This window comes from Streptopelia decaocto (assembly GCF_964273445.1).
Source record: "Streptopelia decaocto genome assembly, chromosome: 1".
Taxonomy (NCBI): Eukaryota; Metazoa; Chordata; class Aves; order Columbiformes; family Columbidae; genus Streptopelia; species Streptopelia decaocto.
Genome location: NC_138663.1, coordinates 27510876 through 27799233, shown reverse-complemented (window position 1 = coordinate 27799233; position 288358 = coordinate 27510876). Strand labels below are relative to the sequence as shown.

Genomic DNA, 288358 nt, shown 5'->3' with positions numbered 1-288358 from the left:
GCAAATAAATTGTACTATAGTAGCTCTAAGAAGTAGCAGTAAAGCAGTAAAGTAGGAAAACAGTATCTTTGCTTATTTCCCCTATTAAAATCTGTTTTCTGAGGGGAGTGTAAATCTGCCAGTGTAGTGCCAGATACACTTCACGGTGTGCTCCAACTCCTGCACAAAGATACTTTGAGTTTCTTTATGCTATTGAGATGCCACAAAGCAGTTGCAATAGAGGCTGTGCTCTGCCTCTTTTTGAAGCATCTGTGGTGTTTTTTATGCAATAGATAAATTTGGTACCTCATTACTGATGTAAGCAGAAGCATCACCCATCAGTTGCAAAGAGAGTTTCCTTGGCACACCTCTTAGTCTGAACTTGATCCAGTACTTCTGAGACATTAGACATAAAGTGTTCTTCGATTTGCAAAAAAACCCACTGTAAGATGTGTAGTGTGCAAATAGGCTTTGCACTCCACTGTAACCATCAGTAATGGTATGCAGGCTACAATTTAAGGAGAACTATTAGCTTTCTGAGATGTTAAATTACTGCAGAGTATGCAATAATAATAATATGGGAAAAGACAGCACCCTAGTGGGTTGAAACAAAGAACACTGTGCAGCCTGATCATACACAGCCTCTGTAGCAACACTTCTTTTTCACACAAAAAATGTTCCTTCCTGGGGAGCATGGTTGCTATACACTGACACTGTATTCTTCTTGCACAATGGCCTTGATTTGGTGAAGTACTTTATTCACATACGAGTCTCCAAGCCATTGAGCAGTGTCACCTGAGTTAAAACAGTTGTTCATGAGCTCAAAGTTAGGTCAATCCTTAAGACTTTACCTGAATGTAGCCTCTACAATTTAGTCACCTTTCACATTTTCTGACACAAGGAATTGGATGTATCTCAATTTCATTTATCAGTTAGCTTCATTTTTAAAATTACTTTTGTATTTTTTAACTGTTCTTGCTTATGTTTTAGATCTTCAAAATTAAGTATCTAATGCAGGGTTTTTGTTTAGTCTAACAATGTCAGTGCCAGCACTTCTTTATTTTTTTAGCACAGTTGCCAACCCAACTGACCCTATTGAACATCGTATTGTTTGACAAGGAGCTGAAAACTGAGTAGAAAGAAGCCTGCATTTTGTGAAATTCTCCTATACTTATTTACACTAGGAAAAGAAACTGAGCCCAGATTAAAACTAAGTTCAAAATTAAATGTTTAAAAAACAGAAGAAGAGAGAGAGATATGGTATAATCTGGAAATATACTTCCAGGGTAATCTTATCCATTGGTACGCAAAGACTCAAAGCCTTGGCCAAGTTTCTTCCTTCCATTTAAATACTGTTGGGGTGATGCCCTATTTTCTTGAAATACCTGTCCCATAATAAGCTAAAAAGAAGTGAATGTCAAAACAAACAAACAACAGCAACAACAACAAAACCCCAAACATTAGAAACTAGTAATCAATCCAGCAACCTGGGTTTCTCTTTGTGCCTTAGGAATACTTTATGCATTAAAACAAAAAATAAAAATACATAAAGAGCACATATTTTGCAGATGAGAAGTGAGATCCTCGAGTATTGTGCTCCGAGGTAAAGGTCTTTGGGCACATGGTTAGAAAGTCAGATATTTTCTTCTGGTTCCTTAATGAAAAGAAAATTGAAGGCCTATTCCTTTGAAGAAGAAGGTTCCATGTGTGTTTTTATGCCTTTGTATGCATGTGGGGGCAACAGAGCTTATACTATAGCATCAACAATAGCAATATGCAACAAGTTGTGTCTTTAAAATAAATACTGTGTTTAACAAAACAATATCTTAACAACTGTCATCTTGTTTGCACAGAAATAAATAAGGTCTAATTTTATATTGCAATGCATAGCCAACAAGAGTTTTGATTTCAGGGGAGTGTATAATAGCAGTGGTTTTGCCCATTTCTGTTCCATTCCCTGAATATCCCAGCAAACCAGTTTGTTAATTGTAGCCCTTGAATATTGATGTTGAGAGGTGGTCAGTGCTCTTGGATTCATTAAAAATGCCCTGCTTCTAGTCTGCATCAATTAGTTGGAAGAAAATTCTGGATTTGTATTCACTGGTCTTTCTTCTAGTAGACTCATATTTTATCATTCAGGAAAGAGAATGGCAACCTTCAGAGACATTTGCAACTAACCTCTCACCCCAAAAGTTTGAGTAAAATCTACAGATATCAATACATTTGTAGGTTGATATCTTATGTAGATTAATTTTGCATTAGTATTAATTGCTAAAAACTCTCTTCAGTGATGTGAAACTTTTGGATATTTTTGTTTAGTCATTTGCCTTTGTTGATCTTATTTTTTCAAGAATCTGAATATTCTCTTTGGCTCCCCATTTTGCTTCAGAACTGATATAAATGTTGCCAAGGGACCTTGACCTTTACAATAGGAGATTTATGTTGCATAGATGTGATTATTTGGAAAATATGGGACTCGTAGAATTGTGTGATTATCTGCATAATATGAGCATCACAATTGTCAGTGCACTGTACAGAGAAATAGCAGACTTCCATGATTTAACAAGAATTGTGCAAATATGCAGCCCTCAACACCATTTATGAATTAATCAAGTGCACAAGCACCTCTTATGAGGACTTCATATCAAGTAAGGAACTCGCCTAGGGACATAATACTAGAAGACCCCTACAAAACTCATTAACAGAAACTACATCTTTCAATTTTTAATTTCAATATATAATAGAAAAAGAAACAAGCTGTATCAACCTACCACTGGACTTGAGTTAGAAATAATATAATGTGGAAATTACAAAAGTTAAAAAAAATGCTGAATAAATACATATTTTATATTTAGACAGCACCATTCCACCAAGATGTTTCAAAAAGCGATTTTGAATTGATGCAAATATTGTTTTGCCAGGCACTTATTTTGGGTACAAAAGGCTTCATTTTGTTGTCATTACTGACACATACTTTTCTCAGGAACATAATATGCTCCAATAAAAATGAGGAATGGTTAAGCAGGACAGGTCTGTTGTGACTCAGCTACCTGCACATCCAGTTCTTACATAAGACAGGAACAATGAGTTTAGCTTAACCTTTGAAATGGGAGCAAAATTAGGTAAAGTTGTGTGAAGTCACTATACTTTTACCTGGCTATTATGGAAGTACTTTTGAATGCTACCAGGCAGTTCAGATGATATAAAAATTCTGATACTGCCTTCGAGTCGAGTCAAGGGTACACTTAAAGAGTTATTAGCACCCAGCAAAGTGTGTTAAGTCTGACATTCATGATGTCTCAGTTATTAAATAGATACTAGTACACGTACTGATTTTCTTATAAAACTTAATAATGATAATGACCTTTCCATTTAGAATGAGGCTTTCAATGCTGAAAACACCAGCAGATTTATAGAATTTAATGCTAGACGCAAATTACAGATCATTGTCAGTTTTTCACATACACAGAACTTGAAATGTATTTTTCACTTTTCATCTTGAACATTCAAGTGTCATAATGACCATCAAATGTATATATTTCTATGCATAGCTAACATAATCGATGTTACACTCAATTTATCATTTGATTTAGTGCTCCTCTGCACCAGTGCATTATTCCACTGAGATGATCTGCACACTATAGTGTCTCTTAATGTTAAAAAAGATTTTAAAAATTGTGCCAAGGACTCTGTTGCTGTTACTAAACAACAGAGGAGTTGTTTTACATAGCAAAACATTGTCCTCAAACAGACTAGCACATAAATCATTTTGGGCAAAGACTGAAAGTAAACACTGAAACTGTTGTTTTGCCACTGACTGTTATAACACTACTGCAGGGATTTTTCTGTTTTAGGGACACTGAATAGTGATGATAGACTCATAAAGACAATGCAAATCCTTGCTAAATACTGAGAACAATCTGGCCTGGAGCACTCAGCTCAGGCAAAATTACTGCATTTCAAGGACCAGGTTTTCATCTACTAAAAAATCAACACATTTCCACTGACTTCAATAAGGCTATGCCAGCTTAAGTGAGCTGAGGATCTAGCCCATTTCAATTATGAATGAGAATGACTCCAGTGGGGATTACAGCAGCTGAGAATTTGACCCCTGACTTTCTGCTACACAGAGAAGAAAAGGAATAATTTTTAGAATACTTAATGTATTTTCTTATGCATGAACCAGGGGTTATTTCTAAAACAAACAAGCAAGACTCTGTGCTTCAGCAGAGATGATTATAAGCAACAATGAATATGAAGAAAGACCATATTTCTTTTTTTTCTTTTTTCATTTTCTTTTTCCCAACAAATCCTTCTCCCCAAACCTCTTTGCTATGCTTCCTATCCTTAAAACCCCCTGTGCTTCTGATTAGGCACTGCATCCATATCTGATTTTGTCTCAGTTATCTGAGGTTACATGTGGAACCATTTTTGAATAATGGTACTGTTAAATGCTAGTAATTTATTTGACTTCGAGGTTATTTACATGCAAAATAATATTTCTTGCAAACTTTGCATCTCTGGTAACTTCAGAAGTCCCTATTTACACTGGCAATTCTGGGGCAGACTGCATAATTTCAAGGGTGGAAATCATCCACCTAATTTCAGGTGGGATCTGAATCTGAATTTGTCCCAGGTGGCTATGGAAGAGGAGAATTCATTGCACTTACTTTAGACCTCTACCCAAGGATGACATTAATTGCACCCCAGAAGTGTCTGTTTCTCTCCACTGACTATATAAAGGAAGCCAAAGAGGAGTTGCACATCTGTGAGTGTCACTATTTGACAAATTCCAACCTAACTTCTTCTTTCCCTGAGAAAAGGAAAATTCCCTCATCTCCCTCAGGATGACCCTATCTTAAAGCACCAAATCCTACAGGATACTCTGCGATATTCTTTTTAACAGCATTTATTCTCAACTGCTTTAGGATCAAGAGTCAAAGATGAAAGATGCTTGCTACAGATTGGGCAAGATTTCTGAGGAAGGGGTAAAGAGATAAAAGCGAAGGGTGAAAAATGTTGTCTCAGGAACTGGATAATACCATGCCAGCTATTTCCTCTTGTGGAGAAGACAGAGCTTGCCATTTGGTTCCCACAGGGAGCTCACAAAGCAAATTTTACTTGTTCTGACAGCAAATTTTCTGAACAATGAGCACCTACTCCAGGAATTAAAGCTTATACCTTATTCACATAATGTAATGCTAACACGAGAAGAAAGGAGGGTTCCAAGAAAGTGATTCTGAAAGATCTGAGCTTTTTCTTCCCAGACACAGGACCTTGAATGACTGTTAAATCGCCTAAGACCAGGCAATGATATGAATGGCATCCTTCCCCTTTTTGAAAAACAACATGCTGGTGTGCTATGCTTAGCTATCATTATCTGATCCAGAAAATTTAACTCTATATGTGATCATAGTCTCAAAACAATTGGTTCAGCTAAAAGCTTGCAAAATTGCATTTCTTGAGCATGTTTGTATAATTACATAAAAAATAACAGAGTTAAAGGCGTTTTTTGGGGAAAAAAAAAAAAAAGAAAAACAAACCCTTAACACACTAACACAGTGAATGTAAGAAGAGAAGCGCAGTTAATACTTTTATTTAAAGTAGTTGGAGAGTATAAAAATATTGAATTTGTTATCTTTGAGGAGCCAATTTTTTCTTTGACTTTACAAAAAAACATGTAAGCTCTCTTTTTACAGACACTGGAAACTGCCAAGCTTTAACAGGCACGAGTGGTTTACACAGTGATTGTTATTAGCCAATTTTACAAAAATATGAAGGTATTACTTGTGCTGTTCTCTGTCTAATTATTTTTATTATTTTGCCATGGCTGTGGTGAAAGCCCCAGAATTCCAGATCTGGATTAACTGTCCCATAAAATTTATAAGGGAAAGAGTTTATAGTGGAGGTTTAGTTAGTTAAAATCAGAAATGCATTTAGAACAAATCCCAGTTTTGAACGCTGCTGGACAGGTGGGAAATTTGCGGATGCCAGTTCATGGCCAAAATTTTTAATACGTCAGAATAACTGTGTAAAAGCACACTTTAGTGACTTTATTGCTGCATTTTTGCCAAACAAGCTCATTTTGAAAATATTGCACTTAAATACTAACTAACTCTGAGGAACTAATATATTTATTATCAAAGGTTTTGTATAATTAATACACAGTCAGTCTTTAATATTAAAGAAAGAAGCTAGCCTAAACTTAGAAATTCAAAGTTAAAGACGACATTCTACATTCAATTCATCCTCTGGCACCTTGTTATTGAAGAACATATAATGCCAACATCACACACAGATCTAAGGCTCCACCATTACCTAAGCACAACAGGGTAAGCTAACGACGGTGTGTCAGCCTTTTGTTGGTCCGTGTCACAACCTTAACGTTACTTTGTGAGAAGAACTGCTGTCAGGGCATTTCAAGTTGCTTTTGAAATAGTACCAAGAATGAGGAGGCCCCACTGTCCAATTGCCTTTCCAGTATTAACAAACTATATAAGGGGAAAAAAAATGAAGAAATTGCTCAGTTTGCATCTCAGTGCATGAAAAATCCTAAAGTGTTGCAGGGACAATTGATTATCCAGAGGGCATCACACCATTTCTGACTGAAAAAGGCCCTTTCTGGCATCCTACTGGTTATCTATATGAACATTTCTTTTGTATATTTCTTTCAACAACCGAGGAATGAAGGAGGGGTAGAAAATGAGGTTATGGAGAAAAAAAAAATCAGCAGAAAACACTGTTTCATAAGATTGTTAAGGTTTTCAGCCCCTTCACAGTATCACAGTATGTTTGGGATTGGAAGGGACCTCAAAGATCATCTAGTCCAATCCCCCTGCTGGGGCAATCCCTTGCGTAGGGATAACCATTTTGTCTCATTGGCAGTACTCATCATATTACCTACAGCAAACATTTAAATATTTCTTAATTTGTTCTTTGAGGACCTTGTTGCATTAAACCACACTCTCTAAGCTTAATGTATATTGTCTGAATGAGAACAAAATCGTCTTAAATGTAGCTGAGATGGTTTTTAGGGAGGCATCAATTACCCAGTAAAAGTTCCACAATCTCTATCATGATTCATGAGTTTCTGTTACAATGAACCAGTAGGACTTAAAGAGACAATAAAATTGGAATAGTTTATTCCCATGATGGAACTATTCACATGGTTGAAGAGCAGTTCATACATAAGTGATATGTTGTTCTAAATCTTTCAATATACCACTGTTTATGCAGATTAAATAGACCTTAGCGCTTGATGATTCACAGTTATGAGTGATTTCTAAATTGTAAAAATGTTGAAGTAGCCTTTTTTACTGCACACAACAAACAATTTAAAGATAGGTATAGATTTCTTTCTTTCGTGAGTCATTGCGTATATTTAAATAAAGAAGAAAACAGAAGTCTAATAGACAGTCAAACAACATGCAGATTATTCTCTGGAGCATGCTATATATACAGTAACTAATTCCATAATATATATAGTATATGATATCCTCAGTCCTCAGTCTATTTTCAGATGTCTTATAGCCATGACTTCACCAGATCAAGCAGTCTCCTGTCTCTTAACACAAGCTGGAGTTGTGGAAGAAGAATCTGGGCTACTGGGGAATTAAAATGGTCTTTAGAAACACAGGGAACAATTCCCACCATTATTTCAGCATTTTTAAATTACTGTTTTATAGAGTATGCCCTAAAAGTTAAAGATTCAGTCCTGAAGTGTATAAAGGACTTGGTGTCCATGTAGAACCCTGTTAATTTAATGTGGGAACTGTCATACATGTTTCTAAAGCAAGATCAATTGAAAATACAAGCATCACCTATCTTATGTTTTTGCAATTGGCAGTCCGTTTATAAGACCACTGAAATGAACTGAAGTGCCTTATTCTGGATATTAGCACTTATTTCTAAATTATTATGTACTACAACATCAAACCAATATCAAATCTATTGTATACTTCCTATTCCCTAGATGAGTAAACAGGCAAGGATATATTCCTTCATGTAGATATGTGTATGTAAACATAAATATATTCATAGATGTACATGTGCAAGAGGAAGCCAAAAGTAGATGTCACTGGAGGAGATAGCACTACATCTTATTTTTAGTAATTTCCCAAGACAAGATGATGTGTAATTCAAAACAAATGTCACAAATCATAGAATTCAATTGCTAAATAACCCCTTTACCCTCAAAAATGCATGAAACAGATTGCCCCTATTGGGCAGAATAAAAGATTGATTGTCATTTGTGATTAATGTGGACATTTGAAAAAGTTTCATATGTTAATCCTGCAGTTTAGTTTGACAAGAGTAAAGATTAGACCATTCTAAAATCATCACAAAGTGTATTCAGTTTTCAGGGCCCAAGTCTGGCAGTGAGCTGGAAGTCAGTTTAATTCTGTGCTTCAGAACAAAGGGCAATTTCTGCTGAACACTTCTCGATGGATATGTAGATGAGAGATGAGATGCAACATTGCTGAAATATTCAGAAGCTGATACCCATACCAAGAGAAATTCTGTAATGTAAAACATATCACTGTCTATCTTTTTTTTTTCTTTTTTTTTTTTTTAATTTCTTGCTCTGGGGTTTCTCCCTCAATAAATTGCCTCCTTGACTGCTGGCTTGTGGAAAATCCTTGGGTCTGCCTGGCTTCCCAGCCACATAGGCTATTCTCAGTCTCTTAGCCATAAATAAAAAGAGTTGCCTGTAGCTCAACCTAGCCTGATTGGCACATATGGCAATTGATTAACCACAAGAGACATCAGGGGACTGCCATCAAATGCAGCTTTTTTTCTAAGTTCCTAATGAAACTATGGACTCTCCCCTTCAGGGCAGAATCATCCATTAGGCGCATGTGGTATGAGCTGAAGGCTCCATTGGTTCCCAGGTAGCTATCTAATAACTTTAAGGTTCCTACACAGCAATGGCAGATACTTCTCTGTGAAAGGAATGATTTAAAGATACGACCTGCTTTGTCTTACTTAAAAGAGCAATCTGGAAGTGGTTGTGTTGGCAGCGGTCTACCTTCCTCCTGACATTTCTGCTCCTCCCTTTAAATTTCCCAGGGCACATTTGTTCTGCCCATCAAAGGTGATACTGCAATGAGGACACTTCCATTTCAGTGGTATCTTCTCTCAGAATAACTCCACAAGATGCTTTACAAAATGCAGTGAGTTGCAGTATGCTTGCATGCTCCATTAGGAAAGCAGTAGCAGTAAAGAGAAGTTCAATGACTGGCTGAGCAGGCAGAAAAGCTGAATATGGTCTGTTAATTGCAAGTGACCAAGGTAAAATAGTTTAAAAGTGGCTGCCCGAAATTTCCACAAATCTGCTGAGATGTAATTTTATTTCCACAGGCATTCCTAGTCTCTTGCAAAGTGGATAAAGTAGATCATGTTAAATTTGAGGGTCAATGCTAAACAGCTGATACATGACAGAAACTTAAAAGTACAGAGGAAAGTCAGGTTCAGGAGCCTTCACATGCCAGTACATCAACTGAGAATTTCCATTGACCTGCATCATGTGAGAGTAACAACCATCTTCTAAACAACTGAATGAGCCTTTCAAAAACTTGCAAGGAAGCCACATATTGGCACATGTGGTAAAGCAGTTTAGTAAAAACTAATGTTGGTTTTATTTTGAAGGACCTTTTTTCTGAAGACCCAGAAAACACTTTGTATACTTGAAACCTCTCAGGTTTTTCCAGCTACAAGTGTGACAAAATCTCTGTTTGCCAAGTTTGGTTCTTCAAAAACAAGCATGTGGTTGTAAGCTGTTGAAATGAAGTCTGTTCTGTTTTTTTCCCCATGTGTGTTACCTGGGTGACCTCTGTATTGAGACCATGTTTCATGTCTATACAGGGACTTCTCAAGTCTGAGAAATCTGATGGATAAAATAAGTCAGATGTTGCTGAAATGGCAGGGTTTTTACTCAGCATCACTACAAGTACTGATGGCAAGATGGACTTGCCTCCCACTTCTCTGTTTATGTTTCTGTCAAGAGAAAAAGGAGTAAGATAAAGGATTGTCACTATCACCATCCATGTAGAGCTCTGATTATATGCTTACTGTGGTACGGTAGAGACAGATTTTCAAAACTGGGCCTGAGAATAGATGAAAACTTCGTTCTTGAAAGTATAGGTCAATATTCTCTGAGTTGTCAAGGACCTCTAATGTTCTGCCAAATACACGTAACCAAGAACAGGGGAATTAAATCCTCCTGGACCTCCCTGACCCTGCTTTCATTAAACTACATTTTCTTCAAAAAATGAAAGCTGACTTGGGTACCAGAAGGACATTTGCATTAGATAAGCCTAAATGTAGTCAAGGCAGTTGAGAGAGTCTAGAGAAGGGCCACAAAGATGATCAAAAGACTGGGAAGCTGCATTATGACGAAAGGCTGAGAGAACGGGACTTGTTCAGCCATGAGAAAAGAAGGTTTAGGGGAGACCTTATCACCATGTTCCGGTATATAAAGGATGGCTAAAAGGAAGATGGAGACTCTCTTTTTAAAAGGAGTCACATGAAAAAGACGAGGTAATGGGTACAAGTTACTCCTGAGGAGATTCTGATTGGACACAGGATGGAATTTTTTCATGATGAGAACAATCATCTATTGGAATAATCTCCCCATGGAAGTGGTAGATTCCCCAACACTGGGCACTTTTAAGATTCAGCTGAACAGGGTGCTAGGCCATTTTTCTAGACTGTGCTTTTACCAAGAAAGGTTGGACCAGATGATCATTGTGGTCCCTTACAACTTGGTACTCTATGATTCTCTGATTTTATATTGGGGTAGTCCTGTTCCTGTCAACATAACAGCTTCTTTAATCCACTCATCATCCTTTTTTCTCTTGCTTGAAGACGAACATAAATGAAATTCATCTTAACTAACCCTGACTGTGTAAAAGTTAGGCATGTGGTCAAAGCCATTCAACAGTTATGCAAATGTCTTGTGTGCTTAGATTTTTAGTCAGACATTTAACTTCCAGCCTGATTTTAGTCACCTATGCATAATCGAGGGCTTCTATCACCATTAAATCCTTAAAAATGTATATTTTCCTTGACACTCCTTTTCTTGAATGCCAGAGGTCAAGACCCATGAAGCTAGTCCTGTCCCTCTGCACATATCCATGTGCACAAATTGGATCAAGTCTTTACCCTCTAATAGCCAAAGCTCATCTTCAAATTCAAGCTGAGTGTGAAAAAAAAAAAGCTAAGGCTTTGCTTCAAAATCCTGACGCTGGATATTGTCCTGCTCACAGGTCGGGTGGAGGATGATGCGGGAATGAGTGTGACTGCAGCAAGAATGGTCCTATTCAGCGCCTAGTTGAATAGCAGCTGGTGAGCACATCCTGCACTTTCCTGTTTGGTGTGAAAATCAGACAAAATCTCCTCAGTGACTGAGCAAATAGAGAATGTATTGGAGGACATTTCACAGGAGAGAGTCACTTTGCTGGAAATCAGAAAGCTCGGGCACAAGTCCATATGAGCTTTTTTTAAAATTCTTTCTTATCAAAACAGTTGTATAAATGTTGAGGAAAATAAAAATAGCAGTGCGAGAGTTTCTGTAGGCTTCAGTGGAGTCAAGATTTTCAAGTAAACACATATTGCAAAAACCAGACACAGGGAGATTATCACTAGTCTGCTTGCATTCAATTTCCTCCTAACAAGGACAAGAATCTCTTTCAAGAATCCTAATTGTTCCTACTCAGACACCATTAAAAATTATTTATTGTATTATATTGAGAGTTCATCTAATTTAAATGTGAAAATTTTGTAAACATCAGTATTATATTATGTTCTGTTCATTCATTTGATTCTCTAGTACATTAGAGGAAGGAAATATACATGCATTGCATTTTGGAGATTTTATTTTAAGGGCTGCCTTAATGAATTCTTAATTACATTATTCAAAAGATCCATTATTCAGCATTCATCTCACTTCTAAATGAAAGTCTTTACCTGACATGTGAATGAAATGAGTCTAAATGCTTTCCATGCCACCTAGGGATTCGTAATAGACTTCTTGCTGAATGGCAGCAGCGGGTTTTCTTCTGTTCTAAATTTTTGTGGATTGGTTGTAGAGATGGACAGTTATGAAATACTCAGCTATCCAAAGCATCTGTGAAATCTCCAGGTGCATTTGGTCTCACCTGATGTAAGGCAGCCACAGTGCTTGAGCCACATGAAAGAGAGAAAAGCTAGAGAGAAAAACATTCCTAACATTTCAAATGTTTCCATTGATATTGATTCTATAGTACTCACCAATTTTATTTTGGGTGGAAAAAACTCATAGTCCCTTGTTAAATATTTTCCTTTTTTTATGGTTCACCATTAAAAAAAGAGGAAAAAAAAATTGTAAAATAAATTGATATCTGTTTTTCAGAAAGGGTAGTTTGACACATTTTCTCATTTCCCATTCATTTCAGCAGGACTTGTATCTGATATTAAATTTGGAAAAGAGCTTAAGAGCTCAAAATACTATACTGCATTTCAACAGTGAAGTCTACAACTTTTAATGAGTTACATGGATGTCTGCTCAGGATTGTACTGTCATTACATACATTGGGCCAAATTCCTCCATGACTCAGTCCACTCCTGATCCTGGTCAGCAGCTGGATTCTATGCAAGGACTACTTGCTCCAAACTGAGTATTTGACAAAGCACTGTCCCTCTCCTAGCGGGGTGCTGAGGTGGTTTAAGAGAACAAAGATATAGTTGTATTTAAAACTCTGGGAACATCTTTCTTTAAAAACACATTTATTTGTTTCAGTGACAGTTTTGCCCACACAAGGACTACAGAATTTTCATCACAGAAATTACCTGAAAAAAATCCTGTAACTGTTTTTTTCAGAAAATTTTAATCATTAATACCAGGTGAGTATGGATACTATATTCCTGTAATTGATTATTTGCCTACCTGTACATTCTAAACACAAAAATATTTCTTTTGGAAAGAACATTATTTAGAGGGTTGAATTTGTCACTGACAAGATACTGCAGTATAATGTCAGTTCCTCGTGAAACGATTGAAATATTCATCTCCCATAGATTAAGACTGTCAGTTTCATTTGCATTAAAAAGATAACAAAGTTTCTTGTTTCAGATTAACATATTGTAGATAAATTATTATATACATTCTGTTCTTAACTATCTATGATTTATAGAACCGCTTTTGCAAAAAAAATGTATATTAAAAGACTTTTGAGTGTTTTTACAGTCCTTAGATCAATTTTTTAAAGTACATTTCTTAAACTACATTTTGTTGCTTTTCATACATATAGATGGAGCTTTGCTGGTGTCGAGGCATTGGTGGATATATCATGACCTTTCCCCTTAACTGATTATGAAAATGACTGTGAAATTTAATATGCTGCTTTAATTCCAGACCATTATTTAGGGCTCAGTACTGGAAGGTGCTGAGCATGTCTCATGAAGTACCCAGCACCACCAATTCCCACTGGCTGTCTTGCTTAGCACCGTGCAGGACTGCGTTAATAATACAAAACCTGCAGCACTTGTGTGATGCAGTCAGGCACTGGTTAACGAAGCAGCCACAATATCAAGCAGGTTGAACCACCTACTGATAAAAAAAGCAACCTTTCAGAATGCCTAAGAAATCTCAGATGAAAAACCACATTATCTACTCTTCTGATGGGCAACATTTATGAGTGCTGCTCACAGGGACTCCCATTCACCCAGCCTAAAACTCCTCTCTCTAGGAGTGATTGAAGTGCACCCTTGAGAAGTCACATCACATTGTGTATCCTGTGCAGAAGAGATCCTTCAGCATGGACCAACAACTGACCCAGCTTTCGTAGCTGATTTCTCACATAAAGTGCTGGTTTTGTCTGGTTTGGTTAAACTGAAAACTGAAAAACACATAAATAACCATGTGGAAAACAGTAATGAAATGAAAGAAATACATCCAGTGATGCACTTACTATGCACTAAGGTATGTATATTAAGTCACCACTTTCCGATTTGTTTACCTAGCCAATTTCATTTGTCTTTTTTTTTGTTTCCCACCCCTGTGCCCCATTTATCTAGCTAGCAACTTGGTTTATTTTTGTGCATGTCATTAAGGAAAACTGAAATTCTCTTTAAAAGTTCTGGAATGAGACACTTCTAACTATGAAGATATTTAAAATATAAGCAAAATCTCCAGGGTGAAGCATATCCCCCAAAAAGGCAGGCCCCAGGGAACAAAAACTAAGCTTCAATGAACAACAGGTACACCAGAAAATGAAAAAGGTGTCAGTCCTACAAAGCATCAAACCAGGTGAAAATTTCCCTAATCTCACTGAATTGCACCCTCTACTAGTTCAATGGAAATCATCCAGGGCTCTTTTCTGCCCATAGGACTTTGGCTGCAGCCCATTGTGTCTCACAATCTTTAATGTATTTATTTCAGCAATGCTTCAGGAAACTACGAGAAACTTGGGAGTCATGAAAGGTTAAGGAGTAAAATCCACAAAAGACACCTTATGTAGGGAGACAAAGAAGTCAAAAATGCAAGATTCAAAGAGCCAGTGAGGGAACAAACAAAACAGAGCATGATTTCACTAAGCCTAATTACAAGAATATATTTGATATAAATACTTGGAAACCTATTTTATGCAATTACTATCAAAGCTGTTTCAAATACGTAGCTCCGATCAGGTTTTTGAAGCCATGACACAATGTAAAACTACTGTTTCTAAGCCGGAAGATTATAACTTTTTTTCACCTTCCCAGTATATAATTTGTACAGTAGCTAAAGGATAGCTTTGAGTGCGTAAAAAATGCAATGGTAAGTTTCTTATGACATTATGTTCTTCTTAAGTTTTATTTGAATTACCGTGTGATCATATTTCTCAGTCAAATATCTATTCATTTTACACTAAAACACATCAGAAAGGAAAGCTAGTGATATATTGCGTCAGATATTTTTAACATTCTGATTTTTGAAAGCATAGTTCCCATTTTTAAGAAGTGTTTTCTATATTTAATGTATGTCAGATTATTAAGAAAGCTGCTGATGTTGAGGAAGCAGGATGCAGTTGTGTCTAAGATATTCTAAGAAAAAAATGTTTTCTGTTTTCAGTAATTTCTAAAAGTCACTATAGCAGACTTGACTCATTTCCCAACCTTTCAACTTTCCACTTGAGAAATTAAGTCCATTTCTGTTATATCTTGCTGGGTAGATAGAAGGTACGGGTGGTCTTTCTATCAATCAAGATTGTAATTACCTTTCTCAATTGTCTCTGATATTTTATTCAACAAGTATTATGACTCCTAGGCATTACATTAATACAATGATGGTTATTTTTATTGTTAATAATAACATTAATGGGATTTTTGATACAGAATATGCAATCCTATATTTTTTTTCTTCATTTCTTCATTCTTTCTCTGTCTTTCTAGAGCTTTTTAAAAATTATTTTAGGGGTAGTTCTGTGGGCTAATGCTAGTGCTAATATAGGCTATGCAAAACTCACAATAAGTTGTCACCATTCTTTAAGAATTCATAGCACATGTGTTACCCTGGCTTCTTTGCAGAAGATTTGAGGTACAATCACACAATGCAGAAGTAATTCTTTATTAACTGGGCTCTCTGACTGCACTAATAATGGTAAACGTGAGCAAAAAGAACTTAAGAAGAACCACTTGATATGATAAAGGATAGTTCTTTTACTATTATGATGTATAATTTCCTGTCTTCCCCTGTAAAAAGAAGAAATTTATAGTCATTTCCTGCATGTACCTTTTTCATTTTAGTTTGACAATCCTCAGCTTTTTTACTTCAGCAGCACCTTTGTCACTGGAACTGAGCATTTGAAACTTCTTTCTAATTTGATAAAATATACATATGGCATTAGCATGCTAGAGGTAAAAGGTACTAACATCAAAGTCTGCACAGCTCACATTAGAATGATCTTAAATGTACATTATATATTTATTTAGCAGGGAAAGAAAAAAGTCTGAGAAGCAGTATAAAGGACCTTAATTTTACTAAATGTTTCAGTAAAGAATTTTAATTAATCTTCTTACCAATAACTTCCCGTCAGTAAAGGAATTTTAAAAGCAGCTGTCATTTATTCAGCAGTTTGGATGCAGTCGCAAAACAGGTGCACTGTTGTGCTGCAACCCTTAAAGAGTTAAAGGATGTACATGCAAACGATATCTTTCAACTTTCAACTTAGAATTATTGATGGATGTAAAGCTCTCACTCAAAATCATCTAACCTTCTTAACTGGTTAAAAGAGTATAATCCTCTCAGTTATTAGGAGACCTTTGAAGTGAAACAGTGAAACTCACTCTTTCTGCCTGTTTTGAAAATTCCCATTGACTGTAGACTAAATCACATGGAAGTTTCAGCTGCAGCACTTTGTCTGCAGAGTGAGCTGTGGATTACTTAGTTGAACTTTGCTCCAGTCAGGACTTTGTAGTGCTTATAAATCTTGAATCCATCTAAGTTCACCTTAAATTAGCCTTGCAAAAACAATCTCTAAACTTCAGCTGTCTGTTTGGTGACTTCTGGCTAGGTGCCATGCAGAAGCTGAGACACTGATTAATTGTCTTCATTTCTCAAAAATACTTCACATTTTATTAAAAATAAAATATCATGGAGTACACACATTTGCTTTTCACTTCATAAAACAACAGTGTCGGCTGGGTCTATGCAGACCATTGGCATGTACATTGCATTTTAGAAATTAAATAGAAGAGAAACTTGAGGGTTTTACAAGTCCTGAAAGCCTCATTGCACAATAATGCCACTGCTGCATGAACAGCCTGGGACAGGGCCAAACAAACATGCCAAGATACAACAGATTTTTCAATTTTCCAGCAAATAGAAACAAATTCTGTTTTCAGAAGGTGTACTCCACAAACACTTCTCAATGTGTTTCTGATTTGCAGTAAGAATGTTTTTACTGCTGGTGCCCTGTACTTTAGAGACATTTATTTCCTAAAAGAAAGATTCCTTTCTACAAACCTCAACTGTCTGTTTTTCAAAGCAATTTAAAATCAAACACACAAATAAAATTTTTAACATATGGAAACCTTCATATAGAGACTTACGTATTCCAAGCTAAAATTGTTTTATAAACTGTAATGCTTTGCAGATGAGAACACCGAGAAGATGACTGTTTTTAGCAGTAATGCTTTTTGACAGCATTAAACCTTGTTTTAGTAATTGACATCAAAATATTTGGTGGTTTTAAAATGGACCATTAATAAAAATGGCATGGTTTAAGTTTTAAAAATTTTACTTAATACTGTGAAGTTGTATAGAATTACAAATACAATATAGTATTTTTTTAAGAAAATAATATTTTATGTCTCTATGTTAAAAACAGTGCAGATGCATCTTTAAAGTATTATGTTGGCTCTTTGTTGTAATAAGTACCCTAGGTTTTGGAGTTTGCATTTAGGGGTTTTTATTTCTGTATCACTTGTATTTTTTCTTTTATTTTTCAAGTCACTACTTATCTTCTCCACTGGCTGACTTTTCTCATCAGCTTTTACCTTCTTTGTTTAATACAGAGTCAAACTTGAAGATTGCTGTACAAGTAGAACAAGTTATTATTTAAACATTAGCAGACTATTAGCTTGCACATTGAATACTTTTAAGGCATATACATTGACATCCTTAAAGTATTTTTGGAATAGTAAATATTAATTTAGAGGAATGTTGCAATCTTAAAAAACTTTTTAAAGAGTCGATCTTTTAAACTTTTTCTGCTTTAAGAGGCTGCAGAACATTTAATTCCCCCACTTTAAAAACAGACAATATTTCTGCTTGTAATTTTCCTTCTTAGTCTACTGTAGTTCATTAAGTTTTAAGGCAAGTTTTGATATCATGTTTCGTATTAAAAAGTGTTAAAATCTCTATGCACTAGTGCTGAATGAACAGTAGGAATTCATGTTTTTTGCTAATGTCTTGCTTACAAATGAATTAAGTGGATGTTTACTTTAAAGCGCTTGTTTAAATCTCATTGATTCCTGCCCCAAGTCCTGTATATGTTTCAAGAGCTCTACTGCAATGAGTCACAAATTAATTTGCGTCTTCCTGCAGGCTGACTATGTCTATATGGACAATTTGTCTCTTTTAGAAGCCAAAGGAAATAATGAAAATGAACTGATGACAAGACGAGCCCATTTACATGGAAGACAGAAGCTGATTTCATCCCTGTGCTCAAACCTTACAATGGAGAGAGTGTGCACTCCCCATGCAACAGCTACCTTAAGCACCCCCTGTCTGAAAGAAAGAAAGAAAAGATGGTAAAGAACAACAACAGCAAACCCCTGACATATGCCAAGTAGTGAGTCTACTGGCTCTTTTTTGGAGGAATTCCAACATTAATTTTTTATTGCTGCCAGAGTAATGGTACTGCTAAGCCACTGACCATGAGAAAAAACAGAAGCAGAAATGCAGGAAGCAAACACAGGTGCCAAGTGAATGATCTGCCTCAGTAGGTAAACAGGCAAACGGAAAATTTCAAAAGGAAATTATTTAGAACAGAGGCATGATCTGAAAGCCACCGAGGCTGTAGTTACACATGTGGTGTTAGGGCTGCTTAAGCCTCCTTAGACTTGGTTCCCGCTGTCCACCACTCATTCCCTCCCTCCTCCCCTTCCGTGTGCTGGCACCGCTGTTTGTACAGCTGCACAGTGAACAGAGTCAGGGACCTGGACCCAGTGAAAAATGACCCACCAGAAATGGATCAGTTCCCTTTCTGATTTACTTCAGAGCCCCACAACTGGTTGTGCTGCCATAGCAGAGGTTATGACGTGGGAATGAGATTGTGCAGCTAAGAGGAGAGGATGGTGAAGGAGGCCCTGTCAGTGACAAAGGAGGGTCACATCCCAGGCTCAGAAGGGTGTGCATGGTCGTGCCTCCAGCATGCTGTCCTCTCTCCCTGATAGCGTGTCTTTGATACTGGGAGTCTTATTCTTTTTGAGATTAAGACACCCGAATCAGCATTCAGTGCCTACAGCTTGGAAATTAGGTTTCTAGGTTGCCACCATAATCAACAGAGATGTAAGACTTCTTTCAGTTGCATAAATATAGGCCTCTAGTGCTATATGAAAATGCCTAAGGTAACATGCCTGGCCTCTTCTGACTAGATCCAGAAGGGCATAGATCTATCATGTCACATATATCAGCCTTCTCCAGATGTCTCAGACACCCAAAGGATCCTCAAGTGGTACTAGACATCTCTATGCAACTGAATTAAGCTCCCAAGGTGGCACCAAGATACCTAAACAGAACTATTTAATACAGATATCTACAAGTGGCAAGTCCCATGAGTCAATAGCACTATTCCATTGCCTAACTATAGGGAGCAGCTGCTTTTTGAGGTGTCTTGAGAGGTTCTTATGTGGCTAGCAAATTCTTCACAGGACGTAAGGAGTATTGATGTCATTTTGGACAGTGGAGGTCGGACAGGAAGTCCCAGGACATTTCAGATGGTATGAGGCCCAAGTCAGCTGCACTCCACTGTCTCTGTTTCTCTTTAGTTTTTTGTTGGTAGTAGGTTAGCATCAGTTTGTATTTACTCCTCCCCAAATACTGTCAGCTCTTATCAGCATCTTCCTATTTATTTATGGTTACTGCAGATGAGCAATCATACAATAAGCGTGGGCTGGCTCATGGGATTTGACTAGATGGCTTCCTTCTGTTCCAACAGTGCATGAGCTTTAATAACCTTCCTCAGTGTTTTATATGTTTCATCCAAAGAGTGCCAAAAAATTCCCCTCAGACTTGCTGAACTTTAAAGCATGAGAAAGAAAATGGGTATAATCTGCTTCATCAGATTTCTCACCATTAAATTAAGATGATCATTGCTTTTTTATAATCTGAAAGAGCCCTTAGAGAAGAGAGCAGCATATCTAGAGCTGACTTGTCTGCTAGTAGAAAAAAAATAAAACAAAAAAGCACAGTAGTTTTGTCACTTCTGTGATTATGTTTAGTTACTTGCCCACTACCTTTGGCAAATAGTGTCATGAACCCATGGATTACGATCTCCTCATAATGAGACCTCTGCTACCAAAAATAACTTCAAAAAAAGGGTAATGGCAGCACGAACCACTGACGTACCTTTCTGAGGACCCACAGTATGGACTATAAGAAAAGCAGCTGCACTGATTCTTTTGAAAAGATGTAGGAACGCTTCCTATATGTATCTAATTTAGATGTCTCAAACATATTTAACTAGTGATTGTAAAGGAAGCCAGAATTTTTGATCCCTGGATAATATCTGTTCATTTTTGTTTTCTTGCATTATAAACCACAGTCATCTCAAAACCTAAATTAAATTTCCATAGAACATAAGCTAAGTGTTGGTCCCAGCATACTGAGCTTTCATCCCACCTAGCTTTCACTCCTCACCCCTTCCAATTAACCTGAATATGGGATTTATTGAAGGATCCAAATTTTACCCTTTTATCTCAAGAAATAATTCCACCACCACCACCAGTGCACACAGAGGGAACAATATGCAGCAGAAAAACAGGAAAATGGATATAATATAAGATTAAGAATACCAGCTATGGGGAATCAGGGCAAAAGAAGATGTTTTCTGCTACAATTCAGGCTGCTTTTAATGAGGGTCTTCTGAAATAGCTCATTCAAAGATCAGCATGGACAAGGCTACTGCAGTTTTCAGCTACTTGCAGGGTGTTCAGAGGCACATTGTCTCTTTTCAACCTTTAGTAACAAAATTCAAGTGATCTAAAACTGATTAGTTTAATTCTGCATTTAAGTGTAATTGTAATTTTATTTTATTTGTTTTTATCTTTTCTAAAGCACTCTAAGAGGTCCTAAAGAAAGGTGTTACACAATTGTAAGTGCTGGAGTGATTGACAGAGTATTTTACAACTGGCACTTATTATTCCTTTTATTAAGAATAAAGTGGCTTTTAGACTAAAAACAATAGGGTGAAAAGGGGTCTTTTATGCACTCATTATAAGTAGAAAATTGGAAGGGAAAAGTTGTAATAAAAACTAAATGATTTTGGCACAATGTATGTTTCTTGCATTATATGTTAAGTGGCATATACGTTGAAACCACTGGACATACAATAGCCCTCTAGATATGGAAGAAAAAATGGAAAGCATAGATTAAAATTGCCCAAGTAATATATGTAATAACCATCTTTTATTATTTTTGGTATGAGTAGAAAGAAGTCTTTATGCAGCAAAAAATAATAACATTGTTATATTTTCCCTTTGAATTTAAATTTGGGGGGAGTGACAGAGGGCTTGAAGCAGTTTGTCTATTATATGCCCCAATCTAAGATGACAGGTGATTGTTCCCCAAGTTACTGGAAGGTTTTCTCTTCTGTTTTATTCAGAGCAACTCTCTTTTTCCTAAAAATCAGTGTGTACTAAATGCCTGTGAGCCTTCAGTCACTTTTGTAAATGGGATGCAGATTCACAATTTCAATATTTCTGAGCACTACCTAAGACAGTAGGCCACATAATCTCCCAGATGAAACCTGTACTGGGTAGTGGTGCTTTAATTCTGGATCACACTATACATTAATAAAAGCAACTGGATTTTTATTAAGTTCCTGAGCACAATAATAAATCTCTAGCTTGCAATAGGCTTATTTACAGTCTTCTATTTTCTCCGTAAGAGAGAGTTTCACTGGGATTTTGTGGCTCTGTGTCAGGTGCAGAATCTGTGTTTAGCTCTTTCTAAAGTCACTGACCTTGCAACATGGGAGGGTACTTCACAACCCAAGTCACTGAGTCCTATGGTCCCTAATTCTGGAGGAATTTCACCAATTCAAGCACTGTAAGATTCTTTCAGATCAAAAGAGCCAAGCGTGGATGCACAACCTGGTGACAACTTTGGCCCTTTTCCTAAACCATATGCTGAGGTATGCAAGTCTCACTCAAATCAGTGGACATCTCAGTGTTCTATGCATGTGAAGTGAGCATATATAGGAAGCGAAGGTCAAAAAGAAGCTTTGGTGCACCGAGCATAAGTCAGCTGAAAATAATTTCCAGTTTCATCTTGGGAAAGTTATTTGTCATGCCAAAGAAACATATTAATCAGCCAGACCTCCAACATGTCTGACACTGAAGTTTTTCAGACCCAGAGGGCTAAATTTGCTAACAATTCATTGGTGTTGTGCTGTGTTTGTGGCACAGTGTGACACTGGGCCTTCTGATGCAGAGCTCCTCATGTTAGGTCTGAATGCTTGCTTGCTCAGCAGCTTGTTCGCTTTCACCCTCCAACATGATCCAGGGAGTAATAAGATAAAGGCTACTAACATATTAAACATACCAACAGTAGAGACCTGAGATCAGCACCTATCATGATTTACTCTACTTGACCTTGGCAAACTGTTGAATGTGTCCAAGGACCCTATTTTTAGTGAAATAGGGATGATGATTCTTCCACCTCTTACATTCTGTTCTGTTTTGTCTTTTTAGAGCATAACCTTATGAGAACATAAATCTTGTGGCACATACCCACAGTGACCAAGCAAAAGGACTCAGTAGTATTGTAATATAAATAGCATATAATGTAAATAAGAATAGATTTCTCAAAACATAATTCAGTTCCTGTCGCCCATTAAGTATGTTTCATATAATAATACAAATTTTCTGAAAATTCAAATGTGCAAATGTTGTTCTTAAGGAGGGCAGAGTTCTCTCACATAACCACATTGGAGCCAGACTGACAAGTTATCTTATTAAAAAAGAAAATAAAAGTGTATATTCTTGCATACTTAAATATCCGTATTATGCTACAGAGACAGACCTCATGGGAGAATAGGAACTCGCATAGTAGATAGCTATTGTGTAGTGCTAACCTGACCTAGAAGAAGGTTTAGGAGAAAGGAATAACCAAAGTGGTGTTCAAAAGCCTATGATGGTTCTGATACTTCAGTTAGAAGCATTGGGCAGTATTTTCAAAGGCATCTAAACAATAAGAAGTTTAAGCGCTGTTTTAATAATTTTGGAAGTTCTTGAGTGGTCTACTCAAATATTTAGATACTTAAATACCTTAAAAAACCTGGCCTCTCAAAAGTGTTACATCTTAATATAAATGACAGCTTACCACACAATTAGCTCTAGTTTTTCATGCCAGCAGGAAACTTCAGCAAATGAAAAAATGAGTGTTAAGTGAAGAAGCAAGGTATTTCTAATATTTTAGATGGATCTTGTGAAATATATTCTCCAAGAACAGTGGAATAGTCTGAAAGGGGAAAATTACAGAGGGGAAAAGGGAAGGAAAATTGGGAAGTAGTGGGGAGATTTCACTGTGAATTCTACATCTTAAAGCATAGTGAAAAAGACCTTTCCCCAAACTTTCTTTGAAATATGGGTATGAGTAACCATATGAGTATGGGGGTTTTAATATTTTGAATTGAGAATATAAGAAGAACTGCATTAAACCTCAAGTATCCTCTATGTGAAGGAGGAAAGGAAGGAGAGAAAGCAAAAGAGTGAAAGAGACAGAGAGAAGGAAAGAAAGGGAGAAAATTAGTAAGGAAAGTGAGGAAGAAACAGAGAAAGAATGAAAGAACAAATGTGTGAGAAGAAAGAGAGAAAAAGAAAGGGAAAATGAAAGAGAGAGAAAGAACCAATGGAGGTTAAAAAGTCAAGCCATTCCCTCTATTTATCTATTTATCTATCTATCTATCTATCTATCTATCTATCTATCTATCTATCTATCTATCTATCTACCTACCTACCTACCTACCTACCTACCTACCTACCTACCTACCTACCCAACTACCTATCTATCTATCTATCTGGAGTGTCAGCACGCCTAATTCATAGGAAAAAAGAATGGATTGCTACCGTACATATAAGCCCCCTCAGCTTGAAAGGGTAACATTTATATTTCTCTTTTCCAGGAACCTTGCATACCTGAACTTAAATATTCTAAATATTTTCTTGAGTCTATGAACCTGAGATGCTTTTCAGCCTCTGAGAACAGATCAACACAAAGCACAGCATATTAATTCAAAAGAATAACAATTAAAAAATCCCTCATGATAAAATTTTTCGTTTAAATACTCCAGAGTACTTTTGTTAGACAAGTTGTATAGGAAGGAAATTAAAAATAAATAGTACAGAAAGCAAATTTTTCACAAGAGTTTGTCCCTCTTACTTCCACGTCAACAGCTTCATTGCTCTAGAGTGACTTTAGTAATATAAATTTCCCTTCTTCGGATAAGATGTCGTATCTTAGCAGCATACACCAGATAGGCTGTATTTCAAAGGCTGCAGATAGCCCAGTAGTATCTGCCATATTAGTGTCTTCTATCAGTGTACTGTATTTATTTCCTAGTTGTTGGCAGACCAAGAGTTTGACACTGTCATTGATTGAGTTTTCATATCACTTCTCACCACCATTCCAGTTACTTTTGACAACGTTTCATGTTTTAGTCCCAGGCAAATATCAGAGAATGAGAAATATGTTAAGGGGATAAAGGGCATTGCCTTGATGTAATAAGCCACAATAAATATAAATAATTAATAGAATTTATATGATTTTTATTTAAAAAAAAAATCTTTCTATAAGGCAGTTCAGTTTGCCTGAAACATAATGAAACCATCTAAATTGTAATAAAAACATTACAAATTCTAAACACTCTCTTAAAATTTGAACAAGTAGAAAAAATTGACATTTGAGTCTCAAAAGCCTTTGGATAAAGTACCTCATAAGAGTCAGTTAAGAAACTTGATAACCACAGGGTTAGAAATACAGTACTGTCATGGATTAAAAACTGCTTTTAAAATGGGAAGGAAAGAGTAGGAATAAATTTTGAGTTCTTAGTGGAATGAGGCTATTCATTAGTGGTACTTCAGAGTTCAGAACTAGAACCAACATTGTTCAATACAGCTGTGAATAATCTAGAGGAGAAAGTGAATGCTTAGACAACTTCTTGCCCCTCCTGTTACCATCTTTTGTAAATGGCAAAACTTTTCTTTTTTTCTTTTTTTTTTTTTTTTAATTATTATTATTCTGGAAGCCCTGTTTCTTCTCTTTTCTCCTCTATTAACACCTTTGTGGGTGGACAGGGATTACCAGTTACTGTCAGTTGTACATCACAAATGGGTTTATCCTTACTGAGGCTTCTTGGTACAATTTCAATATGCAGCATTGATAAGCAATAATAACGCTGGATCATTAGCAAATGCAGCTCAGTACCAATCTGAAATAACAACTTGCAGTACTTGTTAAGAGTAAGTCTTCAAATTCTTGATAAAAATATAGTAGAACCAACTAATAAAAAGCAGAGAGTAGGAAAAAGTTAAGATACCATACAGAAATAAGTGGTAAAATACAGTGTGTTTCAAAAAGATGGACCCAATATGGAATATGATGCTTTAAAACTGGGTCCATCTTTTGGAAACACGCTGTATATACGATTTATAAAATTACTTTAATTACTGACAGGTCTAGTTTTTTGTGTCAAAAGAGAAAACATTTATAGCAGAAAAAGATTAGGCTAAGGGCAATGAAAAAAAGTCTTAGGTTTGGGGAGGCAAATTTCACAAAACAGATATTTCCTCCTAGACTGACCCTGTGAGCTACTGTGAAAGGTCAGTAAAGTTTTAGTAACTAGCCAGATGGAGATTTTCCTATGTCAGAGTAGACCCAACTACATTAAAGTTAGGACACCACCTTTGGAAACAGTAATAGAAGAGTCGATCCTGTAATCCAGGTGTGTGTGAATAGAATCCAGTAATACACCTTCATACACTGCTATGATACCATGACATCCTCCAGGAAAGTAAGGAGATAGGCTTGTCAATGTATCTCAGCATTGTCATATATAACAAAAGGTATTCCTAGAAAGGATGAATTATGTCAGCACAGGACTCCAGGAAAAAAAAGGAAATGCTTATCCAACTTGGGACATTCCAACATTCACAACATTCAGATACATCAAATAATAGAAGATATTCACAAACCTTGTAACGGAATTTTCTTCTGTTGAACATGCCCATGATTTCCAACAGTTTCCTCTCAACAGGATTTCATAGGGAGTGTAGCTGGTTTTTAATTGCTTATGTAGGTACATGGAAATGAAAACTTTCATTTTTTCATTCATTATGGAGCTTTAGGAAAAGGCTCTTTCTATTTCTTAACTCTAACCTGAGCATTCTTGAACTGAGCTCTGCACCCAACAAAGAGCTTGACATGCAAATGGACATATCGTGCTACTCACTCCAAATTTTTTATCACCACCAGACTCGTATAGCTTTCTTTTACTTGCATGATTTTCTATAAAATTGTTTTATTGTGCTAGGAGGAAGTGTCCATAATTTTACTTTTGTGTCCACTTTTGTTTGAAAAACAGGGCATTCTGAAGGGAGTATAGGATGGTCATCAGTCACTGGACATGTGGGTTGCATTCAGCTGTGAACAATGAGAGTTAGAGAGGACTGTATATGTGATGGATGTTTAACAATTAAGAATCTTAAGCTGAATGTGGAGGAGCTGGGAAGAAAAGTAGAGGTCCTTAAGAGGATAAATGAGTGTAAGAGATTTATCAATGAAACACAGTTTTAAATGCAGAAAATGAGAAGAATCAAGGAGGTCAATGGGAGAAAGCTGAGAACAGCCTATAGAGAGGAAGAAGAGGAAAAGGAAAAAGAGATAAGAGAGATATGCAAAGACACAGAGTTAAAATGAATGACAAGCAAAAGCAAATGTACAGCATGAACAAGACTGCAGAGTTTGTGGCAAACCTTGGGTGACAGAGCACATCAAACCACAGAGTGGTGAGTGGACAACAGCAGTGGCGGTGAGGAAGAACAGTCCAGCAAATGGAGACACATTGGAAAAAACGCATTTTTACATGCACTTTTTCTTACCCTGACTTTTCTGCCAGGAATACAGTTACAGTTAACTGTGACAGAAAAGATGCATTTTAATACAATATGCTGTAAGAGAGTATCGTCTCTGTTGGTAGGCATCAGTGGCATAAAAGAGGAAAGGTTCTCGGTTTGTGTGATAACTGAGATATTTACATTGTTAAGTGTAGGGTGACAAACTAACCAAGATTTTGGGGGGAATGAGAAATTTTGTGAGTGTAGTTAGGTTCGGTGTGTGCAACCTGTGGGTAACATAATTGTAGCTAATAAAGCAATTAGATTACTTTTTACAGGAAAACAGAAGATGGGAGTGCTTATAGCAAAGCAGTAACATTTGAGAATGTGATTGATGGAGAAGCAATAACAACATCAGTTTCCTGAAAACAGCTTTGTTTTTATTAATTTCTCCTATTTTTAAGTGAAAAAATTCATTTGGGAAATGTCAGGGACTACACAGGGAATTGTTCTGCAAAGCTTTCCACAGTTCTCTGGGGAATTCTTCCATTACACAGCCTTTTATCTTTCTAGGAGGATCAGCACAATGCTTTCTTCACAGGATTATATAAAAGAACCTACAGATCCTGGCCCAGATTCTACTAGAGGGCAGACCACCCATCCCTCTGACTTGAGTAGTTTCTGTACAGACTGACAAAATATGGTTTATTTAGTGGCAAACATACTCAATGGTTTCATATGACACATACCCTTCTGCGTTCTGGAGCTTAGCTGATTTACTGCAGCATAAAATCTGGTCAATTAGATGATAGAAATACAAGACAACTATGTGAAGCTAATAAAAAAGCATCACATATTTAGGAGTGGCACAACACTTCGATGACAATACAGGTGTTTACTATTTCTTGTTCAGGCCATTACCTAAAACAATACCTCAATGAGCCAGTGGAACTGTCAGGACAACAACAAGTTCTACACTGTTAGCTGATCAATGGCTTATTGTTTGTACTGCAAGATTTTCCAGGCATCTGAGGAGGACATTTAAAGATCAGTTTTCCTTCATATAAATATGAAAACAATAAAGAGCTTATGAATACATGAAAGTTTTGAGTGCAGTCCTCTAAGACCATCCAGTCTCTTCAGTGTCCTAAAGAAATGTGGGTCAATGAAGGGTATTTCATTTTATATTTTAGAAAGTAGTGATTAGCAGAGGTCTTTTAACAATTTTGAAGCAATTGTAACATAGGAAAAAAGTATGAATGAGCATTTTAAAATGTACCTTGTACTTTGGGACAGTATTGTAGCATGTGCAGTTAGTCAAAATAAAGTACTTATGTTTATTTTCAATAAATAAAAAACATATAAGTGTTCCACTCTGCTGTCTAAAATATTCACCCTTAGTGACAGGTCACATGCACTTGGAATGGCTGTGAGTCTAAGCCTTAAAGATAGAAAAAAAAAATGCTTAGTTGAAAAGGTATTGCCCCTGCATACTAAATGAAAGGAGTTTTAGTCAGTGCAGTAGCTAAAGCACAACTACTTGCCTCTATATTGAAGGTGAAATGCACTGGACAATCAGGATGGGGTACAGACAGTGCCAAGCTCTGGATGTGTACTCTTTCTGTGGATTTGTAATTTGGGCTTTTTTTTTTTCTTTTTCCTCTAGAACTGTATTTGGTAGGCAGTGACCCCAAAACAGTTGGGAAGGGCATTTGAGCCCTTAGTGTCATCTGCAATTGGGTCATAACTTTTTTGTTCTCTAATTTGACCCTTCCTATTCCTTGCTAAATCATCTTTATAGCAGCAAACTGTTTCTCCCCCTTCATTTTACCTGTTATACACAGGAAATAATTTTTAATCCTTTTTCATTCCATTATGTAGCTGAAATTAAAAATATAGCAAGTTGAATTGGAATTTGAATAGTGATGCTAGAGGAATTTCCATCTAAATCAAGAGGATCAGAATTGTTCTTATTTAAGAATAATTTTACTTTTTAGACTCTTACCTTGAGTAATTTATACAGTGCTGGCCACTATGTCTTTGTAAAGGTTTAATTGCTCTTCAGGGGAGCAGTGTAGAGCAATTATACAAATGATACCACATATCAACGATTTAAGATATGAGGAAAGACTGAGAAAGTTGAGCATATTCTCAGTGGAAGAGACTTCATGTAACCCGATTGAAGTTTAAAAAATTATGGAGAGGACTTATAAAACTGATCCAAGCAAGCTTACAAGACCACAGAAGCTAGAAGACATGATCTAAAAATTAGAAAGTTGGCAACAAGAAAAGAAATGCTAAGGAAAACTATTTTACACAGAAGAATTAGAAGTGTATGGAATAAATTACTGTAAAGGCCCCCTAAAGCAGGAAGCATCATTGAATTCAAGAGAGAATGAGAAGAATTTCTAAACAAAAGGAGCAGATAGAGGGGTGGCAGAGAAAATGGGTAAATTAAATAAGGGAGACAATAATGAACAAGAAGAAGAGCATAAGAGCCTTTTCCTCTTTTTCTTTGGTTCTTATCACTGGTACTGGTCTTCGGATATTGGTTTACTATTAGCTAAAACAATGCCGCAACCTCATAGTGCAGGTCAGTCAGTTTGTTTTGAGAGATTATTTACAACATTTTTAATAGCAAGTTTATTTAATTAAGGGGTTCCTGGATTTTGGTCCACGATCATTTTTGATCCAATCTTGAAAAGAATCAGTTACTGATCCTAACCTAGCTGTACATCAAGGAAACATGTGCCGAATAGATATGGTGGTACAAAATGATGAGAAGGTCTTTTCTCTCCCGCAACTTGTTGGAAACACAAGAGATGTTAGTCTCTTTAGGAGCTGGAGTTTTCAGAGCTCTCTTTCACTAATAGACACTGAGGATGCAGTTACATGAACATTTTCTCTAGTGTGAAAGCCAGCTTATGAAGCTACAGCTTTCAACCACAGCTACTCATTCCAGTCCCCAGACCATAAGTTACTGTATTCCCAAGAAGTAGCACCAGAAATCTGAGGTGATTTTGCAGATTCTGACTATATATGTTGATTTAATTTTCCTGTGACTGTACAAACCAACAAGGAACAGCAAAGTCTCTGAAGATCTACATACTCAGGAAGACAGAATTCCATGGAATTACCTTCAGACAGGTGCATACAGAATGACAGCTTTGATTACACAGGAATGAATGGCTGAAAAGCCTATGCGCACCTGAGAAAGCTTCTTACATTTCATTGTTGACTGCTACTTATGTCCATTTTTGAAAACATAATTATTTCTCAACAATATTAAGTATTTAAAGCCTAATAGTTGCTCAGTTGCTCCATTCCTTCTTAGTGTCCCCCACCTGTTGCAGTTTTTACATATCAGGCACGTGCTATCATGTTAAAAAATAACATATGGCCAATACTATATTGAAATCCTAGACCTTGCCTAATTAATTGTCTTATAGCTTTCAGAAATGCACAAAAAATAACAAAAAACTTGATATATATGTTAAATAGTAATAATACCCTCTGTTTTGTTAACTTGGGAAGTGGGGGACATTTGAAAGAATTATGCAGTTTCTTTCAACTTAAAGCTTGATATATTTTTTTCTTCAAGAAAATGTACTCTTTTTTCTGCTGCATTTTAAACATTAATTTCCAAGGTATCAATGGCTAATTATTCAGCAGTTACTTTAATTTTTTAGATAGGGAATAAGTAGCCTTGGGGAGAACAGATCATGCTTTTAAAGTAAGTCTAGCTACAGTAAAGGATTATTACTAGAAGACATCCACTGCATATAGTCACTGCTATTTCTTTCTCTGTTCAAAGACAGAAGCAGAGTGGTAAAATTTAATCTCATTAAAATAAAAACAAACAAACAAACAAAAAAGAAAACAAACAAAAAAACCCCACCTAGATGTTGCCTAATAGCCTTATATGTCTGTAGTTGGGGCTTGGAAAGGTGAGCTCCAGAGTACAGAAGTATTTACTGCCATCAGTTGTCAACCCCACCTCGTGCTAGACACAGTAGAAAGAGAAATTCATTTACTCTTTACTACTTATTTCACACTTCAGTGTCTTTCTGTGACCCCACCTTCTCTGATCATTGCTGAAACCCTGGTCTATGAGCTGGACAACTGGAAGCAGTGCATTTTAGCCACCCCAGAGCTCATCAGTCACATCCCCAGTGCCAGAGCTCCTCAGCCTTGTCTGCTGCAAGTTCTCCATAGCCTTGAGTGCCAGCATGGGTTGCAAGTAAAGAAGAAATTTAAAATGATATCTCAAAGGAAAATTAGTATTTTTCATGCAGTTATATCTTTGGTGACATCATTTGGGAACTCCCTTCCACAACAGTAAACCAGCCAGGTGGTCCTGAGCACAACATGTGCCTGTTACAAAACTGTTAAATGAGAGGTAACGTGCACTTAAACTCTGTCCAACAACAATCCTATCTGATTGTTTCCATGTGAAAAAAGGTATGACAAGTGACAGAGACAGCAATCCTCATGAAGAAGTGGAATAATTTTCCACAGCCCTTGGAAGAGACAGCTCATGTCTTGTCTTCTCCATGGCTCAGTCAGAAAGAGAAAACAGCATGGACCAGGGCCCAGTCACAGGTCCTTGAGACAAGTGGTGCCCTCAATTCCACTTCCACTGCAGAGTTTCCAGATCTCCTCTGGGATCACCAAATGTCATAGCCGTAAGTCATCAAGATTGTTTGGGGAATGTTCTCCTCAGTTCAAAGTTCATGAAATAATGTGAGTACTCCTCTGCAGCCCAGCTGACTTGTGCATTTTTAGCCCAAAACTGATTTGTTTTCAAACTTTAATGTGCGGGATTAGAACATATGGGAGATTAGAGAGTACAAATATTGTTGGGATTGAGTTGGAGGACTGTGCCATGGAGAAGAAGATAGACATGATGTAAACTTTTTCATGCTCTTTTGTGAGTGGTCTCTGACCTGTGCTCTTCTCCAGGTAGTGTCTGGAGATATCTGAGAAAGTGCTAGATGGCAAAGGTCAAAAGTGTACATGAGATTCTAACAGTCAAAGCCATGACTGATGGCAGGTCACAACTTTAGTCTGTGACCCGGACCTAATATGGCAGTTGCTAACATAAAACCAAGCTTATTTAACTCTGTTCCTGGAATCTTTCTATGGATTCCACTTTGATCTACGGTTTCCAACTTACCTCAACATGCAGTATTGCATCCCCATAAGCTTGCATGAGATATTTCAGTTAAATATCTGTAAAAGGAAGCAAGCATTAGAAGTTTTACTAATGAATTATATCAGTGTTTCAGACCGTTAAAAACATATCTATATCTGTTTTATTGCCAATATGTTCCTTACATTTAGCTTACTAATATAAGACATAGCCTCTGAGTTTGAGACAGGAGTTCCAATTGAGGCAAAATCTCTGTTCAGTGCTCTGGTTATTCTGATCACAAATCTGTCCAAATCTGGCCAGGAATTTTTAGGTCAGGGCTGGAGCCTGTTTTTCTCTTCTGCCAGACTTTATGACATGCTGATAACTAAACAGTTATAGCTTGTGGGGTTGGTGAACACTCTCTGCCTTGGAACAGGATTTGCAGAGGAATCTAGGAGGGTACCAGGACCTGTGTAACCCTCCTGTGATCCCCAAGTAGCAGGAGCAGCCTCCAAGGAATCGCCAAAGTGAGCACGGATAAGAGCACCAGCAAGGGTCTTACACCCGACATCAGGACACAGGCTAAAGACTTCTCCCTGGCTGTTCCTAAGCCCAGCGTGCCTGCAGTGGGGTAGATTCAGAGATCCTGCCCTAAAATTTGAATAATTTTGTTTTCTTTATATTTTTTTTTTACCCTTATAATCACTTATTGTATTGTAGGTCTGTCCAGGTCACCATAGTTTAACCAGAGGAGTGACATTCTAGTCTGAGTTGACATTGATACAAGTTAGTCTGTTTCTATTTAATTACCTGAGAAAGAGGAAAATAATGATACTCTAAATATAGAAGATGTTGAAATTTTAGGAGAAGTGGTTCTCCAACCTATTATTAAGCAGCACATACAAGTGTTTTGTGTATGCTGAGATTAATTTTCAATACACAGTTTCCCCGGGGATATTTATATTCTTCCAATCAGCATAGAACTGTCCATCAAAAGTAATGTTATAAATATATATACCTACACACCACACACACACACAACCACTGCGATAAACTTTTTGGTGTTGCTTCTTTAGACATCTGTAAATCCAAGTAAAAATTTCCCTGCACAGTGACCTGCTCAGGTACGTGGGTGTTCATCTCAACAGACAACTGGAACAGAAGTACTTGTTGGTTTATTTCTTTTTTTTTTTTTGCTAACACTTAAATTAAGAATTCTCTTGTCTGAGAGGTAGAAATTACTAATGCAAATGGGGAAAAATCTTTTCATAAGAGATGCTTTTGAGTCCAGCCTATTTTGGTTTTCTTACTCAAACCATTTATTTCTAATTAGATAAGAGAGAGGAAAAAAAAATAATAAAAAAAAATAAAAAAAATCCAAAGGGGAAAATACTTTTTTTTCTCACAAATTGCTTCCATCATTTCTGAACTCTGCTAAGCATTTTTAATAGATATGTGCCCTTAGCTCATCTTTTGCATGCTAACAATTTAATCTGAATACCAATATAGACACAAAATAAACGATTGTTTCCTGCCAGAGGTATCTGCAGAAGAAATCTTGGAGTAACACATTGTCTTTGCAGCTCATTGTGTCTCTAATTAGACTGGAAGGAGGCAGAAGCTTGCTGGTGTCAGTCTGTGTTTAGCATGCCCTGGAGCTTCAAGCTCCTGTGGGTATCAAAGTGCACTAATTAAATGAGGGGTCCACAATACCGCACTAAACATCAGAGTGAGAGAAAGAGTCCAGTGTCCTCAGTGCCTTTGAGAATCCATGGCCCACGCTAATTACCCATTGTTGAATTGGCTTCCCATTCTACAAGGAATGAATGGGGCCTTTCTCCCCCCCTTCCCCCGGCCTCCTCCCCCCCTCAGATTTTACCATCTTTGCTTTGGCCGCCTAATTAATCTTATGGAAATCTCCCGAAGCCAGATTCCAGCAAGGTTGCCCCGATGTTTATAATTTGATTTGTGATGATAAAAGTGAAGACACCCGGTGATGGAACAGTGTCATTTTCAACACTCTTGAGAATCGAAGAGGCTATCAATCTTTCCCACGTGCATGGCAAACTGATATCCTAGAAAATTAACTTCAATTAATAACAGAAATCCCCAGACTCTCAGGGAAGTAGAGATGCTTTGAAAGAGAACCTTCAAAGATGTCTCTGGATTGTCTTTTATATGCAGACTCTTCTTTTTATATAGAAGAGATTCTCAGTAAGGGAATGTGTGGCAACGGGGGGAGTTCCCCCTCTCCCTTTTTAATCTGAGCTAGATGAGGTAACACTTTATATTTAGTTTAGGAAGAAGTTAACCACAGGTCCGTGGATTAAACCTGGTTTTATTTCCTTTCCATAGACAGTACTACTGAAAAGGTTATGCTACACATTGCACTGAGGAAAAGAAATTTAAAATAAAAATACATTTATAACCATAACACTCCCCTCCCCAAAATACTGGAAAGTTAAGGGTTGGGCTGCATGTCATTGCCAACCTTCCTTGCCTGGACAAGATTTGTGATCTAAAGCTGAATGTTCTATCAGAAAAAAAAAAAAAAAGACTCGTTAAGATTTTATATGTTCTAATAACTACAGTGACACAGGTACTAAAGTCTCATTCCTGCAACACTTTGCAATGTGAATCGTACTCCAAGAAAACCCTGTCACGTCTATGTGAGTGGCATTTCTGTGTTGTTATTGTATAGAGTACCTGGTCAGACAACACAACTTCAGTTTAGTACTAACAAAATAGAAAGAGAAGTAATGAAGTAACATTTCAGCACTTGTGATATCAAAAATTGTCTTGCTGAACAAACAAAAAAAATTTAAAAGATCACCCAGTAACAATTTCTGGGTTGGGTTTTGGGTTTTTTGGTTGTTTTGGTTGTTGTTGGGTTTGGGTTTTTTTGTTTGTTTGTGGGGGGTTTTTTTGTGTGTATTTCCTTGGTTTGTTTTTTTTGTTCTGGTTTGTTTGTTTGTTGTTTGTGTGTGTGTGTGTGTGTTGTGTGTTGGGTTTTTTTTTTTTTGGAGGGGAGTGTTTTTGTTTTGGTTTTTTTCATTATGTACCATAGACAAGAAATTCAAAATTATGATTAACAATTAACTTGAGGTGATGTATAAGTAAAACTTACTACCTAGTATCTTACCTAATGTTTAGCTTCTGTGTAATTTTCAAAGTAGCTTGAAATGAACCTAATTTACTGTCTTAGCTTAGCAGCAAGAATGGGTTAAGTTTATTGCATTTCAGGTTCTTGTTATAATCGCTGTCACGTGAATGAATTCATGTTGTGCCATTTCTTGCTCTCATTACAACCTTTGTTACGAGAATGAGGTATTAGGATTTTAATGCCTCATATATTCTGTGAATTATGTTAGTGTGCTGTACTACTTTGACCTTTTAAGTATTCTGTAATTTGATTGGCTGGTAATTCTAGTCCTTTTCTTGTTGACAGCCTCAATAACCTTTCAGACAAAGGTGGAATGGCAATCCAATCAAAATACAGCATATTTAAGAGTTTAAAATACGTAGTAAAAGGGATGGCTATAGTTCATTGGGGGAAAACAAAACCTTAATTCGTTCAGTGGTTAAAAATTGGGACTTAAATAGAAAACAGAAGAAATAATGAATTACAAAGATAAAGCTTAGGATAACAAATGAAAGTGATATAGTTTTTATTTTTAAAAATTACTTTGTGATAACTTGTGATATTCTCTTGGCTAACTGTACTTGATACATATACAAGTATATTTTTAACCATCTTTTTTAATATTGCCATATCATATGACATTTTATTAAATGGAAGTTTTCTTTTATGTCTTGAGCATCTAGACCTATTTTTAAACAATTTTATAAAATTGTGAATACAATAAGTATACAATAAGAAGTAGCACTGAACAACTTTGTGAGGATTATTAATAGTAACAGTAATCCATATATCATATGGTCGGAGTACAAAGTATCATGAAAAAATAAATATTATTTGGTACTATCATATGCATGTTCAGATTGGAGAAGGATGTCTAATTGTCGGGATCTGACATTTAGATTTGTGTTTTTGTTTTTGAATATTGTTTAAAAATAACCCTCAGTGACAAACAATACTAATTAGAATGAATGCACACTGTATTTTCTGCTGTATGTAGAAAGCAAATTAATTTTACAGAACCTAGTAAACTTTAAACTAATTCAGTTATCTTCCTCCAAAAGAATTCTTCCTCTGAAATCTCTGCTTATTAAAAACAATATTTGTCTTTTTCTTAATTTTCTATAATAATTTTATTTTTCTTTCTTTTTTATCTTTCTTAGAATTCAGTATGAAGAACTCAGGCAAACAGTGGAAAACCTCCAGGAAGGTTTCTAATTTAATATAATTTGGAATCTCTGGAAATCCCCCTTAAGGATGCTATGCCAAACTCAACCTGATATAACTTGGGGTATGTATAATTGGCCCTTTTTTGTTTTGTTGTTTCAAGTACAGGTTCTCTTTGATTAGAGGTTGTAGCTGACCTTTGGTTTTGTCTATAGACTCCATATGAGGGTTAAAGTGGCATAAAATCTTAAGGCCACTTTAGGGAATTCTTTATTTTTCAGTGAAGGAAATGAAAGAATGGATTCTTCCTTTTTCATGAGACCACTTACTAGGTATATTTCAAGGAGGAAAAGGTCCTTTCAGGATTCCTACTTGAATGAGGTATGAATTTCCAGGCAGCTGAATTTTTAGACTTTTCTGCTTAGCAAAGAAGAACCTAGGACAGATTCTGAGACCATAGGTTAAAAATTTCAGGAATCTTGAAAAGGATACAATTGATTCCTACATCATACTTGTGTAAACAGAAAAACTCTGGATGTATACCAGTTTCTGCATGTCCTCTTAATACAATGTGGCAGATTTCACTCAGCATAATATAAAGCTAATCTGCATGCAGAATAAGACACATACACAAGCTGTTTGATAAAGTTTCAGCCCTGATTTTGTGGAGTAGTTGGGAAGCCTATGTATCATGAGCAGAAATGTCAGTAATAGAAAGCAGATTACAGTAATGTACCATATTCTCAGTCTGTAAATGTTCATAGCTTCTAACAGCCTTTGGTCACTATTTTCATGGCATGGTGGTGTGCCTGAGAGGTGGTAGAGAATTTTTGTTCTCTCTGTTACCACATGGTGTAAATGCCCAGCCCAAGGTATCAGTGGGTCTAGAGTGAGTCTGGAAAACAACTGTAAATGGCCAAGTGAAAAGTACTTCGTGTTTTTTAACTGAAGCTTCAATTACATAAGTTTAATGGTTTCTTGCATAAGTCTATACATCTCAGTATTCGGTGGGATTCATCTTCTAGATGAAGATGTCAAAATTGTGGTCTTCATAGAAAGGTGATCTTATACAACTTTGGTAGACATCTGCTATTGCAGTCAATGGATTCAAGGGAATGGTTCAGCTCCACAAAAGCAGGTTGCAGGACGGTTAGAGTGTTTACTGATTGTTTTGGCTAGGAACTCAATTTAGGTGCCAAAACATAGATATCGCCAACTGTTTCATATTATTAGTTTGCAACTGACATTGATAATAGTTTTATTTTTGCACTTAGGGTCAGGTTTGCAAGAATGAAAGGAGTAATTGAGAGGAGTTTCCATCAGTTTTTCTTATCAATGCTGCTGTCTCATAGTGACTACACTCTAACTTTTTTCATAGAAGAAATAGGTTGTTGTTTATCAGTATACAAATCTTCACACATAGACAGTTTAATCTGAATATGTTCACACTATTACATAATTTAATATAGACATTTTAAAGAGAATTCTAAGAAGATGGATGTCAAATATCTTCCATCACAAAAGTATCAGATGTGATTTTATGAAGATAACATCTTCAATGACTTTGTTTTTTTAGTATTGATGGAAGTAGTTCTTTCTTCTAATCTGAAACCTGAATTTTCTTGTCCAAAAGCAGTGGTTTCACCATTTTGCCAGAAGTAGGTCACCTCCACTGGAATTACTGCTGTTTAACACACTGAAAATTAAATAAAAAGGAAGAATGTATTGTAGTAAAAGGCTTTATATTCAGGAAGATAATCACTGTACTTGATGTGCTCCTTCGTAAAATGCTTGTTCCCATCCTTTGGAGGTGACCTGCAAGTAGCCTAGCAATAATATTTTAGACTTCATGCTTTGCTCACTTAATAACACATTCAATTTATCTGTTTTTCTCTTCTGGTATGTGATAATTCAAATAAATTCCATTAAAATTAAGGGAGCCTGGCAAGCAAGTCTGGATCAATCTTTCTTCTCAAAGCCACAACTGTTGAAAGAAGGACTTAGAGTGAAGCCAAGCAGTTTAGAAGTCAGTGAAGGCATAGAGAATTCTCTCAGAATATTGTCTTGGAATAGAGAAAGTGGTTAACAAGGCCAAGTGATTCAAATGTTTCCTCTAACAGAACTGTTGGCTTGGGTCCTTTCTTATTTAAGTTAGGAACCGCTCCACTACAGTCAATAAAGTTATACTAATAAAAAGAAAATAAATAAAAATCAGATTTGACATTTCAATTGGCTTCAAATTGGGCCCTAAATTAGGTAAATTATTGGTCCAGGGAAATGATCACCTGCCTTTGCACTGACCTATCCGAGAGATAAGTAATACCTCATTTCAGTCTCCATGAGGAAAAAAAAAAACAAAAAACATACAAAACCAAATAGATTCCACATATAATAGGCATCAGGACTATGAACAATTCTGCTCTTAGTTTTAGATGATAATATGGAGTTCAGAGGAGTGCCTTTAAATTCAAATAGTTCAAATGAAAGATGAAGCTCCTAGATACGTGAACAAGTTACGAAAGGGTGACAAATTCCTGCCTATCCACTAAACTATGGTAACTACAAAAATTCATGTCACTGGTTCATTCAAACATCATTACTGCAATCAACTCAGTTTCTGAAGGTCCGATTTGTTAACATATGTATCATTCACAACTGTGCAGAAGAACGCAAGCAGGATCCAAAATGTGAACATCCAGGAAGAGCTGGTTCAGGGAGCTTGCATGCTTTCTCAAGGCGTTTTCCTTAATGTACAGAAAGCACTTCTGTATTTTAAAAGGTGGCATATTCAGAGAAGATACACAGTGGCTCCATACACAATACATGCTTCTCTGCCTTTCAGCAGTGGGGCTATGGTATTGGGAATACTGTCACCAGCATCTTCGCTGCTCTCCTCTGAAGAAGACTATCCCTGCACACAGGAAGTGCTCCCACGGGAATGGCTGTGTTTCACCATGTTGTGGGACTAGGGACAACTCAAAAACACTTGATGATATTTCTTGATTGTCCCCAAATCAGGATGTAGGAGGCAAGTGGCTCATCAAAAGCTGACAGGTAAAGGTGGTTAAATTTCTCTTCCATCTACTCACTCATAGCAACACAAAAGCACCACAAGTCACACACCATTGTAAAAATAGTAGAGTACATGAGCCACAACAGCTCTGATAGACATTTTTACTTGCACTGATGAGGAATTTAAAGACAGAAAATGTGTTTTGGGGAGTGTTTAATTCATATCCTTTTTTTTTCTTTTTTTTTTCACAGGGCTTTTCAGACTATTTAATACTCTAGAAAAAACATTGCTCAGAGAGTGTTCAAACTGGAGTACACAGCACCAACAGATGCCTCACAAATAACTGAATGCTTGACAGGAGCCATAAAAAAATTCTCAGAAGTAATGCCTGTGGGAGGAGAAATAAACAGAATTTTGTCAAAGAAACAATCAATCATTTTGGTTAGAATTTCTGATGTCAGTCTTTGAAGTATCACTTTCAAGCAGAATATTCCAAAATCAAAGATCACAGCAGCTAGAAGTTCAAGTGCTTCTTATGGTCTCCAGGCATATTCATTCCTGCTCTCATCCCAGTATCTATGACCCTCAAGCTTCAGTGCACGCAGACAAACAAAATTGTTTTCAGAATCAGATAATTCAGTGACCTCATTTTGATCATTACTTTTATAGAGTCCTGTATTTGAAACAGTTTGACATTTTTTATTGCTGACCTGATTTCTGCCTCTCCATCGCAGGTCAAAATGAATCATATTGAAGGGTAGTATTCACTTTTTCTTCTGTCGCGAAAATATCTCATCTGAGTGCAGCTGTAAATCAGAACACATCTGGCCAAACTAAATGAGTTGGCAAGACCAGTTTCACTTTTAGGATTAAGAAAAAAAAAATCAAATTAACAAATCCATACTGTAAAGTTATCTCTAAGATTTGTTGGATACAGAGACTATAGAGGGATCATTCTGGGCTGGCTGGGTATTGCATCTCGCATCCATGATAATAAGGTTAAAACAATCTGCTTTATGCTGATTCAGGCTGGACTTTAGAAAGCGATAAACTAGTACTTTTATCTTCAATCAATCCTTGATAAGACCTTTATTGCATAAGCAAACAAAGCAGTTAAAACGTCTCAGAAGACCAGTAGCCATACATGCTGGCAGGAAGAACAATGATACATGTTTTATTCCTTTCCTTATGTAGAGTACTAAAAAGTTCCTCTTTTGTGGAAAATCTGAGGTTTTAATTGGGATAGAATAAAATGCTTAACAAGAGACAGTGACTTTGCCTCAAGATATTCTGCAAACCCAAAAGGGCAAATAAGGATTTTCTTCTATTAAAAACAGTTTCACTGTAACAACTATGCTTTGGATCTTTTTTCCATTGTGCCATGTTGTAAGTTCAACCAGTTTGCTGTACTATCTCACAGTAGGTCCTTGTGACCCAGGAACTTTTCAAATATTATCCTCTCAGTGGATATCTCTGTTTCACATTATCTTCATCCACAATATGCTATTTTGCATTTATCTGCTTTGATTCTTACCTATATGAACTTATTTTCACTGCATATTACCGACCTCCACAGCTCCCATATTATTTTTCTGTCATCACAGTTATTTGCAACACCTCTTAATTTTGTATAATTTCCACATGTGAAGTCTTGTTAATGTCTTTTAGAAGGCTAAAAGAATTAAATATAGTTAAATAGCCTGTATCTATAAAATAAAGCTCTGGGTTTGTCAAATCATATAATCATAGAATGTCTGAGTTGGAAGGGACCCAAAAGGATCATCAAGTCCATCTGCTGTCCCTGCATATGACAGACAACCCCAAGGTTTACACCATGTGTCTGAGGGTATTGTCAAATCACTTCTTGAACACTGTCAGGCTTGGGGCTGTGACTGCCTCCCTCGGGAGCCTGTTCCAGTGCTCCACCACCCTCTGGGCGAAGGACCTTTCCCTAATATCCAACCTAAACCTCTCCTGGCACATAGTCCCACCATTGCCTTGGGTTCTGTCATTGGTTGCCAGAGTGATCAGCACCTTCGCCCCTTGTGAGGAAGCTGTAGACCATGATGAGATCTCCTCTTAAGTTTCCTCTTCTCCAGGTTGAACAAACCAAGTGACTTTAGCTGCTCCTCATACGGTTTCCTCTCCAATCCCCTCACTAGCTTCATATCCCTCTTCTGGACACTCTCCAGTAGCTAAATATCTTTTTTATCCCATGGCAGCCAGAACTGCACACAGTGCTCCAGGTGAGGCTGCACCAGTGCAGAGCAGAGCGGGACAATCACCTCCCTGCCCAGCTGGCAGTGCTGTGCTGGATGCACTCCAGGGCACGGCTGCCCTCTTGGCTGCCAGGCAACACTGTTGGCTCATGTTCAACTTGCTGTTGGCCAGAACCCCCAGATCACTCTCTGAGGAGCTGCTTTCCAGCATCTCATCCCCCAGTCTATGTACAACCAGGGTTGCTTTGTTCCAGGTGCAAAATCCATCACTTGCCTTCGTTGAACTTCATGTGGCTGGTGATTGCCCAGTTCTCCAATTTCTTTAGAGCCCTCTGCAGGGCGTCTCTGTCCTCAAGAGTGTCAACAGCTCCTCTCAATTTTGTGTCATGAGCAAACTTACTTAGTATTCCCTCCAGTCCTGTGTCCAACTCATTGAAGGGTACTAGCCCTAAGAAGGGTCCCTGTGGAATCCCACTAGTGACTGGTCACCAGCCCCACATAACCCCATTTACTAGAAACCTCTGAGCCTGAAATTAATTACTCAATACTTATCATAATGAGATCTAAGGGCAGAATGTAACTTCCTGTGTCCCAAATCTGACATATAGGAGGTTACAGGTCCAGAACAAACAAAGCAAATTCAGAACAGAGCATTTTGACTTAAGCAATGAACCTTGAATATCCCCCATTACTACCACTTCAACACATCTTGGTGAAATTCATTCATTTCACTGTCCAAGCATCAACAAATAAAGCTTTTTTACCTCCAGCCCAGGTAAGCTGAAAGAGCTGTGAGGCTTCTGAACCTCAGAGGGCAACTTCAGAGAGCTGGCTCTGCATGGATGCAGCAGTTTGCTCCCATCCATGTCCTAAACAAAGCAGCCCACAACTGAAGAAAGAGCTAAACAAGTGACCGGTTTTGAGCTTAATTATGTTAATGGTACATTATCACACCAGTAATTGTCACTATATGCTTTCAGAAAAGAAGGTTACTACAAATGGCTTTACAAAGATTTGAAAAGAGAAAAAAAAGATGTTTCATTCGGAGATTCTAAACTGATTGCAAAATAGTCAGCCAATAATCAGTCTTTATATACTCTCGCCGTTGTACTTAACATACCGTGATAATAAATATCTTTAGCTCAACTTGATACAAATATGTCTTTCCCTTTGGAAATAAAAAATAACAAAGCAAATGAAAACTATCCTACAGAAGCACAGCAGTGTTTGAACATCAGTTTGACAGGTACTATAATTTCCCTATTAAGGGGCTCTGAATATCATGCAGGAATATACTGCTGGAATAGTAGAAAAATTCTTCACAGAAGCCATCTGAAAATGAAAAGTTTTAGTACAAGTCGGAGAAGATACTGAAAGACGGACTTAGTCTGATGAATTTCACTGATGCTCCAAAACCATGACCCTGACGTATTTCCATTTAACACGTATCTCTTGTCACTAAGCAAGTAAAACTGAAACCAGTATGAGACAAGAGAGTTATCTCTGCAACAGATTTACTCTAAGCAGAGCTATGTCATCCACATACATTTGTATGCAAGTGACAAGAATCGAAGCATGTTCAGTTCTAATCTATGCCTTCCTTACTATTTCATGTCTAGGGAAAAGATGACAGAGGTGTGCACTGCAGCCTTTCCAGGTCCTTCCATAATAGAAGCCATGAATGCAAAAGATGACACACATTTTATTAATCTTCTTTCAACACCTTCTTTTATAGTGTATTCAGAGCTTTGCTTTTCCATATTTAAATAGGAAAAAAAAAAAAGAGTTGGACAGTGAAGAAAGCATGCGGGGTGGGGGTGGGGGGAGAAAGCTTTTCATTCTTTACAGAGATTTTTGTTCTTGTTGTGCCTGATAGTGTTACCAAGAGAGAAACTCATAGAAAGACACAAGTATTTGCTTCTTCTGTAGCATATCTCACTACTGAAGGAATATGCTTTTGACTTAGCTAATCTTCATCCTCAGGATACTCACCACTGGTGGCTATTGAGATTTTTACAGTATTTTATACATATGCATGCACACCATTTAGTATTACCAGAAATGTGAACCTCATATTAAACCTTGTGTTTGAACCTGTCAAAGAATGGGCTACACAACAACTCTGTAGGCTTTGTTATTCTAACCCTTAAATACCAGTCAGAAAATGAGAGGGTCTCTTCATGAAGAGTCTCTTTCTGCAAAAGACATTAGCCCGTCTTGTAGACAAGGCAGTTCCCTCCAAACACAACTGGTGATCTGGCATTCTGGCACTCTTTCATGCTGGCACTATCTAACCTGAAACAAAATTCGAAGATAAACGTCCATCCCGATATTCACAAAGTCCTCCAGGAATCTGGCAATAGTTATCTGAGAGATTCTGCTTCCTCCTTCAGAAATAATGCTCCTCCTTCAAACAGAGGCTTGGAAGCCCTGGAAACTGAGATTTTAAGGAATCATGAAAGATCCTGTGAATTCATTCACAATAATCATTGAAATAAAGATTATTTTTTTTAGAACAAAGTGCATATACTTTTCAATCCTGCTGTCCTTAATGAAACCATTATTTTACGTAAGTATGCATCCATAGCTGAATAATGCACACAGAAAATACACAAACTTATCAACTGCATGAAGATTGAGAAAAATAAGATCACAGAAATTGGGGATTTTTGCCTCTTTTTAAATAGCTAAAAGGGATGCTCAGAGACATGAGAGCCCTAAATATCCAGAGAGACCAACAGAAGTTTTACAGAATCCAAGCAGGAGACTTGTTGCCTAGTTTGATAATATCCCTGGTGCTTTCTCTTCTTCTTGCAAGACTAGGACAAGAACATCATTTAAAACTACACTAAACTTTGTTGAAATGCATAATATGATAGAAGTTGCAGTTGATCATGCTTCTACCTGTTTTTAAATATATAAATATTGGAAAGAAAAAGGAAATTTTGGCTCAGGTGACAAGTAATAGTTTGAGATTTCCCTCTGTAAATTGTCTTTCTGAAACTGGCTAAATGTTGCTGAGGATTGAAAGCTTCAAAAAAATTTGTTCATTTTTTTTCTTCTTTTTTTGCATGGCTTGTGGGAATGAGTTACCCTTCCCAATATATAAAGTAGGCACATAGTAAAATTCATATGGTACAAATGAAACCTGGCAATGTTTAGATTACAATTTAAAGAAAACAAAAAATGAAGGAGCATGGAGATCAGCTTCTAGTGTCTCAATCCCTTGTAAATTAAGACTAAAACATGCTTTTGGAAGATTATTTGAGAAGTATGCTCTTCTGCATGGACTTCACCTAAGATTAAGAATCACTGTCAAACACCTTTGAAAGTCCCTAACCACAGATGTGAAGGGGAATATCCCTTTAAGCCATCAAAATGCTGTTCAGAGGGAAAAGTATACATCTCTGTACGAACAATTGTTTTTCACTTGTGTCACTCAAAATGATATGGATTTTTAGACAGCCAGTCCCAGAAAAGAATCTGCTGAATCTATTCAATCATCCCAGTAGTTCAGACAAAGAAGAAAAGTATTGTGAAATGTTTTATTCTTCTTTTCCTCCCTCCCTCTTTCTCTTCCACCCTCCCTCCCTCTTTTAATCCCTTTCTCCTTCCTTCCTTCCTTCCTTCCTTCCTTCCTTCCTTCCTTCCTTCCTTCCTTCCTTCCTTCCTTCCTTCCTTCCTTCCTTCCTTCCTTCCTTCCTTCCTTCCTTCCTTCCTTCCTTCCTTCCTTCCTTCCTTTTTCACTTTGAATGTACAAACATGTACATATCCTCTAAATATATGCAATATATATTTATACTTTTTTTTCCTACTGCACTTTTATTTTAGGACATAAAAGTCAGAGAAGAACTCCGCTAGGCCATTTGGGTGTTGGGGCAGCTTCTGAGTGCACCATCTCTCAGCCACAAACGAGATTCTTTGACTAGTTAGAAAGAAAAATCGGGCTTTACAGTCATATCAGGTCAGCATTAGGTTTTTAAGACTTTCCCTAAAGTAGTCGTTTCCCTGGGATAAGTATAAGCCACTACAGAGACATAACCCAATGGATTCTTGAAGATTTCAGGTGACAAATCATAAGACTTGTGTGATATCCCATGCATCTAATAACTCCCTGTTTAGAAGAAGAACAGAGCAAGACTAATTACCTTATAATACTTAACAGTTGATATAAATACTATTCCACTACAGCAAAGGTGAATTCATACAGCAGTTAAGTATATAAAAGACTTCTAATAAAGTGTTAATTTTTCTTTACTGTATAAATGCAATCACACTGAACTCGAATCAGTGAAATGCTAATTCACTTTTTAATGAGCTCCTTTCCAATTTCAGTTTTTTAACTTTCAACTGGGTTGGTTAAATATAGTTAATAAGATGAAAAGAGTGTTTTTTAATTAACACAGGCAAAATATTCCATTGTATATATGTGAGCTTTTAAGGCAATGTGATGTAAGATTAGAATTCAGATTTTACTCCGTTTCATGTCCTTGTGAGCTCTGAACTTTAACACAACATACTGAAGTGTAGAAGAGAGGTATCTCATCCTTCTCTCTGAAACTTGCATTTCTGAGGAAAGCTCTTAGTCTTCTCTTTGGACATGACTGAAATATTATTGACCAGGACATATTCTTCTTTCTGATCCATGAGAAAACAAAATTATTGCAACCCTTAAGACTAGTTATCCCACAAAACCTAAATGGGTCATTATGAGCTTCTCCGTTGACTCTGACATTGTACAATAGGACAGGAAATTATTTTTGAGGCTCCTTTAAGGTCTGTGTCCTAATTCAGAAATACTCTGAATAAAATTGATTTCCCCAATGCTTAGGAAAAATAACTTATACCCTACTCACCTCTGCCTGTTTGCTGTCGGCAAACCTGACTGAAAGCTAGCCAGAGTCAACAGAGATCTTTAAGGTAATTTCAGTGGAATATGTGATCAGGGTCCTTGAATGTGTGATCATATGACTATTATCAATATAGTAATGAAAAAAACATGTTCATTAATTCCCATTCTGTAAACACATAAATGCCTTTTCTCATATGCCATTCAGATCAGGCCTCAGAAAGATACTCTGGATTTGCTCTGGAGTAAATGAGCTCTGGACCTGGTCCACTATAGAAATCGCATTGCTCAAGGGAGCAGTAGCTTGCTTGTTGTTGTTGGCAGGTTACTGCTGTTGCCAACCATCAAATGGTTCAAAAGGGAGAATAACACCAGGGTATCAGAGAGACCTGGCAGTGTGAGTATCTTACTATCTTTTACGCAGCACAACTCAGCTGAAGAATTATTCAAAATAAAATGTAATACATTAGAACGCAAACTTATTTTTCCACATGCCTGATTTTCTCATGCCATTGGTGTATTAAGATTCAGAATCACTGATTCAATTAAGCTATAGCTTTTATTCATATTTTGCAGCTGTTGGACCTGAATTTGAAGTCCTCCCTGGTCACCAGTTAGAGAGTTTTAATGACTGGGAGTTTGAATGAAGGTCATTATATCATATCCCACGTTACATGCAGGTAATAAAATTCCTTTCCTGCTTTGATTTTAATTGAATACAATCTTTCAAGTGAAACACGATATCAGAAAGACTTGCTTTGTCTAGATAGTAAAGTAAATGTGGCCTATTATTTGTCAATTTTATTGTCATTAAATGTTTCTTTGTTACAGAAACTCAACATTGTTTCATTTTCATGCTCTCCAGAAACAGGTCAAAATGTTTTGGAAAATCTTCAAAACTTGGAACAGTTTGCCTGCAAGATGAGAGTCAGAATTTGTGGTTTCTTTACACAGCAACTTAACTTTGCAAGCCAGGAAACCTCAGTATTTTCACTGAGTCTCAGCTTCCCTCCCTCCTTCAATCCTCATAAAATATTTTGGTTTAAAAACTACCTTTCAGTCCAAAATGTTAGTATTCATTTGTTTTAGATTCTCACCTAATTCTGAACAGACGGGCACCAGTGACATAATGACACCACTATTTGCAGAAACCCTAAAAATCGTGATAAAAAGCTCTGTAGAAATTTCTCTCTCTGCTCCCACAACCAGGTCGCCCCCCAGCATCTGTCCCCCAGAAGCACCCTGGCTGAGTGTTTGGGTGGCACTCCTGAGCAGGCAAGCAGGTGGGATAATGTGTTCCCAGAGCATCTGCAAAGTATTTGTCAATCAGATCTTTTGTTATCTAATACTTTTAGCTAAACCTCCAGGATTGACAGCTCTGAACCTAGACCTACAGCTTCAGTAATTCTGTGTCCACTTGATGAATAATGATGCAGAGCTCCTTGTTTATTTGCTTATTCTGAAATCAGATCTTGTTTATTCTGTGCCCCTTTCTAGTCCTGATATATAACTAATTGTTGGCAGATGTGGGAAATATCTAGGGCCAAGATATATTTGTTTGCACAGTCTGGTTTTTGAGTCTTAACCAGTATCAGGCAATTGCAGCTGTTTTTTATCAAGACTCTGTACACTGTAGACAGTCCACCTGGCAAAACAAGATTTGCCCACGTGACCTTCATATAAAAGGCTTAAATACAGGAGTTTTACTCAAACAATATTTAAAACTTCTGAAAATACCTAATTAAATTAACAAATTGAAGTGAAATGCTAATCAGTGTTTATGCATGTAAAAATTGCCCTATGATTCATAAACAATATCGTGACAGTCTATTTGTTAATTTTGATACAAAATCTGAACCATATAATAAGGGTGCTAATTCTCTGAGACAGCCTTTCCTTTTTGCAAGCTAGCCAGCATCTACATTTGATCATCATGCTTGAAACAAAGCAGAAAGCTAGTATTTGTCTAATGTTTGGAAGCAAAGGAAAAACAATGGCAGCAGAAGCAGAAAACTGCATGAATCCAGTTTAACTAACTAATATCAACACTTCTTTCTTTTCTGATGAGGATCTCACTTTTTCAATATGCCCAGATGCCAAATTCTTCTTTGTGAGGTGTTATTATGACCTCTTCAATTTTTAAAAACAAATAAAGGTTTAACATTGGAGCTAACTTGTTTGTTTTAAGCTATAAATTCTCTGAGCCACAGTAGTACTTGTGTTTTCAACTTCTCATGCTTTTCTATCAGTGGATGAATGTACTTGACTTGCTTCGTCTGTCCAAAAAATATTTTAGGGGAGTAAAACTGTGGAAGACTGTTTATTTGAAGTGGCAGTGAATAATCTGCAAACTCTGTGGCTACATGGTACTCTTCCCTAATAAACTGGAAAAACTGTATTAATTTGTTTTCTGTATTTACTTTGTCACTATCAAAAGCAAATCTGAGAAGAGGTACAGGCTGTTTAGGATTATGTCAGGTCATAGAGTAGAAATCCTTCAAGCTAATATGAGTGATAATTCTGCAATTTCTCCTGGTTTTAATAACATCTATAATTTCATTGATTATTGTCAAATTCCCAAATGAATTAAAATAACACAAGCAGGGTCCCAAAATCACAGGAGTAAATAAAAATGTGGAATTAATAAAAGATTTTCTTTCCTGTACCTTTGGCTCAGACAACAGTCAATATTTCTAATTTCACTCCGCAAAGCTTTTCATTTTCCCTTCCCCTTTCCTGTTTGGAGGGGGAAAAAATTGAATACTCATGCAAAATCAGAAAACAGATCTTTTGCCACTATATATTCCATACATTTCACAACATTGCAATGTGAAACTATGGAAATTTCATAGAGTAAATATCAGGTAGAAAAGTAAAGCAAAGCAGTCTAACAATTTAGAATCTTTTTCAATTTGTCACTCCTCCTCACTGACTACAATATCTGCATTTTTTTTTCTTCAACATTGAAACAGTGGATTAAAATTGTGTTACTTCAGTCTTGAGTAACTTCCTACAGATGCAACTGGGTAGGTCTGGAGGGCACCAGGGAATCGTGATTTTGGGGGATGGACTAAGTCCCTGTAGACCAGTACTCATGTTAGTGTTACTTTGGGCCACATGGTCCTCAGCACTGCTTCAAGCAGTATCCTACTGCAGATGTTCACCTAGCTACTATACAGCTCCAGAGTTAACACAAATAAACCAACTGAGTGGAAAAGAGGAAAGAGTTACCTTCTACTGAGTCTAGTAGCATAGCCTAGGGCATAGGGGTCTGCCATCTGCATACCAAAAAGGACAACCAATTTACTCATAAATCATAGCATAGTTTGGGTTGGAAGGGATCTTTTTAAAGATTGCCTACTCCCAGCCCCCTGCAATGAGCAGGGACATCAGGTTGCTCAGAGCCCTGTCCAGCCTGGCCTGAAATGTTTCCAGGGACGGGGCATCTACCACCTCTCTGGGAAATGTGTGCCAGTGTTTACCACCCTTATTGTAAAGCATTTCTTCTCTAAACATTACAGAAATTACCTTTGTGGTATTTCCATCAGATTACTCCCCAAGTAAAAGGAGCTCTCTCATAATTCGCCTCCCCTTTGCTACAGAGCAAGCAGTGGGCTTTCCCATTGATCCCCCAGAGCCAGCTGACAGCACAGACCTGTCTGAGGAGATAGAGGCTCCATCGTGGCTCTGGGACATCTGCTTGGCAAACCCATTTCTTCTTCCTCTGGGTTGCTTTGCACTTCAGTAGAGCAGCTATGCACAACATGTACTTTGTCCTTCACATCTCTTTCCATTATAGAACATCCTGTCCTCCTTGAAACTGCAATAAGTGCTGCCGAGCAGTGGACTAAGTCTTTCTTCTATTGTACAGTCATAGCTAAAAAGTGGATCCACCATGATTTGCCAGTCCACTTTGGTGTCAAGCCTAGAGTAAGTGAAGAAATCCTCTGAAATGCATGCTTGCAAATAAGCTTGTTTGTGAAGAGAATTCCAATATGATGTATTTTTTTTTAATTTGGTGTACTTTTTGAATATTCTCACTTTACTTCTAATTTCAGGTATCTGAGGAAAAGGGGGGAAGTGAGCTTCTCCTGGAGGTCTGAACACACGTAGGATATTTATGTGCATAATCTGTTTACCCCTGAGTGGCTTAGCATGTCTGCCCAGGAGTACTTACTATAAGATGATACATTGGTCTCTGTTTATAAACCATTAAGTATGATAGTAATGCGACAGTACATACCTTCATTTTAATTGATATGCCCCTTATATTTCCACATGGTTTTGAGAACTTCCTCCTTCTCTGTAACTGAAAAATGAAAGTGATTCACTCTTTTGCTAGAAGAAAATAATACAGGACCTCAGTACTTAAGTGTCTGAACCAGTGAATTCCTTTTTCTTTCGTGTTTTGTCCACAGCCCATGAAAAATTGATGCTCTCTCAGGTAACATGCTTCTTTTTATCTACATGCAGCACATTGATCCCCTTCCAATTTTGAGTTAGCTTGTCCATTCCACTATCATTCCCGAGGTAACAAATGATATTTTCATAGGCATGGCTAGTAATCAATATACACAAGCTATTGTCATTGATCTGAGTAAGACCCTTGATCTAGAAAATCACCAATTATAGCTATTTAAAACAGATTCAGCTAGATTAGATGAAAACCAGAGAAAAACATTGTCCGGGTATTTTGCATAATGGCAAGGTGAAATCATTTAATTGGATGGTATTTACATAGTGAACTTTAGGCTTTTATCACCTTTAAAAGAGAGCTCTCTGAACAGTGTATGTCTTGAATTTTACTTATATATAAAAATATTGTAGCCAGATACAGAAACCTATATAGAATGTCATCTAAATTTATTTGTAATATTTTTGATTTCTATTTAAATGTTGATATAATTTGGTATATAACAACCTCCTATACTATAAAGTGTGAGCTTTTTTTTTTGAGCTTGAGCCCCCCACATCAGGCTGCATTCTGTGTATTCTAGTTGCAGCTATCCTGCAAACATGTGAGTTCCTTAGACCTGCACAGCTCAGGAAAATAAGAGTAGGTGACTTATATTTCCACAACCCTACACAGTAACACAAGTTATGATAAATCAGCTGCAAGTATTTAACCATATAATTCACACTCACTTTAAAGACCCTTTGCCCTGCCAAAGATGTTTAAAGGGACTTTAATAGAGCAGTGAATCAAGCCCGGTGACCAGCTGTAGCTTGGTATTTCCAAGCTTTTATCAGTTTTCACCACAGCTTTCATGTTATTTTTAGAAGCTGCCTAGAATCAGAACTCTAGCCTGAAGTTTTCTGCATTTGTAGGGCCTGATTTGACTCCATTATCACAGTGGTGAGAATATACTAAGTATACTAAATATATGCCTTTGATTCAGCTAAGGCATACATCCTGTCTTCTCATCTCTGGTGGCTGCACACATTCTGTACCCACAGACTTGGTTCCAGGAAGGTTAACTGTCGCCATTTCATTCACCATTTACAGAAGTCTCTTCTTCCTGTCTAGGCAATAAATGGCTACAGGTTTGGTTGACACCTCTGTGAACTATATAGATTTGCACAGCTGAAACATCCAAACACAATATCCTTTCCATAGGTTTCGGTACAAAAAAAAGGTACTTTTAGATTTCAGGGATATAAAGGGACCACACAAAACACACAGCACCTTGCAAGACAATGCAGGATCTTTCTGCAAAGAAGGAGAGGGAAGTTTCTGGGTAATAGTCAAATAGTTTTGTAGACTTAACATCAGGAAAGGAAATGTTTTCCTTTCTCAGCATTGCAACAAAAATTCCTACACAAAGCCCAGCAACAGGGGCTTTTTGCAAGTACGGGAATTTACATATTCTCTCCCTTGAGCACTGTAGTCACTCATTAATGGGGAGTGGCCACTGCTGACCATGAGAGTAGTGTTCTGACTGTGAAGCATGACCAAGGGAGCAAGGAGGGTCTAGAAGTCTGAGAAATACCATTCCCGTGAGACACTCAAAAGATGAAGCAGATTGATGTTTCCCAAAACAAACATTTGTTTCTGGCTGAAAAACTAGAAACAGTATTTCAGATAAAAAATGTCAAAATACTTCAGTCAAAACGTGGATAATTTAGGCAAATCTTTTTCTGCTGAAAGTTTCAGTTTTGTTTTGTTTATTTTATTTTAATCTATTTCCACAAGGGTTTTTTGAAAGAAAACAAGTAAAAAATTGTAACAAATATTCCAGACTCCCTGCATATTTCAACTATCTTAGATTGTTCAATAACAGATAGTACCTTTCCCATTTCTCTTATAGTCTTAAACTACTACAGGTACAACAGCACAACAGAGAAAGTTAAACTCAACTTCTTGACTTAGACAAAGGTGCAAATTCTAAATTAGGCTGAACAAACCCTCCAAGTTTCTATCCCAAAGCACATTCTGGGGGGATGAGAAAATAAGAAGTCTACTTGAAATGGATATGGAAATGACATACACATCATGGAGATGATGCTGAATGTTTATGCAGGGCAAAAGGTCTTCCTAGGAAAATCTGCTTAAACATTATCTCAAGTATTTTTACTAATTTAGTCTCACCTTATCTGAATGAATCAAATGTAACCACCTATTCAAAACTCATGAGTTAACCTATCTCTAGAAACTTTCTGCAGCATGTCACACTTAATGTTTTAGGGATGTTGCTACCCAAACAGATTAGTCTCCAAAAGTTTGCTTTGCACCTTCTTCATTGCAAAGCTGTTGATAGGTGCATTTGTTCCACTAAAAATCATCATCACATGTTTTACCTGCCTCTGCTACTAATGAGTGTTTTAACTTTTACTGATGTTTGATTGCCACCAATGCACTTCCATCAGCAGTGGGCAGCAGGTGTGAGTGGGCAGCTGGTGGATTGGTGTCTCTTTCTACCAGGGTTGGATCACACTGAGGTTACACCACTAAGCTGCAATAGGCTAATGCTCCCAATTGCTAGTTAGGTTGGTTGGGGTTTCACTGGTTTGAGTTGGTAATTAAGGGAAATTTTAGAAAACAATTTTAACAAAAATGCTGGTTCACAAAAGGCCTTGGCCTCTGGCCCTGAAGCAGGGTATTAGCATTACTGATCAAGATCTCCAAAGTTTTGCTACATTGCAGTCTGCTTAGGCAGAAGATCTAATCTCTGAGTTTCCTTGACCTTGTGATCTTTTACCTGAAGTAAAAGTCTGTGTTCCATTTTAGAAATGTAAACATTATTAGTGCATATATGAAAGACCACCTTTGCTCTACAATGGAAGATAAATAAATCCAGAAGAAAAGGCCAAGGTCTAGGCTGAACCAGCTGCATGTGATGTGAGCAACCAAGTAACCAGAAAGAAAAAAACATTGTCTTTATTGGGTTATATGAAAACAAAGGATGGAGAGAGTTAAACTAAAATACTGAATAGTTCAAAAATGTTTTCTAAAATTTAACTTATATACTACTTTCAAAAGCCTCAACTGCTGACTTCACATATAAATTTATATACAAATTCTACAGTTTTTATACACATAAACATAATCCTTTATACATATATATATATATATAAACCTGTGTTTGTTCTGTCCTATATTAATAAGATATTTCTTACTGCTTCATGGCCCACCAATACATTACCATTATTGTGCATGGAAAGTACATATGTGTGTATGTGCATCTGTTTAGCTATCTAGCTGTTTTCTGTAATATAAATCTAATTACTGATCTAACAGCTTTTAGTTGTTTACTCTTAAATGCATAACAACAGTGCATCAATTTTTTCAACACCCCCCCCAAAAAAAAAAAAAATCAACACTCTATTTTTTTCTTAATTAGAATATCTTATCTCCCAAATAACAGGAAAGCACAACCTCTCAGAGGAACTGCACCATTGGGGTACAGGCTCCTCACAGAAAGCAGCTCTTCCCAACATGCTGCATCTGGAAGGGCATGTTTGAGGAGAAAACCAAAGGTGTCTCACCTCTCTTCACTTACATGTAGGCAGCACAGTTACATCCGTGCAGTGAAGATGTCAGCATTGTGTTGTTGATGTCATCTCATCTGCATGCATTTCCCATCACCAGAGGTCTTCAAGAGTTGATGTGAGGTGGTGAAACAAGCCCTTGGCTGGAGAACTGGCTGTGCTTGCCATGCCCTTTCCCATCATGGTGAGGAGACCTCCCTGTCTGTAGCGTCACAGGTCTTATGCTGGCGGAGGCTATGTCATTGCTGAGCTCAGCTCTGGCACCTAAACACAGTAGTCTGCGTTTAAGTTTAGAAAAAAAGAAAAAGTGATGGAAGTATCCATGGTTTTTCACATGTAACAACTCTTCCTAAGGACTTTTTAATCCTAATTTTTCTGATACTCATGTCCACTTGCATTGCACTTACAACTGACTTTTGAGTAACACTGTAATCACTGTAATGCTGTAACGACTCCCATTAAGTTAAGTAATGCCTGCATTTTTATACCATGCTGATCAACATAACTGCATGGTGACAGTATCCCAAATCACCATCTAGTCCACCACTTTGGCCAAACATCTCAGCTTGAATTCACAACACAAGTTTGTAAGGGATTTACAGGATCCTTTTTTTTCAGTTATGCTGGGAAACACTGGGAAATGTAAAGAATACTGTAAATACTAAGGACACACTGAAGTACCTACGGTGACTGGCCCACTGCAAGTAGTACATATTGTGTACAGACTTTGCTTATAGCTGCTGAATAAGTTTCTGAATGTACCATTCTGATGTTACCTCAATTTCTGTAAGAATTGTTTAGGTTCAAGTAGCATTTGTATGTTTAATTATGTCACATATCCTTGGTGCTTTTAGATTCAAAACTAATTAGACAACATATTTCACCAGGGTATCCTTCCTTCACCATACAAAGCTCTGCAAATAAAAGGCATCAGCTTTGGAACCTGACAATGGAAAAAATGTTTTTGATCAAGTTTCTAACTTTTTTTCACTTGGGAAGTATTAGCAAATTGCCAGCTAAAGTATAGATCTGAAGAATAGGAAAACTGACATACTAGCCATCCTACCTTATTTTTTAGTTTCAGCTCTGTTGTGGAGGAGGAAAAAATAGTACTTCCACTGTGTAAATGCAAAAGACTGCCAGCCAGGTAAAGACAGAACATTTCTGTTTCAAATAAGGTTAATTTCACAAAATATTTTATACTTCCAAGTGTTCTCTGGTCACTGGTGAGAGCCACAAATGTTACATCTCTTGCATGTCGTGTTAATGAACCCAAAAGCTTTGGGCGTAGGGCCGTGTGTATTCTGAAATAGTTTGGAAGCTTCACCCTGATACCCTGTGGTGCCAATTGAAACTGGGAGGAGGAAAGGCAGGCTGGTCTCCAATTTTAAAACCTGGAAATGCTTTCCTGAAGTAATATATGGAATAAAATACAATACATTACTGTAATACTGAGGGACTTTTTACCGGTAGAAGAATGTGTGTAAGACACCCTCACATAAAAAATAAATCAGCTTTGGCTTCAATTATTAAGTGCTAAAAGTAACATTTTCAGATAGAAAAGGGTGGGCTTCCTGCTTTTTAATGATAAATATGTATGGAAAAAAGAAGTGTCACCATGGAAACCAAAGTCTTACCATAGTTTTTCATACAGGCAAATGTTATAATGGAAACTTATGTTCATTGCAAAAACAAACAGCTCGAGACTGAGTCGATGGTAGTATTACAGCATTGTCAGCTTCGTCAGCTTGAGCCCCTTTGCAGTTCATTTTCTTTTATCCAGGTCTTCCTGTGTTTCCCATCTGGATTACACTGTCATACTTCAACCTGCTGTCTAAGGTGAAAAGTTTAATATTTTTTCAGTTCTGTAAAAGAAAAACTTTAATAAAGATGAAAGGAAGATAAGTATCCAAAAATGCTTCTCTTCACCTGTATTTAATCATGATGAAAAAACCTACTTAAATAAATTTTAAGTATTAAACAAACAACGAAAGAAAAGGAAATGCAACTATGACACTAATCCTACAGGCACAGTTCTTCATGAGTTTAAACTCATTAAGAACTTTATTGTTGTGACTAGTGCCTCTGTAATTAAGGAGATGTTTGTGTGAGTGTTCATTAGCAACATCAGGATTAAATGTATGGCCATAGAAAATAGCACAGAAGTCACAGGTGTCATTAAATAACATAATATGCCAAGAAGGAGAAAATATGAGCAAATGGGATTGTTAACATATAAAAAAACACATCCGAAAGTGCTAGCAAGGATTACGACCTCCTGTTTGGTACATTTGTCTCACTGCAGAAAGAGACCCTCTTCAGTAAACAGAGATGATGAAGCATGTGCTGATTTGGAAGCAGTGTGCTGGAACAGATGCCTTTCAGCATGTCTCATTTGCCAAGACTATATGCCAATTTGCCAAAACCCTTTACTGCAGCTGGGCAGTGCAATGTTGCTACATCTCACTTTCTTGGAGTCAAATCAAGAGCCTATTGCCCACAGGCAAGAAATGCTATTCTCACAAGGAATCTCTTTGGTTTTAATAGGACTCATTGTGTGAATGAGTAACCACAGAGGAACATGAGCAAGAGGCTCAAAAATCTGGCCACTGCATCACCTCTCTGCAAGCCAAGTGGACAGCTTGGGTAAATGAGGGCCACTGCTGTCCTTGGCATCATTCTCTGCCCTAGGAACCTACATGCTACAGAGGTCTCCAAATATCTTTATCATAACTTGGCTGACTTCCCATTATCAACCATTCTATTTCTTCTATACAGCATGAGAGTTCTTTGAATTATTATGGGCTATTATTTAAATGCATATTTAAATTCCTGTAGACAGGAGATTTTTAACCTCAATAGACTACAACTGCTCCATTAAATCTGTTTCAGCATTTCATGTCTATTTGGCTGCTGCACATACAGAACAATCTGTGAGCAGTTATGAAATTTATTATTTTTAAAATTAGGTTGTGGGTGTATGTGTGTATGAATGACCAGTTAGAAAAAATATTAGTTATCTGGTATTTTTAAAATAGCCCTCAACACTCCTCTGCATTTTAAAGACTAATGACCTGCAAAATTTAATTTTAAAGTATTTTTTAGTTTCATAAGCTAAAAAAGGCATCTAATATCGCACCATTCCTATATCTTTCATTTATATTACATAGTAACAGCTGAAACAATTTGCTTCCATTTTTTTTCTTAAGATCAGCTGTATTTGAACTAAGACCCCATAGTTTCATCACATAGAAAACTTCGGCCTTGGACCTACACAATATGCCCAACCTTAATTTTGTGGACTGGTTTGTCCCATTGCAGTTAACATGGCTGCTGAAACAGAGGAAGCCACAGTAGTGCATTTACAGATATGCTTAACTTCGCTATCAGGACTATTCTCAGCAGCCAAGTTAAGCATATGTATATGTGAGTTTCCAGGACTTGGGTCTAAGTCTTTTTTACAGGACTGGACTTCTAATGGTTTCATCATAAAAATCTGAATCAAGGAGCTATAAATGAAAAATACAACATAAATGTACCCAGAGTGGCACAAATGGCACCATCTTAGTAATCACACTAGAGACTTTCAGGGAGCAAAACAATATAAAATAATTCAAATCTTTTTACTGAGGAAAGAAAAAAGAGTTAATTGAATAAAGTGCTTCGGAGGATTGTAGCCCACTTATGTTTTCATTTAAATACACATTAAGATTTTTCTAAAAAGGCCAAAGACAGTTTTTGTAACTCCACATATGGATGTTGGCAGTGTATGTAAAATGGAGAGAAAACAGTTCATTCTCGTTAGGTTTAGTGTCATATTTTTCTAGGTAAGATCAGCTGTAATAGTGGTATTTCATTGTGATTTTAAACCATTAATTTGCTCAATAAAAAGTGCTGCTTTTTTAATAAATGGAAAACACAGTATACATGCGTGTTCATGGTCAAGTACCAAGCATGTTTTAAAGAAGGCTATTGTAAGTCCACTATTATTGTTCTTCACAGACCACCAGGATCAAATAGTGTGTGGCCTACAATGCAATTAGGCATTTACAAAGGATTCTCTGCTGGAATAACATGCTTAGAAACAAAAAAAATCTGATTTGTAAACACCAAATACTCAAGGCAGGAATCTGTGCTCCAATTCTGTGCTCTTTATAGTCCATAAAAACAGATGAAGATGTATCATATGAAAATGAGAGTGGTTATTGAACTTTTCTTCAGGTCGCATAATAGTGGAAATTGTGTACTTGATCATATTATTTTGTATAGTGATGAATGCCTGGTCCTTATGCCAGATGATGACAGCAGGAAAGTTTCTTCATCCTTCCTCACATTTCTCGCTAAGCTCCAACACCAGGCAAACAAACCTGAAGCCCAAATGCTGCTTTTCTCCAGTTGACCTGGGTGGCTATGTGGGGGAATATGTGCTGGTCCCCCAAAGGATGAACTAGTGCATGTTATTCACCCCATCACTCCTGGATTTGATGGTCTTGGCTCTCCTTGTTCAGCAGTTGTTGCATGGCCAGAACAGACACTGTGGACATCCCTTGTCCATTTTCTCTGCACAGCTTTACCAGTGACAGGGCTGCTCTACAGCCTGACTGCATCCTTACTGTGCCTCTCGGAAGAACAGTCCCTGCCTGAACCAATGGCCATATTCTTCTGATGGTACAGGCAGCAAATAAGGCCTTTAACATAGACTCTCAAGGGCCATCAAAAACCACTGTAGACACACTTTGCCTCAGGCATTGCTGGTAGCAGCACCCTTATTCCTTGTCACTGTCCCCCAGCAGTGCTAAAGACACAATCTTGTCTCACAGAAGGAATTTCCCTGTAAAATGTTCTCATCAACAGCAATACAAGGGACACCCAGGCAAATCCATATACTCCCAACGCCTTGTCAGGGACAGTGTTTAAGGTGACATCTGAAGGCTGTGCAGAGAGGGACAAGCCTTCATGAGAACTTAGACAGCCCATGCTTCTTATTACTCTCAGTTAAATGAAGGAACTTTATTGTTTCTTGTAAACAGAGACTTGGAAATGCAAGCTAAAATAACTACTCAAATCAAACCTCCAATCTACTCATTTGAGAATCTGCTCCACTGCACATATTCTTTAAAGACTTTACCCACCCACAGGTTGGAAGGACGGTTAGGGTCAGAAAACATATTATTAAGGTACCATTGCCTGACAAATGGAAACAAGCTGATAAATACATGTGGTTTTAAATTATTTGTTTATATTCCTCTGAATTTAACAGAAAGTAAAAATTTAACAGGCAATATTATAGCTGGTATAAATCTGTACAGCTTCACTGACTGTTCTGATTTATATCAACTGGGGATCTGGCCCACACTATTGCATTGTCAAGGAAAACATTCTGCGTTTGCTTAGTTACTATACCTGATGTATTTTTTATTATTTAAAAACTTTCCTTTCCTTTCCTTTCCTTTCCTTTCCTTTCCTTTCCTTTCCTTTCCTTTCCTTTCCTTTCCTTTCCTTTCCTTTCCTTTCCTTTCCTTTCCTTTCCTTTCCTTTCCTTTCCTTTCCTTTCCTTTCCTTTCCTTTCCTTTCCTTTCCTTTCCTTTCCTTTCCTTTCCCTCCTCTCCTCTCCTCTCCTCTCCTCTCCTCTCCTCTCCTCTCCTCTCCTCTCCTCTCCTCTCCTCTCCTCTGAAAATTTCCAGAAACACAAAATGCAACTTGTAAATAATTTTGGCCTTGGCAAGCTCTCATGTGCAGTAACAGTTTACATATTGTTCTGATTAGACAAGCTAAACATGGTACTAAATATGCAGACGTGTTTCAACTCATGATGACAGCTTGTGTATGATTTACAGCACTGGCTGTTAAAGGCAATTGTTCTGGTTCAATATTCCTGTTTATTTACGCCAGCATTTTGCTGTAAACAAAGGCATTTATGTATCAGATGGCTACTGACAATGAGTTTTTTGAATGCTCAGTCCCAACAAATCTGCAGACATATATCCACACTTCAAATAAGTATACTGGAATTCTTTATATTTTTTTGTATTGAAATCAAACTGAAGATAAATGTTTCTGTGACAGTTCAGAGGTTGTTTATGTCTGGTTCTCTTTCCTCATCAACAGAAATTTAATGCCAACCCAACAGATTGGTAATATCCTAAACATGAAAACAATGCAAATGCGATGGGTAAGGAGTCTCCATAGGACAATTCATACAGGGGAAGAAGCTATCCTCAAATATTTCCTTTAAGTCAGAATTAATATTATAACTATAATTTGTTTCCTTAGTCTCACAGTGGATCTCAGCTATATTATCATTCCCTTACTATTTATGCAGACCTATAGGTAAACTGATTGATGTCCTGGTGAAGTAGGGTTACCGACAAAGTTTAAAAGGCTTATGATCTTCTGTAAAATCTGTAACTATGTGACCAGAAGGTGATCTTTTGGTTTGCATGGGCAGAATGGATAGCTTACATTAACAATGAATGGCAATGAAAAGATCTACCTCAGTGAGAATATTTGTGATATTTTCAGAAAATGGGATGAAAATAGTTTCTCTGTCTCTCAAGCTCTTCATAGGTATTTGATCCTGGATCTTTGGTGGTTAAACATGAACTATTACACCTAGTGTTTCCCAGGCAAAGAAGTTACTATACACACACCCCTTCTCTAGGCTGGAAATCTTAAAGCTTAACCCAGGGGTGTCAAACTCATTTTCACCAGGGGGCCACATCAGCCCTGCAGTTGTCTTCAAAGGGCTGAATGTAATTTTCAGACTATAAATGTAGTTTTACACCCCTGGATTAACCCATATTTCAATGAGAAAGGCATTTGATAGATACCCAACCAGATCCTGTTAAACCAGTGGCAAAAGCAGCAACTCTGCCAGTCTGTACAGCAGTGAGTAGGCTACCAGCTTGGATCAGAAATGACCAAGTGCTACCAAAGAGCAGTATGAGCAAAGTGAAGTCTCTGGAATTAATTTATCTTCATAAAAATATAAGCATGTTTTTCCCTACTCAATATTATTATCTTTTGAGCTTTTTAACTTGCAAACTTCTCTCTCCTCTTTTATGTTACAAGACAAAACCTGTCTTTAGAGTGCATATATTCTCCTTGGCATTTTGGGATGGGTCCTTCCTCCCACTCTGGGTAAAATGACCTTGCCACGGTGCATGGCGTCCTTCTCCTTAGAAGCCATGCTTGGCCACAGGATTTTCTGACAATTACGACCTTCCCCAGAAACGTTCACCAAAGACATTGTGGGTTCTAGCATGCAGCGAAACATCTTCCCAAAAAAGTAACATAGGATAACAACTTAGCTAGCACTGCTGCTAAAGAACATCACCTATAAGCCTCTCACACTGACCACATATTTTTTGTCCTATGCGAATGTAAAAAAAACAAAAAACAAAAAACAAAAAAAAAAAAAAAAAACAGGAAAAATACACAACAAAAAATATGCCTGCAAATCATAGGGGTAGGTTAATCGAAAGCTGTAGCTACTACTGACACCAGGTGAGGGGTCTACAGAACAAGGACACTTCCAGAGATAATACAATCCTTTCTCATTTTCCTAATTTATAGTAATAGCCAAGCCAGAGTCCAGGAGAAGATGAACTAAAAATATTGGGGTCATGGGTCTATTTAATGCAGCAGTTAACAGCAATGGATTTACAGGAGAAACTAAGGGGCACATACTCTGGGTCATGAGCTGAAGAAAATGCTGCTTTCTCTGTATCACCATTACAGCTGTATCCAGCTCTGGCTAAGGATGTGGCAGCCCTTCCCCATCACTTACTAGGTGGGATGTTTCCTCAAACAGGCAAGGCAATGGCTCTCAGCCTTAGCTGTCAATTTGCAATCCTTGCTCCAAAGTAGTACTGGGGCTGCTCTGTCCCAGAAGATGGGTGGGAGCTACAGAGCTTATTGGGCAGACACTTGTACTTAATGCATTTTTTACCCCTGGCGCATGCCAAAGGCAGCATAGCCCAGTGGATATACTGTGAATCGGGAAAACTGGGTTCTGCGTATGGCCACTCTGTCTCTCTGGATTCATTCCCTCTCCCTTCAGTACAAATGAATAATGAATCTGGTCTTTCTTTCCCCTTCTGTAAGCCCTAGCAGTAATGACAGCCCTCAGGCTACAACAATCCGTTTGGAACTACTGTAAAGGATGGAGAAATTAACTGCATTGAATGTCTACCAGGATTTCAAAACAAAAATCGTCTCCTCCTTGTGCAGACGGAAAGGATGAAGAAGGTTTCTTACCCCACCTTCCCCCTACACAATGGAAAGACTTTTGCATCACTGGGCTCAGAGGATGGTGCAGACTTCTCAGCCTCCCAGGATCTACACTAGGCAGGGAAGAAGGGACTCAAATCTCCACACTGAGTCAAGATGCTCACTGCTTGCAGAAAAACTCTGAGTTTAGTGAACTCACTCTCCTACAGGTTATTGGTTTTACCCTCAACATTTTCCTCTCCAGCTTCAAAAACCTTTCTTCAGTTGAACAACAGAACGTAACCATACAAGTTGGTGGTTGCACAACTGCCATTCCCCTCTGCAGAGGTAAACAGTGGTGTCTCTTCAGGTGCCAGCAGTTTCATTAAAGGAGGCCAACAATCTCACGATATGTATCAGCCTACCTTAGCGTAGTTAGGGTGTCTGGCCCTGCATAAGCCACGTAGTAGGAATATCATTGTCCAAAGTTTGGTCTATTAAACATTTAAACAACATAATTATACTAAGAATTATGACTGCATGATTTTCAACTACCTAGCACCTGCACAGCTTTATGTGCTTAGGCAAACTGAGTGCCAAGAAGCAAAATTCAGAAAGCAGTATTCTGCACCCACTCCTGAAAGGTGGGAACAGTGAGGCAGATGGAAATGGAAAATCAGGCCCTTTAAAACTTTTAGGAGAAATAATTTTTGTTACTGAACAGGTAATTTTGAATCATAAAAGGAATACCGAGAATGTCTTTGCTTTTTAAGATACTGAGTGTGATCTCACAGGACTGTAAATAAGCAGTAACTCCACTGAGATATCTAGCTGCACTACAGGGGAAGTAGTGTAAGTGAAATTGGAATCTGGACCTATACTATCATTTTAACAATCCCAGTAAGATATTGTGAGGAGTATGTATTCACCCTGTAACTCCACAGTTTGTTAGTAGGAAATAGGCTTTAGCCTGAATTCTTTCAGCACAGACTGAATGGTGCGATTATGGCCCTACAGAATTTCCTTACAGTGCTTTCTTGCTCAATTCACAGTAATTTGGGTACAGTATATTTTTCCATAACTTTCTAGCTTTTTTTCATATCCTGATTTTGGCCAGGTTGTATCACCCTACTGCTCCTAATTCAAACCCCTTTGTTTCCCCCAGTGTTGCACACTGCCTCTGTGTTTGACAGGGAAATCTCCTCCTTTATTCTGACTTCCTTCGGCATGATACTGGCATTTATTTGCCGCAGTGTGTTCTTCTTTACCTCCTATATGCAATTCCCTGTGCTAAGAACATGCTGTCCGCTCCTCTTCCTCCACCGTCCTTGGAAATTGGAAAATTATTTATATCCCACAGATACTGCCTTCTAGCTGCTATCAATGTGTTTTGCTTTACTTTCTTCAAATGTAGTTTGCCTTGTTTATGAGGATGGGATTTTGTTCACATTTCATTCACTTTTCTTCATGTACTTTGCTTTTACTAACCAGAAGAACGTAACTTTACATAAGCTGGATGATGTTGTGTTTCATCTGTGTCGCAAGTGTAAGTGAAGCAATATCCTACGAGAATTTGAAACAGGAAGAAGATGATAAACAAAGATGTTATTGAGTTTGTTTGTTGTTTTGTTGTTTACTTTTTATATAATAAGGATACTATATAGAAAATTATTACAACAGTTAATATCCCATTTATATTAAAAGAAAAATGCATGACAAAGTGGAAGTAGCTACACACTAGAACTTTACTGTCAACTCACACGGGAAAATATGCCTTTTTTTTTTTTTTCCAAAAGAAGCAGAAATTAATGTAAAAGGGTTCACATTTGCAATTATGGGATTTAAGTATACACCAGATCTTAGGTGTCCTCGGGAGAGTTTGAAGTATCATGCTGTCTGTCTGTCAATTGTAAAGCACTTTTTACGGTAGTATATTGTTTTATCTAGCCAAATTTTCAACCTTTTGGAAGCCAAGGTGAAAGCTCAAACTTCTTTGCTAAAGTATATCCATTGTGTATTAAAATATCCAGGATGATTCATTCAGTCAGCCCAACATCTACTCATCAGCAGGAGAACAAGCTAAGGAGGCATTATATCTTTCTCTAGCACACCACTTAAAGTCAGGCATTCCAATCTAAAAGGCAGAATTGTTCCTTTGAGTAAAATAATTAAGGAGCGCGGGAGCGGGAAAGCTGTAACGAGAGAGCCCTCTAGTGGCGGCAGCGCCGCGTCCCGCCCGGGAAGGGCCTTATTGTCCTCCCGCTGCCCGCACCGCCCGCCGCCGCTCCCCGCTCCCGCTCCCCGCCGTGCCCCGCGCCCGCCGCCCCGCTCCACGCTCCCTGCTCCCGCTCCCCGCCGCGCCCGGTGCTCGGCCCGGGGCGGAGGGCGGGCTGCGGGGCAGGCGCACGGGGGAAGGGGCCGCGAATCTCCGCGGGGATGCCCGCCGGCATCTTGCTCCTGCCAGGGGACGGTTGGGCTAAATGGGCGAAAATGCCTTGTGCTCAGTTTGAGGCTTTAATTTACCGTGCTATGCAGCAGTGCACTGGGAGACGTGATTCTAACACTCATAATGGTTGCTATAACTCCCAGGTGACTTTTCTTCTTTTTTTTTTTCTTTTTTTTTTTTTTAATATAAATTTTTTTAAGGTACAAAAAATTGGTTTTGTTTGAGTATGATTGTTTTTTGAACCCTCTTAGACTCACTTAGGTGTGTAATCCTGTTTGGAAAAACAGAGGATTTAGAGACGCAATTCACTAACAAGAGCCTCTCCCCTGCTGTCACACGTTAGTAATTCAGTATATTGTCTACTTATTTTATTTGTTTATTACAAGGATCTTGTTTATTTTTTTAATTTCTATTTCATCTTAGCAACCCTAATGGCAACTGTTTGTCTCAAGTCATTTGCAGGTGCAATCACTATTCAAAGCCTCAGCTCACAAAGTCTTTTTCTTCCTGAACGTAATGTGCTCCTGTTGGTATCATGGCTGTTAGGACAGAGTTATGTCCATGCTCAGCCATCATGCCCAATGCAAAGAGTTTGCACACTTAGGACTAAAGTGTGTGAAATCTAGGGGAAAAAAAAAAAATCAGGACTATTTTTTGTTTTAATAAGCAGATTCAAAATATGCAGGGGCAGAGAGAGGGGAGACATGCAGTGTGTATTAAGTGCAGGTTATCAAAAAGAAACTGTCTCTGGATTATGTACAGTTTCACTTGACTGAAGCTTCATGGAAGATTAAGCTTCTTTTGTTCTCTGTGCTGTTTCACATAGATCAGTTGATGATGTGCAGAATAATTTTAACCACATATTAAACAGCGGTTAATCTAAGATAAGGAGATGAGCAAATATGAATAGTGAAGAGTGTTTTTAGTGTTAATGCTAATTAGAGATGGAGCAAGCAGTTAATCAGAAATTTAAACTCTTTGTGCAAGGTTCTCAAAAATATATATATAAAGAGAAGGCCTGTTTACCACAGCAGTGTTTACCAGCCAGTCTTCTGCACGGTACACATAATTTAAAAAGGAATCAATCACTCCTCTCTGATTTATGGAGAATAATAGCACTGAGGTGACTGACTTCTGGAACTGCTGCAGACATGGAAAATAAAATAGGCAGAAAGTGTTAAAATCCAGGACACTGTGTCAAAGAGTTGTAAGTATTAAGCTCATTGGGTAGCATTTTTAACAGGAGAGTGAGGTGGAGTTGTGTGGTTCTGCAGCATATAAAAATAACAGATTGTATTCTCTTTAAATTATGGCATTTCCAAAATATTACACTTCAGACTTTTGCTGGCCCCACAGGAAACCTTTCCAGTGCCTTTTCTCTTGTAAAGATTTAATTGATCTCTTTTGAGGCTAGGAGAGGTCTAATATTTTGCAGATCTATTTTTATTTTCAGCTTTTGCCTTAGTCCCCCTTATACACCTTTAATTTCCTCGTTTGAATTAATTAAGCTCTCCTCAGATGTATGAAGATGATGAGAGTTCTCAACCCCATTCATCACCCAGGTTTTTCACAGTTCTTTCAGGAATTTTACCAACAGTTCTCAGCAATTCGCTGAGGAAACCTGTTTGTTACTCACACGTAAGTACTTCAGCAAACCCATAAATCAGACAATCGGCACATTGGAATTTGCAGTGAGAGCATTTATCTTTTTCTATAAATTCTGATAGCCTAAAATTTGTTCATATAGCTTTGTTTTCTAGGTGACAATAGGACATCACTGAGGAAAGGAATAAGTACCTAGTAGTTTAAGTAAGCAAGGACGTTACTGAACAGGGAGAAAAAGCTTGGTTCATTCTTTCTGAATTTACCTTTTTTTCCTTTTACTTTTTTTTTTTTTTTTTGCTTCATGTTTTTCTTTTTGGAAGGCAAAAGACAGGTTAATAGTACAGATTATATGCTGTATTATCTCCTACCAGCCTCCTGCTTTTGTGCTCCGATCACATTTAGTCTTACACGATGCATCTTCATTTTTCCTCCTTCATGCCTCAGACGTTTATTGCATGAAAACAAGCCTTATCAATCAGTTCCTTGAATATATTGCTGATGGCACAAGAACTATGGGGTCTACTTTAGTGAATAACTTCATCATCTTTGCCTCTTCATCTCTGATCAGATAGGTGTCTGGGCCACTTTTCCCCTGTAGGTGGACTCCTCTCTAAATATTATTTAGTCTTTTGCTGGAGGTGGTGTGCAGCAGAAATGTATTTGGCACTGCGATCTTTGTGCATAAAATATGTGCTGATCTTTTAAATATGAAAAGATTCATTGCTAGTCCTGCAAAAAGGTAAAAAAAATAAATAAAAATGGAAGTGTACCGTATTGGGAATGAGTAGGAAGAAAATGGTTAACCAAATGTAAGTTACCAATCTTTCCTATAAAGACAAACACGTGGTTTCAATTTTCTTATTGAAAGTGAATTATTGGTTTAGGACAGGTTAGCAGAATAAAACCATTTCATATGTAGCCATCCAATACTCCCTCGTTTTCTTTTTAGTGTCCTGAATATGTTTGGCAAGTTCAGAGACTGTTTTCTGGAGTCAAGGGATCCCAAACTACAGGATCCTCTTGCTGTCATTTTTTTTCTCACTTTTTATTTTTCATTTTCTGATAATACAAACAGGACTTTGTAAGTCTAAAATGTCAGAGAAGTCTTTTACCTACTTTTTGAGTATACTTTTCTTAAATGTCTGTACAGGCAAACTCTGTTCCTATATTCCTCACAGGAGGAGAATATGTTTAAGAGGATACTTTTTGTTGGGAATTAGGTTAGCCATGCACATCACCATCATTTTAATTATCAGGAAAAACTCCTAGGAAACATTTTTATCATTTTTATCACTGTTACAAACCACCAGACACAAATATTCCAGCATAAATGTGAAAGAACATCTCAGTAATCATGGAATTTACATCAGTCTTACTGGGCATCTAAACTTTTCTTTAAACATCTGGGCAACGTTTTGTGGCATTTACAAACCTCTGTTCATCCAGGTCTGTATGTGCCTCCTGTGCTTACACCATCTCACTTGCAATATTTCTGTAGCAGATCTGTTTCTGAGGCTATTGCTATTCACCTTCACTACAGCCTCTTCAGTGCTTGACTCAAGTGAATGTGTTTTTCCTTCCACTGAAGTCCACCATCAGAGGGCCCCTCTATGAAATCTGAAGGGTGACAACCAACAACTGAGTTGTGGTTGCACCCCATTTTGCAATCAAGGTTGTAACTACACATAGAGTTTCTTTTCATGAACAGACACAAAACTACCAATTTTCTGGAGACCCTGAGTTACTCAGATCATCAGATCCTGTCAAAACCCATCTAGTAACCTCCCTATAGTCTCCTTCCTCCACTTAACCCACTAGTGCCAATTTGACATTTATCTTTAGTGCACGTCTGAGCTGCGCCAGGTACACTCAGACAAGAAAACTGGACACAATAATTCAGAGCAGTGCTCTGAGGGTTCTTATAGGATACCTGAACCCTAATGTCACTTGATCTGAAAGAGAAGACTGATCTGAGGTTTTTCATTGTCAAAGAAGCTAGGCTGCTCCTACCACTAGACTCTTATCTATAGTTGGTATTTTTTTAATAATGTCTCTTGAAAGAAACAGTTCTGTGTCCTATTAAATAAAAATAAAATTTAAAATTAAATTTAAAATTAAATTTAAAATTAAAATTAATTAAATACCCAAAGTAAATTAGGAAGCGATAGATACCTTATTTAAAGTGCTTATCAGTGACATGGATGGGAAAAGTGCTAAGCATGGAATTAAACAAGGCAAAACAAGTATTTCAAAACCAGGTCTCTTTCCCTTGGGTAACTGTCTGTGCCACTTTTGCTGAGGAGCACTTGGTAGTTATATCTTTTTCTGAATTTTCATCTAAATGCCAATAATGCCTCATGCCAAGGAAAAATTAATGTCTGCGAGAAGAACAAAATAAAGTTCATCACTCAGGCACACACACAAAAGTGGAAGTTCTGTCCTTTTTCTTGCAGGTTCCTCTGGTGCTGGTCAGTTGGTTCCCACTTCCCTTCTCTGGGATGCTTAATTCCCCTTTGACTTTTTACAGTGGGTTAGAGTTGGAGGCCCCACATACCTCATTGCGAGGCCCGGTGCTGGGTACCAAGTCCAGAGGTGCCCCAGGCTGCTGGGGAGGGACAAAGTGACAGGTTGTAGAGAGAAAAGTTTTTCAGTTGCTAGCTGTGATTTGCAATAAATTATGTGGGGAGGCAAGATAAAAGGTCCCAGGGGAAGATGAGAAAGGACATTCAGTGAGAATGAATAAGTGACAGCTGATAAGGACTTCCCAGCTTGGGTCAACATAGTCTGAAAAAGGAAGAGATCTGACAAACTGATTACTGCACAGGGGTACAGTGAGCATCATGGCTTTATTCCTTTACTATTTTGACTTATCACAACCAATGACATCACAGAGCTGGTGTCTGAGCTCCAGAATACAAAAATAGACTTCTTTATGAAAAATAACTGAGATAGATCTAAGAGGAAAATAAGATCATGGCTCACAAACATTGGACCAAAGTGTGAAGAGCTATGTTTTTCAAACGGGTTTCTTTATGAACACATTTCTTTATTTCTTTATTAACACCATTCCTTAATATCTACATTGTTAATAAACCAGGGAGTGACTAATTAATAATTTTCACTAATGCAATCTGAGAGCAGAAACAACATTGTACCTTGGCAAAAAATTATTGCCATGAAAGAAACTCTAGACATGTGTGTTGGAATGTGTGTGAATAGACACATGGCTGAAATATATTTGATAATCCATACAAAACTTGGGAACTGCAAATACCTCTGCAGAAACCAGGACTGCGAAATAACTCCCAAATGAACAAAAGCTAGGAACACATTTATGACCTATTAAGCTATGTGACTGCTTCTAATATATATTATCATTTTCCCAGGTAGCTTTAAAAGTATGAAAAGATGAACAAAATGACCATTTCATAATAACATGCTTCCTTAGCATGATGGATAACTTTCATTATTTATTTCATCAAATACTTCATTAACTCAATGAATGCTTCCAAGTTCCAAAAATAACATTTCCCAGGGTTGAAGTCTTTTAGACAAAGGATCTGAGAACAAAAGTGAGAGCAAGTCTATTGAAAGTAGGAGAGAAAATCAAAGAGAGGGGTGGTGAACACAAGCCGTAATGCAGGACGTTCTCCCCCAGCAGGTCCTGTCAGTCGCACAAGCTGTTGCCATCACCCTAATGCTTCAGCTGCAGTCCCTGCAAGGATTTCTGAGTGCCAGAGTGCAGATATGCCTTGTGGTGGGCTCATCTCATTTTATTTAGTAATAGAAAGTATTTTTTGCTTTAGCTGGAACACTGCATTTCTAGGGAACACTGTCAACATCTCTTATTTCTTTTGTTTTTTATAGACTTCTGGAGATATTGAAGGATTCATAAGTAGCTTATGTGGGTATATTAAGAAATTCACATTTTTTTCTGAATTATAAAGCATAGTCCAGAGTAGCAGAAAACGAAATTAGTTGTAAATACAAATGATAGTGAATATTTTCAGTGAAACTTAGAAACTTGAAGAGGATATTTTCCCTAAATGTTGAAGAAGTATTTTTAAATTTTAATTAAATGTTTTTTCTGCAGCATTTTCTATACTTAAATACACTCTATAATCTATTTGAACTGTGATAAGTGTAAGTGTAAGTAGAATTTGATCTCATAAACAATTCTGTTTGGTTCATAAACAGCAGTGTTTATGAAGATGATAGTACAGACAAAGAAAATGTTGCATTTAAAGCATGAGCAATTCTAACCCTGCCTTCCAGATCGACCCACAGAAACAAAGTTCTGGTCTGAGGCCCTTAGAAGGAAAATGACCGCTTGTCATATTAGTCATGAGTACTTCTTATTTTCCAGCCATTAGTGAACATATTTAAGATACTCATGAGCTGTTTTGGCAGATACTTATTGATGCATTTAAAGTCTTTCGTCAGCTATAGTCTTTAGTCATTTTAGTACATTGAGAACTAATCTCCAAGTCTGTCAGTCCCATTTTGCATTACAAATCATTTGTAGTTTTATAACTGTCATTTCCAAGGACATCTGGAAAGATGGATTTATGAAAGGTTATTGTGCATTCTAAGGAGGCTGGGAATTAGCATGACTTTGTAAAGGTTCTTGTAAATTGAGCAGCAGCCATCACTGGCAATAAGCTGTTTTCTTCTCTAGCCAAGTATCTTTATTTAAATATTAAGGAAGAGTTATGACCTTTGGCCTCAAAGATCACTAAGATACAGCAATAGCACAATCTATTAGCTGTCAATGAAGTATTATGGCCCTGGCTCTCTCAAGACACCTATTTGTGGACAGTGTTATAATAACCCTTCCATTAGGCATCCCCAAGGCAAATAACCTTGGCTTTAACAGAGTCAGTTTAAAATTCCTTGGAGTAACATTAAGAGAATATCTGGTTTGTGTCATTTTAGGATCAACTACGAGCATTAGTCCCATTCTGTAAATTGTAAGTAGCTGTGGATTTATTAGAATTATTTTATACATGCCCACAGGTAAATATTAAATACAAAGGATGTGAAAACTCATATTGCTTTCTACTTCCTGCATGGAATATATATATAGATTAATGGATACCTGACAGGTCTGAGCTTTTTAAAACAGGATCCATTTTCTATTGTATACATTTCATTACTTTTGTTGATGGAAATTACACAGTGCAACTAGAGTGAAATTGCACCAAAAAAAAAAAAAAAAAAAGTAAATGTGATAAAACGTAGTCTAGATAACATTCCTATGAGTTGGTATGTTGTCCTATATAAATAGTTAGGTACATCTGCAATAAGACTAGGGGACTATCTAAAAAGCCAATAAATTTTCACATGCTGCATCTTGTTTGTCTCCATTGCATTTCCTTCCCTTTAGGTATCATTATATTTAACACTCAAACTTAACTCCAACACCAAGCATTTTTAAACTTCTGGAATGTTCAGAACAAGACTTTTCTTCAGGTCTTCTCTGTTGTTTTGACAAAATAAATCTGACTATTCTCCCCTAATATCAGCTGATCTGCTTTGAAAACTACAAGTCATTCCCTGCATTTAGAAAAGCAGCTAAGGTTGGTTTTTTCCACCTTCTGGAAGAAAACAGCTCTAAAGCCACTTTTCGTCAAAAGTAACAACCAAGGTCAAACTCTATTTAAATACTTTGAAAAATCAGAGGTACTTGCAAGTATTAAAAATAACCTACTAAAAATCCTATTAACATTTCAAATATTTTGGCTGGTATACTGGTTATAATGTTTCTTCTGAATACAGCTTTAATGTCAAATACAAATGACTTTTGTTGCTGAAACTCAGCAAACAGCTAAACACATTTGCTGTTGTGAAATCAGAAGTTTGGCTGGTTCTGGTTCTGCAAGTACATCTTCCATACAGCTTTATTTTCTGTTGATTTTTAGCAGTATAGATTGTTCCTTAGGCAGGAATAAAAGCATTTATGCAATGGCAAACTACACGAGCTGTCCCCCAGTGAGGTTCGGTGCCTCCACACACCTCCCTGTCCCCAGAAAGGCTTTGATGGAGCCAAGGCAGTGATGGATCCCCTCCAGCCACTGCCCCCAGGACTCTGCTCAGGGAAGGTTTACACATTGCAGGGGAAGAAAGGACTTGAATTAAAATAACTCAGTGCTAAATTGGCCAGTCCTCTCTGCTTAGTTTTGAAGAGTCCCCTTTCCACCCCCTCATCACCTGACCTCCTTAGAGAGCTTTATAGGAGGAAGATGAATAAAGGAAAAAAAAAAGCTATGGAGGCAATAGTCTACCACACTGTGATCCACCTTCTAATGGATGCATTGGGATTTAATGTCTTGCTTAATGAAGGCAGAAGAAGCAACTTCTACCTAGGTCAAGACTGGAAATATTCAAAACTGCTGGTGCAGATTCACACTACAGCCAAGAGTATTTAGGTCTTGTACAAATGCCATCACTACCCTGGGCAACGTGGGCTTCATGACCAATCTTTCCAACCAGGGAGCTCTGCTCTCCCTCAGAAGGTCCTGGCATGACAGCCAGCCCCCAGCAAGAGAAAGAAACTCCCAAGTCAGACTGGAAGATGCCAAAACTTTGCAGCTGCTATTTTGGCCCTGATGTTCTGAGTTAGAAGCTGTGAGTCTGTAAAGAACAGCACAGTGAAAGATGGCCTCATGTTTCTTGTGACCATGTCAAGCTTATTTCAAACTAGTTCTAGGAAACTCCACACAGTTTCAAAGCAAACAATTAAGTTGAGGATTACAGCAGTTGCTTTCAAGTGTTCAGTTCTCACATATTGCACACAGCAAAGGCAATATTCGCTGTCAATAAAGGGCACTTGACTTCTGGTTCATTCTCCCTTCAGCGCTCCTCTTACAGTGATATTGGATACAAAGCCATTTTCTTTCATAGGACAATACATGGCAGAATCTAGGATGTAATTTAAGGGGCTCTATTGATATCATAAATTACAAGAAGTCTGCTGGAGCAGTTTATGAATGGCAGTAAAAACCTGAAACTGAATTACATCATTAGAATAATGCACCACATACGTGTATTATTATTTATAATACAGACCTAGGTATCCCTGTATTTTATAGATGAGGAAGAGACTGTAGGACCCTGTGCTAAATAGGAAGAGGAACTCCACACCGTCTTGCTAGCAGATGTGCTCCAATAATGGAATAGAAAAGCAATATTTATGAAGATACTTCATAACAGAGGAAAGAAGCCCAGGTTTCTAAGCCTGGCAAAGTGTGATATCACTGCAAAGTTTCTACAAGCTCAGTTCATTGTGCCACTCTTTGAGTAATATCTTAGCTTCACATACCAGCATACTGATTTTGAGGAGGACACTGAGGATCTTAATTATTTCGGTACACAGAGTCTGTGTCCATATTTGAGAGTATATACATAAATTTGATTTGGGCAATAGCTATCGACCAGATCACTGTTTGTGCTTTTAAATTATCTGGCTGGTATCATAGCGGAACATAAGCACTTTAACAATACAGTTGCGCAAAGAAAGACTAATAAGAAAGCTATAGTCTTACAGAAACAGTCTGTGAACAGTCCTGAATCACTTGCTCTCAGTTCACTTAAGAATTTAGTCCCCCAAAACAAAGCAATGCAGAGCTTGTAGTCATACTCCAGACTTCCGCTTCAGAAATTGACTTTGAAGGGGAAAGACAAAATAGGCACATTTTTGTAAATATATTCATGTGAAATATGCTTCCTTCTCTGCCTTGCCACACTGTCAAAATAGGACATGAGAGCTACAGTAATAAGCATATTTTTATTCACCTATCAAAAAGTCAATTTTGTAAGCTTAAGCATAAAACCCCTTATTTTGAAGAAAGTCTCCAGTAAAGCCAATGGGCCCTTAATGTAAAGTCTGCTCCCACCAGCAAGGTTATCAAGAGCAAGGCATATGCACCCCCTGGTGACACTGAAAACACCTGGAGCCAAGAGCCATCCAGTCTGGAATTTCAGGGCCTAAGGCAGGGTGTCAGACTCAGTTTCACTGGGAGCCACATCAGCCTCACGGTTGCCTTCGAAGGACCAAGGGTAATTTTAGCACTATATGAATATAGGAGTAGAGGATCCAGACATCTATTTCTTACTGGATTTTAATACACTGAGCATCAAAAGTGAGTTCCTCTGCAATGGTAAGGCTTAAAGGGCAAGTGGTAATAGTGAGAATCAAGATATATTAAGAAACATTTCTGGCCTTTTAAATAATAATTTGATTACTTGCCATCAGTAGTGCATTGCCACCGTTTTACAACTACCAACCTATTAAACCACTGACAGACCTGCCAGGTTCAGCTCAGGCTGCAGCTGGTCTGTGACAAGCAGGAGGAGCTGAAGCTCCTCACACTTGCATCAGCCTCTGGAGGAGGAAACACAGGAAGGAAGGGAGGGAAGAATATTTGCATTTTATTCTCCAGAATTTGACACAGTTTGAAAGGATCAGAGAGAGAATGATGTGAGAGAGCTGTTTGAGGAGAAGTACTGATAATTTTCTCCACTAGAAGCTGCAAATACCCTGAGGAGAGTCAAAAATCAGCTCCTGTCTTTTCCTGCAGCAAGGGTCAGGCTCTGCCAGAGCCCAGCCCAGTACACCCCTGCCTGCTCCTCTGGCTGATGTTTGTCCTTCAGCAGAGATCTTCCCGCAGGTGCACCAGATCCCATTTGTGACATTTTGGGATCAAGAATGTAGCTTCTTTTGTTTTCCACAGTCCTTGACTTCAGTTGTCTCAGGCTTCCCTTACGCTTGCCCAAAGGCAGCTCTAGTAACTGCAAAAGAGCAAGTCAAATCTAGTGTAATTTAGAGTGTAAATTCCCAAGTGGAGGCACCGCCCTTTGAGTGTTTATTGCAGAAGTTGGTTCTCTGATCCATGCTTATGGTTGACTGTGCTTACTTTACTCTGCAGTAAGATTAAATTGCTTTCTATCCGTTTGTTATTATAGCAAGCTGGCTGTTTATTTTAGCTGTCCTGCAGTATAAACTGTTTTCCAGTGGAAATGATAGAAAGATATTTCTACAATGACTTTGGTTATTCACTTTACTTTCCAAATAGCTCTGTAGCAATACAGGATTTTTTTCTTAGTGAGGTTCCTCCCCTTAATGATGAGAAATGCACCCATGACACAGACCAACTAATTGATATTATATTGCATTAATTATGAAATTTTAATGTTATCATTGTATGTTTTAGAAATATACATTTCCTTTAACTCAGACTACTCCTGGGAGAGTATGTAAAATGCTTAGGTAATTTATTTTTTTTCCAAATGCTGTATATTAAACTTAAACAATTTGGAAACATTTGGTCACTGAAGGCAAGTCCATTACAATTAAATGCAATGTACAAATGTGCATTTATGCAAAATTCTTCAAACAAAAAATCACCAAACTCCTGTTAACCACTATTCACAAAACTGATGTTCCCACAGGGTTTGTAGTAGGAAGTGTCCCTGGCTTGTGCTGGGCTTTGGCTACCCTCTTGTTTAACCCCTGCTCATGCTCAGTGGGAGGAAGCCTGGGAGGTCTGCAGAGAGGCTTAAGCGCATTCCCAAATCCTTCCTGGCTATTGTGGGCAACTAGATTGTGTAACCCCTGTTTTGCACTTACAGATTTTGAACCGGTGAGGTATTAGCTGGCTTGCAAGGTGACTACGCTCTAGATTTGAGGCGGGATGATGAGGAGATCTGTGCCAGTGCCAAGGTGGAAAGTGGGGCTGGGGAGAGGTGTCTCTCCCCACAGAGGTGGGAGGATTGGCTCACCACCAGAGGCTTTCTTCATTTGACTCTGCCAGTGGTGGGACTGGTTGCAGAAGAGAGTGATTGCTGTCACTGCTACCTGTGTTGCACATGTACATGGTCCTGGGACATCCCTGGGATGTCATTGGGTGGTGATTTAGGGCATGTACATGTTATGTGCTTGAACTCCAGAGACCTAAAAGAGAATAAAAAAATCTAATCCAAGGAGGAAGTTGTCAAAATCCAAAAGCACTTTGGGCAGGGCATTACTTTTTGAATGGTTCCTCTTTTGCAAACACAGCACCTGTCTAGCAATGCTTGTGCTTTGATTCTAGAAAAATAATAGGTACAGTATCACGTGAATCAAGGCACTTAACAGAAAACACAGTTTATTGCCTCCTTTCACACAGAGTGAAGTTCCCAACATTAATGTATCTGCTAATCTCAGCAGTCTGTGATGTAGCTTTCTGGATAACCTAGCACCAAAAAAACTATTTTTTTAATTAATGAAAATTAACATATAAAGTCCTACTTAGAAATCAAAGGGAAAAAGATCTTAAGTCTAGGGTCTAGGTACTGAGGCAAGTGCTGTTAGTTTTTCCAACGAAGTAAGATTATCAGGATAACTGGCCGTCCAAATCTTTTGAGATCTACCCTCCTATACCCTGATGAACTGTTGTAAAATAGCAGAGTAAAAATAAAAGTAATGGAATTTTCTGAGGAAACTATAATACATGGTAAGTAGGGATGCCGACATACTAAAGTGCATGAATTAAATTAATTTATTAGCCACAATCTTAGCACTAACTACATATACTTAGCTATAGGGATCTTGTTTTGGGGAAAAACGCAGTTTGGAAAGTAACTGAGATGACATATCTCAGTGACATTTGAAAACAAATACTGGTTATTTCTTATGATTTGGGGCATTTCCCCTTCTTATACAAAGTATTGTCTATCAAACTCATAAGCATATGAATCTCTCTGACTATACTATTATTCAATCTGCCTGTTCATAACTCAGCCTCTTATTCCATTATAATGCTTCAATGATTCACATGCAATGTTTCCAATCCACTTTTCCTATCTTGTGAAACTTTTTAACAAAATGTTACCATTTGCAGGCACCAGATGTTTTGACATAAGGAGAAGCAATATGTAAATTTTAATCCATGCTAGGAACAATAGCCTGGAGGCACCTTTTTCTTATTACATGAATCATATACTTAACCACAATGCGGTGGATTGTATCAAAATCATCACCACTCTGGATACAGAACACTTGTCTTGTGGTTGCCAATTAATGAAACTGATAGATATATTTAACTTGATGGGTACCAGTGGTTTAACCAATAAGCCTTAGCATACTTCACTGCTGCAGCCTCCTTTATAATTAGACTTTTGGTCTGATGATTATCTCAACTTCGTACATTTCCCTCTAATCTTCCATTGGTTGTCAGTACAAACAATGCTGACATTAAATCTGTTTGTCTGTCAGTTGCAAATATCGCTACTTTTAATCAAGCAGTGTATAACATAGTGCTTTTCTACTCTCTGAAATAACTTTTGATTTTATTTTCTGATGCTGTTTATTTAATCGTTAAGTGTCTGAGTCTGCAACAGGCTGAGCATTGCCTTTCTTCAAAGTGAACTGCGGGCTTTCAGTCCCTCACAAAGGAGCTGAGTACGTTTTATGATCAAATCCCAAGCAAAGCTTCTTTCCATGGCTAATCACTGAACTTTAAATAATATTTATAATAATATTCTGGCTTAATATTGATAGGGGTATCTGAATGATTTGATGAAATAAGAGCCTGGAGAACATCTTTATTACAAATAGAATATTTATCTGATGCACACAAACAATGATCACTATTTTACATGAAACAATGAACTATTACAAATTTATAGCTGAAATATATATTACTACTCAACAACTTTTGCACCATTTCATGCACAGAAAGCACCAAATATCTTCCAAAGAAAGCAGCATTTTTCATATTAGGAATTCAAAATCAAATCCGAATCCTTACTTAATTCATTAAGTAAGAGTATCTTTTAGTGCCAAATGCTACCTAATTATCAGCTTTTAAAAATATTTACATCTTAAAATACAATATTCTGTTTATCCTAGAGTGTCTGGGGAACATCTAGTACATTAAAAGGTTTTTGTAGAGCTTCTTAGTGATTTAACTGATATCATCGTGCCTGCTAGCAATTCTGCAACATTCTGAAAACACTTTCCATAAATCAAAGCCTTAGCAGCAGGAATAAGCAGGTGGCAGGACACCATATTAAAGACTGTATCAATTATTTTTATTAATGGGAGGCTACTGGATCATGATTTATCACAATGGACTAAATGTTTAGCAATTGTGAAATGTTTTGTCTGTTAGGTATCTCAAATGTTCTTAGCTGATGTTATTATATTGTCTAGTGATGGCATTCTTTGAGGGACCAGATAGAGAAGTTTCACAATGGACATATAAGGAGATGTTTTAATTTCAATCCTTTAATTGTATTCGTATAACAAACATAAAACACCAGCATGTATAAAATGTAATTTTGAAAAGGTTGCATGTACAGTGTGTAATGAAGTACATTCTGTCTGCATACATTGACTTAGAAAACAGGATAGTATATGGTTAACAATGAAAAATAGTAATTATTATAAAAATATTCTACAGTCTCATAATAGTAATGTAAATGCCTTTACTTATCTAAGAAACTTAACATAATTTTAAATTACAATAATTTTACATCCTCCATTGATATATACAGCCCTATTAAAGTCAAAAGGTATTATAATAGCAATGTTCTTATTAAGATTAAATGACTGAATTATAATTAGTTATTTTACTATATAAAGCAACCATGTTCCTGTTTGTTAAAACTGTTTGCTCTTGCTGTAGCTTTTCACACTACCCACACTGTGTGCAATTAAAGGATTTAGGTTTCTGTTCTTAGTATAGTATCTATATCCATTTCATGAATTAAACAGGATGTTAATATTTCAACTCCCTTTCCTTTTGTGTAATTATCAGTCTGCTGTTTTGTGTATTCTGTAAGAACGCTTCCACCAGCTTTGAACAGCTGCTATTAAAAGCAAGCAAGAAATCATTTAATACATCTTGACAAAAGTAGCCGGTTCCCCTCACCCCCTGCCTTGCTTGAGGTCAAACTCTATAAGTCTTTAAATTCTTTTCTAGGCCCAGAGCCACCGACATATTATGTATCTCTTTCATAAGATTTCATTAAACGGATCTCTGCAGGAAACAGCTAAAAAGTGTATTTTGCTTGCATCATATATTGGTCCAGTAAAATTCACTTGGACGGCAAAGAAATTATGCCTGGGGAAGGACGTCAGGATTTATTCCTCTAGTCATGAAATCCCTTTCTTCTGTGCAAGCCAGTGGGATCATGATCTGCTCTCACAGTCCTCTCAGCTTCACAGCAGCCTCACCAGACCTGGGGTGGGAGAGGGAGTGCTCACTGCAGAAAGTCTAGGGGATGGTTACCAGCACACACATCTCCTAAACACCTTTGGTGCCACCTCTTTGTCCCTAGAATGTCCTAGATTACTGTTTCTTGCACCCTGTATCACCACTTAGTATCAAGGGTGATGCTGTAATACAGGTTATAGTTATTAGTTAAAATACTAATAATGAGGACTTCCTACTAGGAAAAAAAAAATGGTAGTAAAACATTGCCATAAAATACACTGAGAGATACACTTACAGGAATGGATACATTTAGTGTTTTGGGCAAGTGAGTTGGGGATTTTGTGTGAATGAAGACAGCTTGGATATGTTTAATGATAGATGCAATACTGTATATTGCAAAAGGAGCATTCACTATCTTCTGTTAGGTTTCTTATGAAGGAAGAGAAAAAAGAAAAAACCCAAAACTAATGCTTCAGATTGAAGCAACTGCCAGAAGAATGAAAAGCAACTTTTAAAAATTTAATGGATATACTGTAATTTTTTTTTAAGAACAGTGTTTATAAAAGTCATAAAATTCAAGATGTTATTTAAAGTCAATGTAGTTCAGAAGTATGGCCTAACTCCCATGTAAAAGTTCAATGGGAAAATCATGTAATACATTCATATTTAATTTATTTTGAGCAATGCACACTGGTGTATTTAAAACTAATGTAGTAGAAACTTCAGTACAAGGACAAATGGCATTTGATGTCAACCAAGTATCCTCTCCTTTCATCAGCTGAAATGGACAATACACATCCTAGACTAGACATGATGTGAGTATAAATGTTACTTTTAATTCATCACATTTTGTATTTAAATGTCGATATTAGGTAGTCTTTGGCAAAACTGTGACAAAGTGGTTCTTCTTGTAATACGTTCAATTTATAGAAGCACTCTGATTAAAAGGCCAATCACTTCTGTTTTCCATTACCTTTGGTTAATACTCATTTGTCTTTCCATTCCAGAAAGACCATTTTTTGTTGTTATTATTTTTAACTATGAAGTGGAAGCATTTCTTAGCCTCTTCTGATGGTCAGGTGTGTGCGGGGCTGTCTGGGACCCCACACATACACGACAAGAAGACCAGTTCTGCTTTGTACACCTTACATCTAAATATTTTGCATAGGTTCAGAGAAATCCTTGAGTTTCCTAAAAACATAACTATTCTTGTGAAATCAGATGCTTCATTATCTTTAATAGCCATCCGGATGTAATTTATTATCGCAATGCTAACTTTCCAATTAGTAAACTATTGTGGCACTGAGTTGGTCATGAATGGGCTGCAGCCCTGAAGGAACACAAACCTCAGAAGAACTGTGAGGAGGACCCAGGTACCAATAACAGAAGAGACAGCAGGAAAAAAACAATTGCTCTGTTCTTGGATAATATGTTCAAATACATTTAAAATGTGCACATAAACAGCAATCTATTTTAAACTCTTCTTACTATCTCAAATCCTGTGACACTTCTGGGGTATGAGGCAGGCTCAGTGACAGCAAAACACTTTTGAAACATATTTTGAATCATTAGAGCACTCTGTAATGTGATCTTTTTGCTCTGGTTGAGGAAGAGTTATGAAGAACCTGTGCTGGTTTATTTTCCTGTGTATTAATATTACAATTAGAATGATTGCATTTAGTGTCTTCCAGGAACATCCATCACTCTCCAGAAATTCACTATGTGTACAAATGGTATGCCTCCTGCCTACCCTCTAACTGCCAACCCTTTACTGAGTCATCAAATCACATTTTCTGAACACCCCCTCCTAGCAAGCTAGTTATGAGAAGCAGTGCATCACATCAGCACTTCTGAATATCCCCTTTGCTTTGAAAACTCTTCCTTTTCAGGTCTTCTGTAGTGAAGCCAAAGCCAAATTTGAAATTAAATTCTCTTTGTTTCAAGTGTATGCAATGAGAATCTTGTCATTTCCCTCTGTTTCCAAATGGATCAGTGTCATGTGTATGGATAAAGCAAAGTCCCTTTGGAAAAACCTTACTGAGCTGCCAAAGGACACTGAAAGCCTTGTCCAGAAGCACACTGTTGTGTCCCTGGATTCTGATCTCTTCCACACAAAAAAGGACACAGTTTGTATACTCTTGGAATAAGCAACTGACATAGCACTGTTACCAACAGTGCTTGTTTTAAATTGTACCAATTGTAACACAGAGCATCTTTGTTGACCCTTGCACATCCGTACCGTCTTTCTGCTGAAATGTCATATCTTTTTCTGTCCGAGTTCATTTTAGTCTCTGTCATTATGTTAGTTTCCATTTTTCTTCTGTATCATTAAAACATGTATTAAAAGTCTGATAATTTTCTACAAATTTATAAAAAAAGGAATTCCACAAAAAGCTTAATGGATTTTCTCCTTTTAGAGACAAGCCTACGCGGTTTAAATTTCATGCTCACTTCACCTGTGCAAAAGCATTACTGTTCGTTTTTGCAGATTTTAGAACCTGTAAAATATCTATAGTTCCCAGCTTAAATAGTTCCCTATTGCTTTATGTTTTGTAGAATTTTTATTTATATATTTATAAAAAAAGAAATTAAAAGATTACTGAAACAAGTTTATAGCAGAGAATAGTGAATGCACATTGAAGACATTTCTAATATACTTTTGTAACATGGTTATTCCTTTTGTGGTAACTATTTAGATAGTGCTGCAAAAAGTCATGGAACAATAGTAAAAACAATCCCAGTGAAGAAAGATTTGTGCAAACGTCAGCTGTGGACAGAGGATGTGAATTTGGAGCAAACTGATATGACCTCATGTCCACCTAGTTCTCCTGTGAAGCAAGAGTTGATTTAAACCCTCGTCATGTAGTAACTTATCTTCACAGTGGCTCTCCTTATTTGTATTTAAAATAAGCACAAACACTATGCTTACATTCAACTCAGTCTTTTAGCAAGTGGTTTAGAGAAGTATGAGCCCCTTTCTGCTTTTATAAATCATCTCCATCATCTGTGCTAAAGCTGCTTCTCCTGCTGCTCTCTTTCGATGCAGCTGGGGATGTGGAGGACAGGAGTGGGTCTGTTCCAAAGGGTGACACCGTGTCATCCAGTAAAATTTCCTCTAGCCGTTGCTCTTCTTTTAATGCTGCACTGAAGGACAAATCCGTGAAGTGTGAAAGTGGATCAGAAAAGGCTGTAGATCCATCGCAAACATCAGAATTCAGTCCATGGGCCAGAGGCATTTGCTGAGAGTAGTCTACAGAGTTCTCCTCTGGATAAGACTGTTGCTTGATGACCTGTGCAGCTAAATCAACAGCACCGAGTGAAGACATGATTGGAAGGCCATGTGCACGTGCCTGGATCTCTAACTCCTAATAGTTCAAACAAAAACAATTAGTTGATGACTTTAAAAGATGAAACAGTGTCTTCAGAACTATTGCAATAAGTATATGGATCATACATGCAAATTAATTTAACCTTTTGTCCGGTTGTGAGACTAGGTTTTAAAATACAAAATTGTTAAGCAGTGGAAATTTACCACTTGAGTGTTTTTATTTCCCCTCCTGTCATTAAACAAGTGTCCTACGGGAATATAGATGTAGGACAGCGTCTTTAAAACCATTGCATACTGAACCCAATAAAGGTGACACAAAAACTTTGCAACTTTCTGGTTCATTATGTACTGCTATCCAGAAAAACAGAAGAAACTTTCCTTGATGATGCTTATGATATACAGATATATGTGTAAATCGCCATATACAAGATGATGGACTTTAAATCTGTTTATCTATTTGTCTCATCTTCGTATGTGTCTGTATTTAAATTGTGCATTTCAGCCATGTAGGGCCATGTTCTGCTACATCAGGTCACAAGAAGATATGGCATGGTGCACTATACCCAAGGAAGTGAAATGTGTGAAATGGTTACAAAGGAAAGACAAAAATACTGAAGGGAATTTTGTGTCTAGTATTGATTTTGGCTGCAGAGATATAATTTTTCCTTCCTTTTTTTGTCTTTTTCTGGCTCTAATACATACATAAGGAAGCTATTTGTACAAATACTTTATTAAATTTCCATGTATTCCTTTATGCAAAGTCTAATTAGCAAAGGAATTTCCTAGAAATCTAAAAAGTACCCCCTCCCCAATACACACAGCAATAACTAGGGAAAGCCAATTCATCTTTAACAAATGCCATTTGGGGAAAAATTATATAGATTAATAAAATTTGATGAGGGATAAGTACTGAGAAAGCTTTGTAGTTCATAGCGATGCTCTTATACAAACCTGAATTCGAAGTAGAAGTCTTCTGTTAGCATGCTCTAATTTCTTCTGTCTGTGTTCTAATTCTCTAGCTCTCTGTTGTTCTTTTTGTAGCCACTTGATGTACTCCACTGATGCTTTTAAAATAGTTCCTTTGTTCCAGCGCATATCACTGCAGAATGTAGAGATAACCTTTTCACAATTGTGCATGTCAGCAGAATTCATAAGAACTTACAAAATCTTTTACATTAATATGAAATAATGATTTACATGACTATTATTCACTCTTAGATATTATTGCTTCTGAATGGAAATTTTAATAGAATAGTTAAGAAGCCCTTATATAGTAAAATTAATCCCAGAATGAAAATAAGTGTCAAAAGAAAGTAATAAAGTGACTTTTTGTGGGAGAGCTAAATGCAATATCATGATTCTACCATTACAGTTTTTATATTTTTAGTGAAAATTGCTTTTATTATTAACTCTAAGATTAAAATCTATGTGCAGTATTTCTGCATTAATGAACTAGGAAATATACATTACTGAGGACTTAAGCTTAAATTTTTAAAGATCATTTTGAATATACTACTCCTTTTACCTGACTTACTAATGAGGTTGCTTTTACACTTGTTGAGAAAAAAATAGTCTGTGCTGAATGCTGCTCCTCATTGATGACAGACCAGACAAATCACACTTTGGTAACCATAATGGTTATGGAATGACAAAAATCCCATTCAAAAGTCTTGAAACAATATAAACCAGGTTAAAATCCACAGCTACATGCAGAACACATCTCAAAATAAAAACCTTACAAAAAAATAAGGTTAAAACTGCCCATCATTAAGGAAATAATTGTTTAACTTCCAGCTTGCAAGCAGTCTTAGCAAGAGCAATACACTTGTTCAAATTTATCTGTTCGAGGACTTTGATGCACCCATTTCTCAGCTTTCCATGTATTCCTTTATATAAGGTCTTAGAGCCCCTGAAATAACAACGACATTTGTTGAAAATGTATAATTTCTAATAATGTTCAGTGGTTTATGATACAGGATGGGCCCTCTGCATTGAATATGCAGACAGAAAGGTTTATCTAAACTATTCACTTCACTGCAAGATGGCTTAGACAGAACAGAAGATTGATAGAGGTTCTGGTCCTATAAAGCAAGGAAAGAAAGAAGGAAAAAGCTATTTAAACTGCTAAGAATCTGAGGCTGTGAATGACAAGTAACCACCTTAGTGCTGTATTTGTTTAGTACCTGTTCCAAATACATATATGTTGGCATTTACAGAGTCAAAAAGAAATGCAAATTATACTCCAGTCAATCATCACTTTCCATTATTCCTTGGTTACTTTAGTCAATGAGATTTACTCCTACCCACATGCTCACCTATGGTGAGTAAGAGTGTGATCTGGAGTGGATTTATTGCAGAAGTGCCTATGGTTCACATTCAGCTTCTCAGGGCAAGTGCTTAAAGGAACCTTGTAGTCTTATGCCCAAGACTAAGCACCCTTAGAGACTTCCACAAAAGTGGTTATCTTTCTACAGAACGTTTAGGGCTAAAGCCAGGCAGGTACAGGATTTAGGGACCCCGAGCACCTGCCTTTCCTGTTGCACTGTACTAGGGATAAAACCTTATGAGCTGATAGCTTTAAAGATACTCAGAAGAACAGGCAAAATTATTTGTGAAAAAGCATCACGGTGTTTAACCATATCCTAGAATTTAGATCATTTGCTAGTGATTTGGGCCAACCAGCATTTTGGTCAGAGAGGGCTTGAAATCTCTGTCCTCTCTGGGCAGCACACAAACCATGGGGCTCCATCACACTGAGACCTCCCCTTGTTTCAGTGATGTGTGCCAGGAATGCACAGATTTCAGGATTAGAAGGTGAGGAGGTCAGAGGGAAAATAATTATTGTCTCAGACCATGCTGTCTGCAAAGCAAAAATATCAGAGGCTGCTTGCTGAAGTGGGCATGTATTCTCATTTAGACATTCCTTGGTAAAAAAAAACTAAAGGCGAGAGTGGGAGACAACAGTAGAATCTGTTTCCCTCATGACAGTTGAATCATCTCTTGGCAGTCTCTCTGCTTTTTCCTTCCTCTCCCTGTACTTCTTGCTCAGGTGGGAGGACAGAATATTTTCCTGCAGAATTCCATGGACTCCCTTCTAGCAGAAGACTTTCTCTTTGTCTGTGGGATACCTATGCTCAATCTGTAAGGGTTAAGGAATTTTTTAGTACACATGATGCTTATTTTCTGGACAAATCTTTGACTGCCATCACCACACCATAATCTTGTTTTATTCAGACCTCTTCAGAAAGTTAGGTAAAATACTGGGAGGTCTCTATTAATGCCTGATTTGTAGTGGAGTTTAAAAGGTAGTGAGGTGCCTGTTTTGGACTGATGGTCTGAACATAAAAATGTAACACTATGAAATTAGAAATTAATCCATAGCTAGCAAATCGGAAATAATTAAGACATGTAACAGCAGGAGAAAAATATGCATATATCACATATTTGGTAAATATTTCATGGTGATTTCACAAACAATTTCATATCAGTTATAAAATGTTATGAATTCAAAATCAAATTCAGACAAAATTATTTTTGGCTATTTTTTCTGATTGACACAATAATCTGTATATTCACGCCTGTATTTGTAATCTTTTTCTGATTAAATTCATTCATGTTACATGTGATTGACAACCTTTGTGATATTGCTTACTTTGAGTTCACGTTGCTTTGAAAGTTTGAAGTTTTATATATATTGTAATGATATTTTTTCTCATGGGTAGAAATAAATCTTCACTAGAGGGATAATGTCTGGATTCAAACTGACAGAGAAATGGATCTGGTCAGCTTCTGCGTGAGATATAAGTGATGTGTTTTATTAGTCTCTGAGCCCTAGCTCCTCTTCACTTTACCTAAAGTAGAGCTAAAGTAAAGCTAAATCTCTCCAAAAATCTCAAATGCCCAGACCAAAACATGTAACTCTCACCTAGGAGAGTTTCTCATTTAGGAGAAAATAGCCATGAGATTGATCTTCAGCTCATTTCCATTAAGGTAACTTTATTGAAGTCAAAGGAGATTCACTAGCTTCCACAAGTTGAACTCCTGTAGGAAGGATAAGAGCATCTGATCATCTAAAATTAAAACTGAGTAACAAAAACAGAGTTTGGGAGAGAATAATAGTCACACAGTTTGACATCCACAGAGCAGTTACTAATAACAAATGCGTTTGTGAAGTTGAAACTATGTTTGCAGACCAATTCTTTCCTTGTTTCTGAGAAATTATCTTTAAACTATGCTTGTTCAAAGAAATACTTTGAAGGACTTTGTACTTGTTTTGATGACCTGCCCAATTACAAAGTGTATTCTCCTGAGAGGGGCAGCAAGTTTCCATTTCATAATAGCATGAGTGTACACAAGCTTTTCCTTTATAAGAAATGTGGCTGTGCTGGCCATTAGTGGGTCCGTCCACAGGCAACAGACAGAAGGTCAGGCAGAGGCAGATGCAGAGAGGGAGTGAGAGAGATCAACCCACTGCTTCTGCCCAAATCCTCAGTGCTTCTCCTAACATCCATGTTAAATGACTAGATTTTTTGAAGGAACGTCTTCTTTTTTCTTAGTATTTCTGGCAATTCTCGTCCACCTACCATAAAACAGTTCTTGCCTTGGCATTTGCAGACTCTATCTCAACATCAAGTCCACCTAAACCTGGATATTGAAAGGCTGAACCCAAAGGAACCATGAATTGAAAGGTATGCATATTTTAAGAAGCAGGTTATGAGCTTTTCAGCAAAATATGATTGGGTATTTTGGGCCCTTTTTTAATTCTATTTTAGAATTATTCTGTATAGCTGTTTTGCATTTCTGAATCATCTACCACTTAGATATCTAAGCATTGAAAATTAAACAAAGGAGTCAAAGTTCTTTGCAACTTATCTCCATTTTCTAATGCTGATGAAGTGAACTTAAAACACCCATTCACTTAAGCAATGTAATCCACCCTTTTCATCATTAAATTAAAAAAAAAAAAAAAAAGTGAAAAGAATAGGGGTTTAAGTCAGTCAAAAGAAAGTCCCTGAGGAAGCTCTGCAGGAGCCAAACAAGTTCACTATGTAACTAACAAAACAAAAGTGAAATAAAAACCCCACATACCACTTCTAAGAAATATAAATCATAAAAGGATTCCAAATAGCATCAAAACCATCCTTTTCTGTTCCCAAGTCTGAATGTAATCTTCTTGAAGCGAGCCATGTGGGACAGGCATGCTAACCACAATGGCTTAGTTATAGTGGTATTTGCTCTTCAATGCAGAGGTTGATTTTCTTCACTGTCATTAGTTCAAGCATCAGTAATGTTTCTCTTTTTACAGCTAAGTTCCCACTATAAGAAGAATCTTCTAAAATCAATATATGAGGTGAAAATGCTATATGTCATAAAACGTTACAGATAAAGTATTGTAAGAGATGAGACATCTCTTTCTTTCAAAGAGAAAAGGGCAGATTGGGGGCACAGTAAGGTGTTATGAAGGAAAAAGCAAGAACTGAAACAGAGGCTAAGGACACTGAGTTATGATTTGGCAACACAGGACCATACCAAGAAGAAATAATAATTTTGATCTGCTCAAACAACAAAACAATATCATCAAATTGATGTATTTCCATCTACAAATATATATTAAAAAAACAAGGTTTATACTTCTTTGGATTAATTTAACCTGGCACCAAGCTACAGCAAAACTGTCTTATAACTTAATTTTTCAAAAGCATCCTGCACATTTGGATGCCTCTTTTTTAACATAAACTTGAAAGCTTTTAAAAAGGCCTATTTTCAATAGGAGTGCTGGTTACCAGCAATCCTCAGAACGTCAAACATTTAAATTCACCTCATGCTTTTGTAAACAAAAGCCACTTCTGGGCAGTCACACTGTTGAACTCAGTCATGGATTTGCAGACTAAAACGACAAAAGGTGATGTCTTCAGGATCTACACCTGAAACTTTCTCATCAGGCAACAATACCAAAATCTCTGGGTAAAATCCATCATCCACTTACTGGAGCAAAACTGCAGGTCCAAACCATGCATTTTAAGAAGGCCTCAAGTGATTACCCTGGATGTTAATGTTTTAAGTAAGTTCATAAACTACACCTGAAACCAGACCAAAACATGTAACTGAAACATCTCTGTAGGCCATCAAAAATTGCAACTGGAATTTGTACATCATGCCCATTTCTAGTTGCAGTATAACTTGCTTCCACTATTGCTTTATAGCTGCAAATCAACAGTGCCATCCACTGTTTTTCTCAGAAATCTTTCAATTATTTGCCCAAATGGTCTTGAATACTGAAAGATGCACCAGCAAAATTAAAACTCTTCTACCAGTCTGTGTCTGCAATGGTTCACATGTGGCCAAAACTTTATTTAGGTACTGAAAGCACTTCTTATTTTAACTCGGCTGTAATACCTAATTCTATATTAATAGCAAGAACATTCTCATTTATCTAACCTTACATGGATGCTGTAGACGGAGTCAAGTTCATGAATTCTCTGAAATGGGTGTGGTATGTTAACTTTCTCTCTGGTGATTTCACTCCAAGTGGCTTGTTATGCCAACCTTGTACTTATGTAAGTCTCACACAACTGTATATTGTTATAGAAATCCTTAATATAATTCAAAACTTTCATAGTCCAAAGGAAAAAAGAAGAGGCTGAAATACCAATTGATGTTTTCATTTGAAGTATCATGCAAATCTGTATTGACATGCAAATGATAAAGACAAAATCTGCTATAATCAATTTTATGCAAGTCACAATCATGCTAGTGCATGGTCTTAAGGCTTCCCTGAGTGACATGAGAAATCTAAGGCTAAAGTTCAGCATTAAGTATGACACTGTATTATTATTGCTAATCCTGCAATAGGCTTTCCTACCGAGGTGGCTTTTTTTGTATTGATGACAAATACAAGTTTTAAGGGAATGCAGATATAGTTTAAGCAATATGCATTTTGTGTTACTATAAGCATATGCATTAGTATAAATTGTTATTATTATAGCAATTATAGCAATTATTATTTTTATCCTGGAATTTTAGGACTGTTGTTTTCCCCGCACTGAGTGGAGAACTTTTGAAAAATGTTCAATCTACAGACTCTTAAGCTGATTTTTTTTTTTTCCTTAGTCAAAGGGCAGTGACAACATGAATTTTGTTTTATCCCACTAGAGGGCCCGTGGCGAGGGCTGAAAGCATCACTCCTCCAGAGACACCACACTATTGCTGCCAGGGACAGACAGATGGACTTTCTGTTGTTTGGCTTATCTTCTTCTTTTCTTTTTTTTCTTTATTGTTTGTTTTGTTTTGTTTTTCCCCTGATGTGGCAGTCTCTCATCCTGGAATTGCTTTCATTTTATTAACCTTTCACATAAGTTTTCCCAATAGACAGCAAAAATCTGGTGAAGGTTTTTTACTTTAACAGCCTGATCTGAGCCAGTGACCCGGCATAGAAGATTTTGTATCCCATCAATCCTATAACCATTACATGCATCTTTTTTTTTTTTTCCCCTGTATTTAAACGATAAACATTATTATAGGAAAGACTGTTGAACTCACGGATCATTAGACTTGGGGATGAGTGTGCCAAGCTCCTTGATTCGGTAATTAATATTATACCTTCTTCTTCTCTCAACTGTTAAAAAGACACAATCACTATTTTTATGGTGAAATATTCTTGAAGAAATTCAACATAAAACATTTTAAATCGTTAAAAACCAGTCCGTTAATATGCAGAAAATTTCTTCCTTAAATAAAAGTCCCAATGTGATACCTTACCTGTCTCTGACTTACTCTTAGGAGAAAGTCCATGATTTGTACCTTTGCTGTGTCTTACCCTACCTGTATGTTTCTTCCCCATTTACAACTAGACTCTTACAGAATGAAATAGTCACATATTGTCTAAACATGAGGTAACACTTCTTCTTTTCTTATGTTTGTGTATCTTTTCTCCATCTTGCTCCCACATAGTGGCATTTTCAGCTTAGTGGAGTTTTGCTTCAATAGGGATGCAAGACAACTCATCCAGCATTTCACAATTTGGCAGAATTCCCGCTACAGCGCACAGTTAACAACTTCACTATCCCTTATCTACAGATATCAACATTGCAAACCATAGAGAATAAATAACTGCAACCATATCCCTTCACTGAAGTGAAGAAAGATTGTAACTCAGAAACACTTAAACTCCTGCACATCTGTTTCCTTTGGTGACTGACAGTACAAGTGTGTTTACAATAACTTTTTGCTCACACAGAAAATGAAGAAAAATACAGTTTAAACTGTTTAAATTTATGCTCCTTCTAAGACAAACTATATATGGTATCTTGGATTACTTGTAGTTTAGTTAAAATGGAAAAAAGAGAAGGTAAGCCTCTAAAATTAGTTTGTCTTCTTTATTCTCTCAGTTTAGTTTATCGGCAATGTACTGGTATCCAGATTTGAGTGTGTGAACCTTCCCTCCACAAAGGGTCTGTTACCTTTCTGCCTCTCATTTCACTAATTTAAAGACAATTATCCTCTACTTCCTTACTAGTTTTTCTTCAGCTACTTTTACATGCAGAAACCTCACATTTTCTAGAGGTTAGGCCCAAAGGACATCTCATAGCTTTGGTGGAATTTTGTAGATAATTGTGACATAGAAAGTAGAATTGGTGCGAATGTAGTCCTGTTGTGGTACTGCTAGCTGTCAGGGACCAGCAGTGATATTCTACTGGCATGAAGTCACACTTTTGTCCACTCCTCTCCATGTTGTACTTTGACTCAGTCCAAACCTCACTGAATGGACAGGATGCAGCTTTGGTCCATCCCTAGTGTTGCATTGAGCTATTTCTCTTATCCCTTGCTTCTTGGAAGACCTTACCTTGGGCTCAATATGCTAATGCCACTGTACTCTGTTAGACCAAACCTGATGAGCCTAGAACATGGGGAGGATGGATACATGCTTCCCTCATCCATGTATGGAGATGTGCACTTGAAGTTTGATGTCTTAATACTGAATATAAGTACAAAATCCCGGTAGAGCTAAATTAGAAGTTTGCAGTCAAAGGAGGCCTAGTGAGTCTTCCTAGGCTGACTTCAACCTTCTCACAGACATATGAGCATATCACTTTCAGTCTCAGCCCCACCATATAGATCAATTCTAGTTCTTTACTTCTTCCAATACATAAAGCTCTTTTCCTGTCTGTGTGAAGCCCTTGGGTTTGTGCAGCAGTCAGGTATTTCCACCCTGGATAATTCCAGCTCAGGAAACTCCTTAGATGTTATTATTTACCCTAATGAAATGCTCTGCCTTGGTGGGATGTATTATCTTGTCTTACTTTCTCTAGAAACAGGAACTTCTCTCAACAGATTAAAGCATCTCAGATTTTGTAGTAATGATTCACATATTCAGGAGACATTTATAATTCCCCTGAATGTACCATTAAGTGACCCCTTACATCCCATCAGCATGAATGTGCTAGATCTCACAGGAGAACACAGTATACAAAAGCACATAGCAACTGAAAAATTTAAAAGCTAGATTTCAGTTATGTTGGCAAAATAATGGCAAAGTTAAAGAATGTGTATTAACTATGCAGCCCTGGCATAATACTGTAGTTTAACTAATATTTACAGTGTGAAAAAACTCTGCAAGATACTAATCAAAAAGTAGTCAACTGAACATTAACTATAAAACAAGGCAAAGAAAAAAATTGTTACAAGTCAACACATACAGAATTTTTTTCTTTCTATTTTTGCAGTTTTTCCTGAAAAGAAACTTCCAGTGGTCATACTAGTGAATTAAGTGGAGGGGCAACTTTGAAGCTTGGAAACATGTTTCATTAGGACCTTACTGACTTATGTCTGCTGCAGTTCCAGTACTATCCTGAGTTATCAATAATATTCAAGCAGCAAATTGTACCAAAGCCAAACCAGAAAATTTTTCAAACTACATGGACAGGATGACCACATAACAAACAAACATTGCACCCTTAGTTCTTTGTTTGGTAAACAAACAAACAAAACCACCACAACAAAATAGATGTAGTAATGGTTTAAATGCTTGCTGTTATATGAAGAAAGGATTACATTTCTTAAATTTAAATGCCTTCTTATGCTTTCATTGAGGATGTAACTTTTCAAAAGGAACTTTGTTCTAGTTCTTCCTTGGTATGAGAGTGTATAAGAACATTTCTATAACATGTGGACTTGAAACATAACTTGAAACATAAATTTTTGTATAATTCTGATAAAGTTCCAAAAACTGACTTTTCAGACCATCTCTAAAAATACTGGTACTCACAGGAAAGTAGATCACACTAACAAAGCCTTTATACGTAGTGCATAAATATGTCCAAGCCATCAGATAGTAGAGCTATCTCCAGAGAGTCTTTGAGCTCTAAAGCATACACTTGGAGCCAAACCAGGAGAGATGTTGTATGTCTGCATGCTACCATCTTGGCACACAGCCTTTAGTTCAGCTGCCAGTGGTGACAGACAGTTCTCAGATATATCTTCTGTGTTCAGGAAGGATGATCTCAGAGCCAAAATAAACAATGGAGGCAACAGGAACACCTGGCATCCCTAATTGTAAGCTTGTGTCTGTCTTTGCCCAAGCAGTTCCAGACAACTCTTACCCACCACCTTTCCTAGTTTTGGAGGAGACTGAGGGGTGACCTTATCAATGCTTAGAAATATATTAAGGGTGAGTGTCACGAGGATGGAGCCAGGCTCTTCTCGGTGACACCCAACAGTAGGACGAGGGGTAATGGGTTCAAACTGGAACACAAGAGGTTCCACTAAAATTTGAGAAGAAACTTCTTCTCAGTGAGGGTATCAGAACACTGGAACAGGCTGCCCAGGGGGGTTGTGGAGTCTCCTCTGGAGACATTCAAAACCTGCCTAGATACATTCCTGTGTAGCCTCATCTAAGTGTTCCTGCTCTGTCAGGGGGATTGGACTAGATGATCTTTTGAGGTCACTTCCAATCCCTAACATTCTGTGATTCCCCTGTAAACTCTCCCTGCAGAAGACTGTTCCTCTAGAACTGAAATGCCTAACCTCTGTACATGGCTGAACTGTTCTCCATGAAGGAAACAGAAGAGTATCCCAGCCTACAGAGGTTAGGGGGCATATGCATCAGAGCAGAGTCAGACCACCATGAATCTTGTCAGGTCCTGCCTTGATCTCCTTTTGTGAGGTACAATTTCCACAACTTTAAGTGCTCAACTAATGTTTAAAAGTTGGCTGATATTCTCTGCAATTTTTTTTCCTTACCACCGCCCATAGAGGGATACGGCCTCTCACTTGGGTGCTTTAGTAAGTAAGTTGTGAAGACTCTATATATGCATTGTGGTGTGTTTTGTTTTTCTTTTGGTTTTTGTTTGTTTGTTTGTTTCTGTATTGTTTTGGGGGTTTGGTTTGGTTTGGTTTGGTTTTGTGTTTTTTTTTCATCACCTGCCTCCTTTCTTGTCTGTTTTGTACTGTAATACTCAGACACAACATGAAGTGTGCAGGATACATGTACAACCGAAGAATTGTAGCAGGAGATTATATGGAAATTCATTACAATATGCAAAGTATTTTGAAATACAAAAGTCAAAGACAGAAATAAATTTCAGGGAAGAAAGTTGTGTGGTTGGCTGTGTTTGCAGACCAAGTTCAATTTGATTACCCTGGTAAGACGCTGATCTAGAACAAGAGCAGAGATATGGTAGCTAATGTATATTTCTGCATTCCCCATACATTCAATTTAATGAGATGAAAGATAAATATATACTTACTGAGATTGTGGTTATCTTTTTTCTGTCTCTCCTTTGCCATTGCTCGTGTATCTGCTTCTGACAGAAAGTAACATTTATTAAAACAGCCCTTAAGTTGCAATTCCAGTACATCTTCAACCTTTTCAAAATAGCCTCTTGTCACAAAAAGCAGCCTTCTAGTCTTTTTTACTTCATTACTCTTTTTATTATTAAACAAGATCAGAAGCAAATCTATATTCTATGAGTACTATATTATTGAGCAAGACTGGCGGGTTGCTTAAGGGTCTTTTTATTGCACATTTTTTAATTAAGAATATAGAAATACTATGGAGGGATGTTTTTCTCCAACTTGCTGTATTTTATAATACATCAGGATAAAACTTACAATACACTAATGCGAATATGGATTTGTATATCCCATAATGCAAGAGTTAATCAGATTTGTAAGATATTGAACAAACTCACTGTTTCCTCTGAGTAACACTAATAAACTGTACATGGTTGTTAGCATTCTTTCGATTAATTGAATGTAACTTTTAAAGTTTCTAATCCACTAATATAGATTTACCTTGAATAGCCTTATTGTAAGGTTTTAAAAGAACTGTTTGTTCTATCCTGGAACAAATTTAATGGATGATAATTTATTTGTGCCATTGCTTAGGAGCCAACATGTGGAAGAATCCACAATGTTTCCTAAAATAATTAGGTTTATAAAAAGCATGATGTTCATAAAAAGCAGGGGGCAAACATGGTGTCTGAATTGCTAAAGAGAAGAACAGAAAGAAAACATTTCTCCTTGGTCTTTGTTCTTTTACTTAAATAGAACTACAAATGGAAAAAAAAAAATGGACATCAATTTCATGGGCAAGATCTATTCAGCTATTAAGAGAAACACCATCACTTCTGAAATTCTAAAATACTAAAATCTCAGAGTTATTTTACCTGTGAGTTCCCTTTTTACTGGTAGATTAGCTGGGCAAGAAGCATTTGTGAGACCCATATTAGCTGGTGCCATTCCCTGGTCACTGTTATATATATCCAAAATGCTGCTAGATAGCTTGAGGAGAGGAAAGAAGAAGAAGAAAAATAAAAGAAAAGAAAATAAGTTAAAGACTTAAAATATTAAAAAAAAAAAAAAAACAAGATCAAACTTATTTTGATATGAGTCTGATGTTCTTTAGAAGGAGTTGTGTATGTGTGTCTAAAGGGAAAGTTTGCCATTATGTAGGATTAAGTAAAATTAAAAGTGAAGGGGCACTGTTCCACAAGTAGCTTTCTAAGTGTCATTTGTGCAGGTTTCAGATGCAGAGTGATGGCAGGATATGTCTCCCAGTGTCTGTTTTTTAGTGACTACTGTACAGTATTTTCCAATAACAGGATTATCACAACTGCACTTCAAACACAAATTCAGCTGAAATTAAAATAACCTTGCTGGTTTTGACTTACTCCCCAGTGATTTTTTAACCACATCTCTAAATTCTGAATCAGTATTTCATACTGAGCCTGGTTTAGCAGTAAAAAGATTCAGTGACCCAGTTAGATGCAATAGTTAAAATTAGAGTGGACAGAACATCAAATATGCTTTAAGGAAAGTAACTGTGCCATTGTCATGATAGACCAGATAACCTAATGGTTTTAACAAGCATAACATACATGATCATGTATACTATTATACTTATTACCTTCCAAAATGCAATATAATGTTATTTTAATTAACCCATAGAATGAATTTAAAGAGAAGTAAGGCTAAAGTATGTTTCTATGGATTCTAGATGATTACCCAAATATTAATTTTACTTCAATAATTTTAAAATTCTGTAATAACAGTAAAATATATAGAAATATAGTAAAGAATAGTTTAGGTTTTGCTCAGTTTCTATGACCATACAACCAATTTTTCAGCATTGATCATTATCTTATACATTTCTATATATTTGTGTGAAAACAACTGTATAAAAAGAGTCCAAGTCCAGGTTCACAAAAAAGTTTTGTATTCTTATTGCCTTCTGAGGCAATGAGGGCAACATATTTTTTTCATTTTATCATGCATATAAAGCTTATGCTTATATTTCTTTTTTTCTTTTGTGGCCAAGACACAAGGACTCAGAAAAGGGGGTGAAAAAAGTGAAAATTGTAGATAAAACTGCTGACTTCAGACATCAAAGCATGAAAGGAAATTAGGAGTTATTTAAGAAAACTGTTTTAGCATAGGTAAGAAAACATGTTGTTACAGATCTGTCGTACATCCAGAGATCCTGAAACACCCTGGGCTTTTTTACACAGATCATCGAAACTCCAACCACCGGTCTGCTTGGAGCCAACTTTTTTAGGCTCTGATCATTTCTCTTCTTGTAGAGCCTGTGAGCTTCACCACAAGTTATTTTGAGTGGAGATACTTTCCCAATGACTTGTTCAGTGTGAAGTTTTTCTATGGCAGTTCTTGTTATATTTTTATTTTAAATCTGAAATTTTAAATACGTTTTATTTTTAAATAATTATTTTACTAAATTAACTAGTAATTTTACGAAATTATCCAAGAACTTAGTTTGTATTAAATTCTCCCAGTTGTATAAACTACAATGAAATGAAACTATCAGGATTCTTTTTGAATACACATAAATAACATGCTGATTTTTAAAGTAGAGGTATTTAGGAGAACTGACAATTCTTAAATACCATTAGAAATCACAGCACCAAGTCAGTTTTGAAAATCTGATTACATATTTGATCTCTCAATGAAAATACTTTTTAAAAGAATGTTTGGAATTCAGTTGAGAATTACTCAAGAACAAGCTATGTTTAATATGCAGGATTTGAACACTAAGCACATTCATACGTTAAGCGCTTTGTTTCATTCCAGAGTGGTAAACTGACAAGTAGTACAGAATTCACTGCAGCTTTACCTTTGCATTTTCTTTATTCCTGGGATAGTGTATTACAAGACTGAACTCATATTAGCTCTAGACAACAATGTAATGACTTCCTACATTCATATAAATGAATTTGGCCTATTGAAATTATACAAAAACAGAATTATATAAAAAAATTCAGTCAGTGAGACTCCTGCACTTATTCCAGTGGACATTGGATAAGGCTGCTATAGAGTTTAGGCTATCATTTTTGTGAAATGCTAGGAAATAGTAACCACTGAAAGTAATATAATCTAATAACTAATCTAACAAGAAATGTCACATTTTACATATTTCACATATCCATGTACATGAGTCCTATAAGTTGCATGAAACTGGTGGTAATCTTAATTTGTAAGACTATCAATATCATTAATGAAAAAATCAGAATTGTAAACCACAGTTTGACACAAACATAAGATATGTCAATTATTACTTCTTTTCAAGCAGTTATTCATCTTTATCTTCAAAATGTAGTTAAATTTCTACAGTCTGTTCACAAAGGTATGAATTCAAACGACAAGGCTCAAATCCAAGTGAAAAGATTATGGATGGCCAACCTATCTGTTAATAACAAAATAATATCAATACACCTGAAAGTTCAGAAGTCTGTGAGGGTTCACAAGGGGGTGAGTAAACTTGGTTTAAAACCACAGCCATTTCAGCTGAATTTGATGACACAGTTGATAAAGGTACTTCCAACTCACTCAGCTGCCATTGTCTAGAGTGATAAAAGCTCATACACCTTCCTCCATCAGCAGAACCTCTGGGACAGAGTCAATCCATATAGCTAAGGCTGCAAAGCAAGTATCTATCTGTCCATGGTCTATGTCTGGCTGCACTAATGCTTCCATCAAGCAGAGAAAGGCATGAAATATTTTCCCAAATGCCCCATATCATTTTTGTTTCACACAGATGGTCTTCAGCACTTTTCCCTTCATCATTTGGCAATTTTTATCAGTCATTAGGAAAGCAGAATCATAACTCCATGTAGAGACGATGAAAATGAAACCCAAACCCAAGTCATTCATCTACTGATGGCTGCAATCTTATAACCTTCCTAATTGGAATGATTCACATACGTGTTAATCACTGAAAGTGTCAAACCCAGCGTTCTGCGATGTCATTAAAGACAAATTTTGATCTAATGTTAACTGTCCTAAATTATTCTCCAGAACTTGGATATGAGAGAATAACCCTATTCAACAGCTCTGTCACAGAGATGCTACAAAATTCTCACTCATTCACCTTCTTGAAAGCACTTATTTCTGAGTTGCAGAATCTGTCTTTCCAATTGAAACATTCACAGATGTGACAAATATGATGTTTTTGATAATCCATATGTAGGGTACTCTTGGAAATAGAGAATGGTAGGTTTGATTCTCCTGAAGTCTCTCATCGTCTCAGTCAGTGTGCTGGAGGATTGGGGAACAGAATAAACAGCTTACTCATCTTGCCCCCACAGAAAAGGTTTGTTTTATTCTCCCTGCATCCCTTCCAGCCTTAGGTTTGCTGTCTCCCTTCAGCATTTGTCTGGGTGATTCTGCTCCCTACAAAAGCAGTTGTGTCAATCACACCATCAACTTTCTCTTTCTTGCTCTGCATTTAGTAGAAATCTCAAGTATATTGTAATGGCCACTATGTAGATAAAGCCATTGGAGGTGTCCTTTTGAAACACTGTCTTCATACTCAGCCAGCACAGCATTTTCACACTTCCAGTAGATCAAAGCAGGTATAAAGCACCAGTAAATTAACTACCTTTGGTGGTTGCTTCATTCCTACAGAAATGGTGATGCATGGAAAAATCTGCTATGAATTAGTGTGCAAAGAATAACTCAATGTCAGAATTCAGGATCAGGAGAAGAAATAGGGTGTGATCAATCTGACCTGTCTCAGACACTTAGAGTGAACCTCTGTTTCTTCCTATCGACCCTAAAGAAAGCCCAGAGTGAGTGTTGCCGTATGTACCTTCTCACAGAACCTCATGGTGCTCCTAATGTGAAAATTTCCAAATAAACTGTTATTTAAAAAATCTCATAAGAACAACAAAGCAAACCAGACTAGATCTTTCTTGATAAATATTCATATTTCTGATTATGGGTCCGTTTTAAAAATACAAAGTAAAAAATGTATCAAAGTATATTGCTGAAACTCTCTACCTGAATTTTTCCTGCATTGATATCAAGCATGGAAAATCCCAAGGTATTTCCTTGTTAATGTTACTGAACACTGAGAACAATCTTAAAATTGACATTGACCATTTTTGATACAAAACGAGGAAAGATACTTTTTTGTCTGCCAAAGAAGAAATCTCATTTAGAAATATAGACATCTAAGAAATAACTGATTTTTAAGTTACAAAATTAAAATATATAGCAAAATATATTATAGAAATCAAAATACATCTAGTTGTTTGCATATGCACTGCAAATCCATACACCATAATGCACTATATTTCTTACCATGTCACGTGAGTGGGGAAAGTTTTTCAGTGTGAGGCTCCAAATAGTTTCCAGTTTTACATTACAAGATAAATATACAGATTGACATCATCTTACAAAAATCCAACGCTATCTTACTAAAAGTACAAATCATTTGTAATGGCATATTTGTATGATATGTGTACGTTGATGATCTTACAATTATATAGCACTGTCAAACTTGATGAATCCCAAAGCACTTTAAAACTCCAGCTGATTACACTGCATCAAAAATATGTTCTTACTTTCAGTTTAGAGATGTGGAAACATTTTGGTATGAAAATTCATAAGTCCTAAGAAAATGCATATTTATCCTGCAGGTGTCATGAGCTATATTGGTTCACACCTGTGTTGTTCTAAGAAGTCCTATTAAGTCACGTAATTTCTAACCTTTCAATTTGTGATACATATATTTATGTATGTGTGCCTGAGAATTTAGATGCAACTGACTCTTAAGAGGTGAACACGCACAGTAAAAATAGCAGTATATAATTAGCCATTTTTCCTGCTTCTAAAATGCAGCCAGCTTTGGACAAAAGATTAACAACCTCTAACACAGCAAATGGTTAAGTGGGAATAACCAGTGACAATGTGGTACAGGAAGAGAATAATACCATATCTAATTAAAACTGCAAGGAGAATTAAAGAAAGCAGACTGTAATTAACGAAGTTAGCATTTGGCAAGGACACTGGGGTTAACGTTCTTCCTTTTGTATAAAGTGTCATGGGATCTTCAATGCCTGTGTGCAAAGACTGGAACATGAGAATTTCCATTCATGGGGCTCAGTCCTGAAAGATGCTCAACTTTGAAGCTTAGGCCAATTATAAAAGCAAACTTCAGCCGAAGAACCTGAGCGAGTGCCTGGCTTGAGCTCAGCAGCATCTCTCAAGAGCCTGTGACCTTGTGCCCACTGGCAGTGTCCAAGACGAGTCCCGTAAAGGCCTCATCCAGAGGACCTTGTTGTACTCAATAGTTGGGTCTGAACTGCTATGCAGGCAGGATTGTGTGGCAAATGTTAAGGGTTCATTGCCCACATGGATATCTAGCAATGGACAGCTGTGATCACAATTCACAGTCTCTAATACCAAGTCCTGTTTGGGTTTTTTCGTTTTGTTTTTTGTTTTGTTTTGTTTTGTTTTGTTTTGTTTTGTTTTGTTTTGTTTTGTTTTAAAGGAATACATTACTAAGCCAGGAAAAATATCACTTCATGAAGGGAAATAATGTAGTGTTGCAAATCCCATAGCATGGCAGCTCTTGGTAAATATCATATTATTTAAAAGGAAGACTTTTAAACCAAATAGCATTTCCATATCTTCCATGAATGAAAGAGAAGGACTCTTAATATGATGATGAAATACAGGAATAAGGGTTGTCTGTGCCTGCTCTCCTGCAGCCTAGACAGCTTTATGTCATTATAGTGTTCACTTACATGATCACATACTATTTAAGCATTTTTTCCATTTTGCCTGATCTTTGCGTGATCTGTTTGTATCACAGAAACATTCAAGTCTGTGTTCTTTTTACTTACAAAGATCTTTGTTTAACCTCTCTGTGTGATTATTATGAGTGACCATCACTCCCTTAAGCCTTTGCTTTGCTAAGTTGAACAGGTCATGCTTCTTTAGTCAGACTTCCCATGCTATGATTTGTCTTAACAGGTCTCTCTATACCATTCCTGCTTTGAATTAGTTTTTCAGAAGGATGGACACCTTTATTTGCATACCGCATTCTAAAAGTTTTCTACCCAGTGAATTCTGCAGTGGATATTTCTTGTGTCTCTTGGAAATCTCTCTCGAGATGGATCCTAAGATCAAATTTATCTCCTTTTTGCAGTCCCATTATTTTGATGGCTTATAGTCATCCTCTGAACAACTAATGTAACCAGATCTTTCTCTGTCATCTGCAGTTAATGAGCTCTCAGCTTACTGCAGACACTCCTGTTATTAGTATTTAAATGAATGACCTTGCACTCAGTACTATTACATTCCTTCCATTTATACTATTCTGTCATCACAGTCATATAATTCTTCCTGTATGATATCCTCATCCTCCTTTGTATTGGCAATACTTTCTACTTTTGCTACCTCAGTAAATTTCATCAGCATAAATGTATTTTCTGTACCAAGGTCAGTAATGAAAATATTAAATAAACTGAGGCTGAGGACTGATTCTTGGAGCACTTCATTAATATCTTCTCTTTTGACAAAACCTTTATCATCTCTTTAGCTTGCCCCTTAACCTAAAAAGAATCCTCTTCAGTTACTTTCTATATAATCTCTATTTCATTTTACTAATATGCATTCAGAAAAGGCTACAATCAACAAACCCTAGATATGCAGGACTAGCTAGAAAGACTAATTCCTGTTGCAAACAGCTTTCTGTATGTCCAAAAGGATGTCTGAAACCATGGAAGTGATGGAGGTTATGTGCATTTTTAAAGAACAGACACCTCACATGTTCTAGCTACCTAAAAAGGCTAAAGCCCAGGATAGGATGAGCTTTTCACCAGAGGTATCTGGACTGTCCTGATAGGACAAAACAATTTCATCAGCTAGCCTGATTTCCCTTGAGGGACCTGGGAACAGACAGCAGGAGGGACTCTCCTGTCAGTGGAGTCTTATTTCCAGCTACCATTTCTCCCTGGGTCTTATTTCCTCACAGTCCCATTCACAAGCCCAAGTGTATGATCAGAAGGGTCAAGGTGCCCACAGAAAATACAGGGATCAGGACCAGTCCACCTCTACCAGAGGTCCTCATTCTACCCAGGTCAGAAGAGTCCATAAAAAAGAGGGAAATTTGGAAGCAAGTTGCAGGAATAGTCCTGCTAGCAGAAATTTTGTTTGTTACCCTCTTTTCCAGGATTAGTAACTGCAGACATGTAACTCACTAGGTGTGTCTATACACCTATATTTCCTGCAGTCGCAGAAGTATGGCATACATGTGTGCTGTGTGCGCCTACAGACTTGGCAAACTCAAGTGACAAGAAAGCATAACAGCGGCTGCTCGACTTGTCACAACAATAAACTATGTAGCTACCTAACCTGAAAGGCTGAGTACTGCTTCTGCAAAAGAAAATTTCTTTTGATGCATGGTAAAAATTAATACTTGCTCAGACTGCATCTAGAATAAAGTGCTCAATGTGAAATATTAGTACAATACTTTATTCTTTCCCTCCCTAAATATATCCCACTCAAATAATGTTCTCATGAACCTAATTGCTAGCATCACTTCAAAGAACAGCTTTGTAAAATGAGGCTACTTCTCTTTCTTAGCCCCCAAATTATGATAGCATCAATCCATTTCTATGTGATTCTTGTTTATTCATTTTAATTGAAAAAAACAAAGTAGGGATTTTATGAAGTTTTTATACTATTATACCATATATGTATCCCAAACATAGAAATCTAAATTTGGAGCTGTGTCCACAGTTCATTTTACATATCAAGTGAAAGTTTGTTCAGTATTTGTGTTACTGGGGTACAAAACATAAAACACACATGCTTAATTCCTTGTCATTTCTTTCTTTTTTATTCATGACAGGTAAACACAACTTTTTTTTCCAGTTTTTGAAGCCTTCAAATGAACTTCAGATTTGGCCGAATAGTGAGTTGATCAATGTATGTATAATAACCCAGTCATTTCAAATCCATTTTCTAAATAGTATTATAATATCTATACCACCAGGTGTTTCCAAATTTTGCAAAGAGGAAAACTGGGGTAATTCTTGTATCTTCAATTTGTGTTTCAGTAAATTGTGACTTTTAATCTAATTTAAAGGAATTGCAGGCAGGTGTCAGTCAATACAAGTCCTGTACTCAGAAGACTTGAGTTCAACCTCTGGCTTTCTTTTGCAATTGCTATGTTGCTTCGAAAAAGTTGAACAATATCAACTGTGCTATCCTTTTTCTTCATAAGGATGTGTTTACACTGTCAACTGTCATAAAAGTTGTAGCATACCAGCGTTAGAGTCTAGAACAAGAATATTGCATTCACAGCTAAGTGTTTTAGTTCCTGTTGTAATTACAACACAAAATACTTATATTTGAAAATAGAAGGTCTTTGTAGTAACGAATATCCAAATCACAGAATCACAGATGTTCCAGTTCCTCTTTTTATTATCTAAAGAGAACAGCAGAAAAGCAAATGCTTCCCTATTCAGACTTGTTTTCCTTTAAATAAACTGTATCTCTTTCCATATTTATCTTTAACATGGTTCATAATTACATGCTCCTCAACCAGGGATTTAATGTTCAGATATATCATATTACATATTATGTATTATGCATGAAAACTGGTTCATTTTTTAACTTCAAATAATGATCACCAAGCTGGTTCATTATTCATCAGAGAAAAATGAACTCTGTTCGTATTCTCAGTTACAGTAAATTCTTGCCCTGATCATACACACAGAAGTCCATTGTCTAGAGAAATGTCTGATCAAATATGACCAAGCAAAGGAATTTTCTGGAGAATCAGCCTTTTGCAGGAGAGTTCTGTTCTTTCAGTTATCATGTCGAATTATACATTTTCAGCTGTTCTTGACTTTCCCGGTTACAAAACTAACATAAGAAACACACACCAAAAGTGAAGTGATGTTGTGATACTGTCATCATTCAACTTGCAACTGGAAATCAAACATCACAGGAGTACTGCCCTGCTAACCACCAGGGTCTGAAACCCAAAGATGACAATTAAATGACAGCTCTGTCAGCTTGTTAACTAGTAAGAGCAACTAATGCACTAATTCCTGGTTCCATCTAATTTCTTCTGTTTATCTGGCTACCATATATAAATTCCTACACAAAATTGTCCAAATTCTCCCTTTAAAAACAATGAACTAATGTCAGTGTAAAAACACAAGAAATATTGGGGCTGAAGGACAAATGATAAACAGATTTTTTTGCAGGATTAGATTATGAGGCATTTTCTCTTAAATATAGATGCTAACATCAGCCTTGGCTGATAGAGAAGGAGAAGCTAAGAAAAGCAATTGTATCTTTCAGGAGTTAATTCCTCAGAATGGCTTTCTAGAATCTTTGTGGTTTCCACAATTTAGCTTTATCTTGCAGCAAGAAGCTTGACTGCCTGCAGAACAGATTAAGCAGCCACTGCAGTTGCCTGTGAGTTCTTAAGTCTTTTATTCAACCTATGTAAATGCCATTCACAGAAAATCATAAAGTTTAGCTCCAGAACCAATCATAACCTATACATTACAGACACCAAGAAGCTTAACATAGCCTTCTCTATTACCTGCCATCTACTAAGGACTTCAAGTCTTGCATTGCTCTATACAGACAACAACATGAAACATGCAGCAGAGGCTTTGGGATAAGACAGAGCCTGCCTGGTGGCCTTAAACAGCAGGAATTTGCTCGCAGATCCTGCTGCACAGGAGCTTAAAATTAGTGAGAAGTGTATATTAAGAGAATTAGAAACTCGTTTTATCTGTCCTTTTCACTTACTTCTGTTCAAATCTGAGACGAAGACCATGCTTGTGAGAGGAACTTACACACAAATAGCTATATATTTTAGAATAATACTTCCCTTTATGTCTATTTACCTTTCCAAAAGAGAAAAACAGAGTAAAAAAAGAAGTTTTCCTTCATTTCACAGTTACGAAAATATTTACTCCAGATGCATGAAGCTTGCATCTTCTGGCTCCTTGCAGCCAGAAAGGTCTGCTCTCAAAATAGAGAAGGTTTATCAGACATTGGGCTGTTAGAGTGTTAGAGCTGAGCTATTGGGGCATTTTTCACAGCTTTTGAGTGCTGCAGCTATGTAAAAGTGGACAACAGTTCTTCTCCTGACCCAAAGTATTGTACACTGTATGCTGTGAAGACCTTTCCTAGAGTAAAAGGTAAATAGCAAACGCTCACACCCAATCCATTTGAAGTATTTAGAGCATGCAAGAGAGCTGTACACTGCCCTTTTCAGCCTCAAACTGCTATACTGTGTAAAATAATGAAAACAAACCTTCATCTGGAACCTGTATGACATTCAAAACAGCAGTGGCAGTGAGAGCAGAGGACACCTCCAGCTACAGAAAACAGACCTGAGGAGTTCTCAGTTTGTGCATTTCATTGTTAGTTCTCTGCAAGTGAAAGCCACAATTTCCTACCTAGCACCTTTATTCTATTGAAGAAAAACAAAGAAAATATTTGCTCACCAGTTTTATTTTTGAGGAGTCTATTATTTCCTCAATAGCTACCGACTGTTCTTTCTCCTTCATTTTTCTCTTTCCTTAAACTTGGAAATGATAAGAGGGAGTGCTAGACAGAAGTTTTTATGCTTAAGTGAACTTTGATTCTTCCTTGGACTTTAAGACTAATCTAGTGTAGAATGTGATTGGCAAAGCATTTTCATTGGTGTTATGCAGCCTTTTCAAGTTACCCAACCTAAGCAAATGAGGTTGTTAATGTTTACTCTGGCCATTTCTCTAAAATGGTTTTGAACTTTAGCAGATTTTATAAACTTTTAAAGGTTGCCAAATGACATTAGTATTCACTAAATAAAAAATACTCATGATTATGCAGCAGGGGGCTGCCTAGATCACCAAAACTATAACATATGCACCTCTAATGGAAACCTGGTTTTACTTCATGATTGAATAATTACAGCAATTATTGAATAAAATACTTCAGAGGATACCCACTTGATTTTTTTTTTTTCTGTGTGTTTTCTGGGAATGGGACAGACAGCAGTTTTTGTAATCCATCCAGATGGTAACCATCAGTATTTGACAAATAATTAATACAAATAGAAATTATTAATGCCATTATGAGAAACTGTGACCTCAAAGACCTTTTAATAGCAGTGAGATTTCGCAGACAGACTGCACTGTGCTTTTATCAATAAATAGTGTCTCCATAAAATCAAATGCAGAGTTAAGAGATGTAATCAGAATTTTATACCAGCTGTAGTTAACAGAAGCACAACAATTAAAGAAGGAAAACATCTCTCTTGTCCTGACCTAACCTCTAGTCCGTGCCTGTACAACGTTTTTTCAAATGCCAAAGTAGCTGACCAAGTACAAGTGAGCCACAGGGCAACTGAGGATTTTCTCCATAAAAAGTTTCCCTTCAAGAGGGACAGAAGTGGTGCAATCCCATTGGAATTCACTCCAAAGTGGACTGGAAGCAGACTGTAGCTCCCAATCTTAGTGCAACAATGTGCTATGAGTCCATGAAATGAAGAGATGGGAGCAAAACAGCGAAGCCTCGCTGCGTCCCTCAAGAGGTGACCCTCCACTAGGCAGTGCTTCTGCACAGCCCTCCCTGTCCTCCTGCCATTCCCCATGCCTGGCTGTCCCACCGACTCAGCACCGACATCCAAGAGTGGGAAAATCCCTTGCCCTCCAGCATCCCCAGGAGCTTTTGCTTCCCCTCTTTGCTGGCGAATCCCCCCTCTTCCAGTCAGTTACAGAAGCCTTTTCATTATTTCGCTAAAGGCCCCCTCATCTTACAGGCAGCCACTCAAGTTCTTGGAGCGGGAGCAAAGCAGATGTGAAAGCTGAGAAGAATCTATCTACACCTTTCCTTGTTACAGTGCTTGGCAACACGGAGCTCCTCAGTGTGCAGAAGAAAACAGTGGTTGCCTTGAATTCAGGGTTGTATGGGGATGGCCCAGAAAATGAACAAACCATGACAGGTAATTCATTCATTCATTCTTTCTTTCTACACTTATTCAAAACCAGTAGTTCTATAAAGGGCAAACTGGTGCTGTTCTGTTCCTACCTACACCACACAACCAGAAGCTTGTTAGCAAAGGGACTTGTGGGATCTGCTGCCCCTTAGCTGTTGTTTCTAATCATAACAAATAATAATAGATTATTATCCAATACAATGTTTTAATGTCACATAATTATTCTCTGATTATCTAACGATTAAAACAAGTTTCAATTGAGCTGCAGTACCATTTCATTAAAATGACAAAAACAGCAATAATTTTCTTTTTTTTTTTTTTAATTCCTGACATATAAACACCACATATGTCAAGTCAGATTCAGAGAAGGATTGAAGGAATTTGGTTAGATTCACAGACACACAAAGTTTCCAGCAACAGATTCATTGCTTACGACAGCTCTAAATCTCTGCAGTGATGTGAACTTCAAAGCACCAATGACACCATAACGATTTCAGCACGCAGTTAGAGCTGGAGCTATTGGAAGAATTACTGTTTCTTCAAATCTTTAAGTATTACTTTCCTTTAAATGGAATGAACAATTTCAGAAAATATTTTGCAGATTTTTTTTTTTTAAATAACTTGTTTTAACAGCTATTTGTTCCAGTTTTGTCTGGGACAACCAAGGGTATTCTATTCCCTGAGAATAATTCTTCAGATCACACTTATGGTACTTTTATCCACACATAATAATAAAATATGTGCTTTCTATTGGTCAGACACCATTGCTTTCAGGAAACATTCCTGCTGGCAAGCTCACTCAGGGGAAGAATTAAATAAAATATTATTAAATATTATTAATAAGTCAACATATAAATGTTTTTTCTTGGCTCTCTTTACTACTGGACATCGTCAAAAATCAATGAAAAGATTTTCTGTTTTCCAGGTTTTCAATGAAAACTTTTCCATTTCTCCCAAGCAATCCAAAAGGAACTGCTCCATTTTGTGTAGCCATTCAATACCTACTACTCCAGCAACATTCAGCCCACCTGATTCAAAACATCACCAGTTAGGTCACTACAGGGGATTTTTTGAGGTCCAGTTTTCTGGTAGTGCTCTGCCCCAAGCACTGCTCTGCACCACTCCTTAGCTCTCACCACCAACCACCTAATTGCTACAGGCTTCTTCGAGAATATATCTGAAAACTCTTGTTTTCTTCTGCACCAGAACAAGATACAACTTAGAAGTTGGGAGCACTGATGAAATTAAATTATTTTTCAGCCTGGCCCAGCAAGAGTGGTGCAAGAGAAGGCAAGTACCCTTGCAGAATATTAATATCCTCTCATTTTATTCTGACTCCAAGCCATTCAAACTCCTAATGCTTTTGATGTAAGTTTTAGTGGACTGCATGTCAAACAGAAGACATTATCCCAGTAGCTCTACAGTAATTATCTAGGCTACAGCAGTTATTTCTGAATGGAAGTACTGGTAAAATGACAGACATTTTCATAGCAATCACTGTTGTGCTTGCTAAGTTACTGGCCTTTCTGCTGAGTCCTAGGGCTGTATACATGGATTAACGAAACAAAACAACATTTAGTAACAAGTAGAGCTTCACCAGGTCACACACTGTCAAATCCAAAGCAGAGAGATGCTATTTTTTAACTCTGTTGTTTTCTGGTTCTCTTCACTGTAATTAATGCTCTCCACATGTCCCTTGATACAACATGTTTCTTAAACTTCCCTTTTTTAGACGTTAAAAGGAATGCAGACCATGGCTTTTTAGAACTTGCTCCGAGCTTTTAAAGATGATATCATATATGTTTTACATTAACAAACCTCCATATCTACATTTCCTATGTTCTCAACATTTGGAAGATAATAAGTTTTAAATTCACTATGGAATGTTTAATAGACTGTGAGGATTTTGAATATGAATGAAAGTCTGATAAAATTGGAAAAAGTTTAGTTTTCAAATGTCTTTCACCAAATCTGACATTATTTATCTTATACTCATATATTCTTTGTTGCATTTTTTTAATGATTCCTATAAGGTCAGGAAGAAACCTGTTGTTCCTAGTATAACACTGAGAGAAGATCTGGATTTCTTACAATATAGATAAATATGATGCTGTCTATTAGTGAAGAGTTTAATAAGATTAAATTATTATGACATGAAAAATAACTTTAAATTAGTGCCATCTTCAGGTTTTCTTTATTAAATCCTACCTTCTCCATGACGAACAAACCGCTTTTATCAAGTGATAGTTCATAAGAATAGTTATTATTTTATTTCAGTTATGTTTTCTGGAGACAGATACAACTGAGTTTAGAAATACTTTCAGAAAAATCAATAACTTGCATATAGGGAGGACCTAGTCTTATATTTTAACTCAACTTCTGAAAAATATCTATGAAAGGCAGGTTTCTACCATTAGGGTGCTGTTAAGAGCAACAGAAACACAGCCAGACAATTCCCTACTTTGAGCAATTAAGTTGCTACCTGAAACCAGAGAGTTTTATAAAATTATGAATTTGAGGCCAAACACAATAAAAGCCAGACAATCCCCTCATCAGAAGCTGAAATAATTTTAATGAGAGATAGAGGGTTGTTCTCATTTTCACTTCTCTGATTCTACTAATATATGTCTGTAATTCATTAATTCAGGGTCAGACAATGAGCCTCTAAGCAATTATTCACATGAGTGGTCTCATAGAATTCAATGTCCTCATTTAATGTGCCATTAAAACGGTGCATGGGTGCATCTAACTAAAGCAAACATTAATTTAATGCAACACACAACAGGTAGCACTGCAAAGTCTCTAATTTCAGCCATTATCTATTGAGTAAAATGAAAAAAGAAAATGGCTTCATGATTTTGGCTTGTTCAAGAAAAGATTTCGCAGAAAAAATGCCAAACCTTATACCATTTCAGAAAAACAGGAGACTGAGATTTTTTAAGAATTTTAGAGAGACTACTTTGCATGCTTTGGACAAATTCAAGACAATACCAAGATGGGAAAAAACTAAGCTGCAATCCTAAAAATATTTAAGCATTACATTGGAGAAGTGTAAGGAGGAAGCAAACACCAAATCTGCCAGGCACATGGGCAATTCAGCCTCAGTTGTGATCTTAGTTTGTGCTGAGGACAGCCACCATAGCCAGGTACCTTGTGGAGTAGTGCATAAGAAGTAATATGAATCTCTTTTTAAGTTTAGCAAAAGTCCCATTCCTCTTCTCATGGGAATGACATGTTCTGTCATTCCTGATCACATCTCCTAGTCCAACTCTGTTATAAAATATACACTTTTGACTCAGATTAACAAAAAGTCATTAAGTTTATTGTGATGATGAAAAGCTGGATTAGATTCAGAATATATTTTCTACCCGGCTCTCTATCTTTCTCTGTTGCACAGCTTATGACCAAAATTTTGCAGACAGGTTTAGCAGGTTGCCATAAAACAATGAGTCACAAGCTAAACACCTGAAACCACCTCCATCTGCCCATTTCTTTCATATCTTTGCCAAAAGAGTAGACAGAAGAGGCAAAGTTGCTGCTTGATTGCTTCCACACTGGCACAGTTCACACACCCTGTTGAAAGTAGGCTTCATTTTGCCATAGTACTGCAGAGAGATTTGGAAATACACACTATTCCCTGGCTTACCTAGCAACCTGGTGATTTCTCCAGCACAAACAAAACCCTAATTACCGTTATGTATGTGGCCCACAGGTATTGCAGGAGTCTCATATCTTTGCGAGTAAAATACCCGCTAGGCCTAAAAGTCATTGCATATTTCCTTGCTTGTCAGGAATAGGGTATTCAATACATTTTAGAAAAATATGTCCTTCATGGCTGTAGATAAAGGCTAATGAGGCTGGAATTAGCATAGATTAACATCATTCAGTTTTAAAAGGTGTTGAGGGAGTGTGAGTCTAAGCCCAAACCCAGAATTCATGCTTCTCATCACCATCCCACGGTACCACACTTGAAAGGATCCTCCCCTACTTCGTGTTAATTTGAGCCAAAATATTAATTCACTCCCCAGGGAGCATTTATTTGCTATGTCCTGTGCTGAGATATATATAAATCAGACTGACTGTATTAGTTCTGTAGCTGGCATGGAAGTTCCAGGTGTTCACTATTCATTGTGAATAGTTCACCAGGTGACCTATTCATTGTGATTAGTACTAGATTAGTACTAATTGTGATTAGTACTAATTGTGATGAGTACTAGACTATGCAGTGAGCAACACAGAGGCATAGAGATCTCCTAATGTATTTTTGTAGTCAGTGATGCTCTGTAGTCAGAAAAAGATGTTCCTCCAGTGGGTTATTAAGAGTAAGCACCTGACTCTATATTCTGAAATGAACTTTGTAGACTGCCAAAGCCTGTGGAAAACCTGCCTTCACGAGGATGAAGTTTGCTTCTATCAGTACCCATTTTGGGGCTCTGAGGACAAAATATGTGGAAAAGGGTTCCCAAGATATGTCGGGGTTGAGAGGACAAAGGATATTCCATCTGTATAGTGTGTTGCATTACAGTTATTTGATAGGTGTTATTTTCACAAATAACAATGGTCTATGAGTTAGTGTGTCCAGAAGAGGTCCATTCTTCCTCTTCAAATGTGTAACATATATGGAAACGTAAGTAGCCTTCATTAATCCTCTGTCATTTCCTTACAAAAAGACATTACAAAATTATAATTGTTTGTTACAATTATTCCTATAAAGCATTTCACTTCACTTGAAAAGTGATATTTCTTATCTTTGTCCTTGAAATTATTCAACTAAGTGAAATTTGCCTTTACAAACATTAAGAAATGAAGCCCACCCTTCCTTCAGCATGAGACCCAGGAGAAGCTACTGCACTGTAGAAACTACTACATGAAGAAGATTTGACTTTTTTAGATGAGGTGAAAGGAAAGGATCTTTAAGCAAAACTTTAAAAGGCCTTCTATGATCTACAGACTCCTCATATTCAAATGCTATTCAGACCACTTTAAACAGTTGTATCGTGCCACATTGGAACACCTTCCTGTAATATTTCTTGATAAAAAGACAAGCAGCAGAAGAGAAAGGAGAATAATCCACTGACAGTACTGCTTCAGCCTGTGGAGTGTGATGCGTCCTTGAATCACTCAATGAAATTCTTTATTATAAGCAGCAAGATGAAATTCTACAAAATACTTACAGTTCTTTGCATTAGTAGAGGTGTTTCAGAACAACCTATCCCTTCATCATTAAAGCTTGATTCCATATTAATTATGTCTTCAATCACCTCTTCCATCTAATAAAACAATATTTTAAGATCAATCATTATAAATAATAATGCAAACAATGTTTTTTCTGAAAATGCAGGGGAAATAATCTTATTTATTATATTACTAACTTAATTTCAGAATTTTATATCTTAAAATTCAAATAATTCAAGCATTTTTAAACAATATTCACATTTCTTGTGAAAACAGTTCTTGTGGTTTAGCAAGTTACTTCTTTCCTCCCAAACACCAACCCATTCCCCTTTTCTAACCCCTTATTGCAACACCAGGAACAGATGACAGGAATGCATTGCTAAGTTGTAACTGCGATCTGTCACCTTCTTCAAATGTGTAATATCCACAGTGTGTTGTTGCATTTGTGCAGGAAGGCTGAAGGGAACCTGTGGTTCTGCCAAGAGCGTGAGTCACTCAAGATTTGGGGTTACACACTGCTCTCAAGATTCCACAGGCAGAGGTTCACGTTTTGTTTGGCAGTACACTGGATATTTCTCCAGCCAGCCTTCTGGTTCCATTTTTGTCCTTGTCTGAATCAAGAACTGCTGAAGCAGGTGGAATAGCTAATTAATTATTTGGGGTGAAACAGTAAATACAGCAGATATGTAGACATACATAATTTGGACAAGGTACAGCATTGGTTTTCAATAATAATTGTGGTTTGGATGCCTTCACAAAATAATATTAGAAAAGATCTCATGATGAACCTGTCCCTTTAAACTACTGTCTGTAGCAGCAGTTGACTCATACTCTAAGACTTTTCAAACAGTTCATGAAAGCTGTCAAAACTGTAGCTGAAGGAAATGCAGGGTATCTTATGCAATGAAAGGAGATACCACACAGGCCAGGGACCCCTCAATACAGACTTTTAGGCCATGAGGCCCAGCACAGCTCATACATGGACTCCTTTCTCTCTCCAAAAGCCAGATATGTGCTGTCTGAGGAGTTGTGCCCAGACTTATTTAACAAAGTGCTTTCTGAGCCAAAAGGATGCCAGGAAATGCCAGCAATTAGACAGCGTGGATAACCACAGTTCAGTGCACCAACCTGTGTGCTGGCTCTGTATTATTTATGAATATACCTACAGCTTACACTGAACCACAGGGCACATCTGCAACCAGGAAATTACACTGTGCCAGTCACCTCTCTGAGGCTCTGGGATGGGGTTATTTAAATTATTGGAGTGATACCTACAAGGACTTTGGCCTGTGCCAACTGTCACTCTCCCAGTGATCACCAAGCACAGCTCAGGAGAGTGGTTTACAAGCAGCCATCTGGCTCTCCAGGACAGAGAGTACTACAAGGGTGGGCACCAGTTGTTCCTGGCCAGATACCCGAAGTTGTTGAGAACAGTTCCAGCCTGCTGCACTTGCCAGCACAGGGGTGACCAGAGACCTCCACAAAGGCCGTCTAAAACAATGTTTGCAGAATAGAGATTCCAGTAACCCATGAACCTGACAGAAAATGTCTGTTATCAATACAGAAGGAACGAAGGGGCCCCAGATAAGCTCTCCAGGAAGGGTCATGTTATTTTTTTCAGTTCCTTCGTGCTTAGCTGCATAACATTCAAATGCTCAGATGGGTCACAGTGTGTTTGTAAGATCCCTCTGTTCTGTTAAAGCCCAAGATATGATACAGCATTATCATTTCCCATTTCTGTAGGAACTCCCCTTTTACCCAGTAAGCAGTGTCTCTCTATTGAAGGCCATAATGATCTACATCTCACACTGGCTGAGAATCTGACATTGTATAATCGCTGTACCTCTATTAAAATAGATGGTGGCACTAAAGTTAGCATATCTGTGCCAATTTACCCAAGATAACCCATATATAAATATATCAGCTAACTAAAAATGAATGAGCAATTCTTTCAGTTACATTTTAAGGTAATCAGTATTTAACTTTGTTATGCAGCTAGAATAATACTTTCAGACAGAAATAACTTGTCTGAAAAAAGAAAGTTTTGCATTGCAAAGTACATAGTCAAAAAATGTACAACCGTCTATGACACTTGGATAAAAAGATGCAGCAGTACCTTTTAACTGACAGAAATTTAGAAGGCTGATCATACAACAAGCTATTCAGAGGCATTCAAGGCAATCACCCATGTAATCCAAAAGGATTTAGGGAGCAAGTGCTGCAACTGAAGTCCCCATGAAAGTAAAGAAAGTAATTTCTTGCCCACTACCAATACCACGTGGGTCATGCAACATCTTTCTAGAAGTAAACAATGTGCATTTCCCCATTTCGTTCACGAGCCAGACCCTACCGCATTTTCATGTTCTCCTCCAAGGGCCAGCAGCTTGGTAACAGGGCTTTCTGGTGTGCCAATGTCGCTGACAGGAGGCATGTGTCCGTTTCTTAAAATGGAGGTCACTCCTGTGGGCTGGATGGTGTGGGAGTGGGCAAGGGACAGTGTCTGGCTGGACACCTTGGTATCAAGGGTCAAGTACTGCTTCACCTGGTGCCTCTGGCTTTGCTGTAGGTGGTATCTAGACTGATTTTCCAAGTGTGTTTGTACCTGGGAAGGAATGGAAATAGTTGTTGAAGTTTCAAGTTATTGGTACCAATATTTGCCCATAGGTTCACTTAAATTCAAAACAATAGATTCCAGCTTTAATACCACTTGGATAGAATTATTATTAACCTTAAACCTTTTCTTTTCAGTTTTGTGCCATTATACATTTCTTATTTGTGTATTAATTTCCACTAACACAGATGAATAAACCTTCTGAATAATTATCAAAGAAAAATAGAATTACAAAAAATAAACATGATCCCAAGAAAAGACCAGAAGCATGCTACACATTTTTCTCATTTAAGAATGATCTGTGTTGAATTCACTGATCATTACAATCAAATCTGCAAGCATATGTGTAGTCTAAAATTAATATCACAGTGTATTTACTCTTTTGTAACTCAAGGAGTAAATAAATGTATAAAGAAAAACATAATCCAATCAACTTCAAGTAATATCAATAGCAGCAGACTTTCACTCATACTAAATCCACATTTGGCTCACCTTGTAATAAGTACAGTCAGTTAAATGAGACATTGCTGTACTTTTGGGGAAAAAAAAAAAAAAAAAAGAGTCCAAGGTATATTCCTGGATGATTGTTCACTACCCTCAGACTGCACAGCCTTCTTCAAGTGCCTCTTGGGGACAGATCACTTTTGGAGTTGGTAGGACTTTATAAACTGAATGGTCATGCCAAAATGGCTAATTGAATAAGACTTTGGGCCATCCCTTGATTACAGAGATTTACAGTTGCTACTTCAAACAGCTCCCATTTCAGATCAAGGTCACATTCCTGCAATTTAACTACCAGAGGAATACAGCATACACAAACCTTACTGTCATTTCAGCCCTGTGGCTTTCTTCTCTTCCTATGGCATGACTGGTCACAAATTTCTTGTAATGAATTTTTCTCAAGTGGCCTCTGTGTAAGCATGATTAGTATTTGTTTAATAATAACAATACTCACTTCACAGCCATTTTTTTTTCAAAAAAAAACCCCCAGTCATTTAAACTTCCTTTTAATTCCTCTAACATATATAAGCAGATATAAATATCCCATAAAAGGGGTTTGTATTTAAATTAACTATATTTTTGTACAATATTGCAATACCTACATTATTTTTTAATCATACTATGGTGTCTGGAACTATTTTAATTATGTTTCATTAAACTAATTTTCTAGTCATAGGAAAAACATTAAGCCATGCATTAATTAATATGATTTTAATTATTTTGATATAAGCCTTAAAGTTATTAAATAATATTCTATTAAAATATTGAAATAATATCTTACATATATTATTTAAATTTTCCTCTGTTTTATGTTAAGAAGGTATACATCCCATGTAAGGTTTTAAAAAATACACATGTATTTGGGAATTACTTAAATCACATTATTGCTTGTCTTAACTGAGATCTTTGTGTTATTTTTAGAAAGTGTGTAACATACTGTTAATTTAAGCTCTGGTTATCATGTATAATGATACATGTAAAGCCATCACAAATCATTCAGATTCTTATGCATATATTCAGTCTTTCAGCTTCAACAAGACTCAAACTCATATTGAAAGTTAGACACCCAAGCAGTTTCTTAAGTTAGACTCCAAACATGAAATCTACTGCATCTACAGGATTGGCCTTGGGCAAAATGCAATGTGCTGAAGGAAATTAAACACATCCCACTGTATAGTCAGAGCAGAGATTTTCTCTGCACCCTTGTTTCCTGCTGCTGTTTCTGAAGTACCCATGGGCACGTGGTGCTTGTGCTGGGCTCTGGGGTCACTGAATGAATCCACACAAAGTGATCACTACCCAGACCCTCACACCACCTAAACTGATAAAGATCTATTTCCAGCAGTGCAGAGCACTGCAATCAACAGCTTTGAAAGCACAGTTTCTTCACATGGCATAAATGGGATTGAGATCAATGCACAGGCCAGAAATGCATCTACTGCATTTCACCCCAACTACTTTTTTCTCTTAAACGAAACTGGTGAAGACTCTGTAATGAAAAATGAATTGTTATCTTAAAAATTCTACAGACCTACCTAGGCATAATATCCAGAATATCAAATATGTTCAAATCAAATGGGAAACATGAGTAATTTTCAGTGTCCAAAGTCTACATTGCTTTAAAATTTGTTTTTAATAAGGAACTTCAATCAGGAAATGGGTTTTGCCACAAGATGATTGCTGAAAAGTCAATGGTTTGCTTTTTGCTTTCTCTCAGCTTCAGACTGCCAGTGGCAGACCAAAACTTCTGTGCCGCCCAATTTCCTAGTGAACTCCCACAGGGCCACCCCACTGGGCAGGGCAAGACAATCAGCTAACTCCTGACTAAGCGAAACTTTATCAGGAGTGTTTATTTTGTGTGATATTCATGGAGTGTTTATATCCTGTCAGTACTGTCTGGGACATCTACAAACAGGAAAAGAATTTAAAGCTGTGCTGATGGGATCTGTTGCTATGGTTTTGCAAACCTCTCCTTCCCCTTTACTGTGCCACTTGCTGTCAATATGAAGTAGAAGCATTGAGTTTAAAAAGTGATCTATGCCCTGATTTTCAAAAAGTACATAAAGTTGCAATAACTGATCATCTTTATATATTTAAATAAGTCTTAGAAGTGAATATTAATAATAAGAAGTAAAATACCTTTGAAAGTCAAAGCACTATGCAAAGACAAAACAGAACTGGAATCTTAATTTTATAATCATACTGCTAACGTATAATAAATGTGGGGGGGGGAGGAAGTCATGCTATGCTGAAGGAGTATTAAGACTGTAACTCAAGCTCTTGGAAATTAGAAAAAACTGTTAAAAATGTTCATGCAACATGCGTGAAATAGAAGCAGAAACTCAAAACCTTATAATTTTATGACACTAGTTAGTCCACTGTCAAGTACCAAATAAGATCGGTTTATTTTCCACTGGGATGCTGGATGAGTTCTATTATCTTATATCAGTAGTATTAAGCTAAGTTTCAGTTTAGGTTTTCTGAAAATTTGAGATGAAATAAAGTCTTTTAAATAACTATCACCATAATTACAAACATTATACATTTTGACCTTCTTTTTAACGGTGTAAAAAGAGTGGCTAAGCCCTGTCACATTGCCCAGAATGGTCATGGAATCTCCATCCTTGCAGGTTTTCAAAACTTGAGTGGACAAGGCCCTGAGCACCTGAGGAAGCAAAATGAATCTGGAAATAGCCAGTGAAATTTGAATTGGTAGTCTAAATAATGAAACATATTGAGCCTGGGGGAAAAAAAATTGTATCAGGTTAGATGTTCGGTGAAATAAATGCAAAGAGAAAAATAATTGAAAGATCACTCCCATACATAAGTAATGTCACAAGTAAAACAGCCCAGATGGACAAGCACTTAGCTCCTTAAAGACTTTGTCTTAGATCCACCAGATAAGGTCCTTCCACAAAACAAACAAACAAACAAACACAAACAAACAAACAACAAAACAAAACAAAAAATTCTCAAGTAGAAGCATCCTTATTTTGCCCAATAATCCCAGTATGGTACCCTCCAGCAGTGTTGGGAGATTAATTTTCTAATTCCTCACTTTCTGAGGAGTTTCCATAATCTGTGAGAACATTTTGTCAGAGAGTACGTGAAATTTTAACGTGAGGGTCTCAGAATCTCTCCAGTCTAGGAGTGAGTCACGCCATATAAAAAGTCATTAAAGCTGCTTTAGACCAGGGACCTGCAATGTTGTAGTTGACAGTCTTTACTGCCACAACAGTCAGAATATAAAGTTACCTTCTTTTTTTTTTTTTCCTCTCTCTGGGTCAACGCATGTTTAATCATTTGTTTAAAGCAGAACAGCTTTACTGGAAGACCCTGCAATGGTTTTCAGGGCAGAGCATCCGGGAAGCTGGCAGCTTCGTGCAACTGGGTTCTTGTCTCTGGCACAAATTAAGCAGTGTGACTTGATAAAGCGTATCTTCTACATCTCAGCAGAACACCTATTAAATGTCTCTCTGCCTCCTGTTTTTTTGTGAAATGGATGACAAATGCATGATTTGCTCATTGGCATGTGAAATTTTCAGGAATCCCTAACAAAAATGGGCACCCAGTGACCACTTGATGATCCAGACCCTGACACAGACAAGCCTCAGACATAGCCCAGGGTGACCTGACCCTTCTGGCCAAGTGCTCCTAAAGTTACATAGGTTCTTAAGACTATTGGGTATGCAAGGTGTAACAAGGTGAAAAATTTGTGTAGATGAAGTGATGATTCTCTTCCCACACATTCTCTTGCAGCTGATGTGGCCATGTACTTCAAATGATAGTTATTTCTCATTATTCAAGGAGTGGAGGACAGCATAAAGTTCAACAGTAAATAAATTATCCGCTTCCTCTGAGGCACTGCTTTTGTCAGTTATCTGGCTTCCCTAATCACCATGAAATTAAAATCTGTTCAGAACCAGAAACATCATGCAGGGAACCAGAAGCATCCAGTGCAAACTCAAATATTGTAATTTCACCAGAACAAAGCTAGAACAGAAATGAACATTCCGAGATGGAATTTGTAATCCAGAAATGATCCCAGTATGCATGTAACTGACAGTACCTATTTCTATTTTATGTCTCAGAGACAAGCCGTTTCTGAGAACAAGAACGTAACAGCCTTTCAAAATTACAGATGTACATTTAAACTTCTTCAATTGCTCTTTCTAAGTTGAGCACACATCATCATTTTGTAAAACTGTGGTAAAGTTGTGTAACATCTTTTCCCACATTCACACTAATTTTACTTTCATTTCTAATACATTGCTCAATAGCATAACTATGCCTTCAGTAGTTTACTTATGTAAATATTTTCCTTCCACATTTGCTGATGAGATTTTTTTTTTTCATTAGTAAAAGAATACCTAGCATGTCAAAAGTAAGAAAGGTGGGGAGGGGACCTTTAGAGGACTTACAGCAGGTGTGAACAATCTCAATGACATTCCAGCAAGTAGCTGTGCTACATCTTGTATTGGTATTCTACTAAGGGCAAGCAGGTGACACCTATACTCCCAGGCTGCTTAGTCCAACATCAGTCCTGGGACAAATAATAGGAAAGCTGAAAGGACATTCAATTAATAAATTATTAAAAGATAGGAATATAATTAATGCTAGTCAACACAGTTCTGAGCAAAATAAGCCTTGTCAAACAAATCTACTTCTGTTCTTTGATGAGATTTCGAGTTAGGTTGCCAAAGGTAACGATGTAGGTATAATACATGTCAACTTTTGTGTGCCTTTTGACTTAGTATCATTCAATATTCTAATTAAAAATACAGCACTACACAATATCAATAAAGGATGTTTTAACTGGATTAAGAATTAGCTAACGAACATGCATAAGAAAGTAATCAGCAAAGGCTCAGCATCAGAAAGAGGGACTCTTCAGTCTTGCACTACACAACAGTTCCACCAGTGATTTGGGACTAATGAAAAATAAAACCAACCAAGAAAAATAAATACTTTTTATAGTGAGCACATTGAAAGAAAGTGTGTTCCCAGGCAGTCAAATACACATCTGAATATGCTGGAGGAAGAAATACAGGATGCCACAATTGAGAAAACTGAATGGAGAAAACACTGGAAGCAATGAGTCTGCAAAGAATTTGGGGTCATTATAAACCCAGCAGGAGTGTCCAGGTGATACTATAGCAAGACGAGGAAAATGGCATAAATGAAGTAGCAAATAGGAGCCTGGCTTTATTCTGCTTTTATTTATGGCACAGGAGATGTCAATAATGGAATGGTAAAAATGTTTCTACCCTTAAGATTTTTAAAACACTGTTTGAAAATTAAAAAGATGCAGAAAACTATAGAAGTAACTGACGACAGAGAAAAGTGTGTTTCAATTAAAGTTTAAAGAAACTTGGCTATGTTCTTGTTGTCAAATTGAAATTTGTGGAAGATGCTGGTGTGACAGGATCTTTGAGCCAGCACAGAAAGCATGGCAAGAGCCACTGGCCACAGGCTGATGTTACACAAGCTCATATCAGAAATTATGTGAATAAACAGTGAAATACTCAAAAGCAAATGATCTAACTGTTGTTTTCTTCAAACTAAGGGTTGATGACTTTCTGGAAGATATGCATTAGCCAAAGCCAAGATATACTTCTATCAAACAAAGCCTAGACTCACAGATGAATAGTAGGATAATAACTGAATGGAATACAAAAGCTTGTGATTTTAGAGGAATTACAATGAGTGGTCTAACAGCCCTTTCTGTGTTTAAATTTTATGGATTTTTGGATCTGACAAATGTCTATTATAACACCAATATTTTCTTTTATGAAAAATTCATTCAGAATTTAATAAATATTTATATCTCTGCTACAAAATAATATGCTTAATTATGGTTATAGTATACTGGACAGAACTCAGTAGACTTAACTACAGTTTGCCATTTATGCTGGATGTCAGTTTGTTCCAGTGTTTTTAATAGCTTTTGAAGTAAAATGTCTCATCTTGATGGGATCACCTCATTTATCTTTGGTCCTGAACACACCTCTCTGAAACTGTTTGAGTTATGGGACTTCATGTTCTTTTCAGTCACTGTACCAGAAAATAAGCATCTAATTATGAACTTTTAAATTATTAAAATGTTCTGTAAGTACCCAAAAAGTCTAATTTCATTTTAAGATAAGAAACACAGTTACAACACAGACTATTTTAGCTCTATTTCTGAGGATTTTCAAATGGATTTTAGGGGTTAGATAACAAGCTTTTTTAGTGATGAAATAATCCTTTTTAACTTCTATTACAAATGAACATCAGTTGTTTGTTTGTCCTGCTCTTTCTATTAAACTTTTTGAGAAAAGCACATTTGTGAAATTATTTCATAATAAAATGAAATTTCAATTTAACTTAGCAATTATACACTTCCATTCTATCTTAAAAACTATCACCAAATAATGTAGCTGTTCACTTTCATGTTTAGTTTATAGAAGTGTGTGTGATTATGTCAATTAATTACTTAAGCTAAACACAGTAATTAATTTTTAAATGTGAATATTTTTATTATTGGAACTTTGATCTGACTAGATGAGACCTTCTCCATTAATATGCATGAAGAGAGAATACAAAGCAAAAGACATCGAGTCTGGCAAGTCACAGCTGTGTTTAGTTGATGCCTTACAGAAGTTTTCAAGTTAAGAACAAATTCTCATGTGACTCTAATGCACTATTTTTTTTTTCTTATGTAACCTTTGACATCATATTCATCAGGAACTTGTGAATGTTCTTTCATGGGTGAAGAGACTGAAGAAGAAACTTTTTAAAGTTCTTCGGCAAAGGCCATGTCTTCAACAATGACTGCTGCTTCTGTATTTTGGTATCCCAATGTCTAAAAATAGCTGATAGTTATAAATGTGGGGTAGGATTGGAGCATCGGAAATTCTCCATCATGCTGTCAACCATTATGAAAAGCAAAAGGAATGTGAGAGCAAAAGAACTGCAGAATAGACTTTGCAGAAACCCGTGCTGGGTAAGGAAACTCTGCACAGCACAGGCAGCAGAATGACATTTCTCTCAGGGACAGAAAACCAGCAGAGCTCTCAGGGCTGTGGCTATTAGAGGCCCAATCTTACAGCTAGACATTTCTTGTCAAATCGCTGTGCAGATGCAGGGATTTTGATAGAATTTCCCCATTGTGGTATTCTCTAGCACTCACTGAGCATTGATGGAGCTCCGTCCTTTCAGGTATTCCTCGGTGCTAACCTCCTTAAACAATCAGAAATGAGTTGGGGGAAGCCAACTACCTCCACCAAGCAGGTACGGAGACATTATCAAAGCAAGCACTGCCATTTCCACGGGCATACTTGACACACTCTTGGCTTCTTAATTGAACTCCTGCAGTTAAGATACACAAAGCTCTGATGGCTCCTTATCCTTCACCAGCTTGTCTTCTGAAGAAAGGATCCCTAAGGTCTTAAGGCCAGCTTGTCATGTTTTAAAATAACAATGAATCTCAATGACTTTGTGGTCTTCGCTGGCAGAAAAGCCACAAGTTTTCAACATTACACTATAAAAACAGTCTATAAGGTTAAGCAAAGCAAACTACAGGAAGTATTTTTACAAAACTATCCTTTTGATTTAAGTTAGAATTTAAGCTGAAAAATCTAAACTGTGGGTATAACCAACCATTACAGTCAATAGACCACACAAGCATAACGATGGACCACAATCAAATTACAAAACACCAGCTAATATCCTTACTTTGACTCTGCAGTGACCCTTGCCATGCTCTCATTGATTCATGAGATCTGTGAATATAGTAAATCTTTACTGTTCCAGCTCCTCTTTACTGTTGGTGTTATTAAAGGACAGCGAATGTGACTCTTGCATTCAAATAACAGAAAAAAATTTTTGCACAGCTAGCTATGTTTAAAGAGATAGGTTCTGATACCTTTACTTAATTATTATCTTCAGAAGTCATTCAAATTAGGTCAGCTACTAAGTTTCTATTAAATGGAGAAGGAGGTATCACACCCATTCAAGGAAAACCAGTTTTGAATATGAAAAGCACAATCATCTGGTTTTTTAGACAAAAATTATGTGCTAATGAACTTCTACCAGTGCAGTTTGTTCGTTCTTTGTAGAACAAAATAGCAGCTTTAAAAGTTCTTCTATATTTGTCAAGTGTAACAAATAGCACAGATCCTTAAAAATTACAGACACAACAGCATGGGAAACATGAAACTAGAATGATGTATTTTATTCAGAGATTCAAGATTTTCTGACAAATATCATATATTAAACAAAATATAGGATTCATACAATGCAGATTGATACAGGAATAATTAAAATGCTTGCAGAGATGAAGGTTTGTATTGTAATGTCAGCATTTTAACTATTTAACTTCAGAAGAAATCACTCAGAAAATACAAAAGATGACTATATTATGAAGATACATAGAGTCTATTTTGTTATCCGTAGGTAAAGTCTGAAATATAGGTCTAATACTGGAGAGAACCAGTAGGTGTGTGTACTGTCTTTGTGTGTAGATGAGAAAGTCAGATGGCTGAACTTCAAAATGAATAAACCAAAAGAATGAAGATCACTAGTGTGATGGCTACTTTAGTAAATTCCTGAATAGTTTCAAAAGACTCTGATTTGTCCTTTGGTTTCTAGCTGTTTTCATGTGACAACTATAATTTTCTTCCTTGTACCTCACTTTAAAGGTTAAGAGAACTCTGAGAGATATCAGCCTTAAAAAGTATGAAGAGGGAGCATGAAGTAATAAGTTTGCCATTGTTTGCATTATTTGTGATGCAACGATGGTACTAATATCTGTCCTGTGCAGTTGCAGGTGACAATCCTAGAAGCTAGATCTGAAAAGTGTATTTTCCTGGTATGTAAGGATATGGATATGAAATATAATGTGGGAAAAAAGTACTGATTGTAAAATTCTAAGAGGAGATAATGGTACTTTGGAATTTGAGTATGCTGTTATTTCTGAGGGAGAGATATGTCTTTTTGTCCTTAGTTCTTCTTTTCATTGGGCAAGTAGCATGCATTCAGCATTTAGATTCATTTGGTCCATTTTGTGTTCAAATACGTTTTATGGCTGTAAGTAGCAACAGGTCTGACCATGTTCCATGCTTCAGGATACTCTTGGCATGCTGTTCCTGGGGTTAGCAAACATTACATTCAGTACTTGAACATCAGGTACAAATCAGTATATTCTTTCGGCAATGTACTTCCACTTACGTTCTGAGAGTAGTAACATTGGACTTACAGTGCAGCAGTTATGTGGTCCTTTAAATATTTTAATCATTTCATAGGATTTATGTTAGCCACTATCCTTACAAATAAGAGTTAAAGAGCCTAGTTATTAGTGAAAAACACCTAATATTACCAGATACTAATATAAATATAATTTTTAAATTAAAATTTTATTTTGAGGAGTCTCTTCTGAACTGTGGTTTTGCATGTCTGAGTCTGAAAATATATTTTTTAGCCTAACATCAATAAATATCTGCTAAAGAGAAGGGAAGCCAAAAATTGATTTGGAGAACACTTATGGAGTGCAAGGCTCCAAACATTTCTGTTTTGCTGTACTCTGCATTTGAGTGGAAATCTCACCAAAAATAGCATAATTTATACTTTCGGTCCTGAACTGAGCATGCAGTCTTTCCTTTTGACATGTATTTAAACATTTTTTTAATCTTAGTTCACAACATGTTCAATTTAGCAGTAATTCAATTAACAAAAAAAAAAAAAAAAAGAAAAAAAGAAAAAAAAAGAAAAATGAAAAAAAAAAGAGGAGAATATATTAATACCATATCTGATGTACAACAGATCAAAATTCAGTCCCTTTTATAATTACTTAAATTCTGAAAACAGCCTTTAAAAGCCTTTAGAACAGGAACTGCTGTTAAACCACCACAAACAGAATCAAAAGGCAGCCTACCAGAAATAAGCACATGTCCTTCAGTGTTAGAGCTGCACTTTGTAGCATTTACATTTCAATTTCAGTACACCAAATAGTTGTGCACTTAAACACTACAGAATAGGAGCTGGAGGAGTGATATTTGGGTAAGCGCAAACTACTCGACAATTTTCAGCCAATATCCACTAAATAAAAACATATTAAGTAATGAAAGATGATTGATTTTAGTGGGATTAATCAAGAGAAAATCTCACTTAGCTTAAATGAGAGTTCTTTGTGAATATGGAATTAAAGATTACGACTGGTAAGTCATTATAAAGAGCATTAATTATAAGCTGTGGTAGTACAGAACAAGTCCTTCAAATGCAATGGTCCTAATGTGGAGGAAATGTACAAGTTAAAAATAAGTTACATTAGAATTGCCTGGAAAAATGATAGTCATAGCTATGTATATGTGGGAAACCTTTTCCCCACACTTTTTTTCTTTTACTTGAACGTAACAACATTTAATAATGAAAACTGTATTTTAAAGAGTCTTCTGTATGTTGCCACAGAACATTCAGCAGGAAAACTTTAGTGTTTGTACTGCAACAAAGAGGTGTGCTGTGAATATTAACACTAAGACTTAGCAAGTGAGTTTATTAGTATTAACACATCTATTTAATTATCAAGAGAGGTAATTAGCATTTACGAGCATAATCAGTAGGCCATGCTATGGAAAGAAGGCAAACAGCAGTCTCTTAGGTCTGCCTTAAGAAGATGGCAGAAGATGCCATTTTGCACACATGCAAAATAAAACAACCAATTAGCCTGATTTTCACCACACAGGGTGCAGAAATGTTGGTTTTCCAGCAGAGTTACCTACCAGCAGAGGCTGGATTTCTATCTGTTTTATCACCTTTACAAAGCAGCATCGCCCCAGAGCCCAGATATCCAAACACAGCAGGGCAAACAAGAAGAGACTGGTACAAATCTGGCCATGAATAATGTATGTCATTGTTTGTGTATATCCTGTTGCTTTGAGGGAGATAAAGGAGAAGTTGTTCATGGGGGTATTTCCTTAACTCTGGCTGGAATTTCAGTTAAAGAAATGATACAGCACTTTTAAGGAAAGAAACTTCATATCTGTGTTTTAAATGTGTTATTAACTGAAGAATAGATGATAAAAGAAATCAATAGCATAACAATATGTCTATGTTAGCAGTTTCCTTCAATTGTTTTGTCAGTTTGTCATCATTGTTGCCATTCAAAAGGCCACAGATTCTAAACAGAAGCAGAACTCTTCCTTTTACAGACTTTTATTATTATAATCTAGAATAAGATAATTATCTTCAAGTTCACAGTTCCAGTTTATTCAGCACTGTTTGAAAGTAGTTTAACAACACAATTTACTGAGATTTACTTGGACTCATCACCTTTTCCTTAGCTGTATACAGAGCACATATGTAAGACAATTACATTTTGGTAACACCCCTATTATTCTCAGTCAAGTCTAGATTTATCCTTACATTGGTGTCCCTCAGGACCATCCCACGTAATTAATGGATGCTTGCCAGAGTGGGGAAGGCTTTCTTATGGAAAACTGACAGAAAGGACAGCATAGGTAAATCTGGTCTCAGACTGTATCTGTGCTGGTCTCTGAACTGTTTATTTGCCTTGTTCCTGCTTTGACCCCATCTGTACAAGTGCACAGCTGACTGCTATAACAGGATGGTCTCCATAAAGGGTCGTGCTATCCTGACCTAAAGATTACAAAATCCTGTTACTTGAAGTGAAGAATTCCTCATGTCCCTTCCCATGGCTGGATCTCCAGCAGAAGAATTTAGCTTGTCACACTAATTCATGAGTCTCCAGCTCGTCTAAATTTAACCCACATTTTCAATTTCTGAAGCAAGATTTACATGTCAACTACTAAAGTTTCATTTCCAAAGGTACACTTTACATTATTGTAGCTTTTTCTCTCTTTAGAAAAATTTATAGTGCAGTTGAGTGGAAATTTACATTTGACAAGGCAAGTGAAAAGGTCCTTTTCAATTATATCACCAACCCCCTTTTCTGCATGAAGGTCTCCATAAACCTTCAATGAGAGACTAAGCATAGCAATATCAGCAAAGAATACCCAAGTCACGTGAGATTTGCAGACAGAATTATCCTCCTATTTGCTGGAAAGTTTTGAGGAAATACGCAGAGTAGTGGGAAGAGCAGGAATTGCTGACTCGAGGTGAACAGGTGCAAAATGAGAACTGTGTTTAACTTGATTATGAAAGAGGAAAACACTGTGACTAAGGAAAATTAGAAAAGTTAGACCAGCTGGCTGATAATGTATGTAGAAAAAAATAGGCCCGGATAAAAGCTGTCAGAAAACTGAGTGATGGAAAGAACATTAATTTCAGTTTCAACTTAGAAGATATTTTAAGTATTCCGAGACAGAATACTTGAAAGAAAAAATGAAGACCTTCATCAAGAAAACAGGTAGAATAAAACTGTGAAAGAAAAGAAAGATGGGTCGGTCATAATGAAAACTGAACAACTTTAAAAGAAGAAAAGGAAAATCAAGATAAAGCAATTAAACAAGGTGAGAGGTAGACAAAACAAAAACAACCAAACAACACCGGAACATAAGAATAATAATAAATTTATACCCTATTCCAGTTTCCTAGTGGATAGTTTACTTAGGTGTCAAGCCTGAAACTGGACTGGCAATAGGCAGAATGAAACAGTACTGTTACAATAAACATAAAGGACTGGAGATCCTAGTGACTCAGCCAGAAAGCCCCTTGCCAGCATGGGCTGGGGATCATACAAAAGACTACCAGCAAAACAAGAAACACTGCTAATCCCCACCAGACTTTTGATCATTTTATGGATCCAAAGTAGACCTGGTTGTTTTGTTGCTAGGGTTTTCTTCAAGTTGGCAAAATTTGGATGAGACTGTGAATAGGCAGGCAAATTATTTAAAGCTTTAACTGCTTCATTAAAGCAAATCCCTGTCTATCCCCCCGTATAGACAAGACAGTACCAGCAGTACAGTTACACTGCCAAAGGATGTACACAGAAGCTTATTTGAAATAGATTTTATGTCAAAGTGTGCAAGGTGTGTGTCCACTGTGCAAAAACTACCATGGATGGGAGGGGAAAGGTGTCTCATGGAAGAGCAGCCCTGAGTGACAGCTAATTTGGTTACTAACTGTACTTCGAATTCTGAGAAGTGAAGGACCAGGAGATTTTTTGTTTAGTTGTTTGTTATTTTTTGTCTAAGAATACAGTAAAAGCCACAGAAAACTCCATAGTAAACATTTATTCTCCTGATCCCAGTACACAATCTCAATTTCAGTGTACTGGGTGTGCAGTAGTCCCAGCATTTAGACTTCAATAATAACAAGTGTTTGTTACAAGAGAAATGAACATGGCTATCAGTTTCCTAAACCTACCTTTAAAGCCCACCATCTGAGAGGTTTGATATAAGATACTCTGGGATTCCCTTGATGTGACAGATATAGAAAAAATCTTTGCATAGAGGCAAGACAAGTTAAAATGATTCATGGTACCAGCAACCGTTGCACAGTAAAATTCTAAGTGTTTTTACTGTAGGCTTCAGATCTGGATACTGTCTCTGAAGAAAATGTGTGGAGAGTAAGAAAAAGCGAAAGGCTGGTAAGAGATTGAAAAGAGAGAATTACAGCAAGTGGCCTGCACAGCAGTAGGAAATAGAATAGATATCATTCACACTTTGATCAATGACGTAAATCCCAGATTCTGCCTTATAGCTGTACAGTAAAATCAACCAGTTTTAAAATAGAGTATATAAAGTATTGCAAATTATATTAAAACAAAACAAAACAAAACAAAAAACTCTTCAGGGTTGTGATCCTGTATTAGTAAGTAATGGAAATTGAAAAGTTGAAGGCCATGTCTCTATCCTCCCAAGTCCAAACTCAATAGCTTTAACAACACAAGGAAGACAGAAGGTAGACACAAAAGTAGTGGTTAACTTGAGGTACAATGAAGAAATAAAAGTATTTAACAAATATCAATTCTCAATGATCAGTTCATTTTTTCTGATTCTCTACAACTTTTGTAGTTTCACAGTTTTTGATTCTACAAGCAAATAGTTTTTATTTAACCTACTTATTTCCAATTCTCAAATTTCTTGTTAGTTAATTAGGAGCTTACTTTGTCTCTACCTACTTCCACCTCATTGGGGGTGGGGGTAGGAGTGGGAGGATTGTTTATTTTTGTTTAATCACTGCTTATTGCTACAAGAATGTCTTTATCCTTGCTAATACCTTTCTAGGCCCTGATACTGCAACTACCTACACTTTTTCCATTTTATCCTACCAAAGGCTTTCACTAATTTCAGGGGAATACTCACATGGTAATTGTTTGTAGGACTGAATCTTTAAGCAGTAATTGTCAAGGACATCCTGCATTAGTGAGCTGTGAAACAAATCCTTAAGAATTGTACCACTCTTTGGTTGCGTGACAAGGAAGTCTTATTTTATGCCTATTTACGTTATTGAGAACTGTGCATAAAAGCCTTTTTAAAAGATTTGAATTTTCAACGTATAACTATACTGTTTTATGAGATTTCATCTTCTGCTCTTGAAAGCAATAAAAATTTTGGCTAACCAAAGGACATATATGTCTTGGAAGAAGCAAAATGACTAGCTGGCATTTCTCATCTTAAGTTAACATTCTTTAATCACCAGACCATGTTGTGTCTCCACTACACTGGTTTCTTCCTGAATGCAGCAAAACAGTCATGCCATTCATAGGAAAATCACTCTTTCCACAACTCTTGCCAGTAATTTGAATTACAGTGGATTTGCACTTGGGAGTTCCGTGTATTCAGTCCCTGTCCTTGATACATTTTCCCTATACGGCCTTGAGCAAAACATTTAATCTATTTTCCTTTATAAATATGAATAATAACATTTATTTATCAGTATTATTATATCTTTTTCATTCCAGAAAATCTTTGGGGCAAGGATTATTTCAGTCCCACTGGGACAATTGCACCTCCTCTTCACTGGGACCTTCAGTTGAAACATTTCTTCTACTACAACTGCTACCAATAATAATTCCTTACTTATCCCAGTAAAAATACAGAGCAAGCAATTTTATATTTCAATACCAGACATACAGTGTTGAAGCTAAATATAAAAATTCAGTCTCATGTAACTATTTCCTTAGCAGTATAAGATTTATTCTCCCAGATTTTCTATAACAGTCTATCAAGAAATAAATTGTTTCATCACAACAGCCTAAGCTGGGGTTTTTTGCATGTGGTTTGTTTTTTTTCTAACTAGCAGAATATATTTGCAATGTAAACACCAATGCAGGTTAATTTTTAATCTATAAGGACTTGATAAGAGCATATAAAAGTCTGGATATACCTTCTCATTTTGTCCTTTTATTGACAGAACTTGATGTTTCTATCCTTAACTAGAAATGTCTTGCCTGCTCATGTTTATGCAACACAGATTTTTTGGGAGAGAAAAAAAGAAGAGGTACTGTAACATCAGAAGGAAACATCAAAGGACTAGTGGCAACATCTTAAGGCTTTTATCAAAGTAGTAAGGGAATGCATTAAAGCAACAATATATGTAGCTTACAAATGATAGGACTATCAAATTCAACAGTATGTCTGATGAAGATAGAGGACACATTTGACATGCAGTCTTTGTTTTAAAATAAAGACTTGAACAGTGGTTTTGCTTTCAAAACTATGAGAGAAATATTTTAAAATTAAAAAAAAAAAATAAATAAATAAAGCCGGGTCTTTAGGTTGTGTCAATCAATGCAGCTGCAGTAGAGTCAAAGGCAGCCAAGCCCACTAACTCCTGACAACATTATACTTTTATATTTTGTGTCTTCAACACTAAATAGATATATGTTAGGCTTTTTATTCCTCTGCACTTTTGTACCTATATGAGAGTTGAGAAACAGAGTACTAGGATACGGCCTAATGAATAAGAAGCGTAGATAGTTCTAGTACCGCAGAACAAGTCTGTTATGAAATGGTGGAACATGTCCACAAAATATTTTGTTTCCCAAAAGTATTTCAAGAATCTCCAAGTTGGCTTCATTTATTAGGAAAAGGTTATTCATTGTTTTCTTTTTATCCCTAAAACTTGCATTTAAAAAGCTTTTTTTACACAAGTAGTAGAACCACCACCATGAAAAAAATTCCAGAACTGAATGAATTATACACAGCCTCACCTTGAGCCCAGCCGCAACCCCTGTGTGAAGCACAGTTGTCTATTCTGTTTAAATTTATGGCTTTTGCAGCCTGCCATAGGAAAAAATATGGATTATGAATCTACCCCAGGAAGACATAGCCTTTCTCCCAGTAGTAGCTGGCTACAAGTCCCAGCTAACCCCAGGCCCAGACAATACAGCTTGTGGTCCCAGTAATTCCACTAACTGCTCCTGGTATGTTGCTACTGCTCACTGCCATTAATATACAAAAAGGCTTCATATGTTGGGAGATGATAACCATTCACCAGTTTTCCAACTAAAATAACTGTGAGTTCATATAAAACTAGTTCAGATAGAGCTGAGTTTAAAAGCTAGCTTTGTTATACGTGTGTGTGTGTGTATACAGATATGTATTTTAATAGCCTAGTCTCAGACATAGTATCATACTGAGAGTTTAGAAGGGAGCCAGCCCCTCATAGCAGCAAGACAACACACAGAAAACAGTTTCCATAATAAGAGATCTGACCACTTAATTCATGAGAAGAGTACACGTGAAAAATGTTCTGGGTCTAGTTCTTGCAAATTTTTCCTGCTGGATCATTACTCCATTAGTTATGTTTTCTGGAACCACTGAACCCTGGTCAAGAAGGACAAAGAAGCAATAACAAATGTTCAGCATCACTGTATCCCCTCTGCGTTCCTGTTTCACCCCCACTGACATGCCGTGAGTGTGTCGGTCTGTGTAGGGTGATGTAGGGATGCTAAGCAGCTGCTTTCTATCGATTTGGATCTCTTACAACATGTTCTGTGGATCTGAGGGCTGTAAGTTCACAGGCAGCTGCTAATCCAGGTGGAGACGAAAAGCAATGGATAAAAAATAGCATAGGGACTGGGAAATAAGGAACAGAATCACAAACCTTAGCTGCTGGAGTTTTATTGCAATGCACAGAATTTAGGAAAAACAAAACCAAAACAAAACAAAACAAAGCAGGTGATTCCTCTTTACTGTGTCATTTTTATTTGCTTTTGGATATGGGCATTCTGTTTTTTAGTATAGGATGTGACAGAATTGGGCTGGCAGCAATGCTTGTATGGCCAGAGAGTAGAAGACTCTCTCAGGGCAGAAGGCCGGAATTCAGAAAGTAGTTATTATTCTTGAAAGCGTAACTCAGAATCTCAGGGGAAAACCAAGATATTTGCTTGTATGCATCAGGTCCCCAGACTGATTAATGCTCACTAGAGCAGAGATTTATGGATCTTTCTTTCTACTAGCTCTTCCATGAGCCAAATCCAAAACTATTTTTGCACATCCTCTCTCATCACAAGCTCTCCACCCACTGACACTAGTTCAAAATGTCAGCAGGCCAAAGACATCCACTATATCTTATTAATATTTATTTGTTGCACTATAGCAGCACAGAGAAATGGTGGTAGAGCACAAGGTAGGAATGAAATGGGGTTCCAGCCCATCATCACCACTTATATCTACCCTCTACCACATTGGCAGCCCAGCACCTGCAACTAGCTTGACCCATGCAACTGGAGACAGTAGCCATGTGTCTCCTAAAAGCCTGTGGTATACCAGAAACTCCTCATGCTATACATTTTGCAAACTCAGAACAAAATTTCAGGCTCTGTCCCATGTCACAGGTTGCTCAGGAGGCACAATCAGCCAATAGTTATAACCACCTGCTTTACAAAATGGCAGATTTCCTGCTTTTTGAACATGACTGGAAATTTTTGAGCTCCCGAGTGCAACCCTGATTTTGAAATAAACTTTAAAGGTCTTGTTTCTGTAATACTGCTAAAAATCCAATATATAAAAACCTCTTTGTTAAAACTGAGGCAGTCAAAAGGGCTGAGAAATTTGACAAACACACGTTTCTGTCTATCTATTAGAGAGCTTGATCAGGATCTCACAGATTTATGAAAGAAGTAATAATAAATACAGCTCTGAACCAACAAGAAAGAGAGCAGGAATGAGAGAGGGGGAATACACATTCAGTGCCTGTTAATTGTCTTGCTATATGGTCCTCCGTGCTTGTGGGAAGTCATGTTTTAGAAACATTCATGCATATATCCAGCAGAGAGCACGGTACCCTTTTCAGTAGGCTTACCCATACATCTGCAACAGCTAATGAAATAATGTCAACTTCTTATGAATATTCAGAGTGCTTTTGTTAATAATAAAAAAGAAGGTATTGTAGTAGCCAGCCATTATGTAGACTGGCACCAACTGTTCAACTTTTCTAACAGAAAAAAAATTATTGTGTGTGAATTGAATTGCTCATCAAAGTAAGACAGATGTAGGAAGGAGGCAGGCAGACACTGCAAACACTTGCATCCCACCTCAGGCTCCACCTGGAACACCAGTTATTCAATTACCAGGACTTACCTCTACAATCCACACAACCTCATGCAGCACTGCACAATAGGACTAGCTGGCTAAAGACTAGATAATATACACAGACAATTTTTCCAAACTACAGCATGTTTGCAGACCTGTATCTTTCAATGTAGGAATTCTGAAAAAATAGCACTCAGCCAGACTGAGACCAAAAAAAACTAATGTTGGCAATTTCTGGGTTAGTTTAGATTCCAAATGCTATATAAAGTTTTACATTCCTGCAACAAGTATATCAACAGGGATACAGTTTCTAAATGTATCAAAGAGATGTGGTAGACATACAGAGGCACAGTGACTCCTACTTAAGTGTGGCTCCAGTTCTTCTACAGAAAGTGGATAAGCTGCTGTTCACGGAAAAGGCTGTCTCTGGCAGTCTCGCCCTGCAAAGGGTGGTTTTAATTTTTAGATGACGGAATTCTCAATTCAGATACATAAAGATGTGTAGATATGATGCAGCTGAGCAGGCAGTGCTTAACCTGAAGACATCTGCTACTCTTCCCCCCTCCACCCTCCCTTTCAAAGGGGAGCTCTGTCCTTGAGCACAGAGCAAAGGTAGACAGACAGACATTTAGAGCATTCAGAAGATTTTTTTTGTTTTTCTAATTAGATCTTATACACTTAGCAGAATTCCTCCTCATGACTGAGTGAACAGAATTAAATTGCAATTATATAACCATGCAATATTTTATTCACAAAACATCTAATAAACAATTGTCTATAAATTAAAGTGTCTATTATTATTCGTGGGTTTGTCTCTCATTTTTACTTTTTCACAAATCTTCTTCCTGTGCAGGACCTCTTTTCAGATCCAGCTTTACCATGTCACTGGTAACAGATCCCTCAATGGGACATGACCAAGCTGTAAAGTCAACACAGCTGGCCTTTACTTAACTGTAAAAGAGAAAATCTCCTTCGCATCTTACTGTTCAGTAAAGAATGTGTAACTGAAATGATAACCTTAAATGGTAATTTATGGACAGTATATATATAAAATACATAATATAAAATGTACAAATACATATGTATATATTTCTCTCTGTTTATCATACATGCCTTCCCATAAATGTACAAACATGCAGAGAGCTTTCAAAGCAGAAAAAAAGACTTGCAGCTTATCACAAAACTCTCCATGCACTTGAGTTTCTCATCTTAATATATTAATTAATCTTATTGGCTTCAACATGCATTTTTTGAATCCCAAAATGAAAAAGTGAGGTCTGTTATGATTACTGTCATTTTTAATTTAGCTTTCTTCTCAAGCTGAGCAAAAGTCTCCCTTTTTTGTGTGCTTCAAATTATGAGTTTTGTTCCCTGCTTACTCCCACCACTTTTCCATCAGTAGGACTCTGCAGACAACAAAAGCTCTCTCAGAGTGGGGCAGGAATAGTCAGCCTTACTAATCAGTCCCTGATCACAACAAAGAAAACTGCAAAACACAGCTTTAATGAGAATAAGACATATCTAAATAAACCACACCCAGATACCTGAAGGAATCACATAGAGCCACTAACCCCTCATGCAGTCAAAACTTTAAGGCGGGTCAAGCACTATTTTAATCCTTACCTAGTGAAAACAAGATTGAGAAACTTCAAGGGATACTTCAACAACCTTAATGAACACACTGAAGAGACCACAATGAGTCCTCAGGATGCAAGCACATTGTTAGTCTTCAGCATGTACTATACATGATGCTGAACACTGGCTGACAGAGGGAAATAATAATCCAGACATCGCTTCATAGAATCACAGAGTCATAGAAAGGTTTAAGTTGAAAGGGACCTTTAAAGACCATCTAGTCCAACTCCCCTGCAATTAGGAGGTACATCTTCAACTAGAACAGGTTGCTCAAAGCCCTTTCTAACCTGACCTTGAATGTTTCAAGGGATGGAGCACCTACCACCTCTGTGAGCAACCTGTTCCAGTGTTTCACCACCCTCATCTTCAAAAAATTCTTTCTTATATCTAATCTGAATGTCCAACTTTTTATTTTAAAATCATTATCCCTGTCCTATTGCTACAGGCGCTAATAAAAAGTTTGTCCCCATCTTTCTTATAAGCCCCTTTTAAGTACTGAAAGGCCACAATAAGGTCTCCCTGGAGCCTTCTCTTCTCCACGCTCAACAACCCAAACTCTCTCAACCTTTTCTCATAGGACAGGGATTGCACTTCTCTGATCATTTTTGTGGCATCCCTCTGGACCGTCTCCAACAGGTCCATGTCTTTCCTGTACCAAGGACTCCAGGTAGGACCTCATCAGAGTGGAGCAGAACCATCTCCCTCACCTGCTGACCACTCTTCTTTTTATGCAGCTCTGGATACTCTTGGCTTTCTGGGCTGCAGGTGCATATTGCCAGCTCATGTCCAGTTTTTCATCCACTTCTGAAGTTGTGGATCCATGCACTTCACACAGGCCATGAAGCAAAATATTCACTCATGTCCTTTGAGTGTTATGTTTCACTTATTCATTAGCACTTTCAGTGCAAATGAACTGCTTCTTACAAGTACAGAAAACCACCTTCATGGAAAGCTATATGGGCCACAAAATACCATAGGCAGTGGCCACTCTCAGGAACACTTTATCTAGTTTCTAAATGTGAACTTAGAGGTGGAAGTCTGGACATAATACAATCTTTCTCAGGCATTAAAGACCATGTGCAGACAAGGCACATGAAGCTAGTGTTAAATATATGCCTCTGCTGTCTTATCTGTTCATTCACCTGGGAAGTAAGTGTGCATTTAATTTCTTAGTCAAAATTAAATTAATTAGAGTGCTAACTCTTATAGGTTCAAATGATCTGTAACATGAATTTTATGATACTATTCATTAGATTTTGTTTTGGTTTAATCCTGCTAAACCTGAAAATATTCACACTTAAAAAAAAACCACACACACACAGACACATATATATATATATATATATATATATATACACACACATATAACAATGACATTCAAGTCAGAGAACAAAAGCCATTATAGGAGAACAAAGTTATTTATGTTCTGACATAAATAATTATGGTAATTCCAATATCGAATTTACAAGAATGAAGTTTTATCATTATGCATGAAGTTATGTTATTACATGTAGCAGGAAATCTACAGTTTGGATGTAACCCTGTAGAAAGACTTTTCATCATTTAAACATGATTTGAAGAAGTGGGAGGCTTTCCTGCATCTTACTGTGTTCTATTTCATCTTTAATTTAACCCTTTGAGCATTTTGCAAAATGAACAGGAGTCGTGTGCATCAAAGAAAAAGATAAATTTGATTAATTCAGTTTGGTTCAAAAGTGAAAGTATTTCAACTTGCTATCATGTTAGTAACTATAAAGATAAACTACAATTCCTGTTGGTGTTTATAACTGATTGGGGAGTTTTTTTCAAGGACCTCACCATAAAGAATGAGAAGCTGCAGACCTGATCAAACATCTACAGGCACTAAGTAACACTCTACCTGCAGGAGCCACAGACACTTCCAGAATTATTTACTTTTCAGGGGAGAGAGTCAGTTTTTAGGCTCTGTCGTTTCTTGGGAATTATTTTAAGAAAGAGTAATTTTCTTTCCATTTGCTCAACAGCTCATGGGTGATCTGAGCAGCAACTGCAACATAATCCACTCTGAGAGGGAGCAGAAGACACCCCAGAGGCATTTGGCACACATGTGGCAGGGTCAGTCCCAGTTGCCTGTGGTTCCCTAAACAGACTAGGAAAAAAGTTCCTCTTACTCTGGTACCAGCCTCATATCTATCACCACCCACCTCAAGGTACCCTTCCTTGAGTGCGATATGAAGCACCCAGATATCAGCAGTGGGAATTATGTTACCCCATAGGTCTTGCAACATTTGGGGAAACAGAATTTGAAAATTTCCCACACTGCAGTGGAAAGTCTTTTTTTAATCATCTTTAAATATATTAGTACCATTGAGCTACAGATACTGTCAATTATATGGTTTTGGAGTTATCTCACATGAGGAAAGTAAATGACCATCCTTATCTTTCTATGCTGGTCACACTGGCTGAGAAAATGCCTTCCTATAATATAAGTCATTTCATTAAATCGCGAAATATACTAGTTGAGTATCTGCATCCTTTTAGTTAAAGTTTACATGGCACCATAATTTATACACTAAAATTTGAGCTGTCTTTACCAAAGTTCTGAAAGAAAGCCTAATATTAGCAACTAAAACTGAACAGAGGCCACCCTTAGTTTGAGTTGACAGTGGACTCTAAGAGAAAATAGTCTGAGTCATGCCGCTATTGCTCAAAGTCATTACATTTCACTGTCCTATTTTTAGACTTTTTTAAATACATGTCAAACCCAGAGACTGAAGATTAAAGAAAGTTAGGATGAAAAAGAACACCGAAGTTTTTCATTAGAAGACTCATTTTAGAACATGGGGACAAAGTTTACTTGATTCACAGGTTAAATTTTGTTTAAGTGAACATTTGGAATGCTAATATTTTAAAATTTTATCAGCATCATTATTTTTATTTGGTTCTACAAATCATTGCTAATTCTCATATTTTGAGTCTGTCATCTCATCCTTGCTTCTGTTGGGTGGTAAATTGCCTGATTTTAAGACTTTTTAATTTGGTTTCTGCTTTTCCTCTTTCTTTTTTTTTTTTTTTTTTACCAGTGTGGAACACATCTAATGTTGAAGATTGTCAATATAGCTCACCGACACCTTGTGTTTATGTTCACACACATGATGCAGCTAAAGCAATTGCATTTCTGAAAACAAAACAAAACACACAAAGAGAAAAACAAACAAACAAAAAACCAACCAACCAAACAAACAAAACACAACCAAAAAACCCCACCAAAACCTAAAAGAACATTTCATGCTTCTCAGGCAACTTGATTATGTTTAGCCAATGGAAATTAAGAAGAGAAATGGTGCAAAGTGATCTGAAATGTATTGTATTTCCATGTTTTCAATCCATAACCCATGTGCTATAGATTGTGAATTTCTACTTACAGCACTGTCATCAGCAGTTTATATAATAATTAGAAAAGTTTCCCTGGTTTATTTGGCCATTTTCAAATCAGTACAAGTGAGAGCAGCTGCAGTAAAGTCCATTGCTGAACTGGTTTGCAGTGGAAGTGCATTTGGCTCACAGCATCCATGAAACTGGCTCTGAAACTGGCTGCAAAACAGGCTGTACTCTTTTGGTTTTTGGTTGGGTTTGGGGTTTGTTTTGGTTTTTTTTTGAGGATCTGATTATCTTGCAAAACCTTCAGCACTTCCTTTTTCAGATGAGGCTGTGAAGTGTGAGTAGTCTCCTCTTATCCTTCCTTCTCCCCTTCCCCACCCTCAGGTTTTCAGCTATTGCTTAAGACTCTGACTCAACAAGTAAGTTTGGAGGAGCATGGCAAATTTAATAATACACATTCGCTTTAATGGATCTGAGATATATGGTGAAGAACTTTGTTTCGGGACAGCAAGTGTGTATTCCCATGTAATGACTTGAGGGGCTGGGTCACTTTGGCCAATTCCTACCACCTCTCTGTGCCATCTCTCTGCTGCCCTTTTGCCTACCTTCCCTGGATAAATGATAAATTCTGCAAAGCAGAACACAGTCTGAAGGGAGGCTTTGAAACATTGTACGAAACTGAGGAAAGCAACAAGTATTTCCAACATGTGTAGCCTGAGACTTGAGAAGCAGCTTCCCTTTAACCTACACTTACATTTTCTCCTGAAAGAAACATCAAACCAACAGGTTTTGAACACACCTCTATAGTCTCTGCCAAGATGAAAAGTTAATAGATCCCCATGGGTATGGCTGCTTGATCAGCAAGGTTATTTTGCGCTTGGCTGTGCCTGGTTTTGCAAGCGCTTCTTTACTGAACCGTGGTATAATTATCGCTTGCAGGAGAGAGTTTGTTCAGTTCCCAGCCCTGTGCCGACAACTGCCTGCAGCTCGGTGCTGCTTTCCCTGCTTTCACAACGCAGCAGAATCTGACCAGTTACAGGCACATCTGACCACAATGTTGCCCAGCTCAGATCACCTACCATCCAGATGGGCAACATACTAGTACAGCCCCAAGAAGCCTCCAAAGATAATGTTATGACTGTGAAACAAATCCTGAGCCTCTGCCCACTTGCTCGCCACTTACTGCTTAAAGGTGGCTTTCTAGCACTCTGGTGACCAACCTTCCTATGCCTTTCTGCAAAAGGATCTTCACAGAGACGTTCCCTTTCTGTTTTGGTACAGGGAAAACAGTAGCTAGGGAAAATTTATAGTCTTGTACACTGACACAACAACTCTATAAAGGTGAAGTGGCTTAGAGTGATAGATTAAAACACAAAACAGTAGGGTAAAGCACACCTCAAGGGCAAGCTTGCCTTTTACTGACCTGGCTTAGAAATTTCTAATTTGCACCTTTGTTTTCTTAAATACATTTGCATTTACAGTTCTGTGTACCCTCATACCTGCATTGATCCAACATGACCGGTTACCCTGGAGCAGAGTATGAAAGTGTGTCTCTAGTAAGCGTTATTTCCCAAGGTTACTGTCACATTTGTCTTCTCCCACTCAGCAAAGGCATTGGGCATTTTTGAGGTTGGGGAATATGCAGCAGGCCAATATGAAGAGAAAAGAATGGCTTCAAATCTAACCTTGTTATCATTCTTTTTTTGTTTGCTTTTGCTTCCATACAAATACATGTTGGTTCCAGAATACAAGTTTTGCATTAAATTAAGGAATTGTGTCCTGATTATGTCTAAAATAGGTGGGTTGATTGCTCTTTGTTAGATCTTACTTGTCCACAGTGACAAGTGGCTTAGCTCAGATGTCAAATGACCCAGTTAAGATGAGCTGTCTAGGAACAGCTTCATAATCTGATGTGGGACAAATAAGCATGATTTTTTTTAATTTACCTTGATTTAAAATTAGGCATCTAAATTAGTACTCAGCCCTGTCAGTTGCCACAGTGGTGCCATAATACCTTTGTGTATAGCTCTCCAAAAGTCAATTGCTCCCTTCAGCATTGCAGGGAGCATGTTGACTTTGATGTGAAATTATATATTCAGGATATTCTTGTGAGAACCACAAAAGTGACTCAAGAATGCCAGTCCCCACTGATCTTATTGTAGACTATGCTTTTAAATAACTTTCAGGCTTTGAAAATTCATCTACATTTTGGACATTCGAATTTGAGAGATTTGTCCATGACTGTGGAGGCAAAAAGTGCAAGTATAATGAAAATTGTTAGATACCACATAGTAATTGTAGGTTTGGTGGACAGAAAGGCATTACTGTTTTTTCCCTTAGATCAGTGGTCTTTCTTTTCCTTTCCCTTAGGGACAAATTGTCTATATTTAGAATCAAGTTTTTATTGTGGCGAGTTTAATTGTGAATGAATATAGCTTTCTATACATCCATATAAATGGATTTAACATATGTACATACATGGTTGTTAAAGTCTCCATAGTTCTAAACATTAGTTCAGAATCAAATATAAAATGGACAAAGGGAGGGGGTAAACTGCGTAATGGAAAAGTGTGGTGTGATATAAATATTATTTGAATACAGCCTTGCTCTGAAATTTTCAGCAAAACTTCCACTGAACTTAATAGAAGCTTTGTGTAAATAAGCAGTAAAGAACATGTATTGTTTTATATAGTACAACAAATTTAATTTTATAAAACAGGGGAATGAAATCTTCCTGTCTCCTCAGAAAGCAGTCTATTAAGTTAATGGTCTAACTTAAACCTGGTTAGCTATGGTGTAATGCTATGGCTATAGAAGTACAAGAGTTTAATTGTCGTGTGGTCCAAATCCCGATGGCATTAAAAATATATTTTTAAACAACCAGTTCCTGCCTCAAAAATGCCCTGCAACTTCAACGGCAGTTAAAATACAAGCATTAAAATCGATTCTTAATGACCACACAATTAAGCCCTGTTGTGCAGAGGCTGCTCTCACACACCCCGGCAGAGCAGCGGGTGCTGCCTGCCAGCCTGGGATGGGTGCTCAGTTTCTCCCCAGGGCTGCCACCACCATTGCCAGGCCCTACACCCACTCCTGCTGTCTCTGAACCCCCGCTAGGCCCTGTCAGCTGGTTGTCACCCCCCATCAAGAAGCTGAATGGTCCCTGGAGGCAGGTACTTGCCTGTCTCCCTACTCACCCTTGCTCCTTACTCATACCGCTTGTGGCAGACATGACCAGCCAGCTTGAGGTCAGTGATGCCGAGGGAAGCAAGCGTCCAGGGGTTTCACAGATTCTGCTTCCCTTCCCATGAAGGGTGGGGACGAGGTTGGCCTCTTAAGGAACTACTAGAAATTTGGTTCTATATTTGACTTTCAATGGCTGTTAGAGATCATTGCTTATGGCAATGTTTGCATAACACCACCTTCCTCTCACTAACAAAACATGTTGTTTGGAAGTGAAGTGGAAATTTTAGCTAGTACTTTAACAGCTTTAAATTCTCAGAAATATATGAAAAAACCTGCGCCATAAGCTATAGCATAAAAATATTCCATGTACCGAGACAAAATTAATACAAGATGAGCTGACTCTTTCATCACAGCAGGGAGACTCAAGAAAAAAGAGCCCTGAATATGGATCAAGGTTTTAGGTATTTAAAAGGGCAAGTCAGGTGTATGTGGTGTTGAAGACATGTTTATCTTGGATTGAGATGAGAAAGTTCTGTAATCAGGGTAGGCTCTTGTAATGCAATGATTTCTTTCAAATTATGAGTAACTTGAAATCATGCTACATCCCCTAAGCCTTTTTTTTCTTTTTTTCTTTTTTCTTTTTTTTTTTCCTTAAAGTAGTGCCTATATGCTAAAGCCTTGAGGGAGGCAATTTTGTCTCTTTTAAGCCCAGTTTTTATAACTGCTATAACTGCTATGGGCATATTTGAATCTTCAGATTCAGATGCTTTCAAAGGTGGGAGTTTGCATCCCTGTGTCCAGTTCAGGAAAGGATTCACCTAACCCTTTATGAGAAGCAAGAACTGGGATACACAAGCAATGACAGATGAGCTACAACTAGCACAGCATTTTCCTGTTTCAATTATTCATTACTTGGAAGACGCTAAAACACTTTGAAAGGTCTCACACTCACAATCAAGTATTTGGTGCACAAAACTAAAAGCAAGGGGGTTGAGATTCAAATGGCAACTCAGAGTTTTTAGTAACAATAGGGGTATAAGTTAATAGTGCCTCTGTTATAAGTTAATAGATCTCAACAAGTAAGAAAGGTCCATTATGGCAAAAAGTTATACAGGGACAAAAACATCAGATAGATAAAACATTCAGACACTATCCATCTCAGACACTGAAACAGATCTGCTTTCTCTTAAAGCTGCTGAAGATGCCATTGCTATTCTTATAGCATTACAAACCTTAAAAAAAAAAAAAAATCATGGTACCTGCAATGGCCTTCACCTGAGCTCTGCTCCAGACAGGGACAGCCAAGCTTCTAACGGTGTGCTTGCAAAACTGAGGTGGATTCGGAGGTCCACAAACAAGATAACCTTCAGCAAAGTTTTTGTGGTTTTTTTTCATGAGAAAACCTCTTTGGACCTCCAGCCAGAGAAAATTCTGGCAAGTAGTATAGAAACCATCATGGAATGGATCAGGGTGGCGAAGTGGACAGGAATAGAAGGTCTGGCCTTAGGGGAGACGGACTAGTCACTCTCTGCACCCTTTAGCATCATGCTGGCCATTTCCCTGGGATCCAGAGGAGAATCCTTTATTCTTTTGTCTAAGGAATGCACTTTGTGAGAAAGTACAAACAGTATTGATAACAGAGGTCAGCTCCCTCCCCAAGCCATAAACGTTTCCTTTTTTCCGTGTTAGAGAAATAATTAAATTAAAATGTCATTATTGCAGTATTTCCCTGCTACATATACCTTTCACCTAAGAATCTCGAAAGACTTTGTCCTGGTAATTATTGTCATCCTTAAGAGGCTTGATAATAAAGTTTGTATATGACACAGTTTAGGAATAAATCTCAAAAACACAGGTTGCACTCCCTGAGTCTGATTACTGACATCCTGTATTTTTCCCTTTCTGGCACCTAAAAATTTGGAAAAAAAAAATAATCTCTTCCAGACACATTTAACCCACATTTTACTAATAGTCCCAGTAAGACACTGTGCAGTGGATAACAGGCCAAATGAAATCATAGCAAAAGAAGATTAAACAGTTGTGTCAAGAAGAGCCTGGATTTTGTTAAGTTTACAGCCTTTGATATATTCAAGCACATAATATCAGCCAAATGAAGACCCTGTTTTAGAAAGCGTACAGTTTTTAGTCAAAGACACCTAAGGGTATGCTGAAATGCCTTTTTTTCAGAGAATAGTGACTTGAATGGAAGCTCAGCACTGCCCTGACTGCAGGCCAGCATGGATCCAGCCCCTGGGTCCCATCCTGTGGGAACAGTAGGCAGAGAGACCTCTTTTCAAAGGAGGTCAGCCTTTGAAACAAGAACTGACCTTCAGCAACCAAGACTCCCCTCTCCTTTGCAGTCTTCATGCACTTTCTATTAGAAAGCAACGCAGCTAGGTATATTCTAAATCTTATCTGCTAAACGTCCTTAAAAGCCTGAAGTTGTTCCTGTTCTCACTAAAAGACAGGAACTGAGCACGTCTGAGAGACAGGACTGTCCGTCAACTCCTCTTCCTCTGCCTTTCCCATATATGGTTAGTTCTGCTATCAAACCTAATCTGTTTTCCATGTATTTCCATGAAGTTTTGATCATCAAGGGTATAAAGGATGAACTTCCTGTGTGTTTCTAGGAATCTACTGTGGGATAAGAAGGTTCCAAGCAACTGCCCAGGCACATTCAGCTTGCTGCTGTTTCTCTGCACAGGAGAAGGAGGGGATGTCAGGGCCAGCAGTGCAGCTGATTGAAGGAGAGGGAGAGCAGGGAATAGCCTTCTGCCATTGTCCCTTCCAGGAGAGAGGGAAAAAGCAGGGGATACCTGCTGGGAAGGATGCCCTCAAGGGGGTCTAGACCCCGCATCCCAGCCTGGCATCCAGACTTATATTGTGCTGCTACAGTCAGAACTCATAGCCTAAATAAAGATACATTTTCTTCCTTCATCACACAAAGGGAAGCTGTTTAGATAAGCCGCACATCATAAATGCATTGTGATACCCAAAGCGAGAATAGTGCTTTTCCCTGCAAGAGCAGCTGCTCTTTTATGGAGGTTGATAGGTGAGAAAATGGAAGAGTTTTACATTTCATTTAAAATTGAGCCACTGAGCTTTCTAAATCAATATCAGTGCCCTCAAATCTCAGACCAAAAAATACCTGTCAAAGGAAGAGAATGACTGTTCTCATCATTCTAGCCATCAAAGTTATTTTGATCAAGTCTATGTGTATTTTTAATAATGATTTTCCTTCTCCCCCAAAGTCTTGTTATTCACTTGAAGGTAAAATTATACAAAAAGAGGAGCAACTTTCTGAAAAAGTGTGAGAACCTCTGGGACAAGATCAACCAGTATTTTGTCAACTCGAAATCTTGAATTATACATGTGACAGAAGGCACTGCAAGTATGGCTCTTCACAATACAGATAGTTTAAAAATATTCTTTTAACAACACACAATAGTGGCAAGATTACAATAAATCATAGTTTACTGTTTGTTTACCACCTTTAACATTAATTATTGTGAAGATTATATATTTATGGCATCCATGTCCCAATGAACAGGTGGAAAAGACTTCCTCATGCTATGAGAAGCCTCCATAAGAACTGGAATTTGAACTTAAAAGAAAAACAAACCTGAAACTGTGACAGAGTGTTTCATACATTGTGTAAGTCATGCTGAGATTCACACAAGAAACCTCTACCAATCTCTGCCTCTACTTGTAGCACTTTTCCCAGTGCTAAGCAGTGTCCTATTACAAATATTTAAAAATTTAAAGAAATTATGAGAAGTGTTACTTAGAATTTATCAAAAACAACTATTCAATTTAGAATATGTTCTAATAAAGCTTTTCCAAAACCTGAATATTTTTGCCCATGGCAATGACAAAGTTCTGAATAAGGTATGTATTCTAATGGATGAATCTATGTGACAGAAGACAACAACAAAGGAGTACTATACGCAGATCAGTGACAACATTATTTCAAACAGTTTGAGTGCATTTAAAAGGAAGGAAGCTACTGATCGTTCACCATATTTATAGCTGTATTTATATACTGCTAAATCATACCTTTATTTGAAAATTTCACACAATTGTTTTTCTCAGTAACATGACTAAGCTCAAAATGAAATACCGCAAGTTGTATCAGAAATTTTTAGTCTAACTTTATTACTATTCAAGATTCTACTTTATGATTTTACAGTTACAAAATGCAATCCTCTTGAAATGAAACTCTGCATAAATTTTGTTCAAGCTATTCCAAAAAGACAGGGATATGATGGAGATGAGAATGTGACCTGTAATACTTAGGTAGCCAATAGTTGCACAAGCAGCTACATCCTAACAGACTTATCAGAGGTAATGGGACATTTTTAGATTGTTGTCCATTATAATATGGAGCACACTTCAGTGTTTGAAGCATTTACGACATTTTGCATATTTGCTATGAACCTAAATTCAAAATATCTTCTCTTAACTTAAAAGAAAAATAAGTTTGCGCCCATTTGTGCTCATAAGCATGCTCCTAAAATTTAAACTGCATCTCAGGTCTCTCAAATACTATACCAAAAAGGCAGTTTTTAACCATAAATGCAATAGTATTTTATGCGATGGTAATAAAATAACAAATATCAAACACTAAAACCTGTAAATAAGGAGAAACAATCATGGTAAAATGAAATAGCAGAGCAAAAATGCACATTATTCACTCCTTGAAGATGACTGCTCTAACGTTCTGCTGCTTCTTCTATTGTTTATGAAAAGCTACTCTTAATTAATTAAATGCCTCCTCAACAGCTAAATCAACACCTTACAACAGCATTTACACTAGAAATAAAACAGAACAGTGGAGATTTCATTTATAACTTTGGTTCAAAAAAAAAAACATTAAACCCCCAACTAAAATTCTGCAGATCAGGAAGATATTTTCATGGATTAAAAATAATGAACTTTCACGTTACCACAATGCCGCCAAAATGGGGGGGAAGAAAAGCCTCTAAACTGTCTCCATTACTATGCAAATAATGTCATGTACATGTGACACATGATGTCAAGAATTTTACTTCATTTCTTACAGCTGAAGGAACAGAATATAGACACTGCTGCTATAATATGGTTTGAAGTGGAGTTATACATACCTGCCCATACCAACTGTATTCCAGCATTGTAACCTCAGTGAACACCAAGTCTTAGAAAACTCAGAGCAAATTCGTGAATACCAACTGTTTCATGTAAGACAAAGCCTATGACTATGCTGCTACTTTCCCTTTCAAGGGAGTGTGCTACAGTCTACAACTTTTTACTTCACCACCAGCACTGCTACAATCATTGCTTTGTTGAAGTGTTGTGCTCTTGCAGCTAAAACCTGTTGATAATGAACCTGAACCCATTATTTTGAGTCAATGAATTGAAAGAAATAGGGCAAAGAATGAAAGCCACAGGGCCAATTACCAGCATTCTTTGATGTATTACTTGCTAGCACCCACCAAATCACTTTGTGTCTTTGTCTTGATCCCCTCTGTTATTCATTAATTATTCTGGAAGGGTTAGAGTTCAGATAGCTAATTGCACAGACAGTCTTACTTGGTAGGGATTCTCCCTACACTGACACTTTCCCCAACTGTGCCCAGCCACCTTGTATTATGCCAATTAATCCAATTCTTGGCATTTTTGTACAGTCCTCCAGGTTCTTTTAAAGCTTTGCCTAAAATATTTTCACTCAGGCTTGCACAACAGAGGTTGAAGAAGATTTGTGAACTGGACAGATAATGTTTTACAATTGTCTTCTTCATTCTTTATGAAGGTCACTGGCCTTAGCAACCCTATTTTCTTTCCCACATGCTTGTCTCTTTATTTACAAGCATAGTGTCTAGTACTTTTATTACATTTGCAGAAATGAGAGTTATTTTACAACATTTAACTTCCTCTCCCTACTCCTCCTCGTTCTTTTTGTCAGAAAGGACCTTTGCTGAATTGAGAGGTAGATGTCGCTTTATATCTTGGGAGACAATTTCTAGTAATAGTCTTGTAGTTAACAAAAGGAAAATATCATATTTCTTTGATATTAGTGCTAGAACGCTTCCATGTTGAAAATTTCATAACAAAAAAAAAAAAAAAAAAAAAGAATAAATTGTAACCATGAGAATACGAAAAAGGGAAGCAAAAACTTTCTGTTCTGTGACGTCAAAGCCCAGGCTCCTGTTTGCACACTCAGTAACTGTTCATGGGCTTCCAGTTCCAGAAAATGAGCACTCAGGAGTCTCTTCATTTTCACCCAAGATGAGAAAGAAAATATCTGTTTCCTGGGTTTGGTCACTAATTCCATGTTTGTTATTCTTTTGCCATAGATAGAATCATAGAATCATTTCGGTTGGAAGACACACTCAGGATCATCGAGTCCAACCATAACCTAACTCTGTCACTAAACTGTGTCCCTAAGAACCTCATCTAAACACCTTTTAAACTCCTCCAGGGATGGTGACTCCACCACTTCCCTGGGCAGCCTGTTCCAATGCCTGACAACCCTTTCTGTGAAGAAATTTTTCTTAATATCCAATCTAAACCTCCCCTGGCACAACTTGAGGTCATTTCCTCTTGTTCTATTGCTTGTTACTTGGGAGAAGAGACCAACACACTCCATGCTACAACCTCCTTTCAGGTAGCTGCAGAGAGCAATAAGGTCTTCCCCACAGCCTCCTTTTCTCCAGGCTAAACAGCCTCAACTTCCTCAACCGCTCCTCATAAGACTTGTGTTCCAGGCCCCTCACCAGCCTCATCACCCTCCTCTGAACTGTCTCCAGCATCTCAATGTCTTTCTTATGATGAGCGGCCCAAAACTGAACACAGTATTCAGGGTGCGCTTCCTGCTCCTACAACCCTAGAAAATTCGTAATTTGGGATAAGAGTTTGAGGACACAAATCAGAAGGGGCACAATTAGAACCATGCCTATTCACAATTATGTCTATCCTGCTTTTAAGTACTTGCAGTGCAGGCAATGTCTGCAATTTTAGGTCCTCATAGTCACTGCCATTTGGCTGGGAACAGTGAAATAAATGGCTTTACCTGAAAAGCTGGAAGCTAAAGAAAAGAGGTGAAACTAGGACCTCAGAGAGTACTCAGAGATTCAGTATGCACAGACAAGAGGTCCTTTAAGAAAGTGGCCACTGAAAAAATAGCAGAAAACATGAGCCACAGAGAGCATGCTCTTATTATTTTAAATCATAATATTAGATACCTAAGTAATTATCCAACTATGTAATTATTGTTTTCCAGAGATACCAGTTAGTTTATAACATTGCACTGCAGACATTGAAGTGCTTAGAAATATTCTACCCAGGCAATGTCATCCTGGAATTACACTGAACAGATATTGTAATGAGTTAAACGTGAATACTGAAGACCAAGGTAAGAAAAAAAAGAAAAAAAAAGGATTTTATAACAAATCCCTTTAAAAAATTAGCAGTGTTTTAGCACTTCAGGTGATCTCACTGCTAATCTCCATTCGCAGATAACAGAAATCCAATATCCTTCAAGCAACCAGGTCAAAAGAACAGTTCAATAATTACAGGAGTCTTATATAAGAATCTGTAAAACACCCAGGAGCATAGGGTAGTTGAGGAAGATTAAAGAAAGAAAGTTTGTTTATAGATTTCATTTTTCTGCCACAAGAATCTAAGTAAGCTTAAGATGGTGCCTCTCTCCCTATACAAAGTCCAAAAAGAAAGTTATTAAACATAGTTCTGTGAAACGAGTTATGTTTTATATATATATTCAGAACCACTCAAGCTCCATCTTCAGGCGAATGGTGTGCAAAATATTTCTGTTAGTCTAAACAAAATTCTGTCTCTTCTATCTTCTTAGACTGGCCTGTTGACTGAACTAATGCAACACTGACCATCTGTTAATTCATACTTATTAAGTGTCTGATATCAAACTTGGTTTCTAAAGCTACCTTAGCATCAAAACTAAAAACCGAAGAGTTCTGTGAAGTAATCTATTTTTTCACAGTTGTGTCCATGCATAAAATACAGATCTTTCACACTCCATGACTTGACTTTTTTTCCTCATTAAATAGACCGAATGAAAGGTTACTGTTTTATTAATATATGATTCAGATAAACCAGATATCAAGTCATTTTTCTTCAAAGAACAGGAATCTTTCAATATCTGAAAATGAAGATAGTTTTTAGAAATAGGGGAATGTTATCTAACTCTAAAGTAGAAAAGTACCTTGAGTCAATGGTGCAAAGTTGGGCTTGTGATACTATAAAGTTAAAAATTCAAAAGGTTAAAATATTCCCAAAGAATTATTTCTTAAAAGAGATAGAGACTGACGCCAAATCCAAACTGCCAGAATTGGTTTTGGAAAATCTAGCCTGCGATTTCTGAATCCCTTGATAATGGTGAAGGTACCATGGAAGAGGGGTAGCCACCATATATTGTGTTATCAGCAGCTGTGCTGAGAAATACCTTCACCTGGTCGAGGAGGCTGGGAGGACCTCTGGGATCCAGCCTCAGATAGCTGTTCACAGAAGACTATCCACAGCTCAGTATTTGGCTGCTTTCTCCCACTAGTTTCTCCTCTCTCACTTGAAAAACACATTACTATTTACCTTGCTGCTAAATTAAGGTAATATCACACAACTCTCAGCTGTGGGGGCACCTGACTGCACAGGTTGATGCCCCACTCTCTTGAACCATATCACAGCATTTAAAACAGGGATGAAATAACCCACTCTGGGGCAAGGTAGTAGAGAATTTGCAGATTTTGTGCATTCAATAAATTCTATACATCAGTCTTCTAAATTTCTAAATATCACTTTTCTACACAGAAGGATCCAATAAGAAAATTCTTTGCACACAATTCTAGTTTTTAAGGAAGATTTTATTGTTACAGAAATATTTCAGAATCTTCCATAACCCCCAGCCTCACTCCTTGAAATGAGCCCCAGAGCTGAGAACAGCTCTTTATTTCAGAGAACAGTTCTTTAGTTTGGATATAGCTCCAACTTTTTTAATGTAGAAAAGTAAGATGTTGCAAACAGTACTTAAACAAACATACAACTTAAGTATCTGCATTGGATGATTACTGTTATTCTCTCAATTTTTTCCTGTATTGTTGGATTTGACATTGAGACTTTAGAAGTCTAAGATCTCCTTTCTGTCAATAAAGTCCTTTTTAGCTCTAAGGCCCTTAAGGAAGTGGTTCACTATGTCTGTGTAATTCTTTTCACACTGGGGCACTAATCTGTTATCCAATAACTTCTGACTACGAGCTCTCAGTCACAGCTGAGGCTTCTAAAAGTGCTCTGTTGCTGAGGTCAATAGCAATTCCTTACAACTTCCACAGGAGCAGCCCAGGGCAGAGATCTTTCAGAAGTCTTATCTCACGTGTTGTAGCTAAGTTTGGAAGTCTCCTAGACTCCTTTCTCTATAAATAAAGCACTACAAAATGTAAATTATTTCCTCCCAAATAATCAGGAAGAATGGCAATTCATATGGCTTATTACATCTTATAGATTAATATTTAACTCCTAAATAAGACCAGATTAATAAACGGCTTCCAAGAGCCACAATATAAGATGAACTTGCACTAGATACGGAATACAGCAGAGAAGAGAAACAATGGTTGATTGTCTACAAGAGCAATTGATTTGGACTTGAAGAAAAGCACAAAAAGCAACAAAATTGCTCAGAGAAGAAGTCCAGGTTATTCTCAGCTAGATTCTTAACTGTATGTAAATTATGTTGCCCTGGTGAACTTAAGCATGAGTATCTGAACCTTGTATGAGCTGAGCATCATTGGGCTAAAACCTTCTGGTTTTCCAAAGCAGAAACAAATATCTTCTCAGTAATAAAATAAATAAGATACTTTAAGGGTTATATCTAACTTCTTCTTAAATTCATTTATAATGCTGCAGTCCAAAGTTACCTCTCTGGTATATACAGCAAGAATATTATATGGTTCTGAAACTCATCACATTAATGCATCTTTCTTCTTTCAGTAACATGATTCAGAAATTGAGCTTTTTCCCTAGCAATTGCATCTTATTTTCAGATCCTCTCTCTTAGTTAATGACTAGTATATTTAATTTAAACAGTGGCAAAAGCCTACCATTTTGCTTTTAAATGATTGTCTGGATAATAATAATAACAATAATTTTATTACTATACATTTTCCATGAACTTTTTGCACTGCACAGGACTCTGATGAAGTAAATGAGGCAGCTCAAGCTTTCAGAGGAAAAGGTGTCTATTTTCACATGTGGAACATTGTAAGCATAGTAACTAAATACAAAGCCCGGTTCAAAATTCAACACACCAGTCAAAAGCATTGGTTTGTTACACTACCTTAACAACCTGCAGTACAAAAATAGACACAGATGATGAGCCTCAAAATGAGTGTGAGCTGAAGAAATATGACAAATAAAATGTAGCAGTTGTCCCTCATCGCATTGTCACATATACAGAATATAATTTGAATGTTGCATATTAACAAGCTTGTCCATGAACAGCGAAACTGATACAGTGCTGTTTCTAATGGATTTCTGTTTTATTTCCCTTTAAGCTTTCTATCCCAGGACTCCTAGTTAGCCTGTTTTGGATTGTTCCTCATGATCACTGCACTGCACCTTCCAATGGTGGGAAGGGGGCTTGCAGCACATGGGCTCCTGACCCACTTGAGCCCAACAGGCTATGCACAGCCCCTTGCTTACAACTCCACAGAGTCATTAGAGTTTTCTTTCTCTGTTGTACAATTTATGTGGTTTTTTTTCCCTACCCACCTGTGGATCTCCATGACACTTCAAGGCACTTCTGTTGAAATTCCCTTGCAGGTTCAAGAACTATTGAGGTGGGAGGAAAGAAAGGTTGATGATGAGCAAACAGATGGCAACGACCATCAAAAAACGCCACATTTCTTTTGGAAGTTGTTCTAAAAATGATCCAATAGTACTACCTTGGGAAAGTGATGGATGCCACTTTGAAACCAAGCCTCACTGAACACTGCTTCACTATGAGGCCTGTTCGAAAGTTTCTTATTTGTTTAATACAACACAACCTCAAGAAGCACCAGAGACTTCATACCCATGAGAGATAGCAGAAGAAAAGCTGAAGTTTAATAGTACACTTCCTTAGAAAATAGAAAACCAAATATATTTATTTAATCTGATTTTATAGACATTTTAGAGGTCTCCACCAAACATACAAAACTCTCAACTGATTCCAGAGAAGTTATAAAGTCACTACAGTATCCTTTGAATCCCAGAAAACGTACAAGCTACAAGATCACATATCTGCAACAATATGAAAATGAGACAATACAGAAATAATAAAACTCTTTAATCAAATACTATTATTTTGAAAAACTACTGTGTTTTCTCATTATGTGAATAATTCTTGTGGAACAACTCTCTAATGTTAACATTAACTGAAAGGTAAGAAGAGATAAGATTGAAAATATAACTTCAGTTGTTTTGATATGTAGCAAATAACAATCAGAAGAGGCAGAAAATGTATTAGGCTAGGGGCATGTATAGGAGAAAAAAAAGAAACAAACAAACAAACATCCAAACACATGATTCAAAACCACAAATCTGATACAGAAAACACTGTTATTAAAAATACATGAGAGAAAAAAAAAAAAAAAGGAAAGAAAACACACACACCTTTAAAATCTGCTAGGAATCAATCTACACTAAGTATGAAGTTTCTGAAATATTAACATTTGTTCATACATACTGTCTGTGTCATGTGTGATCTAGTTGCTAACTAACATCTAATAATTGAAATTATAGTGATTTTCTTACTGAAACATAATGCATTAAAGATGTTTATTATATTTGTTGGTCTTGAAGAGCACTGTTCAATACTTCACCTGAGAAAATTCCCTTTTCAGTATTTCAGAAATACTTTCTGAAAGACCTAACATGCATGAGGAACTTAAGAGCTGCGAAGAAAAGCAGTGAACCAAATGGCTGCATATGGCCAACAATGACAGCAAGGAAACACCGTAAGAGACTAAGATATTCTTAGCTTATATCTAGAGGAACTTCATAGAGCTATAAAGAAAATCCTTTTTCATCTTCCAACTGTGAAAGAACAAAGCATAGAAAAAAAAAATGGTAATGTAGTTCAGGTTAACCACATAAATGTTGCTGACACATCAGAGAGATTTAGTATTACCATTGAAGAAAATGATATATTCACCTGTTTGCTGCATAATTTGGCACTCATTAATTAACTGAAGTCATAGAGACCGTATTTCTAAGTCATGTAAACATTTTTGAGAATCTCAACTTAATGTCCTTATCTAGGCTTTGATCTGTGAGTTTAATTTTTAATATGTACTGCAACAATAATCAGTGTGTCCATTCTAGCCACTTGCTTTTTTTTTTTTTATGTAAATAAAAGTCTGAATGTAGTACATACTGTATTTCAACCACCTTAGCAGAAGTCATATGTTACTTGTTTGTTTGCCTACCAGGTGCTATGTTTGAGGGAATTTCTGTAATAAAACTGTTGATCCATTGGGAACAGCCAGAGATTAGACTCTTAAGTAGCAGAGATCTGGGGACTCTAATGTATATTTATGGCATTGTATACAATGGAGTAACAATGGGTCCTCCCTCAGAGCTTTTGACTTTTATATACACTTCCACATATTCATACACACATTTAGAATATATTTTAAACAGATACATATATACATGGAGGGAGTGATACATACATTTGTATGTTGGGTAATATCTAATAAGGAGAAAAAATGATTGGCAAGAGCCTACCCCTTCTAGCAGATTCTCTTTTAATTCTTTTGTCATTTTTGAGAATAAAGGCCAGTTAAGCTTTATTTCTGCCAAATCTGTGTTCCACAGAGAAGTGTTCTAGTATTGTTTTTTGATTCAATGGGCATAATGCAGAGAAAGAGGTTTCTATTTGCAGAGGATCATCACATTTTTAGAAGCAATACTGCTGTTATCTCAAGAGTGGCCCATTAAGTGTAGCACAGCAGTGGGGGAACTGCTTCTGAAATGTCATCAGCACTTCTTTTAGTAGAAAGTGTGCTTAAAATAGCCCTGTACACCTGACCTGGTATTAAGATTTCAAATAAGAGAACAGAAAAGTTTCACAGATTTGTTTGGGATTTTTTTCCTTTTATGTGTGTTCAATTTTATTCACCCAGACACAGGGCTGGATTCTCCTTAAGTTTTGTTACTTATGATCCAAAATAATAACTTCCATACCAAGTTTTTTTAATAATGATTTAAATGCAAATCAGCAGAGTGTCTGATCAGACCAAGTCTCCTGAAAGTATCAGTGGCTGGAATGCTTTCAAAATATTTCAGAGTTATTTTCTTTTTGAACACAGAATGCTGCTTCTTGTAGCTCTAAAAATGCTGCTTCTGTAGACTCAACATAAAGCTCAATAAAGTCATATTGTTTTCAGTGGGTTTTGGAATTGGACCCAGGTCTTCCAGTTTGCAGGTGCCAATTCTTAGCCAGCCCGCAGGGAAGTTACATTTGTTTTATTGCAGAACTACTGTGGAAAACCTTTCACATTGTGAATACTCCAGATGAATAACACACAGCATTTAACATTAAATACTTTGTGTTATATATTGGAAGACGTCACATTTATAAGTTCATCTTGTCCTACTTCTACCAGTGGTCAGCACCAGAGGAGCAAAAGGCTGTAAGATGAACATACTGTCAAGCAGGTCAGAAAGCTGACCATATTACTGTCTTAAAATATGACCATTAGCATCCCACAGTCATTTGTGGAGCAGCATTTGTTGTAATAGGTGCCGATCCTGCTGTGAAAGGATGAAGTACATGTTACTGACTTGAAGGGAAGAAAAGACTTCGTGCTTCAGTTGGATGTAAGAGAAGTGGACTGAGTCTCTGGAGGAAGATCATCTGGGTTGCAAGAAGAATGGCTCAGTGGTTACCTGCTACACAAAGACTTCAGAGAGTCTGGTGCAATTTCCTACCTGAACATGGGTCCCTGGATAATTTTGAGCATTCATGACAAGTGATATTCATCTCTGAGAGATAGTTTTCTAGTCTAAGTTAAGAAAAAGTCTGTCTTGTGGACAATAGCAAGAGAAAAGACCCCCAGAAAGTGAATCACCTTCACATACCTCTGAGAGATTTTTATTTTTTATTTTTTTTTTTATTTCTCTGGAGATGCCTGTCTCTTAACATTTATCACAGAGGGAGACTTGGACAACTAACTTTAATTAGACACCTATTAATGACATGACTAAAAAGCTGGATCCATTTAAGTATTTGTGGAAGCTAAGCCTTGCACTATGAGGAGCTGAATTTGTGTCTCTGCATCTTAAATTTTCACCTGTAAAATGTGACACCTGCCTCACAGTGAGACAGTGGGAGGTGAAACTTTAAAATTTATATGATGTTGTCAAAATGTCAGTAGGGGACAGAAAATCACTTAACTTAAATAGATAGAAAAGGATGCTGGAGGCAATGAGCCCCAGTCCCCAAAAGGTATGAACTGAATGTTCGTATTCTAATGTTGTTGGCATTTCTACTAACTAAAGGAAAAATCTAGAGACACAACTAAGTTTGGAGTTTGAATGAACTGGATGATACTTCAAGTGCACTGTATGAAATGTCTTAACTATTAATATTATCGCTTAAGCCACAAAATCCACGTTTTCAGTAGCATGAAGTGGATGACACTGTTTATTTGTATTCAGCCACACTGGATTTTTCAAGACAAATATTTCAAGGCATTTTTAGGGCAAAACTGTCACTAAGTCAGTTGGAATTTGTTGTAGCAACATTCAATTTTTTTTTCATTCTCTATGTGTTAGATACCATAGCTTATCTCAAGACCTAATACAACCTATTTTTAATTATTCACACCCTTCGGCCTCTAACTGTAATCTGCCTCTTTCAATATTAAAACATCAGGGTACAGTTCAATTATTTATGGTTTAGATATGAAGCAAATGTGGAGTCTTTTCTCCTTTAGAAATATGTCCATGATTTGTAACATCACTAATGGAAGGTATAACACAAGCTTAAAAGCTTATATTTATCGTGTGGTTCCAATCTAGTTTTAGTTTCATAATATTATATTAAAAAAAAATTGTCTATGACTACAGTCATATTAATGCACATCACAAAGTTACTAGACCTGTATGGACTCCAGTTGGGGGGCCAATTTTGCTAGTTTTTCAATGCAACAAACTCTGCAGTAAATTAACATAAAATATTAATGGCAAAAATGGTGTGTGTGAATAGACCAAGCTTTGATTATATGTACATCAGTCTGAAATCACAGTGCACAGAAAAGGTGTTTAGAATCAAATATCTCACTCTGGAACCAGCTTTGCTACCATGGTTAGTTATACACTTGTTTAGACTATCTGCAATGTTTTTATGATGAACAACAATTTCAAGAGAAAAAATAAGCAACAATTATCACATTCTGTCACATCTAATGTAAAGTGAATGGTGGAGATACAATATTTCAAGCTGTGTTCTTTTTGCTCTGCTGTTTTTAGTATTTTTCTCTCTGCCTAATTTTTCATCTCTTTTTTGCTTCCTTCCCATGTTTTCATCACTTTGTTTGTTTACTCTGACTTCCAGCATTATTTTTTATCATTTTTCTTCCTCTCAGGCAATTTTTTTTTTCTGGTTCTCATGATATTTCAGCAAGATACAGTTCTGAGAAATATAGTTGCTACTACTATGCTGCTGGAATGATTCCTGTGTTGTGGTCTCTATCAAGTTTGATCTCAAATAACTGATTATAGCAGTCCTAAGGGTATAATTGTAAATGTGCACTGTGGATATGATTGAAGGAGGAGCCTGTAATTCCCGATGAAAAAAATCAGAAAAATAAAGGAAAATATTACTTACACAAAGTCTTTATTAACTTGTTTTCTAAATATTCTTTAATCAGGCGCTAAAAATTATTTCCTAAGCCACCAAGCCAATGGCCATTTTTATTTTAATTTCTTTGGCCTTTGAACAAATTAACCATTTTTCTCTTTGAACAACTTATTTTAGGCAAACAAATGTACTTGTTTAGGGATCTGAAATCAAAGGGGTGGTCTTTGTCCTGTGTGGTCTTTGTCCTTATTTTCAGTCACAAGCAATTAATCAGTGATTGTGTGCGTATCTTCTGAGACATTCTGCTTTAAAATCACAGTCATTTAAAAAGTACTCAAATGCAAAACGTCATCCAAAACTGGCACACTTTCCAGTTATCTGCAAAAGACTAAATAGAAGATTTGAAACACAATAGCTCCTGGGTTAGAATCTTGTATGCTGTATTAGCCTTGAGCAAAATTTTACAGTGCCACTACTTAACCTACAGGCAAAATTTCATAATGGGAATACTCAGAGATCTGTAGCTGTAACCAGTACTACTGGGCACCAGTATAATATTTCATTTACACTTCTTACAAAGCAATTTTTGTTAATCTTGCTGCATGAATGAAAAATCTCATCCCATAGTCTCCAATTCACTACCCCCATGAACTCATAAAAAGGTCTTTTAACCACTGCTGTGATTTTCAAGTGGAAATAATAAAATGGCAAGAGTTAAATATTAATATTCAGTTCTCGCATTGTGCCTTTCTTTGATACCAATTACAACTTGAACTTCACCTAACTCAAAAAGACTGCAGACTTCACTCAATTAGCAGTAATAGGATTAAAACATAGCTTTGGAACTGAAGATTTAAATAGGAAAAAAAACTCGGCAAATGTACACTACATGTACCAAATTAATCTCAAAATAAATATGCAGCCCTGGGTGAAATAAGTGGAATGTGGAATGCTAGAGGTGTGGGGGTTGTTGTGGGGATTTTGGGCTTTCTTGACAACCTCTGCAAGTTGCATTGCTTTGAAAATGATCATGGATGTAGCGTAACACTATATTTTCTTCCTTTAGGTTTATGGACACTAGAAAAAGTTGCTGCCATTCACAACAGGTATTGTCCTTTGAAGAACACCAAGGCCATTTCTGTCTGTTACACTTTTCTCTATTACTAACTTTTTATAGTTCTCAGTTTTGTGGATTTTAAGCAGTCTCACTTATTATTGCATTCAAATAACTGTCTCTTGAGAAAGGATAAATGTGCCCATTTGTAAGTGAAAGCTGTTATGGAGACTAAGCCTATGTTTCTGTACTACAGATTTGACTATCAGACAACTGAATTTGTGGAAGAGAATTCTTGTCTTACTTTACTGATGTTGAATTCTTTGTGGTTTATTTTGTATTTGCATTTGATGGGCAATGAATCACTTCATTTTCACTGAATTTTGAGTATCTGCCTCTACAGTGTGTGATACAATGGCCCAAACCAAATATGTTTTCTGGTTTAGGGAGTACATTTTACTTCTGATATAAAACTGAAATGTCCTAAAATTCCCTGTCAAATCAAACCTCAGATATAAAGAGCTGTTTCAATCTTTTTCTCAGAGGCAAATATAAAAGGTTCACATCATGTTTTACTCATCAAAAACTCATACAGCAGGACATTTGAAGTATAGCTAAAAGATCCAGAAACAGCTGTGAGTTAGGACAGATGCAAAAGACACATGTATTTTTTTTTTTCCTTCCAACTCGTGGAGAAAACAACCCCAAGATTGCTACAGGTTTTTGTTGACAGCAACCATGTGCTTTATTTCTGGAAAAATGCACTTCAGGAAATACCAAAGAATGACTAAATACCCTTTTTCAAAAAAGTACAAGAAGATGGTACATAGATTTAGAAATGAGCATCAGTGGTTTCATATTTCCAAAAGCTGGCCCTAATATTATGACAGATAAGAATTCCATGAAATAAAAGAAAGGTTAGTCCTTTCATGGATAAAGCTGATATACCCAGGAGGGCAAAGACCACTTTGTATTTAAGTTCACTAATAAAAAATTTTCATGGGAGTGGATATAATGGTGATAAGTATGAGAATAGATGGTGTAGTCAGGATCAGAACATGCCAGATATCAACAAGGGTTTAGAGGAAACAGAGTTGGCAATAAAAAGAGCAGAAAGACCATGACGAGGATACAGAGAGGTAGCTCATATGGGCTACTTATTGCAGCACTCCAGAGTACCAAGAAAATGGCCTGTTCAGCTCCAAGCCTTCAAAATAAGCAAGAAGTATACTATGACATGAATCAGATTGGCTTCACCTCTGTTGTTTTGCTGGACTGCAGGTAATCACAGATGAATCATGACATCTTGACACTATTTCAGTCTGATTTCAACTACTTGTATAGGCTATCTGGAGTTTTCATTCATTTCAATCTCTTTGCCTCTCACTCCAACAAAATAAGCTAACCTGAAATCAATTGATCTATAAATTGCAAAGTTTCAGTCAGTTTTTTGTAGCAGACATTTTTAATGTTGTGCCTCTGGAAAAGTATTACTTTCCTAAGTTTTGAAGTGCTGGCCTCCACAGGTCCTAGGTCTTTGCTCAGAAAATAATGCACAGAAGCTAATTCAATTATAATACAGCTTTAAATGAACTTAACCTTGTCAGCACTGCTCAGAAAGTAGACAGGCCACTTAATTAGACAAGATCATCTGCCTCATGGTAAAATCATACTGGACTTTTGAGGATGGCTGGAAATAATTTTGAATGAATATGTGAGATGCATTACCACCATTCCAAGGCTGGTAAATGGCAGCTGAGATAGCAAAATTCTCCCTCTACACAGCTGGATCACAGCATACCCCAGAGGTCTCTGGAACACCAAAGTAAAAATTTCACTATCTTCTTTCTAGAGTTTGATTTAAAATGTCTTCTTCATAACAAAGAGAATCACCTTCTCAGATCTGTCCAGCTACAGAAGTAACCAACACATGAAAAAGGCTGTAGAGGTTGATCAGGACAGAATCGGAAGTGATAAATCCCACTTAGATGAGGAGAGGAGAAGGAAAGAATAAACACAAAACACAGAGACTTCAGCCATTTAGGGATGGTTGTCATTCTTTATGAAGATTAAGGGACTTGTAGCTCTGCATTCCTATATTAATCCAAAGGCCAGCCATTGTACAAGCTGCCAGAGTACAGGCTTCCAGACACTGCACTTGTGATCAGACCCTTGAGCTAAATGGACTCCCATTTCCATGCCAGATTTTTTCTGGCTCTGCTATGTTAACTTTACGTGACAGATAAGCAACAGCTGATTGTGAAGATATTTAGAAACCATTTGAGAACAAAGAGACCAATAAAAGAGGGCAGTTGAAGGGTAGTCTCTCCTGCAATGGACAGTTTACTTGTATATTGAAAGAATGTAACTATATGAACATTTTTCAAAATAAGAAAGCTCTTGTAGTAAGAGATAAGGGTCAAACTGTTGGACAACTTGCACATCTGATTTGCTTAAGGAGATCTACGTAAACTGCAGAGAAAATGAACTAAGACTCACAGAATAATGCATGAGGACACAAAGTCTTTTATTATTAATATATTAATACAGTTTAAAAGAAAATAAATAATCCTGAGTTTTCTAGGGAGGTAAGGGAATCATAAACACTACAGGGACTTTGCCCCTAGCATCCAGTAATTTATACATTTTTTATAAAAGTCAGAGTTGGTTTGAAGTCACAAGTAGACCAACCACTGTTAAAATTATTAACTTTTTCTTGTTATGCCCGGGTCCAGTCTATGCCATCAGATTCTCGGTTTTATGAGCAGTATAAAATTCAGACATAATTTCCAGTTAAAAAGGAAACCATTTCATCTGGGTCTTCATAACAACCAACAGCTTCTTCCCTTAATTTTTTTTTGTAACTCAGTGACAATTCTGATATCCAAAGTGGCAACTAATTGCCCTGACAATTAAATGGTAGTGCCACAGCATAGCCTTTATACCTTTGTCCTAATAAATGTCAGTTGAAGCTCAACTGCTCACTTCAACAGATGCTAATTTAGGCTGAATATTGCCAGCTATACAGAGGGAGAATTTTTGCTCTAAATAAGATTAATCTTACAAATGAAGTGTGGGTTTCCTTCTTATAAAAAAGGTCATTGGTTATTCATTAAATCTCAATTACAGGTTTAACAAACACTTGCATAAGAATCATTAGTATCATCTGTTATGTAATTACTAATATAGTGTATAATTCTTAATATCTGAACAGGCAGGTCTCTTCAAAATTCAATTACTATAGTCCTTGTCATAGAGAGTAGCAATACTGTTTCAAAGCTCTTTTTTCCCTAGTGACCCTTCAGCTTGACTACTACTTGCTTGGCTGCCATTTGTCAGTTCAGGAATAGCACGACTGTCAAGTATAGACTTATATCAGACTCCTAACTTCCATCATTGTTCTTACCTTTCTACTGAAGTCAACAGGAAGCTGAGAGGCCTGTTATGCTGTTAATCCTGGACTCGAATTTCAAAAAACGCTGATCTGCTTTGCAAGTCTGTGGAGCTACTTCATTTTCTCTGTGACAAGAAGCTGAGCCTCCTTTCATTAACACTGAAAAAGCCTGCACACTCTCCAGGTAAGGCCAGCAGTCTTTACGCTACCATTCTGTACTTTAAAATTACAAAACCTTTGTGAATCCAGTTGGGACCTGTTAATATTCCCCATGGAAAAACAACAACACACCTGTTTATCCCTCCTTGCAAATGAGTTCTGCCCCTTTTTGCACCACCCATCTTGAAATGTACACTGAACTGCACATGGCTGTAAAAAGAGAGGATTTACAGGACTCTCAAGGTATCATTTTCTTCATAAAATTTATATGCTTGGGAATGGCAGTGGGCACTGAGCCCAGAAGTCATGGAAGAGCCCATATTTTTGTCAGTAAATGCTTTACCAACCACAAGAACATGACTATTTTCAAAATGCCAATTATGAACTGTCCCAGGACCTTGTAACTGCCAAACCTCATTGAGGGAGAGCAGTAGTTGGCATAGGCCAAAACTGTGACAAGTACCTTTCTAAGAGGTGCAGAGAGGATCACTGCCTGGATATGTCCTGGACACACTTAAATGTGCAAGTGTGGACAGACTTCTCAGAGCCCTGAGCTGAGAATACAGGGGAAGAAATAAAAAGATCCTATGATAAAAGCATGACCACTTCTCTTCCTACACCTCTCTTCCACACTCCTTGGCCTCCTTCAAACAAAGAAATACAATACATTTTAGACTAAACCATCCTAATAGACAGCTTCAGGACCTCAGAGAATTGTTACCCGTGATTCTAATTTTGAGTCAAAAATCAAATTTTGATCCAGCATTAATGCTTTCTTCAACTGATGAAGGTGATGGCCCTGCTGAACTTACTCTCAGTAGCAGCGACATCAGTGTTTCCCATGCTATGGGAATTATCACACAGAAGTAGGTCAACAGCTGTACTCAGATGTGAAGAGGTGTGTGCAAGAATAGACATAGCAAAAATAAAAGGTCTAAAAAAATGACAAAAAGTGATGAGGTATATGGGAAGAAGAATAGAAACTGTGGACTTTACACACTGTAAGGTTAAAAAGATGAAGTCTGTGAAGTTTAAAAAGGAGAAGAAGAGATATTCTAAAAGTCTACAAAATAATGAGTGAGCCTGAGGATCCTACAAAGATGTCTCTATTTTTTTCCCACTTACCTGTATTTTTTCCTCTCTATTCTGCTCCTCCTCTTTCCAGATCTTCAAAAAAATATTTTGCTCTCCATTCCATTTCCCATTTCCCTCTTATTTCTGAACACCATCACCTCATTTCTACCTTTCTTCTTCTCTATACACTCTTTTTCATGATATAAATATCAATATCAATCTAATTATTTTATTAATATCAATAAATGTAAGTATTACATTAAAATAGTACATTATAGTCCATAAAACTGAAAAGCAACATATTTCAAATGACTGCTGTGAAAAAATCTATGTGAATTAAGTGAACACAACTGTGCCGCTAGAAACTGCTCCAGCAAACAGTTCAGGAAGACTTTAAAAGCATAATAACCTTAATTACTTGTGGTAATTTGACATAAAATTAAATTTTAACCCTCAAGCATCAGCTCATAAGCTAATTTTAAAGTGGAATCGAGAAGGTTTGAGACTTTCATCCTTTCTCTGAAGCAAAAGACATAGAGGTGGAAATCATTTGACTTTACATGTGTGAGAAAATGAAGATGCCTACATCCAAGCTAATTATCTAGACTTTTTTCAGTCAACATGAAGAAAAAAAGGCACTTTGAGGGTTCAATCCATCTTACTTGAAAGTAAACGCCCAAGATAAGCCAGATAAATGGGGTCTTAAAAGGGCATGCTTGCTCCCACTGCCCACAAAAAGGTGCTAAAGCATCTCGTTCAGATTTAGACACTTGTTTCAGAGATAGGGAAGATCCCAAAGAAGGATTCTGAAACAGATTATTGAGCTGTATGGGTAGCTGGTCTATTCTGGCTTAAATATCTTTATATTCCTGTGTGCTGCTAATACTTCATTTACACAGGAGATGTGTGGCAAAGCCCCAAGATGGTGTCACTACAGAGGCAGATGAGATATATACCTGGACCCAAAAAGGATGTTCTTGAATATATAGTGCGTCTTCATGCTTTCAAATGATGTATATTTGTGGGAGTAGTAAGACACTGCCATCCTGTTCTCCCTTTTATACTGTTTCCTAATCTATCAAAATCTATCAAAGTATATACTTATCCACCAAAAATGAAACAGGCTATGGGAAGTGTTTGCACTGCTGTATGAAACAGGGGGAGTCACTACAACTAACAGAGGACATAAAAAAAGGAACTGGAAAGATGTCAGTGTAGCAGGTACAGGGTAAATGAGACTCCCTACACAGGAAATATAAGGCCAGGCAACCCAGGACTTTTAAGTATAACAGATATTTGTGACTTTCAGAATAGTGTGAAAAAGCTATGACTTCCCACATGGCAATGTCTGAACCGGACTTATTCTGGTTTTAAATAAAAAATTTACCTACAGAAAGTTTCTGAAATAGTAACTATTGAAATTAAGCCCCAGCAGCTTTAAAACAACTCTTTCCAAAATAAATGTAGCCATTTATAGACATGTTTGTGAGAAGCTTACCTCCAAGCTTTCTCAGTGTACCAGGTCACTGCAATAGTATTTTTCTCCCTAGCCACTCATCTAGATGATTGTGGTAGGGTGGGGATTTTAAAATGGTTAACAGATAGACCCTTTTGCAGAGCTTTTCTCAGTATATGCAGTCAAGAATCACTCTGGCCTCACTGGGAGCTATTGGAAAAGTATTTGTCAAATACCTACCTTGCAGATGCCTGAAATCAGGTGAAAAGACTCTTATCCAGGGACTCCAGTTTCAACTGCCAACCACTGTCCCCTGCACACCTCTGCTGTGGGTATTGGAGAGCCTATTCTCAGCATTTTGGTGTCTCTACAGCTATTGATGGCTTTCCTGCAGGTCACCTTTAAAGTTCATTTTACATTAGTTAAACAGATGGTGTTCCTCAACTCTTTTATGATAATTCATATATTTTCATACTTTAATAATTTTCTGGACTCTTTGTCTAGTCCTTACCTTCTTACCAGATCTGGGGAGATCTGACTTGACACAGAAACCAGTAATGGTCAGACCAGCCCCAAATACACAGGTACAACAGTATTCCTGGTCCTATTAAAGCAATATTTATTTATTTATTTACATGTTTAGATATACACATTTGATTAATTATTTTGCTGCAATGCTGCTCTGGCAGCTCATTTTAAATTTATCAAGGTCTTTGACTCCCAAGTCTTTGACAAAGTTACACGTTCCCAGGATAAAGTACTCGATCTTGCTATGGCCTGACAGAGCTTTTCATTTTCTGCATTTTTTTGTACTTCTTAATAAAATACACATTTTTCAGTTACACACACAGTTTGACAATTTGAAAAGCTCGTGCTCTTTCATACTGGTGGAATTTTTGTACACTCTTTTCTGCTTCTTCAGCAAAGAAGTCACTTAAACATGTAAACTGTTTTCAGTAGTTCATGATATATTCATGTAGCACTGGACCAAGAACTTACTCTTGTGCTACTCCAAAGGACTATGCTGAAATCAGTAATGACCCCCCACTTCCAAATCCATTTTTACATCTGCAAGTTATTTAGTTAATTAATGCAATTATCGCATGGAAAGTTAATTTGCCATGGATACTAATCAAACACCTTGAAGAATTCTGACTATATTATATTAACACTCTTACCTCTATCAACAAACTTGAAACTGCATCAAAACACAAAGTTAGTTTGACAAAATCAGTTTTACACAAGCCACATTCATCTTTCTTTTGTTCTTTGTTGAGCAAGTCCTATATCTGCCATTCTTTTGCTATTTATGATGAACAAGCTGTTCACTCTTTTAAAATATTGCCATAACAACAGAGTTCTTCCAGTCATAACACCTTCTCACCAGGGAAGAGTTCTTGTTTTGAATTTTTGTATTTTAATGAGCATTTCTGGTTTTAGCAATTATAATTCTTATAATATACTATTGTTCTTTTTACCTAAAAGTTGCCAATGGTCTTTACAAAGGACATACACAAACCTGAACTTGCGAATACACAGTCCAACAATGACAGCCAAACGGCATGCCATGGAGAAGGAGAGGCTGGAAAAGGAATATATATATTAAATAATTTAACCTTCACTCAAACATATCCATTTAATGATGAGAGAAGGAACGAGATAACTGGCAACCTGATATGTTAAATAATACATTTGCTTTGATTGATTCCTTGAATAATAAAAAACTAAAATTTCCAAAACTAACATTTGATGAAAGCCATTCCTAAAGAAAAATTTTCCTTCAAAGTGTGTTTCTAGTCATTGTCTAAGCTGAACGTTGACTAAGATACTGGAGCAGTCCTGAGAAAAGGGCAGCAGGGCATAAGCACAGAGAGTAGGAACCTGTCCTTTGCTCACTGATGGAAGGATGGAACTTCTCACTACATGTTGCTCAGTACCTCATCAGGCACTCATTCAAGAGCAGAAGTCACACTTTTTGAGTCATAAATGGCATCCTACTTTCCTCTGCATTTTCTTTCAAATTTCCAATCCAGATGTTTGCTAAAGCCAAAGTTTCTTCACTTATAGGGCTTACAAATACTGCAGGAGAAAATGTGACAGCTCTTTTATGGCTTCTGCTGTTTCTATAGGTTAACCTGCCTTCTTAGGGAGTACAGGTGACTCTCCTTGATCAACACAGAAATTAATCTAGATCCAGGTTTTGCATCACAAAAAGAGGCCCCAGCATGAATATCAGACTTTGAATTGTCTTCCCTAAGCCTTTGCTACTGTTTTTCTAAAACACCAAATTAACCCTTTCTTGCTACCTTTCCAAATCCTTGATCTCAAAAACTGTGTTCTCAATTGTATTTTAGGACAGCTCTTCACTCAAAATGGCTTCCTCATTAGTTCTCATTCTGAGCAATGAAAAACTGCTTTAAGATATTTTTATCATTTGACTGCCATCTAAATGCATTACACCTATCAACACCAGAACTTCAGTCCATGCAAAGAAAACATGGGATTTTCAGAAAGGCGTAGTGATCTGTCCTTTCATGCTGTTAACCCCAAATTCCCACCTTAGACTTTATAATCCCTCAGAAATTTACAATTCCTCCATTCTTCCTAGTAAATCCCTTTTCACCTTTCAGACAGACAACAAAAGACATATTGGCTTTGCTGTGAAGCCTCCAGTAGAAAATTTACTCAATCATAAGTCTTGTTACAGAGCAATGACAATCAGTCCTTAATGGCATGCTGGCAGCCCACAAATGGGTAAAAAGAAATCACGTCTAGAAGTCAACCTGCGTCTAGGAATATAACTTAAAACACTGCTATTTAATTATGGGTTGGGCATGATTTCTTGTCTAAAACCTGAAACCTGCCTTTCAAAAATTCCTCTGGTAACCTGATCTTCTTTGAGACCTTTTGGAGATGTTGCTTCTTGTCCGCCCTGACTTCTGCAGAGCTAAATTTTTAGCTTTCTCTATTTTTTTTTTCTACTTCTAGTATTTCTCTCCAGTAATATTAATATATGACCTTCCGCATCTTTTTTGTAATTACGTCTTTATTCCTTTCCTCTCGTTGGGTTTCTCACCATTTTCCCTCAGCCCTTCCAGTTTCCTTCTCTCCCATTTCCTTCACCATTTCTCTGTGCCATCACTCCCCTTGCTTTACTTTTCCTCAGCCCCCTCCTTACTTTTTCTCCACCTTTTCCCACTTCCGGTGATTTCCAACCTGCAAAGAAGTGTTCTCCCTACAGGTTCTTCAGCAACCTTTGATTACACGCCAGCCCCTGCAAGCGAGCTCCTCCAGCATCTCCATTTGCCCCAGTTAACCCAGAGACTTCCAAAGAGTTGGAAGGGATTTGCCTTCCAGCAGGAGCCATAAGAGGGTCAGCACTGCCCTGAAAAAATCAAAGCAAAGAGAGTCATTTTGCCAAAGTGGGGAGATTGGCAAGAGGACATGGTGCCAGCCATATGCTTTCTCATTTATGCTCCCCCAATTAAAGCAGCCTGTAGGGAAAGTAGCTTGCCACTGTAGTGCACTGGTATACTGACCCCTCTGAGTGCTTGTTAGCGCTCACCATACTCAGCATTTCCTCTCATTGATTGATAGGATGATACATGTGTGTGTGGCAGAGAGCAGATTCATTACAGCACATTAGCCAGACAGGCAGACAAATGCCCACAGGGGCAGAAAAGCTGTAAGGAATAAATAAAAACTTTATTATTTTTCTCAAACTTCTTTTCCCCAGGCTAGAGTGAGGAGTACTGGAGGAACAGAAGAGTGAAGGGAGCCCAGAAGAGAAAGGGAGTGGCAAGAACTGGAGGGAAAGTTCATTAGCAGCCAAAGAAAGGTTTAAAATATTCATTGCTGGATTCAGAGTTTGGATAGCAGCTGAATCTCTACTTATCTTTTTATTTTCCTTACCAATGCTAAATGAGAAAGAAAGGGTCAGTGTATCAGATACCAAGCTATCAGAACATTCTTGATGTAACATCTCTGAAACGGCTATCTGGCTGTTCCATTCACTGCAATTAATCATTCTTCAGTTTTAAAAATGAACACCAAATTAACATCAGCCTTTATCAACAGCTGCCACCATGTGGTATCTGAAATACCACAGTTACTTCCTTTTTCAACAGATAGAAATATGGTGGCATCATCTGATCTGTTCCATGATGGTTTTATAGCATCTGTTCTTGCACGGCTTGCAAGAGATGGTATGGCTGACAAAGGGCTGTTCTGCACCCCTGCCCAGGCCCTGCTGATGCCAAAGACTGGGCAGCCTTTGCGATACTGTACCAAACACTGTGGCCACTGTACCAAACCAGTGCCCCATCACTTGTCCTTGGAGCTTGGAGACCAGACCTCAGTCCAGGACCACCTCAGGCTGCCAAGAGCAGTGCACGAAAAAAACTGTATTCTCAAATGGCTGATGTCAAGAACACATCTGCCAGACATAGACTTACCACAAGGCAGCGTCCTCTCTCTCCATGTCATGGGAAGCTGCCTGTTCTGTCACAGGGTAAGGGAGCAGGCATGGAGCTGCTGAGCCCTGTTCCTGCTCCCTGCCAGCTGGACCTCAGCCTGTCTGCTGGCTGGAATTACAGCATGGTGTGGAAAGAAAACTCCAGAGACATTCCACTATCCAAAGGGAAGGTGGAGTGTAAATTGTTACCCCAGATGGTTAAGAGAGTTGATCCTAAAATTAATGGTTTAATGCTTATGTTTTGGGGCAGAATGGGGACAAGACCTAGTTAGGTAATACTCTACCATTTGCTTATTTGAGCCCTACATATTTTTTTAGAACGTGTTAACTCCGACAGGTTAACCCTGCACCTCCCGCCTGGATTTCATTTACGTGCCCTTCAAAACAAGCTCAATATGTTATAATTAAGAATAGCTTTCTGCAGATAACACCGTGATCAGCAATCTGCTTTGTAAACATCTGGTGGTAATACAGGTACCTCTGAGATTGCTGGAGCTTTGTCTGATGAAAAGTGTGCTCCCACCGGAAAAAATCCATTGAACCCAGGATACTGTGGAACTGGCATATGACACTGTGAATAATGTGCATGGGCTTCTTCTTGAGGGTGCTTGTCTGTCCACTCTTGATCCTGTAGCTTTCCTCTGAGCTGAAATTGTAGTCCAGTCAGTGCCTGCAGCATTGCTTTATTTCTTCCCTTGCCACTATTAGCAGAGCTGAAAAAATCACTATAAAACACACACAAAATAGAAGCAGCAATTTAATTTCTTGAACAATGTACCTCTACTATTGAAAAAAAAAAATAAGAATCCTTAAATATAAATCCAAATTAATGTTATGGTTATAAGGCACCCATAAGGACACAATCTCTAACATACTGATGGAAAAAAAAAAAAAAAAAAGATGAGAAGAAACAGTTGGCATTCAGTTAACAATCATGTTTGGACGTTTGTGACTGACTTTGTTATTCCAAGGGAAGCCAGGTACCAGTCTCTTGGGATTAGGTACAAACGCAAGAAAAAAGTGGACATGTATGAATCTCAAAGGTGACTGCTGGGTTATTAAAACAGTCTGTTTTCTGTTCACCCACTCTTCCTCTCAGTGTGCAAGTACATTAAAATATGTCAAAAGGAAAGCCATTTTCTGCAGGAAAATAATTCAGCTGAAAGTCAAAATTTCCAGCTGGTGTACTGCCTTGGTGTGTGCAAGTGCGATAACAAAGTGACCCACACATCTCACTGGATGAAAGTTGGTATCCTCATTAAAGTAGAAACAAACACTTGAGAATAGGAACAACTGCCAGTTAAAAAAAAAAAAAAAAAAAAAAAAAAAGGAACACAATTGATATGAGAAGCCTTCATTTTTCCACATTCTGTTTCTTACTTGCTCTATAGCACTATAGCAGATAAGATAGATATTTAAGTAACCTCTCGAGAAGTAATGAAGGTAAAACCGATTCTGTATGCAGTAACCATTCCCATTTGCTGGAGGAATTGCGTTGCTAACAACCATCCACATTATCATTCTATGTTTAGAAGAAGAAATATTTTCACAGTCCAGTTTCCAAATAGCCACATACAACAGAATGGCTGGTTTGTGCAAAGAGTAACACTTTCAAAATTAATGGCTCTGAGGAAGAAAACTTTTTATATTAGAATTACCCATGGTAGAAAGGGTTTGTAGGATCAGCCTCCAACCCTTTAAACTAAAAGCACATTTATACCAGTGTATACTGTCTTTGTCCCCAGGAAATACAGTGAGGCTTGAACACCATCACTAATTCACTGCAGTGTGAGCATTTTTTGTAATATGAACAGCATGATACATGAGATCTCCTGTTCCTTGGCCTAGGCCCTGGAGACCAAACACTATCAGATAAACAGAAACCAAAACAGCCAGGCTCTTCTCGGTGACAACCAATGATAGGACAAGGGGTAATGGGTTCAAACTGGAACACAAGAGGTTCCACTTAAATTTGAGAAGAAACTTCTTCTCAGTGAGGGTAACAGAACACTGGAACAGGCTGCCCAGGGGGGTTGTGGAGTCTCCTTCTCTGGAGACATTCAAATCCCGCCTGGACACCTTCCTGTGTAACCTCACCTAAGTGTTCCCTGCTCCAACGGAGGGATTGCACTAGATGATCTTTTGAGGTCCCTTCCAATCCCTAACATTCTGTGATTTTGTGATTCTGTGAAGTGATACACCATGGTGTGGACTGCCTTTTTTTTAATGATGACCTGATTTTCTCTGAAAAGTAAGGGGAAAAAAAAAAAAAGAAAGAAGTTTTCCAAAATCTCTAATGACCACAACAAAGTATAGTACAATGAACTGTCTGAACCACAGAATCCCATCATGGGGGAGGTTGGAAAGGACCTCTGGGCATCATCTAATCCAACTGACCTGCTCAAAGCAGGATCAGCCACAGCACATTACTCAGGACCGTGTTGAGTTTAAAATATCTTAAAGGACAGAGATTCCACAACTTCCCCAGGCAACCTATTCCTGTGTTCGACCATGCTCACAGTAAAATGGGGGAACCGAAATTTCCTCCATTTCAGTTTGTGCCTTTTACCTTGTGGTCTGTCACTGGGCATCACTCGGAAGAACCTGGGTCCACCTATTTTACTCCCCATCAGATATTTATACATATGAAGAAGATCCTCCTGGGCCTTCTCTACACTGAACAATCCTGGCTCTCTCACTCTCTCCACATAACTCACATGCTTCAAATCTTTCAGCATCTTTGTGACCCTTTGCTGACTCCATCCAGCATGTCCATGTCTTTCTCATGCCAGGCAACCCTGAACTGGACCCAGCACTACAGTTGTAGTTTTCCCAGTGCTGAGGAAAAGCAAAAGATCACACCCTCAGCCTGCAGGTGATGCAATGCTGTTCCTGATGCACCCAAAGAGAGGCTGTTTTCCTTCTTTGTTGCACGACTGCGTTGCTGGCTAATGGTCCACCAGGAGCCCTAGGACCTTCTCTGCAAAGCTGCTTCCCAGATGGTCAGCAATAGGCTGCACTAGTGGGGGAAGTTATTCCTCCCCAAGTGCAGGACTTGGCATTTCCATTTGTTGAATTTCTTGAGATTCATGGCACCCCATTTCTACAGATTGCCTCTCTGAAGAGCAGCACAGTCATCTGGTATAGCAATCATTCCTCTTGATTCTCTATTGTCTGCAAACTTGTACTCTGACCCATCATCTAAGCTATTACTGAAGATTTTGAGAAATATTTGACACAGTATTGACCCCTGAGGGACACACTAGTTACTGGTCTCCACATAGTCTTTGTGATGTTGATCACAGCACTTGAAGCTCGGCAGTTCAATCAGTTTTCAATTTACTTCACCATATACGGTGTACTCAATAATTTGTTGATTTGTTTATGATGATACTATGGGACACAGTTTCAAAGGACTTATTAAAGTCAAGCAAGTTGTCAAAACAACTTCCTTCAGCCCTGAATTGGTCAAGCAGTTGGACTAGATGATCGTTCTAAGTCCCTTCCAACCAAGCTGTTCTGTTCTATTCTATTCTATTCTATTCTATTCTATTCTATTCTATTCTATTCTATTCTATTCTATTCTATTCTATTCTATTCTATTCTATTCTATTCTAGTCTAGTCTAGTCTAGTCTATTCTATTCTAGTCTATTCTATTCTATTCTATTCCAATAAAATGGAATTTATTAATTTAGCCAATGTTCCAATGTATATCAACAGGACCTTTTAAAATGTGTTTTATGTTTCCGACACTCCAAATTTCTTCTCGTTATGTAAATGCCTGTTTAGGGTCTTTTTAAAAATGCATTTTATGAAACTGTTAAACTATAATAGCCATTAAGTAGCTGTTATGAGCTAAGATGTCAATATGTATCCAATAACACAATAAACAATTTAAAACATTACATAGAACATTTTTGGTAGTGCCAGCAGCAGCAGAGAAGAAAGCCTTGTAGTTTTTTTTCCTTTTGATCAAGGCTTTTTCAATGGCTAATATGCACTAAATAGTGGATTACTGTAACTGAATAAAAACATAAGTTTTTAACACTCCAACATCCCCTCTTCTTTTTTTTCTCACAAAATAAACATCAGTTCTAAAACTTATTCCAGTAACATTGACCCTTGCGATTCTTCACAGAGCACTGCTTGGGTGTCCAGAATATATGTTAGGACAAGGATCAGGCTTTGTTCTTTCAGAGCACCTTCAACTGAGACTCTAATGTAAATACATGACAAAAACTGCCACATTACTTCTCACAGCAGCCTCTTCTAACAGATACAAGCAGGAAGGAAAGCTGAGAAACAATTCAGCTAACTCATCTGTGCTGATTCAGAAACAAAGAGCAGCAACTTGCTGTGTCTCCTAACTGCTAACGCTGCTCTTTAGCCACAAAGAGTAGATGGTTAGTCTTTGTACATGGCCTTTAATTCACAGGCCCTGGATTAATTACGTGCGCAGTCAGCTCCATACTACAGCTCAGCAAAACCAAAGTCTTCCCATGTTCCCAGAAGATCGCCTTATTCTTCTGTCTGAGCACCAGGCTGCCTCATCCATGGGCCTAGCTGGGCTTGCTTCCCAACTGTTCTGCAGTGTGAGCAGTTTCTCTTCCTTCCCTTGCTGGTCCTCTCTCCTGTTTTGGCCAAAGTACTCAAATATGAAATATGAACACTGACAAGAAGGCTGTAACTGCCCCTTACCGGTCACTGCAGTCTTATCATGCCTGTTTGCTGGTCACACTTGCGTGCTAAGAACCTAATCTTGCAGTCCTTTTGCAGACAAAACTCCCCATTGACTGGTATGTCTTTGTATTTAAAAAATTACTGGATATGCAGAGCAGCATTTCTGAACAAAGGACTTAAGACATTCTTCTTTTCATTTTCCCCTTCAAAAATGCCCTAAGGCAGTCATCTATTTCAGTCAATGGATAACTGTAAATGTTCAATCAAAAAAAATCTATTTTTGAGGAATAGAAACATAAAAGACATCTAAATCACCACAAATATTGTTTCTGTACACATAGAGGACTAGACTTTTTCACATTTCATTGACCTTTTTGTTAACTCTTTGCTTGCCAATTTCTTGCCTGGAGCAAGTTTGACAGCGAAGGAAAACACGTTTATTAAGGAATGCATATTTATGGTCCTCTAGTTATATGAGTGGGGGAGGAGAACAGTGACGTATACAAATGTTACATATAAAATCCATACAGAAATTTCAAGTGTATTTCCATTTATAAAAGTTTTGTTTGTCTCAGCAATTTTGCAATTAAAAAAGTAAAAAGTTAAACTAATATTTTGAAACTGAAATCCAACTTATGCTTTGAATAACAGCTTACAAATAGCTAAATAAGGTCAATCCTGCTTAATTTCTGCAGTCATTTAAAACACAGTTTGCCTCTTCCTATGCTGCTTTCTTCATAATTGATCAAGTAGCAGCACAAGAAAAACATGTAATATCTTTTTTATATTTTTTCTGTTAATAGTTTGAAGCTTTAAAAAATTTCTAGTCAGATCAACAAGTCAAAGAATTTCAAGGCAAATGAAAGAAATTTAAAAGCTGAGTTAAAATTAAAAGCATATATGAGTTATTTAAGAGTAAAAAAAAAAAAAAAAAAAAAACAAACCACCTCATAAGAATTTTGCATAAGGCTTATGTTTAAATGAAAGGTAAAGTTATACTGGTTTGGAAATATCCAGTGAGGTTATCCAAAGAACCTTGACTTTGATCTGCAGCAATGCCAAGCAATAAATGTATATTTACTTTTATAACACTTTAGTCTTTGTGGCTCCAGGAAAGAATAAATTGATTTTTAAAAATTCAATACAGTTTATGTAACTCAAAGTCTGTCTTTTTTTTTATTATTATTTTCAGTTTGAGTAAAACATAAGATACAGAACTTCTGAAAAAAAAAAATTTCTACATATTGCAAAAGGACATGGGGAAATGTGCAGGATGAGTTAGAACACTAACTAATGAAGCTAATGAACAAGTGGGCTTACTGGGAAATTGGAAGGATAATTCACCAAAATAGGATTTCAGCAGTGTGCAAAAAGTATATTGGTGCAATAAAAGACAAGAATGAGAACTGGTCATACAGCAACATTAAGCTATAAAGGGGGACACCCAGGAGATTTGGAATTACATATCCATATGCATCACATTATGACTCAGGCAAAAGCCTTGCTGTAGAACATTAACACCGGAGAATCACACCTAGAATAATCTAATGAGAAGTACATATTGAGCAGCCTATACCAGAAAGATGAATAAAGTGAGGGTAAATTAAATTAAAATAAACAGCAAACATTGATAAGGGATTTAGGACCTGAGTTATGAAGAAAGGTCGAAAGAATTACATGACAAATATAGAAGTTTTAACACAATGTATATGAAAAAATATAAACACCAAGAAAGAAACAATATTAAGTAGAGTATCATAACAATTCTTCACAAAGAATACAAAGCAACAGGGGTATATTGTCTCAAAGAAAGTGGTGTAATCCCTATCTTTTGATTCGTTTAAATTGAGACTTGGCAAAACATTAGTGAAGTTATTGTACAGTAGGTCATGATCCTGTATTGGCAGGGGATGGACAAAATGACCTAGTAGGTCTTTTCCCTCTCAGTCTTCTTTGATTCTAAAAAACTCTAAGTCAGATGTTTCCATCATTTGTCTACAAGATCAGCAGAGCTCAGAGCCACCACAGGGAGACCTGTAAGGGTGAATGTAAATGTACACTTGGCTAATAAAGTGTCAGAAGACCATAACAGTCAAGAAATTCTTTCTCTTTTATCGTTATAAATATATATGTATCTTCTTTTCAGGGTTCAATGTGAATGACGGCACAGAAAACTAAATTTTAAGACACTGAAAGACAAAATAAGTGTAGAGGTCACTACAGCAGAGGGATCAGGCTGGAGTTGCAGCAAAAGAAAATGTAGAGTCCCCTGCTGTCAACTTTTTAAAAATATAGGTCTCAAAGGCAAGTCAGTAGCAAGATCTCATATACAAACTTTTTTTCTTGATTACCATTCACACAGAAACAAGTTTTTGAAGAAAACCTCCTACCAAAAGCTTCATTACTGCCCATCTATACTGTTTCCAGTCTTTCTTTAACAATTGACAGTGTTAGAAAATAGAGAGAACTCTGGCTGCGTGAACAATAAACTCTCAATCAATCCAGAACTTGTACAGGGTTTGCTACTGCAGAGAGATCCCTACAAGAAAATGGGGCCTGATGGGATTCACCCAAGGGTGCTTAAAGAGCTGTCTGATGTCATAGCAAAACCACTCACTGTGATTTTTCAGTGCTCCTGGAAATCTGGAGATGTCCAAGTTGACTGGAAGCTGGTAAACGTTGTCCCAATCTACAAAGACAACAGGGATGACCCCGGCAACTACAGGCCTGTCAGCCTCACTTCTGCACCTGGCGAAATCATGGAGAAGATTATTCTGGGAGTTACTGAAAAACATCTGAATGACAACATGGTCATTGGTCTTCACAAAGTTGGTGAAGCATTTGGAGAGAAAGCCATATGAGGAGAGACTAAAGTCACTTGGTTTGTTCAGCCTAGAGACTGAGGGGAGACCTCATTGTGGTCTACAGTTTCCTCACAAGGGAAGGAAGAGGGACAGGCACCAATCTCTTCTCTCTGGAGACCAATGACAGAGCCCAAGGGAACAGCAGGAAGACGTGCTAAGGAAGGTTTAGGTTGGACATTTGGAAAAGGTTCTTCACCCAGAGGGTGGTGGAACACTGGAACAGGCTCCCCAGGGAGGTGTCACAGCCCTAAGCCTGACAATGTTCAAGAAGAGACTGGACAATCCCCTCAGACACATGGTGTGAACTGTGGGGTTGTCATATGCAGAGACAGGAGCTGGACTCAATGATCCTTGTGAGTCCTTTCCAACTCAGAACATTCTATGATTCTATGATTTGGGAAATACCTAGAACCAAAGAAAACTGTTTCACTTGAAGGTGTTCAGTAAAACCCAATACCCTTATGACAATTAGGTCATGTTATGAAGGCAGCAGGTGGTGAGACAGGATAGCAGCTAAATTTCACTGAGGGCTTCCTACCTCCACTCTACACCAGCAGTGTGTTGAAATGCATTGGGTGGCGGCCTAACAATATGTGCATGGGACAACTGAATATTATTGCCTACACCACCGTGAAGGCTGTGTGTCATGCTGACCTTCTGTAGAAGTGGCCAGCCTCAAGTACAAGTGTAAAAAGACATAGAGAAAGGGCAGCATCAGTAAGCTTTCAGCTGATGACCCACAAAAATGGCGCTGGCTGTGCATGTAGCCACCTTATCTTGCCTCTTTATGAAGCTGAGGAGAAAGCTCTCAGATTTGTTGCCGGCTTCATCTAAGGGAAAGATTAGTGTTAGTCCTTTCTTACATTGACTGCACTTGTGGATCTGATGCTCAGGCCAAACAAAGTGGTAGAGTTGTAAAAGGGAGAGACTGTCAGACACATACAATACCTGTAACAATTCAAGGAGATAGAGCTGATGAGTTTTTTGCTGAAAATGACCCTGCCTTACAAATCTCTTACATTTCTTTGAGGGAATCACTGAACATGTGGAAAAACTGAAGGCAGCTTGCACATTTCACTGAGACTTCTGAATGGTTTTTAGGAAGTTCCCTCATGAAAGATGGCTAAAGAGGACTATGGCACAGAATAAGGGAGCTCATCATCAGGATTAATATCAGGCTGATAAATAGGAAAAGAAAAATAGAGATAAGTTGTCAGTTTTCTCAATGAAGGCTGTTAGCAAAATCTAAGAGGTATCACTGGATGTTACAAATGTTCAGAAATAGTCTCTAGAAACTGTACAGAATAAAGTAACAAAATTTGCTCGTTATAAAAGGTAGTATAACTGAAAGGTCTCATGACATTGACTGGTCAGTTAAAAATGCTTGATGAAATTTGCTGTCAGCAAAAATTATGTGATCTACTTGGTGGATCACATTTCTACGTTTGTACTCTATTGGCAGAGGCTCTTATGGAACTAGTTGTTACCACTGGGGAAAGGATTTTAAAGCTAAAAACAACAGTTCTCTAAGATGTAAAATACAATGGTCATAGTAATCAAACCAGCAGGCACAATATTAGAAACAAACCACACAGAAAACAAGGTAATGTCATGGCTTAAATTCACAGTGTATCCATACCCCAAATATTGTATCATTCTCATCTATTTGTGTAGAAACACCGCAGAAACTGAAAGGTGATGAAAAGAACAGCAAAGGCGTTAGATGTAACTTATGTCTAAACTGTGTTACTTTTTGTCAGAGGATTACATAGCAAAAATTTTTATAGGTTTGAAAAGTCACTGGGTTAATTAACGGAAAACCACCAAGGGATATAAATTACAAATACACCGTATCTCTGGGTCAGAAGTGAACTGACCCATAGATTGCGTGACCTGAGATTCTTTTCCTGGAGGAGTAAGATTTGTTTCTGGAGATGTTCTTTGTCTCTTATCTAGGCTTATGCTCCTACCAGCTGCTGGAGACAGAATATTGAGCCAGAAAGATGCCTGGTGTGATCCACTATGGTCAATTATTCTATTCTTTTGAGGAAACAGAGAAGAGCATTTCTGGGGAGATGGGATTGTGTCCTGTGCAGTGTACATAATTAATAACTTCACCAACCAACTGTATAAGGTCCCACTGCACCAGAACAGTACTAGCCCTACAAAATATATTACTATATCCTAATAACTACATACAATCCTTCAGTCACCTAGTTGCCGTAAATGTCATCCAACTTTAATGTGACCACTAGCACAAGAAAATAATCTGGCTTCTCTTCCAGAATGAAATTTTTTTCAAACCCATAGATCCTTAGCAAGCCATGCAGCTCCCATGTTCTCTGTGCCACAAACAGAGAAGATAATTGGCTTAGACATAGCTTTCAAAGACCAGAAAATTTGTTGCACAGGAGTCACTGTAGCACAGAGAGATAAATGTGTTTCTTGACTTGTAGCATTAATGGTTAGAAACAAACAGTGAACATATCAGAAGACTAATGGGCGTTGAAGTTCAAGAGCTCACCTTGAAAATATCCAAAATCATTTTATTTTAGGGGATTCAGTAAGGGTGGGTTTATACTGAGGATAAGGGGGTCCATCCTCACTAGAACTTAATAACCTTATTGATATCTTTCTTTGTCCTTCTGTCATAGCTACTCCATGTCACTATTAATGACACGCAATAGCAGCATAACCCAAAAGAAATAGCATATAAAGAAGAGTTAACATGAAAAAATGAAGGCAGATCATAAAAAGTTATAGCATGTTACAATACATAGCAGGTTTTCATAGATTATTATTTAAAAAAAAAAAAAAAAAAACTAAAATGTGAGGTTTTACTGGCTAATCCCAACCTTGCAGAGACAAAACTGTGGCAGCTTGGGTTGAGCATGGAGAGGAGTACATAGTATAACATCACAAAGCCTTTTGCAAGGTGTCATTTTTTCCATTTTCCAGGGTACAACAATCAGATATTCTCACCTTATTAGCACTATCATAATAAGGAATAGTCTTAACCCATTTGTATTGTAGGATATTGTTCTCTTTGACTTTTGGTGTGTTTTGAATGAGCACATGCACACTCATGTAAATACGTGCACAGTTTCTGCCCAAGCTAAAATGCATTGGAGCTACCACTGGTTTACAATATTAACAACATTTATTAGCTAACATAATGTTGTGATGTAATTCCAAGGAGAATGTTTCCATAACAGAAGTCCCACTGCCTTTCAGTAGGGACATGTGCTCCCCAGTCAGCAAGGGGGTTTGAAAATTCCACATCAGTGCCTCTTCTTCCCTTCAGCATCAATGGCAGATTCAGGATTACAGGATAGAAAATCCCAATAATTTATTCAAAGGAATATTTTCTTAGATTGTTTGTCCCAGAGTCTGGTTTCATTTGTTTGTTTAAATCAAAGATCATTTAATCTCTTAGCCTGAAATACATCTTAAAGTGTAAACATTCTCTTTTTTAACTTATTTTCTCTATTTTCTTCGGTTATACATCTCCATATATGGTGCTTTTTGCAAAAATTTCATTAATCACTTCTTGATATCTTACAGACCAGCAACAATCCACAGTTCATAACTGAGAAACATTGTCCTACAGCACTCAAAGTGTAAATGAAGACAGCACATGTTCAACTAGTGTATTAGAATACTGATTATTACTATCAATTTTGTTAATGAAAGCGTTAGGGCCTCTGAAGATTATGTATAGCCATCTCTTTAAAAATATTATAGTTTTGTAAATGATCAGTCTGTATATTGACATTGAATGTGTAATTTGATTTGAAAAGTTTATTTTCAGCTTAGGAAGAATCTGTTTACATGCTGAGATTTAGGTTTCCAGCCCACAGAGCCAAAGTCAAAAGATCTGGTAATTACCAGTGCAATGGAAACTTTTCTGTGTGAGGGCTGCTGGGGGGGGAAAGATGATCCCATTTGTTGGGCAGTTTAGTCTCTTCAGGGGCTCTTCGGGGCTATATTAATGAAGCAAATTTTACCATCAGTCTAGGGTCCAGAGATGAATGATGTAGCTCCTCAATTTAGTTTAGTTTATTATTTTCTTCCATTCACATAACTCAGTTATGTTTGAAAACATAAGAGCTTGTGCATTAATAATTCAGCCTAAAGAGATATATGCTTAAAGAACTGTGTAACTCTATAAAATAAACTAATGCTCTCCACCACCAACAATAAAGAAATAAACACACAATCCTTTGATCAATACACTTGATATTGTCAAGACAAGAGTGTCCTGTCCCACCCAAACAGATGGAAGAAGCAACCTCTGTTTCTTGATTTGTGGCACGACCTCATGAAGTCCCTGATACAGTGAAGCAGCAAGGGTAGTTGACATTAAATGCCTGGGCCATTATATGTCCTAGAGATGGTGAGGAAGTCTCCATGTAGCCCTCTTCATATTTGTTCCCAGAGCTTATCTCTCAAGATAGTCCACCTTTGCTGACAGTCTGCATGAATCCTGATCAAAACGAGGTGTATTGCCAGAAACTCTGATTTTGGATCCCTCCAGGGGCTGCTTCACTGCCCAAGCTAACCATGTACAATCTGCCCAGCCCTCCCACAGCCAATGGACACCTCAGCACTGCAAGTAGAGTGACCCACCAACACAGAAGCAGCTCATTAAGATCAAAGGTGTAATATGTGGTACCCTCTAGAGTTCTCACTTCCACTCAGAAGCAGTCACCCCTATATTGGTGTGGCTGTCTCAGCACCATGGGGACAGGGACAGGCTGCTTCCTTAGCCAAACTGGGTCTCTGGCAGTCCCTTGGGTGTCCCTTCAGTACTGGCCTTAGGACCTCCTAGACAATATAGTGCAATGCTCTCCATGACGTGTTAGAACAAAGAACTTTCAGATGAATGAAGAACAAATTCAAGTTTCATTGGACTCTCTAATGAAAATACACTGTATCCAGTAGAGTACAAACTCAGGTTAGATAAGTTTGACAGTCTCTCCTTATCCAAAGTATATTTAAAACAGTGTTACGAATCCATTGAGTTCAATAACTGTACAAAAAAACCCATGCTATTTAATGATTTTTTTTTTTTTTCAATCATAGTTTGCTTTTAAGCTTCCCAACTCTTCAGATAAAAGTTCAAAAGCTCAAAAGCTTTTTTGGATGAGAGAATGTGTGAGATACTGTCCTTTTTACATAACTTGAGGGAGGGAGGCATCAAGGAAAAGAGAAAAGAGCATAATACTAACAAATACACCTTCATCGTATGTGTGGTCACAATACTTGTTAGGAGCTGCATTTCTGATGAATACACATGATTGTGTTTTTACACCAAGTACTAAACTTTTTAATGCCAAATATTGAGGAGGGAAAGGAAAAAGCAGTAACACATTCAATAAGCAGGGATATGCAGTTGATAAAAGCTGCCAATGACATAAATAATTACATCATAACGTCCCAAAGAGCCTTTGCATTCTAACACATTAAGAGTGATCTTCATATAGGAAAAAATGACAGCTCATCGTACTCTGAACCACGGGCTAACTTGGCAGCGGCCAACCACAAAAATCAAGAGCAAGGCAGAATCCTGTCATTCTTACATTTTTGCTGAGGAATCTGTAACAAGGTATGCAGCAGACTTGCTACCAGAAGCACAGTTGCTTCATATTAAGTAAGATGAAGAGCACAAAAATTCCTCCAGCAGACAGCCTTGACTACGCAGCGTGAATACCTGCTGGCCAGTTTTAAGTTCCTGATGTTTCCAAACTTTTCAATAGCTGACTTTCCTGTCTCTGAGCTCTTCTCCATCTCCCTCTCTCTGTACAAAGGGGAGTCTTGGAAAGGAAGCTGAAGCCTCTCTTTGATGCTGTTTTTGTGACCTCTGGCAGGCAAAGGAGCAGCTACACAAAAATTGTACTTTAGTCTCTGCAACTATAGGCTGGAACGATGCTCAAAGGGACACAAGAGTTTTGTTGCTGTAGTTTAACAAACCCCAGGATATGATGTGCAATCTAGAACTGTTTAATGTAATCATCTGGGATTTTTTATTTTTTTTATTATTATGGGGGGGGTTGCATATATGAGAGCTTTCTGATCTTCAATAGCCTTCTGGACAAAAGTAAAGCACAATTTCCACCTCATAGTAGCACAACTACTTTTCAAATAGAGAGCTATAAAAGATTATAACATTGGCCTTATGTATTTTTTTCCATAACCTTGCTCTCAGAAATGATGGCGCTATTTCTACAGAAATTTTCACATGCACAGAGAAATTTGCCTGTCCACAGATGAGAACATTTCAACACAAACAGTTAATAGTTCATAAAGAATCATGTGGTTAAAATTTTAGACAATCTAAACAATAGGTGCTTCTATCAGGTTTACCAGAGTACACAGTTCTTATTAAATAACATTAAATGCAACCCAAGTATTTCGTCCTGCATGTTTCAGGATAATTTTTATTCTAACGCATCAGCTTCAGGCATTGAGCATAACATTGTTCTCTAGGGGTGCGCTATCCTGACAAATATTTGTGACTATTTGCTTCCTTGCCCGAGATCTCTTTTCCCTCATGATAGGTTCTGGTATGACAAGGCAGGTGGATGGATAGACTCGGTGCTGAGTTATGTTATGGAGTAAATGCTAATATATACTTCCTGCATTCACAGCTCACTTCTCAGGACACTTGATCTCTCATAATTCTACTCTGATCTACAGTGTTGTAGAAATGATGTCTGTAGTTTTGCAGCTTCCTTGCTAGAAAGTTACAACATCTGCAAAAACTGTTCAAACTTTAACCTGGATAAGATTATAAATATCATTTTGTGAATGCAGCTTTAGAGGAACAAAAACCTGATGTTTTTACCCTCCTCTTTTCACACATGCTTCATTTTTGTCTTCTCAACCCTGAAGAGTCATGTCATGTGAATAGAAAAGCATGTCCCCAGATAGCTGAAAAGACTTAGGTGTGGTGGACACTATACACAGTTTCTCATTACTCATATTCAAAGCTTAGAGAGTGAACAAGGGTTTACATGCAGTGCACACATCCCAATTTTAAAACTAAGATATGTATCTGCAAGTCTGAGAAAAAGAGAAACAGAAAAATGTCTGAAACTTTTATTTAATATAGGTAGGACAAGTGTGCTACAGTATATTGGAAAGAAATATAAGCACATGCTACCTAACTTCTCATTCTGGGTGGTGTTGATATGGTATGTGCATGGCACCAGGTAGAACTTCTCCCTCAACTCACCAGTAATCAGCCATGGAGTGATACTCAAAAGTGCTATAGAAAGGAGGATAAAAGCTTCTGTCTACCCATAGTTAAAACCATTTAAATGAGTCCCAGAACCAGGGTTTTAAATGTAGTGATGAGACTTTAGTAAATGTCACCACCAAGGAATAGTTACTAAGTTTAAGCTACCAGTTTGACTATGAAAATGGTAGCATCAGGCTAATAACATCAGTTATGAGGATCTTGTACATTCTTTATATGTCTCACTCTTTGCCTGCCCTCTAGGTCTGTCCTCTCTTATTATTCTTCCCAAGTAATATTCTTTCTGTGCTGGACTGATGATGATAACAGGCCAATACCTTTTACTCAGAGAGTTTCCTTCTTGTTCTTCTTTTGGGATATACTTTATTTTCTCATGACTGCCACAAAATGGAAGTTGGGCCTCCTAAATTACTGGCTCTTACGACAGACTCTAAGGCCATTTACCCTCACATATCAGGGCCCCTTCAAGTACTGTGCTGCCCTTGCCCCACTGCACTTTGACTGTCTATTAGGTTGCTTCTGTTAGATTTCTGAATTATTTTCTCCTTTTTCACCTTTCAGTCTTTGAGCATGAACCTGCAGAGTCGCATGGGAGGAATGTGCAGAGGGTCCCGAAGACGAGCAGAATTACTCGCAAGAGAAGACTAAATTCCATCCAATTGCTCTCTGCTGACAGAAGTAAAGATCAGCACACCTGTCTTGGCACTCTAGAAACCTTGGACCTAATTAAGTGATTGATTACATGTACACTGTTGTACTATAAATAAATATCAAGGTTTAAATATATGTATGTAAAAATTAACATCAGTAGAAGAAACACCTGACACCGAGGTCTCAAGTTTTATTCTGCATTAATTACATCTTCTATCTTTTACAGAATGTTATGACTTAGGATCCCCTTTGTTCACCTGTCTCACAGTACACATGACTACATGGTTCTTTATGGAAACATATTTTAGAAATGGTCTCTCTTATTTTTGTACAAAGCACTGACTTTTAAGAGGGTTGTATGTACATCCTCAAAGCCAAGGTATGGTTTACGGGTGAATTATGTAACTGTATGATTTATGGGTATGTGAAACAACCTGTGACTCATAGCAGCTTTTTACAAAGCCGTATGCAATAGGTTAGGAAGTAAGAAACCCCCATGGAAGTATTTTCTTGCAAAAGTAGAATCCAACCAATTCATCTGGAGTTTGGTTAGTGTATAGGGCTCAGCATTCCTATTCCTGATAAAATCACCGTGTAATCTGTGGTGATTGCAATGAAACTCAATCTTAGGTTCGTGCTTCATCCAAACAATAACTCAGCAATGCATAATGTCTCCAAGCTCCCTATAGTAATACCAGGTCATTCTTACAACCATTTGCTAAATCATTTCCATAGCAATGCACAGCAGCTAGACCGTCCTTCTGTATGTCTCACATTCATAAAATACCTTTCACAAGTCTTGACAAGATCATAAAGCATGCATGGCAAGGTAACTCAGCAGGCTGTTTTACAGAGTGCTCAATAATATACATAGATGTATACATCTGCTTGCTAAGCGCTGCTCAATAGTAATTCACGGGAATGGTCCTTTTCCACTGAATTGAAATTTTAAGAGACAATCCAACAAGATATGGGGTATACTGGATTTAATCCAGCAATATTAAATCGCATATTCAATTACTTTGGTACCAACAGACATTTTGTTTAGTACCAGTAGATATTTAGAGTGCCATCTTTATAGAAAGTGCTGCGTTTAAAATACTGCATTCTTCAACGGAAACTTCCCAGTAAAATTTTGCTGTATTATGGGGGTTGCCCTTTCATTTTCAAGACCTGCTGTAATACTTTGCCCAAAATGACATGTGTCTATTCCAAAAATATTGCAGATGTTAGCTTATTTAAAAAAAAAAAAAAAAAAAAAAAAAAAAAAAAAAAAAATTCACACAGAAAACCAAAACTGGGAAAAAAGAGGCTGCAAAAATAATTTTGATATAACTATCAATTATTTTTCTGTACAACTGATATTTGATAAAATTTCAAAAGGGTTATATAAAGATTTGAATTTTACAAAATATTTCTAAAGAAGATGCCTATGTAAGTACATCTTAAGTCACTTGTTAAATGAAAAAATATGAAATATTTTTGAAGACAGTCTTAAATAAAACTACAGTTCATACATTTTCATTAAAAAGATAAAATATAAGCATGAAAACCATCAACTTATTAATGGATAGCAAATTGCTAATAGTAGTACAAATAAATGCTCAACTAATAATATTAGTTATACACATATACCATAAAGTTTATACAATCTTACAGATGTTTTAGTTTATGTATCATTCTATTTTGAGGATATCTGTTTGCTGTTTAATAAAGAACATCACTTCATATTGATGAAAAAAAAATAAAATAATACTTGTGGATGTTGTTATGGGTTTGGTTTGTTTTCTTTACCGAAAAAGATTTTAACAGAAGACTGGCAGTTTAAACTCTGATTACAGTAAACACACACATTGTTTGTTTGATTGTTTGTTTGTTTGTTTTCCTAGATTACACTAATTTATTTTAGGATTCTCTGTAATTGTGGGGTTTTCTCAAAGCTTACAGCTATATTTATCAAGTAGCAGCTTTTAAATTCGTTTAGATCGGTAGAAATCTGTTGCACTCAACAAAGTTCTTAATTGGATTTAATTGCATTTAATTCAGGAACATTGTGTAGTGCCTTGTTTTATGACGGTTACATAAAAGTTTCCAAGTTTTGCCCACATTTGCTATCAAAGGACCCTACAACATTTTTGCATTAGATGGAGAATCATTGATACTCTAATTATAAAAGCATACTTACTAGTAAAACTGCTCCAGGATTTCTACATCACAGCTTATCCATTGAATCAAAGATTCTTTTCTCCTATCATGTTGATTCGCAAAACTTACACTTGTCATTACTGCCTGTAGATGTAGTTTGGGATAATTGAAAGCAAAACTCAGAATTTTAGAATCTCCTTTTCCTTCCTCTCTCTTTTTTAACTTTTACTTTTCAATGCTTTGCTTACAGTCCTGTAACAAATACTGCTACCATGCTGGCTAAAAACTCTATGCATAACAGCTAATTGGCTTTCTAAGACATCTTCTTTCAGCAAGCAATGGTCATTGAATAGAATACAGTGGTATAAATGGAAAGGGGGAGTGGGGGGGGAATAACGGGCACTAGAATGACAATACAAGAATAGGAGAAATCTCACTTTAACCCAGACTCCCAGGACCTAATCACTGACAGAAGAATTTGGTAAATCAAGGAAAAAGACATCAATCCATTCAAACAGGATTAAAGGTTTAAACTGAAAACCAACAAACTTGTTAACCTTTGTGGGAAAAAATTTCATTGGAATTTTTTTTTAGAGGCCAAACAAACAACTAAAATATTTCCAAATGTCTGTTTAGTACCTCATGTGAAAGAGAAGAAAACTATACCACAGAAAATAAAATCAGTGTAAATGTTTACATGAACTTATTAACAGAAGAATGTGGCAGGGTGCAATGACCTGGTAATCATTAATATTTGAAGTCGTAAAATTAATGGCATAAATATAAATATTTATTACTAAATACATTTGTTAATGAGAGCATGATTTGTTAACAAATACATGCATGTTTCTTCTTTAGACTTTCAATTCAGGTTAGAATTACATACTTCAGATGATGGACAGTTGCCAGCGCTCTTTACACTTGAAAAAAAGCTTAGTGAAACCACTATGACAGATATTTCCTTTCTGATTACAGAAGAGAGGTGCCAAATTCATTTTCTCCTTTTATTTGATGGAAAAGGAAGAGACAAGTGGCATACAGTATGGCTCATGTTATCCTTTCTTCTCTTAATACAGTCATTATAAGTTAAAAGAATGTGCAATGAAAGAATTACAACAGCATTTCTATGGCATGAGCAATAGTCCATCTACACCAGCTTTGTATCATTGTTACTGATCCCTTTCCAAATGAAATTTTATTATAACTATCTTAAAAATAAAAAGGGCTGGTTTGTAATACAGCTCTTTCTATTTTAAAGAACAGATAAGTCACTTTTTAGCCAAATTATTATCTACAGGACCTGATTTGTGAACATTATTTGACATGCATTTATATTCTTTCTTACTATTAGAAGCCTTTGAAAAAGAGGCTTAGGAATCATTATTTTGATACCTGTTTCTTTCACAGAAGCAATTGTTTATCAGGAGTAAGAACCACCATCAGTTGCTAGTTACTGGCATTTTTATAATTATTAGCAATCCTGAAGCCATTCCAGTTGTGAGATTTATGCTAATAATAGCCATAACTTAGAAGAATTATTTGATTTACCAGTATCTTTTCTCTGCTAATAGTCTAAGTATCCTTAAGGAAGCTTTTTTTCAAATAACTGCACTGTAGTATACATCTTATTTATTAAATTTACAGTGGACTTCTCCAATCCTAGTCAGCATCTACAGTATGCCACAAATTTAAATAATGACATTCTATGTGGGACTTGTTACTGGGCTGGGGGATATTTGACCTGGAATGCCATTAACTTAACTTATACATTTTAAAATCACTTTTGAAATGCTGCAAAACTAAGATTGTAGTGAATTTAATTTCAAAGTCATTCTGGATGTCCTTTCAAACTGTATGTGGTAATCCTTGATTTTTGCACTGATGCTAAATGTTAATGAACAGAACCACAGTGTACCATTTCACCTAGAGCAATGAAAACATTAAAATCTCTTTAGAAGACTGAATAAAACTTTATTTTATAAATATAATCCTTGTTGAAGCTCTACCATTTCACTGTACTTTTGAAATAAGGGCACATGGAAAATATGGAAGAGTTCCTTTGAGATAGCTAACTAAAGCTACAAAATGAGCACAGTACAGTATTTCCAAGGAACACAGTTCAAAAGTTGTACGATTACTACTAAGGTTGTTTTATTCTTTACCACATTTGGAACAGGAAGTCTGTGTTGTTCTTGAAGGATTCTGAAAAGCAATGTCACAGTCTGATGACCTCTTCTCCTCATTAAAACGTTCCCAAAGACAGCTCTCTGCATGATGTTTTGTAGCTTCAGCAGCCATGAACTAATTTGTACCTCTTATTTTGATCATGCACTGGTGAAAGAACCAAACAATATTTTTCTTTAAACACAGAGAGGTCTTTCAACAGCTCAGCATGCACTTCTACCCTCTTTTTAATCTTGGAGCACCTATTTATTTGCTCTTTTCACCACTAAATCTTCTTTGCTCCTTTCTGCCCCCCTGCAAAGCTGCTAGTTAAAATCTTCAGTGTTTTTTCTTCATAGGCTTAAACCATTAGAAGGGTATTACCATAAAAAGGGAGACAAGGCCTTAGAGACATGCTGCACCAGAATTTGCATTTCTAATTTTTAATCCAATTAAACTAAAATAATATTTATTTAGCTACAACTTTTCTATAATGGATATAAACTCACTAAAGCTAATGGAAAATTTTCTTCCTGGAGGAAATTAGTTATAGGTCTTCACTGCAAAAACTGATTGGTTCTGCATACTGAGTATCTCCAGATTTTGCTTATAGGTAATTAGCATTCAGCTAGCTGATGTGTTTGTTTTGCATACCTTCTTTTTTGTGTGTGTGCAATTCATTATGCAAGTCGCATTTTTTGCCTTACATAGTGGATTCAGTATATGCAAATTGTTAGAAGGTACTGTAAGGGCATTAGCTTTTAATGTTTAAAGCATATACCTGGAAATAAAGGCTGTATGTGTTGGCATATTTGCATTACAACTAAGTGTGGTCTTTTTCAGACAGCTACTGAACAAACAATTATGGAATTATTACGTGTATTTCATTTTCAATACATGCATTTTAATCAGCATTTCTTATTTTGTGTACAAAGTATATATTTTGTAAATCCAAACCTATCTGAAACCATGGAGAGCCTGATTCTGCTCCCATTGATTTTGCTCCAAGTAACAAAGTCAGCACTTATTTTACCCTCTCTCAGGCTTGTCTACTAAGGAGAACAGACAGAGACCTCTTGGTGAGAAAGAACTGAATCTTGCATTTTAAGTGGAGAAAAGCTCAGTGGTCTGACTCGTGAGCCCAGGAGTGCTGCAAGATGGGAAATTCCTTGCCCAGCAGAATGCTGCCCTGTGCTCCTGTGACTTCTGTGGGCACAGTCTGGCAGGGGCCACCCCACGCCCGAGCAGAGCCCGTGTCCACAGGAACTGCCAGCATGCTGCCACCAGAGAGCTGCCTATGGGCATCTGAAAAGAAATCCATCCTTCTTGAGGGAAGTCTGCTGTAAATCTTCATTTTTGCTCTCCCATCCTGGTTATTTCTGTTTCCAAAACTCCAAGGTCCAAACTATCCACATGGGCTCTGGGAATGATGGAAAGGGTCGCAATGACACTGAAGCAGCTTTCCCTGTATCTAAAGCTCCCAGCAATGGCTGTTCACCTGCAGAAGCAGGTGAGAGGACTGATGCCAAGAAAAAAACTCACTTATTTTTTTAATATTGTATGGGATATTTTCCAGAAGTATGAACCATTCCATTATCTGGAGCAAACGAAGCCACAGACAGTTAACACTTCCTGGTTGCTGCTGTAGACGCCACAAAGCAAGGAAATTCCTGAATCTGGGATGTGATATTCTGATCTGGAAGATTATTTTTTAAATTTTATGCTAATATCTTTGGCTGCAGAGAATTTCTCAGAAGTGCACAGTAAAAAAAAAAAAAAAAAAAAAAAAAAGTAATCAGCCAGGCTTTGCATTATCCTTGGTGTAAATTTTTCACATCCAAGTAATTATAGGAAAAATTTCTACCTTCCATTCTAAGAGGAACAGATATATAAGTCCCAGTTATATTTTTCAGTATTCAAAAAAAGTAGGAAGAATTATATTCACAACATCCCAAATTATTTTAAAATATCTTGTGTACATGTATGGATCAGTGAATGGTCATATGGCTCTTATTAATATGTTTTGTTCTATATTTCTACACAAAGAACAATGTTTTATTCATTCTTGTTCAGAATGAAGTTAATGTCCTTCTATCGTATTCTTCAGGAGACAATTTCATATTATATATAAATAAATAAGCTCTGTTAGAGGATATAATTTATGTGTTTGACTTTGGCTGGGCTTATGTTTCTCACAAGAAAGATCATTGGTTTGGATTTTATGGTGGGGCATTTCTGATGGATTTTTTAAATTAAAGCTGAAATAAACAATATAGCCTACATTAAAGCGAACTCTAGCCAAAATAAAAAGCCATTTTGTGAACACACCTCCAACTGAAAATGCGCTGTATACCATTCACCTCATTGTACTCCAGCAACTTTTGTTCTGGTATTTTTCTCGAGCAATAAGACTTACCCTTGGTGGTAAATGATCAGATTAGGGAACATTTAAAAAACTGGACATAAATAAGTGAATGTGACCTAGTAGCATGTCATTGTGAGGCCACTCTTGATTATCTATGATCTTTTCTGGAAGAAAGCAAATGTCACTACTACCTTCAAGAAGGGCAAGAAGGATGATCCAGGGAAAAACAGACCAGTCAGCCTTCTGGGAGCTATTTGCAAAGATGTTAAGCACAGGAAGGTGACTGGGAGTAGTCACCATGGATTCACAAAGAGGAGCCATGTCTGACTGACTTGACAGCCTTCTACAGTGATATGTCTGCCTTGGTGAAGAAGAGGAGAACAGTGGATGCCTATCTCAACTTCAGCAAGGTTTTCAAAAGTGTCTGCTATATCATACTCATAGATGAAAGTGTGAAGTTCAGACTAGGCAAGTGCACAGCGAGGCAGACTAAAAACTGTCTGAAACGCTGAATTCAAAATGGCTCAAATTTCAGCTGGAGACCGGTCATTAGCAGTGTCCCCCAGGCATCAATACTGGTTCCAATATGGTTTAACAATTTCATTAATGACCTAGATGATGGGACAGCCTGCACTTTTAAGAAGACTGAAGAAGATGCAAAACTGGGAGGAGCGATTGATGTACTAGATGATTGTGCTGCTTTTCAGAGGAATCACAGTAATATGAAGAAATGGACCGACAAGAATTTCAAGAAGTTCAAGTAAAGGTAAATAGCCCTGGGTAGAAAAACCGCATCCACTAGTACAGGTTGGTGGGAAAGGAGGTTTGCAGAGAAGACCCCAGGGCTCCTGGTAAACAATGAAGCAGCAATGAGCCCTTACAGCAAAGAAGGTAAATAGTCACTCCTGGACTGCATTAGGAACAGCATCACAATGCCTGCAAGACAAAGATTTGATCTCCTCAGCACTGAGAAGGCCACAGCTGGAGTGCTGGGTCCAGTCCTGAGCTCCTCAGTGCAAGAGAGACAACAGGCATACTGGAGGGAGTACATCACAAGAACATGAAGATGATGAAGAGCTTGGAGCATGTGAGCTATATGAGGAGGTTGAGAGGGCTGGAACTTGTCAGCCTGGAGAATGCTAAATGTCTGATGACGGGAAGTAAAGAAGATAGAGTCAGACTCTTCTCAGCGATGACCAGGAACAAGCCTAAGAGACGGTGGGCACAAACTGAATTCCAAGAAATTCCAAGTCACCATCCTTGGAGATATTCAAAAGCCAACTGGATGTGGCCGTGGGCAATGTGCTGTAGTTGACCCTGTTTTGAGTATGGCACATGGACTAGGTGATCCCCAGCTTTCTTTCAACTTCAGCCATCCAGTGATTCTGCATTTTTTCAGTGCGGGCATATCAAAGACACTAGGAACAACTTTTGGAACAATGACAAACGTTCTGAAATAGTTTCCACAATCATGGAATAATCCCAGGGGAGCTCAGTAGCTGGCATCACTTGCTGTTTGGAATAAAATTATTTACCAGACAGAAAGAGGCTGCATTTTCCATCATGAAAACATAAAAAACTCTTTCAGTGTTGGAAAGGGTGATGTCAGTGGACTGGTGTGGCTTATTTATAACCCAAGTAACCCAAATAACCACTACTAGGTTAGAGAGGTACGTTAATTTTATGAAGATTTCTGTAGCTTTACAAATAAACATACTCACAGCTAAAGAGAGCCTACTGCAGCAGGAATAGGCTGGAATTTTGAAAGGAAAAAAAAAATGTCAACCCTGCTCTGCTGGAAAATTACTCTGTCTCCCTCCCCTAAAATCTGTTGTTTGTATTGCAATCTGTGTTTATTACATGACCTTCTGGCCAGGTAACCTAGACAGCTCAAGATTTAACATAGGAGTTCACACAACAGTTGTATATGCTGTAAATCATTCAAGGTATTTTGCTCAACAAACTGATTTTCCGAGTTTACTAAGCCTCAAATTTGCTGAAACATTTTATTTAGGTGAAAAATCACAGATAAAGATATGACAAAACTAAGGGAGTTTCCAAAGGCTTCTGATTCCCTGGAACTAAGGTAGCTATTGAATGTGGGACAGAAAGAGTCCCAGTTGGACTAAGCAGCTGTCTATGACTGCTGTGTAATGATCATGTTTCCATGCTATTTCCTGTGATAAAGGTGTACACTTTGTTTGTGGAAGACAGGCTCTGAAAAAAAAAGGTCACACTGTGCATCAAAAATGTAGATCCTTGTTCAACTGGCAGAAGAGGTGAGAGGTGCATTGAGCATCTCAAGGAAGAGGTAAAAAAGGAAAAAAAGTAAAGGCAATATCAAAACAGGGACCAGCTAGAATAATATCAGGACATAGAAGAGTGGGGTTTGATGCCTTTCTGGGTGGTTGTTTGGTTTTTGGGTTTGGTTGTTTTTTTTTGTTTTTGTTTTGTTTTGTTTTTTGCAACTAATAGAAGCATCCAAAGGGTGCCCCCTCACTTGTAGTAATGGTACAACTGAATCATACACAGGTATGTGCTGGAAAATAATGTCAGGATGAAAAAAGTCCTGTAGGCTTTCAGGAAAAGTTGAGGACAACTTTTTTTTTAAGAAGATGGAAGAAGGTACTGAGAAGCTTACAGCGGTTTTAGAACTGATTCTGACTAACAGGGAGGATCTGGTTGAGCAGCTGAAGGTAGAAGGTAATTTCGGTGAAAGTGATTACAAAACTACAGAGTTCACAAATCTAAAGAAAGGGAGGAATGAGAGCAGCAGAATAAGGACAATGGAGTTCAAAAAAGCAGACTTCATCAAACTGAGGGAACTGGAAGGTAGGGTCTCTTGGGAAGATATTCTAAGGAAAAAAGGACTGCAAGAGAGTTCGCAGTTACTGAAAGATACTATATTAAAGATACAATGGCAGACTGTCATGATGCAAAGGAAACATATGGAGCATAGTAAGAGACCAACATGGCTCCACCAAAAGCTCAGGAAAAGAAAAAGGAAAGCAGAAAAATATAAATATAAATACAAAAGTGGGAACAAGGACCTACAGGTATAGTCACAAAAGAGACTATAAAGAAATAAGAAGTAGCATAGATCAAAGTGAATATGAGCTTCATCTAACAAGACACATAAATGCAACAAGAAAAATATTTTAGAAATTGGAAGAGGACACAGAAAAGAATGTCTATTGCTTAACAAGTAAAAAAGAGAACAGCAGATAGTAAAAGCTGAAAAGTTAATAACCTCTTTGCTTCAGCACTCACAAAGGGTGAGATTTGATCGGATGCTTGATATACACTGCACTTAGCAAGGCTACTGACACTGTTAAATCTCATTCTTACTAGCAAAATACACAAGTACAAAGTATGTATAAACATCATTTAATAGATGTGTATCTACCCAGGAAAAAGAAAGCACTCACAAGGTAGTTATAAAAAATTATCTGTGCAGCTGTCAGAAGATATCAAGCACAAAGCTGCAGGGATTCACTATAGGCTGCGTTCCATATGTTCCTCAACACCTTGGATGACTGACTGGAAGGCACATTTGTGACATTTGCAGAGAAGTTCGAACTAGGACAGGTTGAAAATGTTCAGCAGAATAGGATTCAAATTTTAAGTCATTTTAATAAACAAAAGGCATGGCTTGAAATCAACATGATGTAATTCAATGAAGGCCAAGTGAAGTTCTGAGGAAGAAACATTCAGATGCATAAATACAAGAAGGGAATAGGTGACTAGTCAGCAATACTGAAAAAAAATGGTTCTGTGCTTTCAGTGAATCAGACACTCAAATTCAGTCAAGTATGTCAACTACAAGTCAACTACTGCAAAAGGATGTTCCAGGACATATTTTGAGAAGTACCATCTACAAGATACAAGAGTTGTTTAACATAGGGGAAATGTCACCAAGGGTGCAGTGTTCACTTTCGGGTACTGCAACATGAAACAGAGATTACGTCTCCTTTGGCAGACAGCCTAGCAGATAATGCAAATGTAAGAGATTTAGAAAATATGACCTGCAAAGTATGTTAAAATAGTTGTTCCATTTTAATCCAAAGGAAAGAAAAAATTAAACATTTAGAGGAAACTTATGAATACTCTTTGAATACATGAAAGGGTTTTACACTAGTATGATACTCACTGTTCTTTATGCCCTCTGCAAATCTGATGAAAACTAAAAGGATTAAAGTTTGCTACCAGTAAGAACATTTTAAGGATGAAGATAGTTAAGGATTTGAAGAGGCTACTTGGAAAACATCACTGGAGGTTTTTAGGAACGGGTTTGATAAAGAGAATGACAGGGCTGAAAAATCCCCAACACACTATCTAGTTGACACCCCATTATTGTTCTGTACTATCTTGGTTCTGTTATATCAATATTTCACTGGACTGCTGTTTCATTTATTCTTCCAAAAACTTTTCAGCATCTCCAAAATCACTTTATGACATGAGAAACGTGAAGAAACTTGCCTTAACGATGACCAGCTTTTTCAAATCAAGCAGCTAAAATACTAGGAGTGTTTTAAACAGAATAGAGGGCAAAAGATTAATGCTTAGACAAAAATATTGTCTGGTTTCCCACCTTACAAAGAATCAAAAATTACAGGGCTCTCTTTTTCAATAGTTGCAATTAACTTTCATGGCAAGTGATTTTCTTATTTTCCTCTGACCCAAGTACAGAATTGGTTATCCTGCTGCCCTAGGAGCACTCTCTATCAGCACAGTACTTTTAGAAATCTGTGACTGAAAACTTTCTGGAGTATTAGTCAAAATCTGTATTTACCACATCTGGATTTTTATGTTGTGCTACTCTAAGTGCCATGCAAAGACTTTTCCCGTTAATGAGATTTAAAAAATGTTGGCTTTTTTATTACCTAAGTGTCCCATCCCAACAGATGGGATGAGGGATGAGTTAACTCTAGACACGACGTGCGCCCTGACTCGACAGATGAGACCAGGTGTGAGTTAACTCTGGGTTACACTAAGTCAAACAAATTTCCACAAGGCACAGATCTCCCACAAAAGTCCGATGTTTTAAAAGGGACCAGGCATGCTCTTGGGATCTGTGTAATCCCTCAGTAGGTTCTGCCCGTGCTACATGCAGCTTTATATGACTGTGTGTCACTCTGACAAACCAGTTCTAACAATCCCACTGTATATTTTCCAGTCTTTGCAATCAATACCTTACCTTGAAGGTAATCAAACTTACTCTGACCCTTGGAAACATGTTTCTCTTTTGCTTAGATAGAAACATGATGTTACTAATATATCATTGGGCAATATATCATTTGGCAAGTATTTTCATTCTCCTCAATGATTTGGTTCACCAGATGTTGAAGGCAAGTCTAGAAGCCAATAACTCTTAAATAACATTCTTCCATAAGGAAGAATGCACTGTGAAGTTTGTTTAAAGTCTCACCAGTCCCAGGGTGAGAGTTTAAGCCTTTCTGTTTTCACAAAGCGCCATTAGTGTTGGGTCTCAGTAACACTATCAGGGGAGTACTATAGACTGAAAAGCTTGTTTAGCCTCTGTCTTCACAATATCTCCAATTTCATGGGCAGTTTCCCCAGTAACTCATATAAGAGTTAGAAATAGAAAATCTGACCTTGGTCATCACCCAGAGACAACCACCTGCTTACAAGACTGACTTCTGTTCCCTTTGATTTAATGGAAGGACAGACTCTCCTTCTATTAAAGAGGTCAACTGATCCAAGAGGGACTCTGCTTACAACAGGGAAACAATCTCTGGTGCCATTTGGTCTAACAATGGCTGATTTTCGTTTTCCTAATCCACTGTGCAGACACCACTAGGTCCAAATTATTTCCTGCTCAAATGTAGTTTCATCAGAACTATAACGCGAACTGTCTCAGTGTGAAATGTCTGAAAAACACCTCAAAAATGTAGTTAGCCTCATTTAGCTACTTAGAGACCCTAATGGGCTTGCTCTCACTGGAGTAAGAGTTGGACTTCAATACTGTGTGATTTAGCTATATGCTGCATAATCTCGGCAAATCTTACATTTCTCTTAAGCTTAAAATTTTACTTAAATAACCACCAGATTTTCACTACTGATTCTTCCTCCAAAGAGGCTTTTAGTCTCCACTCAGCACTTATAAAACACAAGATGCATAAGGGAAGAGTTCTGAGGACAATTCCTGTAAACAAACAGTGGATAAATTAACAGTTCATTACAGACTCATAGATTCTAATACCTGAAAGTTTTAATTGTATATTGAGTCTCTTAATTTGCTGACTTTACAGTAGAACTCTGTAGTCTCATAGTGCCTGATCACACATTTTTCTCACAAGTCATTGGAAAAGAGTAGTCTGGACTGGTGAGGGTAACCCATTTTGTGACAGAGAGGATTATCACAGCATTTATCTGGAGAGAGCAAGGCCACTGTTCTAGGGAACTAAGGCAGCAAATTTTACCCTTGGTTATGGATACCCCTTCCTCAACCTACCTACTTTCCTATATTGTCTGACTCCTGCTTATTATAACTCCCTGTGGTGAAGTCTAGGGCTCATGTACATTTGACTTTTCCCCTCTGAAAGTAATTGTAGATTTTGCCATTCAGAAGAACTATCTCAAAACCTCTACACTAAAATAAAAAGCTGTGGCACCATTTCCTTTGTCCAAAGATCCCTTGATGCACTGAGAAAAAATATAGCATAGACTGAGCAGAATAGCTTGAACAATATCTCTGAGGAGTTGCTGTTTCCTGGTTGTCTCAACTTTCAGATCCAACATAACCCAATTCTTCCTTAAGGTGGTTGTTACACAAGGTACCATTCTTCTCTGCTTCTTTACAGAGGCACGACTCAGAGTTCCTATCTGAAACCACTGCTACTGTTGGTCCAAAAATGTAACTGTCTTTCACCAGCAAAAATGTAAATCAACACATATCGATGGTATCCTGCTTCCCTATGGGGTCTTGGCATAGCTCCATGTACTTAAACTACAGCATTATGTCCTTGACAGCAGCAGGGGAGTTAGAAATAGACAATTTTTAAAGGATCCTTCCAATCCAAATAATTCTGTGATTATATCACTATACTTGCCCTCCCAGGTTTTCTAGTCTGAAGACTTGCTTAGGACTGGGTGGTTCTCTTTGGTTTTGGCTCCCGAAATCAGCCTCAAGCTGCCCTCATAAGCAGTGATTTGGCATATTACAAGCCTACATGCTCAGACCGGTGTGGGTTTGTTTGTGAGTGAATTGGGTATGCAAGTGAAGTGAGATAGATGGGAAGAAGGTGACTGTGTGTATTATATAATATTTGTCCTGTCTGTAATCATAATGGCAGGTGAGTAGTTGTTTTGATACTACTTCCAAGTAATTTCTGACCAACCGCAAGGTCTACCAGTCTCACTGGAGCCCATGCAAGTCAATACATCACTTCCTGAAATTATAAATCTGAAATTATTCCTGACAAGGACTCAGGATTCTGAGTTTCTGGTGAGGACAGTCAAAGCAACCATTTTGCTCCCCAATCTAACAGTACAGATCCAAACCCAGGTTGAGTTGTAGGGACATAAACGGAAGGTCAAAGATTAAGTGTAATAACACTAGTAATAATAATGGTACAAATCAACTTCATTTACAGCTTTAATTCTGCTAAGAAAGGAATATTCGAGCTACCTGTACATACCACTTTTAACATCTTCCACCCAAACATCTCAAAACTAATAAAATAGTTGGCAACTATTATTTGGTAAGTATTATCTTTGTTTTAATGAAGGCAAGGAATCTGAAATAAAGGTAAATAGTTTACTTGCCAAATAAATAAACCTATTAAAAAAAAAAAAAACCACACACACACACACACACAAAAAAAAAAAAAAAAAACACAACTCCCACTTAAGTAATGAAATTCATTATAATCTATTTTTTTAAAGACAACGATACTTGGCTCTTGTAGAAATAGAAAACAGGAGGGTTTTGACCAGAAACATTTAATTTAGAGTTTAAATAAGTAAAACTTTGCTCAGCTGTGCAAGCCCTGATTTCGATCTTCCTGTAACAGGAGGCAACGTTGTTGTGTATTTTTACTATTTTACTTTTCTTCCACTAGATGTCCCCAGCACGTCACAGTACGTTTTGCTGTGACTGATGCTGCCTTTGTAATCTGAAAGGGTATATACTTCTTTTGAAGTGTATGTTATTAAGATATCATGATTAATGACTTGCATTCCAGAGTTCATTTTATCTGGAAGATTAGCAAGACACAGATCCTCAAGAAGAACACAAGAATTTAATTCTCTGCTTATGATATAGCAGCTTCCCAACTTAGGAAGCAATTAAGAATCACCTACGCTTTCTTCTCTGAAAATATTTAAGCAATCAAAGACTTAAAACAAACGAAAAACCTTGTAGTAAAAATCCTTCTATATCAAAAGGGAAGGCTTAGCAGGTTTTTCTTTCCTGTTACTCCATTACTTTCAAAGAATGTGTAACAGTTGCACAGACCCATTCACAGCTGACTAGGCTAACAGCAGGAGTCTTGCTTAATTTGAGTTTTAATGGATCTTTAAAGTAAGATGAGAACAAAATCTTGAATGATCACAAATCTCATTTTAAGCCTTTCCCACCTCTCCAAAATGGCCCCTGCAACAAAGCATAGGGGGCTGGAAACAACGCTGTCATATTAGGCTCCTAAAGCAGGTAAGCTGAGCTAGAACTAATCTTGCAATACTTCATCTTTTCTGAAAATGCAGTAAGCTCTGTGGAGTTTTCGGGTTTTGCTGTAAGTGCTGCCACAGCGGAGCTGTGCAGCGGAGGGCTCTGTCTCTTGCATTCAGGGACACAATAAGGATTTCTAAAAGGCGCCAGTGGGTCTCCAACTGGAAACACTCTAGCAGCAGGTTTCTGACTGTCAGGGCATCAGGTAAAAAGTTAGTGCTGTGCAGATGAGCAGTTCCTGTCCTAGATAGAAAGAAAAAACAAAAGCCCACAAACACCATGCAAAACAAGCAGTCTGGCTGATCTTCTACTCTACAGCTCACACACACCCCTGGAACAATAGTAAACACTGACTGGGAGTCCACAACCTCCAGTGGTTTCACAGCACATCAGCAGAGCCATTAGGACTTACTGTGACAATAAAAAGTGAAATTTTGACAATACTAACAAAGACTAAATGTAAGAAACAGTGAAACAAAGCCAGATGCTCTTCTTATCATGCATTTGCTACAGATACTTTGGTATTTCAGTTTCCAGCACTTAAGTGAGATGCTATGTGTTACCAGAAACAGTCTTCTTTTTTTTCTATTTTCTTTTTTTTTTTTCCACTTTTGTGGAAAAGGCTCTGAAGAACTTTAGAGAGGAGAAACAGCAATCATAAACGTAAGCTGGCTGAGAAGGCTGCTGAGAGGCTTTTTCTGCTTTTTTATTACAGGAATCTTGGAGGGTTTGTGCAGGGTTTTTTTTCTTGGAAAGACAATTAAGTGTCTAATTTTCATCTTGCTCCTCTCAAAATAATTTTCTCTGTAGCCCAGATCATCAGTGCTGTCCACAAAACTGCTGAAACAGCAACATCACAGGATTCAGGGAAGCAAAAACTGAGAAAAAATAGTGTAAAATTGAATAGAGAGAAATATTTTCCAAAATTTCTGTTGATTGCTTTCTCTTCATGAACATGTAAGCAACAAAGAGATTCCCTCATGACAGGGAAAATCTTCACCATTCCCATTACAGCAGCTTTCCGGTCCCCTTAAGCATCAGCAGGAGCCAAGCATCTGGCCCATGAGTTCTCGATTGCTGTCATTTGCAGAAGCTTTTGCCTGGGGTTTGGTAATAAACACTCACAAATCACCTTGAAATTTCACAGTCTTAGAACTTTTCCACACCTTTCCACTTATATAACCTTGTTGCTTTGCAGCTGGGTTGCATGCAGGCCGGGCAGAGCTGAGGGCTGGGAGCTGGGATGTTTTTGGTGGCTTGGGGAACACCCAGAGCCGCCCTGGCACTAAGGCAGGGTGGCCGTTCTGTTGCGTCAGGCCTGGTGAGGCAGGCAGCTGCCTGCCCTTGCCCCCACACCGATGGTGGTGTGAGGAGTAACCACTTGCTTCACCACCAGCCCTTTACCCAGGAGACAACCAGGGGCAGCAGCCGGGGAGTGGCTCGCTGGCATGGGAGAGACGGGAGTGACAAAAAGATGCAAGGACAGCAAAAGCAGAGTTGTTTCTATTGTGCTCACAAATGAGGCAGTTTCTCCCACCCACAGCAACATGCAGCCCTAGTTGCCTCTTGCTTAGGCAAACAAACAGAATAACATCAATATCAGAAATATCTTGAAAATAAGTAGCCATACTGGCTAAACATAGGATGGATGAGATCCCTGGTTCTTTTCGTTTCAGCCAGCCAGCCGGAGCAGTGTGTATCCCCTTCTGCATACAAGTAGCTGGCGGCAGCACCCTGTGAGAGGTCTATGTGAAGTAAAACAAGTTTGGTACTTCTTCACTTAGGCCTCAATCAAATTAAGCCAAACAAATTTCAGTAAGTGGGGAGGGCATTAGGCCAAAAGTCACAAGGGCTTACAGCGCAGTTTTACTGCTGCCTTCCTGTGTCACCTTCAAGTCCCTGAAGAGCCACCTGTCAGAGCATCCTCATCTGCAAAGCAGAGATAATACTCAACCATCCTAACTCTGTGGGAGTCTGTGAGAGCGTATCAGCTTCTAGGAACTGATCTTTTTTACACATTCTGCATGCTCCTTGCGTCTTGTTATGACTAACAAACTCTCACAGAGTAAATTACCACAGAGTTTAACGTTTCCCTCAATAATGTGCAGAGGTTTACTTTTACCTCCTCTGTACCCTAAAATTCGCAAAAGCATCCTAGTACCTCCAAAAATTGAGAGCTGAGAAGGCCTGTGATTGGCTGAATTTTCTCCAAAACTAGGGCAGAGTATCTGAACTGTTACAGTGAAAAATTTCTCTGACATTTTTTGACAGAAATAGTGTTCGAAGTGCTCAAAATGTAACTCACTCACAAGCGATGTTTGACAATGTAAAAGGAGAATATTTCCTCCCTGAGGTTCACGTGGTGGGCTGACTAAAGCTCTCTGGGGGTTCCCCTTCTGCAGACTACAAGCAGGGGAAATATCGCCAAATATATCAGATCATCTGTTTTCTTCTACTGTTTCCTGTCTACAGGCTGCCTAAGGTCCTCTGAGGCTCCTCTGGACTGGAACTCCCCTTTGGTAGCCCACAGAGTTCGTCTGGTGGACAAGGTAAAAACCTCAACTTTTCTTTTTGTCATATGCCACACATAAATTTTCCTTCCCTGTTCCTGACTTCTTTGCTTTACCCTGTCCCTATTAGAAAACCATATGTTTTCTCATTCCTCAAGTATCCTGATGCCATAAAGCAGGGAAAGTTCATTGACTACATAAGCCCACTCATTATCGTCTTCTACAGAGTTGAGCTCTGTCTTATTTATCCTTCTCATCTTTTTCCAGACTACATTCATCTTGCTGAAAGTTCATGTGTGGTCTAAGCTCGCCATCTAGGCTCCTTAATGGAGACATAGAAAATGATTCATTTAATCTCTGTTTTAAAACTTCAGAGGATGAAATTACTCACCTTGGGAGGAGTTTTTCTGCCTCTTCCCTTCTCCCTCTCTCTGGAGGAAGTCTAGACAACAAGTTTAGACTGAGAGCTTAACATTTCTTTGATGAAAATGAGGCAGGATGACTTTCAGTACCACTTACCAAAAGCTTCCCCTTCAGTAGCTGCTCTGCCCCTCCACTCTCTAGTGTTTCTGTAAATTGTAGAGGCTTCTCAAGGAGCCTCAAAAGGAAGGAGTCATGCCATGATTTATAAGGCTTGTTAAGCAGTTGATCCACTGAGCCAAAAAAGGACTGGAAACACTATACAGCCTTCTCTCCTGGAAAAGGTTAGTGTTGCCTGTCATGTCTCTGCCTCTGCAAAATATGGGATGTTTGGAAAAAGGGGATACATAACTTCCAGAACCTCCACCATCTCACCGCTTCACCACTCAAATATTACAAATCAGAAATCAAGGAAACATTACATTTATTTGCACTCTCAAAAAGAACATCTAAATTACCACAACTCAACACTCCAAGCACCGTCTGAATATCTAACACTGTAATGAGTTTAAAGTTATGCACAGATTGACATAATTATATAGCTCCAGGATCCTGTATGGGGAACTACCAACATGAATACTATTTTGTTTGCATATGTGACACCTAGTAGCATATAGGCCAAAGATGTACTAACCATTTCCTCTAGGAGACTCATAGAATGTTTTGCTGTATCCAGACCTCAAGGAAATATGAGCAGGTGGTCTTTCCTTACAATTTGCTAAACAATTTGTTCTTCTATAGAGGCAATTGAAAATATAATTCATCTTCAGTGGTTTTTAATTTCCCATATTTAAAGAGCATAAACAATTGAGTTTAAAATATGAATATGAAAATGCAAAGAAGACAATAAATATTTTGTTATGTGGCTTTTTTGTAATAAAAAGACATATTTTGTTTTGTATAATCATTCACGTAAAGGGTGTTTTGAAAATTCCCAGCTGTACTCATAAATTGTATATTATAATAAAGCCTTCTAGCTACACAATAGTAGTTTGTAGAATCTTTACTACTCTTGTGGTTAAAAACAGTATCAGTTCATTATATGATGAGACATTAAAATGTATTAGGACACAGAGTTCAGATGGCATCAGGTGATTTTCCCTCTAAACTCCACAGTTTTATCATATCTTTTTATTTTTATAGCTCTAATGTTCTTGAAAGATAAAATTTAAACAAAACAACAACAACAAAACTTGCTGTGCCTAGGATTTTAATAAAATGTTCAGAAAAACTGTTATTAGCAAAACTTGATGGATAGTCTGAACCAACACTCTTCCTCCTGTCAAATGTAATACTTCTTCCAGAATAAACTGTGTTCTTACCATAGAAATAATAAACCCAGATTCAGGAAGATTCTTCATCAGTTGTCCAGAATAAAGTTGACAAAATTATTGTGTTATTTGCACTCTCACTCTCAAGTATGTGTTTAAGTGTTGGGGAAGCCGAAGCATTCTGAATTTGAATTTCTGGATAAAATACTAATTTAAAAATGTTTAGCTTTAAGAAATTAAATTTCCCTTAAATGTTTAATTTTAACAGCTCTGTTAGTTACCTTGCTAGGAGTTCCTTCTCAATGTAATTTTCTAACATAAAAGCTGCCAAACCATTCAGATGTTCTGCTAGACATCAGGCAGGCCTCAGACCCTGTGTTAAATCATTACAGTCTAGGAGCACACCTTTGAAAGATGTTTGTTTTACACATTTTGGTAGGGTGGGGAGTTGATGGAGATTAAGATATTCCCAAGAATTAATAACAGTGAAAAGGAATTGCCCATAATCCTCTGGGAGTCCCTAAAAGCAGTCCTCAAAGACAAAATAAATGCTTTTTTGGAAGCCATAACACTGGGCAGAGAAAATCCTTATGATCCTCTAGGATCATAATTGCACATTATAAGGAATGTAAGACCAAAAAAAATCCCACAGGAATACTTCCAAAATCTGTGAAGTACAATAGATAATAATGACAATAAATGCAATAATAGTAATAATAATAACTGAAAACTAGCTTGAGATATGTATAAAATCAAACTTGGGAAGGACGGTGCTGCCATACTGTCTGAGGGAGCAGTAGACCTCCAACACAAGTCCACACATCTTCTATTTGTTGTTGATTAAACCAACAAAGGAGATGGAGCTCCAGATTTTCCAAACTATCAAAGAACAGGAACCGATATTAACAGCAATGCCATGTCTCAGCACCAAAATACGGAACTGCCTGATTACTATCGACAGCAGTACCTCTCAGAGAATAGTAAAATACTCATCATTAAGCCTTTTAACATGCACAGAATTCTAGTCTCTACTGGAAAATCTCTACTGAACTCTGAAGAGTATACAGTAGCCAGCAATACAGTCATAAAATAAAACGTACCAAAAAAAAAATTCATCTGCTCTTACAGCAGACCATAGAGATTAAAATGTTCTGCTGCAGAAGTACTTCAGGTAGCAACAGTTCAAAAACTATCTGTATCAAGGGGACTTTGTCTGACTGAGGTTCTGCTCACGATTAAGAGACATCCATTTGGACGTCTATATGTAGAAATCCTCACTGTGTTTATTATCTAAGCTCCCATTACAGCCAGTGGATATCAAGGCAGAAATCAAAGAGCAATTCAGTTCACCTTGGGGTGGTTGGTCAGTTGAATTGCTCTCCAGGCAACTCTGACTGTATTGAGCAGATCTCCAATGAGTTTAAGGGAGTTCAGACAGCTAGTTCACAGGTGGACACACAAGTTTCTGGATCCCAAAACAAATCCCAGCTCTTTAAAGGACTTTAAAACATGATATTATAGCTCTTCCTGAGCACAGTAGAGTTTCATTCTGTTCCAACCTGTTTCCACTAAGATCCAGCCTGGTCCCTGGCTTGGAAGAGCAACTTAAATGCTGTATGCCAATTAGGTTATGCAATTGCTGTTCTTTATGTATGTGACAGGATATATTCTTTAATTGTGAGATCCTACACTGTTATTTTTTCCCTCAAGACCATGTTTTATTCAGTGCAGAAGCCTGACAGTACATGTGATAAAAGGGGAATTTCAAGCACCTAAGAAGAGGACGCTGCACACCTGTTTTGAGATCTCCTTTCACAATTCTCATATGATTTACAGAATCTTGTTCTGGAGTATTTATCATTTATCTTTGCCATTGTATTCCTCAATTATTACTTCTCTCTCCATCTCTCCACTTCTTACTTTTTGCAGGCAAGTGATTTTTTTTCCACTCTTTGATCCTTATCCAGATCATCCTGCGAAACACCTGGCATGTAGAAGCTGAATACCTCGGTCCAGCTAAAATATTATCAAAAACAGATAGGAAGGAATTGATCTGTGAGGCATTCTCAGACTACATCTAATGTGTTTAGAAATCACTGACTTCAATGAAAAATGCAAGTAGTCACACTGAGAGGAGTGAAGAAGACTCTAGACATGATTTATTACATTAAGAAGTTACTACAGTGCTCCAAGAACTGCAAAACCAAGCTTTTGTGGACCTCCTCAGTCTGCTGAGGCTGAAACCTATTATCCACAATTTCCCAGGAGATTGCTCTAACCACACCACAGTTTTTCATTCCATGTCTTAAAACTAGGCCACAGCTCAGCCAGGAGTTCCTGATACAGAAAGAAAGTAACTGGTAGTTTGACCTCACACCCCACTGACGAACACTGTGAGAGGGAGGCATCAAGGTCCTGGAACCCTACTCAAGGGTCTGCTTATGCATCGTGAATTAAAACATCAATGGAGAAAATGTACAACTGACTTGGATAGCAGTGAAGGTGCCACGGTGGCAACTAGGAAAACAAACCAGATCTCTGAAGCCTGGCTCCAGCCACTGCCCTTCCATCATTTCTAAATGCATTTGGCTCCTACTCTAAAAGAACTCCAGTAGCTTCTGCTGTATTAGAATTATTTCATAGAATTTCTTTAATCCCTTTTTCAAGTAAATGAACACAAAGACCTATAAATAGGTTTTAAATTACTGTCTCTATCACACAGAGTTGTGGAGGACATGAAATCTCCTGGGAGTTTGATCTGTGTTAATTAAATCTAAAAAAAATCTCCATAAGGTCTAAAGCATGCTTAATGAATTAACATGGAGGCCCCGTTGAGCAAAAGCCTTTTAAACTCCAGTGAAACAAATCAACTCACATTTTATTATCATCCACTTAACAAATTTAATCTGTCGCTTTATATCATGTGAAACCACAGTTTTTCATAAATGCTAATTAAAACCATTAAAAATGGAAATCTTCTTCTAAGGGGCTTATGCAAAGTATGAATATTGATGCAAAGAGATAGGCCTGTTTGTCCTTATGAATGAAAGATAGTACTTCTGCTATAAGAAACTGTACTTGACAAATCTTCTGGGAGTAAGCATACATGCCTAAATAAATTTGAGACAGGGAGGGTCTTCAAAAAGCACCACTTAAAGAAAAGTGGTATTGCCATTTCACTGACCAGGTACCAACAGCTTTGAGGAATGGCATCACACTTGAACAGAAAAAGCTGGAGAAAGGAAAACAAACTAAAATGAAAAATAAAGCACCTCCTGATTTGAATCCTTAGAATCCATATATATTGAATTAAATTTCGTGATCATCTATAACTTGACTCTAGAATTATTAATGTACAGGAATAGTGATGCTTATAGCAGAACAATGGAACTGAATCCAGTAGGAGGCCCAGAGCATCCAAGTGAGTAACGTCCCCAGCAAGCGGCAGGAAGGGAAGGAATTCACATGCACTAAATCCTTTCTTTAGCAACTGGTTTTACCCTGCCAAATTTTTTCCAAGCATGCACTGAGGAGCACATGCACAAGATTGCTGCCGGATTTTCTACTGTTAGATCCTAAAGAGCGTGGTAGATTAGTAAGAAGAAACATTAGAAGTTCACAGTTTAAAAATCTGCTTAAAGTCCATGTAAGCAGCCTTTAAATCTTGATTCCTTTACACATTTATCTGACCTTTTCTACACAGAGAAAATTTACTATTTTTACTTCAAGCTCTTCAGAGTAATTAATTTCCCAACACTTCAGCATGAATCAGAAATAACACGAGAGCCTCCTACATAAAATCACAGAAAAAAAAACAAAGGAAAACATCAGGAAAACACATCATCCATTCCTCAGATCTACTGTGTGATAAACTGTACCCACACCATGGATGTTCATATAACATGATTTTTAAAAGATACAGTGGTAGAAATTCCTTTACAGAAAACGACACACTTCTTTGTATCAGCATGTGTAGGCCTTAGCATAAACTAATTTTTTACTATTAGCCGTTTACTACTATTTCCTAAATCAGAAATCCCTTACTTTTATTCTATTTTTATATATAATTCACATTATGTATTAAAGTATATGCACATACATAAATATTACATATATTATGCAGTAGTTATGTTTATAAACTTTGTAACATGAAAATTTTCCCAGCTATTTAATTCTACTAGACAAGTATGTCTCGCTATCAGAAATGGCATTTTTTTAGAAGCTGCACATTATGGTTTTAACACAGTGACTATTGTCTTTTAATCTCAGCTACCCTAATTATCAGGATTAACAGCAGACCTCCAAATAGTATTATTCATCTATAAGCGACACTTTCTGTCTAACAAGAATTAACACATGCCACAACATAGAATAAATAAGCTAAGTTTATGAAAGAGGGCTGGCACCTGTTAATCGTAAATGTGATGGTATTTTATTGAATTGAGGAAATTCAAGACAGCTCTGAGTCATTCTCACTCACATGATGTTAAAGTGCCTACACACAAAAAATAATATACACAACTTTTTACCCCAGAGACTTTATACCTCAAATGTCTTAGACTGGTGCTTTCTCTCTAGTTTCACTTTTTGTCAACATAATACTCTGAAAATGAAATTTTACCAACATGGGATTATATATTCAGACCTATTTTGTGAGACATTCATTTGGCTCAGCAATTCCAGCAGGGGATTTTTCCTCCATCAGGGGATTCTGTACATACTTTTGAGCCAGGATATAGTCTTTACTCTTTTTCCTAAAACTTTGTTAGAATGGGAAAAACAAATAATGAAGGATCACTACTGTGGTATCTGCAGTTACAAAAATAGCTCCAATGAGTGGGCCAGAACCAGGATGCTGAAAAAGTGACAAAAAGCCACTTTTGTCACCTCTCTCCGATTCTGTGTCATAAACAGGTGAGAAACTTGAGGAGATATTTAAAATTGTAGCAGTAAACCAGATGCATTTAGGAGGGGAGAAAATTGAGTCATTTCTGAAAAGTCAGTAGCCGAGTTCTTTCTTATTTTTCAGTAGGACTGTTCAGAAGAGGGGGAAAGAAAAAAAAAAAAAAAAAAAGTGAGCCATTTCCAAACTTAGAAATTTAACTATGAGCATATTAATTTTAAAAAGGCAATGGGATTATTTAGGCAAGAATAAGACAGTGATTTCTACAATGGCAGAATGATGTGAAAGTGGCAGAATGAAAAAAAAAAAAGCAAGTTACTGCAAACATAGACATTGCCCTTAAGCTCTAGTGATAAAACAAAACTGGCATGAATTATTTCAGTTACTAACAAGGGCTCAGAGAGTGATATCTGATAAGTAAATAATTATTCTATCTGGGGTTAAAGCATCCACAGCACTGAAAAATCATAATTGATTTCCACATTGGGTGGAAGGCGTATGCAACATGCTCAGGACCCAGCAAAAAAAAGCCTGAGAATTTTGTGAATGATTCAGCAAAATATATAAAAACATAAAAAATACAGGAAAATGTGTATTCCAACAGAAAGCAGAATGACATCTGTATTCCTGAAAACTGAGGGTAAAATGAAACCAAAGCAAAATGCTAACATTAAAACCTACTATATATAAGACCGAACTGTCTTGTGTATATGTTCATAGTTTATCGTGATACTATTTTATTGTGTAAGTCAGGCAGCAGCTTTGCATTTAATAAATACATTTTTTCCTCTAGCTGTTGGTACTCATTGTGTCTTTCACTTTTCTGTCCTGTCCATTTATAACATTATCACCCAAAAACCTTAGTCTTATTAAGAACCTGACATCTTATTTTTCATGTACTCTCGGATAAGTAGAGAGAACACAGAAACTTTCAGAGTTAGACAGCAGAAGCTAGAGGGAAAAGGATCACAAAAATCCCAAAACTATAATAAGTCATTTGGAGATGACACAGACACAACCTCATGGAATAAGCTACTGATCAAAATGTGGCCAAGATACAAGACAGTAGTCCAGACAATAATAGTAATGAAAAATCACCATTTTGGAATTCAAATACATGAAATTAGAAGAGCTTTTTAACACTATGGCAAATTTTATTTTTAAAATAGCTATTTAGCATCCAAATCTACCATAACCTCTTCTCCTAACAAGAGGACAGGTTTTTTCAGGTAAATGCCCTCCTTCCTTCTTAGGCCATGAGGACAAATTTCCCGATTGTTGAGGGTAAACAGAGAAAAAGATGATTCATTATATTTCCACCCAAAGCTGCTTTCAAAGTCATAGGGAGCTAGGCATCCTATATTGTGTACACATATGTAGATGTGTATATGTATTCTGTGTCTGAGCACCGATATATTGCCTGTATGTGCCTACACAATTCCAGGTACCCAAACAACATCAAAAGTTGGGTAACACTGGACTCAGTGCTTACACAATGTTCGCACACACAAAACAAGTGCACGGAGCACAACGTCTGCGCCAACTGCACCTCTGGAGCCACAGTGCACACAACTGGGAGCACCTCCTCTGGGGGAAGGCCAAGCCCTTGGACACAAGGAGATATTTCCTTCATGTAAGCTCCATCCTCACTCCTAGACTCCAAGACACATTTCCACAAAAGAAACTAGTGGAGAAGTATAACTACATTTAAGATCAATTGAGAAATGGGAATGCACGGTCTTCTGTTTAGAAATCACATGATGTGCAATATGTTGAAAGAATATAGATCCCCCTTTCTTTATATCTAAAAATACATAGTGACATTTGAAAGAAGGAAGTATAATCCAAATATAGATGTGGGAGATTTCAGCATTGTCATCCTGTGCTGCTAAAAACTATGCTAAAATAACTAAACACCCATTGTTCCATATACATAGAGCCATTACCATAAACTGAGCAATTACAGGACATTGTGTATTTTCCAGACATTCATGGTGTGATTTTTATGTCTTTGCTGATATTTTATAGTGCTTTACTTCTTGAGTAGCTGCACTTATGTCAGTGGTAGCACCCATGCAATACAAATAAACATATTCTGATACTGTATATTTTATCATGCTTTTAAAATAAAAGTAAATACAAATACATCCTTCAATTTTTGTGGTTCTATTTTAGAAGATTTCATTCAAGGATAAGTGGAACAAAACAGCACTAATATATATTTTAGCAGAGTAAAATAATAAAGTTATTGCTTTAAATCTTAGGTATGTCATGAAAAGATAATCGTCTGTGGCTGAATTGAGAAGCTAAGATTTTTCTGTCAGTTATGACCATTAATTGCAAAAATGTGCTAAGTGCTTTGGAAAACATGAGGGAAGTGACTGCTGCTAGGAATGAAAAAACACCTTGGACTGATGAGAGCAATTCTAGTATTTTGTGGTAAATTGCTGCACATGCCTATTTTTATATGACATCCAGTTCTACGGACACTTTGGAGGCATTCACACTTGAATAAGCTTCTTGCCTCCATCAAATTTGCAGAACCTGAATGCCAGAATCATCTTTTGTGTGTGTGTGTGTGTGTGTGTGTGTGTGTGTATCTCTCTTTCTCTTTTTTTTTTTTTCTTTTAGTAATGATCTTTAAATATAGACTGACCAAAGAACAGATAGAAAAATCAGACTTGGTTACCTCCTCGGTGGCAGAGATTTGAAGGAACACGCTGTCATTTTACTTTTTTCTCTCTCTTTCATCTAGCTTCCTTTTTCTTGGCTTGAGAAACCTCTGACAGTCTGTCAGAGAAGAGATTACTTTCCCGCTACCTTGCACCTAGGCCAACTATTCCAATTAGAAAATAAAGTTCTAGATCTGTCACTGTGCCATTCTAAAACTTCTGACCAAAAGCAGCAAGGGTGATGCAACTTTCTGTCCGGTGCCACTATACCTACTTCTTGCAATTGAGAGGTGAGAAGAAGTCTGTGTGCCAGAGTCTGAGTGTGAAATCATTACGTTACAACAGATTCTATGTCTTTCAAAATCCCACACCAGATTTGCTGCTCTGTCTTTCATCAAAAGCACAACAAAAAGCCAAGAGGAGAGGGGTCAAGGCTGGTAAACTACTTTTTCATGGCCACGCATTGAATTTTACATGGCTAGAAATCTTTCCTCCAGAAAAACTTGCCTGGAGAAGCATGGCCCCAAGGAAGGCACCAGAGCTTGAACAGGACCAAGCCATCAACCGTGACCCGGCTGTGGGACGGCTGTGACGGCAGGACAGGGACAGCCACAGGTCCCTGCCCTGTCACTCTGCCCCATGCCCTCCCCAGCATGGGGCGGATGTGCAGCTGCGGCACGGACTGACCCAGGCCAGGGCACAGCCAGCACCCACCACCACCGAGTGCTGCACTTGTACACGTTGCTGTGACAGCGATTTTCAGCAGCATACATCAAAACATCCCGCCAAGAACACCAGACCTGTGTCTGAACATCTTACCACCAGCCTTGCAAAACACTACAAGAGCCGTTAATAACATCAAGATACCCAGTATATCACATGCACAATTTTACACATAATAATGAACTGCACAGAATTTTCATAAAACAAATAAGCACACTGGTATTAGTTGTTTCTTCTTCCCTTAACGCATTCGTTTTCTCGTTAAATTAGCACTTTAAACTATGATAGAAAACATTTTATGGCAATTAAATGTCTTTTCCTGCTTGTCCAATACAATGACCCCCAAGCTGTTCAGAACATCTTTGGGCATGACTGTAATCCAAACACATAATTAAAAAATAATTTAGTTCTCAAAGCTTGCTGCAGTGAAGTTATGTCTTTTGATTTTTTTTTTTCAAATAACTAATATATTTCTATCACTAGTATCTGCTTTCTTGTTTCTATTTCCTGAAGAAATATTCTAAAAAATGTTACCTTCAGTAATGCTGCAGGCACATGATTTGCTGTAGTATTTTCTGTATTGGCTTTTCAGACACAGAACATGTTCTCTTCTAGTTCTAAATGAGCAACTGTGTCTCCCCTTAGACAAGGTCATGCTATATAAACCAAAGTCGCTTCCTCTTTTTCGCAGAAAACTCATTTCCCATTTATTAAACAGAAATGTTAGCTGTGACTAATGTAAAATCATAACTATTTTGAATACTGTCAGGACTCTCAGAGAAATCCAAGGATGTTAATTTAAAATTAGGAACAATAGGTATTTCTAAAATGCTGTTCCTCTAACACAATGCTACTAGAGGCCATGAAAAATAGTACAGTATCTTACAGCAAGTATTCTACACTGCATATGATAAAAAATAAAATACACATGTTTACACTAAATTATAACAGTACTATCCAATAACAAAAGTTAAACTAGCTAAACTAAAAAGAGCACAACTGGTTACTGTTTCCTTATAAAAGTCAACTGCATTTAAAAAAAATTATTTATGAAAAAATTTTAACATTATCTTAAATTATAGGTATGATTTCTCTCCTTATTTACTTTAAGTGTTCCAGCAAATCAATAAGCAATTTGTGTGACATTTTGCAGATTATAACATTTTATAGATTTTTCAGTAAAATTGTGAGTATACTTAAAAAGCATTGTGATGGTTAGATTCAGAAAATAGCATGTGGCATTTCATTATTAATACTCTCAATACAAAACATATTCCCTGCTCTAAAAATAGCTCTGAATCCAATTTTACTTCTATTGTATTTGGTGTTGAAATGTATTTTTGTCTATATGAGTTTTATATGTTTTTCTGACCAATTCAGGAGCTTTCAGGAAATAAACTCTTTATGTCAAATTTGATTTCTTCATTAATGTTGCATTTACTGTACACAAAAATGGCATATCTGAGTGGAAAAAGTACTGTTAACTTCATGGAGGTTTACAAACTATATTTGACATTGAGGCATTCTTTTCCAAAGTTGTCATACATGTGGTTTTGACTTAGGCATGATCAGTTTTTCCATAAGAATTTCTTTTCCAGGCAAAATTTTCAGGATTTTTTTTGCCATTTTTAAAAATTTTAAGATGCACTTCAACATCTTCAAGATGCAGTCAGCTCTGGATATTTCTGAAGGACATGGGCATCTTGGAAACACCAGATGTAGTATGATCAGGGCTAATTCATACCTGTGAAATACGCCACCATGTTAGAAAATTTCTGGATATGTAGGTGTAGGTACCTACCATCTGCAGGTGAATTACCTACCATCTGCAGGCAATTCATTATTCTTTGGAACCTTTGGCTTTATAACTTCTGAGCTTTCCAGTGCATGCTTTTAAGAAGTAACATATCTGTCCAGCAAATCCTCTGCTCAGGTGTTCCTACTCTTTCCCTAAATAAGAATCAACATTTAGGTTTTGACATTCCAAATACCTACCAGCAACTTCCAAATCCAAAGGCCAAGAGTACATAACCACAAAGATTAGCAACTCTCTTCTCACATTTGTTTTTTAAATTCTTTACTACAACCAGTTTGCTGCTATTACTGAATTTTGGCATTAAAATGCAAGTGAGCAATACACACACTGACAGTTTACAGTTTTCATACTGCTGTCCATCAGGCCAAACCACAGCTCCTCCACTGGCCACCGAGGAGCCAGGCTGGTACCCCACAAGTGCAGGGGAACCTGCCGGGTTCCTCCCACCCCTGCTGAGAACACCCTGAAGGCCACATTCACATCTTAACATTAGACATAACAAAATCTGACCAAACATGGGTTCTTAACCCTCAGGATGTCATTTCAGTTGATTTCCACCCACACTACCCTTCTCTGTACTCCCACGTTTTCATTATATTGCTTCATCTGAAATTCCCTGACTCGACACCCTCCTCCCCACCCACGCACACAGATGCTGCACCCCAACATGCCATTTGGTTTGCACACTCTTGTGAAAGAACTTTAAGGGAAAGTATCCCACCTAAAAAAAATCTCCCTTTTCCATAGTTTAACCTCACTACAAGGAAATCCTCATACTCTATAAGCTTCTTGTGGGAAGCTGAATAGTAACAGCAAATGGCAGAAACTGATAAGTCACTATTAATCGTGCTTAACTAATTTCTTCTTTGTAATTGATCTATCCGTTCTTTGTATCCAATCCTTCATTCAGCATCAGTGGCAAAATCTCCTAAGCCTCGAGAGATGAACCAAACCTTCTAGACTGTAATATTGCATATAGTCTGCTGTTATAGGCCATTCTAGAGCATCCTCTAAGAGCCAAAGCTTCTGAGCACTTTGTGTCTTTCTCCAGAATTTTTGATTGTCTAGACAGTCATGCTGAAATAGGAAAAAGGAAATATTACTGGCATTTTAGTTATTTTCTATTTTGTTATAGGAAGCTATTCTATGGTTCCCTACTATACTTACGGGTTACTTCCTTTTTATTCAATATGACTAATTTATAAACTGATAACAACCCAGTTCTTGTTAGAAACTCCCAGGAGGTGCTGTTGTGGCAGATGCTGGAGTTTAACTGCTGAGTCATTGTGTCATTTGATCACACCAAAAACAACTTCTAAATTTACAGATTTATATCAAAATTAAATCAAAATCACTAGATGGTAGTAAAATTCTTTGTTGTGGATCTATATTTGTAGATAACTACTATAAAGCACTCAGGATGAAGAAAAGTTACCACAGACCTTTACAGTGGCAGAGCAGCACGTGCAGCAGGACAGAGGGTCTGAGCTTCATACTCATCACTCAGTGGGACTGCATGTACCTGTCACCCTGGAACAGTCTTTAGAAAATAGTGTTTCTTACTTCTAGAAGAAAGAAAAGTCTAAACACATAGCCTCAACTGACAGTCTGCAACGTAGAAAACAAACAGAAGTGATGTAACATCTGACACTGATTTCATTAGTGATCTATAGAGAGATTCATTTATTTTTAGAAGAAAATCAAATGCATGATAATGACATTAAATAGGAAGACGGAAATAAATAAAAGAAAAACAATATAACTACCAAGACAAGCAGATGACCAAGGTATTGATGGCCTCTGTCCCTCACAAAATACCTGTAAGAAAACTCCACACAGACATTGCAGGGCTGGGCACCACCACAGGCTGTGTCCTCAGGAGGGGCACAGGCAGAGGGGAACCCACAGTGGGGGCACTCCCCCAGAACCTACTAGTGATTCCCTAGCTAGGGAATAGAGAGGCAGGAATATAACCTGCGATCACTGGGCACTGCCAGTAGCACCCACCAGCCCACACTGATTATATGCTTGCCTTAGGCAAACTACTTGTCCCACTTTCTCTGTCAAAGATGAAAACCTAATCTCATCAACAAAATTCCAAGTTAGATGTCCAGTATAGGTTCCCTTGTCCAATATATCCCCCATATGTACCTCTTCTTTAAAAGGATGGCTATGTACCCTTCCCCCTGTACTCTCCATTCATTGCCTGCTATCTGAATGCACAAATTATCCAATTCTAGGAGAAGGAGGAACTAAGATATTAAGGGAAGAATTAGTCACTTTGCACTCAGGCAATTCTATCTTTGGTCATGTATTAGCAAGGACATGCTTAACGACAAATTATAATTTTTGTCACAAATAAAGAGGTTTTTTTCTGTGTAGTAAATAACTGCATGTCATGTGAGAACAGGAACAATAACTATCTCTTTAAAGTCAAAAGGAGAGATTGTTGGAGTGAGAGCTATGCAGTGACATTACAACGACATACATGTTGTCCTGTTTTGGCATGCAATTTTATTAATGAGACTTATCATATGACATACATACTTTTAAATACCCTGGGCAAATTTAAAAAAAAGGTTCCTGCAATTCATACACCTGAAATATAGCTGCATACAAAACACCTTCCTTTAAACAAGTAGCCAGGTAAAGACATCAGAGAGCATTAGATAGAAGAATATATTTTTCTAAGTAGCATGAGGTCCATGATCTTTTCACCTCTCTTGGTGTATTTAATATGTGCCTTACTCAATGTGAGCTGGGCAGCTTTGCCCCAGCAACAGCAGCTTCCACTGCTCCCCACCACCGCTGTCCTCAACTGGCACAACTGGCTGCGGTGAAGAAGATGGTACAAAAATGCTGAGCCTGTTCTTCACTGCAAACAGCAGGATCGATCAAGCTTGAGGTTCTGGCTTCAGCAGGAAGCTGACGCAAAGAGCAAGGTGATAGGCAGGGAAAGATATTTCAGAAGAAATCATTGCTGCAGCGTGCGTTGGTCCAAGCACCATCAGCAGGCATCTCCAGCCCGCAGTCAGCCACTAGAGGGAACACGTACATGCCAGAATTATTAACACAGGAAAAACAGAGTTTTGCATTCTCTGGTTTATATTAGTTTTAGAATTATTTTATCAAAATTGTCACCTACATAGTGTTTCTGAAATGTGCACTACTGAGCCATTACGAGTCAGAGAAAGTACAACATTAAGGTTTAAGTGAAAGTGAAAGTGAAATTTTTCGAAGGGAAAAGCTGTTCCCAGCAATTCAACTTTTTGCAGTTCAGTCTGCCCTATTTTCTTTCAGATTTACAGAAAAGCCCAAAAATATCACTGAGTTGTTTGAGAATAAAACTGAATGAGAACTTTTCAAGAAAAATAGCCTGACAGAAAACACTGACTCACTAAAGAATCCTTTTTTGCAGAAATTAAAATTATATTTAAATTCAATAAATTCCCAATTTCTAATTCCATGGAATTTCCAGGCAGAGCAAAAGTGTGAATTGCAATACCAAAGAAGCAGTTCTGCCCTGTTATCTGGCTTTCCTCCATCACAGGTGAGTGACAGAACCAAGAAGCTCTTGAATAATACTAAGTTGTCTATTTTTCAGAACCTGTTTTAGTTTGCATTAAAAAAATGAGAAAACTTATTGAAGCAGGATTTTTTTTCCTTTCTTTGTGATGTGAATGCACTAACTAGAGGCATATTTACTATTCTGGAACCTCTTTCTCCAAGAAATTTGTAAAGACATGGGTTTAGTCTAAGACAACACAGGACTTGTTAAGGTCAGAAACTCCTGTATAACAGAAAATCTTTGCCCTACTCAGAGCCACACTTCCTCATAGCTGTCCCCCCAAAAATATCACATTTGTTTCGTTCTGTTTTCTTTGATGAGCAGCATGCTTACAGATACACAAGAATTCAAATTCTGTTTGTAGTTATCTTTCATCCTTTGTAATTAAAAAAGTCAGAATTATAAGTCTGAGCTTGTCTGACTTACGAGTTCACCTGGAACAGTTACTTAGGGAAAAACGTTATTATTTAATATGAGTATTTGCTTTTAAAATAAAAAAAGTTTTACCCAATCTTGAGCCCTGGCCAGTGGGAAGAGTATTGCCTATGTACAGCACTCCAGAGTACATGGCAAGACCAGTATATCTTCAGTAGATAAAAAAGAATACTCCTTCAGCTATCAACAGACAAGGCTACCAATGTAAAGCAGTCTAGCATATACAGACTTAAATGTCTCTCATGCAGACTGTTAACAGGGGTTTAAAAGTAGTAATTTAAGATCTTAAAAGAATTTCCACTAAATAATGAATAGAAAAAAATAGCAAAAAGTATACATAAGTTGCAATTAATAAAATATGAAAATGTGTTTTTGGGGTGGGGTGTTAATACCTACTGAGAAGACTGACATTTAAAGCACCAAATAAGGCAATTAATTAAGGTTAAAATATGGAACGGCTTTTTACTAAAATGCAATTAAAAATTAAAATTAAAAATACAGACTAAGGGCAGGCTAGGCTCTCATAGGATCATCTATACACTAAGGGAAATAATTTTAAGAATTCTTCATAATAGCGTTGCTTTACTTTTAGGAGAAAAATACTTCACAAACCCATAAGGTGGCAGCAAACTCCTTTTTAGTTGAGAGCTGAAACTTTCTGTCGTCTGGTTTGCACAAAGGTGATGGTTTGGACCACCACCCATCGTTCAGTTAACACACACACACACACACATGCACGCACACATACACACATAAAGAAAAAAATAAAATAAAATAAAAATACACCAGTAGCATATGTATCCCTTTAATTTAAAAAGTATGATTTCTTTCCAGGAACATCAGATGTTTTCATAAAGTAAAACAAAATGCCATTTAGATCCCCAGGGAAAGGAAAAAAAACCAAAACCACCACCACAACTAGTCTCTCACAATGAAAGAACAGAACGCGCCCCACTGTGAACTGACTGGTAGCTTCTTTTCATTACAAACCAGCTGATCTCAGTGCTCTGGCTATTGAATGAGCAAAACTAACAACATGGCTTATGCAACAGTTCCCTGTGATAAAATCCCCTTCTCTGAGTTTTAATGTTGCCAAGCCCCACGCCATTGTAGTATCTCTGGAAAGCATTTATTTGCTAGCAGCACGGAAAATATGTTACTTTTCACAGTCAAGTTTACAGCTAAGAAATCTCTCCATCTGCGCACTATAGAGGTTCACTGTCAAAAATGCACAAGCTGTATTGTACATGAAATAGTCTCATTGCTTCTACAACTCTACAGCTGGTGCTGATAAGTCTGTAAGAGTCTTATCTACAAGCCTTGTATTTTTTAAATCCCCTTAATGCTGGGACCAAGTTACCCTATGTTTGGGTTTCCCCAAATATATTTAATCTCTTCTGCATCAAAAATGTGTCCAGGCAGAGTGAGTGGTTCTGTTCATCTGTGAAGGATTGCGAGGCACAGGGCTGTGGCTGCGCTCCTGACTGTGCAGAAATCCCAGACACAGATACTCTGCATATACATTCCTCATCTCAATACAAATATAGTTCGCCTGATACGTCTGCACAGCATTTGATTCACTGAATCTATGTTGCACCCACGATTTCATCATACTTCTTCATTCTGGACAAATGCTAGCCTATAGCACCCACTGTACATAGGCCACACTAACACAGACACAAGAAATCACAGGTAAGTGTACATAGCAACCATTTTAATGTTGGTCATAATGTACACAAGCCTAACCACATTACTGGAGTCGATAGTGAACAGTGAGAGCTTGTTTCTGCAGTTTTCAAATAAAGATATTTTTAATGCCTGCTACCCTGGCAATATCAGCCTGGAGTTTCGCAAACCAAGCTATGTTAAAAGCTTGCAAAACGTAGCAAGAATGAAGACTTGCATTTCTGACTTGTCAAAGCCTTCCTCAGCTTCATCATCAAACTAATGAACAAGCAACTTGAGGAGATCCATTACCATAAGACACAGCAGCCTGTGGAACTACAACTGACCTGGATCACGCTGCCTCACAGGCTGCAGAACTTACAGCTGCAACTTCAACAAGTGTCACCTTTTCCCTACTTGTGAAGGAGCCCGGAGGTTTGAATTTGCTGTTTCCTGACTTTCTCACAGGTGTTTCCTATTCCTAGGCCTCTCCTAACTTAGTTCTTGTGCCATTCAGTAGGCATTGTTTTCCCTGTTTCTGCTACCATAAACAATCACCAAATGTTGCATTTTGTTAGTTGAAACAAAAGAGGTCAGTGCACGCTACGCTCGTATAGAAATACCCAGTTGTCAGGATATTTCTCCGACCTTCAGAAATGATATCCTTTTTGTCTGCATTTCACGGATTACTGTGAGCCATCTGTTTTTACACTTTCCTGATTCCATAAGATCATATATTACTTTGTCATAATTAATGTGCCAATATTAATGACTACACATTATTTTAAATCAAAATAATAAAAGAAGAAAAAGAATGAAACAAGTCCTACATCTGCTCATTAAATTAGTATGATATCAGCTATGAACTAAACTTGTCAGAAAATTGAGCTATTTTAGCCAAGAAGATTTATCAACGCAGCTTTTACATGGAAGAACTGTGACCTTTAGTTAGCACTATATTCTTTGGACTTTGTTCAAAAGTTAAACTAACTTTGACTCTTGGGGCAAAGCAAAATCAGTAATAAAATGTCTTCTCTATGTAACAAAGAATAATTCTTTGGGCAGCTGGAAGACGTTCCTGCTTTAACAAATACTTATTTTGGGAATGGTTTAATAAAACCATAAAAAAAATATAGTGGTCTAATTCTGAAATGTTTTCTATATTGAAAACAAAAATATTTATACATGGAACAAAATGATGGCATGGGAAAGACATCTTCATTCAGCACTTACTTAAAGATATATGAATCAAAGACAGGAATAAATTCTCTGATGTCATACATTTACTCAGTTCCTTCAGAGCTAGAAAGGATTACCTTCTTGGGCAATGGAAAACATGGGCCATTCATACTGCTCCTTATTAAATCAGTGGTTCACTCATACCTCACCCTTTTCTCTATGTGAGCTGTAACAGCCTGAAGTTTATTTACATAAGCTGAACCCTTAGGAAAATTGAAGTTAATTTTAAGCAAGACACATCTTGTAGTTTTTGTTTGTATGTAATTTCAACTAAAGTGGATGGTATGCTTTTGGCATAGAGAACAGTACTGCCAGAGCTGGATTTCTTACCAAAAAGTTATCAGCGTCACTGTTTCGTTCCATTTCACTTTCTGAGATGCCTGCTGAGTTGTGCCAATTAAATTGTTTCCAGAGCCACATGATAAACAAGGCTGCTGTGATCTACCCACACCAATGTGGGCACAGAAATGTGCCCATGGACACAGTTAAGAAGCAAGGGGACTGCTTTCGAGGAGTCAGTGGTGATTTAGATACATCTCAAACTACAACTTGAGGATGGCGTTTTAATAGCTTCGCCCTATGTCAAAGGTGTCACAGTTCCCTCTTGCCACTTGTTTCCTCCCATCCCTTGATGCCAAGACTGACACAGTGAACTAATTCAAACAGGTAAAATGGAAGAATTTTACCCTTGCCTAGGTTTCCTGCTGGCTTAGGGAGGCAAGAGAGTTCACTGCAGGATCAGACCAACAGAAGAGAGATGGCAAAACCCTGAAACCAGGAGCCAGAAGGTGTGGGGCAGCCTTCTGCTAACACCAAGTTGGATCAGCCCAAACTAATGTGGGAAACAAAGTGCAAAGGGGCAGCATTTCACTGGAAACAAGTCTGTGGCTTTTGAAAGGAAGAAGGTTGGAGGTGAGGTGAACTATAAGTTGTTACCTTACAAAACTTAGACTGATGAGCTGAGAAGCTTTGGAAACCAACGATCAATTGTAGATGATTGATGCCTATGGTATTATTTGTTTGGTTTTCTGCTTCACATAAAAGTAATTGAATTTTAATTTTACTCCATTACTTTGTCAAAGTCAAATGCAACTTTAATCCCTTAGTATTATAAAAGGACAAAAGATTACCATCACTAACTGATTCGAGCATTGTTTAAAACTGGGCATGGGAAAGGGTTTAAGAAGGACAGACTGGAGAAAGAAGGGGCAAAAAAAAACAAAGTAATCACTGTAAGAACAAAACCAGCTGGCTAAACTCCTTTGCATTATGCCCAGAGCTAGATAGATCAAAATACTACTCCCTCTCACCCAGATTATCTTTGAGTCCTATAAGGAATTTGGTTGAATTACTTGATTGGGTTTCTGCAACACAAAGCAGGTTTCAATGTTACTTTCTTCTGAGTTTCTACAAATAGTCTTGCTATAAGAGAAAGTTGCATGCCTACTAAAATCTGAGATAGCCAAACTAAGTAACACATCTTGGAACCTTATTTAATGGTAACTCCCAGTTAAAATGTTAATTCATACAGTCCTGCCACCTTTGCTTCATTGTAAGGGGTGTCCAGAGGCACTTCCAAGCTCAGGTGTTGCGTAATTTTGTGGTTCTGTGATTCTGCCACTGTGAAAATTAGTTAAACTACTCTGGTCTCAAGGCTACAAATACTCACCACAGCTAGGGGTGATCTGACAAGTAAGAGTGTGATTAAGCAAACATCAAAGACAAATAGAAATTGCTGTCTCAAAAGGATGAATCACATCGCCCTAAGACTGGTGCCTAAGTAAGGCAGATGAATCACTCACTAGTGGTACTTCTTTCTTTCCATAGACTATAAAGGGAGCTCAGAGTGACTAGTCCTGACTCATACCTTTAACTCCTACACATCTACAGCTGAATGATGTAAAGCTCTTGCTTAACAATGAGAGACAACTTACCTATCTTCAGAGGGAATACAAAAAGTTGTAGACTACCCTACAATCTGTGTTTACACCTGATTAATAGTGATGATTGGACAGATTTCTACTGAGCAATGATCTGTGGTAAAAGTAGGTACTGTAATCAGCAGTACTGCTGTTACACCACATACACCATTAGTAGCTCTTCCCAGTAGCTGAGATTTGTCCTTTTATTTACTTATTCTGGCTCGGGGTTTGTTCTGTTTATTTTTCTTCAAACTGCTGCTTCTTGTAGCTTCTAGTGAAATCCACAGATAACAGCATCTGGGGGAATGAGGATTTTTTTAGGCTGGTTCTTGATTGAAAATCACTTACCTCTTTAGTCATTGGCTTCCTACTGACTAGGGAGCAATCTTCTGTTCATTCACTGTGGGGACACATATTCAGCTGCTAAATAGGAATGCAGCAAATGGAGCTTGGTAGTTAATAGGGCAGATTGTTTAGAGAAGGCTTAAAAATAGCTACTTCAAGTGGTACGGGACCATGCAGCAATGGTAGTAATGTGCTATGTGGCACAGCCTCTGTCACTAGCTGGAGAAAGCACCCTGGTACATAAAAGACCTCAATCCCAATGACAGCCTAGAGGGCAGGTGGCCACGTTGTGGCCAGGTGACAGTTTGCAGGGAGCCTCTGGGCTGGGGTTAATGGTGGCCTCATCTGTGGGAGGTTGCCAGGCAAAGGGGTTGTGGATGAAGTGACTGACTTGCACACCATCACGGAGGAGGGAGAGGAAACTGCCTGGTCTTCCCAGACCCCTTAGAGTGGCAAGAGCCTGAGCCACACAGTGGAGTGAGCATGACATGAGGCCACACTTGAATCTGTGGTGGATTGAGACTTCCACAGTGGAGGACACTGGAAGCTTATGACTTCTGATACCAACAGAATGGGTCCTCCTCTGTCACCAGATCTGAGCTTCCAGTGTCCTGAGAGCCAACAAAGCAGCACAAGCTCCACTGGCGAGACTGGAGCCTGAAATGTGCATTAGCACCAAAATGAAGTGGTAGCTGACAATGGCTGGAAATCTCTTTATGCAGGAGATGGAACTTCTGCCATGGGAAGTCTGCTGTTTGCTGTGGACCCAGTCCAGGACACGGTGGAGAAACTGCTGGGGATCATGATGCTCTCAAACTATTATTCTCATGGCTCATCCACACAGGCACCAAGGGAAACCTGGAGCAAATCTATGGGCTCTACAGAGTTCAAGAGGCAAAGGTGAAGGACATGGGAATCCAAGTAGAATTTTCCTCAGTCTACAGTTGAAAGGGAAATGCCTGGTAGGACTGAATATCCTCTGAGTTACCAGCTGACTGCATGGCTGGTGTCACAAGCAGTACTTTGGCTTTTATGACCATGTTGTAAAATCCTTTTTCCCTGATAGGGGATCAAGTCAGAGGGAGATGTAGATCACAGCTAATATTTATTAGAGCATTTTTTAATTAAGCTGTTGTTACTAATAGCAGATAACTATTCACACGGTACATGTCCTTCACACAGTTCACTTAAACACACATACAGTTACCAGATGGAGCAAGGGTTAAAAGGCCAACTGCAGCTGCTTACTCAGAAGCAGGGGGTCGTATTTGATGCATCAGTGGCTTGTACCTAGGTGTTGAAAATAGTCCCTACAACTGTCCTTTGTGTCACCAGCTGTATATGCAATTCTGTAGTATTCGTCTACATACAGCAGCCACCACTGCTTCTTGGAGACAGTCTGAGCTACACAACCCCTGGGTGATGTAAGCTAGTGGCCAAGTACAGATTCAGCAAACTCACCATGTCCTGAGGTTATCAGTCTTGTGGAATCAAAAGAACCACTAGTCTGTGGAGATCCTGGAAGATATTCTTCACATGCTGCTTCTCAGTATGTACTTTTCCACTCTTCAGATTGCTGTTTTCTGGTTATTAGTTCCCATCTGCACCCATAGATACCTATAGAGCCCATCCACACAAATTCACACAGAAAGGGTTCTTATGAAAATCATGCATCTCTGTTTCAGAAATTAAGACTTCTGGCAAAAGATGAGGTGTCCAACTTGGCAATGCACCTCAGTAAAGCGGTGATAAGAGCTTGCAGTTAAGTGAAGGAACAGAGGCTACTAATTGTTAGCAGAAATGAGAAACAATGCCCATAAACCGAAAGAGGGAATGTCTTCACCTCAAATAAGGAAAACATTTTTCACTATCAGTTTAATTAAATACTGGAGCAGGTTGCCCAGAGAAGTTGCATAAACTCTGTCCGTGGAGGTTTTCAAGACCCAAGAGGACAAAGCCCTGAGCAATATAGTCTCAGTGTTGATCCTGCTCTGAGCACCCTTCCAATTCGAATGATTCTGTGAAATATTCTTTTTCCCCTCCATCATTTGTATGTAGTGGCAAATCGTGGGTAACCCTGTGAATGAGAGTGAACATAACTGAGAACGGTAAGGATCCCACTCCCACCCATGCAGCGGCTACTCTGGAAATCCCATCTGGCTTTCTAAATTCAGTTCAGTAGGTGGGAACTTTAAAAATACTTACAAAAATTGATATTTCGAGAACACTATCACCTTCCCTTCACTCACCCCTGAAGTATCCCAAGATTACTACCTGTGGTATTCTAAAATCCCAGTGTAGTTTGATAATCTGCTTCTCACCAAATTCACTTTGCTTCCAAAAGAGAAAAGAAAATCATTAATTATTTTTCCCACCAAAAAAATTGATACCAAAATTGTGATGGCAGCCGTGGTAGAATTTCATCCTTAGTTATCATTAGAATTTCAAAAGAGAAAGTACATTTGTGCTATACTGTACTAAACAGGGTTTACAATTTAAATCATAATTATCTCTGAAAGCTAATTCAAAATCACTGGCATTTTATAATGATCATCCAAAGATGTGAAATTCTGTAAAGCAACCAGAGCATTTTCAGCCTTCACAACAAGACTACTTTTAATGTAATTATAGCAATTAAGACCCTTCTATTAATAACTTTCTTTTCAGATTAACAAGCCACTTATGTAGTACAATATAAAGAGGCTTCTAATTACAGTGACAACATTGTGATTTTTGAAGACTGTTTAATAATGCTTGATAAGTGACTGCCAACTTGCATTAAGATGTTTTAGGAATCCTGCATAGACCTGATGTTTGATAATCCTGTTTTGAAGACATGATTTGAATTGCAAATTGAATTCAATGGCAAATGCAGCATTCTTCTACCAGAGGGAGTAGAATCTTTATTTGTGGTGCTAAGCAGGGCTTTAAAAGTGTAGCAGCACTTGATAAAACATGTCTGTAATTTGTCTTTATTTGATGTAGCTGGCCATCTGATGCATAGCACACTGATGACAGAAAAACTTCTCTTAAAAATCAGAGTGGATCAAAATCTTTAGTGAATTATCTCATTTTAAAAAGGCATCCTTTCAACAGGAAAGATAAGCTAGTCCAGAAGAAATAAATAGACATATGTTATTTGACTTAACTAACATCAGGAAATTGTAAAATGTTGGAACTGAGTCTCAATTTGATTGCTCTAGAGTGATGAATCTATTTTAGGTATTTATGAAGTTACTCCCTTGCTGCATATGAAACCCTTGGATTCTTGAATTATTTTTTTAAATGTCATATGGGTTTAGGGAAGATTGATTATTCTTATTTTATACACAAATACTGAGATACAGAAACATCTGACTTTTCAAAAGAGAAATCAGTAAGATTTTTAAAATGTTAGCTGATATTTTTTATCTCCAATACACTAGTGAGAGTTATGTAACCATTTCAGGTTACTGAGCCCGTGGTGAATGATTGCTGAACTATATGGCATTGACAGTTTTCAAACTGAGCTACCAAATTGTGACAAGCTTTTGAGAACACAATTTTTAGAAGTTTATAATATGGCAAAGCTAGAATCAATTTCACCTATTCTTTACAAAACATGAAAAGAGAAAACTCAGACTTACTTTCTGCAAAAAATCAAGTATTCATTGCACAGATTAGAAATATTAGACTTACATTTGGATGCACTTTTGGAGGGAATAATTGGCTTCACCAAAAGGCAGTTTTATTTCATCTGATGACATTTGTGCAGCTGGGCTGAACCTGGCAATGAGACTTTATTTAAAAAAAAAAAAAAAAGCCATTTACATGGAACTCTTATAAAACCAAGAAAGATGGACATATTTTCTTCCCAAACCTGATCTGATAGTGCATAATAAAGTTTCCAGCGATTATAGAAATTGCCTAGTATATATATATATTCTACATGTGACTACACTTGCAACTGTACCACATTAAATAAATGGAATGGGTAAGTATCCAGAAGCAGGGGTCGTTCCTTCTCAGGGATTCTGCACAAAAAGAGATATATCAGAAAAAGAATGTTTCTTGTCAAAGCTGTTCTGCTCAGTAAAAAATATTTTAAGTACGTACTTGGTGAGACAGAATGTTTCCTTACATTTCAGGTACAGGATTTGTGTGGGAGATTCAGTATAAAAAGACAAAGTATTAGACAAGGAACTCCCATTCTTCTACAGTTGAAGGCCCTAACCACAAGACTATCCAAGAGATCAGTACATCCACTTAGCTTGTTTGATGGATGTAGCCATTAACTTCTATTTAAAATGCCTCCAAAAATGAGCCTCCTGATGTCAGTAAAATTTCCAGTGAAAGAGGCACAAGGATTTTTAACTCTGACAAAAACATTCTACACAATTCAGGCTGTAGGAAACACTTTAATTATCAGGCATTAACAATAAATCACCTTATATCTCTCCTCTATTGTTCCACCTCCACAAGCAAATAAAACAAAAAAGAAACAAAAACAAACACATCAAAAATATGCTGGGTAGGATTTGAGGCAGGGAAGCTTTCATCTCAAATGGTTTATGTTTGACAAAGTTCTAAGAAACTGAAAAGACACCCAGTACTGGGAAGTGTTGGATAGCCTTGACTATTGGTACTATATTTTGTTATTCCTGGAAAAATAAGTAAAGAAAGAAAAAAAGAAAAAAACATTGAGAGGTAGACATGTACGTGGGCACACTGACTGCTGACCTTCTTTTCTTGTGTACCTTTTTGTATATATTTCCCTAGTAACAGATAAATACAAGATGCTATCAGGCTATATTAAAATACTTTTTTGAGAAAGGAAGGCAAAACATGGATGAGAAAAGTAAACTAAGACTTCAGTCACTCCGTATAAGGGAGTAGGAAGAAGATGGAAACCAAATAACAGAGCAGCAAAGGGTAAGAGAATGCATACGTAGAAAAAAAACCCAAGGAAAATATATGAAAAGCTCTAATCTGATGAACCATATTGTTCATACTGTTTCTTTTTATCAATGTCTTGTGAATCTCTTAGTCTTTACCAATAAAGGAGTACAGCTGATGCATATATAAAACAGCTGTCAGACTTTCTGCTGCAATTTTTCATGCCTAATACACACAGAAAAGAAGAAATACACCAATGAAGAAGGGAAAACACAACATGGGATACCATTTCAACCACATCTGTTTTCTTCAGCATTTATGCACCACATTCAGTCCAACAGCTCTGAGACAGCAACACACCCATTGTTCACTAGAACAGTGATTTCAGTTCTTAGCTTATATACTGTAATTATTTTACTGCCCATTGAACAAGCCAGAATCTAGACAGTACTGTACTTCAAGGTGTGCAAACATGGGGACAATCTTTGGGCCTCACAATTTGTTTCTTGCTCTGTGGTATGCACAACATCTAGTTTCCCAGTGATACAGTATAGAATACAAGAATTTCAGAGTGTCTCCTGAACAATCAGCCATCCATGCTTGACTCTGCCTGTCCCATCTTCAAGGCCCAATCCCTAATCCCCTCAGAACACCATTTTGTAGAAAAGCTGCCTTATGGTTGTATTTAATAGTCCTACCACTTCTGCTTCTGCAACTACTTCCCTCTTTATAACTTCCCTCTCCCAGCTATGCCATCCTGCCCTTTTACTTATGCCCTCTCTGGTGTTTGGTATTCTTCACAACCAATTCAGCTGACTGAGTTGACAGGAAACTAATCAATCAAAATATGAATAAATTTCTGGTCTGCTGCGCTTAACTGGCTACTCAAGGCATCGGAGAAGTACCAGAAGTGGCCCAAGGAAGGTCATGAGACTGCTCAAAAGGCCACAGGGAGGGAAGGAGGCAAAACCAAAACTGCTGCTTCGGTCAGAAATGCCTGTTAGATATGGTCAGTTGTCTTCTCTAATTGCTCCTAATCTACATAGGTACCTTTACGGAACTACCTTTGTAAGCTTCCTGAAAGCTTCTGAAAAATTCTTTCATTTTCTGAAAATGCATTTTGCTCTGATTCTTGATCTGTTATCGAGACAATGTCACCTTTTCTTCTAGTGAACACCACTCCTGCAGATCAGTCCTCTGGAGATATGCTTTTCATCTGTTTCAGAGGTAGAAAACCCCTACACCAAAGGCCTCCAAATCAAACATCAGAATACAATGGCCAAAGCAAATTGCACATGACAGACTCCAGAGCTGCCACAGATATAAATGACACCTTTTCAATTTAAATGAAGATACAAACGTAGGGAAATGCTCTCAGTGGGTGACTTATGAATCTCAACTAGCATTCCCATCTGCTGGATTAGGGCGTAAACTTGCATTTTAATAGAGGCAGCAAGTGCTAGTATCATAGCAAAGTCGTACCACATTACCTGACACCACTTAAGTCTGAAGAAGGGTTAGAATCCAGTAAAAGATCTAGAAATGAAAAAACAAAACAGAACAAAACAGAACAAAACAGAACAAAACAAACAAAGAAAAGAAAGATAAGTAGCAAGCCCAAGCAGGAAACTTACTTACTGTAGTTTAGATACTTGTCCTAATTTTAATTTTTCTTACTGTATACCTCACATAGCACCAGAAACTATAAATCGTTCCCACTGAGGCTTGTCCTTTGACAAGCTGTAAGTTACAGGGTAGGATCTCGAATGGGTACCTCTTTGGTTGGGCCAAGAGTGGGTTTGATCAGTGACAGAAAAAGCAAGAGCATTTAATCTATCGAAATGGTAGCTTGGAGATATATGACCCTAATGACAACCTCAGCCCACTTGAGAGAAAAATTTCTCTTTGCAGAGCCAAGCCAGGAGATTTTTCAATAGCTATAAAAGGAGTCTGGTATGCAGGAAAGCTGATGATCAGTGACTATTTCCTAAGAATTAACAGGCTTGCTTTTCTCAGATGTGGGTGGCAAGTATCGTAAAAGTCTGTAATTATGAATGGACACATGAAGAATTCAATTACCTGTTAATGTTCTTTGGCATTTGTAGCCCTAAAAGCATGATCTCATATACTGTAACTCCTTTCTTTCAATAGTGTTAGACATCATCTCTGCAAACCTATGCTGAAGTTATTAAATATACATTATAGCAAAAGAGTCATTATGTTTCTATCCAGCTGGTACTTATGTTATCCCTTTTTAGACATTATATACAATCTTTATGTAAATTATTACTAATGGAAAATCTGAGAACCACAGAACATTTGCTGGAGCTCTCTTGCTTGGGAAAGAAGCCAAGCAAGTGCTCATTGCTCATAACATTATATTGTTAGCAGAGCTGTACAGGAAATTATTTCCCATCCCATAGATTTTTGAGAGAACAAAAATTGTCTTACATCGCATTGGAATGAAACCAAGAATGTTCAAAGTGAGAAACCTGACAGAAACACCTTTTGCCCTTTACTGAACTATTAGAACTACTCCCATAGTGAAAGCATTCACCATGGTTACATTATTCTAGTGTGAACCAGGCAGAACAGGATCAGATATTGGTCTTCTGTAACTCATGTAAATACCTTAATCCTAGGTGATATGGAAATATTTTTCCTGTGTTCTCTCAGTGTGACCAAAAATTCCACTTCTAGTGTTTGAATTCCTGTAGAAAGTTTTTATTTCATAGAACTGCCCTGATCTCATTATACATATATATATATATATATATATATATATAAAACCTCAACTGTTTTGCATGAAATTTTGAAATAATTCTAGTTTTGAAATTTTGCTACTGGACATTGAGAAACCGGTGACCTGATTCAACTCCCCCGGCTCAAGCAGGGCCACCTACACCACATTACACAGAACCATGTCCAGATGGCTTCTGAGTATCTCCAAGGAGGGAGACCCCACAATCTCCCTGGACAACCTATGCCAATGCTTGGTCATCCTCGCAGTAACAAACTGTTTCCTGATGTTCAGATGGAGCCTCCTATGTTTCAGTTTATGCCCATTGCCTCTGGTCCTGTCACTGTGCACCACTGAAAACAGCCTGGCTCTGCCCTCTTGGCACATTCCCTTCAGATTTTTACAAACATTGATGAAATTCCCCTGACAGCCTCAGCTCTTTCAGCTTCTCCTCACCTAAGAGGTGTTCCAGTTCCTTAATCATACATGTTGGCTTTCACTGAACTCTCTCCAGTATACCTGTGTCTCTCTTGGAGCAGGAAGCCCAGAAGTGGGCAGTCCAGATACGGCCTTAACAGTGCTGGGGAGAGGGGAAGGATCACCTCCCTCAACCTGCTGGCAACCCTCCTCCTAATGCAGCTCAGGATGCCATTGCTGTCTTGGCTGCAAGGGCACATTGCTGGCTCATGGTCAACCTGATGTCCACCAAGACCCCCAGGTTCTTTCCTGCAAAGCTGTTATCATGCTGGTCAGTCCCCAGCATGTACTGGTGCCTGGGTTTTTCCTCCCCAGATGCAGGACTTTGCAGTTCCCCTTGTTGAACTTCATGAGGTTCCGATCAGCCCATTTCTCCAGCCTGTCAAGATCCCTCTGGTCACATCTACCAGTTTTGTGTCTTGAGCAAGCTTGCTGTGAATACACTCGGCCCCATCATCCACTAATGAAGACACCACTCTCATCTACCAAGCCATTAGTAAAGACTGAGGTGAAGATGGCTGTTGGTACTTTAGCCCTTGGCATGTCCTGCGTCACCAGGGCCCCTGCCTCATTCAGCAGCAGGTCCACACCTTTTGCTGCTTGTGTACTTAAAAATTCTTCCTTGTTGCTTTTGACATCACTTGTCAGGTTCAACTTCAGGTAGGCTTTGGCTTTCATAAACATGTATTTGCATGCTCAGACAGTGCTGCCATATACTTCCCAGGTTACATGTCCCTGCTGCCACCTTCTGTACACACCCTTTTTATGTTTGAGTTTTGCCAGGAGCTCCTTATTCATCCATGAATTAATATTTATGGAAACTTACTGTACAATAAACTTTTCAAAAAACAAGAAGTGTATCTCTGGCATTAGTATTTTTCTGTTACTATGTTTATAATTTATGTTTAAATAAAATTTGTGATACATTTTGAGTAAGCGTTGGGGTTTTTTGGCCTAAGTAAATTTCCTTCAACTAGAGATTTAGTAATCCAGGAACCTTCTTCACATTGCCATATTTGTAACTACTGATTTTGTGACTGTGACTAAAGAGCAGAGATGGATTAAAATATCCACTACATAATTTCTGAGTTATATCTAGTAAATGACTTAAAATCCTACAAGTCACACACTAAAATGCTTGGTTTCTATGCTAGGGCACTTAAAGCACATAGAGTTCATGGAGCAGTTCCATAATCCAGAACAGATTCCAAGCTATAAAGTGCTCTGAGCAAGAAAGGAACCACAGGCAGCAAGCAGCTGCTTCTCAACTTATCGGAATCATCCACACTTGATAGAAAACATCGCTGCCTGTTGGGAAACAGAGCCTCCTACTAGCCCAGTTCTTTCAAAGAATAAAGCACAGCCCATTCCTTTCAGAAGATGTTTTTCTTTTATTGTCTTCCCTCTCCTTCTCTTTCTGCCTCTAATACTGTCCACAAGGTGGAAAATACTATCAGGACATTACAGAAAGAATGGGGCAGAGCCCCTTCTCAGGATATTCTTTTCAAAAAGCAATAGCTATTACTGAATTTTGTAAGGATCTTAAATCTGTCCCTATTTCATGGATTGTCTGAAACTTCCTAATACTTTAAGCCTCTCAGAAGAGTCAAAACCGATTAAGTTTAGTCTCTAGATCTTTAATAGACCAAGCATGAGTCAGGTATCACATATTTTATCAATACTAACTTTCAGATGAATCTAAGAAAGCAAAAAGTAAAACAACTAGCGTAAAATGGAGAACGAAGTATATGCTTAGCTGGGAAGCAGATGATCAGTAATGCAGTAAGATTTGCAACTTTTGATTTAGGCACCCAAGTTCCCTTCTGGGTTTTTTATTTGGCCTAGCCTAAGACATTACATGTAACATTCCGTTGTTTTACTCAAATGGATACAAAAAGGTAAATGTTATTCCTTTCTCAAACTGAAATGTTTTTTTTAAAAAAAATAAATTAGTGTATTAAACCACTTTGAGGCAAGACAGAAACCTGTATTTATAATACACTTAAGATTATACTTAACAAAAAAAAAATCTTGAAAGCACACAGTATCATTAGTTATAATATACGAAGCACTGAGTAAACACCACAACTGGAAGAATTTAGCTGGAAGCTAGTTTGAAGTATTTGCTTCTAGTTTAAACAAAGAACTGTTCATTAAATAACAGCTTTACTATTACAAATTTTCAGCATTGCTCAGTCATTATAATACTATCCTTTCATTCAAGGATGGACTTATAAATCATCCATATAATCTACATATCCAGTGTCTGGAGATACATAGTTACATTGTTATGGCATCTGAGTGCAAAGAAAATCGCAAAACCAGGACGACAATCTGACAGATTGTCCAGCCTCCACTGTCCATATTCCCAGAAGCGTGGATGGTAGAAGTTTAGCTTTTTTCCATCTTTTGTCTGTCGTCCCCATGAAGGTTACTGTGGGAATGTTAACGCTGGAATGCGCCTTGATCTTTCTTCAAAAAATAGTAATATTTAAAACAGGCATTTGATATTTCCTAGACAGTTATGAGAAAGCCCAGCTCTGTGCCCTGGCACATTGCAATGCTGTGCACCTGGCAACTTCAGAATCCTTAAGGGGAAAAGCTATACAGGATCACATTCACAGGATACAAAGTTACTTCTGCCAAACTAATTAAACTCATAGAAAACACAGAAAATAGTTAGAATATTAAAATGCATTCTTTATTGATCCAGGTCTCAGAGGAAGTGTGATCCAACAGCAGCCTGCTGGTTTGCAAAACATAAGTTTTATATTTCTGTTTGCATTTTCCATTACATATATGAATTTGTAGGCTTCATATACAAATTCCTGGGCAGGAAAGTTATTGAAGTTTACTGTATTTTGGCACTAAATCACACAACTGAAAGATGCTCAAATCACAGACAGAGTATCTCCAATTCAAGAAGTTCAAGAAAAATATAAGCAAAAGAAATTATTATTAACCCGGCAGTGTCATAGCTTATTAGGGAAACAACAACTACCCATAATGATCAAAACTATGATTAGACTGTTATTCTCAGGTAGATAAGAATAAGCAAAATGCAGTTAAATGATGTAAGATTTTGCTTTACTTTTTTAGCTTCCTAAAATGAAAATACACTTCTATATCCATTTCTATGTGAAAAGCATATAATGAGGAGTATGATACTTTCATTTCTCTGCTTAACACAGTCAAAGGTACCTTGCAAGTCTTTGTAATTGCTCACATTTTTTACTATTACATTATATCACTCAGCAGTGCATTCAATGAACAAGAATAATGCCCTGCTTAGTCCTTTGATCTTAGTCTGAGGAAATTATGAGCATGGATGGTATTCAAACTATATTGGTGCCAGGCACACCAACATTTCAGGCACTCTAACTTCCCCTTGTTTTTCACTCTCAAAACCAGCAGAAAGAAACCACTAAACCAAACCAGACAGAATGAGAACAAGAAATGAAAAACAAAATTTGAAAACCAACCAAACAAAAATCATGCAACAGCCATTATTATTCACCTCTCTTTGGAACAGACACACACTGAGCTCAGCTGCTTTATCTGATGGTCTATATTGCTCATTTTTTCCATTGTTATGGCTTGAGATCATCCTCTTAGTTTGTGTTGAACTTCTTGGCCAAGGTCTGTTGCATAGATTGATTCGTAGGAGCAGCTGGCCCATGCCATACACCATGATGCCTGTCTCAGCAGAAAATCAAACAGAATTTTGCTTTTGCCTGTTAACAGACAACAAACAGACCTAGTCTCATTTTTGCTTTGTTGCAAACATCTTTCAAAAAGTGATGGCAGACAAAAAATGAAACACTGAAAGAGAAGTATATTTGGCCTCTGGGGAAGAAGCAAAACGACCTAAAACTTCCTTGAGAAAAGTTGGTATGTGTGGAGAGAAAGGATTAGATTATGCAGATGAATGACAAAATAATCTACCAAATTATTCATGGCCACGGGGTAGCTATAAAGTCTGTATGAACATCTGTTACTTTTTCTAAAGATCAAAAGAAATATGAAAGAAGAAAATATTTATGGAAGTATTCAATCTTGCAAATGCTTAAATTATTCTGTCATTTTATGTTAAATATACATTATGTATAAAATATATTTTACATTATCAGTGGCATCCCAGGACTGATCAAGTGCATATGATTTTGAAGACTGGGATCACAGTCTATATTTTTTTCACGATATTCGTCTAATGCCAACAGGAGAAAAAAAATTTTGTTCAGTTCAGGGAACAGACAAAACTCATTGTTGTAAAATGTGTGGTAACACATGATGACATCAGGTTCCAGAGTTGCAAAACCTCTTGGGTGGATTTACATGGAAGAAAATCCACCCGGACAAAACTAGCAATTTCCTCCCGACGTAGTGGAGGTGAGAGGGGGCAAAATTGGGCCATGGAACTTGAATCAAAGGGCAGTTCTACACAATCTTGGGGGACCGGGCTGGGCAGAAGGTGAGCAGTGGGGTCCTGTCCAAACCAGAGCCCTGTCACCACCCCTTGTGCCATGGGCTCCTCCGTCGCCTCAAGGCGAGCTCAGCCCCAGCACGATGAAATTCTAACCGGCTGTAAGAGCTGCCCAGCCGGCACCAGGCACCTCCTGGGACCCGACCGCTAGGGCGGTGCCTGAGGGAACAGCCCCGGCAAGGCCAGGGCTCGCCCGCCCTCACCTCCCGCTCCTACTCCGGTCAATAAATCATCAGAGTCCGCGTTTCCAGGCGTCTGCGCTCCAAGGTGAAGCGCTGCGTCAGCAAATGCCTTCCCCGTGACTTTACCCTCGCCGGCTCAGGAGCCGCAGCCCCGGGCCGGGCCGGGACGCGGCGGCGGTGGGTGATTGGCTGGCGGGCCGGCGGGCGGCCGGGCGGGGATTGGCTGCCGCGCTGCCTTTGTTCGGCTGCAGCCACTGCCGCAGGGCAGCGGAAGTTTGAGCGCGGCGGCGGCGGGTGCGACCTCGCCCGCGCACCGCAGCCCGGACGGGACAGGACAGGAGAGGAGCCGCCGCCGCCGCCGCCGCCTCGCACCCCGCCCTGCGCCGGAGCCCGGCCCGGCGGCAGCATGGACCTGGAGAGCAGAGTGAAAAAGGTAAGGTGGGGGCTGCCCGCCGGGTTACCTGCCGCGCCAGCCGGCGTTGCCCTCCGCTGCAGGCGCCCCCCGAGCGCCGGGGTCGAGCGCGTAGCGGTGCCCCCGTCCCAGCGCCCTGCTCCTCCCGCTCCGTCACCCCATCCGCAAGCGGAGGGCAGGTGAGGGGCAGGGGAGCTGCCTGCGGAGCGACCTCCTGCCGTGGCCTCGCCCGCAGGCGGAACAGCGAACTTGTCCTTTGCGCCCGACGGTAATTAAGACGCTGCAGTTTATTCCTCAGGTAGCCGAGTGGTTACCCCTGTCCTATCATGCAAGTAAAAACATGTGTCCTTCCCCCAAAAAAACCTTGAGACCTAATAGCTGTGTTCAGGTGTGTGCTCTGTGAGTGTGAAACCCAAATTACAGCCAACGTGCTGTTCGTGGGTATGCTGAAGAATAATTTCTGACTTTTGATGTGACTAGTTCATTACAAATGTTTTGTCAGCATTTGTATGGATTAGTCAAGACAGAAACTTAGGGTTAATCTTTTTTTGTTTGTTTGTTTTTGTTGTTTTAAAAAGACATATTAACTAGTTAGTTTGGACTCAGATTGGCAAGAACCAGTAACAATTAACAGCGATAGGTAATCCTGTTGTATCGGATCTCTTCCAAAACTCACTGTTTAAAACTTGATATGTGAAACTGATGTCATGTGGGACGCACCTCTAAAGCTTTGTTTCTAGTGCTTTTGGAAATTAGATGCAGCACTTAAGCGATGACTTCTTTTAGTAAGAACTTTATAGTATCTGTTACAACACTGTTTGATAAAGGCAGAAGGAACTTTTTATATGAACATGCCTTAAATCTGTACATAACCCTCAGTGATATATCAAAACTAGTCTTTGAAAGTGCATGTTGTATGGACACACATGGTTTGTATTCCTGAGTTGTGTTTAAGGGCAGTAAGTTGTTCTAAAGTATCCATCTGCCTTTTTGTGTACCTATACTTTCAGTCTAGAAACTGACTGGCGTATGGAAATACTTGTGCCATGTGGAAGACTATCTGTTAAGTCAAGGCTGAATCCCATTGAAGCAAGTTACCCTTGAGTTACAGCTTTCTCCAAGTGATGTCACCTAGATGAGGGTCTTAGTTTGGAGAAACTGCATATCTCATCCCTCAGCCAACTTCAGGACATCAGGGGATGGATGGATGCAGCGAAGTACTGTCACTGTCTTTAGAAGCTACTTGTGGCAGGGGATTGTCCCCTTTGCATGACTGCTTGTATGTGATTAAGATAAGCTTCTCTAGTAGACTTACTCATACTTTCTAAGCCCATTTTAAAACTTGATGGCTTCATGGAGGTTGGTCACTGAAAGTTTTTTGAACTCCAGGAGTGAAGAGGCGCATGTTTCTGAAAGATACAGCATTCCTATTCAGAATTTATCTATCTAAAGAGAAAATAAATATGTGCTGTGAAATACTGATAAACATCTGCTGATAATGGAGTCTTGGTTTGAGTGAACTTTTAGTGGCATCTACCTTAAATTGCACCGTAGTTATTGGGAAGTTGTTTGTATTGTAATTTTATTTGACTATTTTTGGACATCTTTAACTTTTCTCTTTCATCAGCTTCAAAGATTCCTGAAGATTTTTTTTGAACCTGCTCAGACAGATGTGGAAGCTGGTGCAGCAGAAGAAAACAGCAAAGCTCTGTGGAAATTAATTTTTATTTTCTGTTCAGTTTTACTATTAATACTGCTAGGAGATGCTTATGATGTGAAGAACTTCACATTTTCTCTGTTTTTATTAAACCTATGTTCAGAAATCTACTGTTCTTCCTCTTTCTCTTGTTGCTTGTTTGCATCTCCCCACCACCCTCTTCCCCTTTATTACTTAGGTGAAGCTTCTTTCCCAAGAGAACAGGATCTGTGAGAAGTCAATGCAGGGAGACCTGGGAAGCTTCTCTATGTGCCAGTGTGCTCAGTACTAAATCCTTTTCTTCTTTTTTTGACTACCCATATTTACTTAATTAAAACTTCTTCAGATTTCATACACTGGAAAGAATGAATAACAGTTCACATCTACTCAGCAATGTGTTCATTCTCCACACTTAAATTCCTATTCTCATCATGTTTGTTTCCTTATCTTTTACTTGTTTCTTTTTGCAAACTTGCCTGTTTCTTGAAAGGTGAAAGAACATTCTGGGAAGGTTCCCGTAAAGTCTATCAAAACCAGTAAACTACTTAGCCTTTAAGAGAAACTTGTCTTCAGGTGGATGGAGATGTCCCTGACAGATTTTTTTTTTATTATTATTTTTTTTCTTTCTTTTTTTGGTCCATCAGCAGTAATGAGTTACTGAACCACACGCTGTGGTTCTTGTACCTGCCATTAGGTGCTGCACCCTGGGCTGAAATAACTTGGGTCCTTTCACAAAATATGCTTGCTACCTTATGGAACTTTTTATTTTATAGCGACTTGTACCTATTCACTGCCTGGCAAAGGAAGGTAAAGTTAGGGGGGCTAATGAGTGGCAGACCTGCCTGTTGGGTAGAAAGTTCCAATAACACTGGGCAGAAGGAAGCAGGAATTACTTCATTGTCCCCAAGTAAGCTGCTGTTGCCTCTCTATTCTGAACTCAAAGTCTCAGTTCAGAAGTTGGCTGTTCTGTAGCCATGTTGCGCAGAGCAGAGGGAGATGAGTGCCCAGTGGAGCAGCGTGTGGTGTGGAGGCTCTGACACCCAGCTGATACAGTAAAAGAAAAATTTCTTCCTCTGACCACAACTGTTTATGTATAACTGCACAGGGCAATATAATGGGATGCTTTCTGCTTCTGGAAAACTCAAGAGATGAAATTTCCAAGGTGACATTTCTGAGATTTCTCCAAGTGTCAGTAGTCTAGTTGTGATCTTCTCCATTGTCTTTTTGGAAAGCTGCTGTTGGCCTTCAAGGAGCTGGTACTGTACTGGAGAGAAACATGCACGTATACATGAATGGTACACATATCTATGTATCTGGGTTTGTAAGAAGAGAAAACACCCTTCTGAAATGCCTCAAGAAAGTCTGTTTTCATTGTTGATGTCAGGTTTGATTTCTTTGTTTGGGTTTTTTTTGGGATGTTTTGTATGGTTTTTTTGTTTTTTCTCCAAATGTAACTGTTCCAGCACAGTTAATCTGACAGGAATTGCTTCCCCTCCATTAGAAGGGCATGAGGGCTCAACCTACCTGTCCTTCAGCAGGAAGAATTACTGCCCCATCTGCAACAACTTCTAACCCATCCTTTCAGCAGTGAATAGCTTATGTTTGCTGTCTGTTAAGAGAAAAGCAGTGGTCCTGTGTAACATACCCTTCTTAAGTGTTTACCTCTTGAGGAATCACAATTACTTCAGCTCAGACTTTTCACTGAACTTCTTCTGTTTGCTTTCTTTTATGTGCTGTAAGATTGATATTGCTGTCTTCACAACTGGCCAGAGGAAGCAAATCTACTGTGTAACAAGATGTCTCTTTTGGTCTAAATCCTGGCTTCTGGACAACCTCAGCCTGCAGGAAACACAAATTTCAGAATGAATTTTCGGCACCGAGAATATATGCAGAACATATACTTTATTAAACATATATGTGTAACTTCTTTGTAGTCAGGTCACTATGTTTCTTGGAGACACGAAGTGATTGACAAACATCTAGGCAGTGAATAATGTGGTAAAATGTAGTTGCAAGACAGTCTTTTTAGCCACTATATGAATACCAAGTCTGATACTTTATTTTCCATTATAGTTTCCCTTTTAAGGGGATGGGGAGTTCAAGGATGACTGTACAGTTTTCTCCTTTGTCTCAGGATGGGTTGGATTTGCTCTTGCATTTGAGGATCATGAAGATAGCTTTGTATCTGAAAAGAGATTTCACAACAGAGCTGGAGCCTTAAAACAGTAGCTCTGGCTTGAAAAGTACTTGTGCAACAAACAGACCGCTATTTATCCTGAATACAATGTACACTGTGTTCTCAAACCTTGCTTTGAGGGTATAGGGAAAATGAAGATTTAATGCTTTTTATTGAAGAGTCTGTTAGAATGAAGTTCTGCTAGTCTGGATTCCTGCCCTGTCTGTCACCTCCCTGAACTTGGTAAAATGAATCAGTAGGTCATGGTCCTGCTGACAGCATGGTCTTGTGCTTCACTGGAGAGAATAAGAATCTGGCAGCAGATTTGTTCTGTATAAGCTTTCACTGTATAATACTTGCTTTATAAAAAGGCTGTTGGGGTCAGAGGAGTTTGAGGGAAGAGATGCAGCTTCTCCAGTGTGGAATCTCTACGTGGTTCTTTTCCTATGGCGTGAGACTTGGTTGGTTGTGTTATAGTGGAAAACCAAACACAGAGTGCTTTAGACATTCTTAAGTCAACAACTGTAATGCACTTTGATAAATGAGGAGTGATTAAAGTATGCATAGGAGCAAAGTCAACTTTTTCGTGTTTTGCAAAGCATGATTTAGTAATATCTGCTGGGCTCCACTTCCTGTTGATGTCACTGTTTGTTTTGGTGTTACTGCCATGGAAATCTCGATAACAGAGCTTTTTTGCTGTTCCTTAGGTATAGTAAGATCAAGGAAACGTAAGGTGACTCATGGGCGAGCTTTGTTTGCAAGAAGTATGAACACACACATGGAGATGTGAGAGGAGCTACTTCAGTTTTATTAACAGGGAAACTAACTACTTCCTGCATACATTGCGATGGGATTTATTTTGCCCTCAAACTTTGGGGGAAAAAATAAGTGGTGTGGGGTTTTTTGTTTTGTTTTGTTTTTTTCTTCTGAAACACCTGTCTGAATACACAGCCCTAGTTACTTTTTGCTTGGCGTGCCTGCATATCGGCTTGGCAGAGACAGCAAGGCTAAATTAAACTTTTTTTTTTTTCTGTTTTAGAAGTACTCCCCAGGTGTTTGACTGTAAAATATCATGCAATGATATAAAATACCAGGCCAAGAAACTCTTTGGATGCAGGACTGCATGGCTTCTAAGATTAGTGAAATTTTCTTTAATATGGCATAATTATAAGCCTAGTATTAAAGTAAGTTAATTTTCCATCTCACTGTTTAAGTTACAGTATTCTGTCATTAAAGGCACAAAGATATGTTTCTGCAAGTGCTCCTGGAAAAAAAAAAAAGAAATGTTTTTCCTTTCCTCTAAGTAAAATAGTAATAATGGTGAGTCACAATTGTCAATAAAATTTTAGTTGTAGAAGTTGCTTAAAAATGCATTTTGTTTACTTCATGAAAGTATTCTGAACATGTCTTACAGATTAATGTCTTCTTCCCAGCAAATACAAAGTTTATAGTTGTAATAGGGTAGATGTAAATATACTGTGCAGTATTTCAAAATTAAATTTTACAATCTGTTTTAAAAGATATATGCATGTTTGGTTTATGTAGCTAATATATACATGTATGGGATGTGTATATATGTTTTATGTAGGGTGTATGTGTTTAAAAAAAAGAAACACACTACCTAATATATACTTTCCACTAACATGAGGAGTTGGTGAGGTTCTTCTAGGTGCTCAAGACCTGCAGGGAGAGTAGAGCTGTGCAGATGAAAACCTGTTGTGTGTGTTATCTTGGGTCTTAGGCTTGGTCAGATGAATAGGTTGAGGATCAAGGGAGTGGGGAGGCTTCTATTATGGTAATTTCAGATCACATCAGACATAACTGTACTTTAGTACTGCTGTGTGTGCACTTCTGGTCTTTTTGTTTTTTAAAGTCTGTCTAATCCTCCCTTTGTACCTTGTTTCCAGTCTGAGGTTGTCTAGCTGAAAAAACAAAAAACCAAAACAAAAAAAAAACCAAACAAAAAAAAAGCCCTTTCCTGCATTACTACAGACCCTAATAAGTGAGTATGTATATTTCCACATTACCTTTTCAAAACCTGGTACTAGAAGATGCAGCTGGGCAAGAGCACTGATGACAATACAAAATACACATGTATTGTGAAAATGCCTCTGCAGTATTGGGTGATGGATAATGCTGTATTGGAGGTTTATATACAATGTTATAGTGCCTGTCAACTGCATTCAAACTTAACTGGTCTCATACTGGACTTTGTGAATAAACACTACTTGTTTTCAGCCCAGCTGGGATGTCTTTAATAGCTGTTAGTCTTTTGACAGTGGGCTGTGTAGAAGTGTCCTAAATATTTATATTCAGAACTGTTTGATATTTAGGTGTAGGCATGAAAATAAAATAAATTTTTAGTACTTGTGTACTATTGTAGGCTGCTGCAGCTCCTTGATTTATTCTTTTGCCCATCTTGCCAAGATCATCTTTCAAATATTTTTCTTGGATGCAACCACTTTTTGGCATCCTCCCTTCTGTGCAAATGGACTTCCTTACTCAAGCTTCTACATCTTAATCTGAGTCAACTTTTCCCTAGATCAAAATGTGTATTTAAAAAAAAGCTAGGACAGACTTGCCATCAATTTTAATAGACATGCTCAATAATAACAAATACAGAATGGTCTGTGGGATACTTCTCTTCACTACAGATGAAATTTCTTTTTCTCTGTTTTCGTACTGTGTCTATAGAAGTCTTTTAAGAGCATTTTCCAGATACTAATGTGTCTTTGTGTTTTGGCTTTTTTTGTTGTTTCTTTTTTTCTCCATTTTGGAATCCTAAGAAATAACATACCTTTTCTGGTTTTTAAAATTTAAATACTGTAACCTATTTAAATTTCCGGTTTGCTGTCTTTCCTTACTATAGGAGGCTCCTGCTGGTACAGAACATAGTGATACAAGATCAGGTCTCAGCAATAAAGCATGCACAGAAGATTTCTAATGTCTCTTGTTCTCATGGTCCATTCTTTGTATACTTGGCTTTACCTTCTTCTTTGGAACTTCCTAAAGTACATCAGGATATACTAGAAATCTGTTTTGTTATGCTATACAAGTGGTTTTTTCAAGGTTACGTTGGAAATGGGAAACAGTATCATTTGGTGTGCCCCCGCAAGCATCCAAATGGATCAATAGTTAGGTAATCTCCAAACTATAAGATTCCTGGGATTTTATGGTAAATCCAAACCCAGCTTTAGCGTGGATCTCTTCACTTCTGCCCTTGGAGCACTCAGGGGCATGAGAGAAAGATCTGCAAAAAGGTCAGTGAAAAGGATTTAAGTCTATTCTGGGACTCACTGTTAATTATCACAGCCCACTAATGACAACTTTCTCACTGTATAGCCACAACCTCTCAGATTCTGAGGAGGCCTTGGACAGTGGAAGGACTGATCTTCTGTGGAGGCTGCGTAGCAGTGTTGTGTCTTGATGTCCGTGGCAAGGTGGAAGATTAACGCAAATCACCTGTTTGGTGGTACAGGAGAGGTTTCAGGAAGCAGGAAGGAAAAGAAGCCAAGACCCAAGTTAGCTCTGATCTTTTGGTGGGACTGAAGAAGTAAAAGTTTTGTGGGAAGGAGACCTTTGTAAAGGGGAAGGAATGTCAGAGCAGGTTGCTTTATTTGAGGGCTAGATTAGTACTAGGTATGATGACTATTAAATTGTAACTATTAAAATGAAGACTTCCAGTTGAACTGCCAGGATGTTCTTGATATCATTTGTGCCCAGCTGCTCCGTGAGAGTGAACAGAAAATACAGAATTGGACTGTAGTCACTGTATAGTCATAATATGAGAGTGGGCAGAAGCTGCAATGTGAGATATTCTGATCAAACGTACAGATTTTATTTCTTCTCTGTGGTCCAGCATCATAATAAGATGTTGAATCTGCATCTAGACAAGGCCCTCGGCAAATCTGATTTTGTTGTACTTGCTCTTTGTGGGCAATTGGGTGACCTCCAGAGAGCCCTTGCAACTTAAAATAGTCTGTGCTCATTAAAAGCAAGTATAAGCAAGCTTCAAAAACTACTGCTCTGTCTTATGTCTTAATTTACCTAAGATTTCTTAGGCCTTATCTTTGTTTTCCCTGTAACTGTCAACAATAACCTTGAGTTCTGTGACATTACACTATTAAAAGTCTAATCCTCCATTTATCACAACACTTTTTTTTTTCCAGAGCTCTGAGCTGTGGCACAATCTGTTCCATGTAGAAGCAAACTTGTTAAACTTATCTATATTTATCATATAAGAGAAACTGCAGCCGACCAAATATAATTACATTTGTATCAATGTGGAGACTAAACTGGCCATCTACCTCTATGTGCATAGTCTATTTGCCTCAATGAATTTCTTTCATAGCATCCCATGTGGAAGATGTTTTGTCTGGTGCTCTGTGAAGTCTACTGTATTTACAGAAATACAAATTCCCAAATTAGTGTTCTAAAATTGCAACAAAACAGGATTTCAGTGTTTGCCAGAGGATTTAAATTAATAGGAGGAAGAAACGGCATTTGTTGGACTTTCATTCTCGGTGTTCAATAAACTTAACAATAAACACTTCTGATAATCCAGGTTTAAACTATTTCATAGTAACTACTGTGTTTCCATTCTACATCTGAACAAACTATTAGACAGTTGAATTGGGCCATTTGGATTTTTAAGGTGACAGTAAGCTTCTACCATAATATAAAGACAGACAACTCTTGACACGGAGTTCCAGTCTGAACTGAAAAGAGGCAGTCTTTTGCTGATTCTCATTTTAACTGTAACCATTTAAAATTCTTTGCCCTTGAAGACTCTTTAATCTTGAAAGCAGCATGCAACAGATGATCTCAATCTTATTGCTATCATCTTCTATACTCAGCCTGTTTAAGTCTATTGGGTATGTTAGTAATACCAGATGGTTTTGGATAGCTTTTTCTGTAAAATGAAAATTAATGGCAGTAGACAGGCAGGAACCTTCTTCTGGCAGAATTTCAGCAGACCTGTCTGTGCTATTTCTCCCATAACTCAGTTTATGGGGAAAATGGATTCCCTTCTGTTCCCAGACATGCATTCCTGCTCCAGGGTGTGCTCAGCCTGTGCTGCATCTCTGGGTGCCCCAGCATGGAGCTGTGTCCTTCAGAAGGCTTGGGGAATAAACATAGGCAGGAGCAATGAAGAAGCACACTGGGGCTTTAGGCTCTCTGAATTTCCCAAATTACAGCAGAATCAGCTGCTGAAGAGAAAACGATCACTTCTGAGACTGATACTTCCTTGCTGCTGAAGCAGGTTTTGTTACAGCACTGTGGAGGGATATTTGACAGGCAGAGACTTGATCTTTAGATAGCGCACACAGTGCTTTTGGGTTTGACTCTATTGTTGTTTTATACAGATTTTTGGCAAGTAACCACATAGTTTCTCCATCAGAACAAAGGCAGAGGTTGTGCATGCATCTGGAGTTGTCTAATTCAATTCTCAATGTGCCCCTTTTTTCATAAGGTGACCAGACATTGCATATGGAAAGGTCATTCCCTTCTCTCTCTTTTGCAGCAGACTGAGAAATGTTTCAAAACAAGTCTATCTTTGCTAATTCAGTTTATTTGTCTTAAACTGCACAGGCATTTATTGAATGATGTGCACTTTATTACTGGAAAGGGAATGCAGAATCTTGTGTTTCTGAAGAAACCAATGCCAAGACTGCTGGTTGTGAAGACGCAAGTAGGCTGGCTGGTTGTTGTCCATCTAGACTGGAAAGGGAGTGTGTTTTGGGTGGAGCTTTTAGACAGCACATATTTCCTCTCCTTAATTTGCTTCTGGAGAGGTATTTTTAGCTTGAACCCTTAACATTTAAGAGGCTTGGAAATTATATATTAAAAAATCACGAAAAGCATTTTAATCTTCTTGCATTTCAGATTCTATTTTGGGTATTCTGGAAATGTTAAGGCTGTTTATCTGTATACTGCTTGATAGCTCTATACACAAATGATCCTAGGTTTCTAACCCTTCAAATTACAATGCTAATAAAATTATCATTATTGCTCTTTCTCTCCCTTCCTCCTTTTTTCAAAGGAGGGGAGAGCCCAAGCATTTTTTGTAAGTAATGCCAGTTTGTAGCTGAACTTGGCAGCTAGAGAGTTAATGTTGGCTTTTGCGGGGGCAGGAGGGAGGGTGCAATACAAGCACTTTTTAATTTTAAAAGCTTCCTAGGGAGTCTGGAAAAAAACAAACAAAAAAAATCCAAAAAACCCCAAACAATGAACCCAAACCAAAAACCAAACTGTCCTGAATAAAAAAAAAAAAAAGTTGTGTGTTGCTCTAGCTTCCTCTTTCTCTTTACAGAAGATCCTGGCCAACATTTTCTTCTGTTTGTGTGTGACCTGACAAGAGCGCTTTGTTGTTTTCTGATGTAGGGGGTGTGTGTATGAGGTACAGTGTGTGTATGATGGGACTCTGGATTCCACATGAGAAGACCCTTGTAAACACCCATCAATAGAGATCAGATTTTATTAACCTGTTAGCTTTAGATATCCAACATAGTCAAAATTGTAGCTGATAAAACAGAACCATAAAGTTATGTTTATTTTAGGTGTCTGATGCTCTGGCTTTAAGTTGATGCCTCTAGAATGTGAAATTGAGCCTTTAGGCTGATAAAGATGTCACTATGATCACAGCAGGCTTGTACTTCTTCTTCTGGATAAGAAAGGAAGAAATAATTTCATGTCCCTCTATGTATCCCTGCAGTTGAAAGCAGGGATTAATAGCTGCAGAAGTATCTCCTCTCGCTAAATAGCCCATAATCTGCAGGAAGGTTTTATAATGTCCCCAGGAGCAATGTTCCTTCAAATTATAAAATGACTAAGACTATAGTCTTCCCTGCATCTGCATGTGCTTTTTGTTGAGCAAATGGTTTGTGAATGTGTTCCTTCATTTTAGACAGAAACAAGTTGAAAGCTTAGCTGTTTATGTCCTTGTATGTACAACAAAAGTAGTATGGCTTCTTGGCGTATATTGGAAACTTCCTAATAACAAAACTGTATCACAAAATCTAATTAACCCTGACATTGCATTATTGTTGTGAGAACTAAGGTTAGTACCAGGACTTGTCAGCTCTAGCTCACTTTCCATTCATGGTAAAAGGCAGACTGGAGGTGAGTTGTCCCCTTTGTGATGACCATCCCTCCCGCTGCATCTGCCCACAGCTCACTGGGAGTGCTCCTCATACTGCTGGAGCAGTGGTGGGAGGGTGGGATGGGTCCCCTCCACGTGTTGGGCATGAACCTGCACACCAGGCCGTGACTACAGTTCCATGGTCCTTCATCTGTCTGATTTAAGAGCAATGTTCCCTAAAGGTTTAAAGAGCTGGAGTAGGGCATTTAAAATTTACCATGGAACATGGATTCATATGTTATAGAGCTTGGTGTCTTATTTTTCACCTTGAACTTCCAGTGGCTGTTAATCAGTTAAATGTGCTGATGTATTGATATATTGTGTGAATACTGGCCTTTACTGTGCACGGGTTTTTATGTTCTCTCATATTTCCCCTGCATTATGGTCGTCTGCCCTTTTAATCTTTTCACAGTGAAACCATTTGCATATCATTTATGGTCATTGCTTTCACTAACGGTGTTGTTTCTCTTTCTCCTTGGAAAGTAAGCTGGTATTAGTCCAGCTGAAACATAATTGTAAAGGTTATGTTCCGCTTTCAGTCACTATCAGAGTAGTCTCAAACAGACTTGGGAATATTAGACTAATGTCTAAGATGTTTTCTTTATTCCTGTCCGATGTTCAGGTTAGTGCATATGAATGTGGCATCTGCTTATTTCTTGATCTCTTGCATCTTGCCAAATCATATTCTGCAAATAACTTTGTCCTAACAGCTGGATTAAATGTCCTCTGACTTGGTCTTATGGCCTCACTTGCTGTGGTTTCACAGCCACAGACCTAAGTCAGGGCTGAAAAGAATCTGCTTCCTCCCTTGTGTGAAACTTGCAGAGAGCTGGGCTGGGGAGACAAGTCACCACAAAAATACTTAGTTTTGGCTAAGGCTAACTTTCTGCCTGCTAGCTCAGCCCTACAAACAGGTTTGTGCAAACGCTGTCACTTATGTAGGTACAATAGAAAGGTGATTGGACCCTAACATAACGTCCTGATGTCAGTTTAGTCAAATGCTTAATCTTTACCTTTAGTTGTGGATTGCAGATCATAAGGGCAGCAGTAACATCATTCATGCAACATATTTCTTGAAGCTGACTGTAGTTTTCTTCTTGCTTTTTTACATAGATGGGCTTGGGCCATGAGCAAGGATTTGGTGCCCCCTGTTTAAAATGCAAGGATAAGTGTGAAGGATTTGAGCTTCATTTCTGGAGGTAAGTTGCGTCAGGTGTCCCTTAAGCTGTGACTCACCACTACAGATTTGGGCGTGTGTATGCAAATGTATAAGTAACTGATTTTATTCTCTCTTTCAATTAAACTGTTCAGATGCTTTAAAGAGACTGTGTCTAGATTCAGGGCCAGAGCTTCTCAGCTGCACAACAGAGTGTTTAAGTATGCCATCACTTGTGAACGTACCTTTCATTTGCACTGGTACTTCTACCGAAGCATTTGCTTTAGCTTAATGAACAGTTGAAGCAGGTTTGTGAAAACATCTCTGTCCCTACAGTAAGAGAGATGATGGGGAAGAAGTGTGTTTTATCTCAGTAATAAAATGCTTTCTCAGCTCCTGACCAAAGGCATACACCTTGATCTCAGATTTTAGGTAACACTATGTTGCAAAGATATTGAAACTTCGTATACACCTACAAATTACTTGGAGGGGAAAGAGGTGCCATAATTCAAGCAAGTTAGATAGTACTTGGCCTTGGGTGATGCACTGTTCCTAAACCAGTAAGAGCTGATGATATTTGCGGTAAATATGATGTAGTCTGTGCTGTTACTTCTGCATAAATTTTATATTCCATTAAGACTTTTCTTGTCTTACTGAAACCTTAACAGCTCAGTTCACTGATTATACTGGTTGTGTTTTAAGGTACAGCCTAGTGATTCGGATTTATTAGAAAAAAAAAATACTCTTAAAGGTAGCAGATTGCACAGGACATACATGTGCACTAACACATGCTAGCAATGAAAGTTATATTTCAACAATGCTATTTAGCTACTGTCATACCTGTATCTGCAGTAGGGTTTTATTTTGTGAGGTTCTTTAAGGTAGTCTTTACATCCCAGCCAGAGTATCATCAGGTACAAATAAGGCCTAGGAGACTTTTACATCTTTACCTAAGTATTTGACTGCAGCTGAGACTCAGTTTAGAGAAAAAACAGACAAACAGACCACAGCAAACATTTGCTATAGTTGGTGAAGATATAGCTTCAGTTACATATCTGTAATACATAACTATAAAAACAACTTATAAATTATGACAAGGAGCATGAAGTGGTAGTACACTAATAACCAAACTTGATCACCTAAAGATAGAAGAAATTATTAGATTATGAAAAGATTTTTATTTTTTTTTTCGGTGTACAGATAGTCACTGAGGGGGCTTGTGCAGAGATACTAGAAAAACAGAACATAGGTAACATGTGTGGGTAATTTGTTAAAACAGGATAAAAATTTTTGCAGGAGTAAATAGTGTTGTTTATCGATGGTTATATGAGAAATTATGTCACTTCCTACTTGAGAGAAAGATCTTTGCTTAGGGCCAGTGTGATAAATAAGGAAATCACAAGTGGGGGGAGAAAAAAAGACTAAGCCAGTTAACTTTTTCTTAACTCTTCCTTTTTGTCGTCTTTTTCTTAGTTCCTGTTATTAAGAGACCTGGTAATTACTAGCTTGTTCTTCAACAGGGAAGAATTTGCGATAAGAAGATATAAAATGTCTGAAGTTATTTAGTCACATAATTGCATGTTTAGCAGGCTGGAATGTGTCTGCTTTGGTGTGTATATTAGGAGGTTTATGTGTATATTTTTCTTTAGACACGTTTCACAGTGTTCCTGCAGTTAGGGCTCATTGTGCCAGGTCCTGAACACTGTCTGTCCTGAAAAGTAAGAGCCTGTAGATGGCAGTGGATTAAATAGCAAGAAAGAAAAAGGCATAACGCCAGTGGCTGTTTAGTTAAGGTTTAATTTGGAAAGGTAATTGATATAGAAAGTGGGTGGAAGTAGTCTGAGAAGCATCTTCTAGCTGTCACACAAATGTAGCACATACATTTGAAATAGAGGAAAAGTTAGCCATTTGAGGCAATTCAAGCATGGGTCAGAAAACAGCTGTTTCTGCTGGGTGCAGGAAGGGTGTGAATCTGAAGCCTGAAATAATTTTTAACAGTTTTCAAAGGAAAAAAAATATATGCTTTGCATGATACCAAGATTTCAGGATTCTACCTCTTGAACAGAAAGGAATGGATCCTAAATAGCTGTTCACCTAGTCATGTTAGCCTTAAAATCTGAAACTCATAAATAGAGGCAAACTGTAGCAGAAGTAGACTGAATATTGTTTTTATAACATGAATGATCAGTACTTCAAGTTAAATCACCAATTTCGCTTTTTCTTCTCTGTAGGTAATAGGTATTGAAATAGGAGTTGTAGTTAGAGAAGCTGTTACAAGTTGGGAAGGATCACTATGGTGCATTAACCGCAGCCAGCAGCCAAGCACCCACGGCAGCTGCTTGTTCTCTGTCCCCTTACAGCAGGGTGGAGGAGAAAAAGGGAAGAACAAAAGTGAGAAACCTCACGGGTTGAAATAGTCAGTTGAACAGGTGAAGGAAAAAGCTGGCGGCGGGGGGAAATGTTGCAAAAGCATTCATTTGCCACATCCCACCAGTAGACTGGTGCTCAGCCAGTCTCCGAGCAATGGCCACATTGGAAGTTGGAAACCCTACTTCTTCATCCTCTACCCTATCTTATTGCTGAGTATGACGTTGAATGGTATGGAGTATCCCTCTGGCCAATTAAGAGTCAGTTGTGCTTCCTCTCAGTCAGCTGTGCCTCCTACCACCTTCTTTCCCACCCCAGTTTACTTGCTGAAGTAAGAGCAGAGTCCTAAAAGGAGCCCTGACACTGTGCAAGCACCGCTCAGCAATAGCAAGTGGTATCAGTGCTGGTTTAGCCACGTGTCCAAGACATGCACCATATGAGCACTATGAAGAAAGGTACCTGGGTGCCACTGGACCCAGCACGGTAGGTGAGGCAGCAGTTGTGTTTGCAGCAGGGCCAGGCTGCAGCCCTTGCTGTGCTCTGTGTAAGAGTGACGCTGCCCTCTCCTGGGTGGAGCTCAGGAGCTTCAACAGATCATGTAATTCTTGTTCCTTGGTCTGATATAGGAAAGTTCTGGTAGTACCTCAAAGAGCTAGTTGTTATTTCTGTGTGTTTCTGCATGAAGGAGCCTCTCTACTCTGCCTTTTGGGGAAGTCAGATTGGAAAATGCAAAGAAATCCAAGTATACCAATCTCGTAGCAGGGTTTTATGTGGAGTTCCTACACTGTTCTCTATAATGGGAGTGTTTGGAAAAATGCCTCTTCTGGGGTGGCAAGTGCTCTTTAAGCACTTTGTGCTATAATTCTTGGCACAGTGTGTGGGATGGTTATATAGGTGCAGAGTTGTTAATTTGGGCTAGTACAGAAATAGTGGTAAACAAAGCCCTCTTTAAAATTTGTTCCTAAATTTTGAAGTTCTGAAAGCCTCAGTGTTGTGAGCTGAACACAAAATGAATATGATGAGAGCTGTGGTCTATAACAGTAGCCGAGTGGTGAACAATTACCTGTGTAGCAGTGGCAGCAGGCAGGGTCTTCTCGGTTTGGGTGTTAGACTTCTTTCAGTCTGCAGAACAGCCTCCACACATTTAGGAGGGCAGGCTGGCTGTAAGAGGCTGCTGTTAAGGTATGTGTTTGCTCTTTGGGAATCTCTCACTAGAGGGAGGTGTGGGAAAGCAAAGTCAGAAGCTGTGAAAAGCACGAGGGAATGTTCTGGTTTATCTTGTTCATGTATATACTGGAAAGAAAAAATTGTCACTGGTGTGGCTTCCCAAGGTACTGGAAAGCTTCTGAAGACAAGAATTTTAAGCTTGGGAGTGACCTTTTTCAGCATGTGGCTTCTCTGCACAGGTACAATCTCTGAAAGGCAGGAAGGGCTTTACATTTGCTTTCACATTTTCTGATATTACAGCTGATGGACAAGTACTGAGGCACAGTTAGGATTCGCCAGGTATTTGTTGAGGGCTTTTCTGTGCTTGTGGCTGCCACCTCTTGTCACTAAGAGCCACTGCAAAGCCAGTGTAGGAAGAGTCATGATCAGAATTATTTTTCCTTCCCATACACCAAAAGATAAAGTAGGAGATAGCTGACATTTGGTTTTGCAGGAGGAACTGGAAGTCTCTGATCCTCGCTGCCAGTAGACATCCAGGACACAGGAATTCACCAGCTTGGGAGAGAGGGTGCAATCTGTTTACCTTCCTTCTTCCTCTTTCAAACCACCCAAGACCTGGAAGCAAGGTACAATCTGCTAGATCGGTCTTTTACAGTGATATGCAACTTTTAGTTCCATAAATTTTTGAAGCTTCCTCCCCATCTTCCATGTTTTGAATGAGAAAAGCTTCCCAAACTGCTGAGATTTGGCTGGAGGAACATTTCTCTCCTTTGAAGTTCTGAGGGCAGGGCTATGAACACAGAAGTTGGAGTCCTTAGTGTCTCCTTCAGTAGATTCTTGCTGAATGTCCTCAAGTGAAGGGAAAATCTTTTCAGCAATTCAGATGGAGAGAACAAGAAATTGTCACTGCCTGTCTTCTTGATAGAGCCAAGGGAGATAAAGTCTACAAAAATACACATGTGTACATACACTCAGACAAACATATAACAGCAACTGGTTTTGCTGGTACATGTCAGGTATTTGCTTTAACAACAACAACAACAAAAAGCATCAGTTTTCAGACGGACTTGTGAAGTGGGTCACTTCAGTGATACAGCTGTATTGTAGTGAAAGAAATGACCAGCTGACCTATTCTAAGTAATTGACCACATCCCTTTTGCAGAAGGGACAGTGACTAATGAACAGGGCTCTGATGTGGCAACTCAGTGGAAGAAGGGATGACTAAATTGTGAACAGTACTCTGCAGGAAGAGTTATGTGTGTAAATGTCAAGTGGATATCTTTTAGGACTGGAAACTATTCAAGAAAAGGGATTATAAATCAGGACAGGAAACTTTTTTTGGCTGTTAGCGGTGTACAGATATCTTCATGTGGCTGAGATCCAGGGGAGCCTTGAGGAGCAGGGGAAATGGCAACAGCCTCAGGGATTTTCCTTCGATTTACTGAGTTATGGTGACATCAGCTGTGACTCAGCAGTCTCTGCATTCTTTATGGATTGTTTTCTGCATTTGGAGACTTAAGTATCCACAAGCCAGGGCCACTACTACACTTGTAATTTTGTAACATAGCCCCTATAACACCTTCCTACAAATTCCATGTAGGCAAAGAGTTAATCACTTTATCTTGAAGGAGCAAGTACGTAACATTACACTGAAATGTACACAATCATCTAAGTAAGTCTGGGGTGGGGGAGATTACTGAGTATCTCATTCTTTTCAATGCAAGTATAAAGCACAGTAGTTCTATGCTGGTTTTCACAGTGGGACCCAGCAAGGACCTGAGGACAAGCTGTGTGCTTTCACTTCTTTGCAAGTATCTGTTAATCTATTTTTCAGGAAGACAGAAAATCTCAAGGATCCTGGAATTAGTGAAACAAGTTAAGCCTTCAAGGTGAAACTGAGGAAGATAAAAGCAATTGAGTCAGGGTGTTCTTCTAGCTTGTTGGGAATGATCTGTTCTCTGCAGGCTGTCGATGCTGCTTTGCTGTGGTTGGGCACTGTACAGAGTGGAGAGAGTACGGCAATATGAATTGTTCTTACTGAGTTCTGTTTTGCAAGCAGAGCAGTTCTGGGCAGTGAGACTATACTTGCATTAGTGTGCAGGTTGACTGAGCATGTCTGTCTGTTCACCAATGTTATTAGATTACATCCTGTAAAGAGGCAAGGGTAAAACTGGGGCATACTGTTGCTTAAGTTGAAAAAGTGAAGAAAATAGCTGCTAAGCCATAATATTATTCAAATAGATTAACTACTTGAGTATAAGTTTTATGTGTGCTGTGAGGCATATAGCTGCATGATGATCATCATGCAATAATTAATTAAACCTGCTAAAAATAAGGTCTGTTTCTGTGACCTAGTGTTGGATCTCAAAGATGACATGATTGAGAGTTGGTAATAAGGTATGATCACATGCACACCTTAAAAGATGAGCAGAGTGAAGTATAAATTGCTTTATTAATATATTAAATAGCCTCTAAGTATTAGTTAAGTAAAGGACTCATGTAGATTGGTGCTGAAGACCTTACAAAATTTTATGTTGCAAGTGCATGAGATTAATAGTACAGTGTTTAGGCATAATGGGTGATGCTAGTTCATGGTTTGCTAAGTTGGGAGGTTGCAAAGTGCTCAGTGTTTACTAGGTGTCCAAATGAATACCAGCTTTGACATTCTGTGCATCTTTCCTGTTGTGGAAATGAGTTGGAAGTCATGCAAGCTGTCAGACAGCCTGCACTTCACTTATTGACTCTCTATGCTTTTATGTGTTGCAAAGCGAAGTCTATTCTGCTTAAGGTTCTTAATTTCATTGTTATTTTTAGAGTGGAGTGGCTCATTTCTATCGCAGAGTTAGCTATTTTTAATTTTGAGTGGGCTTCATAGCTTAGGTTTCCATGAATTATGGTTGCTGTATGATCACATGACCAGGCAGCGTTCATCACTCACTGAAATGATTGTACCCCACATGGAAAACTGGTGTATGTGTGTATCTTTGGGCTGGCTGTGCATCACTTCACATGCCCTGTTCTGTGCAGATCCTCCTTCCTTCCTTCCTTCCTTTCCACCACCCAATGGGTCTGCGTGTTCTTGTCATCTGTTAGATGCCGTAAGGTATGTGTCTTGCCTTCTAGACTTTAGAAGGCAAGATGCAGAACAATATGAGGGTTTTGGGAAGCAGAGCTGAGAATCATTTTATAGGTAGTAGTTTCATGCTATTTGCTATGTGAAAAATAAATAATCGGATAAAATATTACTCATTCCTTTTCAAGCTCTAGAGATCCAGAAGGCTTCACTAATTTCCTTATACTGTGGCTGACCGCTTTGAACTGAAGCTCTGGGAGAGCCATTAATAAATAGTAAGCTAGCTTGTCTAATTCAAAGTTCTGTTTATTATATGTGAATTGTTTAATTATGATTAAGGTAATAAATTGCTATCTAATAGCCCTTAATGAAAGGAGCTCAAACGTGTTGTATATCAAAGAATACCATTTATATCTAAGTAAGGCCTTCTACCTTGTAAGGATGATATCTGGGAGAATTTTCTGTACGGCATGTGCCAGAGTACCTCTAACTTGGTTCAGAGCTGTTTGAAAGGCTATGTCCATATAAGCCTCTTGCTTTTCTTTCATCTTCTCTTTTAGATGCTGAACTTTGAACAGCGCTTGGTGCAATTACACTGTATATCTGTCTGTGTGCATTTTTTTCCTTTCTAGGAAATATTTGTTTCCACTTGAGAGCAACTCTGTGAAGTGCATATGAAGAGAATAGTATAGAATGTGTGTGTAATTTTTGAGTGTGTAAAGAGAACCTGAAAATCTAAAAGCTCAAGTAAAGGGTTGCTGGGGGGATCATGTGGATGCATTTAAGTTAACTCATGGGTGACTACCCATACTAAATCTGGTAGGTGGGTGATAATGGACGTGTATGTGTGTGATCACAGCTGAGATGTAACTGAAGGAATGATATAGCATCATATTCAAAATGCATTAGTGTAGTTGACTGATATCTGTCTGACCACAATCTCTGTGAACAAATAATGTAAGTAATACAACAGGAGAAATAAAGAATCTCCTCAAGAGGTGTTTGATGTGTTGCAGAATAATTTGCATATTCTCTAATCAAAGCACTGAAAACAAGGCTTAGGGTTCCCAGTGGTGTGGTTACTATATTTGCAGCTGGTGGAAGTTGTAATGTTCAGCCGAGACTGTGACTTTGTTGCTCTTTCCATAAATTTCAGAAAAATATGTCGCAACTGCAAATGCGGCCAGGAAGAACATGATGTCCTCACAAGCAATGAGGAAGATCGGAAAGTGGGGAAACTATTTGAAGACACAAAATACACGACCCTTATTGCAAAGCTGAAGAGTGATGGCATTCCCATGTATAAACGTAATGTAATGATACTGACTAATCCAGTGCCAGCCAGAAAGAACATATCCATCAATACTGTGACTTATGAGTGGGCTCCTCCTGTGCAGAATCAGACACTTGTAAGTCCAACTCAACTCTTCTTCATGTGCAAGGCAGGAGTTGATGGGAGGTAGAGAAGCAGAACTTACCCGAAGGATAAATTTGCCTCTTGTGGTCATTCTGTGTATGCCTCTTTTTTTTTTTCCCTCTTCAAAACTGAAAAGATGGTACCTGCTTAATGAGTGTTGCCTGTGTCACCTTGCAGATATGGATGCTTCTCTGTGGAACTTCTTGAGAACTGGGGAGATGAAGTTTTTTTTAAAAGACAGGATTAAGAATTATTTGCCGAGTCCCTAGAGTGCAATTTCACTAACCTGCCTTTTTTAGTAAACTTAAAAAAAATTGCATGGAGTGTGTCCTTAAAAACAAAAAATAAAAAAGCCTCTGAACAACCCCACAACAATTTATGTCATTGTTTAAAGTTAAGGGGAACACTGTCTTGCTTATAGCTTTTACTGTATATGGTTAGAACAAGGTCAGTGTTGACATCTAAAAGAAGAGCTCTCTTCCAGTATGTTTTCAGCTGAAGTAGATGAGATGGTAGATAGCCTTCTGAGGATTTTGCTTTGCTTTTCAAACTTTGATTGCTAATTTACTCTACTGCAGTGTTGTGTCATCCATGCTGGAGTCACATTATCTCTGATCTACCTATCAAAATCTCTTTTTTTCAGTGAATTAATCAAGCTTTGTGTGTCTAAATCAATTGGTAATTAATATTCAGTTACCACTTTGATTTTTAGGCTTGTACTTGTTTTATTAGAACTAAAGCTTTCTTATTTATTCAACTAGAATTATTTCTGCAGTGAGCTGTGTGTCCCAGGCAAACTATTTCAGCCTCTACTTTTTAAAGCTTTACTGATGATCAGCAGTTTAAGATAGCTTTGAAGAGACAAGGTGCTTTGTAAATGTTAATTATTGTTTACTCTGAGAAGTAATAATTCTGTTCTGTGAGAGGCTTAAAAGGAAGCCTGTCTTTTGCCCTGGGAAGAAGCCAATTAATGCATCTGCTGTATTTTATCTCCATCTACTGTGTTTCAGGAGCTTAATGTTTATGGAAAAAAAAAAACCTTATTTTTGACAAATTTGACTGTCGCTAACAACAGTAGACATGATTTTAATTGGGTGTTTGCTTAAAAGGACGGGTCTGTAGTTGAAGCAGCATCTGATATCTAATTTCTCCTGGTTCAGGCTAGGCAGTACATGCAGATGCTGCCCAAGGAGAAGCAGCCTGTTGCTGGCTCGGAAGGTGCCCAGTACAGGAAGAAGCAGTTGGCCAAGCAGCTGCCTGCTCACGATCAGGATCCTTCAAAATGCCACGAGCTCTCCCCCAACGAAGTTAAGCAGATGGAACAATTTGTGAAGAAGTACAAAAACGAGGCGCTTGGCGTAGGAGATGTCAAACTCCCTGGTGAGGCGGAAACGAGAGCTGCCAACAAGAATAACGTGAGCAATGGTGACAGAAGCACTTCGGCTGCTGTAGGAGCGATGGAGGACAGGTCCCCAGATCAGAAGGCATCTCAGTATGTAAGTATAATAAAGGAAAGATAAAACAAGAACGTATAGTACCATCTGAGTGCTCTCTTTAGTCATTTTAGCCCAATTAACTTGTTTGTGAATTTGGAATGGTGAAAATCTGGGGAGGGAAAGAAAGAAGGGGAACTGGAAAACATTGTGAATGTCTGCACAAAACCCTGGTTTTTGTCTGTATTTAGTGCATTGCAGCAAATAACTTCTTAAGTGACCTTTTCATCCTTATTGCAAAAACATGTTATCTTGAAGATAGAGTGTAGCAGGGTGGCTTTTGCAGAATAATAATCAAGAAACTTGTGTAGTTTTATGGAGTAATTGCTACACTTTTTTCCTCTGGAGTAGTTTAGTTTAGTTTAATTTTAGAAGCCAATTTTCTTCTTTTTCTTGGAAGAGCACCAGAATTACGTATTAACAAATTGCATTTAAAATTAAACAAAACTAATACATTAACACCTCTCTCTCGCATCTCCAACAAGACAAGCCGTATAACAGCTGTTTTGATGAGCCTTCTTTTCATATTTGGATCTTTCTTCTTTTATCCATTTTTTTTTCTTTGGCATCTGATTTCTGCTTTGTAATAGCTCAACAAAAAATAAGATCTGTAATAACCTAGCTTTCACTGATATTTCTAAACCTATAGCCTTAATAAAGTATTTCTGACATAACTTGCTAACTTCTACTATGCATGTCTCTGCTATGAATTATGAATACAAAATAGAGGTAGGATTACTGAAATAACATTAGTTTAGTGAAGGCAGACCTTCCGAGTGGCAAAAGCTACTGTAACTTAATTTCCAGAAATGTTGATATCGTAGGTATGAATCCCTGAGGTTATTCATCTCCAGGCTACTTACAGAAAATGCATATTCAAGTTCTAAATAGAGATAAAAGTTTAACATAGTTGAAGTCTGGTTTTCAGTGGTATTGAGGGATGTTGTGTGCTGGTTTTAGTGTTGTTTTGCTGTTTTTTTGGTTATTTGTTTTTTTAATTGACAAAGGATATTACTTCTGGTTTAATTCATATGGAATATAAAATTAACGTTTACATTTTAGCTTTGAACATGCCCATTTACCTCAATCTGTCATACGCTGTGCCATTTGGTTACCTGTAGCTACTTTCTAAAATTAATTATTGAATTATTTTTGCCATTATCTTGTCATAGACATTCTAACATACTGAAGTTATTTTATTGTGGCTTGATTAGGTTGCTGTCATTTTGTGTAACCCAGCTGCTTCTGCTGGGTTACTGCAGATTCTCCACAGCAATTCTTCTCTTACCTCCTCAAGAAGGACAGGCAGAATTGCTCACCCTGCATTGTTCCCCACTGGCCAACTGACTTTGACTCTGTTAAGTCAAGGGCGGAAGTTACCCTGTCCTCTTGAGTAATTGTATCAAAAGGCGCTTCATTTTTATACTATACCTGTTTAGTACTTCCAAAGTTTTCTCTGCTTGAGCAGCTGGATATGCCTCCTAGCGTTAAGGCCAGGCATCTCATCACTGTGTGCAGTGATTTAGAAAGAGGCTTAGAAATGTTTAATAGGGTAAGTTAACATTTGAGTTGCTTATCTATTGTTGATACTAAATAATCAGGATTTAGATATACCATTGTGACTTTTTTTTTTTTCTGATTTCTGCAATGTGACTGAGTCTCAGCTATATGCTGTAGCATTATCTCAACTTGTTTCTTTTTTTTATTTTTTTAACAGTTCAAAATAAACCAATACAGAGAAGAGCTCTTAAATACCTTGCAGAAGAATTATTGTCCTTGTCTATGCTTTTTTCTATCTGTTAGTGCCGAATCTTTTTTTCTCCAAATTTTCTTCACTGCCTTTCAGACTGAGTCTGCAAGCATGTTTTCCTGTAGCTGTGGCAAATAGAATCTCTTGAAAAATTTATTTTCATTACAGGAATGGATTGCAGTTCTTCTGAACGTGGCTTTAAAAAAACCCAACACCTATACAACAAGGTCTTCACTATTAATGTAAATATTCCAATAATAATTGATTGTGGTTTAAAAAATTAAATCTATTTCACCATGATTAAAAAATGAATAACAGAAAAATGGATATCCAGCATATTTTCATGTTGTAAACAAGCAAATCTCTTTATGTCCCTTTTAAGCATCTAGGCTGGGGGTGTTGCAAATGGTAGGTAAACCGTCTTGTCCTGATCTGGGTCTATAAAACTACTAAACCTGCCAGTTTACTTCTCTTGGAATAGGAGGTCTAAAGTAGAAAGAAAAGTCAAAAAGCTTTATATACATATGTATATTTATACTTCCCTTTTCATTCTTTTCCAAGTTGTTCTTCCTCCCCTTTTGATGTCTGTCTTTGTTTATCATGAAATATGCTTATCTGAAAAAATTGTGGGGATCTGATCAGTATGCCTAAAGTTGAGACACTTTAAAAAATATATATATAGATGTGTGTGCATGTGTGTATATATATAAAAACAAACACAATTGAAAACTGAGGCTATTTATGGCTGGGCTTGTAGTGATGTGAATCATAGAGAAAACCCTCCCAGGATGTTCAGCCCAGTCCACAGACCAACTGGATTTGCAGGAAATGCCAAGCTGGTGATTAAACTGTAGATTAAAATTTTTGTTTCAGTAACATAAGCCACCTGTGGTTTTTTTGACAAAACCCTCTCTGTAAGCAGGTAGAGGGCAGAAGACTGACTATGAACATTTTGGAACTACTTGCAGTGTAGTGTATTCATATACTTTGTGGTCCCTTTTCTATAATCACTCTCCCTATCCTAAAGTGGTTAATCACCAGCTATTGGACAACAGCCATGAATGACTGGTATCGCTAGAACGCAGCTTTAAACAGAATGAGTCTGCAATATTAACACTTTTTTTTTCTCACTAGTGATGCAGATATGGCTTGATCTTTTCATGACCTATAAGTACAGCCATTTTCTTGTCATACATTCTAGTGATAGTCTAGTCAGCTTGGAAGGCTTCTTATTACTCTTTCCTTATTCTTGAGTATGCAGGGCTAATAGAACATAACATGAATTTAATTGTGTGGTGTTGTGTTTTGGTTTTGGTTTTTTTTAAGAACTGGGCTGTAGCTGTAAGAATGTGAATATAGCAAAATACTATAATCCATTAGTACAATGTCAGTAGCATGTACGTCATTGTAACTTACCTAGATAAATCTGTACTGTGGCATCATGTCACACTACTATCTGATCACAGGACTAAACTTATGCTTCAATTTCAGTCTGGGAAGGTGGGATTTATTAAATATGTAAGTAATATGTAATTGCTATAAATGTACCTCTTCAAAGACTTATTTAACTTGGCAATAACCTCTTTCCAGTCCTGCTATCGCTGCAAACTGAACATGAAAGAAGGTGACCCAGCTGTCTATGCAGAACGTGCTGGATATGACAAATTGTGGCACCCAGCTTGTTTTGTCTGTTGCACCTGCAGTGAACTTCTAGTAGATATGATCTATTTTTGGAAGAATGGTAACCTGTACTGTGGAAGACATTATTGTGATAGCGAAAAGCCCCGCTGTGCTGGATGTGACGAGGTAGGAAATATTCTAGTCCTTTGTTTTAGCACACAAGTTTGCTCCCCTGAGAAGTGAATATGATTTTTAGTGAAATATTTCAGTGCAGGGAGATGATGTGCCTTCACCAGCTTTAGCTGATTGTGGTTGCAAGAAACTGAAACTAATATGGACACTTCACATTCAGGAAGATCCATAGCTTGCTTTGGATTTAGTGGGGTTTTGGGGCAATCAACGGGGACATAAGATATAATATGTGAGTGCAAATTCTTCTATGAAGTCCAGTTATGCAGCTCTTTCCTCATGAAGGACACTAGGGGGAGCGCCTTACTAAATAACACTTTGTGCAGCATACAGAGAACAGCCTGCCTGGCTTCTTTTGCATCTACTGGCTCTTAATAAAACAGTCTAACAAATGAATGCATCCATTTTTGTTGTTGACATCATTTGAAACAGTGAAATCACCAGGAGTTCCTTGGAAATTACAAAACCTCCTGAGGCTAGCTTTATTTAAATAAGTACTATTCAAATGCATATGTTAATATCGGTTTGTGTCTTCCTTATAGCTAATATTCAGCAATGAATATACTCAAGCAGAAGGTCAAAACTGGCATCTGAAACACTTCTGCTGTTTTGATTGTGATTGCGTTTTGGCTGGGGAAATCTATGTAATGGTGAATGACAAGCCAGTCTGCAAACCCTGCTATGTGAAGAACCACGCTGCGGTAAGGTCCTTCCACACATGTTGGTGCTGTGAGGAAGGGAACATAAATCTGTGGAGCTTGAAGCTCCTCCTTTCTCCCAGTGTGGGAGTATCTGCAGAGGATAAATTGAATGCAAGTTTAGGCTCAAGTCAATCTTCTTTTTCCCCTTTGAATAAAACCTTAGAAACAGACAAGTATTTTGTCAGTTCATAAACTTGAAAAAAAGCCACTGGCAGGGGTGAGGCTGTTCTGAAAATACCTTTAGCTTTGCCAATGGTGAAGCAGTATTATGTAACTGGAGTAGTAAAGTAGGTGAACATGAATAATGCTGCCAAATGTTTAGTTTGTGTCAATCATAGTTCATTGAGACCAGTGGGATTCAACTTCAGCTGGTCTGCTAAAAGCCTGTAGTGGCAACTGCATTCTAGGTACTTGGTTTCTTTGTATTTCTAACCACATGAGTTATAAAGGAGAGTGACTGTCGGGATAAAGCTACAAGTTTGGGAAAGGATGGTAGTTGTCTCTAATCTGAGATAATGGCCCATTCATGTCTACCAGTTAACTACCTGTTAGTTGGGAGTTCAGTCCAATGTGCATCTATACTCTTAATGGAGGGGAAAACTAAGATCTCTAGCTGGCAGTTAATAATATTCTGAGGTAGGTGTGACAAATTGCCTTTTGGAGAGGCTCTTTTTTTTTTCTCTTAAAACAGTAACTTCCTTCAGATCTAACTTTTGATAACCAGATTTTAAGCTTAATTAAATGCAAAACTTTTTAGTAATCTTTAATTATTTGACGTTGCTTTACAGCTGTCAATGCCCAGGAAAATTTATAACATCTATTCAAACGTATGGGTTAATATATGAAAACCTGTGCTGTTTGGCATAACAAGATTTTATCATTTAAGTTTAGTCCCAGCAGCAATTAACATCTCACGTGTATTTTGTTATTTTGTTTTGTGTCCTCAGCTGTATTTTGTTTGGAAACTCTGCTTATTTTTAATAAAGGAAAATCAAAAGCTGGAGGCTTATTTCCAAGGCTTCTTTTAACATCTGTCTCCTCAAAAAACATTTAAGAATTCCAGCTTTTATTGGACCTGTAGAGAGGATGGGTATGCTTCATTTAAGTGTCATTTTGTTTCTAAACAGATCTGCCAAGGTTGTCATAATGCTATAGATCCAGAAGTTCAGCGTGTGACATACAACAACTTCAACTGGCATGCTACGCAGGAATGCTTCTTGTGCTCCTGTTGCAGCAAGTGCCTAATTGGCCAGAAGTTCATGCCAGTGGAAGGGATGGTGTTCTGCTCAGTGGAATGTAAGAAAAAGATGATGTCTTAAGAAAAGATGTGCACACAACCAGGTGTTGCTGCATTCCAAAGGCTCTTGCATTTCTACTGTAAAATATATAGTGTTGGGGCATTTAAAGTTATTGAAAGTATTAAATAGCATTTTCCCAAAGATTTGTTTTGAGTGACTAAAACTTGCTACATAATCTTTGTTTCTTAGCCATAATAATACTTTCTTTTTTGGAATATTATTCCTGAGTCTTATGTCATGTGACTTCATATCCCAGAAATGTAAGAAAAAATGTGGTATGAACTATATACACTTTAAGGGAGCTCTTCACCGTGAAGGATCTTTTTGTTGTATCTTGCTTAATGGAAGAAGTAAAAATGGAAATATTCCAGTTTATCTTGTGTTGTATGATAAATGTTAACTCTTCCACTTCCAGTTTCACTAATGTATCATTTTTATAGTTTCCCTGCTTTCATCAAGCACTTTAGACAGAATGATCAGCTTTACTGTCACATACAGTTTTGTTCACTAGACCTCAAGGATTCAGGGAGAATGAAGCTTAAAAAAAGATGCCTGTAATCATTTGCTTGTTGTTGACACAGGGCTTCTTTGGGTAGTGACTATTCCCACATCTAGTTCATAAAGTTAGTGGGTGTCACTCTTATCCTTTCAGAACTGGGTTCTGTTTTTTCATGAATGTTCTTTTCAAAAATTGTGCCTTCTATCAGAGGGACGCAGCACACAATACCGTACGCATTTCCAAGAATGTAATTCTGCAAAAGGATCATACTTAGGCTTTTGATTTTTGATTTGTAAGTTTTTAACCAAAGTACAAAGAAGTCTTTCCCAGAAGACTTCCAGTATTCGAGTGAAAATAAAATAACAGCTCTGTATTAGCTTTACTTACTAGATAAACCAGATGTGTGGTTCTCTTTCTTTTCTTGAGAATTACAAATGTACAGTAAAACTTGTTAGTTATTATTGTGCCAAACAGTGAATGGAGAGTCTTTGGCCTAAAAATAAAAAAATCTATGCAAGTCTAATGTTCAGCTCTTTTTTTTTTTTTTTTTTTATGGTGGCTGTATTGTAACACTTACAAATAAAAATTAGTGTTGTTCACTTGAATTGTCTATTGATTCTGTTCTTGTTGAATCCCCTTTAGGGGAGGCAAAAAGGAGGGCAAATGTTTCCATACTTCTCGTTAGCTTTGAGATTATTTAAAAAAAAAAAAAAACAAAAACAAAACAAAACTGAAGGCCTGTATTACTGTAAGTGCGTACTGTCTTGTATATTTCCACTATTTCTACAAACACACAACTTGAGCTTAACATGAATTTACGTTTTGTTCACGTAAACTATGGCCTTAATATTTTGAGACATCGCATGGGAAGTTTTGAATTCACACAGGTGAGCTAATGTGCTGAGAAAATGAAGGGTATTGTGGTCCTTTGGGTACTGCAAAAATAAGATACTAGTGTGAGATACCTACTTGGTATGTTGTCTAAATTGAGATGTAAGCTTTAGGTCCATGTTCTGGAAGCCTGTACAGCTTTTCTCAGAGATGTTAGGATGTACCAAAAAGTGTATGTCTTTCAGCTCATACCAATGGGGCTGTATTCTTGCCAGTTTTTCAGTAAACGAAGGAAAAGCGGAGTGCCTCAGTAAGGGGAGGTATTTTCATTTTTCCATTTAAGTGCTCCTTAATCTGTAGCAGGATATGCTGTGAAAATGCCATTTGGGGTAGGATAAGGTCTTATTTAGTGATTATCTATAAGGATGGGTCTGGGTTTTACTTGTCTTGAGTGCATCTGTCCATACCCACTCACTAACATCTCTTCAAGAAGATGCAGCTGATCTTTATAAAGAACACTTTGTGACAAGCTGTTGTGCAACTTTCTCTGCTCCTCCCTTGCCACCCAGTTTAACAGCTTTATTTTTCCTTAATGCGATTGGTTGCACTGATGGCAGTCTTACTTTTCACTTCAAATCTTGTTCTGTGCCGTTTTGTTTATTAAACTTTGTTATTGTGTAATCTTCATTTAAAACTATGACTTACTCATTCTGTCAAGACAGAATTGCTAGGGAAATTCATGTTGAACCAAACATCTCAATCGTCCATCATCTTCTGGGACTGGCTTTTTCCATGCCTCTTCTGAAGCATGCTGGCTTGCTGTCTTGAGCAGCTTAAGCTTCCCTTGTCTGCTTGATCCCTTCTGGCTCTCTTCCCTGGATGCTGATGTATCTAGGTGTTTCTGCTATGGTGTAGCCAAAGTTTAATCTATATCCATGCAGGAACTGTAAAGGATCATGTCATAGGCAGGTCAAGTGTAATGTGCTGATGATACCAGAGGGGAGACAAAAATGTTCCTGTGTGACTACACAATAGATCAGGAGATGATTAGGAGTGCTGAACAGCTCTTGTAATGAGCTAGGAAGAAATTTATGTTCCTGAAGATAATGCTTCTAGTGTTAGTAGAAAGATATGTCAACATGCTGGAGCTTGAAAACAGGCATTGAGGAGATTTCATTCTGTCACTGCCATAATAAAAATATTGGCAGTAAAGTGTTTGGTTTTGTGGGTGTGGTTGTTTTTGTTTTTTTTTTTTTTATATTTTGGCTATTTTATCATGGAGATCCCTTTGGATCTGTTTATCTTAGCTAAGAATAAAAGCTGGAAGCTTTTGCATACTGCAGTAATAGAAGTACATACTTTACAGATGAATTTTTGAACTTGAAGTATGAAAGTTGAAGTTCTAGCCTTAAGCTTCATAAGCACCCACTATAACAATGTAGTCCTTTCAGAAATAGTTACTTGGCTGCAGGAAGCAGCCTGAAGAGGCACTAAACCAACTCTTTTTATCATGTCCCTGCCACTATCTTACTTGATTTTAATTCTTCACATGATAAGTACCAAACAAAGACAAAGATTCATAGCAGAAGACAAGTTTGGCCTTGTCACTACCAGTATGTGTGAGAATGAAAAGCCCAGATTCACCTTCAGGATGCAATTCTCCCTGTCTTAACTTTATCTTGTTTATTCTATGATATGTGGTTACTGTAACAATGTAGGTTGTTATGACTCCAAGTTCAAGTTTTTAGAGTACTGTTTTTGGCAACTAGCTGTGGAGAACAAGTACAACTGTACAGTAGAAAAACAACTTTAAAAATAAATATTAAATGAAAGTAGCTTAAGCCATTGCAGAGGGCACCAGAGAGACTATTCTGTTCTGGACCAAATTGGGACCCCTGGGAACTTGATGTTTCTATTTGGTATACCAGTAGCACTCAGTGTTTTTAAAGAACCCCTTAAATAGCCGGGTTTCTGTCCATTTATACTTCTAACATCCTGACATTTTGAAATTTACATAGTGCCCAAAAATGACAGACAAGGTGAAATGCCATTGAGATTATAGCTAAGTCCTGTTTCACTTAAGCTGTTTGTAACCTTTGCTGGAGCATTTAGATATTACTTGTAGGTTGACCACAGAGCCCAGGAGCCTTTGTCAGCACCACAAGCATTGCAGCACAGCATCTTTTGTGCCCCAAGAGCAAAGGAGGCCTGTGGTGCTCTGAGCACATGTAACTCCTGCTGCTCTTCAGGAGACAGAGATATTTTAATCTTTCTTTAACCAGTTTATATAGTAAAGTTTTCTTGTGTGTGTCATTCCAAATATTTGTGCATCAACTGGGGTTTTTACAGTGTGAAAGAAGAAAAAGTGATAATGCCATTTTCATTCTTTCAGTACAAAGAATTGTGTATGGCTCGCTGCTACAAAAACACATTTTATGTAACCTCTAGGCAAACCACTTCCTTGTTTCTGGGATAAGGCAAAGTCAAGGCTGAGTCAGTGCTATATAGGATGGTATTTTGGAGGGCACCTTAGCATACAAATGCAGATAACTTTGGATTTCATGGGACTGCAACTACCATTATATAGTTAGAATCCCATATTGTCTTTTATTTAAGCAAGTGTTATCCTGAGGATCTGTAAAGTCCAGGGTGGCAAAGGCTTTGTCAAAGCCCTGGCATCTATAACTTTAAAAGAACAAAGCTTAATAAATGCATCTTTGAATTAGGAACAGATACTTATACATGGTAGGAATATCCTGTAACTTTCATTGGGATTAAGATTGCCTCACAAACTTATTATGGTTATAAATATGCTACAAAGAAAAGGAAAATGTACTTTTTGCAGCTTTTTGTGTTTAACCTTTGGAGATGTAATGTTTCTGTCTCTTAAAATTACATGTTAATGAGCAAAACCGACACAGTAACTTTCTGTTTTCCTGTAGAATCCTAGGTATTGAGTGTTACAGAACATAATTGATGCTGTGCCGCAAAATCATCTGGGTTTGTTGGAGTAATGACCATTAGCACAAAACTGTTTACTTTCAGGAGGAACTCGATGTGCTTAGAAGCACTAGACCATCCATTCCCAGAGAGCTGTTGAGGTAGGCGTGGAAGGGTGTTAACTCTTGGTTCAACAACCTCTGCCAAGTTTGGCAGGTTTTGGGATGCTAGAGCTGTCAGTGTGCAGCAGAGAGGAGAGTGGCAGTCTGGGAAAGGATCAACAATTCAACTAGCAGGGGGGTCTCCAGCGGAACAGGGCCACAATGGTTGTCCTTTTAGAACAGGATGAAGGGAGCAGGTGTGAGGATACAGCAGTTCAAGAGCAGGGATTTGCTCCAAAGATTTGAGAACTCCTGTATGCTGTCCTCCCATCCTGGGTGTGCTCTCCCACCACAGCAGAGCCCAGTACCCTGAGGCCTCTCAGTGGAAAGCCATCATAAAAATCACCTCCACAAGAGCAGTTCACTGGGACCAACGTGGTCTTCTTTCTCAGCCCAAGCAAAGCACTATCAGAAGATTCCAGTCTCATTTGCACCAATATGTATAAATGTTTTTGTGCATAGAAAAACATATGACAGACCAACAGAAAACCTTCTGCTAGGCCTTAAATACCTCTTCATGTGCCAGGGCTGTAGAGTGACATTTTTTATCCTAGAACTGATAGGAACCCACTCCAGCTGCTGCTGGAAAGCTTGCTGCCCACCTACCTGCCATACTCCCTTGAGCACAAACATTATTTTCACTGTAGTTTTCTGTGTGATACATAAGGAGGGTATATTCACCTTCTGTTATATTTCTGAATGAGTGAAGCATTTGCTTCCAGAAGTGGGAAGTCTGGATGTGTGGTTGTCCTCAAGCATTTCAGCTCTGAATTCTGCCTTGCACCTTCTGGGAGAATGTCCCAACCATTGAGCTATAGTGTCACCTCCAGGCAGCCACTCTTCCTGCCAGCTGTTGGAGGTAGGTCCTGGCTATTAAGACTGTCATAGTCAAACTAAACTACATATGAGGCAACCGACACCTGATTGTAAATGTCAGCCAAAATACGCTATTAAAATTGTATCACTGTGTCATTAGCAGTCAGCAGCGAATAGGATCACACAGAGAAGATTCAGTGATTTTGTCTTGCATTAGCTGTGTGCTAATGGTATAAAGCTGGAGACTCTCCACGCTTACAGAGACTGTAAATGATCATCCACTTTCATATATAACACATATTACTCTATTGCTTCAAAGTGCTGAGACCAAAAAAGCCTAAAGCCCAGAACCTTTTGAGTCTTTCTTTACTCACTCCTTCAGTAAATAAGTAAATTGATTTTATTAAGTATAAGGCTTGAGAATGGTCCTTAGTAAAATGAGGTGTACTGCGAAAGAGGTCCCAGAAGTAGGTGTTAAAAGGCAAACAAATCATCTAAAGATCATCAACAATCCAGGAGAAATGGAGAGAAAAATATTCAAAGTACTGAAAATAATGTTTGGTTTTTTTCAGTGTCCTTATTAACAAAACAATCAATAAAGGAGCTTTAGGGAGCAAAAGTCCATAACCATCTGAGCCAGGACTAGGCTCAGGTTGTAGGTTGCCACCCTGTATTCACTGCTTAAATCACAGAAAAAAAGCCTGAGGTTTTTTACCTTTCATGCTGGTGAGTACCTGGGCAGTACCTGTTCACTGTGACACCACCATTGCAACAATGCTGAGTTTTGTTGTTGCTGTGAGCAATCACAACAAAATGCAGAAGATCAGTTTCCTCCATAACTCTTCCTCCCCAAACAACTGAAAAATTGCCCAAGTAAGAGGATGTTTCTGCTGCAGATTAAGCTCAGCATTGTTCAGATTTGTCTTCAAGCCTAGCATTGTTGTAGAAAACTTTTACACCCAGTTTATGAGAAACTAGTCAAACTTCATTCATTTGTTAAATTTTCATTTGTTAGAAAAATGTAGCATCACAATAAAAACAACAGGAGTTTTCATTGGTTGCCCTGGATGAGTTATTTACATGAGTCTTGATTTTCATGTTTGCAGTAATTGAAATATTAACAGCAGCCACATGATGTTCTTCAGTTACCCAGCAGATGCCGTCCCTGCTACGCTGAGCAAATGTGCTGCACGCACAAGGCAAGAAAGACCCTGTGAAACAAATACTCAGCCGGAAAAAAAAGAAAAAGTTTAGAACTGAAAGAGAAGAGATGTTCTGAAGATTTTCAGAAAGGAATAAGCTGAGGAGGGGGCTGGAAGTCCAGGAGGCTGTGCAGGAGCAGAAAACAGCATGATCATGAATTCAGACAGGGGGAGGAGGCACGGGGGTGGTATTTTAGGACGAACATCAGCAAAGTAGAAAAAGGGGGAAAAAAGGTGAAATAAGTAAGGGGAGATAATGCTGAATCATGGAGGCACTCTGGAATGATTTTGACTTATTATGAAAAGGTAGAAAACTTAAGGTGGCGAAGGGCAATTGCTCTAAACAAGGGAAGTTGATGATACTGTTTAATTGCCATGGGTAGAAAACAGGGACCATGAGCTTAGGGAACAGCTTTCAATAGTCAGGGTTATGAGATAAAGAGGACATTAAGAGGATAGATGGTAAGGAAAGGTTGTTCTTCAGTAGTAATCTGCACTCCTAATGCTGCATGCCTATGATACATCTAAAATCTAGTCAGTTACACTTGCACGTTAATATACACACCCTGTTTAAATGAAAAAAGCAAAATGTTTTTTGTGTGATAACAGGTTCATGTTCTGTGCTGAAGTCTGCTGTGTGAGGTTAACTTTATGACACTTCCTAGAAAGCAGATCTAATTCTGAGGAATCAGGAGTGAAACACAAGGATAACGACAGAAAACGTTTAACTCCAAGCAGGTTCCTATGTTCCCAAACAAGCAAGACACTAGTACCTATTTAAATTTTCCAAAAGCAGACAGCATCCAGGCGAAATGTTCATGTTAGTTGCCTGGTAATGCACTGGTAACTCTTTACTCTTGCAAAATAAGGGCCAAACAAATTTATTTTAACTGTGAATTCATGGTTTGAGGGCTCATAACATCACAGAAAGATTTGAGCTGAAAAGATCTCTGGGGTTCATATGGTCCAATCCCCTGCCCAAAGCAGAGCAAACTTTGTGGGTCTATCAAGCTGCTCAGGGTCTTGCCCAGCCAAGTTATTGTCACTAACCTGCCTATTCCAACAACGGGTACAATATAGTTATTTGCATCTCCTGGCCTGCTCTGGCTTTCACTGTTGCACATCACAAGTAGGTTCCCACCAGGTGCTATTTCTCCCTCCAGCTGAGATCGTTATTCTATTGTGTCTTCCCTAATTAAGCCCAAAGCCCCCAGTAAAGAGATGCAGCTAGATTCTGGGACTCAGAACAAGCTTTCCCAAGTTCTTAAACTAAAGCAGCCTAGCTCCCAGTGGTTTGGTGATTAATTGACAATCTAACTGTATTATATGAAGCTGCAGCAGGAGTTTATCCCTTACAGGCTTCCAAGAATATAATTGGGAAACCATACTTATAAATGTATCCCTGACTTCTATCCTTGTCTGCATTTTACTAGGCAGCAGAGACTCCATACAGGCGAGAAGTCCAGTCTGAGGTTTTTTTTCCTATTTAATACATAAACTCTGACTAAAGCATTTCCCATGGTTAGCGAATTCATTAGATCTCATTTGCCCTCTTTCTTCTTTCAGAGGCTGAAGTGCAGCAGAGGCTCAGCATTAACAAACAAAACTTGTTTCTCAAGTTTCCCAAAACTTGCAGGAACTTAATAGGTGTTAGATCACTATCCCTTTGCCAAGTCTGGCTGAGGTTATAGGAGAGAGACTCCTCTGTCTCCTGGTCTTGCTGTTTCTGTCTCTCTCTCACACACACCCCCCTTGGAAAATGCATCCACACATGACTCAGTCTGAAGAGTCTTTCCAAAAGTGCTTTGGCTGGCACTTCGGTGTGGTCTGCACCCATTTCTACCTCATACTAGTAAGCTTCAGAACAGGCTGAAAAAATCAGTGTCCGGTACTTCCTACTGCTGTGTTTTGGTGGGTTGACTGTCTGTTCAGCATGCTGGTTATTTCAGCACTAACCTTTTCCACGTTGAAGATTCTGCACCTGAAAATGATGCATTCTGACAGCTAAGTTTGGGGTATCTACACCTTTATGTGGTCTGCAGGTGCAAAGAAAAGAGTTAATCTGTGTAGGAATTGGACTCTATGGAAGCTGTTGGGGCTTAACCTGTGTCAGTTGGACACAGATCTTAATCAAAGAAAACACAGGAAAAAACAACATAGCTTGAAGTTCCAGTTGAAACAAGCTGGGAGGCATTTTTAATGAATAACTTTGAAAGTGTATTCAGGACAGAAATCAGGAATAATCAGTAAGCATAAAATCAGTGAACAGTTCATCAATTCTTAGAAAACATTTTAATGACCTTCCAGAATAAGAAGCCAGAACACTGTGGGCAGAATACAAACAAAATGTCTCTCATTCCAGCGATTCAATGCACATATTTCAATTCAAAACTTCTCTGTATGATATGCATTCAGAAGTTTTTCAGACTGCTTTTGTGGACTTGCATCTATTCCATTGCTTCTTTTTTTCTTTTTTTTTTTTTTTTTAGTATGTTGGGGGAATTGTCTCTAAAACTGAATATTCCTCTACAAATTCCTTATTTACAACAAACAAATGGACTCTTGGCCCCTTCTAATTTAGTCATAATGTACTGAGAGTATCAATATAAGCTGTTTGGAATCCTTTTTATGTAATACTTTCTTCCTGTCTAAAGGCATAAGGAGTCAGCATGGTTTAGTAGACATCAGACTATGACTACAAAACAGAAACATCTGACATCTAATTCCTCTGCTGAATGCAATGGGACATTGCCTAAATTCCTTGGGCATTCTGTGCCTCAGCTACCATCCTATGGAAGATGGGTGTAATGGCAACAACACAGTGAAGTTTGAGGCTTGATTCACTCTAACTGGTGAAGTTTATTGGAACTATAAACTTTATAACCGCAGCCGTTACAATACAAAAGGTCTTAACAGTCTTTTCTGAAATACTTTTTATTTTCTTCATTTTGGCATTCCTATATGAAACTGCCAAACAGAATTGAGGTTTATATTTATGAGGCCTGTAATCATTCCATGAACTTCAAGAAATCTGGCAGTGATCTGGAAAACTTAGGAGGTAATAAAAGTTTACCAGCAGGAATGCAGAGCTGCCTTGTATGGTGGTGGAGACTAGAACCAGTACATATTTTGATAATACAGCCCAGCTCTGGTCTTTGGGGTGGGCTTTGGTTGTATAGCTCTGCCTGTATCTGAAATGTGTGGCAGTGTAAACATTCTTCTAATAACACAGAGGTTCTCTTAAACATTTGTAAATAGTTCAGCAATTTTGAGAAACGGGGTGGAGCCTGGAGATGGCTAAAGAAAGCAGCATTATTCTCATGCTTGTCGAACTCACTGTCCCGAGCCCAGTTCTGCTCTTAATGTAAACGGCTGCCACTTGCCTCAGGGGCAGTTGCACAACATGCATCTGACCAAACTTGGAAGGCACAAGCTGTTCCAGAGCAGGACAGGGCTGTGCTGCATCCAACCTGACCCAAAGTGATATCCTACACTGAGGATTTGTTTCTACTTAGCAAGAAAAGGTGCAGTATCAGCTGTGTTGTGAGTGGTTTGGAGGAAAAACTATTTTTTACTGGAAACTACTTATGTAGAGGGAAAAAATTGTAGGATCAAATTCAGTAACACTTTTGTCAGCTTTGGTTATGTCAGAAAAGCAATTTTGTAGTATAAAGTGGGAAGATCTCAGAGGATAGGAAATTCTGAATTTCAAGAATGCTTATGTTAGTTAATCAGTTCATTAATTAATTAGTTTCATTAGAATTCCAGTAATGCACTTCTGGAGCAAGATAATAATACCACCCTTACTTCCAGTGATAGTTACAAAATTAACGGTGTTCATGCAGGACCAGAGCTCTTGAGGTATCATTTTGGGGCTGGCTTTTCTTCCTTTACTGCTAATCACCTGTAGAAAGCCATTGCCTTTTCTAATTCTGTGGTCATGTTTGTTTGTTTGTTTGTTTTTTAATGAGAATGGCAGCACTAATGTTTTGGAATCTTCTGGGGTCAATTAATAACTTTAAAATACTGCGAAGGTGGAAGGTGGTAAAAATTTTACTCCAGGTGATGGCCTGCATTCTCAACATCCCAGTTGCACCAAACTCAGTATGTAAGTTTTCTCGGCCCGCACAACCTGGCCATTAGACATGGACTTTGAGGCTCTTGTTGTCTCATGCATCTCAACTCTCATGCTTTGAATCTTGGCCCAAGGTCCAGTTTCTTATGTTTCAGAAATATCCTGATGCTGTTACTGCAGGTAACTTTCACTACTTAGTTCAGTCAATTGAACTTGTGCACGGAGTTAACTACAACTATTTATTTACTTTACATAAGCCAACATTTAAAATATTTTTTTAATTAAATAAAATAATTTTTTTAAAGCATCCTTTAATACAAAATAATCAAAAATGGTCTCATTAAGACTGTCTGATTCTAAGCATTGTTTGCTATGGCAGCACTATTACTGCTAATCATTCAGAGAATATCTTTAGAGTGGAAATTAATACAGAAAAAGGTTGTATTTGCAAGTTCTTCATCTTTCAAATTGATAGGAACAGGTTCCCACTGACAGAAGTCTGTGGGAACGGAATAGGGCGTGGAATGTAAGAGTCCCATCTTGAAGGAGCCTGCCAGCATTTGTCATACGTGGTGGTAAGCAGGTCTCAATCCCATTAGCAGAGGCAATAGGAAGAGGGAGTTCTGTGGGAAGGGTCCCCTAGAGACTCCTGTAACAGGACAGGAATTAGAAGCCTCTGAGGAATGTCAAAGCCCCACCTCATTAGCTACCACATATCCTTCACTTTACATCCACAGGGATATGGTTGTCATCCATAAATGACGCAACAGTAGATCTGAGTAATCTAACCTAGCAAATTATTTTCACAGGATTCTCCACTTCACATAAAGTGGACAAGAAATATGAAGGTATAACTTTCGTATAAGCACAGCTCTTTTACACCAAGGCAATGCCATCACTTCTGCTATTGCTGACCCCTACAAGAACAACTGTCAGAAGGGAAGAGACAGAAACACGACCTGGCCAGCTGCACACACATATCCTTGTGCCAGTCTGCAGCCAATTCAACTGCCTGACAACTATCAGGTTTGGGAGGGACTTCTTTATTTTGGGCTTAGATCAGAAAATGTCATGGAGTAAGAATTTGCTTTACTAAGGACAAAAGGCGAAAAAGCCCATTGTTCAGAATGTCTTTGTGCAGCTGACGGTTTCTCTTGTGTTAAAACACAACTTGCTGCATGATCTTTCTATCAGGACTGTGCAGCAGCTGACTTAGAGCATGACATTGAGGCTCAATGCACTATATGCCTGGAAAAGTAGCATGAGACCATTTGGAGATGTGATGATGCAAAGTCTGGTGAATAATAGTAGAAAACTGCATTGGGAAGAAGCCAAAAGTGGTTTCCTTTGGAAAATGTTGCTTTTGGGTCCCCAAAATGGACCGTCTCTTAGTCTGCCAGACTACACTGGGTGTTGACTTAGAAAGAGCTATTAGAAGATAGCCAAAACAGAGCAAAACAAAAACTGTTGAACAGTGTGGATGATGAGGAGACTAGTGCTTTACTTCCACCTCTGGTCTTTTTTATTTAGCAGCCTAGACATGACCTGACATTAGATTGACTTTAAAGTCCCTCAGCAATGTCAGTACAATCACATGCAGATGATGGGCTGGTGAAGAGGAAATCTCTGAACTTTTCTGCAAGTGTCTGAGGTCATACTTGGTATCATCTCTTCTGATATGTAGGCGTGGAAGCAGACATCTGAAGATCTGTGCTTCACTCTGATTCAAAGGCTCAGATTTATGTGATGCTGGACTCTGATATCTCTGGCATCATAAGGGATGTGAAAACCCAAACCACTGATTTCCAGCTTTGAGACTGGACTGTAACCCTCCTACTACATCAATAACTTCTTTCTCTCTTGTGTGCTGTCTTGTGCAGCTCTGCAAGGCCAGAGCTTAATGCAGAGCTTGTTAAGAACAGTGTATCACAAACAGATCCTCTTTGATATTTCCTTTATTACATTTTTGTTACTAGTGCCATATCTGAGATGGTGGAAGGGTCCTGCAGATGATTGCAGCAAGTCTCCTTTGCTCCCACTCTTTCCTTCAGAATAGTGGAGGTGGCTGTTTGTTAGACAACTGTTTGATTTCAGAGCTCAGTTCTCAATACCAGAGTGGTCTGTAAAACTGGCAAGTCTAAGCATTATCAGAAATACTGACATCCACATTTTACCTTAATAAGCATGGCAGGATAAGGTCTCTTCTTTAAACTAATAAACAACGCTTCATATCAACAAATAGATCAAGGTGGTAATTTCCCTCCTCCTTTGTGTAAGGAAGTGACACAAGTGTAGAAACTGGTTCCTTTTTGATGGTGCATTTCTCTAGCACACTGATCAGTCAACATCTGCCACCTTAAGCAGATATTTCACCTCCTGCCATGGTTGGAGAGTAAAGATTTAGGCCACAATCTCAGACAAGGCCTTTCTCAAAATGAAGCTATTTGCAGTGGAACCTCACAAAAAATGTGAGTCATCTTGGATGAGCAGCACTGCCAAACACCTATTGTGGCAATTGGAATCAGGGAAGTAAATGCAAAGTCTCATTTTAGATAAGCTGTAAATAAGTCAGTATGTAACAGTCTTCAAAATCTGAAATGTTTTCTTTTCTTTGTTTTGACTAGATTTGTAATAAGTCAAACAGTATAATAAAAGTCAGAGCAGAGCTGCTTAAGCCAGTATTCTCCTTGGCCTAAAAAAACAATAATGTAGGCAAGAGAAGTATTTTACTCTTTCAGGTCATTTTGGAAACTATACTGGGTGGTTAAATAAGTCAAAATCTATTTTTCTGGAAATTTTTCACAAATTTAACATGTTTATTTTGGCAGGATGATAATATGCTATACTCAACATGTTCAAAGCCAAAGCATAACATCGTTAAGTTGCTTCTATTTTATCTTTATGACATGTAGACAAACGGAGTTTAGCCTCCCATACTGAAACTGCGACGTAGTTTATACAAGCCACTTATCTAGATTGCTGTGAAATAATACTGTAAAATATGGTAAATACTGTGTGAAAAACACTTTTGTGCTGCTTAGACACAAGATTCCAGTGAAAGCAGAGTTTGCTTGCCAATTTACAGGGGAGTTAAATGGGCTCAAAAAGGTGCTCTGTGTTCTTGCAATATCTTATTTTTCCATGTGTACTTTATACCTTGCCAGGAAACAACTAGGCATTACTGTTGCAATTAAATAGCAAAATGGGTAACACTGGAGATTGCAGGTTGATGTTCCCACTGGCCCTCTGAGTGTCTTTTCCCGTGGACTGTAAAGGAAATTTGGATTCCTAAACTTGTATGTCCTGTATGTCAGTGGACTGTGAACTGGCTGAAGGAAAGAAGCCAGAGAGTCATGGTCAATGGGGCAGAGTCCAGTTGGAGGTCTGTATCTAGTGCAGTGCCTCAAGGGCCAGTACTGGGGCTGGTATTATTCATTATATTCATCAATGACTTGGACAAGGGAATAGAGTGTACTATCAGCAAGTTTGCTGATGACACCAAGCTGGGAGGAGCAGCTGACATGCAAGAAGGCTGTGCTGCCATCCAGTGAGACCTGGACAGGCTGGAGAGTTGGGCGGGGAAAAATTTAATGAAATATAACAAGAAAAAGCGTAGAGTCTTGCATCTGGGCAAGAACAATCCCAGGTTCCAGTATAAGTTGGGGAATGACCTATTAGAGAGCAGCGTAGGGGAAAGGGACCTGGGGGTCCTGGTGGACAGCAGGATGACCATGAGCCAGCACTGTGCCCTTGTGGCCAAGAAGGTCAATGGCATCCTGGGGTGTATTAGAAGGGGGGTGGTTAATCAGTCGAGAGAGATTCTTCTTCCCCTCTGCTCTGCCCTGGTGAGACCACACCTGGAATGTTGTGTCCAGTTCTGGGTTCCTCAGTTCAAGAAGGACAGGGAACTGCTGGAGAATCCAGCGCAGGACAACAAAGATGATTAAGGGAGTGGAACATCTCCCTTATGAGGAAAGGATGAGGGAGCTGGGTCTCTTTAGCTTGGAGAAGAGGAGACTGAGGGGTGACCTCATTAATGTTTATGAATATATAGAGAATGAGTGTCACGAGGATGGAGCCAGGCTCTTCTCGGTGACAACCAATGGTAGGACAAGGGGTAATGGGTTCAAACTGGAACACAAGAGGTTCCACTTAAATTTGAGAAGAAACTTCTTCTCAGTAAGGGTGACAGAGCACTGGAACAGGCTGCCCAGGGGGGTTGTGGAGTCTCCTACTCTGGAGACATTAAAAACCCACCTGGACACATTCCTGTGTAATCTCATCTAGGTGTTCCTGCTCTAGCAGGGGGATTGGACTAGATGATCTTTCGAGGTCCCAATCCCTGACATTCTGTGATTCTATGATTCCGTGAATTGCACATACAGCAGCTGCCTAAAGTAAGCTTAAGTGAATTTAATAATTGTATGTGAAATCTATTCCTGCCCCTTTAAGAAGATCCCCAATGAAAATAACTTTCAGATACTCAATATTGAGCCAAATATGAGATGTGCAAGCTCTTTTTCTGCACCTTCACTTCCCTCTGGTAAAGACAACAAATGAGTTATAAACAAATCCTTTCAAGTCTGGCCTTCACATTTCAAATCTGTAACTGCACATTTGAGCAATGATATCAATAGGAATTTCCAGTGCTAGACACCATGGAAGAGATAAAAACCATTAAGGATACAGTGTTTGAACCTGAAAACTGATGAGCACTCTGGATCCCCTCCAGCAAATCTTAGAAAGATTTCTGGCACTTGTCTTACTTTGAAGTATAAGCTTGCTATTAAACACTTTGCTGTATTGGGTGGAAACAGATAATGGCAGATAAGGTTCATGTCCCCTAATTATAACCGTTGCAAAGTAAGGTGTCAAACTGAAGCTAATCATCAAAGCTAAGCCTGATACTAACAAGAGGAGGTAAGCATCTCCAGAGGGTGATTCTCTTCCAGACATTTATCTCTGAATGAACTGAATTGTAGCTGCACATTCCTCTCCTCAGTCTCTCTCGACGGTAGCTATTTAACTTAGGCTAGACACCTGACTTTCAGAGAGTCAAAGTAATTCAGGTTAATTATCTATTCACTTCTGCAGAATATGTACTGATTTAACACATAATCCACATCTTTTACAGAATCTGTTTAAAACATTAAACCTTTTCAGACTAAAACATTGAAGTAATTCGAATACAAAATCAAGGCCTGAATCTCTCCATTATCACATGTAAGCAGAAGGAGAAAATAAATGCTGTCAGCCCCCTAAACTTTTTTTTTAAGATTACACAAGGAATGAAACCACTTGGCCACCACATTGTCAGAGAGAAACAATTTCTTCCTATCTGTTACTGAATCTGCAGATTACTGTCACAGCCACAGTGATAAAAGAGAAGGTAAATTTATATCTAGTTCTCTGATGGAAATAATTCCGGAAGGGAGATGTAACTGCATATTAGGAGTGGAGCTCTTATCTAGACATGGAGCCTCCACTAACAATGAATTAATATCTTGTTGAGACAGAAGAGCACAGCACTTCAGTTTTTACATATTAAAATGTTTTTGCAACTGCAGCTAAACATTCTCAAAAAGGCAACCACCCAGCATTGTGGAAAACTCTATCTGACGTTTGCCAAAGACCTTCTTGTGTGGTCCTGAGATCCTCTGAGTGCTAATAAAAATCCTAAAAAAAAGTGATAATATGCGATGTCTTTTTCTCTGGAAGCACACTTGGTACTGGAAGGAAGATACAGAAAGCTTAATCATAAGAAACTGGGGTAAAATGCAGATAGATATAAAATTTAACTTGGTACATGGTTTTAATTTACATGCAGTATCAATAACTTTTATCACAACCTTGAGACAATACATTTTTTAATGAGGTGAAGTAATGGATAAGGCAGTTTAATGATATGCTCCCACAAGCACAAGTTCTCACATCTTAATTGCCTGTCAGTCAGAGCACAGTGACTGGCCCATTGCAAACACAAGGTCAAACAGGCAGCTTCACCAGTCTTCATGGGTGACTCTTTATAAACCTATTTTACTTCACATTTGCAACAGGCTAGGAGTGTGCTTGGAGCAGTCAGTCACTACCAGTTAATTGCAAGCTGGTAGCATCTTACAGTCACAAAGGCAAAGGGAATTAGGAATGGCAATCTGAAGAATTACTGGGTCTTTCATCAATTGATCAGTGGGCGGGGAGGAATAAAAAGGTAAGATTTTTCCCATTTACTACATTTCCTTTTCTTTTAGCTGGCAAATAATTATTTCACAATGTAAGCATGCCCTAGAGTTTGAGCCACAGTTTGATTAAATTAAATCCACCAGCCAGTCTGCTGAAGAAATAATTCACACATGGTTAGTAACTCTTATTTGAGTTAAAAGGCTTCAAGAAACGAATTGATTTGCATCCTCCCTTTTTTTTTTTTATCATAAACTTTCATCTGCTGAACGAATACTGAAAATAGAAGTACCACTTAACTTTTCTTTCTTGTATTTTCCCTAAAGATGATATTAAAAAATTAATAATAATTTGTAGCAAAATTGATATTTTTTCACAAATTTGGACTATATTTCTACAAGTGATTGAGATTCATACATATTTCTTCTTAGTACATGATTACAGTGTGGTTTATTTTGCTTCCAAACTATTTACATCAACTCCAGATCTTTCTTTCAACCACACCAATTTTGTTTTTTTTTTAATAAATCTACTGATTTGCCTTTGTTTTCAAAAGCTGCATTTCTCATCTGACAGTTTAGATAGCTGATTTGAGCTTACATGGAAACTTAACACTTTTTCATTTAAGACCCTTTACACATTTTAATTCATTCTTGCATACCAATTTAAACTGAATTTTCTCATTAAGAAGAAGTGACAAAAATGAAGTATACCCATCAAAAAAACATACTGTACTAATTATAAAAGGTAATGCACTGTCCTGCATTATGGTTAGCCTGTGTGGATCCAGAGAGGTCATCGGGGTTCCTGGTGAATGCAGGAGTCAGTGTGGGATGTAGGGCTGGGGCATAAATATCTGTTTGCCTTACCTAGGAAATGGATTTAAAATATTCCTGGGAGGGCTTTCAGGCTCTACCCAGATGAATGTGTTCCATCCTGAAGATGGATAATACTGATAACACACAGATGTTGTTTATTCGTAGAAACCCATTTCTTCAATTTTAGAGCTATCAAGGGTATACTGAGGAAAAAATGGTTTTCCAGTGTGGCAGAGCCTACCCTTGCTAATGAAGCATTTGACCCCTTCCATGAGCTGCAATCCCAACAAGTGACTCACAGACAGCCTAAAGTAGCTAGAACCATGCAGAATTGTTTTATTTGTAGGACCAAGAGATTCTGGGAAAAGGCGTCTCCAGAAATTACTTGGTAGCCACAGAAACCGCATAACATCTAAGAGAACTTTCAACAGCTGATGGGTTAGATCTTCAGCTGCTGTCAGGAAGTGTCCCTCATACCACCATAGCCTTGGGACAGTTGTAGTAGGTCACATCAAAAACCCAGTTAGACCAACATCCTGTCTCCAGCAGTTACCACAAGTCAGTGTCCAAGGAAGAGTGTGAGAACAAGGAAAAAGAAGATATTTCAGTGAAATGCATTCTCACCCTTGAGTCATATTCAGATAAAACTAAACTCATTTTCCCGAGATCAATACGTGCCAGTTGTTGGGTTAGGTTTGGTTTTGTTTTTATTTGGTAATATTTACTGATTTCTCACCCATGGGCTTTTCCAGTTCTTTGGTAACACTGTGTAAACTTTCAGCATTCACAGTATCCTGTGACAAGCAGTTCCCAAGCTGAACTATTTTGTGAAGAAGAAAAATTGTGTTCTTTGTTTCACACCTACCTCCCTTAACCTAAAGACAAGAATATGGATGGTTGTGGCAGTTAATTGAGATTTTTCGCAGTGACTCTCAATAAGAACGTACTAAGCTTTGCAGCTGACTCAGCGTTTGCACTGGTGAGTTCTGCTTCATTCACACCTGATGCCACTTGTCTCCCTGAGGAGCAGCTGGGGTCTGTGTCCAGCTCTCCCGCAGGCTGCCTCTGTGCTCTCTTGGGCACTGACCTTATCTGCACAGCCAAGGGTTGAAAGTACTGGCAATTTAATCTCCTTATGCTTCATTTCCACGTTCTGAACAATAGTTAACCTCCTTCACCCTTTGCTTATCTTGTACATGTAGACAGAATGGTTTATCTGGCAGAGGGTCTGTTTTTTTCTTAGTATTGATAGACCCCCAAATCCACAGCAAGCACAAATAAACTTCGAGGTTGAATTTAGAATTGTAACACTTAAGAAATTAACAAGAAAAAAATATCTTCTTTCTATTCTTGAACTATTAAGGCTATCCTGCACAGTTATGTGATTAGATTTTATTGTTATTATTAAGCATTAGTTGTGACTCTTGCATAACACAAGTAAATGAGAAAATAGGCTTGAAGAACGCTAAAAATCTTGAAGGCCGTAATGAAATAATTAATATTATTAACTTCAGTTATTGTATCTTTACACAGCACCCAGCACAACAGGTAACTAATATCAAGCATTATTATTACTCTTACAATTGTTGACAGCCACTGGTCTCTGGAGAATTATGCTTCTGAGGAAAAGAAAGTGGAAGAACAACGTGCACTTTTGTGTCTCACATGTAATTTTCTACTCAGTCTCATTGTATGCTTGACTATTTTATTTGCAAGAGGTTATTCCATAGCCTGCAGTATGAAATTCAGTAACACTTTCTTTGGGAGTGTTTCAGGTGAAGTCACACAACAATAGTGATCACAGTGGTGTGTCTCAGTATTATTGGGGTCAGAGTAAAGAATTTTGGAATGTGTTTCAAGTACATTTTTCAAGATAAGCACTTCTTTAAGTCTTCTTTTAAGTAAAAAACCACTATAGGTTAGAGCATGAATTGTGGTCTATTCAGAAATCTTCCACTGACTTTAAGACACATGGATCTGATCTTCTTTCAGGTCAAATTATGCATTTCTGAATTCTCATCAACAGACTTTTTCCATCATTTTATCTTTCCTTTAACAAACAAAAATATAAGGTTGAAAGATACCTGAAGAGATCACTAGGCCATCTTCCGCTAAAATCTTTGCCCACAGATTTTTTATCCTGTCCTTATAGATCCCAAAGAAGAATAACCTGCAGCATCCCTTCATCATTTGATGTAATTCATTGATCACAGACTGCTAAGCTGTGATCCAGCTTTGCTGGAAAGCACCCTTAATTTGGTAATTTAATCTTAGTAAGACTGGCTTGTAAAAGAAACTGCACACAGGAGTTTTCATTGTAGTTCCCCCATCTCTGCTATACTGATAAGGTAGCCACGCTTTGCTTATACCTAACATGGATTTTTCCCCATCTCAAAGTTGAAGCCCTTTATTGTCCTAGAAAGAGGTTATTTATATAAAGCATGGATTATTCTGCTATATACCATTTCAAGTATGTAGCCTGACGAACTAAAGTTTTCCTAATATTTCTTCCATATATACTCTTCCTCAACCAAGGCTCTTAGTAAAACTGTGCATGTATGATCTTCACAGTATGGCCACCGAGAAATGCAGTGAGGAGGACAAGAAGCCCTCCCCTGAGGGGTGCACTGTTCAGAGCCCACACACCACCACCATGGAGGCCAGCGACTCCCATGGCAGGTGCACCCCCCATGCAGCCAACCCACCCAACTGGGACACAGGGCCCTGCTGCAGCTTAGCACAGGAGACACTCATGAAAATTTCTTGAAATAAACTTGAAAAAAAAAAAATCCCTCTTTTTTACTTTACTATTGGTGATGATTCTTTCCACGTCGCTCAATCTAGCTTAGTTTCACTGAGCATCAACATTTTTCACTGCATTTGAAACCTTTCACTTGCTAAACACAGAAGGGAAAAACATTTAGAAATAACCAGCTTTGAAAACTATGCAACAAATGCAGCTGTAGTGATGAATAATGTTTGTTGGCATTCCCTGAACATATTGCAGATCATTTACAGGTCTCAGCAAAATGCCGACAGAGTGCCAGGACCAGAGACTGAATTAGTGTGCTTCATGCTGGTGAAGCCATTTTCTTTAAACAAAATACAGAGTTTAGGAACTGCATGAACTTTCCAAATGGCATTTTCTCTTTATCCAGATAAGAAGCAGTAACCAATTAATTATTTCTAGATAATTTTTCTTAGCTTTTTATAATTTCTTTGAGTTCCACTGTCATTGAGCAATCTCTGGATGTGTTTTAGGTCTGTAATGAAGATTGCTGTCCTTGAGCCGCTTGCCACAGTCCTTGCCTGTCATGTGAGGTTTTTTTTTTTCTGTAATTTGCATGAGTTATGTTTATAATCAGGCATGATGTGCTCTGTCCAATAGACAGGCAAGCTGCAAAACTCACTTATTATTTTTGTCCAGCTTAGCAAACTTATTCGAGGAAATTTCAGTGCCTTTCACATTAAATGGTTATCCAGGTATCTGCTGGAAGGGAGTAATTTTTCTTGATTGAATATAAAGAGTAAGGATTCTGCTTTATTTATATTAAAATATTTATTCCTGCTAATGCAAAAGAATTCGTCAGACCAACTGGATTAATAATGACATGCAGCTACAGTCCAAACAGCCAGCCAACCAGAGTATGATCCTTTATCATAGTTTTGCATTGTTCTGCTAACTGCATGATGCCAAAAAATAATAATAATAAAGAGAAATCCTTTGTTCCCTTTCACTAACCTAGAAGGTCACAAAACAGACAGTTCCTTCTTGATTACACACTAAATAAATAAAAGTCTGATTCACAGAGGGGAAACAATAATCTGCCAACTGCCAAACCCTATAAAGGGTAAATCTGCTTTTACTTTGCGAGCCAGATTGATGAGTCACCGAGGCTGTGACTAATACCAGCAAGAATTAAAATGTGCCCAATAACATAACCTCCCCTTGTGCTGCAGGAGGGTTTCTCAACAGTGAACCCTGGTCCAACAGGTGCTGCTGGGGAGCAGGGACCCTGCCAACATCTGCTCTCCAGAACCACCAGCCCTCTGTCGCAGCTACTGACATACATTTGCTGTATTCACAGGCATAAACTCAGTGGAGGAGTTGAATAATTAGGTTCTTCATTTGGGAAATTAGCCACTATGGAAATAAACACCTACCTCTCCTCCTCCCCCTGCTCTGGGTGAGCTGCCTTCAGAACATGCTGTAACCAGAGGTTCTTCCTAGAGACAGCAACATGCACTTGGATGATGACAAGAGGCCAGTTCAGAGAAAGACAGGGGTTTTGAGATTAAGATTAGGGTTTGAATTTGGGTCTTCTTGGGAAACATACACTCCAAGAGGCTCATGAAAGTTGGATGAAATTAAACGATTCCTTAGTATTTTGAAAATTATGTAAGAAAAATGTGTTACCATAACAACAACAAAAAAGGGGGTTGCTCATTCATTTCATTTGTTTAAATGGGTGAATTTGGTAGTCCATTGTAATCATCAAATCCCTGTTGAAGGTAACTGAGCAAGAATTCACCAAATGCACTCATCTACTAATTGCATATTTTAGTAGCTCATCAAAACTGTCTAAAGCTCCAAGATTTCTGTTTTTAAGTACAGCTTTTACCATCAAGACACATTGCAACCTAACAGAAATTGTCTTCAGAGAGATAAAGGAGACATTTGTCGCTCCTTAATTCAGCAATGCTATGTTTAATTCACAGAATTAGCTCTCCTGCACCCTCAGCCATGCATGCTCAGGGTCCCTGGATAATACTCAGAAATTACGTGGAAGAAGAGTCATCTAAAGGGAACTAAAATGAAATGAGGAAAAAAATAACAGTCACCTGCAGATTAAAGCAGTTGTGAATTCACAGATAAGCATCAGTGCAGCAAAACCTAGCATGGAGCTGAGCCCCTAAATTTGGGATTTATTTATTAAAAATAAAAATTAGAACATCACCATAGATTACATTAGTTCTCCAGTCACCTGATTAGAAATTATTTTGGTGATGATGTCCCAGTCTGAAAAAGAAAGAAAGAAAGAAAATGGTGCTGTCCTCGAATACTTAATCATGAACAGGGAGGAATGTGAATACCCGCAGAGCTTTTTAGACCCTATCTGGATCTAAAAAGCTTTGACCTGTTTCAGATAGAAACAGTTGCAATTTCTACTTAAAACTGGTTAGAGAAAGTATTTCTGTGTTCCCTATTGCACTGTAATTGAATGCTATAACATTTGGAGAGTAAGGCTACCAGTGCTGAACTGTAAAATAGTATCTTATTTTTTACTGAATTTTATGTAGTTTTATTTAAAATGCTATAAATTATTCATTTTTCTGATCAAGCAAAATGTTTGATCAGAATATTTAAAATTACTTTTATTTTTTATTACCATTTTAGAAATTAATATGTTAAGGATAGTGGGTTTGTTCATTAAATATTTTGGTTCAGACTTTGAACAAAAAAAATATTTGCACAGCTCCATGAGTTTGCTGACTTTGGATAGAGTGACCTTTCTATAGAATCCAGAAACTCCATATTAAAACTACTTTACATTTTTTTAAGATTTTGGTCTGTAGTGGAATGGAAAACCACAGGTTTACAAAGTAGGTCATTCTACTTTTTTATTAGAATTGCAACCTTTCACATTCAATTATTGTTGCAACAATGACAATTGGATATGTAATGAAATATAAAGAAATATGCAGAGAAGCACAGTAAGCTATTTGGCCTATACAGTCACAAAAAGAGAGAGGAAGTTCAGATACCAAAAGCACCTGTCTGCCTAGCATTGGTTTGTATATAAATACATACTTTTTTTTTTCCTGGTGATTCCGTCAGAACAAATTAGTGTTTGTCCCTTGGGAGAGCAGGGTTATAAACCGTAGTCGTATTGCTGTCTATGAAGCCTCTGAATAAT

The 288358-nt window shown here is 37.8% G+C and overlaps 2 protein-coding genes across 5 annotated transcripts; one reads left to right on the top strand and one right to left on the bottom strand.

Moving 5' to 3' along the window:
* Positions 1-78132: 78132 nt before the first annotated feature.
* On the bottom strand, positions 78133-214083 carry TFEC (transcription factor EC). Of its 4 annotated transcripts, none has more exons than XM_082043530.1 (9): positions 214053-214083; positions 170676-170922; positions 115357-115608; positions 113006-113101; positions 95743-95857; positions 94822-94878; positions 90617-90692; positions 84029-84176; positions 78133-83114 (listed from the first exon to the last, which is right to left on the bottom strand). In XM_082043530.1, exons 2-9 carry the CDS (start codon positions 170874-170876, stop codon positions 82734-82736), a joined length of 1326 nt encoding a protein of 441 aa, XP_081899656.1. In that variant the 5' UTR covers positions 170877-170922; positions 214053-214083; the 3' UTR covers positions 78133-82733. The 4 variants fall into 4 exon arrangements, with proteins under 4 accessions (XP_081899656.1, XP_081899657.1, XP_081899658.1 ...); XM_082043531.1 differs by having other exon boundaries at positions 94822-94875; XM_082043532.1 differs by lacking the exons at positions 170676-170922; positions 214053-214083 and adding an exon at positions 142751-144575.
* A 23452-nt stretch (positions 214084-237535) lies between these two features.
* TES (testin LIM domain protein) lies at positions 237536-266025 on the top strand. The gene is made up of 7 exons (XM_082076071.1): positions 237536-237698; positions 249804-249889; positions 257610-257862; positions 259031-259366; positions 262704-262919; positions 263465-263623; positions 264751-266025. The coding sequence occupies exons 1-7, from the start codon at positions 237672-237674 to the stop codon at positions 264940-264942; spliced, it is 1269 nt and encodes a 422-aa protein (XP_081932197.1). The 5' UTR covers positions 237536-237671; the 3' UTR covers positions 264943-266025.
* The last annotated feature ends 22333 nt before the right edge of the window (positions 266026-288358 follow it).

Bases quoted from the DNA above. Each gene is read 5' to 3' on its own strand.
- TES (XM_082076071.1), top strand. From the start codon at position 237,672: ATGGACCTGGAGAGCAGAGTGAAAAAG. The intron at 257,863-259,030 runs GTAAGTCCAACT...CTCCTGGTTCAG, and splicing joins CTGTGCAGAATCAGACACTT to GCTAGGCAGTACATGCAGAT. The intron at 259,367-262,703 runs GTAAGTATAATA...ACCTCTTTCCAG, and splicing joins ATCAGAAGGCATCTCAGTAT to TCCTGCTATCGCTGCAAACT.
- TFEC (XM_082043530.1), bottom strand. From the start codon at position 170,876: ATGCTGCAGGCACTGACTGGACTACAATTTCAGCTCAGAGGAAAGCTA. The intron at 95,858-113,005 runs GTAAGTATTTTG...CCTCTCCTCAAG, and splicing joins CTCTACTAATGCAAAGAACT to CTATCTAGCAGCATTTTGGA. The intron at 90,693-94,821 runs GTAAGTATATAT...TCTTTTTAACAG, and splicing joins AAAAGATAACCACAATCTCA to TTGAGAGAAGAAGAAGGTAT.